Source organism: Panthera leo, chromosome B3 (assembly GCF_018350215.1).
Source record: "Panthera leo isolate Ple1 chromosome B3, P.leo_Ple1_pat1.1, whole genome shotgun sequence".
NCBI lineage: Eukaryota > Metazoa > Chordata > Mammalia > Carnivora > Felidae > Panthera > Panthera leo.
Window position 1 is genome coordinate 51,607,510 of NC_056684.1, and position 288,358 is coordinate 51,895,867.

Below are 288,358 nucleotides of genomic sequence, written 5' to 3' on the forward strand. Positions count from 1 at the left end.
AAACTGAAATCTTTGCTTAGTCTGTCATAGACTTAAGCTTTTTCATTTGTTATTAATATCCATGACATTCAGTGGCCTTGTGCAGATATGATATGTTGCTTAGGCATATCTTGTCCTATGCAGAACATTTCATTTTGACTTTTATGAAAATTGCAATTCATGTAATTTATATAAACTTTTTTAATGTAGAAACTTTTTACTTCCACAGTCAATTTGGGGAACACTAGAATAAAAGGCTTCGATACTCTGCCTCCTGTGGCCCCTCCCTCCTTTTTTTCTTGCTGCTTTAACTCAAATCTTGTTCACCCGTGCTGTTCAGTCTTTAGAAGCTTAGGTGTCTATCCTCACTCTTGAAATTTACTCTACTGAATGCTATATTTTATAACAGGATGATGTTTTTCTTATAATTTCTTAGTTGTTAATTAACCATTCTTAATCCTGTATTACTAATATTTGACACTTGTTTAAATAAAAGGAACTTTATACTGAAACATTTACTTGAGCAGCGTGGCCCAGGAACTCATGTCAGGATGAGCTGAATTCTGGTAAATAATTTTAAGTAATTCTAATGAGCTAATAAGTGAATTAGACTTAAGACACTTAGAATCATTTACGTGATAGGTGGAACATACTCGTATTAAAATATTTAGATATTTTACTTCTGTAGATGTCATTTTAATAAAATACCAATTTAATTTTACTTGTGGTTTATCTAGATAGTAAGAATTTAATTAACAGACTTTATTGGGATATAGTTACTGCTCTTTTAGGAGCTCTTCCCATTGGTGTTGTAATGCTATAGCATGACAGTGAAGATCAGTAGCCTGAGATGATAGCATTTTTTTTCTTTGTCTTTGACCTGCATCGGCATCCCTCTTTTGGGATCTAGGCATCTTTTCTAGATCTTGGCTCCATCTGTATACTTGCTTTCCTATGACCCCAAATCATTGTAAATGGTGCCTTGAGCACAGCACCTGCACTTAAAGGCTGCCTAGCGCTGTGTAAGGCTTGCTGATTATCTTCCTTCTCCACCTACCCCCAAAAGGCAGAAAAGCAATGAAATCAGTAATGTTCTAGTTTGTAATTTTAAGGGTCAGTCATATGTAAATATATTTGTTATGGGAGCAAGTAGGTTATTTCACTATATATAATCATTGTAGGATCCATTTAAGAATTATGAAATACCCCAAAGTAGAATTTCTGTAATAGTATTCCTTTTTTTTTTTTGTGACTATTTGCAAGCTGTCACCACTAAATTTACATCAGAGAAGATTAATCTGAAAGATCACGGAAACCATGTTATTCTTGACCATGATAGGACTCTAGGACGCTGTAGTTTACAACAAATGATACAACCTTTGCCTAAGTTTTATTTTGTAAAGTATAATGCTAATATTTAACCTACCTCAAAACTTGTTGAGGATCTGTGAAATACTGAGTAAGTGCCCAAAATAAAATACTGTTGATTGTCTTTTTATTAAAAGTAAGTTTCCTCATTAAACCAACCTGCCTTCTGTAAAGTCACAGTGCTTAAAGTGTCAGGATTTTCCATTAGGGAAAGACCTGTCAATAAGACTTTGTAGGTATAATAGCTTAGCCTTCATTATTGGTGCTTGGAATATAGAGGCTTTTAATTTTTCTATTTTTTGTTCTGCCTCAAATCTCAGTTTATTTAAGATATATTTGCAAACTGTTTCACCATTGCTTGAATGAAGATGTTGACTAGATGAGCTTAATTCTCCATTTCTCTAATTTCAGAGTTGTGGTTTGAAAAATGGCTAACTGTCCTGTTTAATGCAAATGACTGTTGAAGTGAACTGAAGTTCATGATAACAACTACTTGATGAAAATTGGCTAAATCTGAAATAAAGTACCTGTTTCATGTCTAGTAGCTCTTACTTTGATAGTACCATTTGAGGAACATTTCATTTTTGAAGGCTATATCTGACTAACACAATTGTAGTTCTTGGCATGTTGGGATAGTTAGGATTGTTGGATTGTTTTGATGAACTGGCAGTAGCATGTTTACAGTCTATTTACAAGTTATTCTATACTCCTGTGCTGCTGACCTAAAAATAAGTCGTAACTATTCATCAAGACAGGCCTGGTGAGGCTTCTCTTTACTTGTTATTACTTCAAAAGTTGGAATTAGTTGCTCTTTTTACTTGATGGTACAAAACCATACCTCTGAGTGTTGATACTTTTTACTAAATCGGACATGTATTCTTTCTCAATCAAAATTAGGTTTTATCAAAGCTGAAATGTAATCTCTACTTAAATTGTGCTGTAAACTTGATGTTTGGTGATCCAGGGGCTGGGAGCCTATAGGAAGAGCACACCCGAGTGGCAACTAAAACAAGTTTCTCTTGGTGGCCTTTTCCCTCCCCAGCATTCAAACACATTTCTTGTACTTTTCATTTTCCTTTTTCACCTCATTGTACTTCACCCCACATCCTTGCTTACTTCTTAAGCCTCCAGATGGTGTTTGTTAAATGTTTAGTGCTGATGAAGTGTCAAACCTTGAATATCCTTACCAAAATGCCACAATTAAGGACACATTTTTAATTTTCTAAAACACTATCCTAATCTGGATGACTAATTTGAGTGACTGTCCCAACTCTACAACTCAGCGTATGCACTGCCAGTCTTCCCTCATATCCATTCTCCCCCTGACTCCCCACCACTCCTTGTAAAATTGGGATCAAAGAAATCTCATTCCAGGATTGTTAATCTAAGGATTTAAAAACCCTGATTTTAATACTGTTTTACTAGTCTGGGCCTTTAAAGTAGGTAGACCTGTGGGTTTTATTCTGCATTCGCTGGTGGTCATGAAACCATTAATGTATATTTGTATTATGTTACTTACCAACCAAATTGCATTTGAAAGAAAACACCTAATTAATAAGGCTTCAGATCTGTTATTGCATCTCATTTGTGATGCAGTATGACACTTTGCCTGTGTTAAAAGGGCCAAGAGTAAATGCCTTTTTTGTTGAACATGTCTATAGAGTTGGCAGTTAATGCTGAAATTTGTCAAATAGCCCTTCCAAAATTATACTTGTGAAATACACAAAAAAATAAATTGATCTGCTTAATTTCTATTGATACAATTTGCAGTTTTTGTCTTATTTAAATGTTACTGTTTTTCAGAATATTTTCTGAAGTCGATACCTTTAGATTTCAGCTACTAAGTGCAGAAAGAATTTTGTCAGAGTCTTTAAGTTTTGTTTTAAATCACGTGTGATAATGAGATTCTAGCAATCTGATGTTTGTAAAGGCTTTGTGATTAAGATAATGTTAAATGTTTGCACATTGCAAGTCTTCATCTCATGTATAAAATAAAACACTCTTGGGGCGCCTGGGTGGCTCAGTCGGTTAAGCGTCCGACTTCAGCTCAGGTCACGATCTCGCGGTCCGTGAGTTCAAGCCCCGCGTCGGGCTCCGGGCTGATGGCTCAGAGCCTGGAGCCTGCTTCCGTTTCTGTGTCTCCCTCTCTCTCTGCCCCTCCCCCGTTCATGCTGTGTCTGTCTCTGTCTCAAAAATAAATAAACGTTAAAAAAAAAAATTTAAAAAAATAAAAATAAATAAAATAAAACACTCTTACAATACTGTCAGAAACAGAAGATGGATTAGACAAGGAGCTTACATTCTGAGAACTTCCATAATATTTAATGCAAGGTAGAAGGTGTTACATCCCTTAAGAGAGGTAGAAATAAAGTTCCAGGAAGTCCAGAGGAATGAGTTATTCAATGTCGGGGATAAATGGGATGAGTGGTAGAGGAGAGAATTTTGAGAGATGGGTTACTGTCGGCATGGGTTGGGAGGGGGCGGGCAAGGGAGCTAGAAGATCATTTTAGGTAGAGGGGATGTTGTTTTCAAATAGGCAGGGACTTGGGGAAATGTGGGCTGAATAAGGAAGTTTGGTTGGAGAACATAGCATGTCAAGGAAGAACTTGTGATTTGTCTCCACATTGTTTTTTCTTCCCAGCCATCAGTAAATGATAACACCATGCATTTATCTACTCAGGTATTCAAATGAACTTGGAGTCGTATGTGATTGCTCAGAGGCCGTGACCAATAGTCACCAATACATACTGAATTTGCTGATTTCTCTCCATTGCTGGCACCATACCCCTGATTAATATTTCTTAGCTGAACACTTGCTGTGGTTCCTAACACATCACTTTCTGCTCCTGCTCTCTTGTCCATGTTGTGCTTCTACACCTTTCCTGGCTTCCACTCTTAATAACCACTTAATGTTCGAAGCTTATTTCTGCCCTATGCTTGACATGTTTCTTTTCCAGTAGACATTTCCCTGGATTCATAGCTTGGCTGGCTCTATTTCATTCTGATCTCCGGTCAACTTTTAACTTTCTTAGAGGGAGATTTAATTCATTATTGTATCCCAAGCAGTTTATATATACTCAAATGCTTAATAAAAAATGAAGTATTGGGTTGGACATGTAAGTGGGAAACCAGATTAAGGACATGGATGCAGACAGAGAGAGAATGCTGTCTCAGCTGTGTCTGGCCTTTCCTTCATTGAGGTAAGTCTTTATACTCAATATTTCTCTGAATGAGGAAGTGTCAAAGAGCTTTTTTCTCCTAAACCTCACATCACTGAAATTGGTATACCTGAGAATTCAAGCTAATGTTTTTAATGACTTTGTCTACTGATGTGAAGCTGACCCTTGAACAGTGCAGGGGTTAAGTCCGTGGCCCTCTGCACAGTGGAAAATACGCAAATAAAACTTTTGACTCCTCCAAAATGTAATTACTAAGTAAGCCTACTTTTGACTGGAAACATTACTGATAACAGTTGATTAACATTTTGTATATTATATGTATTACATACTTTGAGGGAAAAGAAAATGTTAAGAAAATCATAAGGAAAATACATTTGCAGTACTGTATTTATTGGAAGAAAGTTCACATACATCTAAGTGGACATGTGCAGTTCAAACCTGGGTTCAAGGGCAAGGGTTACTGCGGAAGTGATCACTATAGAGCAGCCATATTTTAATTTAAGGGTAAAGCTCAAAGACACACCAGTGGGCAGCTTTCTGCTGTTAAGTTACAGAACACAAACCTTTACTGTTTTTGGTTATTCTCAACCACTTTAATATCAGTATTATGAAAAGCCCCCAATTACTGTGAATGTACTTGCTAAAAGACTAAAAATAATTGGTTTTTTTGTTTTTGATTTTTTTTAAAATTTTTTTTCTAACGTTTATTTGTTTTTGAGACAGAGACAAAGCATGAATGGGGGAGGGTCAAAGAGAGAGGGAGAGGCAGAATCTGAAACAGGCTCCAGGCTCTGAGCTGTCAGCACAGAGCCCGATGTGGGGCTCGAACTCACCAACCGTGAGATCATGACCTGAGACAAAGTCGGACACCTAACCGACTGAGCCACCCAGGCGCCCCTGTTTTTGATTTTTTGTAATTGGCAGACAATTACTACTGATTCTAAGACTTCTGTCTTGAATACCTGTAAGTTAGGTCTGTGGCTCCAGTGTTTGCCAGCTGGGGACATTTAAAATGGTCACACTTAGTATTATTCCTGCCAAGTTTATTTTCTCATATGTTAAGGTTTATATGTAAACTTTAAAGAACTATTCATTATACTTGTTTCATATCTTGTGACTCCTTTATGTTTTGTTACAACATTGTCAGCTAATTGCACTAATTCACATTCCCATGAGAGGTACGTTCTACAAACGTCAGAAGCAAAGAGGAAAAAGTTTCAATAAGAGGAAGATAGTCTAAAGTGGGGAGGATGGCAGAGCAGTAAGAAGGGTGGGACTCAAAGAAAGGCCTGTAGATTTAATGAAAATTTGTATACCTGGTCACTTAAGCAGTAGTTTCAGTAGAAAAGGTATGGGTGGGCATGCGGCTGAGGAATAGAAAAGCAATGATAAACAACTAAAGAGGAATTAGTGGTAAGGGTGTGGTTCTTTTGAGAGATTTCTGAGGCACATGAAAGAAGGTACCGCTTTTGGATTTGTTTTTAAATGTAAGAATGGTTTGAGTTTGATTACAGGCAAAACAAAAAGTAAGGAAGAAAGACCAAAGATGTAGAAGAGGCAAAAAGGCAAGAAGTAGGATGGAGAGCATGGGTGAAGAGCTCAGCCTTAGCATGTCTTTCAAAGAGTCAGAATGAATGACTTAAGTTCAGGTGGGGAAAGGGACACTAGAGGAGAGTGCTCCCCAAGTGACCTTACTCCCATTCATAAGACATGGTTGTGAGGTCACTTCCTGGAGGCGATGAGAGAAGAGGATGGAAGTTTGAGACCCAAAAGGGCCTTTATAACTTTGTAAAACGCATATATGTACATGAATACAGATCAGAAAGGACCTCGAAATTTAAAAGTGGTTTCACTGGGATCATTGCTTAAATTCTTTTGTAAGAGAACCAAAGGGAGCAGATGGTCTCAAGCAGGGCATCAATCATAGGGTAAAAATATGGAAAAGAATGATAGAAGCCAAACTTGGTTCTAAATTGTTACTAAATTTCTGTTCCTTTCAGGTTTTTTTTTTTTAACTAAAGTTCTCTTGTATGTCATTCTTAAGGTTAGTATAAAAGGGACATCGTGAAAAGCTAAGAATCACAATATAGACCTCTACAGGCAAGTTTAGCTTCCCAGAGGGAAAACTAACTGAAACATTCAGTTTTGTGTTTTTTCCTGGTAGTTGGCTCCATACCTCTCAAAAGTACGTTCATATCACTGTTTCTTGATTGCTTAATTTTAGACATAAATTAATGGTTTTCAAGACTGATGAGGATTTAGTTTACATCACTTCCCTCCCTCCCAACCTCCTTCAAGGATTATAATATTACTACTCTGGATTCTTTTTATAGACTTCCTTTACAGTGTCTAATATTATTTTTTCACCTTTATTTCTTATTGGCTGTCAGCAGTAATTCTTGCCTCTCTGGTAGGTAAAATGACAATATTAATTTCCTGTCTTTACTTTTGACTCTCCCCCCACCCTCAACTTTTGTCTCTATTCTTACAGTTACATTATCGAAGTTGGTAACATTTGCATTCTATTTTATAACTATTATTCACAGTTACCTCAGCTTTATCAGTTGATACAGTTCACTGTAGATCACAGTTTATACTGTGATCACATTTTCTTACATAGTATTTTGGTTTTTGGTGTTTAATTATTTTTTCCCCTTGTACTTTTGGCCTCTATCATAACCACAGTTATTTTACTGTCTTTCATTATATTAAGTATTCTCTAAGTCTTCCTTTTGTTCCAGGAAACTTCTTTGCTTCAATCTGAACTCATTGCTTTCTAATTCTTATATACAGCTCTCATCTTGGGACTTAGCTGCTCTCCTGAACTGAATCCATTATTTTCTAGATTCCATATATGGCAACTATTGCTTTTCGCCTGTGTCTTAGGTCAGGTTCCCTAGAAGAAATGGAAGTTCTTTATCTTAAACTTTGCGCATAGTATATACATCATAAATATCTTTCCGCAGTCTGTGGCTTGTCTTAGTTGGTATTATCTGTTGATACATTCCTAGTTGTATTTCAGAACTTAATTCAAGCATACTTTTGTAAGAACTGAATGTTCACCTCCCCCACATCATGATAATTGTTCCATCCTCTGAGACACAATAACCATCTCCACATAACACTGTTTTAACACTTAATCACAGTGCATTCTAGTTGCCTCCATTCAGTTATTCTCCCTTGCAGGAAAATATCTTATCAGTTTGCTCCAGTACTTACTTAGCCCAGGCTTCGTAAGTGCCCAGTATTTTCTGAAAGAAAGCATACCCTTGAATTTTAGCCATTCCCATTAACTGCTGCTATTCCAGTCTATACTGGTCAAGGTTCTCAATCACAAAGCATTGTCTCCTTTAAGCCGAAAAGGATTTATCAGAAAATACATCAGTTACAAAATTGTTGGAAAGGCTAGAGAAACAGTCTTGCAATAACGCCAAGAAACATGCATGTTACAGCAACGGCCTGATAGGCAAAGTGCTGCTGCTGCTTCCGCCGCCACAACCAAACACTTAAAGCCGAGAGTCCAACTTGGATGTAACCACTGTTGTCCCCAGAACTGGACCACTTCTGCTGCTACCTTCCTTTGCAAATGGAAGTTCTGGGAAGAGTCTGTTTTCTGATATCTGCTCCCTCCCATATCCTAAACCGTGCAGATGGATCTGATCTTTGTGGACTAGGTCATACAACTACATCTGAGCTGCAAGAGACGTGGGGGATTTGCGTCCTGGTTTTTCTATCAGGAGGCAAGACTAATGTAGAAATTTCCCCAAAACACAGAAAAGATGACAGGCAAACGAATAGGACAGATGCTGTTATACCTGTGATGCCTTTTCAACACACCACTGCAGTATTGTCTTCCTTAGTGTATGAGAACTTCAGGGAATTCAGTTATTCCCTTACTCATTTCAATTTGACATGCCTCACTCAAAGAGCCTTAGTCTGACTTTGGCTCAGGTCATGATCTCATGGTTCATGACTTCAAGCCCTGCATTGGGCTCATTAACTGTCAGCGCAGAGCCCCACTTTGGATCCTCTCTGACCCTCCGTCACTTCAGATTCTCAGACCCACCCCTGGTCCCCCACTCACGTTCTCTCAGAAATAAATAAGAAACATTAAGAGAAGAAAGAAGAAAAAGGCTTAAACTATACAGACAGGTGGTATAGCCAAATAAGTATATTTTTACAGTCCTAATCTTTGAGCTATTCATCCCTTCTGGCTGATCCCTCATTTCATTTTGTTCCTCTTCCAGAATGCTCTTTCAGAAGTCACTCGATTCTTTGTTAGATTTCCACTGAATCCTACAACAGCATAGGCCTGGGCAGTCCAGGGCAGGGACTGAGTAGGTGGGGGAAGAGAAGACTGAAAATTTGATAATGATCTCTTATGTAGCACAGTCCACTTTCCAGTACACTTTCTCATTTATTTCATTTGAACCCTTCAATATACATCTAAGTTGCTGATTAAAAGAAGACAGGCTCAGGTTCCTCACTATTGGAGTTTACAGATAAGCCAGGGGAGGAGGCCAGAATGATCTACGTAGTAATGGTCTGAAATTAGAGATATCAGTATGAATTCATGGACAGCTTAATATAAATATAGGCTGCTACATATGGAAATGAGTATAGATATCTCTACATACACGTCAGTATACACTATGTTCTTGCTCTGTGACTGACAGATCCAAGAAGCAACAATACCCCAGTAACAATGAGTCCCAGATCTTTGTTTCTAATACCATTCCCCAGTGAAAGGAACCAGAGTTCCTCAGAGAAATGGCTGATTCTAGGACTGGAGAGGAAATATATAAGATGAATCTATAGTATCTTGTAGTGCTAGAAAGTAAGGAAGTACTTTAAAACACAAAGCAAAAAACAAACAAAAAAACCCCACACACAATAATGCAGGTGTGTGTCAAAGGGATGGACACAGGAACCAATGCAAAACTCCCAGTGGCCAAAGCTTGAACGATTTGAGCAACAAAATTAAGTAGTATGAGATTATAACCCAGAGTATAAATATCCATGAATCCATACTGATATAAATAAATGATTGAATAAATGAGTAAGATGATACAAATTACCCATGGAAAAGAATTCCAAATTTATGTAAGTACTCTGTCCTCAAGGAGGTGGGGGCATAACTCCCCACTCTTGAAGCATGGCCTCTATAGAGGGATTTCATTCAAGAGTACAGAAAGGGGTTTTGTGTGTTAGTTTGCTAGGGCTGTCATAACAAAGTACCACAGTCTGGATGGCCTAAACAACATTTATTTTTTCACAGTTCCGGAGGCTGGAAGTCCAAGATCAAGGTATTAGCAAGTGTGGTTTCTTCTGGGGCCTTTCTCCTTGGCTTGCAGTTGTGTCTCTCCCTGTGTCTTCACATGGTCGTCTCTGCACATGTTTGTGCACTAATTTCCTCTTCTAAAGACATCAATCATTGGATGAAGGCCCAAATGACCTCATTTTAAATTAATTGCCACTTTAAAGACACTCTCAAGATACAGTCACATTGTGAGTTACTGAGGGTTAGAACTGAAAATAAGGATTTTGAGGAGATACAATTCAGCCTGTAACAGGGAAAATAGTAACTTTACAATGGAAACACTTGGCAAACACTACCTGAGCCAGATGGTCTAGGTCAATATCAATAGTAATATCATGTTGATAGTATGGCCCTTGATTTGATGTGATGAAATGGCACTCTCCCTCACACACACACGAAAAAAAGCCCAGTCTAAGCAAGACAAATCCCAACTGAGGAATGTTCTACAACATACTTGACCTTACTACCCAAAACTGTCATCAAAAACAAGGGAAGAACTGTCATCCAAGAAGATCCACATGAGATGATTAAATGTAATCTAGGATCCTGGAACAGAAAAGGAAATGAGGTAAAAACTAAGGAAATTTGAATAAAGTGTGGACTTTAATTAATGATAATATGTCAGTATTAATTCATTGATTGTAACAAATATACTATACTAAGATAATAATAAGGTAAAATGGTTGCAGGGTGTCTTAATCTATTCAAGCTACTATAACAAAATACCATAGACTGGATGGCTTAACAACAGAAATTTCTCACAATTCTGGAGGCTGGGAAGCCCAAGATCAAGGTGCTGACACCTTGGTGTCTGGTGAAGGTTGGCTTCCTCAAGGATGGGTGTCTTTTCACAGTATCTTCACATGGTAGAAGGGGTGAGGGATCTTTCTGGGGTCTCTTTTATAAGGGCACTAATGCCATTCATGAAGGCTCCACCCTTATTACCTAATCACCTTCCAAAGCCCACACCTCCTACTACCATCACTTTGGGGGGTAGGATTTCAATATATGAATTAGGCAGGGGTAAGGATGGGAGGGTGGCAGAGGTATAAACATTCAATTCATTGCCCAGGTGTGTGACAACTTTGTATTATTTTTGCAATTTTTTCTATAAATATAAAACATAAACTAAAAGTTTATTTAGGGGCACCTGAGTGGCTCAGTTGGTTAAGCATCTGACTTTGACTCAGGTCATGACCTCGTGTTTTGTGAGTTGGAGCCCTGCATCAGGCTCTGGGCTAACCTCTCAGAGCCTGCTTGGGATTCTCTCTCTCCTTGTTTCTGTCCCTCCCCTGCCTAGTGTTCTCTCTCTCTCTCTGCCTCTCCAACCCCCTTCAAAAATAAATAAACTTTTAAGAAGTGTGTTTAAAGAAAAAAACAAAAGAAGGCTCACATGGGCTAGGTGGCTTAGTCCCACATTAGAACTAGGACTAGAATCAAGGTCATTTTAATCTAAGTCATTTTGACTACTGAGGATCTTCCATCACTACCACATGGAAAGTAGGTGTACTTAAAATCAAGTAATTCAGGGGCACCTGGGTGGCTCAGTCGGTTAAGCGGCCGACTTCGGCTCAGGTCGTGATCTCACAGTTCCGTGAGTTCGAGCCCCGCGTCGGGCTCTGTGCTGACGGCTCAGAGCCTGGAGCCTGTTTCCGATTCTATGTCTCCCTCTCTCTGACCCTCCCCCGTTCATGCTCTGTCTCTCTCTGTCTCAAAAATGAATAAAGGTTAAAAAAAAATTTAAAAAAAAAAAAAATCAAGTAATTCACGAAGATCAGGGCAGTATAAAGCAGGTGAATGCTATGGATACGAGTAGAAAGCATTTCAAGATCCAGAACATCAGCTGATGGGGGAATCTGGTACCAAAGAACCAGGCATAGAGATGCAGAGGCTAGTCAAATAGCTGGTGGTCAGGGCGCAGGGAGAAGACTGGGAACAAAGGGCCAGAGATCACACAGATATTTTAGGACACATAAGATTAGAATCTAGAATTAGAATAATAGGTACTGAGACTAAAAATAATTGCACCTTTTGAGTTAAGTACTATACTTTTAATCCTCCTTGCCTTGGGAGTCTTAAAGTGTGCCTAGGCCTAAATTCAGGTGGGAGGGAGCTAGAAAAACTGGCTGGGGTTGGAGAAGCGAAGGGGTGGGGAGCTAGTAGTTCCTGATGCCTGCCTTCCATCTTTCAAAAGTCTTCTAGGTCTTACTCTATTCTTAATTTTGGCTTTGCTTCATAGCCTAGTTTCCTTATACTATTCTTTTATATATCCTTTGATAATAAAAGACCTCTCATACATATCATTATTTGGATCTTCCAGTGAACTATTTGGGGTTCTTTCCCACCCATTCAAATGTCACCCGTGCCTTAGGGTTTAGTCCTCTGAAACACTAAATATTAGGATATATAAATGCCAACTAATTAACCAGTAACACAGTGTTTTGCCTCTGCTTCTAGAATAGGCTAATCTTACAGAATCAAAATTACTACTTTTTTAAAAAATGTATTTATTTAGTTTGAGAGAGAGAGAGAGTGCTTGAACAGGGGAGTGGCAGAAAGAGACAGAATCCCAAGGAGGCTTTGCACCACCAGTGTAGAGCCCGATGTGGAGCTCAAACTCATGAACTATGAGATCATGACCTGAACCAAAACTAGGAATCAGATGTTTAACCGTTGAACCACCCAGGCACCCCTAGAATTACTACTTTCTATGATCATGCAGCATGGACTGCCCCTTCCCCAGCTACTCATTATAGTGAGCTTCCCCAGGTCAAATGCCATATTTCATTAATTTCTGTCTTTATTATTTTAAGTGCTGGCACATAATAGGCCCTCCATCAAATTATTTTTTTCAATTTGAATAAAGCAATGACCACCCTACTAAATTGCTAGCCTCCCACATTCTGTTTTCTGTTTAGTTTTTCTCCATTGTACACAGCTATGGGTTGAATTGTGTGTCCCCTCCCCACCTCTAAAAGATGCTTAAGTCCTTTCTACTCCTGGTCCTTGTGAATGAGACCCTATTGGAAATAGGGTCTTTGTAAATGATCATGTTAAGATGAGGTCATTAGGCTGGGCCCTAATCCAACATGACTGTGGCCTTATAAAAATGTGAAATTTAGACACAGACACACATGCACACGGGGAGAATGCCATGTAAAGATGAAGACTGAGATTGGGGTGAGCAGCAGAATCCAATGAATGTCAAAGACTGTAAGCAAACCACTAGGATATAGGAGAGAGGCCTGGAACAGTCTCTCTCCCAGCTTCTGGAAGGAACCAACTCTGCCAACACTTAGATTGAAGACTTCTAGCCTCCAGATCATACAGCACATTACAGTTTAAGCCATGCTGTTTGTGGTGCTTTATTACTGCAATCTCAGCAAATGAATACTTGTCGTCTTTCCCTTCTACCTTTATCATTGTCTCCCTGATTAGAATATAAGCTCCTTGAGGTCAGAGATTTTATCTGTGTTGTTCACTCACAAGTGAACATGTAAAACAGTGTCTGGCACATAATAGCTCTCAATATTTGTTGCAAAAAGTAATACAAATGTTTTGGAAGAGAGGGATTTTTCACATTAACTTGGGCATTGTTTTTATTTGAGACAAACTACATGAAAATGTTCCCAATTATAAAGTGATAATTGAGAACTTCATTAACTTCAAATATACAATAACATCTGGCAACTCTTTGGGAGGGAGGAATCCTAAATCCTGGAAAGTTGTAACTATTGCTAGTTTCCATACTTCACTAATGACAAAGTGCTTGGAACTGTGAATATATGTGATTAAAGTAAGGGAGGTCAGCCCTCTGGGTTTCCTTGTTGCTTCTTTTGGCTTTTAAGCCTACTCTTTTTCTGAATGAGGTAAAGTCAAGTCAAGGGTAGAGAATCCTTCTCCTCTTCCTCATCTCCACTACCTTCCTCTTACTGTGGCCCCCAAAATTTGGGTGGTTGAATGCATGTGTTCAGGAATTAGAAGACAATAATTCTAGTTTTTTGTCTCTCTGTCAAAAAAAAAAAAAAAAAAAGACTCATCTATGAGACCCTTTTTAAAGCTTTTTCTCAATATAGGGGAAGAAAAAGTTTTCCTCAACCCTTTTGGGGTCCCTAGCTGTGTATAAAAATTAAACTGACAAAGACCGATTAAGAGGAGAAGTGACATATATATTTATGTTGTTTTCTGTGACACAGGAGCATTGACCCAAAGAAATGGCAAAACCTATTTGCTTTTACAGTAGGTTGAACAAAGAGAAGCAATTGTGGAAAAGTGACTAAACTCTGTGGGGAGGCAAATGGTAGGTAAGAATTACTTTAACAAAGGTTTGTTGGTGCAGAATTCTCTTGGTCTCAGCTTCTCCTTGATGATAAGAATGTTACTTTCCTTCTGGTATAGGGAGGACATCTTTCATATAGGAATTTCATGTCCTTCTTTTGAGAAAAAGAATGTTTTTCTTGTATTTGCTGTTTTTCACGCGCTCCGAACTCAAAATAGTTGGTATGCCAAAGCAGCATACCCTGGGGTGTATGCTGTAAACTCCTTCATCAACATTTCTCAACAGTCCTGAGAGGTAAGTATTATCCGAGGATGAGGAAACAGAGTGGTTACCACCTTACACAAGGCATGAAGAATTTATAAGGGGTAGAATTCAAGCCTCCTAAATCTCAATCCAGTGCCCTTCCTGTTGTACTGGTCATAGCTACACATTTTCCCTTTTTGTGTCTGGACAAACAAAGGGTGGGACCCCAAAACATGAAAGAGATGTGATTTTAGAATTGGAAGGCACAGAGAATTCTGTGGGTCTTTGGATCCTGTAGCCATTACCTATGGCATCTCTGAGGGGATTGTAAACAGTGAGTAAGGGAAAGACAAGCTTGAATTCCAGGGAGTGAGGACTGGCCCTAAGCCTTCCCCCCACATATCAATGGTCTTTCTTCACATACACATGCAGGATACACACCGGGGCCAGCCTTGAGACATGGTCTTGATAGAACCCATCTCAGATTGCCAGGACAGGCATTTCAGAATTCAAAGAAATAAGATGAGAATAATAAGAGGCTGGGATTAAAAAAATATGGAGATTAGTCAGCCAGGAATGAAAGTGGGGGTGTAGAGCAGGTAGAAGGTGAAGACAGTATGGGCACAGGGGGTTGGGGGTGGGGAAAGACCACATTCTTGTGCTTGATGTGCAAGAATAACAGTGAGCAGATTGAATGGCACTCCTGAGACTCCTTTGACCTTTTGATACAGAGTTAATTTGCAGTATGGACTTTGTACAAAAGCCCCTGCAATCTTCAGGTGGCATCCGGATAGCTTCTGGTGGCACCATGGAACGGATAATCACCAGGGGCAACAGGACTGGGTCGGAAAGGCAGTGGCACCTTGGCAAACACATAGACTTAGCAGAGGTAGGCACCTGGGCTGCCCCCCTGGGGGCATCTTGTTTCAAGAAACGATGCCCGGGCTGATGCCCAAGTGTTAGGGTGATTTTGGCGATCATCTATCCCAGATTACTGGTCCTCACTGTCCAGCTCCCAGTTCGCTGCTCCTAAGAGGATCTTCTGTGAGTTCTAGGTTGTTCTGTGGACTTCGAAGAAGCCTCCTCCCAAATCGTTTCTCTAAAATTGCCTGGAAGGATAGGAAAAGCATCTGGAGACTCCTAGTCGTTTACCTGGACACACGCAGTGACACCAGCTATCGCCGCCCCTCTCGGTGGCTGGGCCATTCTGCACCGCCCAGGGCTCGCTGTAGGGGAGAAGGGACATCCGGGGGGCCACGCGCCCCAGGGGCAGGTGTGCCGCGAAAGAGTGGCCGGGGCGGGCTTCCGGGCCTCGGCGGCGCTGGCTAGCAGGGCAAGGATGCTCGGAGCCGGCAGCCGAGGGGAGGCAGCGTGAGCCGGAGAGAGCCCTGAGCAGCCGCTGTGGCAGCGCCGGAGCGCAGCCTCCTCCCGCTCCCACAATGCACAGGGCGGCGGCGGCGGCGGCGGCGGCAGCGGCAGCGGCAGCATCACCGGCCGCCCAGGGGGCTGCGGCTGCGACCCCGAGGACCCCGGGCACGCGGAGCGCTCGCGCCTGCTCGCGGCGAGCCCGGGAGTGATGGCGAGGTCTCCGCGGGCCGCCCGCGCCTGAGGCGCCCCGCCCCGCCCCGCCCCGCCCGCCGCTGCCCGCCCCGCCCGGCCCTGCCCCGCGCGCAGCCGGCGGCTGCCTGGGCGCTTCCTAGTTGGCGCGGGCGGCCGCCCAGGCGAGGTGCGGCCTCCGCTCAGGCGGGGGGCGTCGGCGCCGCGGGGCCCCGCCATGGCAGCGTCCGAGCTCTACACAAAGGTGAGGCGCCGCGGGGAGGGGGCCGCGCGGCCCGGCACCGCCCGCTGTGGGGCTAGGGAGGGGCGGGGGCGCGGGGGCCGGCGCGGCTGCACCACCCCTTCCCGATCATTTCAAAACCCCCGGCCCGGCCCGCTTGCCGCAGAGGCGCCTTCCTCTTTCGGGCGCTCGGGGCGCAGGCCTGCCTTGGGGGTCTCTCTGGCCCCTGCCACGCTTCCTGGGCTGGGTGCTCAGCGTGTTTCTGATTGGAAAGGGGGGGCCGCCGCCAGGATTGCCCTGCCCGCCGGTTTGGTTTCGGAAAACGCCTGGTTGCGGGAGATGCTTGATCGGGTGGATCAGATGGTCCCTCCCTTGGGGACAGGCGCTTAAAATAACGTCTTGTGTTGGTATGCGGTGCCACTTCTACCGCCAGCCAGCCTTTCTGTGAGATTATTTGGAGTCCTGCAAACACGGTCGCCAGTCGATTTTTCACCCCTGAAGCCGGGTTTCACATTGCTTCCCTGGGGGTGGTGAGCCCTTGAAGATGCAGCCGGATAAATGCGAGATGATTCATGGGCTCGGATGCTCGGCTCTCATTTGTCCCTGGGAGTTTGCTACCTACGTGAATCCCTTAGAGCCTTGTTATGCTCCATGGCTTCACCATCCTCTGGGGCGAGCCTTAAGGAAAGTGGCAGCCTTTTCTTTCTTACACTGACATCAGTATTCTCCGGGTCTGGTAATCTATGAATGGCATATTTTGGAAAACTGCCCCTTTGAACACTTATGAAAATTTGTTTTAGGCGGTGTGGTGCTTTGTGAATGTATGTAGTCATGGCATTTTATACTATAACTCCAGTGTACGTAGGTGTTTTGCTAACTGTTAATTACCCTTAATTCCAGTTAACAGAATTGCCTTAACTTTTCAACTTCACGTTTGTGGCAGAATCTCCATTTAGGATCTTAGAATCATTGCTTCCAAATGTGACCCAAAGTAAACCCAGGACCAAAGTTGCAGCATGTTATAGAAGTCTGGACCCACCATCAAGAGACCTGGATTCTGGCCCAGGCCTTTTCACTTACCGTGTGACCTTGGGCAAGTCACTTAACTTCTTTTGTTTGGTTGTCTCATATCTGTAAATGGAGTTAATTATACCTGCCCGACATCTCTTACAAGGCTGTTGTGAGATCAGACCTAGTAATAGATGGGAAAGCTTTTGCAGCCTGTGAATTTCTCAACAAATATGAGGTATATGATTAATTTCTTCAACCATGAAATGAGGAGTTTGCTTGAAACACTCTCTAGGTCCCCTTTTTTTCCAGTCATACATTTAAAGACTTCACAGTAGGAACTTCTCTCTAAACCTGGTAATTTTCTTAGGCATTGTAGGCCTCTAATGTATGAATGAATGCAATTAGGAACTGATTCGGTTACTTTATTAATAAACATTGATCCAGTGCTAACTATGTGCCAGGTACTGCTCTAAGTGCTTTACAAATATTAACTCGTTTATTCCTCATAATGAACATATGAGGGTAGGTACTGAGAAGTGCCATGAAGAGATACAGGTCTGTAAACATTCCTTAGTTCCTTTGTATAGCCCTCTACTCTTCACTGTGGTGAGGAGTCCATCAGTGAGCTGCCTAATTGTGGGCTGCTTAACTAGAGACTGGATAATAAATTGCTCTTGGTGTTAAATCAGCTTTTTTTCTCCCAAGATAATTTTGAAGAAAAAAATTTTTTTAAAATACTGTGATTTTTAAATTGCAAGGATTTGAGTTTTGGTCATAGCTTCATCACACACTGTTAAAATTTGGCTTTTAGGCATTGTAAAGACAGACTGGTTTAGACATCAAAAGTGAGTTGAGCTTAAATTGCCTTCTAAATACATTTATGCCTAAGTATAATCTCCTCACTTGGCTATTTGTTGGTTAATTCTTTTTGTGAATGGGCCTTAGCTTAATGGTGGGCCAGAATATTTATTGAGCACCTCTTGGGTGCCAGGTACTTTATTTAATATTGAGAGGTTCTAACAATGAACAAGACACAGCCCTTTCCCGCACAGGGCTCACAGTCTGTTTCCTATATTCTTGACCTACTTTGAATATCCAGGAGCATAAATAACCTGTTGTTACCTCCATAGCAGGGAGACAGCTGGTGTGGTATTTATTAGTAGAAATTAGAGAATGGGTTGGGACGTGGGGAAGGTTGGATGATTCTAGAGATAGAAGCTTGGGTAGTGATTATTAGAGGAAGAGGGAAATCATTAGAGGTTAAATCAATGGATAAACACAAGGATTTTTCCCTCACAGAGGATTATAGGGAAGGAAGTTCTGGAGTAGATTATAAGGAAAGATGTATTAGTGACGTGCCATAATTATGGTATTCAACGTAGTGGTTAAATCTGAAAAGTGCCTTTTTAAAAAATGTCATTCAGAGTTTAAAGGCAGATTTTGATATGTGATACATATCAGCTCCCATAACAGTGAAAGGCAAGAGATCATTCAGTTTATTCTTTGTAGCTAAAATGATAATGGTTTTCTCATAGTAAGTTATCAGGGCTTCCATTTTGTAAATTTTTCCAGCAGCATAAACATTTTAAGGACAATAGCTAGATTCCCAGGATATAACATTTCTGGAAACCAACATTTTGGTTAAAATGTTTTTATTTTATTTTATTTTATTTTTAAGTTTATTCTGAGAGAGAGAGAGAGAGAGAGAGAGAGAGAGGAAGCACAGGGGCAGGGGCAGAGAGAGAGAAGGAGAGAGAATCCCAAGCAGGCTTCGCTGGCAGCACAGAGCCCGACTCAGGGCTTCAGCCCACAACCCATGAGATCATGACCTGAGCCAAAATCAAGAGTCAGATGCTTAACTGACTGAGCCACCCAGGCGCCCCTGTTTGTTGGTTTTTAAAATAAAGGCTTTATTAGCATAAGAGACTGTTAAAAACTGAGAACAAACTGAGGGTTGATGGGGGGTGGGAGGGAGGGCGGGGTGGGAGGGAGGGGAGGGTGGGTGATGGGTATTGAGGAGGGCACCTTTTGGGATGAGCACTGGGTGTTGTATGGAAACCAATTTGACAGTAAATTTCATATATTAAAAAAAAAAAAAAAAATAAAAATAAAAAAAAAAAAAAAAAAAAAGAAAAAAAAAATAAAATAAAGGCTTTATTGAGATATAATTTACATACCATGCAACTCCCAATTTAAAGTGTACAATTCTTTTTTTTAATTTTTTTTTAATGTTTATTTATTTTTTGAGAGAGTAAGCGAGCAGGGGAGGGGCCAAGAGAGAGGCAGAAACAGAATCCAAAGCAGGTGCCAGGTTCTGAGCTGTCAGCACGTGGTTCGAACTCACAAATGGTGAGATCATGACCTGAGCTGAAGTCGGATGCTTAACTGACTGAGCCACCCAGCTGCCCCTAAAGTGTACATTTCTTAAATAAGTAAACATTAAAAAAAAACCCCAAAAAACAAAAAGCTTTCACGTTCTCTCTCTCAAAATAAATAAATAAACATTAAAAAAAAATAAAGTCTGCAATTCAGGGGCCGCCTGGGTGGCTCAGTCGGTTGAGCATCCGACTCTTGATTTCTGCTCAGGTCATAATTGCAGGGTCACAGGATGGAGCCCTGCATCACCCTCTGTGGAGCCTGATTAAAATTCTCTCTCTCCTTCTCCCTCTGCCCCTCTTGTGTGTTTGTGTGTGTGTACTCTCTCTCAAAAAAATAAAAGTGTATAATTCAGAGATATTTAGTATAATCACAGTTGTGGGTCAGTTTGTGTTTAGATCCACCTGGCTTGTTCCCAAAAGAATTAAAGGTGGCTATGATATCTCATTGCTTTCTGATTTTGAAAATATTTACTAGTCTTGACTTGCCAGTGGATATTTGAATCATAATGTCACCCATAGATGCTTTCAGTAACTTCGAAGGATTCAGCATTTGTGGAGCAGAGTTTATTAATTAGGCCTGGATAGATCACCAGCAGCAGTAAAATGTCATGGTAGTCCTCCTCACATGAGCTTCCCAAACATCATGGATAACACCATAAATGCCCTAGAATGCCCAAGATTACCTGAAGTTGTTTAATTAGGAGTCCCATTGTGTATCAGGATGCTGAGTTTTGTAACAGTACAAAAACTAAAGCCCCTACTAGAGAAGCAACATAAACTTTCCTAGATGAAACTACAATTTAGGCCAATAGATTGTATATCTGTAATCTTCCTTTCCCACTATATTTCTTCATACCTACTGAAGCCACATGGCCTAGATTTTTTTCTGGGATAGTTCCTGTTTTATATTCTATGCCATTTTCCCCCTACCATCAATCCTGGAAATTCTAATATTTGGGTGTTGCAATTAAATTTCTCAGAGTACTTTCAGCATCTTAAAGCAGGACAGAAACCTCATGTCTCATCATGTGCTTGATATAGGATTTAGCAAATACATTCGATTTCCTCAAGTATCCTGTCCTGCCCCTTCCATCTATATTTCCTCCCGATGTCTCTAATGGCAGGGAAACAGACTCTAAATGATAGTTTGAGATGATTAGTTCACTTGTAGGAATGGAGCAGGGTACAAAGAAGTGGTTAAACAAGTAAGCACATTTCCAGGCATGTTGAACAGGATGAGTAATAGCGTGGAGAGCTGGGAGCCAGGGAAACCAAAAAAAAAAAAAAAAAAAAACCCCACCAAAAAAAAACCGTTGTAGGAAACAAAATAGGAAGTGATGAAGCTCTGGTAGACTGAGGCACAGGCAGAAGTTATATGAGAAAAGGACAAAGCTGAGAGGCAGGTGTCTGTGATGGATTAGGTACAGGAAGGGAAGGAGAGGGAACAGCATAGGTTAACACCAGTAGCTCTAGATTTGGAAACTGGAAATTAATTCCCATTATGTCATGGAGTTTTGCAGACTCCGTGTAACCTGTAAGCTACTAAGAAATACTTCTTCAGACTGCTTGAGCACAGCAGAAAGCTCATGATTTCCTCTTGAAATTTGTTACTGTCTCTTGAAGTGTGAAAGTTTGGTGTATTGCCCAGTGGCTAAAAGAGTACAAAGGAATTCTCATTTTAATGAGAGTTGCTACTGCCAGATGAACATTTCAAATCTATCTGGTGCTTTTAGCAGTTCAAAGTAGGGGAATACTGGAGGAAGGTCTATGAATGGGGTTCCTGGGATTTAACCATTACCTCCAAAGGGTTGGGGCACGGTGGAGGTGCACTATAAGAAAGTGTGGGAGAGGACAGGCAAACCCTCTTTCCTTACATCTTGTCTCCAAAGGTAATATAGCTTCTTAGTTTTTTACTTTATAATGGATTTTGCCTCCATAGGGAGAATGTAGGGGCACATAGCCCACTGGAGGATAGAGTTTGATGTATTCGTCTCTACTTAGGCAATTCCTAATGAAGTATAAGGTCTTGTGAAAAGTTGAAACTCCTAGCCAGGAGTTTCTATGTAATAAGGCCTGGCCCTCGGTAAAGTATCATGTGGGCAACCCCACTCCTCCCATTCCACCTGACTGACAGGTCTCCTTCCCACAGAGTCATCCCAGACTTTGTCCATTTGTCTCCCTGGGGAGTTTGTCCTCTCCTTTCCTTCCAGCACCTGCCTTTCTGTCTCTCTTTCCAACAACTTTAGTGAGGTATAATTTATATGTAATAAAATTCACCCATTTTAAATGTACAGTTTAGTGAGTTTGACAGATATGTTCTGTCATGTAACCACTACCACAAACAAGATATAGAACATTTTCATCATCCTCAAAAGTTCCTTGTGTTAAGCTTCTTTTCTTCCCCAGTTAATTCTTTGTGGCTAAAAGGATAATTTTTTAAATGAACTCCTATTTACTGGAGTTGTGCTTGCCCAGTGGGGCAGCAGGAAGAGTTGTTTGTTTTCAAAATGTATGTTATGGTTTCACGTTAGCCCAACCAATAGAGAGATACTTACTCTAGAGGCCTGAACCGAGGTGTCACTTCTGTGGAGTTTCATTCACAGTGGGAGGTGGGAGTGGATCGAAAAGGATTTTAGGTGATTTATTTAATTTTTCCTTCACACACTTACCCCTTTACCTTTATTGATAGGGTCTGCCTTTGATGCCTTGAGTCCTTAGGTCCTTAGTGTGCTAAAATGCCCGTTGGTCACTTTTGCCTTTTAACAGTTGTCCTGTTCCATCTACCTTGGTTGTAATGCCAGTCTGGGTTTGTGGTGATACAGATTTTTAAACTGCAGAAACTTATCCCTGGCTTCTTCATGCCTCGGACCTTCTCCATTTCTTTTCTAAGCCCTCCTCAGCTGGAAGTCTCCTAAACCAGCAGCCATTAGTATTAAACAGCTCCTTGTACCATAGAGGTTTTTGCCAGTTGTGGAACTTGGGGATGGTGTGATTATGTTTTGACTTCAAAATAAAGACTCCAAACTTGGTTGAAATCAAGGGAGAAGTACATTGTCCACTTCTAAGTGTTCACGAGGACCATCTGTCTACCTCCTTTGGCCTGATGTGCTGCTGTGTTGTGAACATGTTGTTGTGTTCACAGTGCTGAACTGGAGGGAGGCCGGGCACTAAAAAGACAAGTTTTGTCTCTCCTTAGTCACTCATACAGAAACTTGCATTTTCCTGGCCAGGAATCCTGTGTGTATGTTTGGGGTTTCTACTTCTTTGTAAAAACACACGGAAACTAGAGGAGTTTCAGAATGGGAGAAGTAAAATGATTATGGCAATAAAGAAGGTAGATTAGAAAGGCAGAACTCCTTAACTTAGAAAGGTGAAGGTGGAAAATGATGAAGTATTTAACATCAAGAATAATAGAAGTTTTATAACATCAAATCTCAGGGATTCTTGTTAGATCTTGAAATAAATAAATATGTTATTTAAAATGAATTTCTACTTGGGGGTGCCTGGGTAACAGTCAGTTAAGCATCCGACTTTGGCTCAGGTCATGGTCTCACGGTTTGTGGGTTTGGGTCCCATGTTGAGCTCTGTGCTGACACCTCGTAGCCTGGAGCCTGCTTTGGATTCTGTGTCTCCCTCTCTCTCTGCCTCTCCCCTGCTCTCATTCTGTCTCTCTCTTTCTCAAAAATAAACATTGTAAAATGAATTTCTGCTTTAAACATTATGTTTACATTTATGAAACTTATTACCTCAAGTTATGATGGCAGCTAGTATGTAGTAGATAAATAAAAAGGGTCTGGATAATTCATACATCATAGTTCTGAGATACTGACTTAACAAACATCTCTTTGACAGTGTTAAACAGTTTACCAGCCAGAGCTGTTTTAGTTGGAAGTAACAGAAACATGACTCAAAGCCAAAAAGGATTTTATTTGCTTCTATGACCTGAACACCCAGGTGCATGGATTCAAAGCTAGAATGTGGTCTCTTGGGCTCTCTGTCACTGACTTTCATGTCAGATTATGCTGTCTACCATTGGTTTCATCCACATGACAGCTCTTTTCATGATGAAAAAGATGGTCAGTGGCACCTGCCGACCACATGATCTTCCAGCTCTGGGCCTGGAGGAAGAGAGTCTGGTAGAAGAATCCTGGTTGCCCTTGCTAGGGGTCATGTGCCCTCTCGTTCCACTCTGCTGTGTAGGCAGTGGAGGAAAAATACTATGCATAGTCAAGTCCTGCTCATCTCAGGCCAGGCAGAGGATAAGATCTCATGATGAATAGCTCTGCTCAGATCTGGTGGCTGAAAACTGTTGCCCATCAGAAAGAATAGTCAGTGTCTGCTATGAATAAGTCACCAAAAATGACAAAGCGATTGAATTCTGCCCCTACCCTTCTGGTCTTTAAGCAGAAGAATGGGAGGATTTTGCATGGACAGAAGACATTGTATATCTTTCCCTAGAGAATCATTTGAATTAAAAAAAAAAGAAAAAAGAGCCATGGAGAATCCATATAAGCAAATGTTACTGAAATCCTATCAGAGATTGAAGATTTGAAAAGTATTTTTCATTCAGTCTTAATCAGGGGGTTATGAACCCTATGTCACCTTTCCTTCTGATCTCTTTCTGCCCTATTTACTCAGCATTTTATTTCCCCTCATTTTCTTCATTTTTTTGCTTGAATACATGATCTCTTCCCTCATTTTCAGCAATGAATAAATTGTAAAATTTATTATTCCCCTTTGATTGTCTAAATCATCCTGTATGCATCTTCAATGTTCTTTTTATGCTCTCTTGCCTTCCATTCTGTCATCTACAAGTGTTATCTGTCTACGTCGACAGATGTCCTCTGTCATCTTGATCCCCCTACTCCTTTATTTTATCTATTCATTCTAGTGCTCTCTTGTGCTTTGTTATAATCAAATACACACACAGACACACACACACACACACACACACACACACACACTCCTCAAAAAGGGAATAAAACAAATTCTTATGAAGTAAATTGTTATTCAGTAACTAATTAGATTGTGGAGGGTGCTTCATTTCCTCAAATCCTTGTACTTTTGCTTTGTTACCATTCTCTGAACCTGACATCACAATAGAAAGTAATTTCTCATGAGTTTACATAAGTTATTTTCTGTGTATGGGGGTGTCTATGTGTTTTAAACAATTAAACACTTTTGTCTTAGACTAGTTTTTAGTCTAGACTGCACTAGTGAGAACTTAGTTTTTCATTTTGCCCTACTGAAGTATATACAATAAGATGACCAGCTATTTCTTTAAGGATACCATCTTACTTTAAAACATTGTTGTAACAGTATTTTAAAAATTTTTTTTTTTTTTAACGTTTATTTATTTTTGAGACAGAGAGAGACAGAGCATGAACGGGGGAGGGTCAGAGAGAGGGAGACACAGAATCTGAAACAGGCTCCAGGCTCTGAGCTGTCAGCACAGAGCCCACGCGGGGCTCGAACCCACGGACAGTGAGATCGTGACCTGAGCCGAAGTCGGAGGCTTAGCCGACTGAGCCACCCAGGCGCCCCTGTAACAGTATTTTAAAAACTTTATTCAGAATTGGTCTCTATGTGTTCAAGCTGAGAAAAATCTTACTTCTTATTTGACAAGTGTCATGCTCATGCTGGGAGCAGAAGTCCTGGAGATGTTTCATAAAATCAGGAGATGTGTATTTTAATAAGGAATTTGGGTCAAAATGTGGATTCAGTATTTATCAATTCAGAATAAATAGATGGGTATTATCTATCTCTTTAGGTATATATCTGTATCTTTTTATAGAAGTGAAAAGCCACTAGCCACTAGAGCTAATATTGCATTTTCACCCACCCTTCCTGTTTATACTCATTTTTTTCATCTTAGACCAAAATTTCTCAACCTCGGCCCTATTGTCATAGAAGGCTAGATAATCCTTCCTTTCTGCAGGCTTGTCCTGTGTATTATATGTTTAGCCAAATCCCTAACCTTTATCTGCTAGAGCCAGTAACATCCCCCACCCCCAGTTGTGACAACCAAACTTTATTATCTACAGACATTACCAAATATCCCATGGGGGGGCCAAATCCCTCTTCCTACTACCCTCATTTGAGAACCTCTGCCCTAGACCTTAAGGCTTAAACTAGGGTAAGAAAAAGTGGGAAAGAGTTAAAAACAGAAGCAGAGATTTATTGGAAAAACTGTTAAAAAATAACTTTTCAGTAGTTTATTTTTTGCTTATAGAAATGATACATCATGAACAATTTGGAAAATACAAAAACATATGAAGGAAGAAAGTTAAACATAAACCAATTCCATCCAGAAATAATCATTGTCAATTAGTAATTTGCTTCCTTAAGTCTTTCATCTGTATGTATGTATGTATGTATGTATGTATGTATGTATGTATTTTTTAATGTTTATTCTTGAGAGAGAGAGAGAGAGAGAGAGCATGAGCAAGTGAGGGGCAGAGAGAGGGAGAGACAAAATCTGAAGTAGGCTCCAGGATCTGAGCTGTCAGCACAGAGCCTGACTTGGGGCTTGAACCCACGAACCGCGAGATCATGACCTGAGCCGAAGTCAGACGCTTAACCGACCGAGCCACCCAGGCACCCCTCATCTGTATTCATAATGTAGTTTTTATGATATTTTATTTTTTTTCAACGTTTTTTTTTTTTTTATTTTTTTTATTTATTTTTGGGACAGAGAGAGACAGAGCATGAACGGGGGAGGGGCAGAGAGAGAGGGAGACACAGAATCAGAAACAGACTCCAGGCTCCGAGCCATAGGCCCAGAGCCCGACGCGGGGCTCGAACTCACGGACCGCGAGATCGTGACCTGGCTGAAGTCGGACGCTTAACCGACTGCGCCACCCAGGCGCCCCTGATATTTTAAATGTAATATGTATTGTGAAAAATTTTTTATGATTAAATATTCATTAAGAATGTTTTTAGTGACTGCATAATTTTCCATCATCTGCATGTACCATAATTTATTTACTGCTTGGCCTTTTCACTATTATAAGACAGGGACTATGGTGAGCATCTTTGTACATAAATCTTTGAATTAGTCAGTTTTAGTCAATTTTATATTCCACGTCTCCCTGATAAGTGTTATCATTTACATTTATGCAGGGTAGTGTATTCACATTTATTTCATTTTAAAAATAGCACTTTCTATGTACATTGCTTCAGGGCTAGGATGACCAGATGTCCCACTTATGTGAGATGCTTTTTGCCATCCAGTGCCTTTATTGTGTTTTGAGAAATCCTCTTAGATTGAAATACATAAATTTATTTCAAAAACTTAACCTTTTGGAAATCTAAACTATTTGCTTTTTCTGACCATTTTCCTCATTGTTGCCCTTATTCATTGTTTCTCTTTGATCTTGGGGGAATCTGGGCCAGACAGAATTATTGAATTAGAAAGAATTAAAACAACCATGAAGCTTTTGTCCTAAGAGTACAAACAATATAATATTAACTTGAAAATTACCTGAAAATATGTTACCATTTTATTATAGACAACATGTCCTCCTGATTAGAACAATTATTTGTCTGGAGTGGTCTGGAACAATTATTTGTTTTCAGTGGATACTCAAGAACCTGAGAGATCTTCAGCACCTGCTTTAAAACAAATAGAATGGAAGTGCCTGGATGGCTCAGTCAGTTGAGCATCCAACTCTTGATTGTGGCCCAGGTCATGATCCCAGAGTCGTGGGATTGAGCCCGAGAGTGAAGCCTACTTACGATATTCTCTCTCTCTCTCTCTCTCTCTCTCTCTCCCCCCCCTCCCCCCCTCCCCCCTCCCCCCTCCCCTGCTTGCGCTCGCTCACTCTCTCTAAAAAATAAAACAAAAACACAAGTAGAATGGAGCAAAATACACCCAGCATTAAAGATAGCATCCTAGAACAGAATCTTTATAGCAGTCAGAAGGTGTTTTGGGGTTTGTGAGGCCAGTGGGTCATTGCTGTGTACAGCAGCACTGCTTAAGGACTGGTAGCCACAAGTGTGGTTGAAAGTTGATTGTTTGGAAATGTGGATATTGAAGCCATAGGAAACTGAGCAGAAGCCTTAGTGTCGTTGGAAATTTCTTCGCTTTTATTCCTCCATGAAAACCTTGATTTTTACCTTCTTTAGTTGTTACTTGTTTTCTTCTAAAAACTGTGGCTTGCATAAATGCATGACTCCATGGCAGTATAATTATCAAATAATCATGGTTAATATTTACTGAGGTCTTACTATGGACCAGACACTATTCTGAGGACTTTGATACAACTGTGTCCTTCCTTGGCCTCTACCTCTTCCAGTGCCTGAAAGAGAGGCACTATATCATAGCAGTCAAGGTATGGACCTATACTTAGAGTTTGAATTGTGGTTGGAATCCTGGATTCTCTGTTCACTTTTTGTGTGACCTTGATGAGCTACTTAGCCTCCATGCGCCTCAATTTCCTCATTTTTATTATAAGGATAATAACACCTACCTCATATGGTTTTAATGATGACTAAATTTTTTCTTTTTTCTTTGAGAGAGCGACAGAGAGTGTTGAGAGAAAGAATCTTTGGCAGGTTCCATGCTTAGCATACAGCCTGATGCCGGGCTTGATCTCATGGCCATGAGATCATGTTCTGAGCCAAAATCAAGAGTCAGATGCTCAACCGACTGAGCCACCAGGTGCCCCCTAAATTTTTTAATATATAAAAAATGTTTAGAATAGTAACTGATACATAATAACATACTTAACTGTTGGCTGCTTTATTGCTTTTTTGGTTGTGGCTATTATTCTCTTTTCTGGCTGCTTTGTCTTCTTCATAACCTCAGCAACCTCCTATTACCCCCTAGATATTGGTCCTCCCAGGCTCTGTCTGTAACCTAAACTCCCTCCCACTGTGGCCTGATCTGCTCCTGAAAAGTTAGGTATGAACCTGTGTTGACGACTTGCAAATCTGTTTCCAGCCTATTTGCTTTCCCTACAAACCTAGGTCTCTGTGATGATTGCCTATGGGCATCTTTACAAGCACTTAGAGCCTAGCATATTCAAAATTGAACTCGTCATCTCCTCCCTTCCTGTTCATCCCACTCTACCCTACTTCTTTGTGTCTTCCTTCCTCATCTGTAGGATGGGGTAATAGTAATATCTACTTCGTAGGGTTATTAAGAAGATTAAATGACATAGTTTATGCATAGCACTTAGAATAATTCCTGGTACCTATTTGACAAATGTTAGCCACTATAATTGTTACTATTTATATTTCTTGTCTTGTGAATGGCATCAACATCTATCCATGTACTCAAACCAAAAATTCAGAAATTGTCTTGATTTATTCCCCTTTAACCCCACACCCCAATCACTTACCATTTCCTGGTGCTATCCATGCTTTGTTTGGACCCTTTATTATTTTTTCTTGTATCTTGTAAAAGTATCCTAAGCAATTCTTGCTCTAACTCCTATAATCTGGTTTTTCTTCTGCTACCAGAGTGATTTTTATTTTATTTTATTTTTTGATGTTTTATTTATTTTTGAGACAGAGAGAGACAGAGCATGAGCAGGGGAAGGGTAGAGAGAGAAGGAGACACAGAATTCAAAGCAGGCTCCAGGCTCTGAGTTGTCAGCACAGAGCCCGACGCAGGGCTTGAACTCACAAACTGTGAGCTCATGACCTGAGCTGAAGTCGGATGCTTAACCTACTGAGCCACCCAGGCGCCCCCAAAGTTTTTGTATAATGAAGATATCATCATGGTACTCTCTGACTTGAAATTCTTTCATGATTCCCTATAGGATATTGTCTTGAGAATAAGTATGTTAGTGCAGTGCTTTCCAAACTTTGGTGTACATCTGAAGTCACCTAGTAATCTTGTTAAAATGGAGATTATGATGTAGGTCTGTGATGGGGCCCCACGACTCTATTTCTAACAACTCCCAGCTGACGCCACTGCTGCTGGATTGAGGACTGCATTTGAGTAGTGAGGCTGTAATATACTGGGCTTTTCCTGATCTGCCTTCACTCTGGGCCTGCCTCCTATCTCATTTTCCCTCATGACATTCAGGTGTTCACTTGAAGTCAAGAGCTCTTCCTGCTTTGCAGCATTCCCCTTGCCTGGCTTTCTCCACTGTTTATTCATGAATTAGGTCTTTCAGATCCTAGTTTGTGTAAGATGTTCCTTTGTGTTCTTATACATCTGTCCTGACACAACACTGCAATGCAGATGTTTATCTCCCCAGTGCTTCTCTGAGCCCCTTAAGGAAGAGAAATATCACATTTGTTTTGTTTTGTTTTGTTTTATTTATTTATTTAATATATATATTTTTAAGTTTATTTACCTTTGAGAGAGAGAGAGAGCATAAGCAAGGGAGGGGCAGAGAGAGAGAGGGAGAGAGAGAATCCCAAGCAGGCTCCATGCTGTCAGCACAGAGCCCCATGGGCTTGATCCCATGAACCATAAGAGGATGTGGGGGTGATCTGGCTGTGACATCTGTCACCCCATTGATTGCCAGTGTTGATTTGGCTGATCTGGCTGGCTAGGCGGGTGTCCCCTTTCTCCCTCACCACTCCATGTGCATCCCTCCTGGAGCTGTGTGCTCGGTTGAAGAGGATGACCTTCCCCGATAGAGGAGGACTGTTCTTTGGTCATGGGTATACAAGTAGCTGTGCTCCCCTGCTAGAACCTCCAAACAAGCTCTCAAGGTCCATGAACCGTAAGAATAATGACCTGAGTGGAAATCCAGAGTTGGATGCTTAACCAGATGAGCCACCCAGGAGCCCCTTGTTGTGTTTTAATAACAACTTTATTCAGATATCATTTACATACATTAAAATTCATTCATTTAAAGGTGTAATTCAGTGGTTCCGATGTTTTTTGACCTACCATCTGGACTTGGGTTTAATACATATTAAGTAACACCTCCATGATTGAATGAATGAATGAATTAGATGATGTCAAAATACCATTGGAAAATTTTCTCCAGATCTTCCTCTGTGTATCTGTAATTTTTGGCTTTAATGTTTCAGCATTCGAGTCATCTTATTTATTCATCAGTAATTCTTCATGAGCTTCCTTCTTTCACCCCCCCTTTTTGGCACCAGGATAGGAATGATTTTATTCTTCCCTTGGTCAGTTTTAATGCATCATTATAGATTGCTTACCTGAATTCTCCAGTGCTTCCAGTTCTCTTTTTCAAGTCAGACTTTAATGACCAGTATTGACCTAAAACACAGATCTTACCATCCTGCTCTCCAGCTTAAAACCTCTGGCTGGTTGGGGTGCCTGGGTGGCTCAGTCAGTTAAGTGGCCGACTTCGGCTCAGGTCATGGCCTGAGGGTTCATGTCGGATCCTCGGATCTTCTGTCCCTCTCTCTCTGCCCCTCCCCGGCTTGTGCGCGCATTCTCTCTCTAAATGAATGAATGAATGAATGAATGAATGAATGAATAAGTAAATAAAATAAAAAACATTAAAAAAATGTTGGTCCCCAGCCTCTCCTCCACTGCTCTGTTTATCTACTATAGAATTAACTCTTTCCTTATCCTGATATTTAAGACTCTTGATCTTTTTCTAACCCTGTTCTCCTGGCTTGATCTTTCACAACACTGGGGTTTCTTGGACTTCATATGTAGCAATCATCTGGAGTGCTTTTAAATTGTTAATTCCCGAGTCTTGCTTCCAGAGACTCTGAGTCAGTAGGTTTGGGAGCCCCAGAAATCTGCATTTCTAATCAACGCCATAAAGGATTCTGATGCAGGTAGTCTATAGAACTCCACTCTTTGACATAGAAACGACCTTGCTGCTTGAGCCTGTGTGCCATCTTGGCTTGACTTTGGACTTTGTGTACCGTACTTCCTCTTATCAGAATCCCCCCTCCTTAGTAAATGCTCAGTAAAAGTTAGTTGAATTGAACTATTTGTTCAGTGGTGGTGGTGAGTCTTTTTAAAATTATAAGATGATATTACTGTGGATACATTGTGGGCCACTTTTTTTTCCCCCTGACTATCCTTGGTGTTTCACTTTTAATAGAATATGTGAGAAAACCAGGCACATGGAAGTGACCCAGTAAATCTTTTTGCTATTTTTAAAGGCAACTGGAAAAACTGCCTCTCTTATATTAAAACTAAATTGGGAATCTTCTATGGTGAAAGATGTTCCGTTACCTTTACTAATAATAGATGTGAAATAGTATAATAAATGACTTGCAAAATTACTTTAGGAACTATTTTCCTTTTAAAAAAACCTTTAAAAAAACTATATAAATAATAAATATTCAGTGCAGAGCCTTGGAAAATTCAGAAATACAAAATAAAGGATTGCATGTAATCTCTGTCCTTACATATTCTTAATATTTTGATGTATGCCCTTCTATTTTTTTATGTATATTTTCTCCAACAAAATGGTTTATTTTGTACTTACTATTTTGCAGCAAGATTTTTTTGTCTAAATGGTGTATTCTGCCAATACATATTCTTTTACAATATCTTTTTAATGGATTCAGAATGTTATATTGCATCAATTGGTCATAATGTTGCTCAACCAGTCCCCTATGGTAAATTCCAATTTTTTGACAATTTACATTTAAACTGAAGAGCCAAAAGCCTTTGTGTGTTCCTTTAAAAAGAAATCATTTGTAGTTGTTCATGAATTTGACTATACAGAACATGCTGTTTTTCTACATAACAATATCGGTATAAAAACTTGGTGATTATCATATCAGTGTTAAGAGGATTAACTTATTAGAGTTTAGAAGGACTGAAAAAAACACAGGACTATCAAAGCACTCAGAAATAAATCCTTAAATATTTGAGATCTCTGAGTATCAATCACAACTGCCCACTAGAAGGAAATTCTCCAGACTATAGATGTAGATAGATCAAGGATATTAATCAATGGGCCAGGTGCATTAAGCTGTAGGTTAGCTCCAACTGAGAGGACAATGATTTCCTTCCTCCACCAGTATTTTGGAAGCCATATGGTAGGTAGGATGAATTGTATTGTAATCTATATATTGATATACTCGCTTTTTCTTGTTAGTAAAAGAGGCTGTCCCTGACTAATAAAAGCACTCAGAATTTGTCAAGCGTATGCATCCATGTTTAATGGCAGGATGGTCTGGTTACTCAGAAACTGTTGGCTTTAGAAATGAAAGTGTTGACTTAGGCTAAAGGGAGAAGAAATAGAGCAGTTGTTGTTATTCAAGAAAAAACACATTTTCCAATCAAGAGAAGTAATGTGGGAGATAATCTTTGAGACATAAGATTGAGCTCTTAAAAGCTCTTAAAAGGAGTATTTTGGTTAATGTATTTCAGTTAAGCCCCCTTGGTTTACAAATACTATAAATGTTTCTTATAATGAGTTTCTACCTGAAATGTCTGGGACACTGGCCAGGGATTCTTAAGGGCCCATTCTTGAGGTATTCAGTCCCCTTGGGGCAGAGGTGGCACATTGTTGGGTCCAAGGATTTTCTAAATCTGTGTCAGGAGCAGTGCCTTAGTCTTTGAAAAATCTGTGGCCCATGCAAAATTTCCTCTTCCATCACTGCCTGTTAGAGTCATTGAGGTCTAATTTGTCTTTGGGAACTGGGGCCTCCATTATGGTGTGTTTAACAAGGATCTGGACAAAACCTGTAGTGTGCAGCCTAAATGATTAGAGTAAGGATTAGGATGTCTCGTTGGAGTTGATGAAAACATAAGTGATGCGGACATTTAAGTCAGCATCAGTTCACAAATCTGTAAGACTCGGTTGTACAGAATGTACCATTCTGTACATTAAACCTACATTCTTAAAATAATTATGTTCATAAGGTTAAACATCTCCTATATTCTTCTTGCTCATCTATTGTTGTTTTTCAGGATTTTCTAAGGTAACTGTCATAGACTATGGTGAAATTTAATAAATCTGAGTAAGTAGAGGCCAGATTATTTTAAAATATATGTGGGTGAGATAGATGGAGCACCACTATATATGATTCCAGCTTGAAAATTTCTTCTCTTGGGCAGCAATTTTGTAACTATGAAGTCACATAGATTGAGTCTATTCAGAATATGGTCAGCGTATAAACAAACAGTCTCAGCGAGAGCACTGGAACTGCTTCTGTGCACGCTTTTCACTATAGTCAGCTTAATTCCTTTGGTTCTCATTTGTCGCTGCCATGGCACAGTGACATCAGATGCAGCTGGAGCTTAAAGAAGGGCCGTGTGAATTAATTCCCGTGAAACAAAAACTGCCTCAAGTAATTAGTGGAGTAACAGTCTCTTTAGAAGACTTTAGTACTTTTTTTTTTCAAGGACTAGAGAAGGAGAATGGCACAGATTGTTCACTTGAGACCATTTTCAGCTATTGATCCGTCTTACAGTCTTCATCTGATGGTTCTGATTTCCACATGAATCATTCAGGCCCTGGAGTGATTTTTCTCTTATTTTCTCTTGAGGCTCTCTAACTTCAGTGACAGTTTTCAAGAGAGCAATCTATGAACTTTGGCTTTGTCAGAATCTAAAAATGGTCTCTTTTATTATTTTATTTATAGTTGTCATATTTTAGTTTAAATACAGTTGACCTAGCAAGCAAAAAAATTGTGTTTACAAGTAGGATAGCAAGTAGGTACAGGTCACGTTGCCTGCTGGGTTATTGGAGAGAAGAGGCTATGTATGTGCCCATTACTGTTTTTTTCTTTTTTTATGTTTATTTATTTATTTGAGAGAGAGCAGCATGCACGAGCAGGGGAGTGGCAGAGAGAGAGGGGGAGAGAGAATCCCAAGCAGGCTCTTCCCTGTAAGCACAGAGCCCAAGGTGGGGGCTCAATCCCATGAACTGTGACATCATGACCTGAGCCAAGGTCAAGAGTCAGACACTTAAACTGACTGAACCACCCAGGCACCCCATCCCATCACTATTGGCTTTTTTTTTTTTTAATGTTTATTTATTTTTGAGAGAGAGAGAGAGAGAACGAATTGGGAGAAGGCAGAAAGAGAGAGACACACATGCAGAATCTGAAGTAGGCTCCAGGCTCTGAGCTGTCAGCACAGAGCCTGACATGGGTCTTGAACCCACACCCTTGAGATCAGGACCTGAGCCTAAGTCCAGACACTTAAGCAAGCAACTGAGGCATCCAGGCGCCCCCCGTCCCCCCAATCATTATTTTCTTTAGTTAATCATACTGTCAGATGATTTTGCTATTATGAGGTTTTGTTTTGTTTGGTTGTTTGTCTTCCAAATAGTTAAGGAAAAAGGGATTATTGGACAAAGATAGCCAGAGTTAGGGAAAACCAGGTCAAGAGATAAGTAGGAATATCCTTTCCCATACGTGGTTATCTTATTTTTCCAATCTAACATTATTATAATCAGTAGAAACTTTCATTTTATGGCCTAACCTTTAAGGACACTGCTTTCAAGCAAACTAGAAAGTTTAATCTACTTCTAATTTTAGTAGGTAAAAAGAGAATAAGAGGAAGTTAACATTTAACATATGATATATGGGGTTTTTTGACAAATAAAAAGGTCTGGATTTTATTATGTGTTGAAAATATGCTCAGGATCTTATATATGTTCAGTAGCTAAATTTTTGGGAGCATAATAATAAAGATGTAAGGAAATAAAAGTATAAAAAAAAAAGGCTAAAAAAAGGGCAGTTTGAGATTGGGAGATTTGGGTTGGATTACCCAAATGTGTGTTACCATGTATGTGTAGGGCAAACAGTTTTGTCCTAGGAGATAGCCTGATAATTCAGGGAACCAAGATTTGTCTACAAATAATATTGGCCACTGTGCTGTAATAGCAAACTCACAGTAGATAAAACAGAAGAGGCATCAGGTCTAATAATAGATGTCTAGTTATGTTTCTACTTGAGTCCTTTGTGCATTGTCTTTGTGTTGTGATGTCTGTTTTGGTTGTTTGTTCTGTGAGGTTAGTTGTAATTTTTACCTAAGATTTCTAAAACTAACTACAAAATCTGTTTTAATTACCCGACTTTAGGTTTTTGAAAGATGTAATTGAAACAGTTTTGCCACGTAGGGATTTGTGTGAGCCAGGTATACTATGAAAAGAAAGTAGAGAAAAGACTATTTACAACATGTAAACAAGAGTTAAACCTGATGCTCAGAGGCAGCAATGGTGTTGGTGACCTACCAGTTCAAGCAACCTACACTTGAACTGGTTACTAAATTCTAGGACAGAGACCCCAGGATGGACACTTAAAAAATATGTTTATTTCATTACCTGCTTGGATTTGTTTTTTGTAACACACACAAAAAAGAGTTAAACCATCTGAATTTGAAATGTTAAATAACAAGTACGTAAAAGGAATGGAAAATACGTGAGAACAGATGAATTAGCAAATAGTAATATGATATAGTTAAAAGCATGATCTCCTGTGTTAGGCTGAGCTTCTTCCTGGGTGATTTGGCAAATTAATGCTTGTGCTCACCTCAAAGGACAGCTGAGAGATTATGTATATTGTATGAATGTAAAGCACACATGAATGTGTGTAAAGCACTTAGCTTAGTACTTGGCACATCATAATGGAGTCTGATTCTTAACTCTTAGCTGGTATTATTGGCTTGTCTATTTTATTTTATTTTTAAATGTTTATTTATTTATTTTAGAGAGAGAATGTATGTGCACAAGCAAGCTGGGGAGAGGCAGAGAGAGAGGGAGCTTGTCTGGCTTGTCTATTTTAAATGATTTGTAAAAATTCATTTGCTTAAAAAAAAAACATAGTCCTGATAGACCTTTCCTTATCATACTCTTAATGCTTTTGGAGGATTTCAAGACATGAGTTACGTACACTAATACAATTTTCCCTTCATTCCAGATAGGGTTTGGCTAGTGATTCTCTTTCACATATCATCTGTCTGTAACTCCACATTGTCAGCATCATCTGACGTGGCCGTAGCTTTCCTCCCAGCCCCTTTGAAATTTCTCCATCAGCATTCTCAACCTTTTTTCTGCCAGTAAGAGGAACTTATTCTAAACGAGGGCTCTTAACAGTCCTGCACCCAACTGTAATTAACTGAGGAACTAGCACTTCATGCGTAATATAGACATGTATCATGAACTATTGGTTGAATCTGAAAAGGCAGTCCCAGGCCTTTTTCTTTTGCCACTGTGGAGGTTTAAAAGACAAATATTCCCTTTTCTCACTTTTGTTGAAGTTAGAGCTAGCTGCATAATTCAGTTTTGGCTAAAGTGATACAACCAGAAAAAAATGCTTTTATGATAGAAGGAACAGAAGCAAGAGGACAGTTTGGATGCATATCCTTTTCTTTATTCCACTCTAAAATGTGGAATATGACGCATGGCATTGTGGCAGCAAAATTGCGATCATGAGTCAACATGCCTGTGAGTGAAGAGTTAACAAGCTGAGGGGGTAGAGCAAAAAGACAGAGTCTGGGTTCTTAGTGATATTATCAAACTGTCAGAACAACCCTCAGATAGCCTTCTTTGGACTTCTGGTTTCCTGTGGTTTTAAAGTCCTATCAGTTTAAGCTACTTGGTTAGACTTGTCTGTTCCTTATGGCTGAAAGCATTCCCAACTTAAGTCAAAGCAGCTTTAATGTGAATAAAGTTACCATAAATTTGGGAGATGTTTGTCCAATCTATACAGGGTTATGTATGCACAAAATAAATGCAGGTAACATGGGAATAAAACAGAATCCAAGAGGTGAAACATCTTTAGACATTGCAAAACATGGGCAGTAATATCAAATAACCTAGTCCTAGTCATAATTTCTGGGTTGTCTGGTGACCTCGCGAGTCCTTTCCCACAAAAAAAAAAAGAACGGAGCCTGGAGCCTGCTTCCGATTCTGTGTCTCCCTCTCTCTCTGCCCCTCCCCCGTTCATGCTCTGTCTCTCTCTGTCTCAAAAATAAATAAAACGTTAAAAAAAAAAAATTTATCTATGACTTTTTAAAGTCTTGCTTTCTGCAGGCTTAGAATCCTGAACATGACAGAGGCTAGGACTGGAGTTTGAAGAATAAAGGAAAAGCTGGGTATGAGTGAAGGTGAGGGCGTGGAAGATTTCAATTATAAGATGAGTGTGTGGAGACCAAGCCAGTCTTCCAGCCCTGCTTGTTCCTAGGATATCTTGAAGTTAAGCGTTCATGAATTTCAGTGGGGGAAGAAGAGAACAAGACATGAAAAAGACAAAGGAGAAGGAGAAGCAGCAGCAGCCACTGCCATTGAAGGCCTAGAAAAATTAAAAGCCTCTGCAACTTTGGGGTTTACTTGTGCTTCGTCTCTCAACCCTTATGTGAAATTTATGGTGAAGCCACACCAACCAGATGCTTAACCCAATCCTATTAAATTTTAGATTATTGAATGGTGTTAAGATTTTTGGTAAGTTTGTCCTTTTGATGTGAATATTTAAAGTGGAGGTAGATGGGCGCCTGGGCGACTCAGTCGGCTAAGCGACCAACTCTTGATCTTGGCTCCGGTCATGGTCTCACGGTTCACGGGTTTGAACCCTGTGTTGAGCTCTGTGCTGATAGTGCCGGAGCCTGCTTGGGATCCTCTCTCTCTCTGTCTCTCTGCCACTCTCTCCCACTCATTGCCTCTATCTCTCCCCAAATAAATAAATAAACTTAAAAAAAGAAAGTGCTTCATAAAAGTATCAAAGTGAAATTTAAAGAAAAATAGAGGGACAAGGAAGGGAATACAGATGAGAAAATACAGAGAAGTCCTGTGGAAAAAATTAGCTAGAAGATTAAGAAAATTTGACCATGTAATGAGATGAACATGATAGTGATATTTTCCACTGAGGAATTGCTCTCACTTAAATTTGATCATTTGTTAAGACTGCCAAGTCAATAACTTTTTTGCATCTTTTTAAAGTTAGTCATAAAAGAAAACACTAACTCTTTGTGTAACTGAGGAAATAACTAAACCAAAATATTGTCTACCAATGGTACAATCAGAGAATTATGCTTTAAATGGAGGCTGACATATGCAAACTCCTATACATGTCCGTCAGTCTTTTACCTTGACCAATGAGGCTGATAGCGTCATTGTTCTCTCACTAGATGTTATGGAAATGGCTGGCCTTATTCATCACACATTTCTGTAGATACAGCATGACCAGAGGATATATTATTTCTGGTACAGAGTGAAAAAGAGTTTGTACAGGCACTGTGGGCAGGTAAGAGAAGGCTGTAAAGGCTGTGTTACTAGATTTAGACCTCATGTACAAGAGGTATAGAGTAACCATAGGCTCTGCTTCCCACTCAGCCCTCCTCATTCTCTCATGCAGCATTAGACTCTGAGTGTTTTTAATCTTACTAGAACTCATTTTGTCTGGCGTTTTCTGAATTTTTAAAAATTCAGTTTTAGTTTACATATATAAATACTTTTTTGACTCCTATTATAAAAGATAACATTTCATATTGATATGAATAGATGTACAGGATATAGTGTTAAGTAAAAAAAGCAAAATGTGTGTGTATATGCTATGTTCTAGAAGAGTTTCTATATGACTGCTTAGATTATTGAAAACAGTTATTTCTAGAGGTGTAATTATGGGAATTATGGGAGACTTTTATTTTCTAATTTATCCATATCTATAATATTTAGATTTTATAATCAGTGTATGTTTCTTTTATAATTAGAAAAAACAAATATTTTCTTTCTTTCTTTTTTAAGTTCATTTATTTATTTTGAGAGAGAGAGAAAGGAGGAAGAGGGACAGAGAGAGAATCCCAAGTAGGCTCTGCACTGTCAGCATGGAGCACATTGCAGGGTTTGAACCCATGAACTGCAAGATCACGGTCTGAGCCTAAATCAAGAGTCAGCTGCTCAATTGACTGAGCCACCCAGGTGCCCCTTCTTTCTTAAGTAGTGTAAACAAAGATGTTTCGAAGAAACATTTCTCAAGTTAAGAAAAGGTGTATGATGGTGTATGTGTGTATATAATATATTTAATATATTAAAATAGTTTATAATATATTTAAGCATTGTTCTGTGCCTTTAGAACTAAAGTGTCTCATTCCTGGCCCTTTTTTAGTGTTGGAATTAACATCTTGGATTAGGTTCTAATTAAGAACATTATCCAGGTGTGGGGAGAGACGTAGAGAGGCTACCTGTATAGTGTGATTTGGAGGGTACTGAGAGGAACTGCAAATAGAAGAAAAATCCATAAAGAGCTCTCACAATTTAACAAACTAACAAACAACTTGATTAAAAAATGGGCAAAGGATTTGAATGAATACACATTTCTCCAAAAAAGATTTACAAATGACCAATAAGTGCATGAAAAGATGTTCAACATTATTAATCATTAGGGAAAAATCAAAACCACGCTATGATAATACCTCCCACTCATTAGGATCCCTATTATTAAAAAGAAAAAGCAACAGAAAGTAAGTGTTGGAGAGGATGTAGAGAAATTGGAACCCTATGCACTCTTGGTGAGAATGTAAAATAGTGTGCCTACTATGAAAAACTGTATGATAGCTCCTAAAAAAATTAAACATAGAATTACCATACAATCCAGTATTTCCACTTGATATATAATGAAGAAAATTGAAATAGGAGAATTGAAAATAGGATCTCAAAGAGTTATTGTGTACACTCATGTTCATAGCAGCATTATTCATAAAAGCCAAAAGATGTAAGCAACACAAGTGTCCTTCAACAGGTGTTAAATGGGATATTATTCAGCTTTAAGGAAGTAAATTCCAACATAATGTACAACATGGCTGAGCCTTGAGGGCATTATGCTAAATGAAATAAACCAGTCACAAAATGATAAATACTATGATACTATGATTCCACTTACATAAGGTACCTGGAGTAGTCAAATTCATAGAGACAGAAAGCAAAATGGTGGTTGTCAGCACCTTAGGGAAGGGAGAAAAAGGGAGTTATTGTTTAAAGGGCACAGAGTTTCAATTTCAGAAGATGAAAAAGTTCTGTGGGTGGATGATGGTCATGATAGCATAACAATGTGAATATACTTTAATACCACGGAGCTATACCTTTAAAAATGGTAAAGGTGGTAAATTTTATGTTCTGTATACTTTACCACAATTAAAAATGATACAAAAAGAAAGGCCATTAGTGCCTCAGGATCTTCCCTTCTAGAACTATTCCTATGCCTTCTCTTTACAAGCTGTTATTTTGAGAGCATATATATATTTAATGTCTTATGGTGAACAAGTGTCAGTCCTTCCTTCAGTGAGAGTGAGGCAGATAGCTAGAGGAGACATCTGGAACTAGGGATGAGGAAAAACTGCTTCAGTAGTAAAAAGTGCAAAGAAAGGAAGAAGTACTTTGGGCCACTAAAAAAAATTTCAGTTACATCACAATTTTGCCTTTTTCTGACTCAGCCCCACAGAGTCTCAAATCCAATAGCATCTCTAGTGTTTTTAAGAATCTTAGATGATATTTTACCTTTGATAAGCTTTATATAATTTCAGACTACATTCCTGGGCAAGACATTTGTAGAGATTCATCAAATCTTTATCCATGCTTTTTCATTAGGGATTAATACAGGTGATTATTTACATAGTAATCTCAGTATATGGCTAGTATTTCTTAAACATCAAATGAAAGACAAACCATAAAGGAAAAAGACAACAACTCTGCAGCAACAATAAAACTAAATGCTGTAAATGACACTAATAGGCAAACTTACAGAACAAGAAAATATTTTCAATTCTTTGATTAAGGGCTTAATATTCTAATATATAAAAAAGTAGTGAAATCTAGAAGAAACACTAACATCCTGGTAGAGAAATAGACAACACTAATAGTTCACCAAATGTGAAATTTAAGTAGCCCATCAACATTGAGAAGGTGTTTTACTTCATTAGTAACCTAAGAAATGCAAATTAAGATGATGAGATATTATTAGTTTTTACCAAATTGATAGTTTAAAAAATTATAGTTATTGTTTAGGGATATGAACATTATCATAAAATCTAGTGGAAGTAAAATAGGTTCAGTGTTTCTCTAGGGCAGTTTAGCAGTATATGTGTCAAAAGCCTTAAAATTTTTCACAAATAATATATATATGTTATTATATATTTATAAGAATTTGTTTTAAGAAAATGAGTATGCCAAAGATGATAATTACAGTGGTATGGAATTGGAGACAATGTAGCTGTTCAATAATAGGGAATTATTTATGAAGATTATGTATCTGTATAAGGCTAGTTTCTGATAATTGTATTAGTATTTTCAAATAACTAACTTGGCTCTATTGATTTTCAGATAATTAAATTGGCTCTATTGATTTTTCTTTATTACACAATTATTATCTAGTTTATTGATTATTTTTGTATTTGTTATTTTTTTCTACTTTCTTTGAGTTTAATTTGCTATTTTTTTCTAGCTTCTTGAAATGGACCCTTAGAAACTGATTTTTAGCCTTCCATCTCTTATGTATAAAGACATAAATTTCCTTTAAAGCACTATTTTGGCTATATTCCTATGGTATTATGTTGAATTTTTATTATCATTTAATTCAAAACATATTCTTATTTAGCTGGAGATCTCTGTGAATCATGGGTATTTAGAAATACATTTCTTCTTTTCCAAAAATTTGGCAGCTTTCTAGTTATCCTTCTGCTGTTGATTTATAGCATAATTCCACTGTGGACAATGAAAATACTCTGTTATCTGTGTACATTCTTTGAATTTTGTTGAAACTTGCCATCCTAACCCCCATTACACCTGTTACTGGTTACTTTTAAGGCTTTTCTCTTTGTTTTTAGTTTTCTCTTTGTTCATATTTACTCTGATGTTTCCATGGATGGTTTTCTTTTCATTTCATCTATCATGGGTCCTTACAGCTTCTTGCTCTGGCTTAATGTTTTTAATCTGTTTCGGAAAATATTTGGCTAGTATTTTTTCAGATGTTAGTTCTATTCTCTCTGTACTTCTGGGCCTCAATTATGTATAAATTAGACTATTTCACTTTATTCCTTATGTCTCTGATTCTCTTTTCTTTCTTACTTGTTTTTTCCATTTTTTGCTCAATATGGTTATTTTCTGCTGACCTATTTTTTACTTCACAAATCCTCTCTTCTGCTGTGTCTAGTCCATCTACTTACTTATTAGTTATTGTATCGCTCAGTTCTATGTATTTATTTATTTATTTTTAAATCTTTTTTTTTAAATGTGTTTTTATTTCTGAGACAGAGACAGAGCATGAGTGGGGGAGGGGCAGAGAGAGAGGGAGACACAGAATTGGAAGCAGGCTCCAGGTTCTGAGCTGTCAGCACAGTGTATTGCTCAGTTCTAAAAGTTCTACTTGCCTTCTTAAAAAATATTCAAGTTCTTTGAATAAATTATCAACGATTTGCATATCTTTTAATATATTAAACATAGTTATTTTTTTATTAAAATTTTTTTAACATTTATTTTCTTTTTTTTATTAATTTTTTTTTAATGTTTATTTATTTTTGAGACAGAGACAGAGCATGAACAGGGGAGGGGCAGAGAGAGAGGGAGACACAGAATCGAAAGCAGGCTCCTGGCTCTGAGCCATCAGCCCAGAGCCCAACACGGGGCTCGAACTCACGGACCACGAGATCGTGACCTGAGCTGAAGTTGGACGCTTAACCGACCGAGCCACCCAGGCGCCCCTAACATTTATTTATTTTCAAGACACAGAGACAGAGTGCGAGTTGGGGAGGGGCAGAGAGAGAGAAAGATACAGAACCAGAAGCAGGCTCCAGGCCCTGAGCTGTCAGCACAAACCCACTAACAGTGAGATCATGACCTGAGGTGAAGTCAGACGCTTAACTGACTGAGCCACCCAGGTGCCCCAGTTATTATTTTTTTATTGAAGTATAATTGACATATAACATTAGTTTCAGGTATACAACATAATGATTGAATATTTGTATATATTGAGAAATGATCACCACAATAAGTCTAGTTAACATCCATCACCATGCATAAATAGTTTGTTTCTTGATGAGGACTTTAAAAAAAATATCTATTTATTTATTTTGAGAGGGGGAAGAGGGGCAGAGAGCAGAAGAAAGAGAATCCCAAGCCGGCTCTGTGCTGTCAGTACAGAGCCCAGTGTGGGGTTCGAACTTACGAATCATGAGATCATGACCAGAGCAGAAATCAAGAGTCAGTCACTTAACCAACTGAGCCACCCGGGCACCCCAATGAAGACTTTTAAGATCTATTCTCAGCAGTTTTCAAATATGCAATATAATATTATTAACCATAGCCACCATGCTGTACATTACATTACATACTGTACATTATTTGTTTTGTTACTGGAAGTTTGTACCTTTTGATCTCCTTCACCCATTTTATTCCTCCTTCCCTCCCCCCCAAGCCACAACCAATCTATTCTCTGTATTTTTGAGCTTGGCTTTCTGTTCTTCCAAAGTCTGTGTTTAATTGCTGCTATATCTGGGTCACTGTTGGATCCTTTTCTATTGTCTTTTATTCTCTTGGTTTTTGATCATTTCACCTTTTTTTCCTGGCATGTGTGCCAATTTTTTTTTGTTAAATGAAACACATTCTGTATGAAAAATTATAGAGTTTCTGGGTGATATCTTCTTGCATAAATGCTTTAATTTTCTCCTGGCAGCCAGACTGATGGCCTTGTCCAGTTAGGGATTGAGATGTGTCACTGTTTCAGGATTTGTAAGGGTAGTCAATTTCCAGTTTGGCCTTAGTAGTCTTAGAATATAATGTTTTAAGGGTGTCAAATGAAAGCTGGGATATATTCCCCAGACCTTTTTTTTCTTCCTAGCTCTGAACTCCAATTTTTGTTTCCTCACCAGTTGGGTTGCCATAATTTCTGTTTAGCTGTTTAGCTTCTTAATGGTTGCTCTCTGCTTGGTTTCTCAGCCACTTTTCCTGAACATCTGCATTTTAGAGACTGACAAAATGCTCCAAGGGGAAATTGTGAGCAACTATTTCTTTTCTCCAAGATCCTATCCCCTTCCAGTCTTAGAGTTCAAAGCAACTGGTACAGATAAGTTTTGTCTTCATAGACCTGTGAGACTGCCATAAGTTCTGGGTCAACACACAGTACTCAACCTCCATGCACCATAAGTTGCATTTGCAAATGATCTGAAGGAAAAAAAAAAGTAGCAAATGTAGGGCTCACCTAGGTGCGTATCCCTTTTCTCTGGGATTTTGGCCCCTCAAATCATGATTATTTGGTTGCTGTCCAACACCTTTAATCTGCTGGATTTTTTGCATTTTGAAAATTCCACCTTTCTTAGTTTGAGGTGAGAATGTTAGTCTGATGCAAGTTACTCCCTCTTATCTAGAACCAGAAGTCATTTCGTAAGCTATTTTATAAGTGTGTAAGTACTTATGCAGATGCAGGCGTTTTTCAAATGGCTTAATTTAACTTTCTTTTATATCATTTTAAGGAACTATTCTGTTAGGTAAAATAACAATCTATAAAAACTTAACTTCAGATATCTTATCAGCCGTTCCGAAGATGCTTAACCCAGCAGATGTGTGTGTGGGTGTGAAGTAAACCCTAAAATACCTTTTCCATTTTTTAAGATGGACTCTTTTTTTCTAATATTTTTGGAATTTTCATATTTTTGTTGGTTGGTATGCAAAATGATAACTTAATTTTGGCTAGTCATCACTTTATGATGTGTTTATAAAAAAGTTGTTTTGCTTTTTTAAAAAAATAGTGTTTCTTAAAGGGCCCCTGGATGGTTCAGTTGGTTGAGTGTCCAACTCTCGATTTTGGCTCAGGTTATAATCTCATGGTTTGTGAGACTGAGCTATGCATCGGGCTCTGTGCTAACCGGGAGGAGCGTGCTTGGGATTCTCTCTCTTCTTCTCTCTGTGCCCCTCCCCTGCTTGCTCTCTCTGTCTCTCTCAAAATAAATAAACATTAAAAAAATAAAATTTTTCCTATAAATTTCAGTTTGTTTGAATTTAAAAAATAACTGGGGTGCCTGAGTGGCTCAGCTGGGTAAGTGTCTGATTTTGGCTCAGGTAATTGATCTCACAATTCGTGAGTTCCAGCTCTGCCTTGGACTCTCTGCTGTCAGCGCAGAGCCCACTTCATATCCACTGTCGCCCTCTCTCATTGCTCTTCTCCCGCACTTGCGTGGACACGCATACACTTTCTCGCTCTCTCAAAAATAAACATTTAAAAAAAAACATTAAAAAAATAAACTTTAAAATTGAGCTAACCAAACCTTAGCTAAAATATTTATTTTTTCTATAACTAAATTTTCTGTATATAAGTTACTTCCATTAAACAAATTTATTTTTATATTATAAGTATATTGTATATAAATCTTTCTAAGATCTATTATTAAAAATAAGGTAAACTGGGGTGCCTTGTGGCTTAGTTGGAAGAACATGTAAACATGACCTCAGGTTCGTGAGTTTGAGCCCCACATTGGGTGTAGAGATTATTTAAATAAATAAAAACTTGAAAAAAATAGAGTATAGCCTATTTTTTATTTGGAAAATATGGAAAACCCTGGTGAATAATTGAAAAGTAAATAAATGAATAACTATTCTCCAAAGACAACAAATGGTAATTTTTGGATGTAGTCTCTGCTGTAGATACTGTGCTATACTGCCCAGATCTGAATTTCCTCAGATTAGAAGAGCCATTTGCCCAAGGACATACTCTTTTTTAGGGCAACTTATGTCCAATGACTAGTTGATGCAGGGTATGAAGGCCCAGCCTCATGGTGCCATTTCAATTTCATAGCTCTGTATGCAGTTGACAGAGGTCTTTGTTAGGTCTGCATTGTAGTTTAGCTTCTCCTTCTCCCCAGTCATGTTTTCTTCCCTTCCTCCTATAGCTGTAGATCGCAAGAATACTCTGTAATAAACTGTGTACTAATCTCTATTTCAGAGTGTGCTTTCTGGGGACCTCAAACTGTGACAGTCTCTTTCTAGCTTTTTCCATTCATTCATATTTTTTTATATACTCAGGGTTATTTCATATATATAGATCTCTCATATATGTATCTGTGCATCTCTTTTCACTGTTTATGGCATGAATATTTTTTCTTGTTATTTAAAATTGTTTATTTTTCAGGCTATAATGTGGATTAGACATGGTTTATTTAATCTTTGCTTTATCACTGGACATTTAAGTTATTTTCACAGTTTGGGTATTACAATGTTTTGAATATTTGTTAAAATACATTTTTATATGTGTTTTAGACCATTTTCATAGAATCAATTCCTAAAGATAAAGTTGCTGAATACTTTCAAGGCACTTTGTATATAATGCTAAATTGCTTTCCAGAAAAGCTGTACCAGTTAAAATCCCATCAGCAGTATATCAGTATCCTTCACCAAGTGTCCCAATAGTATATAAGTATTATCTCTCCTTTCCAAAGAGATGATGTTGAATTTAACTTAAACTTTTATGAGTAATGGATCATCATAATAAATGTGACTAATAGTGCAAATAATACTGTGAAACTCTCATAGTCTACTAAGGTGTGTAGAAAGTTTGCCCATGTACTAATACATATTACTTCAAGTCAAAAGTTTGAGATGGTCTGCATTGTCCATTATGGGAGTATAAAGTCTTACTTTTTGCTATTCTCTAGTACCCATAATTTTTGCAGCTTCTCTTCTTCTTCAGTGGATACTCTTTGGAGAATCTTCATTTTCATTTTATTTGTGGAGAATTTCTTTAATCCCTAGCCATTTTGTATAACTCAGCATCCTCTCTCATCTCAGCCACATGCAGCTAGACCAGGGGTGGCAACCTTCCCTACGCTGGCCATTCCATGTTCATTTCCTGGAACTTTCCCAAAGGAGGGCAGCTCACTTTCTATGGTTAGTTAGACCTGTAGAATTGAAACTTGGGAGCTGTGTGGTAGGCATCTTTCACCAGTCATGGGGCCCAGAAAGCAGAGGTTGCAGATGTGAACAGAGGCACAGAGATGAGAAAGTGAGAGGGATTGATTAGCTTTCTCAGCCCTGCTTCTAGTTCTGACTGAAGCCATATTCCTGTCCTTAGGCTTCATGAAGAGCTCCATATCCTTAAAATCCTCCTCACCTAAGTTAATTCAAGTTAGTTTGTTACTTAGGACAACATTACTTTTCTGTCTTTAAACTGATGTGAACTTGGAACAGATAAAACTGTGAAATAAGACTATAGGTAGAGTCTGAAGGAAAACTTGAGGGCTTCTTCTCCAAGTAAAGCTTTAGTGCATGCAAGGGGTTCATTTGGGTCTTCTCTTTTGAACACCCAGAGGCCATTTTTACCTTTTATTCTGAATAGTGTTCTGGATAGTTGCATTTTGGCCCCTTTTTAAGTCAGTTTAATTTCTTTAGTACTTCAGGCAGAAATATATTTTTTATACATGGATCTCAAGAATAAGATTATTGGCTAACATTGGCTTTTGTAAATAGCATAAGGAATACTACTTTGCCAATTGGACATTATTGAGAGCTATGTAATTGTCAACTTTTAACATTTATTTAAAAGTCTCAGCAGTAGTTGGTTTTCTGGGTATTGAAGTGCTCAGGTAGGCAAATTCATTAGAATCGTTAATACTTGCCCAGAGCTTGGCACCTGGATAACATTACAAGAAGTAACATCTTACCTTTTATTTAAGCAAAGTGACTTTTGTCTTGATAACATTTATCTGGAAGGAACTCTGACAAAATAGTGCAGTATATTTGTTTTTTGTTTTTGTTTTTTTTAAATAGTGCAGTATATTTGTAACTCACTGCTAGGTGATGATGAAGTGCTTTATAGAGTTGATACGCTTTTCTATTGGTGGGAAAGCTTTGAAGGTTTCAGTGCAGAATCAGAGAGACCCTTGGCTCCTTCCTTGTTCATTTGTAGGCTTTGTTTGGATCCCCAGCCCAGAGATTTCATGTTACATTTTTGGTAATACTGGCATTTGGATTATAGTGTGGATGGATTAGTGAAAAGCCATCCCCACTAACAGGGAATGTTTTATTGATGATGAGTCATTGATGATGAGTCAAAATGTCTTTTGTTTGGAAACCAGGGATGGCACCACTTAGTGATGAACATATGTTTTCTTCATATAAGAGAGGGAAGATGTATGAGTCTGTATTAATGATTTAGACCGGTCCTCCCTGTCTCCTTCTTTTCTGTCTGTTACAGGTTGAGCTGTCATATTGTGAGTGTTGGAGCAAGGGGCCAGTCAGTGAAACTTGTTAGGCTGGTAGTTCATCATTGGGCTTTTAGGTTGTTTTTTTTTTCCAGCCTTATATAATGCAAGCTAAAATTTAGTTTCATTGTATTTGTGTTACAAATAATTTCTTAAATACAGATTTATTTGTAGTTGTTGAGGAAAGGATATATTTTTACCCTTATTTCCTCCTACCTCTTGCATACCCCACCTAAGTAAACCAAAATTTAATAGTGTCTGTGGAGGTTGTGTAGCAATGAGTCAGAATGCTCAATATCTGTGATGTTCAGAACTTGTTGCCAAGGTTTTAGTCACTCTGAGGCTAATGTTTTCCAGAGCATAATATGTGAGTAAGTAGCATGTTTAAGTGCTAAAGAAAACATTTTTGAAATGGAAGAAATATTCTTCATTCTTTGATAATGTGGGAAAGAGTGGCTACATATTTATTTTATGGCTCAGCAATTAATGACTAAAAGTATAGTAAATCTGATTTGCAAATTCTATAGACTATTTAAGATCATTTGCCAGCCACCCTATCTGTGGCTCAATTAACTCACTCTCAAAATTTTGGTTCTGATATATAGTTTACCTTGGACAAGAGGCAACCCTTTTTGTCCCTTTCTCCCAGAACATGTTAACTAACTCCTGAGTGAGTGTCAGGGTTCAAAGACTATTCACACATGACCTAGGGCAACCTCTCTTCCTTGAGACCTTTGTAGCAGCCCAAGCCTTCTACAAGCTCCAGTTCTCATCCCATCTCATTTTCCTGATTCATAGCCTAAGCATTGGTTCTGAGTTTTCTCCTATGATTAAAAACAAATGCAACCTTTTAGGGGTGCATGGGTGGCTCAGTCGGTTAAGCGTCCAACTCTCAAGTTCAACTCAGGTCATGATCTTACAGTTTCATGAGTTTGAGCCCCGCATCGGGCTCTGTGCACTGACTGCATGGAGCCTGCTTGGGATTCTCTCTCTCTCTCTCTCTCTCCCTCTCTCTCTCTCTCTGCCCCTTCCCCGCTTGCACTCTCTCTGTCTCTCTCAAAATAAATAAATAAACTTAAAAAAAAAAACAAATGCAGCTTTTTATTATGGAAGAATCTAAAAACAGTACAGTAAATTCCCACATGTCCATCCTCCAACTTCAGCAATTCAACTCATGGCGAATCTTGTGTCCACACCCAGCTCTGCCTTCCTATATTGTTTTGAAGGAAATCCCAGTCATATTGTCATTTCACCACAAGTATTTCAGTATGTATCTGTGCAGAGAAGAGTTATTATTATCAGGCCTGACTGCTGTCCTTTGAAAGGCTTGCTTACAAGTTTGGCCCTTGGCTGGCATCTAGGAACTTGGGTTTCAGGAGGGTTCTCTCACCACCTTAATTGTTAGTGGCTCACTGTGCCTCCACTTTGTGTGCAAACAATATGGTTCATGCTGAACGCCTGCTTTCCTTCTGGAAGTCTGTAATCTTGGTACATGCTAGGCAGAGAGGGCCTAGCCCTCAGGGTAACCAGCCCCCAGTAAAATGTTGGGCACTGAGACTCTAATGAGTGTCTCTGACAGATGACATTTCAGAGCTCATTGTGGAGGGTATTAAGCACATCCTGTGTGACTCCACGGGGAGGAGACTTTTCGAAGCTTGCACCTGGTTTCCTCTGCACTTCACCCCATGTGCCTTTTCCCTTTATAATTTTGCTCTGTATCCTTTTGCTGTAATAAATCCTAGACGTGACAGTATATATTGAGTCCTGAGAAACTTCCTAGGAAATCACTGAACCTGAGAGTGGTCTTGGAGAACTTTGAAACAGTATCTCTAACACAAGCACTTAAATAAATACCCACAATAGCATTTTATACATAAACATATTCTCAATAACTCATTAATAGCAGCACATTCAAGTCAGTTTGCATTTCCAAATGTATCTTAAATGTCATAACTTTTTTCAGTTTGTTTAAATCAAGGTTAAGATGTTGCAATTGTTTGGTATTTCTCTAAATCTCAATCTATAGGCTCCCTCTTTTCCTTTTCTCTTTTTTCCCTTGAAATTTATTTGTTGAAGAAATTGGGTAATTTGTCCTGTAGAATTTCCCACAGTCTGGTTTTTGCTGATGATCTTGTCATGGTGTAGTTTAAAGTGGTCTATAAGTTGGTAGTTGGATCTAGAGACTTTTTGTGTGAGCTTTTGAAAGCCAATGCCTTCATGTGTCCTGAGGCTATGTCTTAATTTCCATTTGATTAATGTTTGCCAAGCACTTTGAGGTACTTGGATAAAAGGAGTTCTAACAGTAAATATCTTTGTTTTTGTTCGCATGAGACTAAATCTTTTGACACTTGGAGCCTGACTCACTGTCTTTAGAGAATCCCATCAAAACTATATGGGTTGGTGTTCATTACCCGTCTTTCAGGTATTAACCCTGGCAGAGTTCCCTGAACTAAAGCTGGCTTTAATTATCCAGGGCTGCTACAATTCTGTGGTGAGCAGATATCATATGTAGGTGGAATTGTAGTTTTACTATTTTTTTTAGGACCCTAAAACATAAAATAGGAAACATCAGAACCCTACTAAAATCTAAACCCCAACATGTATTAATTTCCTATGCAACAGAATCCTTTAGTATCTCAGTAACTTAGTTTTAATTACTGAGTTACTAAGTTCTTCTTACTTTACTCTATAGGAATAATCTGAGAGCAAGGGTCCAATGTAGTTATTTATCATAGGTCATCTTTGAAGGCGTGCCTTTTTGAAATGACTATGTGTTTGGGCATTTAATAAACATTTAGAATACAGATGTACACTTTAAAAATTTCTATTTTTAATAAAATAACAAAATGTCCCATCTTAAGTGTATAGTTCAGTAATGTTAAGCACATTCATATTGTGCAGCCAATCTCTGGAACTGTTTTCATCTTGCAAAACTCTCTACCCATTAAACAATAACTCCTTGTTTTCCCCTCCCTCCAGCCCCTGGCAACCACTTTTCTACTTTCTTCTATGAATTTGACTACACTAAGTACCTTATGTAAGTGGAATCATAACAGTATTTATCACTTTTATGACTGGCTTATTTCATTTAGCATAATATCCTTAAGGTTCATCCATGTTGTAGCATGTTTCAGAATTTTCTTCCTTTTCGAGGCTGAATAATATTTCACTGTGTGTATATACTACATTTTGTTTATTCATTCATCTGTTGATGGATATTTGGATTGCTTCCACCTTTGAGATATTGTGAAAAATATTACTATGAACATGAGTGTACAAATACCTCTTGGAGACCTTGCTTTTAATTCTTTTGGGTATAAATTATTGCTGGGTTGGATAGTAATTCTATGTTTATTATTTTTTTTAATGTTTATTCATTTTGAGAGCGAGAGAGTAGGGGAGGGGCAGAAAGAGAGGGAAAGAGAGAATCTCTGTGCTGACAGTGCAGAGCCTGACATAGGGCTTGAACCCACAAACTGTGAGGTCATGACCTGAGCTGAAATCAAGAGTCAGATGCTTAAACCAACTTAGCTACACATGTGCCCCCTATGTTTAATTTTTTTAAAGAACTTCATACTGTTTTCCATCACAGTTGGAAATTTTATATTCCTACTAATAGTGCCCAGGAGTTCTAATTTCTCTGCCTCTTCTCCAATACTTGTTATTTTCAGGTTTTTTGATAGTAGGCATCCTAATGAATGTGAAGTAGTATCTCATTGTGGTTTTGATTTGCATTTCCCTAATGATTAATGATGTTGTGCATCTTCTCATGTACTTGTTGGCCAGTTGTATATCTGTTTTGGAGAAATGCCTATTCAAGTCCTTTGCCCATTTTTAGTCATGTTGTTTATTTTTGTTGTTGAATTGTAGGAGTCCTTTAAATATTTTGGGTATTAACCCCTTACCAGGTACATGATTTATAAATTATTTTCTCCCATTCTCTGAGTTGCCTTTTCACTCTTTTGATTTTGAACTTTTATGCACATAAGTTTCTAATTTTGATGTAGTCTAATTTATTTATTTTTTTCTTTTGTTGCTTATGCTTTTGGTGTCATATCTATGATATCGTTGCCAAATCCAATGTAAGGAAGCTTTCCCCTTGGTTTTCTTCCAAAATTTTTATGGTTTAGCTATTACATTTAGATCTTCCATCCATTTTGAGTTAATTTTTATTTGTGGTGTAAGGTTAGAGACTGACCTCACTCCCTGAAGTTACACTTTTACACTTTGGCTTAATGATGCATGAATGCACCATCTGGAAGGTGGGGGAAGGGCTCTCAAGTTAGTTACACTACTGACAACTGCTTTCCATGGGAAACTTGCCATAATGCCTCCTTCTTTGGGCAGTTGTTACTGACCTGTCTCATTTTTCTCTAAGACTCTTTATCAGTTTTAAGAAAGTAAGATATATTGTTAAATAATACTTATTATTTATTAAGTAGTAATTATTTATAATTTTTAGAGTCTTAAACATTTTATTGTGAGAAGTTTTCAAACATAAACAAAGAAAAGAGAATAGTAAAACTAATTCCCAAACACAGAGTTTCAACAAATGTCAGCATTTTGCACATCTTGCTTCATTTACTGCTTTTCCCAACTATTTTTCTTTCTGGAGTATTTTAAGGTGAATCCCAATTATTTTTTCATTCCATTCATATTTATATGCTTAATGTAAATATACAGATCTCTGATCAAATATGTGTTATGTTAAAAGTGTGATTTTCCTGTACTTTATAATACAATACTTGCATAGTTGACCCTTGAACAATATGGGGGTTAGTGTCACTGGTTCTCCACACAGTAAAAAAATCCATGTATAACTTTTGCCTTCCCAAAACTTAGCTGCTAATAGCTTACTGTTGACCAGAAGCCTTACCAATAATGTAAACAGTCGATTAACACATATTTTGTATGTTACACATAATATATAATTTATTCTTAAAATAAGCTAGAGATAAAAATGTTCTTAAGAAAATCATAAGGAAGAGAAAATACATTTATAGTACTGTATTTGTTGAAAAAACCCACAGGGGTAGATGGCTCAGTTGGTTAAGTGTCCAACTCCAGATTTTGGCTCAGATCATGACCTCATTGTTAGTGAGTTCAAGCTTTGCATCGGGCTTCATGCTGATAGCACAGAGACTGTTTGGGATTCTTTCTCTCTCTCTTTCTCTCCCCACTTCTCTCTCTCTTAAAAATAAATAAATAAACTTTTAAAAAAGAAAAAAGAAAAAAAATTCCACGTATAAGTAAACCTGTGCAGTTCAAACTCATGTTGTTCCGGGGTCAACTGTGTAATCAATTCATATTGTTTTAAGCCCTTGGACGAGGATCAAAAGCATAATTTTGATATTTGATATTTGCTGTAGAGTTTCATAATTTTGTGTATTGACTCTATGGCATTGTTTTCATCATATTTGCAATTAATGTGCCGCCTAAGCCTCAGGAACCCAAACTTCAGCTATAGCATTACTCTTTTGGAACATATGAACTGTTTTATAGTTCTCCATGTTACAGTGTGATTTCCAAGAACTCATTATTTACAGATATCAGCTACTTAAATTTATAAACTACTATAATGAGAACTCACAGGAAAGATTACAAAAATATGCTTCTCTTTTCTTACTTTCTCCCTCAGTGTTTTGAGACCACCTGGATATTATATAACAAGGCCAACCACCTGATCCATTATTCTTTCAGCTCTTTACTTTTTTTTAAATTAGGGAATTTAATGAATTTCAATAAAATAGGGGATTTTTTTGATATAGAGGAAGTACTGTGTCGAAATTAAGAATTCAGATACACATGACCATCGAATTGAGAGATAATCAGGGGCCTCATCCAAGGTTAGAGTTTTCTTCTTAGTCTTTGTATTGCCTGATTGTCCAGTGCTACTAGAACCCAAAGGTGGGCTCCAGATAGATCATCTCAGCAGGCTATTTGAAGTAGGGCTGATTTGGTAATTTTGGGGGGTAAGGTTGAGTGGGGCCAGAGGTTCTGAGAGCTCTTGCTGTATAATTAGTTCTTTCAATCAGGAGAATATTGAGTAAGTCTATATATAGGGTCAAGAAACTCCAGAGTGATGGTTAAAGATAATGCAAAATTGAAACCAGGAAAAACTATGGTGCAAAACCCATTTTGGCACACTGTTCTGTACATACCTCAGATAAGTAGTTTTGTGTCTTTTAACCTATTTTTCTTCTCTGAGAGCCCCTAAAATTTTAGTATTGAGGAAAAACTCCTTTCAGTCTTCTGTAACGTATTTAAGAAACATTCATATGTAACACAAATACTAACTCATTACTTTCTTAAAAAAGCTCACATTTCCCATGCTGACATTTCAATCTCTGACAGTTCACCCACATGCCTAAAGGGGTGTATCTTTGTGGGGAATCTTCCACAGAGCTTCAATTGTGGGCATCTTAAGACTCCATGGGCGTGATGGCAGTCAAGTGTGCACACTTGGCCTTTAGAATCAGCCCTCACTCCTCTTAGCCTTTTAGTAAAGCAACAAGGGAGAAAGTGTAAGTCTGTTTTTCTTTTCAACATCATCCTTATTTTTGTCTGTGCTGTGTATCACTTCCTTTTTTTTCTCTTCTTTTTGGAGAAATTTACCTAAGTTAGTATTTGAAAAAAATCTGCAAAAAGCTTTTGTTTGTTTGTTTCTTTCCAACTGGAAGATATTTTCACAATTTATTCATGGGTCCAATGTCTTTAAAAAAATGAAGAAAATGAAACTTCTAGTCTGTAGAGAGGATGGCCTCTCAGAAGGCGACATATGAGCTGAGGTTTGGATAAGAAAGCCACTAACAGCACAATGTAATGGAGAGAGAACAAAAGTTGGGGCTAGACATTCTTGGGTCAGATGCTGTCTCCACCACTTAACTAGCCATGTCATGTGGGCCAAGCTACTTTACCTCACCCAGACTCAGTTTTTTCCATCTGTAAGACAGGGATAACAATGCCCAGTGATAGTGCTGTCAGGTTAAAATGGACCTTGGTTCTTTGACCTCCTTTGACCTTGATCAGGAAGTGAGGCCTGGCCCTGGCAAGCAGAGAATAGACCATGCCATGGTCCTCCTTTTTTCCACTTCCTCCTCCACTCCCACCACCAGTTTAACCTAGAACTTTGTTCACAGAGGGACTCAATCAATACATGTAGAATTAAAATTTCATTTGAGGAGCCCCTGCGTGGTTCAGTTGGTTAAGTGTCCAACTCTTGGTTTTGTCTCTGGTCATGAGCTCATGAACCATGAGCTTGAGCCCCCTTGTTAGACTCCCTGCTGCCAGCATGGAGTCTACTTGGGATTCTCTCTCTCTGTTCCTCCTCTACTATGCACGCATGTTCTCTCTCAAAATAAAAAATAAATAAATACGCAATATTACCCCCAAAATAAATAAAATTTCATTTGAATATGAATAGGAAAAATACAGAATAAGAATGATTTAAGCAATTTATAAAAATGAAAAACAATTTACCATAGAAATGTTGGTAGGACTGTATTCTCTTGACTGTTTATGGTGATACTTACCAACTTAAAATAATTTTATATAGCTACTTAATGCCAGGCTCTTGAATCATTTCTAAGGTTCAACCTAAAGGATTTTCCATAGTGTTTTCAAAAGAACAACATTCAGAGCTGACAAATAGTTTTGCTTGTTGTTATGGAAAAGATTTAAGAAGTTTAAATATTATTATCATAATGTCAAAAACAGGACAACAGTTTTTTTTTAAGTTTATGTATTTTTTTGAAGAGAGAGAGAAGAGAGAGAGCATGCGCATGCAAGCAGAGGAGGGGCAGAGAGAGAGGGAGAGAGAATTCCAAGCAGGGCCCATGCTCAGCCGGACATGGGGCTTGATCCCATGAACCCCAAGATCATGCATGACCTGAGCTGAAATCAAGAGTTGGACGCTTAACCAACTGAGCCACCAGGACAGGCACCCCAGGACAACAATCTTTATTCTTTTATGTTAAGGTTTTGGGGCTTTTCTACCAAAGCTTTTATTATTTGTTTGTTTGTTTAGTATTTCACCATTCCACTTCCTGGCTGTGGTATGTAAAATTACATTCATACATATGTTTGTATATAGATACAAACGTGTATAGTTAATATCCATGGAAGTGGTTACTTAATAAATCTAAAAAAAGAAAGCGTAAATATTATGCTGATTTATGTTTTTCTTTTTATTGCATTTCAGTACATTGGTCAGTGCTACCTAGGGTAAGAATTTCTAAAAAGACAACTTGTTACTTGAAAATTCAGCATTTCATGATCGAATCAGAGGTTTCATATAGAGGTCAACTGATTTCTTTTAAACAGGTTAATTAACTCCTGTGACAAAACTTGAACTCTCTAGGGGTCCCCTTAATTCAAATAGTATTTGTAAATGTGCTCTACTGTATTCAAATTCAATATCCAAAACAGTTTTTGACATTGAAATGATTCATCACCTGACAGTCTTTGTAGTCTTCACATAGTCAACTCTATCTTATTTTATTTTCTTTTAAGATCAATGTTCTGTCATTAAAGGTCATTAGTAGAGGAGGACTAATTTAAAGTGTTAGGAACTTCTATGTCAGTTGAAGACTGATTAGAAATGAAGATCATTTTTACTGACTTAGGTATTTCTTAGCAGAGAAAAGTTCTGTAATTAGTGTCTTTATTATGATCACTTTATTCAATTTTAAAAAAGGAGTATTAAATCAGAAACTATTTGAGGGAATAAGGATATACCTGCAGTTTTGGTTCTGTCTGCAAAGTTATTTTATTAATTTGGGGACATAAAAATGCATTCTGTATTCTATGGCATCTCTTATAATGATCACTTTGGAGTATTTCAATCTGCAAAAGCCTGTGAAAATTGAAACAGTGGTCAGGGTTAAAGCTTACCTCCTGCCCATCTTTTTCTGATAATAAAAAGAACTAGGAGGGTATGATGCTTTTCCTCTGAATATTCACCTCCTCCCTTCCCAGCTATTGGAACAGGTCCATATTCTTTTTTTTTCTTTTTTGAAGGTGTGTGTGTGTTCATTCTACTGTAGCTACCCAACTACCTCTTGTATTTTAGTCTTTTGAATTCTAATTCAACTGTACTTTTTGAGGAAAATGTAATGTGTAAAAACGAGACACACATATAAAATGTTCAACTTCTTAGAATTGTAGAATATTTTTCATTCTGCCCTTATACTTAGTCATTTAGTGAGTGAATCTAATCAATTTAATTTTTATTAAAATGTAACGTCAGAGGTTAGCTACCTTTTTCCCTAGCTTGCTTGTCTGTGTGTCAGAGCTCAACAGTCCCAGTGTATACTAACAAATCTTTGCAGAGAGATTTAAAAAAGGAGTCCCTCTAGTTTGGACTGACTTCCTAGGGAGGCTTCCAGTGCTCTAGCTGCCCCCATGCTTCCTGATTGAGAGAGGGCTCCTACAATTGCTTTCAGAAGGGATTAGCATCACTAGAAGCAAGGCTTTTGGTCAGAGGTATTCATTTCTATAATGGACATTAGTCATATAGATGAAACTGTTTTTCCACATTACTGTGTTGTAATGATACAAGTTGAAGAACCACAGTTAGGGTTATGACAAGGAGGTGGACACAGCCATAAGCTAAGGAAAAGGTTCATCCAGTCTGGTTCATCAAATCCTTGCCACTGTGTCTTTTAAGGTCATTTGGTCAATGAAAATGGCTTCAGAACCTAGGATATTGGGGATTGGGAGTCAGGTGTTTTTCTAAATCATGGGATTAGAGTAAGTGGGAAAGAATGCTGGGCCCTAAGGATGGACTTTTCAGGAATGTCTAGGTGTTTCTTGACTGTTAAAGGCCTCACACACATACTTTTTATACTGCTACATCTCAAATACCACCCAGAGGTCACTTTTTCCATCTTCCACTCCGGAGACTTCTGCCAAGCGATTGCTATCATCAGTATATCATAAATGAATTCACAGTGCTTGCCATTACTCACAGTCCCTTCAAAGGGTAGCTGTCACTCCCCCACCCAACACTCTGGACTTCTGCTGAGAACCACGTGACCCAGCCCTTCTGGCCAACCTGACTGGATCAGGGGAGGCCCTGACCAAGGATAGTTCACTCACAGGTAAGTGAGTGGTAAGGGTCTTATGATGTTGCCTGGTCTCAAAAGTTCAGTCTAAACAGAGGCAACAGTATTTAACTGAGCCATTCATATGTCCTGTTTTGGGAATTGCAACTGAAGAGGATAGAAAAGGTAAACCAGAGAAGAGTGGTATAGAGACACCTGTATGATAATGAACCCATTGTAGTGGTACATCAGAAATGCCATAAATCTCTAATGTTGAGCTTCCCGGGCCTGTCTTGAAATCACCTATGCTTCAGTATTGGTGTCTGTGAAATTTAGCTCTTCTCTGGTTCCTTATTCTCTTTTTACCCCTGTGTACTTAATATATGCTCTTCTTGTCCTTCACTTAAATGAGCTTAAGTGAGTCTCAAGTCAACCCCTTATAATCATAGGAGCCCAACCATAGGCCTTTAGATGCCTGGAGGAGCAAAAAACAGGTGTGTGGTCCAGGGGCATCAGGGGTCAGAGTCACAACTCAGGGGTAGGGGATTAGGAGCCTGGCCTCAGGCTCCCAGTCTTGAGTTGCCTCAACTTCTATATTAATGGACAAGTTTCATTAAAAAACAAAACAAAAACCTACATTTTATATTTTAGAGCACTTTTAGGTACATAGTAGAATTGCATAGGAAGTACAGGGGATAGGTACCTATGCCCTTGACGCTATGCATATATAGCCTTTCTGTTTAAAAAAAATAGATGAACTATAAACAAAAAATCAAGAGAGAAATTTCACCATGATGAGTTGTTTTTGAGTGTCAGTGTACTGAAGTTTTTAGAATTTATGACTAGTAGTGATGGTGTCTGCCTCCCTTATTAACCTCACTGCTTCTATATTCTTATACTTCTTGAAAATTTACCCTGACTCAGAGTTCTTGTGTGTTTCAGTATGGAATTGTTAGGGTATGGATTGTGTTGACTTCCTTTTCTCCCAGCCCTGGGTATCCTCTTCCCTTTTCAACAATCACAAAGGACTCAAGTGTGCTCACAAAAAAATAGCTATTAGGAATATGAGTTCTATTCTTTCCCAGTTTAGTTTCCCCTGTGTGATGCCATGAAGAAAGGAAGGTAGAGTCACAGATACTTGACTTATTTATGTTGGTTGTATGTAAGCCAGTGGGAGAAACAAAGAGATGGTTGCTATATCCAAGAAGCTCTTAAGCTTACACATTCTGAGCGTCCCCCCCCCCCTTTATCTTTCTCCATATGATCTCTGTCTTCTGTGCAGACACCACCCTGATTCTTCCCTCTCTTGTGGTCACAAGAATATCAAAACTGTCCAGCCACTTCCTCTTTATGATGCCTGCATCTTCAAGTATCATGCTGAGTGAGCCATGTTCTTGCTGACTGTGTCATGTCCTTATAATTCTACTGATGTGTTATATTCTGTTTCTCCTAACAAAATAAATATACAAAATATGACCAACATGCATACCCACATACTCATACCTTTTTCTTGATGAAAGTTCTAGACATTTCTTTTACCAAGTATTTCTTGAATACCTACTATGTGCCAGGCCTTTCATGAACTGAGCTCTGGGTATCTCTCTGGTTTCCTCTCATTTCTTGTTACCATGATTCTAAACTGCTTGTATTCCTCACAAATATTTCATCATCTTTCATATATTCACTCACTCATGTTGTCTCTGTCTACAACATGCTTCCCCCATTTGCCTAACTCCTATGCATCTCTCTGTTACCTGTTTAAGTTTCCACTCCTTTGGGAAGCCACTCTGTGCCCTATTTATTTGCCTAAGCTGGGTGATGTGTGCTTCCACTGGTCTCCCATGCCACCTTGTGCATACCTCCACTTCTCATATCATAGTGATTATATCAGCTGGTGCCCTTGAAAGAAGGGACGAAAACACCGTCTCATGTTTGTTTCTGCAGTTCTTAGAACAGTACATGGTATAGGATGTATACATAACCAACACTTGTGGAACCGGATCAAATCAGTCATGGCATAATGTCAAATAGAAAATATTGTAGAATCTCTGGGCAATCCATAGTTGCATTAAACATTGTTTTTTATTGCTACAGACCATTTACCCAAATATGCAAGAAAGATGACCCTAGCATCTGTTGCAACAATGTGTTGATCATGAGTTACAGGCACACCACCTGGTTTTTCCTATACAAGGGTTGACCAGGATTTTGGCATTGCGGAGAAATGTACTTGAATCTAGGGTTGTCACACCTCTGAAGTCAATCAATGGACATGACCATAAAGTCTTACTATAATGAGCATCTATAGTGTGGCCCAGCCTACAATCAAATGCCGTGGCTCTCATGGACTTTCCCAAGTGGATAGGTACAAGAGAACCCAAGCATAAGCCTATCTGCCAGTACAGGTGCTGTGTCTCAGGACCTAGACCTACGCCTAGTATAGAACTGGTACTCATTAAACACTTGCTGAATGAATGACTACATATGGTTTGGTGCTTTGTAGCTCTGTAGAGTTTGATTGTGCTAGAGGCACAGCTAAGGGTTGAAGCTAAGGGGAGATGATGCCAAAGAAAAAGTTTTCCTTTGGGCCTCCTTATACCAGTCTCCAACTTAACTCTGTCTACTGGGGGAAGAGTGTGTGTAACTGAGCTGTAATGAAGTGCAATTTTTATTAAGCCTTGATTTTGCTTTCCTCATGCCATTTGTGTAGCTGTATAATTTCTTACAGAACTATTAAGCCTGACTCAGAGACAGAGACAGAGAGAGAGAGAGAGAGAGAGAGAGAGAGAGGAGGGGGTGGGGCATGTGAGAGAGGGAGAGAAATTCAGTGAGATGGCAAACCAGGGGAAGGTGGGGAGGGAGAGAGAATGGAAGGAGGTGGGAGACAGAGACTGAGAGACAGGGAGAGGCAGAGAGCTGGAGCCAGAGGGAACCAAAAAGTCTCAGATCTTGGGGCTCAGGGCATCCTGGGTCTGGTGCTGTGTCTGGTCTGAGCCAGCTTTACAGTCTAGATATATTACCCTTGGAGCTTTAAGTTTGCTGTGAATGAAATGTTTGGACCAAATAACCTTTAACCTCTATTCTAGTTCTAAAATTTCACACTTTCTTTGTGGTTTGAATAGTTAGGGTTTTTCCTAAATTCTGCAGTGTTTCCTGGGTGAGTTAAAAGCTGAATATAAATAGATCAAATTATAGCTGACATAGTTGAGGTTCTTTGGGTTTTAGCTAAAGACTCTGCAGTTGTTTGACAAGTTTCCAGGTGATTAGTATTTAGTTCTTATTTCTTCCTTCACACATGAAAAACAAAATAGACATGCTATAGAAGATTAAAAGAACTGTTTTTTTTTTCCCCTGTCATAATCACTATTAATTCCTAGAATGAACTATGATGTGGAGACAGGCTCATTTGTATAAAATGACAAATTTGGGGCATCTGGCTGGCTTGGTCCAAAGAGCATGCAACTCTTTTTTTGTTTATTTATTTACTTTGAGAGAGGGTGCGTGTGCTTGATCCCACAACCATGAGTCATGACCTGAGCTGGAATCAGGAGTCAGAAGCTTAGAGATTACTTAAATTTAAGTAAATAGATAAACAAATAAATAACAAATTTCAACCAAGTGCCTAACTTTTTGAAAAGACTATTATTTTCTTTTAAGAGCAGCTTATGGTTCACAGCAAAACCGAGGGAAAGGTACAGAGATTACTCATATAACCCGTCCCCACACATGTATAGCTTTCCCCCATTATCAACATCTTCTACCAGAGCACAATTGAAGAACCTTCACTGACACATCATAATTTCCCAGAGTCCATAGTTTACATTGCAGTTCACCTTTGGTGTTGTACATTCTGTGAGTGTGGAAAATGTGTCGTGACATGTAGCCGTCATTATATCACACAGGGTTTTTTCACTGCCCTAAAGATCATCTGTGCTCTTCTTGTTTGTCTCTTCCCCACTCCCACCCTGGCAATCAGTGATATTTTTATTGTCTCTGTCTACGGTTTTGCCTTTTTGAGAATATCATACGGTTGGGATCGTATAGTATGTAGCTCTTTCAGATTCCTCCATGTGTTTTCATGCCTTGATAGCTCATTTCTTTTTACCACTGAATAGTATTCCATTGTCTAGGTGTACCACAGTTTATTTACCATGCACGTACTGAGATGCATCTTGGTTACTTGCAAGTTTTAGCAATTATGAATAAAGTTACTATAAACATCTGTATACAACTTTTTGTGTAGGCATAAGTTTTCAACTCGTTTATATAAATACCAAGGTTTGTGATTGTTGGATCATATAAGAATATGTTTGATTTTGTAAGAAACCACCAGATTGACTTCCAAAATGGCTATACCGTTTTGCATTTCCACAAGCAATGAATGAGAGTTTCTGTTGCTCTTCATCCTTGACTGTGTTCTGAATTTTGGCCATTTTAATAAGTATATAGTGGTATCTCTTGAATGTCTTAATTTGCATTTTCCTGATGATGTGTGATGTGGGGCATCTTTTCATATACTTATTTGCTATTTGTATATCTTTGGTGAGGTATCTTTTAAGATCTTTGGCCTATTTTTTTTAAATGTTTATTTATTTTTGAGACAGAGAGAAACAGAGTATGAGTGGGGGCGGGGGGTAGAGAGAGTGAGGGAGACACAGAATCCGAAGCAGGCTCCAGGCTCTGCGCTGTCAGTACAGAGCCTGACCTGGGGCTCAAATCCACAAACCGCAAGATCATGACCTGAGCCGAAGTCAGACGCTTAACCGCTTAACCGACTGAGCCATGCAGGCGCCCGCTGTGGTCTATTTTTTTTAATCAGGTTGTTTGTTTTCTTATTGTTGAGTTTTAAGAATTCTCTGTATACTTTGGATAATAATCCTTTATCAATTGTATCTTTTGCAAATATTTTCTCCCATTCTGACTTGTCTTCTTATTTTCTTGACATTGTCTTTAACAGAGCAGAGGTTTGTAATTTTAATAAAGTCTAACTTATCAATTATTTATTTCATGGGTCATGACTTTGATGTTATATCTAAAAAGATATCACCATACTCAAAGTCATCTAAGTTTTCTCCTGTGTTGTTATCTCCCAGGAGTTTTATAGTTTTGAGTTTTACATTTTAGGTCTGTGATCCATTTGAGTTTATTTTTGTGACGTTGTAAGGTCTGTGTCTGGATTCTTCTTTTTTTTTTTTTTTTTGCATGTGGATGTCCAGTTGTTCTAGCACCATTTATTGAAAAGACTGTCTTTGCTCTATTGTATTGCTACTGTCTTGTTCTTTGTCAAAGATCAATTGACTGTATTTATGTGGATCTATTTCTGATTTCTCTCTTCTGTGTCACTGATCTGTTTGTTTATTCTTTTATCAATACCACACTGTCTTATTACTATAGCTTTATAGTAAGTTTTGAAGTCAGATAGTTGTCAGTCCTCCAACTTTGTTCTTAAGATTGTGTTGGCTAGCATGGGTCTTTTGCCTTTCAAGGTAAACTTTAGAATCACTTTGTTGATATCCATAAAATTACTTGCTGGATGTTTGGGATTGCATTAAATTTGTAGATCAAGTTGGGAAGAACTGGCATCTTGACAATATTGAGTCTTCCTAGTCATGAACATGGAATATCTCTCTACCTATTTAGTTCTTTGATTTTATTCACCAGAATCTTATAGTTTTCTTCATATACATCTTGTGCATATCTTGTTAGATTTATACCTCAGTATTTAATTTGGGGGGGGTGGTTAAAGTAAATGGTATTGTATTTATAATTTCAAATTCTACTTGTTTGTTGCTGGTGGTAACTTCTTACATAGTACTAATGTATTATCCATAATTATACATACCTACACGCACATATCATACACTCATATGCCTGATTGTTCTAGATGATAGAGATGAAACAATAGACAAAAATAGACAGGATGGAACTAACTGGGAAGAGAGAGGCAAATGTCCTGTCATAACTGTGCTGAGCACCCAAAAGGGGAGGTTCTCAGTGCTATAAAGGTACACATAACAGCTAGAGCTGATCGATCAGGGGCACTTCTCAGAAAAAGGCCAAGTTGAGGTTTGAGAGAAGCCTAGTTGTTAATGAGAGCAGGGGAGGAGAGTTCCAAGCAGAGAGCATAGGTTGTGAGTAATCTTGTGGTGGAGAGAGAACTGAAAAAGGCCAGTGAGGTTAGACCACAAAAAAAGCAAAGGGGTGTGTAGAAAGAGGTAAAGCTGGAAAAGAGGGCAGGGGGCTGTTCCTCTGTAGACCAAGGCTAGGCAAGGGATATAGAGACTGGGGTAGAGGAGACAGAGTATGGTTAGAACAGTCACTTTCAGAGACCTCTGCATAAGCTTCACTTCCATCACAGGTGCAAACAGGTGGCTTTCTCTCACAGCTCTCTCCTACGAAGAAATAGTTTTATATCTCTTCAGGAGTGCACACACAGACTAATGGGAAAGAGCAAAGCCATACTGAGGGAGAGTCCAGGGCAGGGCCAGGCCCACTGTCCAGCTCTGATCTGCCTTCCAAAGAGAGGTCTTACAAAGGGTGTCATTCATTCATGACTAGGCATAAAGATCAGTGTTCAGATGCCATAGACTTTCGGCATTGTTTACAAAGAGTATAAACCATAAATGTAAATCCGTGACTCCCAAGCCACTCTGTTACATAGATATATGGATATTTATTGAACGTCTGTATAGAATCATAAAATGATGCTGTTTTGCAGCCTGTTCTTTTTCAATTAATAGAATCTTTCCATGTCAGTACATATAGACCTACTTTATTCTTTTTTAGTATTCCATTGTACAGATGTACCTTAATCTGTTAACATATGTTACTATAGTTGTATTAAGCTTTTTATTAATGTAAATGTATATTAACCTTTATGTCATTTCTAAATTTTCACTTTTACAAACAACGCTGAAGAACAACTTTGGAAATAATTATTTGTATTTTTCAGCATCTCATGGGAAAAATTTCTAGATACAGATTTTCTGAGTCATAGATATGCATGTTTTTTAAACTTTGGGTTTTAGTAAAAAAGTACCACATAAAAAATGTAAAATATAGAAGTAAAGTACAAAATTAAAAGTAAAAAAATAAAAAGATACTTTTTGATATCCATCCCTGAAATATAAATTTTACACTGTTAAAGAAATTACCAAATTTCTGTCTAAAAACATTGTGCCTATTTATCTTATCCCCAATATATGAAAATGCCTGATTGTCTCCTTTCTTCCCAACATGTTATTATCAACCCTTTCAGTCTTTTCAAACTCCATATACAAAATTTTAAGTTGTGTTTTAAATTTGTATTTTTTAAAGTATTAATGAGATTAGACACCTTTTCTTACGTTTAATTCTTTTAAGTGGTGCCTCTCTGAGTTACCTATTTTCTTTTGCCTATTTTGCTACTGGGTTGTTTATCTTTTTTTATTTAATTTGTAAGAATTCTTTATACATTAAGGGAATTAGTTTGTTACAAATTTTTTTTGGCCAGTTTGTATGTTGACTTTGTTTATGATGTATTTTGCCACCCAGAGGTTTCTAAATTTTCTGTAAACTTGTTTTGAGATAGCTTTTCTTCCAAATATAGGCCCTAGACCAATTTTTTTCCAGCTAAAATTCAGCTAAAAGGATACTTTAAAAAAAAAGGGTAAGGGGGACTGATGGGATAAGGAGGCACCCTGGAGCCTAGGAGTGCATACTTCCTTTTTTTTTTTTTTTTTTTTTTTATGTTTACTTACTTATTTTGAGAAAGAGAGAGAGTGCAAGCCAGGGAGGCAGAGAGAGAGAGGGAGATAGAGAATCCCAAGCAGGCTCCCTTCTATCAATGCAGAGCCCAACATGGGGCTCAAATTCCTGAACTGTGAGATCATGACCTGAACCAAAGTTGGAAGCTTAACCCACTAAGCCTCCCAGGTGCCCAGGAGTGAACATTTCCATTCAGAAGCAAGCCAATAGGGTTCTTTTCCTTAGGTGACTCAACCAGCCTGCAGGGTGTCCTGCTCATTTGCCCTCCCAAAGCTGGCTCACTACAGGGTCTCCCCTATCCCCTTGCTCCTATCCCCCTCCTCCTTACTCCCAAGGCTCTTATTTCCAGGCAAGAATCTCCCCACTAGCTCCCAGAATTCATGAGACAATACCAGCTGAACTGCCCTCCCAGCCCCTGCCTTTAGGGAAAGCTGACTCCCAGTCCCTCTGATGCAAGCCCTATTTGCCTAATATGAATGGCGTTTTGGAAGCAGTTATGTGTTTATTAGATAAATCTTGTCTACAGACAAAATGTGAATAATAGTAGTATATGGATAATTGGGGGAGGGGAGAACAACTAATCATGAACAGAAGTTGTACAAGATGTGCTTTTCATGATGTTTAAAAAACTGCCAATTAGAAATAGGCTATTAGAAATATCAGTCACTCATTATCCTGCCTAAAAACCTTTAATGAATCCCTATCTTCTGCAGTATAAAGGTCAAACTGCCTAACATGGCATGTGAGGTCTTTCACATCCTGGTCATAACCTATTTTTTTAGCCAGCCAGACACTATCCTGAGCACGTTCATTCCTCATATACTTATTCAGTATCTAGTACTTAACAGTTATTGTTCTAGGTTCTGGAATTAGTGGTGGTCCCTGCTCTTACAGGGGTTTCAGGCTAGGTGGGAAGACAGATAATCCCGGGTAAGCAAAGCAGTTTATAGGATGGCCAGGGAGGACTTTTCTGAGAAGGAGGCATCTAAACTGAGACCTGAATAGTGAGAAGGAACCAGCCGTAAGGAGAGTTGGGGGATGAAGGGAGGATGCTCTGGGCAGCAAGCTCAGTAACAGCCTTGAAGTCAGAAAGTTTGGGGTGTTCTAGGCTGGCATAGCGGGAGCTTAGAAGACGACCTTCATGAGGTGATACTAAACATGGGCTAAAGCACACAGTGCATTATTGATAGAGCAAAAGAATTCAGATTGAGCACAATGAGGTGTTTAAATCTGGAGGTAGGGTAGAGGTAGTGACAATACAACATAATGATTTTTAAACTTTATCTCATTTATCTGCATAACATTATTTTTACGGAAGTGTAGTTGAAACACAATGTTACATTATTGGTTTCAGGTGTACAGCATAGTGATTCCACAAGTATATACGTTAGGCCACGCATACCGCCCTACAGTGCAATTATAGTACCATTGATTGCTGATACATGTATTATTAATAAGTTTTATGAATAATGATCCTGAGAAAGGAAGCTGGATTTTTTTCTCAAGGTCACACAGTTGGAAAGTGTTGGAGTCTGTAGGTCTCTGACTCCAGAGCCCAAGCTCTTAACTTTGACTCTGGATTCTACACTAATTGCTTTATTTTGTAAGTGAGAAAAATGAAATTCAAAGAGATTAAAAATAAGTTAGAATGAGTAGGAGGATATGAGGCACTGTTCAAAAAGAAAGTGGACCCCTCAGTCTGGAAGGATAAAGAATGAACTTTTTATCTGGTGGAGCTCAGAAAGCCATGAAGCACATGAAGAGGGCAACATGGACTTATTCATTATATAAGTAAGAACTCAGAGGCATCTTTTGAAGCTCAAAGAAGTAGTTATAGGCCAAATAAAGGGAAGTACTTTTTACACACTGGGTAGTAAATAGAAGAAGCTGATTATCCCAGATACAGACTGAAAATAAAGTAAATTTAGGGTAGCTTTTATGAAGGTCAGTGAGTTAGCAAAACAGAACCTCTTTTGTATGAAGAATACTAAAATACCAGCGAAATTTTCTGTAACAGAAGTGTAAATATCTAAGAAGATTAGGTAAAAATTAGGAGAAATTTATTATTTATTATTATACAATAATAAAAAATGAAATCAGTTTTAGGTGTGTGATAATTTGGCAATATTTAAAATTTTTAGTTTTTTTCTGTATTAAGAAAAAAAAACTCATGGATTTTTTTTTTTTTTAAGTGAGAAGCAATGGTTGTAGAGGGGTACAAGGAAATAATGTACTTCCTCAGTCATCACAGACCAAATGAAATTCTTATTTCTAGGGAGATTCATTTTGATCTTCTAGAAGGGTGTGGTCAAGTCAGTGCTAGGACACCAGCTTAACCTTTGAGGAAAAGTTTGAGGCACAAGTTCTTCCATGTAAAAAAAAAAAATTTTAGTGTTTATTTACTTTGGAGAGAGAGAGAGAGACAGAGCATGAGCAGGGGAGGGGCAGAATGAGAGGGAGACACAGAATCTGAAGCAGGCTCCAGGCTCTGAGCTGTCAGCACAGAGCCCAATGCAGGGCTCTAACTCATGAGCCATGAGAGCATGACCTGAGCTGAAGTTGGACTCTCAACCAACTAACTGAGCCACTCAGGCGCCACCACAAGTTCTTTCAGAACCTTGGCTTGCTTGTGCTGCATTTGTCTTTCACAATATTCTCTCAAGATACACAGTTGGAGTAACTTTTGCTCAAAAACACATGTCCTTTATTTCATGACCTATAAAGAGATTTACACCTAAAATCAAGTACCAATTTTTGATTTTTCTATCATCCCCTTTGTCCTGTCAGTTCCTCTCAGTCCTATTGAGAACCCACAACCAGTCAATTATCAAATTGATAACTTCTTTATCAATTCAGTAATATCATTTTGCAGCGTAGGGCTGTCACAGTAGAGGCAAAAGAGTGTCTCTTGGTCTCTCTAGAAGTTTGGGAATTATTGAGTCAGTATTTTATAATCTCATTATCTAATGATTTCTGCTTCTTGTTTTGCTAGTAATAGTCTCACCATGCTGGCAGTGCAAACATGGCCAGCAGCTCCTTGGATCCAGTCACTTCTGCAGTTCTCTTTTTTCTTTTATAATTTTTTAAAATTTTATAATTTTTAAAAAATAATTGCATCCAAATTAGCATATGGTGCAACAATGATTTCAGGAGTACATTCCTTAGTGCCCCTTACCCATTTAGCCCACGCCTCCTCCCACAACCCTTCCAGTAACCCTCAGTTTGTTCTCCATATTTATGAGTCTCTTCTGTTTTGTCCCCCTCCCTGTTTTTATATTATTTTTGTTTCCCTTCCCTTATGTTCATCTGTTTTGTCTCTTAAAGCCCTCATATGAGTGAAGTCATATGATTTTTGTCTTTCCCTGACTAATTTAGCATAACACCCTCCAGTTCCATCCACGTAGTTGCAAATGGCAAGATTTCATTCTTTTTGATTGCCAAGTAATACTCCATTGTATATATATGCCACATCCTCTTTATTCATTCATCCATCGATCGATGGGCATTTGGGCTCTTTCCATACTTTGGCTGTTGTTGATAGTGTTGCTATAAACATTGGGGTGCATGTGTCCCTTTGAAACAGCACACCTGTGTCCCTTTGATAAATACCTAGTAGTGCAATTGCTGGGTCATAGGGTAGTTCTATTTTTAGTTTTTTGAGGAACCTCCATACTGTTTTCCAAAGTGGCTGCACCAGCTTGCATTCCCATGTAGGTTTCTTTTAAGCAGTTTTTATGGGGATTTTGTTGATCGAAAAAGTCTACTCAAGCTACAGGCAGAGTAATAGGTAGCAGATAAGAGAAATGTGAATACGTTTTACTGCCCTAAATGCTCTTCATGTTTATTCATGTTCTATTCTTCATTTTTAAAGTAAGCTCCTATTAAGAAATGCTCTTTCATTTGGGCAAGCCAGCTTGTATTTTTAAGTGTGGATGACTGGGTTATTTTTTTCCACTCATGCTTGTATTATTACACTCATGGTTATTATTGTTATTATTTTAATGTATATTCATTTTCGAGAGAGACAGAGAGACAAGCATGAGTGGGGGAGGGGCACAAAGGGAAGGAGACACCGAACAAAGCGGGCTCCAGGCTCCACCCTGTCAGCACAGAGCCCGACGCGGGGCTTGAACTCACGAAACGTGAGATCATGACCTGAGCCGAAGTCAGACTCTTCACCAACTGAGCCACCCACGCACCTCTAATTAAATTATTTTCAAATCTCTTCTATGACTTCTGCCTTGACTGGCTCACTGCGTAACATTCCTTCACATTTCAAATCTGTGAAAGCTCTGTGGCTCCTAAAGACTTGTCTATTTATTTATTATTCGCTCAACAGACATCTCTTGAGCATTTATCTGCTAAGCACTGGGCCAGGTATGGAGATGATGCCAGTGGATAAGTCATAGATCTTGTCCTCAAGGAGGTCACAATCTAGTTAAAGAGTTAAAGAGGTGGGCATGTGAAAAAAAAAAAAATAGAATGTGGCAAGTGCATAGATAGAGATAGAAACCAGATATTATAGACAGTCCAAGCATGAGCCCTGCCTCAATGTGCTGGTCAAGGAAGGCTTCCTGGAGGTCATAACACTTAAACTGAGTTGGGTTTGTTGGGTTGTTGTATTATTAAAGTTCTGCCTTTTTGCAGAGGCCAGATCATGAAAGACCTGTAATGTGTTGTTAGCACCAGACCGTGATTGTAGCCAGAAGTGTCTGTCCCTAAAGCTGGGAGCAAAGCACAGGTAGCCACCTGTTATAAATGGGATGGAACTACTTACTGGTGCCTGCTTACCTGTGTTGTCTCATGTAACGTATATGTTGTCCAGTTCTTTTAAAACTTACCATGTTGAGACATTTTATTTGAGATCTAAAAATTACCCATGACTTCTTTCAGCACCAGATCATTTATCAGAATGATAGATATTCTGTGGGGGAGGAAGACATCTATCTATACACACAGGCCTGTAGATATTTAATATGACCCTTTTTATACTGTTCTCCACATTGGGAGCAAGTGTTGAAAATAGTAGGAAGGTGTGAGTTTTGCTTAATTGGGCAACTTTGGTAACAATCAGGAGAAAGTGGTTTATTTGAATTATGTTGGTTGTATTCTTCCTTATACATTCTAAACATCTTGAAGTTCGAGTTCACTCTGGGTTTGAATCCTGTCGCTGTCATTTATTAGCTGAGTGACTTTCAGGCCAGTGGTTTAACTTTGCTCAGGCTGTTGATTGAGGAACCTCTTTATTAATAACAATTATAAAGAATATTGCAAGAATTAAGTAAAAGACAGGAAAGTTAGGTGTTTTCTTCATCCTAATGAAAGTTCTTCTAATGAAGATGATCAGTATGATTCTTTTCTTTGTTGGTGATTGTTTTAACTTTGTTTTTCTTATTTAAAATTTTGTAATTTATCCTCAAATACCACTAGCTAATTGTGGATAGAAATAGTGATTTTTCTTGATGTGCATATGAAGACTGTGCTTGTAAAGTGAGATCTAGTTCCAAAAATAATCTTTACAGAAATGTTAAAGAACTGCAGTGTCTAAAAATATTCATTCCAAAGCTGTGCCATCTCATGTAAATTTCTAGAGAAATAAGATTATTTAACTTTTGCTTCTTGTTGGTAACAAAACATATCCATTAATTTGAAGAGTTGTTTTCTTCATGAGTTTAAAATCATTTCAATGCCTGCTGGAAACTGACAAATTCAATTTACTTTTAAGTCATGCACACTTCACAGTACACGCGTGGTGACATCAAGAGTTGGAAAAAAATTAAAAATCTTAACTCTATCATTTTGTTCATTTATGGAAGTAAGTTAAGCTGGAATCATTCATTTGTTAAAAGTTTTAGTCTTTCTCATCATCAGATGATTTTTTGCTATTATTTCCTCAACTCATTTTTGGCAGAGCCTCATTCTCCTGTCAGAGCCAATTGGAATACTGCAGAATGGATGCCAGGCTGATTACTGTGGATTTGACACATTATCTTAGGTCTTGGATGTTAAGAATCTTAAGAAACATTCTTAAGTCTCACCTGATGACATGGACCAGTTTAATAACTGTTTCAGTTATGATACCAAGAGGAACAATTTTGGATTGGGGGAGTGGGTTTCTTCTTTAAAAGATGTGCTGTTTGAACAAGGGAGAAGCCTGGTAAAGTGGAAAGAATATTTGCTTTTAGAATAGAAAAAGACTCTACCACTTTTCAGGTCTGAGCCTCAATATCTATTAAAATGGGTTAATAATGGGGTTATGGTGATGATTGGATGAAATTATATATGTAAAATATCTAGGCCTTTACTGACATAGAGAAAATGCTCAATAAATGTTAGCTGTCATTCCTCACAGTCTTCGTCAAGTTCCACAAAGTGGACTTGATGTTTGTCTTTTCTCTCATCAGCAGCATTATTCTAGAGCTGCAGTAGGAGCACAGAACATTGCCACTCTTAACTTCCAACCCTATCCACCGTGTACCGTGTGTTCACCCCAGCCCATCTTCTCTTTCCTCTCATTTTAGTGTGACCCCTTACCCTGCTCTTCTAAGCAGGGAGTGAGGAATTTGTGGTCGGGTTGGGAGTGGGGCTGTCTGTTCTAGAAGTGAGTAGTAGCTTCCACTTTAAACATATGAATTATGAAGGGATAGAGACATGGGTTTTTGGGGAGTGGGGAAGGAAAGAATCTTTTATTACTAATCTCCCTACATGTCTGGTTCTTCTTCCTTCTTATAATGCCATGATTTCCTACGTAACTCACCTATCTAATGTTGCTTGCATCTTTCTCTATTTCTGGAAATTATAGACCCTTCTAGAAGATTCTGAGAGCCTTTTGCCAATACTTCTTTTAGTCTGCCCTTTTAGAGTATAATGACTGAAGGCAAGAACATTCACATAACAAAGGGTCATTCAGAAATTATTATAGGCAGGCCCTGTGTTAAGTGCTGAAGAGACAAAGATGAATGAGAGACACTCTTACCCTGAAGGAGCTCACACTTACTGAAGGGAGATTAGGCATACAAAGTTATCATTTATTTAGGATAAGAATTCTAGTGGAGTATGGTGTGAGGTAATGGGGACAGTGAGAATAGAATGCCACCAAATGACGAGGAAAGCTTTCTTTGAGGTGGTGGTACTTTACCACAGATATGAATGATAAATAGGAGCATGCTGGCTGAAAAAGGGGAGGGACTGTGTTCTAGAGGTTGCTCTATGTTGCCAAGCTGCATATGATTTAATAGGGGAGCTAGGAAAGTTGTGTAAATGTGCTGTATGAAAAATGAATAATGTGTGTGGGGAGGAGAGAGAATCACATGGGTCAGATTTTGGGGGATTCGGGGACTGGTCCTTTACTTGGTTAGTGCTTTCGGTCTTGTTCCCAAAGTGTCTGAGGCATCAGAAAAACTGCTCTCGGTGCCCACACCTCGGAGTTCCTTGACTGACAGAGTGCAAGTTAGCAAAATTTCCCCTGAGTCATCTGCATTATTCAAGAACCTCTTGAGTGTTGTCATTGTGGGAGGATACGAAAAAAAAAGAAAGATGACTGGTGCCTCTTTACGTGTGCATGGATGGGTGTGATCTCCGAGAAGGTAGGAGGGCTATGCTAGGCTGAGCCAGCACTGTTTGTGCCCCGCTCTGGCGAGTACCAGTGCAAGCATGTCCCCGGAACCCATCTTTCCAGTGTTCTTCCATTAGTCTCTGTCAGTATTACCTCATCATTGTCAGGCAGGCCTGATTAAACTGTACTGTAGAAGACAGATGGTTTTTATTTTCCTTGTGAGCTATTATGCAAGTTAAATCTGTGCTAGCATTATTTACTCAAATTTTGCCTGTTACCATAAAATTTAGCCCATCTCCATTTTGTCCTTACTCTCCTTTCTAATCAGGAGTTCCTTTGGATTGTCATTAATCTTCTTTGATGTGTGTTTACATTTTAACATGATCTATTTTAAGCCTCTTTATCTTTTCTTCCTGTCCTACAGTGGGTTTTTTTTGTTTTTTGGGGGGTTTTTTGGCTTTAGTCATAGTACCTCAGATCCTAAATCCTTGCTTTCCCTTCTCCTACCTGTTCCTACAGCAGTGTTTCCTTTGCTTACTAATTCACGGATCTCTCTTCTCTTAGTCTCTGACTCCTACCCATCTCAACTGTGCTTAGTGGCTTCAGGAAAAATCCCGAGGTATGCCTGTGAAGTTTGCCTTTGCCACCTCTCATCCCAGTTCTCCCATCTCTTTTCCTTATCTTGTCCTACCTCTGCCTTAAATAAAACCAGCATAAATGTGGTGCTTACCAAACATTAGCCAGCAACTTGGCCAAAATTAGAGAGGATTCCAGGATGGCTTTAAGGAGTATATGGTATGGTGTGGGAGGTAGATAGATCCGTAAATAACTAAGATAAGGTCTGAAGTATCATAAGTGAGATTTTTGAGGGACTCACAAGATAATGAGGGATAAAATTAGAAAAGCATGAGTAGGAAAAGGTAATGAGGAGCATGGCAGGAAAGCTTCACCCTCTACTAGCTAATTATGACAGAGCAGAGTTGCATGACATTGGACACTCCCTTGTCTTGCTGGGAGCTGTGTCCAGTCTGATTCACTTTGGCTAGGGTTATCTTTTGCTAACTGCCTCTGTTTCACCAAGAAATCCTGAGCAGACTTACTAGGTATGTGTGTCCACCCCTATATGTGATTCCTGCCCGGCTTTTGCTGTGTTTCACTTCCAGGTTTCTCGTATGGCTTCGGGGCCTTATCTCCCACTGCAGTTTTCCTGCAGTCTTCCCACTGGATGTGGCTGGACAAGTTTCGTCCCGTTTCTGAGGGTTGCTCTGTGTACTCTCCTTGGGGGCCTAAGGCCAAAATAGAAAATAGGGTTGGAGGTGACACAGGCAATAGGAAGGGGCATTGTCAGGTTGGAATTTCCCTCGGTTTCAGCAGCTAAGGTATATATATACCTCCCAGACTGACCCAGTTCTGGTATAGTTGTTTTTGCAGAGTCACCAATCTCCTCGGTTAAGACTGAAAAGAACCATAAGAAGACAATGGTAATAACAGACTGAGTTCTGACCTATTTCTCCTTGGTTACTTTACCAAGAGATAGAGATAGGATAATGGGGAATTTGGTTATCATGGTGTTGTTTGTTATTTAAATATCTCACCTTTGGTGAGTGTAAGGGCCTTAGCCTCCCTCACCTATCTGCAAGTGTTGTTAACACCTAGCTCTTGGAAATCTAGCCTTTGGCAAAGCATGCACCCAGTGTTTCCAAAACACTTGCGGAAATCTGAGCTGGAACTTGCTATTGACAAATAATAGGAAGGTGCTTCTTTCTAGATTTAGTTGAAAATCTCATGTTTGGAGCAGGTTGGTCAAACTTCTGCAAACTCACTTGGACCCATTTTGCTTTTTTCTGCTTTCATTAGTCAGGATAGTACGTCATTTCATGACTCTGAATCTCCTATATGGCATATCTTTTCTGGAACCAGTAAATCCCTCCAGAGAAAGTTATAGAAATACTGGCTTTCTAAAGTGAGTTTCAGAGTCGGAGTAGTTGGTACACAGAAGTGTTTATTGAATGAGTAAAATTTTAGTAAATTGGACAGCTGTTACTCAGTTTATGGACTGTATAACTGGGAAGAAAGCCATAAAACAACTTTCAGTAACATATTTGACATAGAACATTAACAGTCATTTCTTATAGAATACACACTTGGTAACAATCTCAACCTGTACTTATATATTGGCTTATGCTTTTCACAAGGTTTCTATGTATGAAAGCCCTTGAGATGATCTAAATGAGTACTGCTGTCATCCCCATTTTACAAATGCCTGAAATAAAGGCTAAGATGCCAGTATGGTAGTCCTGGGATTAGAACTCATAACCTAGTTCAGTACTCTTTCCTTTGCAAACTGTTCAGACAAAAAGTTTGCATGAGTCTGTGATAATAAGAAAAAAGTAAAGCAATGGGTAAGTTTTTTACCATACTGCTTTTATTCACTTTAAGAAGATGCCCTTTATTCTGAGATTCTCTCATTAAATACTATGTACCCAGCTATGAACCCAGCTATATACACAGGCAGTGGTTATAGTGTTGAACAAGGCAGACATAGAGCTTATGTTCTAATGAAGGAGAAATAATAAATAAGTAAACAATAATATAACAATAAGTAAGTTCAGGTAGTTTTGGAACTCTGAAGAAAATAAAGAAAGGCTGTTGGTGGTGGTATTTTTTATATGTGATATATTCCTGAAAATGTCCATCAATGTTTAATGTACATAATGTTTTTAAGGAAGATTCCTCCCTGAGGAATCCAAGCGGTCATAAAACATTTCTTCAGTGTGGTGTCTGGAGGATTCATTCATTTTAATATTTTTTTTTCTTTTTCTTCAAAATGGATCGCACGTCCAAAATAGGCTTAAGTCCAGAGAGTAACTAGTGGAGGCTAAAGATTTGCTGCTCCAGGAACCCCTGATGATTGATTACCATACCTTTTTCATGCTATTGAGGCTATGAGAGCCAAACTTATTGCTAGCCAAATCTACCATTTCACTCATCTTTATAAAATAATAAAGGCAAAATACTAGATGACAACGCTTTCTTATTTTTTTTTTTAGATTAGCAACAGAACTTTCTTCCAAGAAAATTCTAGATGCCCAGTCTATAAAACAGCTGTGACTCCAGGCCACAAGCTTACTCTCCTCTTTGCCACACCTTACTGGCCCCTGAGGAATACTTGAGAAGTCACCAAGTCTTTGCAGAACACAGGATGAAAACCGTAATCAAAAATTCAAATTGTAAATCCACTGGCAGAGCCACCATACCAGAGCTTCATAGTCATGTTCTGGGATTTTTAAAAGTCCACATTCAATGGGAAAATGGATTTATATGTACATTTTTACCTAAAATTTTATTTTCAGGTAGCATTTCCTATGTAAAGAGAGTTCAAACTTTAATTGTAGCTCTTTATTCAGAGCATACTTTTTCCTCCAATTTTACTGATATAATTACATACACACTATATTAGTTTAAGGTGTACAACATAGTGAATTGACTTAGATGTATTGTGAAATTATTGACACAATATAGGCATACCTTTTATATAATGTGGGCAGGATGGTACTAAAATGGGGCTAAAATACTTTTTTTGCTAGTTTAATTTTTTTTTCTTGCCTTCTAGTTTGCTAGAGTTTGGATACCTGATCCTGAGGAAGTTTGGAAGTCAGCAGAGCTGCTGAAAGATTATAAACCAGGAGATAAAGTCCTCCTGCTTCACCTTGAAGAAGGAAAGGTAAGAATTTTGCTTTTATCTGTTGTCATTGGCATAAAGTGAAGGGAATTCAAAAGTGGGAGTTTGCTGTGACATACCTGACTTCAGATGGAAGTTAAATTTTGAATTAATCTAATATTTTTTACTTATTAAATTGAAGAAAAAAGCAAAATAGCAAACTCAATTTTCTATCACAATTGGTTAGTCAAAATGGCAGAACTGTAAAAATCTGTTATTTGGTCTATAAATTTATTATGATTAGGTTTAAATTCACGTCTAATCCTCCCAAAGATATGCCCGTTTATTTTGTTTAGGCTAGCATCAGTTATTTCATAGTAACTAAGAAAACATTGCTTAAGGAGCCAGTCTGATATTTGATATTTGTTGCACCTAATCATTTGAAAAATATTTATTGAGAAGCTATTATGTACAAAGCTGTTCACCAGCAACCAAAAAAACTTAAAACCAATTGTATCTCTATGCTTTCCTGTCTGCATTCACTGCATGGGTAGACTCATCTGAGTTGCACCTTTTTATTTATTTTTTATTTTTTAATTATTTTTTTAAGTTTATTTGAAAGAAAGGGTGTGTGTGAGCATGAGTGGGGGGAGGGGCAGAGAGAGAATCCCAAGGAGGCTCTTGCACTACCAGTGTGAAGCCCATATGGGGCTTGAACTCAAGAATCATGAAATCACGACTGGAGCCAAAACCAAGAGTCCAGTGCTTAACCGACTGAGCCACCCACATGCCCCAGTTGTACCTTTTTAATTTCTCCACTGCATTTGACAAGGCATGTCCCACTTTTTTCTTAAAAACCTTTATGACATTAATTTTCTTTAAACAACGTATAGTCTAGCCAAGGAAACTGGATACAAATACATGAAAAGTTACGTAAAATGTAGGATCTAAAGAGTAGTTCAACACCACAATACCAAAGATGTCAAAAGATTATGATGAGGTAGTACCACATGAGTATTACTATCCCAACAGTTAGCTGTACTGAGCACTTACTATCTGTCACACATAGTTGTAAGTGCTTTATTTGCTCTAACTCATATAATCCTCACAACGATCCTATGAAGTGGGGCGGTTGTTATTATACTTTATGGATGAAGAAACCAGTACTCAGAGAGGTGCTCAAGATTATATGGCTATTAAGGAATGAAGCTGGGATTTTAAGCCAGAAAATTTGTCTTCATGATTTGTGCTCACAGCCACTCTGCTATGTTGTAAAGAAAGACAGTAATGACTTTAGGATCTTAAAGAGGAAAATTTCATTACAGGCTGCTTTGTCAGGGAAGGCTTCAAGGAAGAAGAATGATTTTGACTGGATCTTAAAAGGTGGATAGAATGTGGACTTACAAGGAGAAGGGGATAGACCTTATAAGGATTGGAATGTTTTTTGGAGATAGTGAATATAGCAAGTTGCCTGGAGCAGACATTTAGGTTTGTATTCAAGTTCCGGGCTTGCATATTAAAGTATCTGCTAGGTATCATGTTGGCAAAAGGTACTCTCTGACATCAATGTCAGGTAAGAGAAATAGATATATTTATGAATAGTATGGCATGTGATATAATGAAAATAAGGAACAAAAGTAGAACAGAGTAGGGAGTGATCAGACCGGCTGGTGAAGGTCAGGGTTCAGAGAGGCGTTGTCTGAAGAATGAGTAGACCAGCAGAAGTGCAATTAAGGGATCCAGAAAAGCATGTGCAAAGGCAGGAAAGCATGCACAGTAATGTGCATTTGGGGAGGTACATAAGTTCCATGTTGTTAGAATGTGAAGTAAGAGTACAGAACTGGCAAGAGAATGGGGGTGGGGGGGTGGGAACCAGATCACAGAGGGCCTGGTGATCATGTTAAAACTCTTGGACTTCAAGAGATATGTGATGTGGAATGATTGTAGTATTTTTTTTTTTTTAATTTTTTTTTAATGTTTTTTTATTTTATTTTTGAGACAGAGAGAGACAGAGCATGAATGGGGGAGGGTCAGAACGAGAGGGAGACACAGAATCCGAAGCAGGCTCCAGGCTCTGAGCTGTCAGCCCAGAGCCTGACGCGGGGCTCGAACTCACGGACCGCGAGATCGTGACCTGAGCCGAAGTCGGACGCTTAACCGACTGAGCCACCCAGGCGCCCCGATTGTAGTATTTTTAAACAGAGGAAGGATGTCTGATTTGTGTTTTAGAAAGGACTCATTGGTGGAAGCACAGAGGATGAATTTCAGGAGAGCAAAATAGAGGCAACGTTAGTTGGGAAAAAGGCAGGGAAGAATTAGGCCCGATTAGGAGGACCTTGAATGTCAAATTAAGAAAATAATTTATTCAACTGCTCTGTGTTAGGCACAATATTAGGCACTGTGAGATATATTTTCTTATGTTAATTCTCACAACAACCCTGTATGTTGGCAGGTAGTATTATAACTATTTTGCAAATAAGGGAAGCCATGGCTCAGAGATATTAAGTAGTTTTGCCTGAGATTACATAGCCAGAGTGGCTTTTGTGTATTGCAGAGACCAGTGCAAGGACCGTTCAGTTTGGGGAAGGACATTATATCCTAATAAACAGGCAGGGAGAGATTGAGGAGCAGATTATAAATTCCTTTCCATTTAGCATGATTCATTCCAACCTGTTTTGAATATTTGACCTCTATATCTCTGCAATGTTAAGAAAAGTGGCTTTTTACAAAACCAGCTAGTCCTTCTCTATAATTAAATTACATTTTTTTTCCTTTTTTATTTGTCATATGTTATTTGCCCTTAATACATAGTTGAGTGATAATTTCTATGCTTGGCTTTGTCATAAAGCCATATTTTCCTTGGCTTTAAAGTGAGTAGTTCTTCTGAACTTTTGGAGCCAATCACCTCATTAAAAATCAAATGAAAACTATGAACTGTAATTCCAAAAGCAATACACATATGTATGTATATTTACACATATGCACATATGCACAGTTACAGTTAATTTCAGGAGATTCTTGGACCTCTCAGGGTTCAGGGGTTCCCAGGTATTTACAACATGCCATGCATTGCCTCATTTAATTTTTATCACACCCCTGTGAGCTATTTCTCTTATGCCCTTTCTACAATGAAGGATTAAGATTAAATAACATACCCAAGGCCACAAAAGAAGTAAGTACCAGTTTCAGGATTTGAACCTGGGTTGATCTAACTCTAAAGATAAGCTCTTGACCACTCTTTATTGTCTATTCACTTATCACAGGTGAAGAGAAAGAGAGAAAAAGAAAGGTTATTTAAAGATTAAAGACTTCTGGTTCCATAACGGGTAAAAAAACGTCTAGGCTTCTCAAACTATATTAGCAAAAATTATTAATACAAGTTAATACATCTAGTGAAAAAGAAGATTCTTCATTTCCACCATTTTCTGTGGCTTTGGGAAATGTGCCAGCAAAAGAATGCATTTAATAGTTGGGAAGCAAATGAGGAATAGGAAATAAGCAAAATGCATGGACTTGTTTCACTTTTATTGCCATGATTTATCCAGATGCTGTACCTTATGCATTTTCAGGATTTGGAATATCGTCTAGATCCAAAGACTAAGGAACTGCCTCACTTAAGAAACCCTGACATACTTGTGGGTGAAAATGACCTCACAGCCCTCAGCTATCTTCATGAGCCTGCTGTGCTCCACAATCTCAGAGTCCGCTTTATTGACTCCAAACTTATCTATACATATTGTGGTAAGTGTGCCTTGCTGTCTGAGTGGACCATGAACTCTTCCCTCTAATGGACGTACCATGGAAATATTGTGCATGGGGAAAGAAGGCTGTCGTTGGATTTCCTCCTAGAGAGAGGATCACTTGAGTTATCAAAAAAGATTTACCAGTGTTCATTAGCTCATTGCATTTTGTGCTGAATAAGCTCTTTTGTAAATTACATAATTTTGCTCAAAACAAACAAAACAAACAAGCAAACAAAAAGCCCTGAGCTGGGCTAGGCCCATCTTCCAGATTTTCTTCCTTCCAAAGAAATTATTTGCCAAATTCAGTGACAGTTTGCTAGTTATTTTCATCTCTTACAAGAACTGCTATATGAAGAGTAGATGTCCAGACTTATCTCTGGAGCAAGTTCAAGTTTAGTGTTCTCTTATTCTCAGTGCAGGACTGACAACTCATAGTAACTATTCTTGCTTGATGTGTTTGTCTGGGTCCATGCTCGCTGCATTGTTAGCTGCCAGTGACCCAGCTCAGTAGTCTTTTTCTTTCTCTTGGAAACTAAGCACATGTACATTTGGGTTCTTCCCCCCTTTCCTTCTTTTGTGTCTCTATTTTTTTCTTAACTTTTATTTTCTCCCTCGTCCCTGGCTCTTTTCTCTACTGACTTCTTATCTTTCTTTCACTAATTATTCTCCCCCAGCCTCCGGGCTGGGATTTCATTCATTTTCTTTTAAGTCTATTTGCTTGGTGTAACCAACTCAGCACCTATCATTTCTTCCTTACTCTCCTGCTTTGGACAGGGACAACTATCTTTTCTTCTTAAAGGAATTTATACCTCTTGTATCCTTGATGCTAACTCTTTTTCTTCTCTATTAACTATTTCTGATTGTCAATTTTCATTTCTCCGTTTACCTTTTTCTTGCATATATGTTACCTTCTCAATAAAGCCTTCGCAGCCCACCTTATCTAAATCATAAACCCTTTTCCCCTTCTAAGTTTCCGTGTTCTTTCTCTGTTTAATTTTTCTCTTTTTTCCTTTTTACTATCTAACCTGTGATATTTATTTTTTCTTAACTTGTTAATTGTTTGAGTTTCCTACTAGAATATAAGGTCTGTGAGGGTAAAGATTTGTCTTTTTTTGTTTACTGTTATAAACCTAGCACTCAGGAAAGACTTGAGACATACTTGGAACTGAATAAATATTTGTAGAATGAAGGGCTTCATTAATTTAAAATATACTTACTATAAAATTTAAGGAAACATAAAAAAAGGTGTTTAAAAACGAAAAATATATACATGTAATTCACTACTGAAAAAAAACAGTATTACGTTTACATATCCTATATGTGTGTATATGTGAGAAAGTATAAATAGATATGAAATTAGAATTAGTCTGTTGATAGTTTTGTGTCATGTTTTCCTATTACTTTTAATATTCTTTATAAACATGATTTGTAGTGGTAGCACAAATGTCTACCATGTCTGTTATAGGGGTGTAAGAAAATATTTAGCTACTCTTCCTTTATTATGTAGTTTGTTTCTGCTTTTCACTACTGTGAATAATATGATAAACATCTTTATGAAAAAAAAACCTCTTTGCTTAAATCTCTGGTTATTTCATTTGGATAAATTTCTAAAAGTGTAATTTTCAATTTAAATACTATGAAAATATTTAAGTTTCTTTTAACATTGCCATGGTTTTTATCTTTAATAACCTAGGCCAGTTTTTATTTATTTATTTATTTATTTATTTTTTAAAAATGTTTATTTATTTCTGAGAGAGAGAGTGAGACAAAGCATGAATCGGGGAGGGCCAGAGAGAGGGAGACAAAGAATCGGAAGGAGGCTCCAGGCTCCGAGCTGTCAGCACAGAGCCTGACGCGGGGCTCGAACTCATGGACCACGAGATCATGACCTGAGCCGAAGTCAGATGCCCAACCGACTGAGCCACCCAGGCGCCCCTAGGCCAGTTTTTAAATGGTGTTTTAGTTAAGTCTGGGTATATTGTGTTCAGAGGCAAAGGCTGTGATATATTTTGATCTTTAACAATTTGTTAGTTCAAGATTAACTCAAGTTGAAATTTATGTTAACTGTGATTCTCGCTTTACCAAGTTTGATATGTCTATTAGTGTATCACTGACTTCTTCTTTTGCTTTTTTTACCCCTCCCCTAGGTATAGTCCTCGTAGCTATAAATCCTTATGAACAGCTGCCTATTTATGGAGAAGATATTATTAATGCATATAGTGGTCAGAATATGGGTGATATGGATCCACATATCTTTGCAGTAGCCGAAGAAGCTTACAAGCAAATGGCCAGGTTGGTGGGAGCTCTATTTATTTTTTCATGACTCTTACTAGATGTGATAATTTCTTCTTTGCTGAGTCACAGATATTTTAAAACACAGTTAAGAGCAACTGGTAAATTATTATTAAATAAACAGACTTGACTATTTCAGATGGCCTGCATTATTATTAAAATAACTTCTTATTTATAAAAGAACATCCAATTTTTAAAAACTGACTTTGGGGAGTGCCTGGGTGGCTCAGTCGGTGAAGGGTCCAAGTCTTGATTTTGACTCAGGTCATGTTCTCATGGTTTGTGAATTCGAGCCCTGCATCAGGCTCCACACTGATAGTGCAGAGTCTGTTTGGGATTCTTTCTCTCCCTCTCTCTCTCTCTGCCCTTCCCCTGTTCCTGTGCATGTGCTCTCTCTTTCTCTCTCTCTCAAAATAAATAAATAAACTTAAAAAAAACTGCCTTTGGAATTTCTTCATGATCCTGTGACTATGTGCAAAGACAGATACTATATTTACAGAAGAGCGGATCAAGAGTTGGTGGTAATAAGTGATGGGTTCACTATCATTCAGCTAATGAGTGGCAGAACAGAAATTAAAAGGCTGGGGCGCCTGGGTGGCTCAGTCGGTTGAGCGTCCGACTTCAGCCCAGGTCATGATCTCGCGGTCCGTGGGTTCGAGCCCCGCATCGGGCTCTGTGCTGACAGCTCGGAGCCCGGAGCCTGTTTCAGATTCTGTGTCTCCCTCTCTCTCTGACCCTCCCCTGTTCATGCTCTGTCTCTCTCTGTCTCAAAAATAAATAAACATTAAAAAAAAAAAAAAATAAAAGGGCAAAGGACAAGAAGAAATCTGTCTGTATCTTAGAGAATTAAATCTCAAGGAAACTGAATTTAACGTTAGTATTATGTTCTAGTGTCCGGTGATCCTGAACAGCATCAGTAAAATGTCTTTGATGTTAATCATGGAACCCTAACACTATGACAGTAGAAAACCAGAGGAAAAAGCTACTTTCAGGACTAGATTAGACTCTTAATAATGTGATGTAATACAAAACTATGGAGGTATAGAAGAGTATATATTCAATTCATATCTCCCATCTTCAGGTAAGAACCAGCATATATCCTCAAGCAATTTATGAAGTGGAGAAAAAACTAATATTGCAGAGGTTTTATTTTCTCCTTTCCAAACGGGGAGAGTGTTTGTACATAATTGGACTAGCATGTGACAGAATTTTAGAATTATTTCATTGACAGAGTCCATAGAAGTCATTATGCCCTTTTATTAACAAATTATTATTATTTCTAATAATAGCTATTAGGTACTCTGTCTTTGCAACATACTGTTTAATTGCCTTCAATTTTTTAAGTAGTTTTATCCTCACAGCAACCTTCTGAAGTTAGTATTATTATTAATCTTCATTTTACAAATGAGAAAATATAAGCAATAAGAAGTTACTTAACTTTCCTAAGGCCACATAACTAGGAAGACTAGCTTTCAAATTCCATTAGTCTAACACTGTGAAGTATTATCATATTAAATACAAAATGACTAAATATAGTTTTGTACTATATAACATGGTGTGTTATACCAGATTCTGTTATAAAATAGGAACTAGTATCAAAAATGTAAGAAATGTTACTTTTTGAGGCTTTTCAATTCCGTCTATCAGCATAATTTCCCCCTAAAATTAGAAAAACCCACCAATATTCGATGTGTATAATCCTGGAGCATTGCAATACAAGTGAGCACGGCACAAGTACAGCCAGAGAACTATCAGGGAGAGAGGGAATTGCATGGAGTGCTAGGCCCTAAAAATTATCTCTGAAAAATGTTATGCTGCTCATAGAGAATTATATGACTTCTTTGAAAATACTAATCTGAAAAATACTGATATGAAAGTCTGGTTCTCCGCATCTTTGTCACAGGAAATTCAAAAATAGTGTTAGATTTGTATGAATATTTCTGGCTTTTCAACCCTAGATTTACTTTGGTTTCCTAACATTTCTTCCCTCATGATTCCCCCATGACTCAGTCAATGTGATTTCTTTACTATAGGTTTGCTGGTTTCTTTTCCTTTTGCTTAGTTTTGTTTTTTAGGCAGTTTTAAAATACGCTTCAGTTATGATATTATGTTCACCATTTATAAATATATTTATAAGTCTGTACACAGAAAATGTGCTACAGCAGCTAAATAGACCACGTCTCTTAGGCATATAGTTGGAGATACATATTGCAGGATCGCATTTTTTTTCTTACCAAGTGATGAGGTGCCATGTTTACCAGATGTGAATCCTGGAGTTTCACATTTCCAGTACTCTTAGAGGCCCCTTATATCTTCAGGGAAGTTATAGACACTTGTTCAGTAGACCTGTACTGAACACCATCCAGACACTGTCCTGGGCATAGGGGACACAACAGCAAACAAATGAGACAAAATAGACAAAAGTTTTTACCCTCATGAAGTGAGGCAGAAGATACACAGTTTTTCACATATTAATAAGTGCTATCCTGGAAAATAAAGTTAGGAAAGTAAGTAAGGAATGCCAGGTAGGCAAGAGGGCATATGTAGTAATTTCAGGGAAAGCCTCATTGTAAAGCTGCCCTCTCTGTTTTTTCGCAAACTTAAAAAAACCTTAAACTTACAAAGAGGTTGGAAAAATAGTACACAGAGGTACTGATTTCCTTACCCTCACATTTCCTCCCATGTTAACATGTTATGTAACCATTGTAAATAACTGAAACCAGGAAATGCACATTGTATAATACTGTTAAGTAATCTAAAAACCTTGTTCACTGTTTATCATTTCCCCTCCAATGCCCTTTTTCTGGTCTAGGATTCAATCTAGAATCATACATAGTACCTTGTGTTTCTCCTTAGGTTCCTCCAATCTAGAACCATCCATTAATCCTCTTTTCTTTCATGATTTTGACACTTTTGAAGAATACATACTGGCCAACTATCTTGTAGGCTCTGAGGACACAGCAGTAGAAAAATTAGGCAAAATAGACTCCAAAAATTCTTACCCTCCTGAAAGTTTGAGTTTTTTTCCTGATCGAGTAATTGAGGCTAGCCACACATTTTGGACAGTCATATCACAGAAGTGATGTGCCCTTCATCATATAGAGGAGATATAAGATACTGATTCCTGGGGATACTAACATTGATCACTTAGTTAAGGCAGTATCTACCAGATTTCTCTATTTTACTTACTGTTTTAAACTTTGAAATTAATAAGTGTGTTATGGGAAAATACTTTGAGACCATGTAAATATCCTGTTTTTCATCATACTTTCACTTACTAATTTTAATATCCATTGATGATTCTTGACTGCAACAATTTTTACTGTGGTGTTGATCAAGTGGTCATTTGCTATTTTCTGCTGTAAGGAAGAGCTGTTACTTTCCCCCCATTTATTTAGTATTTATTTTTTATTTCTATCAGTATGGGCTCATGGATATTTATTTTAGTCTATGGATTATTCATTACTATCACTATTTATTTTGTTCAAACTCTATCAGATTTTGTTCAAACTCTATCAGATTTACTTTGTTGAAACCTTGGAGCTCTTTTCAAGTGTACTTTCAACAGTCCTTTATTATGTTTTGATCATTTTCTTACATTTTAGCAACATGTGGCTCATTTTCTGATTTCCTTACCCCAACCCTAGAATCAGCTATTTAATTTCTTCAGGGAGCCCTGGTTTCTTTTTTGGAGGAATGGTACTTAGAAACAAAGATCTTTCTGCTAGGAATGCTCATTACTATTGGGGCATCATCTTTAAGCCCAGTTCACAGAGCTAGGAAATAAAGGTTTTCCCATAGCCTTACCAACAGAATGTGTTGTCATACTTTTAAAATTTTGCCACAATGACAGGTGATAAATGGTATCCCAGTGTTGTATTAATTTGCCTTTCTCTAAATATAAAAGTTACACATTTTTACACACACACACACACACACACACACACACACACACCGATACATGTCTGTATATATTATTATGTCTATCTGTATATATATTAAAAAAACTTGAGTTCATATTGATACATCCAATTCCAGTTCAGCACCACAGTTTTTATTTTTGCTTTCTCTTTTTCCTTCATTTATCTCCTTTCTTTGGTCTTTAGAAACCTGGTCTCCTTATCCTGTATGTATGTGTATACACACACACACACACACACACACACACACACACACACATACATATACATATATATATGTATATTTCTTTGCTCAATCCTAGAATGTTCATAAAGTAGTAAAGTAGTTCTAAAAATATTATCCCATACCCCCGTGAAAAGCAAATTTACCACTCAAGTACAATATTTGTGTCCAATTCATTTTGTCTTTAGCCTTATGGTATATAAAGTACTGATTTCCAAAGTTACTTAGGTTAGTTCTTTATCTTACTCACTTTATTAGTTTATTCAACCACTTTCCCATATGTGGTCATTTAGATTGTTTTCAACATTTTGCAATTATAAACAATGCTGTAATAACCTGGTGCATATGTATTTATGTATTTTTGGAAATGTAGCTTAAGGTAGGTTGCTAAAAGTGGCATTGCTAGGTCAAAAGGTGGGTTTAAATGTAGTTTAGTAGGTATTGCCAGATTCCCTCTATAAGGGTTATACGGGTTTTTATTTCTGCCAAAAATGTTCAAGAATGCCTGCTTCCCCGTAGCCTCATCAACAAAAAATATGTAGTTTTTCTTTGCAGTTCTTCACTATCCAATGATATCTCAAGGTTGTTTATATTTGTATTTCTTTAAATATGAGTGAATTTGAACATCTTTTCGTATGTTTAAAAGCCATTTTATCAATGTGTTTGTGTCTTTGTTTATGCAGTGAACTGTCCATTTATGTCTTTTCAGTTTTTTGGTTGTGCGTTTAGTCTTTTGATCCTCAATTTTAAGAGTTAAAAAATACATTAGGGATATTAGCTCTTTGTGGTATATATTGTAAATATCCCCCCTCCATTTATAAGTTTTCTTTTGATTTTATTTGTGCTTTTTTTTTTTCCATGCAAAGTTATCAATCTTTTATTTTATTACTAGAGATTTTGAGTCAGTATTAAAAACCTTTCTCTAGGGGTGCCTGGGTGGCTCAATCAGTTAAGTGTCTAACTCTTGATTTCAGCTTAGGTCATGATCTCATGGCTCATGGGTTCGAGCCCTGATCAGGCTCTGTGCTGACATGGAGGAACCTGCTTGGGATTCTCTCTCCTCTCTCTGCTCTCTCTCTCTCTCTCTCTCAAAATAAATAAATAAACTTAAAAAAAAAAACACACCCAACGCCTTTTCCTATACCAGGGTAAAAGAGGAATTTATCCATGTTTTCTTCTTTGTATTGTTTTATAATGTACTTTTAGGTCCCTGATCCCATTGAAGTTTATTCTTTTGTATTATACGAGATAGGGATCTAAATTTATCTTTTTTCCAAATGCTTACCTAGTTACCCCAGCAGCACTTATTAAGAAACCTATTTTGCCCCAGTTATTTCAGATGTCACTTGTCATATCCTAGGTTTTCTCATGTTTTGGGTTCAATATCTTGGCTCGGTTCTTTTCACCTCCCTTTATGTCTTCATGTCCCAGTACCACACTGGTTTTTTTGTTTTTTTATGTTTATTTTTGAGAGAGCGATACAGAGAGAGAGAGAGAGAGCAAGCGAGCAAATGGGGGAGGGGCAGAGAGAGAGAGAGAGACAGAGGATGTGAAGCAGGCTCTGTGCTGACAGCAGAGACCCTGAAGTGGAGCTCAAACTCATGAACCACAAGATCATGACACTTTAACTGAGTGAGCCACCCAGGCGCCCCCTCACTCTGTTATTTATTTATTTATTTATTTATTTATTTATTTATTTATTTAAAATATGAAATTTATTGTCAGATTGGTTTCCATACAACACCCAGTGCTCATCCCAACAGGTGCCCTCCTCAGTGCCTATCACCCACTTTCCCCTCACATTGTTTTAATTATAGTGGCTTTGTAGTATTTTTTTTTAATGTTTGGTACCATTAAACCCTCTCATAGTTTGTCTTTTTCATTATTTTCCTAGCTATCTTTAGGTGTTTGTTTTTCCATAGAGACTTTGATATCAACTTACCTAACTCCATAAAAACTTAAGCTGTCTTTTGAGTAATAAAATGAAAGAAAGGGGGCACCTGGATGGCTCAGGTGGTTAAGCATCTGACTCTTGATTTTGGCTCAGATCATGATCTCATGGTTTGTGAGTTCGAGCCCTGTGTCGGGCTCTGTGCTGACAGCTCAGAGCCTGGAGCCTGCTTGGGTTCTTTCTCGCCTTCTCTCTCTGCCCCTCCCCCATTCATGTTCTCTGTCTCTCTCAAAACAAATAAATAAAACTTAAAAAAAAATAACATGAAGGAAAGGATAAAGCAAGTCATTCACATATCTGGGGAAGAATATTCCAAGCAGAGAGATCATCAACTGCAAGAATTCTACCAAGAGGTGTGGGCTGTCATAGCAAATTTGACTTCTCTGAGTGCGGGTTTTGAACAGAGGAATGGCCTCATCTTGCAGCTATGATAAAAATTGACCATAAATTGCTGCCAAAAATACATATCCTAAATCTAATCAGGAAGAAACACCAGAAAAACTAAAAATGAGGAGCATTGTACAAAATAACTATAGATACCCTTCAAAATTATGAAGGTCAGAGAAGTCCAGGAAAGGCTGAGGAAGCATTTAGATTAAAAGTGATGAACAATACATGCAGTTAAATGCAGTGAATATTCTGAATTGAATCTGTGATGATGGGACAGGTAAGGTAAACTGTAGAGAACATTGCTGGATGGTTGATAAAATTGGAATATAGATATGTGTGAAATAAATAATATTACTATGTCACTGTTACATTTCTTGATTTTGATTACTATAGATGTATAAAAGCATGTCACTGTTCTTAAGAAATATAGTAGTTTAAATTATGTAGGAGCCATCATGTCTGTAACCTACTCTTGAATATTTCAGAAAATATAAGAGAAATAGAGAGGTTAATAAAGCAAACAGGCAAAACCTAAACAATTGGTGAATCTGAGTAAAGCATATATGAGAGTTCATTTTACTAGTTTTGTAATTTTCTGTGAGTTTGAAATCAGTGGGGAAAAAAAAAACCAGTTTGAAATCATATCAAAACTAGTTAGAAAACAAAAGCAAAAATTAAAAAAACAGTTGGTAGTAGGACAAGGGTAGAATCCAAGAGACTAGTTAGGAGGTTTTTATATTGATCCAATTAAGAAATAATAATCCAGTTGAAGAGTATATTAATGAAGATGGAAAGAGTGGATGGATGGATTCTGGATATATTTTTAAGATAGAATGGATAAAGGCTTGCTTGTGTGAGGGTATGAAAGAAAAAGAGGAGTCACGGATGGAGGCAAGGTATTTGGTCTGAGCACCGGAAAGTGGAAGTTGCCATTTACTGAGATGGAGGAGATTGAAGGAAGAGCAGGTTTTGTATGTGGGGTGGAAGGGAGGGAGGAGGAAGGGTTGGAGTTTCATTTTAGGTATCTATTCTCAAAACAAAACTGATACAAATGATTCTTCCCCAGTAGGCATATGTCCAATGACAATAGCAATAACCAGGATCCTTGCCTCAGGACTCCTTTCTAAGCTTTTATAGAGAGCAGTGCCCTCATAGAATACCTTCATAGTCTAGCCTCTTACTTTTAATAGTCCCTTTGACTCACAGAGGAGATGTGCAAGTGTCAGTGGGCTGCTCTGTCTGTTTTTCTTCTCATGTTCTTGTTTCCCATTCTTGCCAGTCTTTTCTCTTGCTGGCACTGATTGCTCTTTGGTAACTAAATGACAGTAAATTTTCCTTAACACATAATTTTTTTTCTTTTATTTCCTTAAAATCAGGCAATATTGATTAATTTGGTTTATTTTCTTTCCATTGTAAAAGGTAAATAAACTTTTTTGACTAAGTTTCATTTATAGGTTTTCTTTTTTTTAAAAAATATTTTGAGAGAGAAAGAGTGTGCATGCACGGCAGGGGTGGGGAGGGGGGCCTAGTCAGAGGCAGAAAGAGCAAGAAACAGAGGATCCAAAGCAGGTTTTGCACTTGTGAGCAACAAAGCCAAATTCAGGGCTCAAACTCACAAACCGAGTTCATAAAGTCCTGGACTGAGGTCAGAAATTTAACCGACTGAGCCACCCAGGCAACCCTGGGTTTTCTTAACATAAATTAGTTTATATGCATAACCTTGGTATAGTGAAAAAGAGCTCTGTACTAATCAGACATGCATCAATAAATAACCATGTAAGGTTAAATCTCCTCATCTGCCTTAGTCTCAGTTTTATTACCTATAAAATGGAGCAATTTCACTGGATGGTTTACCTTGACACTTATGTAGTATTCTGTGGTATGCGTTTGTTACCTTTTTGTTTCTTGGAGGCTAATACATAAGCATTTTGCTCTTCCTAGTAGAGAGCAGACTATGGTAAGGAGTTGTGTAGTAAAGCAGAAGGAGCATGGTATAGACTTTCTTCTTGGAAACCAGGAGGTGTGGTATGTGACATTCATAGAGCTCTGTTCTAAACTTGGATAAACCATCTAACCTCTCTGTGTTATTTTCCCCAATAAGGAAAAAAAAAAATACCTGTTGTGCTTACTTCAAAGGTAAAAAGTATATTAGATGATAAACATAAAAGCACTTTGAATAGCATAACATAGAGACTTAATGAATCACTGTGTTGTACACCTGAAACTAATGTAACATTCTATGTCAACTATACTTCAGTTAAAAAATTTAATAAGTATTTAAGTATAGGCTGTTACTATCATCAGTCCTCATCATTATGAAGTCTTAGGTCTATATTCTCTTTTCATTCACTTTAGCCTCTCATCTGGTTATATTCTTTAAAAAAAATTTTTTTTAAATGTATTTTTAGTTTTTGAGAGAGAGAGAGAGAGCGAGCGCATGTGTGTGCATGTGTGTACAAGCAAGGAAGGGGAAGAGAGAGGGGTTGGGGGGAGGGAATCCCAAGCAGGCTCCATGCCCATTGTGGACCCCAACTTGGGGCTTGATCTCATGACCATGAAATGCAACCTGAGCCGAAATCAAGAGTCAGATGCTTAACCAACTGAGCCACCCAGGCACCGCCCCCCTTTTTTTGTTAATTGTTTTTTTTAATTATTTTTTTTATTTTTATTTTTTAGAGAGAGTGTGTGCAAGCAGGGGAGAATGGTAGAGGGAGAGAGAGAAAATCTTAAGCAGGCTTTACGTTCAGCTCATAGCCTGTCATGGGACTTGATCCCATGACCCTGGGATCATGACTTGAACTGAAATCAGGAGTCAGACACTCAACCAACGGAGCTCAACCAACCCAGGCGCCCCTATTACTCTTGATTATTTATTGCTAGGCCTTTTCCTAGGGTGGCTCCTTCTTTCATTTGGCTAGGCACTTTTTCTTTTTAATATTTTTTTTCAACGTTTATTTATTTTTGAGAGATGGAGAGAGACAGAGTAAGATTGGGAAGGGGCAGAGAGAGAGGGAGACACAGAATCTGAAGTAGGCTCCAGACTGTGAGCTGTCAGTACAGAGCCCGACATGGGGCTCAAACCCACGAACTGTGAGATCATGACCTGAGCTGAAGTTGGACGCTTAACTGATTGAGCCACCCAGGGGCCCCTAGGCAGTTTTTCTGAAGGCTTCTCTGTCCTGAGTTCCATCGGCCTGCTATTATAGATTATAAAATCTCTCCTGTTACCAACTGTGACTCTGCTGCCCTGTGGTACCAAGTATTCTGTTTATGCAAATAGACTTGAAGTAATATATGCTACCTGATAAGGAACTTTAGGTATGATATATAAAGGTAGATTAACTTGTATTAAGAGCTACCAGGTTTAGATGTCTGCTGTGCAAGCATGGGAGCAGACATCATCACCCCTGCCTTACAGGTGAGGAAACTGAGGAAAATAACTTGTTCAGGCTGTCAGTCTAATAAATAGAATCTAGGAGCTGGTATTTGGTTCTAGCTTTGAGACTCCAAAACCTTTCTTCTTTGTCATTTTCTTATTTTCAACTACACTCCCCTATTCTAGTACATCTACTCCCTCAAATTAACATTGCATACATAAATTTTGCATGTTTTATTCAGCTTAGAATTTCCTTCTCCATGCTCCTGTTTCTGCCCGATTTTTATGTATTCTTCATGATCCCACTCAAGTTTTACTTTGAGACTACCTCAGCTCCTTGTATATGACTGTTCTTCAGGATTCTTGAAGAATTTGGCACTTAGTGGGTACTAGCTGCCCCATAAAGTTGTAGAAGCATTAAAATACAGTAAGTATGAGTCTATAAAAGTTATAAATATATATAACTGGCTATTTCTGTTAAGGCACCTCTATATTAAGGCTCTGTAGTGATGGAACAGAGAATTCAGTTTGACATGAGAGAATCTGATAGCAGTGTGACCGGTTTCTCAGGAATTGAATGACCTTAATAGTCTCTCTGCCTCTCTAAAGCACAGCTTTCACCAGTGTGCCGGCACATTCTATTGATAGATTGATTGATTGTGCAAGCAGGGGAAGGGGAGAGAGAGCGAGAGAGAGAGAGAGAGAGAGAGAGAGAGAGAGAGAGAATGAATCCCAAGCAGGCCCCGTGTTGCCAGCATGGAGCCCGATTTAGGGCTGAAACTCACAAACCGTGAGATCATGACCTGAGCCAAAACCAAGAGTCAGATGCTCAACCAAGCCACTCAAGGTGCCCAATAGTTTATTTTTGCATTTGTTTCCTTTGCCTTGGGGCATTTGTCTAGTAAGAAGTTGCTGTGGCCAAGATCAAACTGGTTGCTGCCTATTTTCTTCTATAGGATTTTGATGGTTTCCTGTCTTACACTTGGGTCTTTCATCCATTTTGAGTTTATTTTTGTGTATGGTGTAAGGAAGGGGTCCTGGTTCATTCTTCTGCATGTCACTGTCCAGTTTTCCCAGCACCATTTGCTAAAGAGACTGTCTTTTTTCCATTGGATATTCTTTCCTGCTTTGTCGAAGATTAGTTGGCCATACATTTGTGGGTCCATTTCTGGGTTATCTGTTCAGTTCCATTGATCTGTTTTTGTGTGACTACTATACTGTCTTGATGATTACAACTTTGTAATACAGCTTGAAGTCCAGAATTGTGATGCCTCCAGCTTTGGTTTTCTTTTTCAACATTATTTTGGCTACTTAGGGTCTTTTCTGGTCCATACAAATTTTAGAATTGTTTGTTCTAGCTCTGTGAAGAATGCTGGTGTTATTTTGACAGGGATTACATTGAATGTGTAGATTGCTTTGAATAGTATCAACATTTTAACAATACTTATTCTCCCAATCAATGAACATGGAATGTTTTTTTCATTTCTTTGTGTCTTCTTCAGTTTCTTTCATAAGTTTTCTATAGTTTTTAGCATACAGATCTTTGACCTCTTTGGTTAGTTTTATTCCTAGGTATTTTATGGGTTTTGGTGCAGTTGTAAATGGGATCGATTCCTTGATTTCTCTTTCTAGTGCTTCATTATTGGTGTATAGAAATGCAAATGATAGCTGTATGTTGATTTTATATCCTGTGATTTTGCTGAATTCATATTATCAGTTCTAGGAGTTTTTTGGTGGAGTCTTGGGTTTTCCACATAGAGTATCATATCATCTGCGAAGAGTGAAAATTTTACTTCTTCCTTGCCGGTTTGGATGTCTTTTATTTCTTTGTGTTGTCTGATTGTTGAGGCTAGGACTTCCAACACTATGTTGAACACCAGTGGTGAGAGTGGACATTTTGGTTGCGTTCTTTTTTGTTTGTTTGTTTAATTTTTAATTTTTAAATTTTTTATTGCTTATTTATCTTTGAGAGAGAGGGAGAGAGAGAGCGCACCAGCAGAGGAGGGGCAGAAAGAGAGGGAGGCACAGGATTCAAACTAGGCTCCAGGCTCTGAGCTGTCAGCACAGAGCCCAATGTGGGGCTCGAACTCATGAGCCGTGAGATCATGACCTGAGCCAAAGTCGGATGCTTAACTGACTGAGCCACCCAGGCACCCCTTCCCTGTTGTGTTTTTGAGCTTAGGGGGAAAGCTCTCAGTTTTTCCCCATTGAGGATGATATTAGCTGTGAGTCTTTTGTATATGTCCTTTATGATCTTGAGGTATGTTCCCTCTATCCCTACTTACTTGGAGGTTTTTATCAAGAAAGGATGCTGTATTTTGTCAAATGCTTTCTCTGCATCTATTGAGAGGATCTTGTGGTTCTTATCCTTTCTTTTATTAATGTGATCTGTCACATTGATTGATTTGCAGATATTGAACCAAGCCTGCATCCCAGGAATAAACCCCACTTGAATGTGAATAATTCTTTTAATGTATTGTTGGATTTGGTTTGCTAGTATCTTGTTGAAAATTTTTACATCCATGTTCATCAGGGAAATTGGTCTGTAGTTCTCCTTTTTACTGGGGTCTATGTCTGGTTTTAGAATCAATGTAATGCTGGCTGAAGCCACATCTTTAAGTCATCACAGTAAAAAACATGGCTTTGGAAGAAAGCCTTATATCACGTGAACTTAATATTTTCTCTTTTTAACAAGTGATTAAATAAGAAACAATTAGATTGATTGCCTGCAAAAAAGTAAAGCTCTAGATTTTGTTTAATGCAAACATGTTCACTTATAAGCTAAAAATTAGATGCAGGTGCTTGTACACTTACCTAAGGTAAATGGCAACACCCAGTGGATGGCTATCAGAGAGTCAACATCAACATGGGTGGATATATTAAGTTGTGTTCCGCATGAGTCAGGTCTGAGGTTGGCATTACTTAGTTGAGTCATGAATGACCAGGATGTGAATGAAAAGTATGCTCATTAAATTTGCAGAGAAGAGGTTGATGGTCTTAGAAGATATGAATAGTATTCAATATGACCATGATGAACTAGAGAGATTACATTTTTTAAAGGGTAAAGTTCAGAAGGAAAATCTATAAAAGAATACACCTGATATAAAATGAAAACTTAATAGATACAAGAAAAGGTTGGGGTGACCAAATAGATACAGATATAAAGACTAGATAGATATAGATACTGAAAACCAAAGAAGGAAAATGGACTACGATGTAACTCTTCTCTTTCATTAACCCAGAGTGGCTATTCTATTCTTGAATAATTTTTCCCCTGAGATTTCAGGTGTCTCTATATAATTTAATTCCCATTGCCTTGTTCCTATACAACATAGTTTTTCCTAATCATGTAAAAGTCAATTAAGGCATCACCTTTTCAAGAAAGTATTTCCTGACGTCATCTTCTTACATCTGCCACCAATTTCGTATCCTTCTTCCCTTGTTTCATATTCTCCTGGATAGACCTCTTTTCTAGCAATTACTTCCCTATATTTTAACTATACTTTCAATAAGTACAATTCTCTCTCAATAAACAATGACCCCAGAGTCTTTTATCTTCATAAAATGATTGGCACATTATGGCTGCTCATTAAATGTTTTTTAAATAAATGAATGAAACAGTGTTTTTAGGTGGGGGCTTTTAGTTCACATTAGAGCCCCTACAACCACCATTGATAAAACAGGTCAGAAGAGCTTATCTCCAAGACACCCAGTACCCAGGTATTTGGTATTACTGTAGAGGCCCTTGAGAGAACTCGCCAAGCCGGAAATCATAAATCTTTGGTTCATGCAGCCTTAAGATGGTCCAGATTGATCTGTCCTTGATGAAGAGTGGAGAATCTCTGTTCTTTAACTTGGTTTTGTCTGGCTTTTGAAGTGATATCTATATCCTAAAAGTAGAAAGAAGGTTCTTGTAATATAAGGACAAGAGTACTTGGAGCATTATAAATACTGACTGAACAGATAGTCAAAATTTCAAAGAACTATAAATTATTATTTACACATATATAACTATTTAAAGCTGACAGCTCAAATGAATGGAAAAGGGTAGACTATGATATTCACCTTGAACCATAAATTTTTAAAAATTATTTATTTATTTTATTCAAGTATAATTAACACAGTGTTATACTAGTTTCACGTTTACAATATAATGATTCAGTAATTCTATGCATTATTCAGTTTTCATCACGATCAGTGGACTCTTAATCCCCTTCACCTATTTCACTCATCCTCCCACCCACCTCCCCTCTGGCAACCACCAATTTGTTCTCTGTATTTAAAAATCTGTTTTCTTTTGGCTTTTTTCCTTTGCTCATTTATTGTTTCTTAAATTCCACATGTGAATGACATTATGGTATTTGTCTTTCTCTGACTGACTTATTTCACTTAGCATAATATCTTCTAGGTCCATCCATATTGTTGCACATGGTAAGACCTCAGTCTTTTTTATGGCTGAGTAACATTCCATTGTGTAAATATACCACATCTTTATCCATTTATCTATGGATGGATACTTGGGTTGCTTCCATATATTGGCTATTGTAAATAATGCTGTAGTAAACATAGGAGTATCTCTATCTCTATCTATCTATATTTTCAAATTAGTGTTTTCGTGGTTTTTTTTTTTTGTTTTTTTTTTTTTGTTTTTGGCTAAATATCTAGTAGTGAAATTACTGGATCATAGATAGGGTGATTCTATTTAAAAATTTTTAAGGAACCTCCATACTGTCTTTCACAGTGACTTCACCAGCTTGCTTCCCACCAACAGTGCATGCAGGTTCCTTTTTCTCCACATCTTTGCCAACATTTGTTGTTTCTTATCTTTTTGCTTTTAGCCATCTGACAGGTGTGAAGTGATATCTCATTGTAGTTTTGATTTGCATTTCCCTGATGATGACTGATGACGAGCATCTTTTCATGTGTCTGTTTGCCATCTCTATGTCTTTTTTAGAAAAATGTCTATTCATGGCTTCTGCCTATTTTTAAATTGGATTATTTGGGGGTTTTTGGTATTGAGTTGTATAAGTTCTTTAAATAATTTGGCTGTTAACCCCCTTATTGGATATGTCATTTGCAAATCTCTTCTCTTATTCAGTAGGTTGCCTTTTTTGTTTTATTGTGCAAAAGCTTTTTATTTTGATTAATAAAAATAGTTTAGGGCACCTTGATGGCACAGTCGGTTAAGCCTCTGACTCTTGATTTCAGCTCAGATCATGATCTCACAGTTCATGAGCCCCACATTGGGCTATGCGCTGTTAGTGCAGAGCCTGCTTGGGTTTTTCTCTCTGCCCCTGTCCCACTTGCACAGGCACTCTCTCTTTCTCTCAAAATAAATAAATACACATTAAAAAAATAGTTTCATTTTGCTTTTGTTTCCCCTACCAAAGGAGACAGACATATCTAGAAAAATGTTTTCTACAGCTGCTGTCAAAGACCTTACTGCCTATGTTTTCTTCTAGGAATTAAGGTTTTAGGTCTTTAATCCATTTTGCATTTATTTTTGTGCATGGTCTAAGCAAGCGTGAACCATAAAATATTTGTCCCTGATGGTTTTCTCTGTTTTCTCCTCATCTCTGTCATACTTTTCCTGTTTTTCCTTTTGTGTGTCTTTATTATGTGTTAACCTTCTCTCATCTGTGTCTCTGCTTGGCTCCCCACTTCTTCCTGTCTCGCTCTTGTTCTATCTTTTGGGCATTTCTTCGTATGGCCACATAGAACTGAAAAACATTTTAAAAACTTTATTGTACCTACAAACTTCTTCTTCCTGTGTTTAATTTAAAAGCATTTAATTGTGTTGCCCGGGTAGGTCAGTTGGTCGAATGTCTAACTCTTGATTTCGGCTCAGGTCATGATCTCATGGTTTTGTGAGATTGAGCCCCACGTTGGGCTCCACACTGGCAGGATGGAAACTGCTTGGGATTCTCTCTCTCCATCTCTCTGCCTCTCCTGCACTTGCACTCTTTCTCTCTCAAAATAAATAAATAAATAAACATTTATAAATAATAAAAGCAGGTGAATTGATTATTTTACATTTTTCCTCTTTGTAGCCCTTTTTTGATTTTGGCCATCTTAAATCCAGGGATCCTTCAGAAAAGAAATGTTGCTCATTTCACATATGGCCACTCAAGACCATCTGAGTGTCTATAGGCCTGTCCTTTCCCAACTATTCTGGGTCCTAAGAGTTTACCTTGGCTTAGAGTGCAGGCTATAGACCACCCAAGATTTGAAAAGTCCACTCCAGAGTTAGACTTTTAGATTATAGTACTTGAGAATTTGAGAAGGACTTTGGGTACTATTTAATCTTAAAGATGAGACAACTGTGACCCATAGAGGTCATGCAATTGTTCTAAGCTATGTACCTGGTAAATGACAGATCTAAAATTAGAACCTGGATGCAAAGGAGCTTATATAATGAAAGAGTAGTGCTTATTTATATATTGGAATGCTCTACTAACCTTGGTAAAAAAGGGAAGCCTGCCAAAAAGTCAGGGAAATATAAAAGAAATAATAAAATCCCTTAAAAATTTTTAAAAACTATTGATCATATGGATCCAGGATCCTATATCCTGGAAAAGAAAATGTATATGGCATGTGCTTTGTATCAGTGCATATATGTATATATTTGTCCAAATCTCTGTTCATTTGAATAGTTTTTGATCTTATCATCTTTAATATTTTTCTTTTTCCCCAGATTATAGGAAAGGGCTATTTCACATGAACTTTTAGATTTTTGATATAACATTTTGATATTAAGACTTGAAGTAGCCTTTTAAATGCAGTACAGTTTAGAATAGCAGTTCCCATTAATAATTACGTCAGACTTGTGGAAGCCTCCTCACCTTGTTTGCTCTTGGAAGGAGTGCTGTCACACAGGCACAGTGACAGAACTGATCATGCAGAAATTACAAAGAGATAATTTTTCCACTCATATTGTAGAAGGGAATCCAAAAACTATTGATACTATGCCTTGATTAATGTATCGAAAAAAGGTGAATTCTGGGGACATTTTAAATGACTAAAAGAAAGTGCACTGGCACCAAAATGAGAACTGTTTTATTAGATGATTTATTTTGAAATCAGCCATGAATCAACAGAGGCAATGGGAGTATTCAGTTCCATCTGTAAATTCAGATAAAAAGAAAGATGATGAGATGATGAGTATGAGATTCCATGATGTGTCATAAAAATGGGGATTACATGCAAGCTTGTACTATACAAATTAAACATTCCTTAGTGTGTCACCTTGATCCTCCTGATCTTCCCCACAATATGGGAGTCTGGGTGTTAGGAATAGGCTGCTATCTGTCCTGGTAATGTGATGTAAGTGTGCATACTCAGGCCTGAACTGCGTACTCCTACTGTATTTTTCAAGGTCTATAAAATAAGACAGTTAGCCTCATTTCTCAAAAGAAAAAGAAACTTTTCCTCAGAAAAGTCCTAAATTTCTACTTTGAAAATTTATTGCCAAGTACTGTCGATGCTATCACTTTGGTGTCTCTGAAACCCATCTACCTCTCTCAGTCAGGACCACCACAGCCTTTATTCACACTTCCATAATTTTACATCTGGACACCCTGCTGCCCATAGTCCATATTGCTGCCAGAGTGATTTTTACTAATTAGATTGTGTTATTTTCTGTGTAAAACCCTATAATGGCACTCCATCATTTTTAGGTAAACTTCAGATTCCTTAACCTCTCATGTAAGAACTTTGTGATCATGTTCTTGGTCATTTCTGCAACCTTATCTGTCATAACTCCATGTTCCAGCCAAATCGAATTATAACTTCTCATAATTATAATTATAACTTCTCATGCTTCTGAGCTTTTATTTTGTTGTCTCTTTTCCCTGGTATGTTTCCTTTCTAACTTCCTCATCCCTTGCTTTTTCCTAGTTATCATTCTAGACCTTGTTCTTGTATCTTCTCTAGGGAGCCTTTCCTGATCACCTCTTCCTCCTTTCAATGCCCCATCATGAGTATTATAATCTTGAATTACTAGGTCTCTCATTCCTGTTAGACCATTCACCACTGAGGACACGGATCCCAGCTTATTTAATTTGTATCCCTAGTATTTAGCACAATGTTTGGCATGTAGTAGGTGTTTGATAGGTGTAGTAGGTGTATTTGTTGGATAAATAAGTCTCCTTTTAAAGATAAAAAGATCATCTTCTATAGTAGAATAACCTCCCCATCTTGTGGCCTTGTAGGATAGTCCCACTAAAAATCTTTGATATCATTCTGATCCTGTCTCTTTGCAAATTAAGGGCACAAATGATACCACCTTTATGTACTTGTTCTGTTATCTTGATAAAAAGCTGATTGCAGGTTCCATCTTAGGAAGTACAAGTTTCCTACTTCTGTCCTAGTAGAAATTGTAGTCTAAACAGAATTATTCTTAGGCTAGGTTGCTCATTGAGGTTTTATTTACTTATAATCAATACACATTTATTGAGTTTCTGTGATGTGTTGGGCTCTGGATTAGGTGCTGGATATTAAAGATAAAGATGATCTAGGTCTTTATCCTCAAAGAAATGATAGTCTTATGAGCAAGTATATCAGAGTTTTTGAGTCATTGTGTGGGTGAATTAAAGAGGTAATAGTAATTTTTGAGTTCTGACATATTTGAACAAATCACCAACAAATAAATGAAGCATTTCTTCTCTACTAATGAGGACACTTTCAGCAGAAGCTGGAGTTCGTGGGAGATATTACTTTAAGGACTGTTAACTACTAGACAATTTATAATTTTAATAGGATTTTCTTTTAAATTCCTTTGCTGTGGCTCCTTTCTCTTCTGAGGTGATTGACAACAGTATTGTAGTATACTAGAATTATTATCCAGAAATTAAATAATGTGTTTGAGACATGTACACACAAAAAATTCAGAGACCCTCTATTACAGGTTCACCTCAGATGTGATGTTCTCTGATTCGATGTTTTATATCTTCTTCCCCCTCTCTGTTCATTACTAGTTTATGAGTAGTTATTTTTTTTAAGTTTATTTATTTATTTATTTATTTATTTATTTATTTATTTATTTATAGATAGAATGCACATGTGTGTACGGGAAGGTCAGAGAGAGAGAGAGAGAGAGAGAGAGAGAGAGAGAATCCCAAGCAGGCTCTGCACTGTTAGCACAGAGCCCATTGTGGGGCTCAAACTCACAAACCTGTGAGATAGTGACCTGAGCCAAAATCAAGAGTCAAATTGTTAACTGACTGAGCCACCCAGATGCCCCTGTAAGTAGTTACTTTTATTAGGAAATATCATTCTTATGTTCCTTCCCACATTGCTGGACATATGAACCAGGAGAAATTCACCATGGCTCTTTGATGAGAGCACAGAGGAAATAATGTTAATAACATTCAGGAGTGGGCAGCACTGACAGTTACTCTTCTTTGTTTTACAGAGATGAACGAAATCAGTCCATCATCGTAAGTGGAGAGTCTGGGGCAGGAAAAACAGTTTCAGCTAAGTATGCCATGCGATACTTTGCAACTGTAAGTGGTTCTGCCAGTGAAGCCAATGTTGAGGAAAAGGTCTTGGCCTCCAACCCCATTATGGAGGTAAGACAGCAGCAGCCTTGACCTTGTTACTATATTTTCTTAAGAAACATGCCCCAAAAATTGAAACAGCACATGTAAGAAAGTTGAGGATGTCCTGGCCACTAAAAGTAGGAAAATACTTTTCCACATATTAGTAAGAAGAGACCTCAGAAAAGCAAAAAGTCAGTAAGGTAGACATTTGAGTAAAGCCCAGCTATGGAGGCATTTACTTTATTCCATAATCCTGCACTCTTAACCTACCTTTGAATTGTTGCCTCTAAATAGCTGGTAGTGGTATTTCATTTTCAAAATTTCTATTCTCCTAGTTATTTGACTCCTATCTATTGTTCCTTGTAGTAGAAGTGTGTTCCTCATTTCCCTCTAATTCTGAGTTCATAGGATTCTCCATGCTCAAGCATGAAGAATTTTATCATCCCTTTGCCCACATTTCATTTTCTATACTTAGTACAACCTGTTAGCCTTTTCTATATTTTTCCCCCAGATTTTAACTATAAGCTTAAGTCATGATCTTATGAACATTTTTCTTCTTGTTTTTGTCGAGCATATCACAAAGCTGTAGGCTAGAAAAAGAAATTCAGTACAATTTAATAAATTCCTGAGAAAGGACAACTACAAAAGGATGTCCTTTCAAAGGTGAAATATGTATACAGAGTGGAAATGCTCATTCCAAAGAAAGTGGACCTGTTTGTGTGAGAATTTGAATATTCCAGGATTTGTAGTTAGAGAATTCTCTATTAATACGATTTTAAGAAAGTCAAACATTTTTGCAAGTAGTTCCATTAAATGGAGAAAAGTATTTCTCATTAATAATGGAGAGAAATTATTTTAGACAGGGAGGAACAAACCTTTCTCATTGAGAATTCAAGTCAGCATTGTTTATTCCTGTTTTTTTCCTTTGTCAAGCCTTATTTGTCACCCAAACACAGACGGAGTTTAGAACTGGCCTGGTGCACCTGTGGTACAAGTGGTTTTTGCAATAATCAGTCCAGAGGTAATTGTGCCTGGTTTGCAGTGCCATGTGTGACACTTCAGAACAGAGTGCTGTGACCCCTTGCCCACAGGGCTGTCCTCCAGAGCAGCGGAACTTCTGTTCTTGGGATTGAGAGGACAGGATATGCTGGGGAAGTTATGGGGCTGCCTGGGATAAGTGCACTGAGGAAAGAGAACTGGAGAAGCTTTCTGAAGTGGCACAGACTGGGGGAAACAGAGGTTTATGCCAAAAAGAGTAGTAGAGAATTTAAGCAAATATTAAGATTTCTAAAGAATTTAAGCTACAGATGCCAACTGTAGTGCTGGATGCCACAGTTAATATTGGGGAAATATAATCTGTAGAGCCATGTTTTGGGTTTGGGGCAGAAAACAACAGGCTTTTGCTTTGCTTCCTACCATCAGTTTGACTATTTTTGGTCACAACAACAAATTCTCTGTATTTGGCAATAATTTAGCTCATTCTTAGTCCCTAATGTTAGAATATCCCAGTCTAAGTTGTGATGGCATCCAGGAACCCCACCTTTTCTAGGCCTGGACCGTATAATAATGTAAGTCCAGAATGAACCTTCTAGAATATGTCAAGTTGATTGACATATTTTATGACCTTGCTATATTCTCATTCAAAAAATAGTACATTGGTTTTTCCACAATACATAGTTCACTTGTGTTAGCAGGAGAGATAGTAGAATGGCCACAAATACTACTTTTTAATATGTACTTAGAAAGAATTTACTTTGTTTGCTAGACTGAACAAAAAAATTATGCTTAGCTATTCCCTTCTACATTGTGTAGTTTTTCCAAAGGAATTTGGATTAAGAAAGTTTGGCACAGAGAGAACTAATTTTCAATAACTACAAATGAGGGCATACCAATTTCAAAGATTAAAGTGGAATCTGGGGCTTAAGAATGATACCAAAGGGTTTGCAGTCATAGGAGGAAGACAGATGAAATATTGAGTATGTGACCTAGAAAGTTTGTAACTTTAAACCTGCTTCTCAAGACTGCATCTCTATATCAGAGGCCTTTACTGTGATGTCAAGGATGGCATGTCTGGGTCTCCAGTGATCTGAAACTCCTGGGATAATGAGTGTCCTACATTAACATCACAGCCCAGTGGCTAAGGGGATTTCCACATTATCCTCTAGAAAGCAAGCTCATCCTCAGCATAGGCTCCTTTGGCAAAATACAAATGAGGCACAGAGAAATGAATCTTTTTTGCTCATTTTTTCATGTTTTCTTTTCCTCCTTTTCTCTAGGAAATTTTCATCCTAAGATGGGGACAGGAAAATATTCTTGGGGCATACTGGATCTTAATAGTTCTTTTGTATCTTTAATAACCATAGTTGAAGACTTTTATGTGCTTTTCGTAAAGAGGAGGAACTCACTCAACACTTCACTGAAATCAGTAGTACAATCAAGACCACAAAACTTTTCCTTAGAAGTTTCTTGCTAACTGAAATGAAAATAGCATTAAGGGGGTCTGTTGTAAATATAGTACTTAAAAGGCAGAGGGAGCAATTAGAGGGAATGAACAAAAGGTATTGTTTGTATATAGAACCTTTCCTTACCAGGTTCAAGGCTTAGCATGTATAGTTTTATTTTTTTTTTTATTTTTTTTTATTTTTTATTTTTTTTATTTTTGGGACAGAGAGAGACAGACAGAGCATGAACGGGGGCGGGGCAGAGAGAGGGAGACACAGAATCGGAAACAGGCTCCAGGCTCTGAGCCATCAGCCCAGAGCCCGACGCGGGGCTCGAACTCACAGACAGCGAGATCGTGACCTGGCTGAAGTCGGACGCTTAACCAACTGCGCCACCCAGGCGCCCCTAGTTTTAGTTTTGAAAAGGACCCTGGAGCTCATCTCACCTAGGCAGTTTACACTTGGAGTCACTAGCATTCCTCAGAGGATTAAATGTTGGCAAGTTGGTAATAGGGCCTGGTCTAATACCCAGATCTTCAGACTTGTATTTCATTTGCTTCTTCTACCATTCTTTGCTCTATGTTTAAATACATTTCACTCAAAGACAGAGGGGAGGAGTCTGTTTCAACCCTGGCCTACTCACTGCAGATTCTCATAGAGTGTAGTGCTGTTTTGACAGCTTGGCCGCTCTGACTCCCACTCTGAGTAGATAGAGAGATGGCATCTGGAAGGTGGGATAGAGTCAGGGAGGAAGGAGTGGCTGTGGTGCCCCCTTCCCCAGCTTCCTTAGTTGGTGGCAGAAAGGTGCTTGGGACAGTGCCTAGTAAACACTCGGTGGCTATTACTGCCATTGCTGTAATTACTACATCTTCTTCCTCTGCTCTGTGACAGAGTGGTGAAAGAAACGTGTGTGGTGAAAGAAAATCCTGCATTTATCATTAATTTCCTTTTCTAAATAAAATAAAAATAACTGGAATATATGGAGATTTTTTTTGTTGTACTTTTCATGCCATCAAGAAAGGGAATATCTAAGTAAATGTATTGTTAAATTATCTTAGGCTATATTAGTTCACTCTTATTTTGCTTGGAAGATAGCTTTCCATCACTCTTTCCATTTAAAATGTTAATCTGAAATATAGCAGTGTTCTCACTGCCAAAGCAAAATAGGACAGTATCTGCCTTGTATTTCACAGAGTGAAAATGTGCTTTCTTTGATCAGAGAATCTAATGTGTTGATTTTTTGTGGCTATGTTATTACTGTTTTCATCACTTATATTTGTATTGCTTTTTTAATACACCAGAGCATTTTCACGCCTTTCTCTCTGCTACGACTTTAATATATTAATTCTGATAGTCTTAGGCTTTGTACAAGTAAATGGTATTAATCGTATGTGAAATTATTTATTAAACATTTAATATATGCATTATGTGAACACTTGCTTTTCTTACTACACTTGTTTTTTGCTTTGCCTTGAAACAAAACTTTATGGAAGCATGTTACCTAAGTCAGAAAGTAGTACGTATGAGGGGCATCTGGGTGTCTCAGTCAGTTAAGCATCTGACTCTTGATTTTGGCTTAGGTCATGATCTTGGCTCAGGTCATTACCTCATAGCTGTGAGACTGAGCTCCATGTCAGGCTCCATGCTGAGCATGGAGCCTACCTGAGATTCTCTGTCTTTTCCTCTGCCCCTCTTCCCCATTCTCAAAATAAATAAATAAACATTGAAAAAAGTAGTACATATGTTACCTTAATTTTTAAAGTTATATAAAAAATTAGCAGAAAGTTACATTCTCTGAATTCTATAGCAGATGTTTTGCAAGATAGAGAAAACTATCAAATTCCAAGGGCAGATTTTAGTATGTCTGGTTTCAGAAAATGGCTTTGAATTGAGTGGGTAATTATTAATACTCTGCTAATAAACAGTCCAACTAGGCCTTTGTTGTCACAGGGTAAAATGATAGAAACTTCTAGCTAATGAGGCTCTGAACACCGGAATAGCATCTCCATGAAGATATTAATTTGTCTTAACTAGCTTAATTATATTACACAGCCCAAGTTTTGCAGGAAATCCAAACCCAAGTGTATAACTACGAGGTCTTGCCTTGGCAGCCCCCATTCCCATCCGTTTCTTTCCTTGTTGACTTCAATGAGCATGTTCTGATACCACAAATGGTGTGAAAATCCCCTAGCCACTGTGCTCAGGTTTGCTGTTTCTGAAAAGAATTTGTGTGAGAATAACAAGACAGATATGAACTATTAGTGGGTATCTGTGTGGTTGCACAGTGGGCAAAGCATACCCTGGTGCCTGCAGGGGCAAAATTGGTTCTGTTCTTAAAAGAATCAGTTATAAAAGGTTGTGTTCTATTCTGTCCTTTGTCTCCCTGAACAAACTCTGTAAATGTCATGTCATGAACTATACTTCTAAAATATTATTTTTCCCTTTGCTTCTTAGTCCATTGGAAATGCTAAGACAACCAGGAATGATAACAGCAGCCGTTTTGGGAAGTATATTGAAATTGGTTTTGATAAGAGATATCGAATCATTGGTGCCAATATGAGAACTTACCTTTTAGAGAAATCCAGAGTGGTATTCCAGGTAAGCTGGGCAGATACCCATAAGTACTTGTATTAGATTGCCAATTTCAGAGCTCACGCTTGCTGGTGTGCATTTTTTTAACTATTTTTTTTTAGCGTTTATTTATTATTGAGGGAGAGACACAGAGCATGAGCAGGAGAGGGGTAGAGAGAGGGGGAGACACAGAATCTGAAGTAGGCTCCGGGCCCTGAGCTGTCAGCACAGAGCCCAACGCGGGGCTTGAACTCACAAACTGTGAGATTGTGACCTGAGCCGAAGTCGATCGCTTAACCAACTGACCCACCCAGGTGCCCTGCTGGTGTGCATTTAATCTGCAGATAACTCTTGAACTTATAAGTCTTGATAACTTATGACAATATTACTACAGACCACATTTGGACCACAGTATGTAAAATGGTACCTGTCAGAGGCAGGACAGTACGTATTAGACTAATAATCTTTGGGACTCAGCACTGGTCTAGGTTTAATGGTTTTGACTTTTCCTACAGATGCTGGTAGGGTAATCTTATTTAAAAAAAGGTGCTTTGGGGCGCCTGGGTGGCTCAGTCGGTTGAGCGGCCGACTTCGGCTCAGGTCATGATCTCGCGGTGCGTGAGTTCGAGCCCCGCGTCGGGCTCTGTGCTGACGGCTCAGAGCCTGGAGCCTGTTTCAGATTCTGTGTCTCCCTCTCTCTGACCCTCCCCTGTTCATGCTCTGTCTCTCTCTGTCTCAAAAATAAATAAACGTTAAAAAAAAAAATTAAAAAAAAAATAAAATAAAAAAAATAAAAAATAAAAAAAGGTGCTTTTAGTTTAGTCTTAACTCTCATATTTCCCAGTTGATAGGGAAGACATTGGGATATGCTTTCAGTGACTTACAGTTTGAATTCAGTTCCTTGTCCTCTTACCTTCCTTCTCCTCTCTTAGAATATATTGTTTAGATAGAATAATGAAAGTTAAAAAATCTTCTTTACCAGGGGTGCCTGAGTGGCTCAGTCGGTTGAGCGTCTAGTTCTTGCTTTCGGCTCAGGTCACGATCTCATAGTTTGTGAGTTCGAGCCCCACGTCAGACTCCATGCCAGCAGTGCAGAGCCTGCTTGGAATTCTCTCTCTCTTTTCCTCTCTCTCTCTCTCTCTCTGCCTTTCTCTCTCTCTCTCAAAATAAATAAATTAATTTAAAAAATCTTCTTTACCAGACATAAACCCCCTTTGGGCATCAAACCTGACCTTGAGGACACACTATTCTTTAGTCAACTGAATACACTACAGAATTCAAGGATTTGGTGGTGGTAGAGTATAAGGATTCAGTTTTACTACAGTTGTATTTTTTTTAAAGTATGTATGTAGAAAAAGGACTGTCAGGAAATACTAAGAAATGATATTAGAATTGTACATGATTTATTTTCTATTTTGTAAAATACTGATGTTAAAATATATAAAATGATATGGATGGTGTAGTACATTTGTGGATTTCTTACAAACAACCACAGTAGGTGATCTATTCTGACATATGGCAAAGATGGAATATTCTTTTTCATTTAAAATGTTAAGTAGTGGGAGCACCTGGGTGGCTCAGGTGATTAAGCCTCCTACTTCAGCTCAGGTCATGATCTCATGGTTTGTAAGTTCGAAACCCGTATTGGGCTCTGTGCTGACGGCCTGGAGCCTGGAGCCTGCTTTGGATTCTGTGTCTCCCTCTCTCTCTTCCCCTCCCCTACTCACACTCTGTCTCTCTTTCTCTCAAAAGTAAACATTAAGGGAAAAAAAATTTTTTTTTTAAATAAATAAATAAAGTGTCAGGAAGGGGTGCCTGGGTGACTCAGTTGGTGGAGCCCCTACTCTTGACTTGCACTCAGGTCATGATCTCACAGCTGAGCCCACGTCAAGCTCTACACTGACAGCATGAAGCCTGCTTGGGATTCTCTCTCTCCCCCTCTCTCTGCCCTTCCCTGTGCTCACTGTCTTTCAAAATAAATACACATTAAAAAAATAAAGTGTTAGGAAGACTATGACTTTGAAAGGTACTGTGAGAAAATACTGAGTACAGGTTTCCCCCACTATCCAAAAGCAGATTGTTCATATGAAAACTTTTGTAAGCTGAAATGGTATAAAGCTAAGAAAAAATACCATTAATTTACATGGAAAAGTTTTTGAGCATTGCTAGACCCCAAAAGTAACCTCTCTTAGGCTTTTCTGATGCCTTGGGACACATCTTGCTAATGGAGGCACAAAATAAGTCAAGATGAAGCACAGATGCTCACAAACACAGCTCAGAGGTATGGCAGGGTGATGCTGAGATGCTCAGCGTAGTTCCCTGCCAAGGAGCTGGGCGGGGCCACCCTCGCTGCTCTGGGTGTGTGCTGCCTCTGTAATGGCTCACTGAACACAAACACTAAACACTGTTTAGCTTTTCTGTAAAAAAATCCTCTGTGGATTTCTTTTGGTTAGCGAAACAGGTACTAATGTAGGCCTTTTGCAAAAGTGAAGTGGTATAATGTGAATGTTAGAAAAGCAGAGGAGAAAAGACTTAAGGGAGACCTAGGGAAGATGGCAGTGTAGGAGGACGCTGGGCTCACCACGTCCTGCTGATTGCTTAGATTCCACCCACATCTGCCTAAATAACCCAGAAAACTGCCAGAAGACTAGGAGAACAGACTCTCTGGAGCCAAGCGTAGACAGGAGTCCCACGGAAGAGGGACCCCTCCCACAGGAGACCACCAACAGCAAAGTGAGCTAAGCCTGCCCCTCCCGCCCCTGTGCACCTTGCGGATTCACCCCAGCTAATACGCCAGATCCCATCGAAGCAGCACCACAAGCCTGGCAGTGTGCAAGTAGCCCAGACAGGGGCCACACCACTCCACAGTGAGTCCTGCCCCTGGGAGAGGGGAAGATAAGGTACACACCAGTCTGATTGTGGCCCCAGCAGTGGGCTCAGGGCAGACATTGGGTCTGACTGTGGCCCCGCCCACCAACACAAGTTACTCTGGACAGTACAGGGGAAGTGCCCTGCAGTTTGGAGCCACCCCAGGGACTACCCAAAATGACAAAACAAAGAATTCTCCTCAAAAGAAACTCCAGGAAGTAGCGACAGCTAACGAATTGATCAAAAACAATTTAAGCAATATAATAGAACAAGAATTTAGAATAATAGTCATAAAATTAATTGCTGGGCTTGAAAAAAGTATAGAGGACAGTAGAGAATCTATTGCTACAGAGATCAAATGACTAGGAAATAGTCATGAGGAGCTAAAAACTGCTATAAATGAGGTGCAGAATAAAATGGAGGCGACCACAGCATGGATTGAAGAGGCAGAGGAAAGAATAGGTGAATTAGAAGATAAAATTATGGAAAAAGAGAAAGCTGAGAAAAAGAGAGATAAAAAAATCCATGAGTATGAGGGGAGAATTAGAGAACTAAGTGATGCAATCAAACAGAACAATATCCGAATAATACGAATTCCAGAAGAGGAAGAGAGAGAAAGGGGCTGAAGGTGTACTTGAACATATCATAGCTGAGAACTCCACTGATCTGGGGAAGGGAAAAGGCATTGAAATCCAAGAAGCACAGAGAACTCCCTTTAGACATAACTTGAACTGATCTCCTGCATGATATATCATAGTGAAGCTGGCGAAATACAAGGATTAAGAGAAAATTCTGAAAGCAGCTAGGAATAAAAAGCCTTAACTTACAAAGGTAGACACATAAGAGTAGTAGCAGACCTATCTACTGAAACTTGGCAGGCCAGAAAAGAATGGCAGGAAATCTTCAATGTGATGAACAGAAAAAAATATGCAGCTGAGAATCCTTTATCCAGCAAGTCTGTCATTCAGAATGGAAGGAGAGATAAAGGTCTTCCCAAACAAACTAAAACTGAAGGAATTCATCACCACTAAACCAGCCCTACAAGAGATCCTAAGGGGGATCCTGTGAGACAAAGTACCAGAGACATCACTACAAGCATGAAACCTACAGACATCACAATGACTCTAAACCCACATCTTTCAGTAAGAACACTGAATGTAAATGGACTAAATGCTCCAACCAAAAGACATAGGGTATCAGAATGGATAAAAAACCAAGACCTATCTATTTGCTGTCTACAAGAGACTTACTTTAGACCTGAGGACACCTTCAGATTGAAAGTGAGGAGATGGAGAACTATCTATCATGCTACTAGAAGTCAAAAGAAAGCTGGAGTAGCCATACTTATATCAGACAAACTAGACTTTAAATTAAAGGCTGTAAGAAGTGATGAAGAAGGGCATTATATAATAATTACAGGGTCTATCCATCATGAAGAGCTAACAATTATAAATGTCTATGTACCGAATACGCACACCCCCAAATACATAAAACAATCACAAATGTAAGCAACCGTATTGATAAGAATGTGGTAATTGCAGGTGACTTTAATACTCCACTTACAACAATGGACAGATCATCTAGACACAGGATCAATAAAGAAACAAGGGCCCTGAATGATACATTGGATCAGATGGACTTGACAGATATATTTAGAACGCCACATCCCAAAGCAACAGAATATACTTTCTTCTCGAGTGCACATGGAACATTCTCCAAGATAGATCACATACTGGGTCACAAAACAGCCCTTCATAAGTATAAAAGAATTGAGATCATACCATGCACACTTTCAGACCACAATGCTGTGAAGCTTGTAAACAACCACAGGAAAAAGTCTGGAAAACCTCCAAAAGCATGGAGGTTAAAGAACACCCTACTAAAGAATGAGTGCATCAACCAGGCAATTAGAGAAGAAATTTAAAAATATATGGAAACAAATGAAAATGAAAATACAACAGTCCAAATGCTTTGGGATGCAGTGAAGGCAGTCGTGAGAGGAAAATACATTGCAATCCAGGCCTATCTCAAGAAACAAGAAAAATCCCAAATACAAAATCTAACAGCACACCTGAAGGAAATAGAAGCAGAACAACAAAGATACCCCAAACCCAGCAGAAGAAGAGAAATAATAAAGATCAGAGCAGAAATAATATAGAATCTAAAAAAATTGTAGAGCAGATCAATGAAACCAAGAGTTGGTTTTTTGAAGAAATAAACAAAATTGATAAACCTCTAGCCAGGCTTCTCAAAAAGAAAAGGGAGATGACCCAAATAGATAAAATCATGAATGAAAATGGAATTATTACAACCAATCCCTCAGAAATACAAGCAATTATCAGGGAAAAATTATATGCCAACAAACTGGACAACCTGGAAGAAATAGACAAATTCCTAAACACTCACATGCTTCCAAAACTCAAACAGGAAGAAATAGAAAGCTTGAACAGACCCATAACCAGCAAAGAAATTGAATCAGTTATCAAAAATCTCCCAACAAATAAGAGTCCAGGACCAGATGGCTTCCCTGGGGAATTCTACCAGACATTTAAAGCAGAGATAATACCTATCCTTCTCAAGCTGTTCCAAAAAATAGAAAAGGAAGGAAAACTTCCAGACTGGTTCTATGAAGCCAGTATTACTTTGATTCCTAAACCAGAGTCCCAGCAAAAAAAAGAGAACTACAGGCCAATATCCCTGATGAATATGGATGCAAAAATTCTCAATAAGATACTAGCAAATCAAATTCAACAGCATATAAAAAGAATTATTCACCATGATCGAGTGGGATTCATTCCTGGGCTGCAGGGCTGGTTCAACATTCGCAAATCAATCAGTGTGATATATCACATTAATGAAAGAAAAGATAAGAACCATGTGATCCTGTCAATCGATGCAGAAAAGGCATTTGACAAAATTCACCATCCTTTCTTAATAAAAACCCTTGAGAAAGTTGGGATAAAAGGAACATACTTAAACATCATAAAAGCCATTTATGAAAAGCCCACAGCTACTATCATCCTCAATGGGGAAAAACTGAGAGCCTTCCCCCTGAGATCAGGAACATGATAGGGGTGTCCACTCTCACCGCTGTTGTTTAACATAGTGTTGGAAGTTCTAGCATCAGCAATCAGACAACAAGAGGAAATCAAAGGCATCAAAGTTGGCAAAGATGAAGTCAAGCTTTCATTTTTTGCAGATGACATGATATTATACATGGAAAACCCAATAGACTCCACAAAAGTCTACTAGAACACATGAATTCAGCAAAGTCGCAGGATACAAAATCAATGTACAGAAATCAGTTGCATTCTTATACACTAATAATGAAGCAACCGAAAGACAAATAAAGAAACTGATCCCATTCACAATTGTACCAAGAAGCATAAAATACCTAGGAGTAACTCTAACCAAAGATGTAAAAGATCTGTATTCTGAAAACTATAGAAAGCTTATGAAGGAAATTAAAGAAGATATAAAGAAATGGAAAAACATTCCGTGCTCATGGATTGGAAGAATAAATATTGGCAAAATGTCAATACTACCCAAAGCTATCTACACATTCAATGCAATCCCAATCAAAATTGCACCAGCATTCTTCTCGAAGCTAGAATAAGCAATCCTAAAATTTGTATGGAACCACAAAAGACCCCAAATAGCCAAAGTAATATTGAAGAAGACCAAAGCAGGAGGCATCACAATCCCAGACGTTAGCCTCTAGTACAAAGCTGTAATCATCAAGACAGCATGGTATTGGCACAAAAACAGACACATAGACCAATGGAATAGAATAGAGACTCCAGAATTGGACCCACAAACATATGGCCAAATAATCTTTGACAAAGCAGGAAAGAATATCCAATGGAAAAAAGAGTCTCTTTAACAAATGGTGCTGGGAGAACTGGACAGCAACATGCAGAAGGATGAAACTAGACCACTTTCTTACACCATTCACAAAAATGAACTCAAAATGGATAAAGGACCTGAATGTGAGACAGGAAACCATCCAAACCCTAGAGGAGAAAGCAGGAAAAGACCTCTCTGACCTCAGCCGTAGCAATTTCTTACTTGACACATCTCCAAAGTCAAGGGAATTAAAAGCAAAAATGAACTATTGGGACTTCCTCAAGATAAAAAGCATCTGCACTGCAAAGGAAACAACAAAACTAAAAGGCAACCAACAGAATGGGAAAAGATATTTGCAAATGACATATCAGACAAAGGGCTAGTATCCAAAATCTATAAAGAGCTCACCAAACTCCACACCCAAAAAACAAATAATCCAGTGAAGAAATGGGCAGAAAACATGAATAGAACTTCTCTAAAGAAGACATCCGGATGGCCAACAGGCACATGAAAAGATGCTCAACGTCGCTCCTCATCAGGGAAATACAAATCAAAACCACACTCAGATACCACCGTACGCCAGTCAGAGTGGCTAAAATGAACAAATCAGGAGACTATAGATGCTGGAGAGGATGTGGAGAAACGGGAACCCTCTTGCACTGTTGGTGGGAATGCAAACTGGTGCAGCCACTCTGGAAAACAGTGTGGAGGTTCCTCAAAAAATTAAAAATAGACCTACCCTATGACCCAGCAATAGCACTGCTAGGAATTTACCCAAGGGATACAGGAGTACTGATGCATAGGGGCACTTGTACCCCAATGTTTATAGCAGCACTTTCAACAATAGCCAAACTATGGAAAGAGCCTAGGTGTCCATCAACTGATGAATCGATAAAGAAATTGTGGTTTATATACACAATGGAATACTACTTGGCAATGAGAAAGAATGAAATATGGCCTTTTGTAGCAACATGGATGGAACTGGAGAGTGTTATGCTAAGTGAAATAAGTCATACAGAGAAAGACAGATACCATATGTTTTCACTCTAATGTGGATCCTGAGAAACTTAACAGAAGACCATGGGGGAGGGGGAAAAAAAGGGGGTTTGAGAAGGAGGGAGCCAAAGCATAAGAGACTCTTAAAAACTGAGAACAATCTGAGGGTTCATGGTTGGTGGGAGGGAGGGGTGGGTGGGGATGGGTATTGAGGAGGGCACCTGTTGGGTTGAGCACTGGGTGTTGTATGGAAACCAATTTGACAATAAATTTAATATTAAAAAAAATAAATAAAGACTTAAGGAACATAATGAAAAACAGAAACAAAAACAAACAAAAAAGAAAAAAAGAAAAGCAGAGGATACCTGTTTCCCAAAAATATGGTTTTAGTTTTCCCCAAAGATAATGATCTCTTAAGACAATGGCATATATCAAGCTGTTCTTTACTTCCAAAAACATCATTATCAGATAATTTTTGTTGAATGTAACTAATAGATTCATACTCATATATGCACATAGCTAATCATAAAATTTAATAATCATAATCCTATATTAGGAAATTTGGGAAGGGACAACTTATTGCACTGAATTAAATATTAAAATTTTTTGTGATTGAATTTTATGAGTTTTAGGTTAAAATGCTATAATTGAAAACTCTTCTTATTTCAAAGGCAGAAGAGGAGAGAAACTATCATATCTTCTATCAGCTTTGTGCTTCAGCAAATTTACCTGAATTTAAAATGCTGCGATTAGGTATGAATATGGGGTTAAATTTATTGTCCTGGTATTGTTTTCTATTAATTCCCAAGTTCATAAACTTATTTGTTAAAAGGGAGATTATCTCATACTGAAATATTTATGAATAAAATGATAACAAGTCTGTAATTGGCTTCACGATAACCTAGGGATGGAGAAGGGGTGAATGACTGTGTAAATGAAGCAAGATTGGCCATGTGTTGATACCTGTTTGAGTATTGAGTTGGAATCGAACTCCAGACTCTGTACACTTATCTGTGCTATCAGTGCCTCTACTTTAGAGTGGACATAAAGGTAGAATTCAAAGCTTTTTTATAGACTGCAAATCTTTTTTTTTCCTTAATTACAGGAAATGCAAATAACTTTCATTACACAAAGCAAGGTGGCAGTCCTGTGATTGAAGGAGTTGATGATACCAAGGAGATGGCACATACCAGGCAGGCCTGCACTTTGCTAGGTAATGTAATTTTATTTTTGAGCTCTTGTGAGCAGTGTCTCTCTGATTTAAACAACCTTTGCTTGGAATATTGGCTTTGCTTTGTATTAGGCTGTGAGTGTTGTTGGGAGATTTAACATTCCTTATAAAACACCTTTGGACATCAAATGGGCACAGAGTTTCTTTTTGGGGTGGTGGGAATTATTCTAAAATCAGATTGTAGTAGTGGTTGCACAAGTAATCACTGAATTGCATACTTCAAACCATGAATTTTATATGGTATGTAAATTATCCCTCAATAAAGCTGTTTAAAGAACAAATTGGGGGCATTAAAGTAAGTAGGACGAACTGTAATTCTTTAAATTTTCACAAAATCTGAAACCTAAAGCTGAATGTTATGGTTTCCCGAACAAGCTCACATTTTGTAGGGTTTTTGTTTTTGTTTTTCTGGGGTCTTTTGTGGCTGGGAAATGTGGCGAGCTGGTGTAGTGACAAAACGTTGTATTATATGTAGATTATTCTAACATTTAAAAATGACTGAGATGTCACTGTCTTCTTTCTGAGATTTAAAAAATGAGGTCTACATGTGAGTAAATTAATCTTTAGAACTCTAATGTACAGCTTTAAGTGGTGGATTATTTATTTTAAAGACCTCAGAATAACTAAATCATGTGTTGGTATTTTGAGGAATACCATGAGGTGAGCTAATTGATTTAAAAGCATTGTTAATCAGAGTATGGTACAGAACCATAGTGAAGCTTTCAAAAATTCAGAAACTCAAACCTTATCTCAGACCTACTGAATCCGAATCTGTATGTTAACAAGATCCATTGGTGATTCATATGCATATTAAAGTTTGAAAAATACCGCTTTACTTCTAGGGCTGAATATATTTGTAAATAGAAAATGGCAAATTAATAAAAGCCATAATATAGGTGTTAATGAAAGCATTCATTATGAGATCAACTCTCAATTACCTCGTATATGATTGTATACTTGGAAATAATTTTACTACTTTTACTTCCATATAATTATACCTAATGTTTAGGAAATTCTTACCTTATTGAAGAATGAAGCCAGATCAGATAAAAAGCCAAGGGCTGTAACAGCTGTCTCATCCTGCCTCCTCCTTCATTTCCTGCTCTAATGCTGCATTTGGATATTCTCTCATCAGGCTGGGAGACAGCACCAACCTGAACACTTCTAATCTTGGGATTTCTTTGACTTATACTTGGTCTGTAGTTAGAAGTAATTAAATAATATGAATCAAAACAGCCTTATTGGGCTGCAAATTGCATTTGGAGTAGAAAAGATAATAATGTTAATAAAATACTTAATTCCAGTGTATGATGGTGATAATTTGTTTAGCATTTACCACGTGTCCCATAGTGTGTTAAGTATACTACATGACTACTTGAATTTTCTCATTTAATGTTCACAGACACCCTTTGAGATACTCACTACTATTCCCATATCTCAAATGAGAAAACAGAAACATAGAAGGGTGATAGTACCTGCCCATGTGAGATGGCAGGTCAGGAGCAAAGCCAGGCCTTGAGCCCAGTCGTTGCTCCACAGCCTGTGCTCTCAGCCATGCTGCTGAACTGTGTTACGTGTTAATGTCAGTAAAGGTGAAAGTGTTGTTAATGACGACATGTTACTATCTGCACATCTGGCAATATTCAAGAGTTAAAAATGGGCTTAAAATTGTCTGTTGTAATGGTTTGTAATCACTTATTCATTTACTCTGCTGTTTCAGGAATTAGTGAGTCTTATCAGATGGGAATTTTCCGAATACTTGCTGGCATCCTTCACTTAGGCAATGTTGCATTTACATCTCGGGATTCAGACAGCTGCACAATACCTGTAAGTTCAGAATATGCTTAGTGTGGTAGCGGTTTATTTGTGTTTCAGTTTTGTTGATTCTTTATGGAAGCAGTATATTTGAAGTATCTCTATTAATATTATCAGAGAGATAATTATTAGAAGGATAAATTACATCAAGTAGAATCTGGAACTGAAAATAAAGAAATATGGATGCTAATCCCTGGTGCACAGTGATTGTGTGTGTTAGGGATAGGAGAAGAGAGAACTTGGATACATTTCTGGTCCATATGAACAGAAGTGGGAAGTATTAGATGTGAAAGTTGGATTGGGGCCATCTAGAGAGAAGGGTTTATTTGGCCTATGGCACAAGTACCAATAATTGAAAATTTTGTGTCTTCAGCTGTGGAATTGTAATACGGTTTAAAAGTTATTGAGGAAACTATTAGTAGTAGTTACTCCTGGGAAAATGAACTAGATGGCTGGGGGATAGGGTGTCTTCACGAGGATTTGCATATTCTTCCCCACATAGTGATAATTGCATCTGAGAATTAAAACCCAATTCCATATGTGAAAACACTTGTTTAAATTGTAACAAAATCTGACAGTCTGATTATCCTCATTGGGCATTTATGATTTGTAGTATTTGCTGATCACCACCATCAAATCTTTCTCTCTCTCTCTCTCTCTCTCACACACACTATATTTTTAGGTGTTTTTTAATTTTATTAAAATGGAGGGAGTTTTGATATAATTAATTCTTATTTCATCCTGCTTTCTCAAGATTGTGATAGGAAACAATGTTAAGATTTATGTTTCACTGTTTAGATACCCAAGTTGATATTAGCAAAACTATGTGTAAATTAATTCATGTGATTTAGACTTTAGTTTTGAAATATATGTTTCAGTGTCTCTGCCTGGATCCAATCCCAGCTTTACTGTTTACTCACACTAGGTTTTTTGGTGAGTTACTTAGCTTCTCTGAGCCGTCGTTGCCTCATCTGTAAAATGAGACATTCTTTTCCAGCGATTTTTGACTAGGTACTCTGATTGATCTTCATACTGGATAAATTATGTGCATATTTTTTAAAGATTTCATTTTTAAGTGGTCTCTACACCCAGTGTGGGGCTTGAACTCACAACCCCTAGCCAGATCAGGGATTTCATGCTCCATTGACTAAGCCAGCCAGGATAAATTATATATTTTTTAAAAATTTAGTAAATATGTAAAAACTACTCAGATGTCAGAAATTAAGTGAAAATAGGAACTATGAGAAAGGAGAACCCTGAAGTTAGGACTCGCCATAAGGTATTTGCTGAACCCAGGGACCTTGAGCTTTTGTTTTCGTAGCCAAGTTGAGTTCAGAAGACAAAACACAAAGACTAGGACTCATATAAACAGGGGAACTCCTGCCTAAAGCTGAGACCCTAAATGAGAAACTAGTAATAAGCTTGCCCACCACCTATTCCAAGAGTACAAAGAAAAGGTAACTGGTTTGAGCAAGCCTTGGTGCTAAGTGAAGGAGGAGAAATAGTTCCCTAAAGATTTGCAAAAATGAACTGACCCTCACACTTCCTCCCAGACTGATTTTGTAATTCCTAGATGGTTCCAGAAAGCTAAATACTGAAAACTTAGCTTAAATTGGTCCTAGACTGATGGTGCCTTAGATGGCTGACAGAAGCACATGCAAGTCTACTTTGGATGATCCACCTTCAAACCAGGCCTCAGTGGAGTCCCCTGAGAAAAGTTACAAGAAATACTGGCTCACAGTCAAAAATCACAAATTCCACAAGGAAACAAAATAGAAGGAGCTAGGTGAAACAACAGATAAGAGTCAGACCTATTTGGAATGCCGAAAGTAATTAATAGCAAATTTGACACAACTGAGGAGAGAACTGATGAGCTAGAAGAGAGATGTAAAGAAATTTTCCAGGATGCATGACAGGACTCAGAGATGGAGCGCTTAAAACAGGAGAGATGAAGGATAGAGTATTAAAATCTAATTTTAATCCAATGAGAGTTCCTAGAGGAAAAAAGAAGAATGAGGCAGATATAATACTTGAAGAGATAATTACTAATAAGTTTCAGAAATTGTGAAAATAACACTAAGCCTCAGATTTGGAAAGTCTAAAAAAATCAGACTTAGAATAAATAAATCAGAATAAATAAAAAGAAAGTCATCCCTAGGCTCTCTATAATGATACCAAAGGCAGAGAGAAAAATTTTTTCTTTTTAAATTTTTCAGTGTTTATTTCTTTTTGAGAGAGAGAGAGAGAGAGAGAGAGAGAGAGAGAGAGAGACAGCACAAGTGGAGGAGGGGCAGAGAGAGAGAGGGAGTAAGAATCCGAAGCAGACTCCAGGGTCAGAGCTGTCAGCACAGAGCCCCATGTGGGGATCGAACCCATGAACTGTGAGATCATGACCTGAGCCAAAGTCGGACCCTTAACCGACTGAGCCACCCAGGTGCCCCAAGAAAAATCTTAAAATAGGAAGAGATAAGACATACTACTTTTGAAGAAATAGCAGTTAAACCCATAGCTCACTTCTTAACTAGAGCAGTAAGAGCCAGAAAACAGTCTTCAGTGTTCTAGAGTAACTATTAACTTAATTTGCGTATCCAGTAAAAATATCTTTCCAGGATGATGGAAAAAAAGAAGTATTTTCAGACAAATAGAAATTGGGAGATTTTGTCACCAACAGGGTATTCACTAAAGGAAATATTGAAGGATGTGGTTTAAGCAGAAGGAAAGTGATCCCAAGTAGAAGATCTAAAGTCAGAGAATAAATAATGGATCAATAAACTAGAAAAGCATGTGCAAATGTAGGTAAAATTTCATTAATTAAACAGTAATAATAATGAATAGTGTATTGGGCTGGAAAAGACAGAACTCCCCACAAAATACTTAATAGTTACAAAGGGAATGATAGCTCTCTTTACAGTGGAGAAACTTGGCAGACATTTCCTTAATCTCCTGACCACAGTTGACAAGACCAGTAATGAGACCAAACAACATCATTTAACTTATTTTTTATTCCTTTTGTTGTTGTTGTCATTTGCTTTTAAAAATCCTCTAAAGGTATTTCTTTATTTCTCTGGTTTGTAGTTTATAGTGAACATGTTTTTAAGTTTTTTATCTTAATTCCAGTATAGTTAACATACAGTTTTATATTAGTTTCAGGTATACAATATAGTGAACACCTTCAACACCTCCATATGACGCCTAGTGCTCATCACAAGTTGCACTCCTTAACTCCCATCACTTATTTCACCCATCCCCCCATCCACCTCCCCTCTGATAATCAGTTTGTTCTGGCTTGTTTCTGTCTCTCTTTTTTACCTTTATTTGTTGTTTCTTAAATTCCACATAGGAGTAAAATCATGTGGTATTTGTCTTTTTCTGACTGACTTATTTTGCTTAGTGTTATACTCTGTAGCTCCATCCATGTTGTTGCAAATTGCAAGATTTCATTCTTTTTCATGGCTGAGTAATATTGTGTGTGTGTGTGTGTGTGTGTGTGTGTGTGTGTGTGTGTGTGTGGCACATGTTCCTTATCCGTTCATTAGTTGATGGACACTTGGGCTGTTTGCATAGTTTTGGTATTGTAAATAATACTGCAGTAAACATAGAGGTGCATGTATCCCTTCAAATTAGTGTTTTTGTATTTTTTGGTAAATAGTAGTGCAGTTGCTTGATCATAGGGTAGTTCTATTTTTAACTATTGAGGAACCTCAGTACTGTCTTCCACAGTGGCTGCACCAGTTTGCATTCCTACCAGCAATGCATAAGTGTTCATTTTTCTCCACATCCTTGCCAACACTTGTTGTTTCTTCTGTTTTTGATTTATAGCCATTCTGACAGGTATGAGGTGATATCTCATTATAGTTTTGATTTGCATTTCCCTACTGATGAGTGATAATGAGCATCTTTTCATGTGCCTATTGGCCATCTGGATGTCTTCTTTGGAAAAATGTCTGTTCAGTATCATATAACTTCTGATATGGTGCACTGAGAGGGTAACATCACTTCTCTGGTATTCCTGCCAAGAAGGCATGACCCAGATCTAATCATGAGGCAGCATCATACAGACCCACATTGAGGGATATACTATTCAAAAATGTCAAGGTCACAAATGAAAGACAAAAAAAAGAACAAAGTCCTGTTCAGATTAAAGGAGGCTAATGAAACGTGGCAACCAAATTCAGTGTATGAACTTAAACTGGATCTTAGACTATAAAAATATCTCCCCCACCCCTGCATAGAGATTGATTAGATCAATCAGGGAGGAATGAATTAGATCTATAGGTTAGATAATAGGGTTCCATCATTGCTAATTTTCAAATTTTTTTCATGATACCATAGTTATATAAGATAATATCTTTGGTTTTTAGGAAATGCACACTGAAATATTTAGTACTAAAATAGCATCATGTTTGCAACTTGCTCTCAAAGGTTCTGAAAAATTAATGTGTATGTACATGTATATAAGAGAGGATGATACAAATGTAGTAAAATGTTACTGTTTAGGGAATCTGGGTGAAGGTAATTCTTCCTACCACTGGTAACTTTCCTGTTAGTCTAAAATTAGTTCAGAACAGGGGGATGGGCACTGAGGAGGGCACTTCTTGGGATGAGCACTGGGTGTTGTATGGAAACCAATTTGACAATAAATTATATTAGAAAAATAAAAAATAAAACCAGGAATCCAGGAATAAAATAAATAAATAAAAATAAATAAAACCAGTTCAGAACAAAAAGTTAAAAAAATAAAATGAATCACCAGCCCCTGCTCCCCTCAAAAACCTACAACTAGAGTGCTAGATAACAATAACTGGTTTAAGAATTCAGCTATATACTTTTGAAATGAGCATTCCTAAAACATAAAGGTACAGAAAGTTTGAAAATTAAAAGTTTAGTAAAGACACGCCATAATAACTAGGGAAAAATGGCAGAGCCTGTATCAATATTGGACAAAATAGACTTTGTCCAAAAGCACTAGAGATAGAGTACTATGTAATGATAGAGATTTTATTCAACAGGAAGATGTAATGGTTCCAAACTTACATGTACTTAAAGGCACAGCCTTAAAATATGTAAAGCAAAAATCAACAGAAATCACAAGATGAAATAGACATATCTATCATAGTGATAGATTTTTGACTTCTCTCAATTATTAGAGAAGAGACAGATGAAGAAGGCCAAAAATTAGTAAAGTTACAGAAAATTTGAACAAAGCAGTTTATAGCCTTGATCTAATATTATGGTATAGAATATGTTTAGATAGTACTGATCCAATTCTAAATGTTGTCAAATCATTCATATTTATATGAATGAAATTAGCTGCTTAGTTAAGGGGGTTGTAGCATGCTGTTGGTAATGGTGCTAATTTGTATATGAATTGATGGCTTGGGAGGAGGGAGATGAAAGATGGAAAGGACTGCTTCAGTGGGAAGGGTCAGGAGGTGAGGGTGTCAGGACACCCAGGTTCTTTTTTTTTTTTTTTTTTCCAATATATGAAGTTTATTGTCAAATTGGTTTCCATATGGCACCCAGTGCTCATCCCAAAAGGTGCCCTCCTCAATACCCATCACCCACGCACCCCTCCCTCCCACCCCCCATCAACCCTCAGTTTGTTCTCAGTTTTTAACAGTCTCTTATGCTTTGGCTCTCTTCCACTCTAACCTCTTTTTTTTTTTTTTTTCCTTCCACTCCCCCATGGGTTTCTGTTAAGTTTCTCAGGATCCATATAAGAGTGAAACCATATGGTATCTGTCTTTCTCTGTATGGCTTATTTCACTTAGCATAACACTCTCCAGTTCCATCCATGTTGCTACAAAGGGCCATATTTCATTCTTTCTCATTGCCACATAGTACTCCATTGTGTATATAAACCACAATTTCTTTATCCATTCATCAGTTGATGGACATTTAGGCTCTTTCCATAATTTGGGTATTGTTGAGAGTGCTGCTATAAACATTGGGGTACAAGTGCCCCTATGCATCAGTACTCCTGTATCCCTTGGGTAAATTCCTAGCAGTGCTATTGCTGGGTCATAGGGTAGGTCTATTTTTAATTTTTTGAGGAATCTCCACACTGTTTTCCAGAGTGGCTGCACCAATTTGCATTCCCACCAACAGTGCAAGAGGGTTTAGGACACCCAGGTTCTAATAACAACCCTGTTATAAATTGGCCACGCGATGTTTGACAAGCTGTCCTCTTGGATTTCAGTTAAAAGATAGCAATGTTCATCCTGCCTATTCTCCGAGAATGTCATCAGATTCAGTTGAAACATGCTAGTGAAGATGTTAAAAAATATAATGCACTCATAAGGATTAAATTAAACAAGTATTTATTGAATGTCTACTCAATGCAAGGCCTACAGAAGACATTGTAGGGGATAGGGATATGTAAGTCATTAAAGAGATTTCCGTCTGAGAAGTCATGCATGTTACCTGTTTCAAACCCTTCAATAGTTTCCCTTTGCTTTCAGGATAAAGACCAGCCATGGTGTAGCCTCTGCCTGTCTCTCTGGTTTCAACTCAGACATTTTCTCCCTCATTCAGCTTCAGTCTCTCATACTGCTGGTTTCTCTCCAACCACAGGATTTGTATACCAGCTGTTCCCTCAGCTTGGAGACCCTTTCTTCACCCTTTCACTGAGTCACTGCCTTCCTTCCCATCCTTCAGATCTCAACTCTGTTTCTCAAGGCAGCGGGCCCCTGCCTCTTGAATAGGGCATGCTCTTTTTACATGGAATCATAGTATAGTGCCCTTGTTCTTTGCAGTGATTTTATGTTTTAGGGAGCAATCATTTGATTGATATCCATATCCCTTAGTGACTGACAATAGGGGCCATGTCTGGTTTTATTTACTGGCATATCGTCGGCACTCAGTAAATATTTGTTGACAGGCTGACAGATCTTCTGATCAACTGACTGAATGAAGGTGCCTGAAGACAGTTACAAACAAATGCTGTGAAGAGACAAAGGAAGAGATAGTTTGTGAAATGAGCCCTAAAATAGACTATAAAATGCTGCCTAGATGCTGGTTTGATTGATGATTGTGATTATCACTGATCAGCTTCAAGTGATCTGGACATTCATAACAAAGAAGTTGCTGGGGTTTTTTTTGTTTTTGTGGTTCTTTCTTGTTTGTTTTTTGTTTTGTTTTGTTTTACCTCATTTTAGTGTTTTCTAGTAAATTCTATTGGAAATAACCCACTCTCTTTTGTCAGCCCAAGCATGAACCTCTCAGCATCTTCTGTGACCTTATGGGTGTGGACTATGAAGAGATGTGTCACTGGCTCTGCCATCGGAAACTGGCTACCACCACGGAGACATACATCAAACCCATATCCAAGCTGCAGGCCACAAATGCCCGTGATGCTTTGGCCAAGCACATTTATGCCAAGCTCTTTAACTGGATTGTAGATCATGTCAATCAAGCCCTCCATTCTGCTGTCAAACAGCATTCTTTTATTGGAGTGCTGGACATATATGGGTAAGTATATTTGGCTTAGCGGTCTGCCACAGACATTTTTTTCTAGAGATTACCTAGTAACTCTAAGTGGCTATTAGATTCTGTCTCCTACTGGTAAGGAGAAAAGAACATTAGAAGAGCATTTCTAAAAATCTTATTTCATTTGGTAATTTGCCTTCTCTGAGTAACATCTTTTAACTGTTAAAACCTTTCCTGTATACTTGTGCTTTTTGATGCCTAATATTTTTATTATCTTGTGTAGTTTTGCAAAAGAAGCTATGAGATCTCTATTCCCATTTCCCCTTTCTTATGTGAGTGTGAATCTGTAAAGTGCCAGGAGCAATTGCTTTGTCGTAATTCTGATTGTTCCCCCACTTGGGGATGAATTAGCCCTCAAAAACTCAAACTGTTGAACACCTCTGCATGCTGGACCCTTTAAAAAAAAGTCTCCCTCCTACATGGCTGATGCCTGTCTGCTGGGTACAGAGTCCATATTACTGACTTATAGATCTTTATCTTCACTGATGTGGAAAGAAAGTTTTACAATGTTAGAAAATTTCCCATTTCTTTCTTGCTAATGTGTATATTTTAAATAGTTTAAAAAACTATTTGTTTCTTTTTCTCTCTTCACACAATATTTTTGGTTTTACAGATTTGAAACATTTGAAATAAATAGTTTTGAACAGTTTTGCATAAATTATGCAAATGAAAAACTACAGCAACAATTCAATATGGTAAGAATTTTCTTTTTTAACTAATATTCTACTATAAATTATTCTTTTGAATTTTACTCTGTCTTTAAAGTCTGGTTTCTGAAGTGAAGTTGTAAATTACAATTATTATCTGGGGTTTAGAACAGCTGAGCTGATGAGGAACTTATGATTAATAAGTAAGTGCAACACCAGAAATATGTTTATGGCCCAGATAGGATTCAAGGTAATCTTTATATTATAGTCTGAGTATAGTGAAAATTTGGTCAAAATAAATTGAGTGAGGTATGCAGGAAGTATGTTAGGTAGTAACATAGGCAGTATGAAGTTCTGAGCCCAGGATATCCTTCAGTGTGTTGTTCCTATGGAGTTAGGACTATCTTAACTCTTACTTGCTGTATCAGCAAAATGCCAGAATAAAAAATCAAAATACATTCTCTTTTGTACGTATTTTTTTACATATGCTGTTTTACATATTCTCTTCAGCAGTCTGAGACATTCACCAGGACAATGGCAATGGGAATATTTTGAGAGAGGCTCTTGTGGAGTAGTAATGTCAAATATCTTCAAGCATTATCATGGTATTGGGGGATTTCAAGGTATTTAAAAATGAGGGACGGTAGATTATAATAGTGAAGAGCAAAAAGTAGACCCCCAAAAGTAAACTGCTTGCATTGGAATCCCATTCTCTGTTGATTACTCAAGGGACCTTGGGCAGGTTAATTGACCTTCCTGGGCCTTAGTCTTATCATATATATAATGGGGATGATGATCATACTTACTATCATGGTTGTATAGATTAAATGAATTAGAATATGTAAAGTGCTAAGCAGATGCAAGGCACAGTTCTAAGAGCAAGATTAGGGATAGTTATTAGTACTGATGAAAGAGGATATTAAAAATGAGCCACCTATAGACATTGAAGATGGGAAAGAAGAGAGCTGAATGACAGGACAAGAGCCTTTAGTATCCTTATCTTATAAAAGAGGTCAAGTGGTATGGTCTATAGTTGATGAGGACAAAAAATAGAAGTTTAAAGGTATTATTTTAGATTATAAAATTAATAAAAATCAAAAGAAGATCTAAAGGTAGTAATATTTGGAGGACAGGAGAGGAGCAGTGGAGAGGTGATATATATGAATTTAGCCTCATCTGTCTCATCAAGAGATCAGTAGATGATTTTTCCAATGAATAAATAAAAAAATAGCAGATAAACATATTCTTTAGAGGTTAAGTACCAGAAGAAACAGCTAAGGTGTTGTCGAGTCACTCGATTCTTGTGCCAGATGCACCAGAGAATTAGAGACCTGAGACCAGAATGGGGAGGTAGAGTTTATTGAGTAGATAAGTACAGTACACTTTGAAGAGAGAAAGTGGGCCACTGCCAGAGCAACAGTAGCAATGGCCCTGACAAGCTCCAGCTGCATCCTTTTAAGTCTGCCTTGTGTACATGTAAATTTGACTTTGACGTTTTTGATGGACAACCGGTGGTTTATATAACATTCTGGCATCTGCGCATGTGTCTACCCATGATGCCTTCTAATTTTTTCTGTATTATATATTTATTAGTTTCCAATGGGCTTTGTTGTGACTTTGTGTAACCTAAGGGCAAGTTGCATCTTTTGTGTGCATGCTCCATTCTTGAAAGTCCCCTTATGGCTTTTGAGCCCGCTCTGTGGCTAGGACTTTCCTGTTCTGTTACCCCTTAGAGGTGGCTCTGAAGGTAGCTCTTAACCCTCTGACGTGGCTCTGAGCCTGTGGCTAGCATCTGCTATATTTCTTCTCACTCATGCCTGCCTAACTGCTTAACAAAAGGAGTTAAAAATGGTTTTCTCCAGAGAGTGAGACTGAGTTGGGGAGGGATGGGACAAGGGATTGTTGCTTGTTATCGCCAAACCTTTAGAATGTTTGATTTTTTAAAAAAATAGTGCATATGCTCTGATAAAAATTTGGACCATCTTTATTTAGCAAATTAAGCTACTTGGCACAAGGAAATAATGCAGAAGTGATCTTCAAACCTTAGGCTATGACTATTTCCATAAGAATATAATTGGTGTGTTTTTCATCTCTGCATAAGGATCATTAATAAAAACCTATCAGAGACTAATTATTCTGAGTTTCTTCATACTTTGTTTTGTTTTTTTAGTTTCTTAATACTTTAATCAGAGCCACAGCCTCTGCTCTTTCCTAGTATGTTTTGGCACAACGTGACTAGAAATACAAAGAACCAACACCGGCCTTCATTAGGGACTGGCTAGTTTGTCTATTTCTCAAGGATGACCTCTCTCTACATGTGTGTTTCTGATTTTCTTGTTTCTCTTTCTCTTTCCCTCTGTCTCTATTGATCTGTTTCTCCTTCTTCTCTCTCTGTTTCTCTCCCTCTCTCTCTCTCTCTCTCTCATACACACACACACACCCCATACTGCATCTTAGCTTCTCTCTGCACAGCTGCTCCACTCCTTCTTACTATCAGATGGCATATTCTTCCCTTCTGTTCTGTATATATTTCCTCCCCACTTACTTCAAGCTTCCTGTGAATCCACCAGTGGTTGTATTGCTCCTCTCATCCTCTTAACTCGCTTAGTTCCCATTCATCTTGACTTCTTTCAGCCTCAGCTTACACTGTTAATTGCCTGCTTCCCAATTCTTAACAGCTGAGGAAGAGATTCTGATTAACTTTGTTCATTTCTTCTTCAGAGATCTCTAGCAATTAACCAGCTGTGACTAGGAACTTGGGGTCTCACAGTGAAGAACTTGTCTGCTTTGGGCCACTCCCTTGGCAGGGATTATGGGTGGGGCACTGGGTGTGAGAAAGACGGTGTTTGGCATGTTTAGTGCTTGGAGGCATTACTTTTTGACCAAGGATCTCTCGCCATGTTGAACCTCACGCCAACATTATCTTTTTGACAACTAAGTATCTAAAATTTTTGAGGCCTCATGGACTTTTCCAAATTAGGCAGAGAGATATGGAAGAGAAACAAGCTCTATTTAAAATCTGGAGCACTGTTTCTGTTGTCATTGTGGAGACTGCATATACATTATTGAATTAAAAAAAGACATGGCTCATTGTTTTGGGAAATATTGGTACCATCAGTCAGGGTATCCTGCTGACACCTGGTGCCCCATTTGCCTTCTCATTCATCAAAAGAACAGAAGAAATTTACTTTCTGATTAACATGACATAAATATTCCTATGGATGTTTGTTTTTTTAATTACTAAAGCCTATTGCAGCTGGTAAATGCTGCAGGTGAGCCAGGAAGGGCATTATAACAAGTACAGAATAAAGTGAAAAAATTCCAGGTGCATAAGGAGAATATGTTTGAGAAATCAGAGTGACACCTAAGTTTCATGGGGTTTGGGGTCCTAGAAAATATGTTGTATGGACATAGCCACAGAGGGCTATTCTTTCCAGAAAAAAACATCAAGATGTACAAGAGAACAAGGGACACAAAAGAGACAAAGGAAAGCAGAAACTCCCAACAACGAATAAGTCAAGGCCATTAACATCTTAGAAAGACTAGAAGTTGTGGGTTGCTGCATTGGGAAGCCTGAAGCAAGAACTGTACCAGTGGTTGGCTTGCCCTTCTGCCTAGACTAACTTAACTACCATTCATCTGCAGAGCTCATGTCACACAGCAGCTTTTCCTCAGGAAAGCATTCCCTCCCCTCTCCTGTGTTCCCCCCACCCCCACCCCGTGTCCAAACTAGATGAGGACTCTTGCTCCCTTATTTTGAATTATTTTCCTTTGTAACACTACAGTTTCTGATCCCATGTGATTATTTGATTTCTGTCTGATTTTCCACTAGTCTGCAAACTCTGTGAGGGCAGAACCCGTGTCTACTTTGTTAATGGTGTGTGGTAATTGCACATAGAGAAGGTGGATACTTATTTTTGTCTGACCGAGTGAATGAAGATAAGCAGTGGTGAGGTTGGTGGCCAATGCCTTTAGCGGAAACAGTGGTACCTTGCTACTTGTTGCAGCTGCTTGCAGCAGTGGCTGTAGAATCTAGAAAAGTGAGCTGTAGATTCCCTGATGTGGAAAATAATGGAGGCAGACACAAAAGACTGTTACCTAATTCTGAGGCACATGAACTTCAATATCACCGTCCCTTAAGAGCATTACTTCCCCATGCTGTAAGCATCGCCCAGTGTGGTTTAGTAGTCTAAGGGGCATCTGCTCTGCATGGTTGTTCAAGCCAGCTACGGCATTGTCAGAAGCACTGTGCAATAATTTGAGGCCAAAAAGTGTATTGTGCAGTGTTGGATGTATACATATAAAAAATAAATTAAAAAGACTGCTACATTTGTCAGCTATTTAACACATCCGCATATCTAGATTTACTTGTTCACCAAGAATTGTTTACAGCTGAAATTTTACTGTCTCTCATTTTTATTTGCTTCTTATTATTGTTCTCTGTGTGTAAATCATGTTTCTCCCATGAAATTATTATTGTTGGAAGCCATGGACTATCTCAAATTGTCAGATTTCCTCTTAAGAGTGTTTTCTATAAATGTTTTTTCTTGACTAACATTATTTATAATGATTTGGTAATACCAGTTTTTCTTTTTCATTTCAGCATGTCTTCAAATTAGAACAGGAAGAATATATGAAGGAACAAATTCCATGGACACTCATAGATTTTTATGATAATCAGCCTTGCATTAATCTTATAGAATCTAAACTAGGTATTCTAGATTTGCTGGATGAGGAATGCAAGGTAAATATGGTTTTCTGATGTACCCAGTCTATCAGAAGAGGTATGTCTTTGAAGTTAAATGAGTTTAAGCAGAGATTCATTAGTATACCATGAGGTGCCACCGTGGCAAGTGGGGGAGGGGGGTGTCACCCTAGCTTGCATTTTGAAGAGTCACTAGGCCCAAATGGTTCTAACTACAATTGAAACTTGGAGAATTTCCTTTCTCTTTTCAGCTGCTTCTAAGTTGTGTGAAAAATTAACATTAGATATAACTACTACCCAGTGTTAGCCACTTCTGTTTTCAGTATGCTTATATTTGGTATTTTTGTTCAGCGGTATGACATATTTAAAGAAATGCAAGAAATTGTACAAAAGATATTCTGAATAGTCCTAAATATCTGTGATTTAAAAATTGACTGCTTATTCTTTATTACTGATATGGTAGAAAGGGAGTTTTAGCTTTAATATTTATAGACACAATATACTGGGAAAATAATGGATCTCCAGCTTTACTACTAACTGAGTGATCTTAGACAAATAACCTATCCTTTCTCTTAACTCCTCTGTAGTTTGTATGCCATAAGTTACAACTTACCATAGATTGGTTCTCCTAAGCATCCAGATTTCCTACAACATTAAGAATGAATATGATGCTCAGTTTCACTTGAAATTTAAAAAATGCAAATGAAAACAAAAATGGGATGCTTTTTACCCATAAGATAGGCGAGTTTATTTTTTATTTATTTATTTTTTTAACGTTTATTTATTTCTGAGACAGAGAGAGACAGAGCATGAATGGGGGAGGGTCAGAGAGAGAGGGAGACACAGAATCTGAAACAGGCTCCAGGCTCTGAGCAGTCAGTACAGAGCCCGAGGCGGGGCTCGAACTGACGGACTGCGAGCTCACTACCTGAGCCGAAGTCAGACACTTAACCGACTGAGCCACCCAGGCGCCCCAAGATAGGCGAGTTTAAATTTGATAATACCTTTCACTTGATAATACCAAATGAGTGTTTATTGCATCTATACTCTTGAGGAAGGGCACGAGTTAATACAACATAGTTTTGAGGAAAGTTGACAATATTTATCAAAACTATAAGCACATGTACCTTTTGACTCAACAGTGGAACTGTTGGGAGTTCACACTATGAGTATGCTTGCAAAAGTATCGAAGGTATATGTGTGAAAGAAGTAATGGTGACCATTTTATAATAAAAAAAAAAGAATAACAACCTGGTGGCCATAAATACAAGAATGCTATCATTAAGAAAAAAATGCAAGGAACTTATAGAATGATCCTATTTGTGTGCATGCCTTTAGTCAGAAAGAAAAAAGTTGGTGCAAATGATGAGAGATCACTCTTCATTTTGTACCTTTCTGAATTATATAAATATTTCACTCTGTGCAGCTGTTAAGAACTTAAAAAAAATACATGATATGGGGCACCTGGCAGGCTCAGTCAGTAGAGCACGTGACTCTTGATCTCGGGGTCATGAGTTCAAGCCCCACGTTGGGCGTATAGCTTACTTAAAAAAATATGTGAAATCATAGTAGTTCATCTTTTGTCAGGCTTTTGTTGTGTTAAAAACAGATAGAATATTTATTTGATTATTCCTGGTATAGGCAGATGGAGTTGCCCAAAGATTGGGCTGACTCACCCGTGGGAAGGTCTCAATCAATGCTTTTCATTAGTAATTGATTTTGGCATCTAAATGAAAAATGTGGAAGGAATGAGTTCCTAATTGAATATAAAAGTTGTTGGAAAAGCAAAAAAATGGTCTCTTGGTTAATGCATGAGAAGAATCTCATAACAATATTCACCTTGGCTGTTGTTGGTTTTCTTTCTTCTTAACTCCTCTAAATGTAGATGCCTAAAGGTACAGATGACACTTGGGCCCAAAAATTGTACAACACACATTTGAACAAATGTGCACTCTTTGAAAAGCCCCGTCTGTCAAACAAAGCTTTCATCATCCAACATTTTGCTGACAAAGTAAGGAAGCTTTATTGTCTTTTTTCTTTCTGAATACTTAAGTTCAAAGAGGAAAAAAATCAATAGTCAAGCGATACCAATTTTTTCTTTGCTGAAGTTTGCGTTCTTTAGGACCTTATAGGAAATGTGTTGCTTTGTCAGTTTTCCCTTCCTTCAACCTAGATGGAATTATATCATGAAATAAATATGAGTCTACAATCCTGTATATTTCTGCAAACCAAGAAACTCTGAAAGTTAAAAAATCTTTTCATCATTTATTTCTTGGCTAAACCTGATCTGTGACCTGAACTAACATGAGGTTATATATAGTATTTATTTATCCCAGTAAGGCTGGATATTTACATACTTCAATGTAGAAATGTTAATGTGTTTGATTACAGATTGCTGTCTCAGATTGCTGAAAAATTTGGAGGGGTCAGAATAGAGCCTGTGGACTTGTGTCCCCCTCTGTGTTTGAGTCAGTTGGTCCTTGCTGACAGTGCACGCAGACTCGCTGCTTCACAAGTTCAGTAGTGTACCTAGAAAATCAAGAGCCATGAGACTAATTTATATTTCAAGGAAGTGTAAATAGGCATTGGGGGTAAGCTTTCTGGGGTCTCTTTCAGGAATTGAAGACCTTCTGAATCTCCTTAATCCTCTCTGGAAGCCTAAGAATGTGACTTTAGGTCACCTAAGGGCTTTGCGGTATTGGCTGGGGAGCACCCTGAGTGGTAGATGCCTGAAGTCATTGGTGTTATGGAAGCAGGAACAGTCCCTTCTCGAGTAGTTCCACTTACCAGTCATATCGTATTTACCCAGCCTCCACCTCAGCTCTCAGTCAGGCAGCCATTTGTACCTTCTGATCTCTCTCCCAATTTAATCTCTTCTCTCCCAAGAGGACTACCCTTCCTGGATGGTGATCTCAGTCATAAGAAAATACATTGGGTTAGCCTTGGAAGAGCTCTTTTCAGCCAGCATGGGAGATGAGAGTCAACTTCTTATGAGTCTCATTACCCATGAATTGGGAAGATCTATTAGACCACAATTAATCAGTACTACCACTGTTCTCTAGGAAAAACAGTATTTGAGGAGTTTTACTCTAGAGTTCACGTACTTCTTCCCAAGAATGGTACTGATTTCTTAGAATAAAACCGATTCCAATTTGCTGAGAGCCAGTCATATAGCCTGAGCTAAAAAACATTTTTGTTGTCGATGACAATAATATCTGTTCAAAAGTTCTGTTAAGGAGATTTTGCATGTGTTTTCAGGTGGAATACCAGTGTGAAGGCTTTCTGGAAAAGAATAAAGACACTGTTTTTGAAGAACAAATTAAAGTTCTGAAATCAAGCAAGGTAATTATGTATATACATGTAACTATGTATATACTGTCTCTAATCACTAATAATCTTAAACTGTTAAGTAATAAAACATTAGGTTTTTATTTTTTTAAGTTTATTTTTTTAATTTATTTTGAGAGAGAGATAGAGAGCAAACAGGGGAGGGGCAGAGAGCAAGGGAGACAGAATCTCAAGCAGGCTTCCCGCTATCAGTGCAGAGCTCGATGTGGGCCTCAGACTCACAAACCATGAGATCATGACCTGAGCAAAAATTGAGAGTCGGATATTTAACTGACTGAGCCAGCTAGGCGCCCTGAAACATTAGCCTTTTAACAATAATGATGATTTTTCTAACAGAATCAGCTTTACTGTGAGTTTTTAATTTATCAAATACATAACACTTAGTGTGTGTCAGGTCTTGTTTTAAATGCCTTAGAAATGTTAACTCATGTAATTTTTATAATGAGGTGATAATATCATCACTCCCATTTTACAGATGAGGGAACGGAGGCACAGAGATTTCATAGCTAGTAAGTTTTCAAGTCAAATTAAAACGCAAGCTGTCTGGCTGAGTCTGTGCTCTTGACCATTATGCAATGTTGTCTTTCAGTTGTATGTGAAATTGCTTTCTCCACACTGGTTCTAGATTCTCTTATGCCATTGTGAGAGACTATGAGAGAAAACAGGGGTTTTTTTTTGCTGTATCATTTTAAAAGGCTGCTCTGGAAACATGGCCTTAAGCACTCCATCCAGATGGAGATTGATCTTTGGATCAGATGGAGTTGCAAGTGTGGCCCAGAGTACTTCCAAATTATTTTCCATAGGCATATATACTAGAAAGAGTGCTTTCTGGTTAGAAATGAATATTCCTGATTGCAGAGAATGTGATGACTGCAGTCGATTGGTTATTAGGTTGGTCTCAACCTCTACTCTTTCACTCCCTTCAGGAAAAGTTGGGGAGGAGAACACTGCTCACTTTCATCCTGGGGAGCAAACCAGGAAGCCAGTTACTTAGTTCAGCAAAATTAATATTCAATTATTCAGTAAACAAACAAACAAAAACTAAAATTATTCATGTGAATCATTCTAGACTATTGACTGGCACTTTTGTTTTCCTAGTTTATTCTAAGAGAGTCTTTTTAAGTTCAGTGGAATATTCTGTAAACATTTTTACTCTTGTTTTTAGAATTAAAATTTTTACTATCAATTATTTTGATAATAGAAAGATCATGTAAAGACCAAATTCCAGTTTTAATCCCCAGAAAAGTAATGACTCTAAGTAAAAGTCAGTTTTTCACTTATAAGCACTGGGCATTAATGCTTTATAACTTATAGAACTGATGTATAAGAGAAAAATCTTTCACAGTGCCAATCCCTGAATATTATTCAGTTAGATTATAAATCATTTCTATTTATGAATAGTGATGAAAACCATGAAATTCTTGTATTAACTACTCTGCCTAGGTAATTTAGCTTAAATGGAACATTCACAGGCACCTGTAATCAGTTGTAGCTTTATTCTGACTAACTTTTCTGATTGGCTAGTGGATCCTTAATTATCAGAAGGTAGCCATGCATTCTGAGGGGTTGTCTGGAGGGACTCCAGTCTATGTAGCATTGTTGCACTTGGAGTTGGGAGACGGTGTATGATACACATAGCTTGGGTTTGCAAATCAAAACTGTTAGGAACTCTTATTTTACCCCTTTGGAACACAACTTTAGCACTGTAATACAAGATAGTGGTACAACATGTTTTCCTGTTTATAGACAACCAAACTAAAATATATTATTTATTTTGTAAAGCAAAGGATACATTCATTTGTGTAGCAAACAGCCATTACTGATATGTTTTATATAACAATTTGTTTTATACATCATGAGTTATTTCCTAAATTACCCTTATGATTAATATGCACATCAGGAGCAAATGAAATTTTATGATTTTTTTTTTAATGTTTGTATTTATTTTTGAAGGAGAGAGTGAGACAGAGCATGAGCGGGGGAGGAACAGAGAGAGAGGGAGACACAGAATCTGAAGCAGGCTCCAGGCTCTGAGCTGTCAGTACAGAACCGTGAGATCATGACCTGAGCCGAAGTCGGACGCTCAACCGACTGAGCCACCCAGGCGCCCCATGATTTTGTTTTTTAATGAAACGGCTCTCCTAAAGAAAATTATTTTTTTGGCAGATATGCCAAAATTTTAGACAAATAATTGGTAGTTGCAACTATAATTTGAAGGATTTATTTTATGTGGAATATGGCACTCTTTAAAAGATACCTACATATATCAAGATTTTCTTGTGGATTAGTTTGAAGTCTCTTTTATTCCATAAAATTTCTCCCAACCATATTGACTAATACCATCCATCCACTTGTTAAGTGCCAGATCTTTTTTTTAAATATTTGTTTATTTTTGGGAGAGTGCAAGTGGAGAAGGGATGGGGGATAAGGGGGAACAGAGGATCTGATAGGCTAACATCAGCGAGCCTGATGTGGGGCTTGAACTTATGACCTGAGATCATGACCTGAGCTGAAGTTGGATGCTCAACCAACTGAGCCATCCAGATGCCCCATGCTAGATCTTTTAATAGTCTTTCATAGTGCTAACCTGGTACAACACAAGATTGATTGCAGGAATTATGCAATCAAGTTATCAATACCTTGAAAACAAATATAAAAGGTTACAGGACAAGGACAGGGCTTTTAACTTTTTTCCTTATAATCTATGTTATTTTCTAAAATTTATTATTAATTCGTGATTATTTTTCAATCTTATGATATTAAAAAACTAGTTCATGACACCCTTCTTGCTGAGATCTCCAGTGATTTTTTTTTTTTAAGCTGGTGCTTACCATTTGAATTAATAGACAGTTGAAACATGATGATAAAACATTTTGTGGAGCTAAGGTAGTAAGATAGGACTTTCAATTAGTATTTTGCTCATAAAATAATTAAAGACCAGTAATATGTTTATAGTGGCCATTTCCTGTAGATTAGGATTTCAAGTGTTACTGGAGTAGTTTTGATTTTGTTTCCCCCAAACATGGTCATAGAATTGTTGCTTTTTTCCCCTATATTTTTGTAGCATTTGTGTCACCTTCTTCTGTCTTCAGCTCCTAACACAGATATTGATTATATTTGAAATGGGACTCTCAAAGGAGTTACTTAAGGAAGGGAATCACTGTGGATTCCAAGTCTTCAACAGTGTTTCTGTGAAGGTTTACATTTGTGTTTATTTAGAGTGTAATTTTCTTTTATTGTTTCTGACTCAGTTTAAGATGCTACCAGAACTATTTCAAGATGATGAGAAGGCCATCAGTCCAACCTCAGCCACCTCATCAGGGCGCACGCCCCTCACCCGCACTCCTGCAAAGCTGACCAAAGGTAGACCAGGCCAGACAGCCAAAGAGCACAAGAAAACAGTGGGGCACCAGGTGAGTTCAGGGAGCTGCCACTGCAGGGCTCCTTCCCCTCAAGCTCAGCTGAAGTCTCAGATCTTCTTCTGTTAGCACCCCAGAGGAGGTGAAGAGAGACTAGAGCTTTTACTGTGAGAACATGTAAAACCCCTCCTGCTCCTCTCTACCCAGGCTTAGACCCATGACTGTTTAAGCCTTTCCCCAAATAATTTTCTCTAGGTCTTCATTCTGGTAGTGCATATCCTCCCTCACAGACCACTGCTGCCTTTTGTTTGTCCTCTGGTTCTTTCCTCTCTGGATTTGTACAGAGCACCGGCTCCCTCAGCGCAGGAGCAGAGGCCTCTCCTTTTTTTGATGTCCTCGGCTCTGTGGGGAATAGGAGATATTAGTCACATATGTAGTGTCTGGACAAAGCTGGGTGCTCTGGATGGGAAGCCAGTCAGCTTGCTTTCCTGTGTGGGGGACCCTATGCCCAGGTAAAATAAGAAACAGGGACTGAGACAGGACCACAGCCTCCAGGCTTGACCCTGTGTCCCTAATGGTAACTCCAAACTGGTTGTACGCCCCCATCCTCCTGCTCACTTCCTGTGCTCTTGTAAGTCCCCTGCTTCTTTATTAGTATCTTGCAGCAGAATTTCCATTATACGTAATTAAATGGATTTAATATTCTTAAAGAAAAGTTATATTTTTAGTCAAAACTCCAAGTTCACAACAAAAAGCTACAGAAGCGTGTGTTCAAAGGGTGGGGGAAATGGAACTCTAATGGAAATGATGGACTTTGGGTGACTGATTTGTCAAAGCAGGTTCATCAGTTGTAACAAATATACCACTCTGATGAGGACACTGATAATGGGGGAGGCTGTACCTGTGTGGGGGCAGGAGATATATGGAAAATGCATATATCTTTTTTTTTTTTTTTAAGAGAGAGAGAGAGTGTGTGTGTATGTGCAAGTGAGTGAAGGGCAGAGAGGGAGAGAGAGAAAATCCCACGAGGGGCAGAGAGAGAGAGAGATTTGGGGCTTACCTGAAGTGGGGCTCGTGTTTTTACTCAAAGCGGGGCTCACCTGAAGTGGTGCATGAACTCACCCGTTACAGGACTCAAACTCACAAACTGTGATATTATGACCTGAGCCAAAATCAGATGCTTAACCAACTGAGCCACCCAGGCACCCACATCCTTATATCTTCTATTTAATTTTGCTATGAACCTAAAACTGCTCTAAGAAAATAAGTCTGTAAAAAAGGAGTGGCAGGGAAAAGTGGTGGGAGGAGAACAAATGTATATTTAGTAGAATAAGCCTGTATAAATGGCAGAGTTTAAGCAAATCTTAACCTAATGCCCTGTATTCTTAAATAGTAGCAGCCCCCCTTTGAGGCTGGATCAAATTCATAGGTGGCAAAATCATCTCCCATAGTGTCATTAAAATTTTTTTAATTGTTTTATATCATCATTATTTTGACAAAACCTTAATGTCCCTTTCTGTTCTGTTTTCCATGCAGTTCCGAAACTCCCTTCACCTGCTTATGGAGACCCTCAATGCCACTACCCCTCACTATGTGCGCTGTATTAAGCCTAATGACTTCAAGTTCCCATTCACGTAAGTATTTCCCAACTACTAAATTAAAAAGGGTTCACCTCCCATAAGGATTTCCATACCAACAGAAGGAAAAAAATATTTGGGTAAATTTTGTTTGTTTGTTTTTGTTTTTTAGTTTTTGTTTCCCTTTGAGAATACGATAACAAATTAGCGGTAAATCAGCAGGTGGTCTTTTAAAGATTTTAGAAGTTGAGGTCAACCAAGCATTCCTAGTTCTACCTTCTGTTTTGAATTTATTCTAGTTCAAGATCTTTCTGGGCTTTGTTAATTTGGGCATTAGTTAACTCCAGAGCTGGATTGGATAAGGCTGCATTGGTGAATGTTCACAGTTCTCTCTGCTACTTTTCAACTGTTGACGCCATCAGAGAATGTCTACTATTACCAAATGTCTCATCCTACACAAATACCATGTATAAGGGAGAAGTTTTTTTTCTTTTTCCAAAAATGTAAATATTTATTTCTCTAATTTTGAAAGTAATGCATGTGCATTGCAAAAACAGTTTTTAAGAAATATAAAATAGGATAAAAACAATCAAAAAAACATTCATTATACCCTGAGAGATAACTGGTATTAACTCACATAGATCCTTCTTGACCAACCAACATCCCTTCCTTCTCTGCTCTGAGTGTGTGTGTGACAGACAGAGACAGAGACTAAGAGGGAGAATGAGAAAGAGACAGTAATAAAAGGAAGCAACTTGTGCTGTAATTGCTGTTTTGTATCTGTTTTTAACTTAATATGGATACTTTACATGTTAGAAAGTAAAAATCCGTATTATCATTTTAATGACTACATAGTATCTCATTGTATAAACATACCATCATTTATTTAAATTATTCCCTGTTGATGACCATTTAAGTTATTCCAGCGATGCTACAATAAATATATTTTGCCAAACATTCTCATATATTTGCCTGGTTATCTTCTTAGGATAATATATTTCCAGAAGTAGAGTTTCTGGGTCATAGATTAGGCAATTTACCAAAGGTTGTAATAATTCACACTCCCACCCTATAATGTATGAGTGCTTATTTTCCTACATCCTGCCGATCCTATCCTCTGAGATTCTGCCTTAGAACTGCCTTCAGAACTGCAGGGCAGTTCTGAATGGTGCCGAGAAGCCCTTCCTGGAGGAAATGGGAGGCAGGAAAAGCTGCCACAGCCAGGGCCACTCTCCTGGACAAACCTAGGGGTGTTACTTTCTATTAGCCAACCCCATCTCCCACCACCAACAGAACGCTTGACAAGACAGCACAGCAGGAGGCTCGGATGGGGCACTCCAGGTTTAACTGGGGGTCTACAAAGAGTGATCATCCAACAGGAAGCAGGCCTTGCTACTTCCTCTTCTAGTGTCAGTTTAATGTTACACGCCAGTTAACGGCATGAGTAAATATGAGTAAAATAAACATAACATATATAAGATACAATACAAAATAAAAATATTTCTCCTTGATGCGGACACTATAAATGCACACACAAAGTTGAATAGCTTTTAGAACACCAATATATTTTTTTAAATAATTGAATGGGGCATATTTAATTTGTTCCTCTTAGAGAAATCTCCAGAGCTGGCCAGTCTTTATTCCAGGTAGGTGTATAGAGTGAGCTAAAGAATTAAGAAAACAGCTCATCAGGCCAAGCCATTTAATGAGTATAGGCAAAATAGAGAGGGGCTTGGGTTTTTAAAAATATGCTCAGTGGTATTCTTATGGGTCTGTGGTATGAGCTACAGATAATGTTTACAGCTCTTAATCTTTCCTGCTGATTGTCTCCTCCCCACTCTCACACAGAGTTTTCCCTGTTGATCACTGCTCCAACTTTGGAATGTTTTCTTTTCTAATTTATCCATTTAATTCTTTACAAAAGAATTTATTCTCTGGACTGAGGGGAGTACTTTGTGGCTATAACCAGGCTTCTTTGTGTATTACTCATGCTCACTTTTACACATAGGTTTGATGAGAAGAGGGCGGTGCAGCAACTGAGAGCGTGTGGTGTCCTGGAAACCATCCGCATCAGTGCAGCAGGCTTCCCCTCACGGTGAGCGTGGCAGTTTTCAAATATAAGGAATCCTGTGGGAGACATTCTTACCTCTTTAAATAACCTGATGTGAGTTTCTTTACATAGGTGGACTTACCAAGAATTTTTCAGTCGCTACCGTGTCCTAATGAAGCAAAAGGATGTGCTGAGTGACAGAAAGCAAACATGCAAGAATGTATTAGAGAAACTGATAGCGGTAAGAAAGATTTTCACTTAACTTTATCTGAACAGGTATTGGCCAAAGGCCTTGTGATTGTAACATTTGAATGCCCTGGGAAATACCACTAATCCAGATTATTTGGGGGTGAGAAGGCGGGGGGCACACTGTGTTAGAGGTCGAGGCTCACTGTGTTTAGGATGCTAGCCCTAGTGAGGGTGATGGTCTACTATCAGGAAACAGAATGAGGCCTGGACCCAGACTTGAGACACATTCGTTTTAGAGTTTGATCATTATCAGTAAAAGTTTACCTCGTACTTACTTATGGAAGATAAAAGACCAGGTACTGTGTGATTAAAAAAAAACTAAGTCTTGTCCTAAGGCAACATAGTCTGTCTTGGAAATTCATTCATTTTAAGGTAAGTATAATATGCCTAGTGTCTATCAAATACTAAAGAAATCAGAGGAAGGCAAAGCACATCCCACGTGTGCTATGGGAAGGAGGAACAATTTCATGGAAGATGTGTGTTTTGGTCAGGCCCAGAAGAATTGGTAAGATTGTATAAAAGTAGAAGGATATTCTACTAGGGGCAAGTGTGAAGAAGTAGGAAAGCATAGAAATTGCTCAGAAAATGGCAAAATGTGTTCATTTTGCTATATAAGATTGGTGTATGACACAGTAGGGAAATGGTTAAGAAATGTAGGTTGGTGTTTGAAAAGTCTTGTATGCCAAGCTAGGGAGTTCTCAAATTTCAGAATACATCAGAGTCATCTGGAAGGCTTGTCAAAAAACAGATTTCTGGGCCCCATCTCACAGAATTTTTTATTCAGTGGGTGTGGAATGAGCGCAATAATACGCATTTCTAACAAGTTCCCAGGTGATGCTGATGCTGGTCTGAGGACTCCATTTTGAGAACCAGTGATCTAATTCATGAAGAAATTAAGATTCATGAGAGGTTTTCTTAGAAAATATTTTCACTTGTTTGACACTAATTTGGATGGATTACCTAACTTTGAGGTAATTAGTCCTAATTATTAACTATTAGCTAAATGTAATATCTCTTCTTTGGTAATAAAACCTTTTTTTTTTTTTTTTTGAGGAGCTAAGGCCACTATCTTTGTAATGTATAATAATCATGTTTTTTGAGTTTGGACCAACTTCTTTCTATCCTGGGTTCAGAAGGAACAGAGAGCAAAAAGTAGGGATAGTTCTCCACCTCATCACCCAGACCATGCCAGGCCTGGTTCAGGGCTCTACAGGGTGGTTTGACAGAGGAGGCTATATGGTAGAAGAGAGCAGGGGTGTGGTGGGGGAAGCTGAGATGAGACGGGGCAGGGTGGGGGGTGGGGAGAGGAACCACCTTCTAGCTCTGTTTAAGCTGTTTAGGTCTCCAGCTGGGCTTCCTATATAAACTTTTGTGATTTAAATTGAAATAATTTTACATGTTTTACGTATACGTGGAGATTTCTGATTTTGTGGGTTCATGTGCAAGATGGATAGGAGATACTTATTTACCCTGAAAAGTAGTTTTCTTTGTTTTCCCTTAGAATTGCAGATCATGGTAGTGATTATTATAAATAAATCCCACTCTTCCTTTGACATGAGCATGGTTAATAACCTGCTTCCTTCTAGATAAAGTGGATCAGAATGCAATATGCCAAAAATAGCCTGCATATCTTGTAATCCAAAGTCAATGAGCAATATAAGTGATTATGGTTTTGTAAAAGGAGTTTTGAAATTTGTAGAAGGATTTTAGATACATATGTAGGATTGTGTTTGTTTATTTTTAGATTCTGTTGATAAAAGCAACAGATAACTGTTGAAAACTTAACTCTTGATATGAATATGCAAAATTTTTTGTTGTTCGATTCTAATTTTGTGTGCACGGCTTCCTGCCTTTTTCTTCATGCTGGTGTTTTTGTCCCTTCAGCTTTCTCATGGAACATACAGCCTGATGTAATACTTACAGCCTGAGTCAGTCAGAGGGAGTGTCAGCATCTCCATTTCCTTGAGATATTTAAAATGCAAATATGCAAATAATAGCTGCCTATAACTCACAACCAAGTTTTTGGCCTCTGATAATAATTCCAGGTAGAATTATTCTGGAAAATAACTCTTAAACTGCAGTTTTCCTTACAGTCCCTTCTATTTGCTCAACTTACATAGGATAAAAAATCTGGCTCCATTAGTTAATTATGATGTAGCCCAAGTTTTAACTACTAGCTTCATCCCTTTACTGATTCTGCTTTTAGATATATTTTTTCTCTTTTAAAAGTTCACTCACATGGTCATCATTTCTACTTCTGAGTATACAATTTCTTCCAAAAAATAGGACAAGGACAAATACCAGTTTGGTAAGACAAAGATCTTTTTCCGTGCTGGTCAAGTAGCCTATCTAGAAAAATTGAGGGCGGACAAGCTGAGGGCTGCCTGCATCCGGATCCAGAAGACCATCCGAGGGTGGCTGCTGCGGAAGAAGTACCTGCGCATGCGGAAGGCGGCCATCATTGTGCAGAGATACGTGCGGGGCTACCAGGCCCGATGGTAGGTCTCTCGGCGCCTGTCCACCCTGACTCAGGGCCCCTGGCATTGGAGAGCTCATTGTCCAACTGAGGACAGTTTTGAGTGGTCTTCCCATTTGAGAAGGCAATGCCTCACCTCTTCTTAGTTTCAAAGAATAACAGGTTTACTCACAAGACAGTAAATAGAATAAAATTTCACTCACCCTTATGAATGATGTAGATTCATCTTCAAAAAAATTACAAATTACTGCCTACTCATGTCCCCAGTATTTTTTAGACTTTGTACTTTTATGTGAGCTTGAAGAAATCATCTTTATTTATTTTTTTAATGTTTATTTATTTTTGAGACAGAGAGAGACAGAGCATGAATGGGGGAGGGGCAGAGAGAGAGGGAGACACAGAATCGGAAGCAGGCTCCAGGCTCTGAGCCATCAGCCCAGAGCCCGACGTGGGGCTCGAACCCACGAACCGTGAGATCGTGACCTGAGCTGAAGTCGGACGCTCAACCGACTGAGCCACCCAGGCGCCCCAAAGAAATCATCTTTAAATTAAAATAATCATGAATATGTGCTTGTTAATAATGATTCCATTGAGGAGTTTTTAGGAGCAATTAACTGAGGAGATCTGGAGGAGAATGACACTTCAGTGTGATTATATATGAGGATAATTTTAATTTAGGACTGTCAGTAGGAATGAATTAATGATGAAGAATTTATGCCCAAACAGATAGATTAGGGATAAATAGACACACTTAGCAATGGCACTTCTAAGAAAGTTTGTGGTAAGTAAGCATAGGATGACTGGACAGCCAGTTGGCTATGTAAAAGGGACAATATGCACTGTTCTAGAAAGAGCAAACCTTTTTCAGCTTCACTTTCTTTATTGTAATATCAGGTAATGTGGGACATCCTACTTTTCTGGGTTAGGGAAGGCTCAAATCAGATAATGAGTGCAAAAATATTTGGGGGAGCTATAAGTTGCTATACAAATATAAGTGATTTAACATGTACATTATTAGAACAATGACAATGGAGGTACTACTTATTATGCTGAAGATACTGGTGCTTTAAGTCTCTACAAAACTTATTCCTGGGTTTGTCTGATTACCGACAACATACTGCTCTTTTCTTTGGCCAGCTATGCTAAGTTCCTGCGCAGAACCAAGGCAGCAACCATCATTCAGAAATACTGGCGCATGTACGTAGTCCACAGGAGATACAAGATAAAACGAATGGCCACTATTGTTCTTCAGTCTTATTTGCGAGGCTACTTGGCCAGAAATAGGTACCGCAAGGTGAGGCATTATTTCCAACTTTGTTTATTCATTCCATGAACATTAATCAAATTCTACATCTGTATAGAAGACCACGGGGGTTCCTGTGGACATAGAAACTGAAGGGAGACAACCAACAGTTGAAATATATTTTTAAATATTAAATAAGTACATATATTTATTAACAGGATAGTGGATAAATTACCTCCTTTTCCCCCTTTTATCTTTGTAATTTGAAAAAAAAGTGTATTAGTTTCCTATGGCTGCTGTAGTAAATCAACAACTTGGTGTCTTACAAAAAACAGGAATTTATTCTCTCAGAGTTCTGAGGCCAAAAGTCTAAAATTGGTATCAATGGACCAAAAACCAAGATATCAGCAGGGCTGTACTCTCTCCAGAAGCTCTAGGAGAGAATCTGTCTCTTGCCTCTTCCAGCTTTTGCCAAGTGGCTGCTGGTGTCCCTTGTGTTTGTGACTATGTCACTAAAGCCTCTGCCTCCATCCGCACATCATCTTCTCCTCTGTGTGTCTAACTTTGCTTCTTTTGTCGGTCTCTTATGAGAATGATTATGATGGATTTGAGGCCCACCCAGATAATCTACAATAATCCCCCTACCTCAAGATCCTTAATTTAACCACCTCTGCAAAGACCCTTTTCCCAAATAAGGTAACATTTTCAGATTCCAGGGATGAGGATCTGAGGTCCTTAGGGGCCTTTTTTCAGCCAATTATGATGAGCTGTGAATAGGTAGAATATATGACAGATGGGCATAAGATAGTTCCAAGAATGAAACAACCTTAGAAGAATTTAACATGGTGAAAGAAAATAAATTACATTAATGTGGTTACAGTTGTATTGATTAGAATATGATGCTTGAGACATTTTTGACAAATAATCTTTATAGCTGGCAATAATCAACATGACTATACATAATGGATCACCAGATTAATCTTAATCATCACGTCTGACAGTATATGATTTTTATCTCTTATTTTGGCAAGGCTTTGAGTCTGTCCTTTAGGATATACTCTACATAAGACAGAAATACAGTCTGGCCATTAGAGCTCTGTGGTCATCATCGTTAGAAGGAGCATCAGTAGGGTAATTTGAGAGACATGTCTCTGGTCACAGACAATGCGTGAGCATGACCTAGGTCCTATTTATATGTTTATATTTCTTATTTTGAAATAATTTTAAAGAATAAGGAAAAATGAAAGTTGATGAGACTTGAATGAGCATATTCTATAGCTCTGTTTTAAAGAAAATTTGAAGACAGCTACTCTAGGTCTCTCTCTCTACCCACACCTTCTGGTGCTCTTTCTCTACAAGCATGAGCTTTCAGGGAGGGAATAGCCTTGTTAATCTTGACCTTTTTGATACAACAAACTGGTTACCCTACTCCCTGCCGCGCACTCCCCCACCATTTGCCTCAGGAACATCTGAACCGGGTTGTGGGGCCATTGGTTTAGCAGAGGCAGGCTCTGGCCAATTCAGCTCCCACTGTGACTAGATGTGGCAGGGGTTGCAAGTTAGAGGCTAACTCACATTTAGGCCAGTAGCACCCCATTAGTGCTTCCTCTAGCTGTGTTCAGTCCAAGCTTCCCCTTCATGGGATTTGGGGATCTTAAAGGGAGAGCAGGTGTTATTTAATTTTTCTGACTCACTGATGGACATGAGATTGAGAGTGGAAGCTCTCTATTTACTGTTTCCATTTGACTAAATTTCAGAAATGTACCAATGTCTGAAGTAACGTGGAGAGAAGGAAATGGAATAGGAAAATGGCATTAATAGCTTTGCCACTGTGTGCTTTTGAGTTTTAAATCTGAAAGCCTTCAGTTTCCATCACTGAGTCTAACCCAGTTGGTCACTAGTCATCCGGATGAGATTAGGGGCTCCCTCAGGATTTTGATGTTCTGTGAGAGCTCAGTATGCTGGGTTCACTGCAATGTGAATCACGGCGACTGTACTGAGTGGAACCTGCAGGCTGCCTTAGCATTAGGAGAGCAGCCAGAAAGGGCGGCCTTCAATTGCCAGAGGGACTAGTAAGATCTCCTAAACACCTATGATTTTTTTGTATTTGGTCATTTAAAACTTAACCACTTATTTCTTAAATGTATTCTTTAGAATGTTACCTTTTTTTCATTGTTAAATAACCTAAAAAGAGAAGCTATTCTTTTAATGATTTTATTAAGGTACTCTCTCTTTTTGAATAGTTTCAGAGATTTTTATATATAAAAAGTTTCACAAGAGATACATTATGTCCATTTGTAATAATTGCTAATAAATACTTAATTAGGTGTGTACATTTAAACATCATCTATATCACATAAGAGTTATCTCATTAAACCTCAAGGTCCTTGGAAGGACCTCAAGGTTTTGCTAGTTTAACCTTTCTTAAAATTCAAGAATTTTTTCCCTATCATTTCTGGAAATTGTTTATAAACTCCCTACTTGATGGTTGTTATTGACAAATTCATTTCATAAGGCAACTTTTTATTATAAGTTGTTTGTAAATTTAGGGTAATATAATTTTTTTTTAGACAAGATGGTATAAAATCAAAATTAAGATTAGTTTACTTCACTTCAACTTTTACTTTTCTTTTGAAGCTTCTCCCTACTACCTTTGCATTTCCTAAATGGATTCCAGCTACATTTGAAATAGCAATGGGAGATCCTCATTAAAATGGTATTCCTCAAATATGGCAAACAAGAGTGTTATTTTTTTGTTTCTGGGGGATAAAGTCAATAAATCAGTAACAAACTTTGCAGTGCCCCTAGCGTTGGCTTCTATAGTCAGCTTGCAGGTCATGCCTCATGTTTTCAAGTATCGACCTAATGAATGGTCATATGGTATCAGCAGTAAGGGTGTGGGGTGTGGGGTGGGGGGGGGGGGGGTCAGTGTTTTATTTTAATACTACAGGGTTCTATTCTTTTTATAGGGATCACCTATTGCTAACAGAAGTCATATACCAATAAGAAACCTAATATGGTTTTTTCTTTGTTTTTAGAATTGTTTTCCTTTTAGTATACACATACACAGCATCTATGTGTATCCTCTGCTTATCATCATTATCATCATATGTATACATATAACATATGAACATAACACGGACTTTTATATGATTCTCAAATCACCTTTCATTTTATTTATTTTGAGGGAAAGAGAGAGCGGGAGAGTGCACGTGCATGCGAGCAAGGAAGGGGCAAAGAGAGAGGGAAAGAAAGAATCCCAAGCAGCCTCTGCACTGTCAGTGTGAAGCCCAATGCAGGCCTTGATCCCACCAACTGTGAGATGATTACCTGAGCTGAAAAAGTCTGACACTTTAGCACCTGGCGCCCCTGAGTCTACTTTTTAAATCTCCTTTTAAAATAATTTTGTGCCTCCGTATATTTGTGCCATGTACAATCCATATAGCACATTGCTGGTTCAAATTTTGTATCTTTCCCTTTAGATAGTTTATGGATTCCATATAATGTTGAACCTTGAGTCCAGTCCAGGGTCTGACATTACCTGTACTTACCTCTTCTGTGCAGATGCTCCGTGAGCACAAAGCAGTTATCATTCAGAAGTGGGTCCGGGGCTGGCTGGCTCGTATCTACTACAGGAGGAGTATGCATGCCATCATCTATCTTCAGTGCTGCTTCCGGCGGATGATGGCCAAGCGTGAGCTAAAGAAGCTCAAGATCGAGGCCCGCTCTGTGGAGCGCTATAAGAAGCTCCACATCGGCATGGAAAACAAGATAATGCAGCTACAGCGCAAAGTTGATGAGCAGGTGTGTTTTAATATTTAAAAAAAATTATTTTTCTTAATGTTTATTTTTTTTCTGAGCGAGAAAGACAGACCCTGAGCGGGGAGGGGCAGAGAGAGAGGGAGACACAGAATCCAAAGCAGGATCCAGGCTCTGAACTGTCAGCACAGATCCCACTGCAGGGCTTGAACTCACGAACCATGAGATCATGACCCGAGCTGAAGTTGGATGCTCAAATGATTAGGCCACCCAGGTACCCAACCAGGTGTGTTTTAAACAGGAGCCCTGAGAGTGGGGCATGCTTGAAGAACTCCACTGGGATTATTTTCAGCAGTATCTCCCCTTATTTTACTTTTCAGTCGCAGCAAAAAGGTAAAATAATAATGACAGTAAGGAGTACGGAAATAGTAACAAGCTTATAGGTAAGATTATGATTGCAAGGACTAAGGGAGGAAATTTACAGCCAGACCTTAATGCCCAAGAGTCATATTATACTTTATACTTTCTAAATCTCTTTTGTCATTATCATTCATTTGCATAAAGTATAATGTTCCTTTTACAGATGAGTCGTTTAGCATTGAGATGGCAAAAGAAGCAGGAAGACGTCTGTGCTTTAGGGGAGCTTACAGTCTATTTGCAGAGATAAAATTTGATTTCCTAGAGATAGTTACTAAGTAATATTTTAGCACATGCAAATGATACAATGGTAATTGGTAATATATAAATACTGAGGACAGCAAAAAAAAAAAACAAAAAAAAACACACACACACACACAAAAACCCAAAAAACAGAATAAAGCAGGATCCATCAGGAAGGTTTTCTGAGTGGGAGGAGTTTTAAGGTAACAAAACGATTTGTAAGTAACTTGCGATTTTGTGACCATTTTATCATTTTTAAGAATCACTTGGGAGCATATGGCTTTTATAGAACATGGATTTGTTTTCCAAAGCAAGTATAGATGTTTCTATTTCTGGCTTAAGAATAGGAAATTAAGAATTTACTGTGGTACTTACCTTGTGACTGTGAGAAAATCACATCCATGCTACAGAATGAACTGTGCCTAATCTTTTTGTATCCCTAAGAATAGGCCTTAATTGTAAAGGTTGCGGTTAGATACTCTATTGTTGCTGTGATGATACAGCATGAATATGATCAGTAAATAAGGTTATCTCAAAATACATTTGATGATACATATGTTTACTTATTGTTACTTATGTATATGTTTAAAAGAACAAAGACTACAAATGCCTCATGGAGAAACTGACCAATCTGGAAGGAATATACACCTCTGAGACTGAGAAACTACGAAGTGACTTGGAGCGTCTTCAACTAAGTGAGGAGGAAGCTAAGATTGCTACTGGACGGGTTCTCAGTCTGCAGGAAGAAATTGCCAAGCTCCGGAAAGACCTGGAACAAACTCAGTCGGAGAAAAAATCTATTGAGGAGCGTGCAGATAGGTACAAACAGGAAACTGAGCAGGTAGGATCTAGTTATCATATCCCCATCTACTCCTTTCACCAAGGAAATGTGCTGTCATCATGACCTGGCCCATGTGGCTCAGTGTTGGTTTCAACTGAAGGTGAAATACAAATGTCAGTTTGCTTCCTGTTCCTTATTAGTATTTTCCAAGCATTTCTCCCACATGATGCGTCTTTTAGTAGAATCTTTTGACTCTAGTAAGATCAGAGGCAAAGAAGAGAATTAAAGGCCACGTACCTACTCTCACTCTTACTTTAAATACATAGGTCTGGATGAAGTGTAGACTCCTTTTTCTTCAAAAGAGTTAACATGATTAAGAAACCAATCAAACCGTGAAATGTCACTAGCTGATAGTAGAGATCTTTATGGAAACCTACATCAAGGCTGTGTTAGAAGTCCGAGAGAGAGAAATCCAAATGTCTGCACCCTGAGGATAGCCAGGAGCTGCTGTGCAGATAGAACAATAACAAGAATGCCTGCTTATTGGTGCTTCTACATTACACGCATTTATATTAACTTCTATCAGAATTTTATTAAATACGAAAAACATTAAGGTTCTCAAACAGCGATACAATGTATTGTTTAAACAAAAGTACCTCAACATAAAGCTTACTTGAAAAAAGTGATAGATTTTCATAAGTTCCACTAGTATTACCATTTTTAAGTGAAAACAGATTTGACTGTTGGCTGTAACTACTGGCAAAACTCCCAGTTTCCTATGCTTTTTCTGTATTGACTTCTGAATATTAATACAGCCTATGCAGTAAAAACCTTGGAAAGAGCTACGATGCAATTCAGATAGGATAGTGTACAATCTTTCCATGGTGTTCAGGGTCTTAATAAAATACTTCCTCCTCTGTCTCTAGCAGATCTGAGTTCTGTCTACAGAAACAACGCCTTTAAAACACGTTATTTTGACATGATAAACTTACTCTATCAGAATTCAGATATGCGTTGAAAGGGATATTCTTGAAGCTTAAGAGCTCCTTTTCATTTCCTGAGCCCACAGAAGCTTTTCAGATTCCTCTGAGTCCATAGGGTATTTAGGCTTGGTAGGAGTATTCTCTTTTCCTCTTCAAAGTTAAGTTCATACCTTTCTAGTCTGAAAGAATAGCACACATGAACAGATTGAGATTTTTCCTTTCTTTTTATTTCATTATCTTCTGCTTTCCCCAGAGAGAGCTATAGGCACTAACATAAATTCTTAAAAAAATTTTTTTAATGTTTATTTTATTTATTTTATTTTTTTTGAGAGAGAGACAGACAGAACGTGAGCAAGGAAGGGGCAGAGAGATACACACAATCTGAAGCAGGCTCCAGGCTCTGAGGTGTCAGCACAGAGCCTGACACAGGGCTTGAACTCACAAGCTGTGAGATCATGACCTGAGCCGAAGTCCAATGCTTAACCGACTGGGCCACCCACGTGTCCCAGTAGGCACTACCATTAATTGTTTTGAGTAGAGTGTAGCGATCGAGAAGAATGAAAAAATTCCACTGTGATAGCCAGCTTTGTGGTCAGAAAAGCTACATTCCCAGCCAGGCTGATCAAGGAGCTTAGAAGGTACACTAGACCTGTGGTTTGTACCCAGGAGTGTGTATCAGAATGTCCTGGAGAGTTTTTAGAAAGATGCCTGGCCAAGCTCTAGGGGTGTGGGCTAGGCACGTGTATTTCAAAGAAGCAGCATAGTTTACTGGTTGCACACCGCTGACAGAGCAACTTCTTTCACAAGCACATAGGGAACTCTGGCCTTTCTACTGAGAGCAGCTATTAAGGCCATATCAGTATGGAGGGAAGAGATTGAGCCATCAGAAGGAATACCTTCTGGACTGACTTCTGCTCCGGCACAGTATTCCTGTCTAACCTCCCTGGTCTTTAGGGATTATCAGTCACAGAGCCCTCTTTCTCTGTCTCTGAACTCCTGATAGTTTTCTCTTTATTATTAAAGCTATTGCTTTAACATGTGACTCTTGATTTCAGGGTCATGGGTTTGAGCCCCACATTGGGCATAGAGCTTACTTTAAGAATGAATGAATGAATGAAGCTATCACTTTAAGAGTTCCTTAAATTTATGCTTAGAGAAAGAAATTCAAATTTCACTCATCACAAACACATATTTATTTCAACGATGAACTGAGTAAATTATAGACTTTGCACAGTTAACCTTTGGCTTTGATTTTTGCTTCCTGGGAATCCTTATCCAACTGGGAACTAGAAAGTGAAAGGTCAATGTGTTTTATTATGTGTGTGTGTGTGTGTGTGTGTTTCAAAATATACATATACATAACATAAAATTTACCACTATAACCATTTTTAAGTGTGCAGTTTTGTGGCATTAAATACTTTCACACTGTTGTAAGGCCAATGCTTAAACATGGAATAAAAGGACCAGTTTGCAACCTTGTAAAACTCTTAAAAGGAGATGAAAGGGAAATTCTCTTTCTCAAGACAGACAGCAGGGAGCTTCAGAAGGAATTCAGTGAATTCCAGAACCAAAATGCCCTTCATATCTTTCTGAACCTTCTTAATCTCTCTTAATACCTGAATCACGAGTACACATAAGTTTTGTGTTAGGCTGTTGAGGTGAGAAGGCATTATCATTCCTTCAAGAGCAAATACTTACTAGGTGTCAGGCAGTTGCTAAATGCTCAAGGTACAAAGTAAAATAACAGCAGTTATCTCCATCCTCCAGGAATTTCTAGTCTATTGGGGAAGGAAAAGTAAATCATTTATAAGGGCTGTAACAAGGGACATACAGGGTCCTGTAGGAGAGACACCCAATTGGAGGGAGTTTCCAGGAAGGCTGTCTGGAGTAATTCTTGAGCCAAGTTTGAAAGAAGACTAGATAGAACTAGGCACAGAAATGGGGCACAGAGATGTGGAAGTAAGGAGGGACTGCTGTGTGGTCTTTATATTCGGTACTGGGTGTCCTCTGTCTACTGCAGCCACCTGAGTTTATTGTTTTATTTTATAGCTGGTATCAAATCTGAAGGAAGAAAATACTTTGCTGAAGCAGGAAAAAGAAGCCCTCAATCATCTTATCGTGGAGCAGGCTAAGGAGATGACAGGTAAGGCTCGCGTGGCCATAACCTACAGTGCTTCAGCCAACCTCAGACCAACGTTTTCTAAGTTACAACTTTGCTTAGAGCTTAAATGTTTTAAAAAGTTGAGATTGTCATCACTCAACTCAGGAAGTTCCAAGAGGCAAGCACAGTAAGTATTTTGTTTGATTTAGTTGGTGAACTCGTAAATCTCATCTTTCTATGTACGAATGTGAATTCATGTACAGTCACTATCATCTGTAATTAAAAAAAATGAATTGTTCTGCATTTATGATGTTACTTATGACTCATAGGATTCTATTGAATTAGGAAGAAATTGTGAGCTAATACGTATGCATGTCTATTTACTTATTTTTTGCTAAACCAATAGATATTATTCTCCCAAGATAAATTACCTTTTTTCCACTAAAAAAGAAAAAAAAAAAAAAGCAACTCTAATTTTTTGAATAGAAAACTAACTAGATGTGGACATTTACTCCATTTTCCATTTGTAAGATAGATAAGAATTATGATAATTTACAAGTAGTCCACATGTAAGTAAACATGGGCTAAGAAGATGTAGATCTAAGCTATAGTAATTGGTGGCGGAGACAGGGAGAAATAAATGGATTGGAGCAAAGATACAGTATATGAAAGAATCACCAGAACATTATCCTTTTTGATGTGGTATTCAAAAAAGGGATAAAAATTTTCTAAAGTTTTGACATGAGATATTTCAACAATAATGATGTGTTATTACTAATGAGTAAAATAAGGGGGGAAATACTTGTTTATGAGTAAAATTAATGAGATCAGTTGTTAGAATGTTAAATTTTGGATGTCAGCTGGGGCCTCTATATAGAGATGTCCTAAAAACAAATTGAGATTAAAGATTAGAGACAGAAAGAAATAGGCCTTAAGGTACCATTAAAACTATGATGGTAAGAGAGCCCTCTGTGCCTTTTCCCCTACCACCTCCTCCCTACTAAAGGGACTAATGTAAAGAAAAGAGAAGAAATCTGAAATTAAGCCTTATAGGATGTCCACAGGTAAAGGATAAGGTGAAGAAAAGAAACCAGAAAGGAAAATTGATAGGGGAGATTGAAACAGTCACTGAAGACATGGAAAGAAGGCTGCTAGGATGCAGAATGTAATGGAAAGATCCAGAATGATGAGAATACTTCTGGGAAATTGTAAAATGTTACTTGAAATTGGATGAGAAGAACAAAGAAATAACATTGGATTTGCCTAGGGAAAATTTCTTGGTAGCCTCAGGCAGCTTCTGCAAACTGGTAAGAACAAGACAATTTATAGAATGTCATAGGGAGAAGAGATTCTTTCACTCATTCATTTACACATTAGTAGAGCCCTACCTTAGGGAAGCACTGTAGTGGGCACCAGGGAAGCAGTGGAAACAAGGCACTTGCGGCCCTTGCCCTTATGATAGAGCTGATGGGGAAAGAAATGGTGAAGCTATCGAAGCAAGCAGGGCAGATTAAGGTCTAGTCACAAAGCATGAGGATAAAGTGGGCCATATAAATATTAGGAAGTTTAATACATTTATAAATGTGACTGGTTGACTCACTGAGTTAAAACATACAGCTGAGATCTGTGGCTTTTTTACTTTGCTTTATTTATAGTCAGGGGCTCGTCTCCAGTCTCCAGATGACATCCCAGGCAAATGCAAGCTGCTGGCAACAGAGCGAGCAGAATGGGGTGGTAAATGGAAAGTTCAGGGTGCCCCCCACAGCACACAGGAGAAGTAACAACACACATGACCAGACATGGGGATCTTATCTGGTTAGAATTGGGAGAGTAATAGGACTGGGGGCGGTTCAGCATGCTGGAAAACGTAAGATCTCAGCCTGGGGACTGAGGTGAGCAGAGAGTTGACTGTAGCAAAGGATAGCTGTGTTCCTTGAGAGTTTGCCACTCCCTCAGAGATCTGAGAACTACCTCTGACTTTTTGACAGAGTACACTAATTTGGACAAAAGAATTTTGTGATAACCTGAAACAGAATATTGGAATAAAAAAATACAATACTTTAGTTACTAGACAATGACTAGTAGAAGTTTATCAAGGATGTGCCATAACCAGTGAATGAACTAGTGGCATTGAATCCATAGTATATGGAAGAACTCAGTAGATGATTGTTGTTATTAACAAACAATTTCATTTTTTTGTCATGGTATTTTCTCTTTCCCTACATTCAATAAGATACTCTTCATAGATCATGGTGGTAAAAAAAAAATTCTTTGCAGAGAAGCTGGGAGTCAGTGTAAATGTTTGTACTCTTGACTTTTGTAGAGCCATCTTTATTATGCTTTTCTCTCTTCTTTCTTTCAGAGACTATGGAGAAGAAGTTAGTAGAAGAAACGAAACAACTGGAACTCGATCTTAATGATGAAAGGCTGAGATATCAGAACCTTCTGAATGAGTTCAGTCGCTTAGAAGAACGATATGATGACCTCAAGGAAGAGATGACTCTGATGGTAGTGAGTAAAACACTTGATTTTTTTTTTTTAATGAAAACACTTGATTTTTTATGGCAACTTATAAAGGCAGATAGAATAGTGGAATGAATCCCCATGTACTTCATGTACTTATTACCCAATTCCAAAATGGCCGACACACTTCTACCCCGACTCTATCCCTCCTTCCCACCCTATCCAGTGGATTGAGTTGTTGTAGAGAAGATCCCACAAATCATATAACTTTATTCATAAATACTTTGCAAAGTCAAACATTTTAAAGACTGGACTGTAGGTTAGTATAAAGTCATATAGCTGGACTTCATTTTATGTATTGGATGACTTCATGTAAAATTTGCATATAAAGCAAATATTTATATAATTGAGTATTTCCTTCACTAGTTTTGTTACAGTTTCAAAGATATATTCCTGCAAAAGGAAAGTTCAGCCTCTATTTGTAACAAATTATTTCATCTATTTCAAGAACTCTTCTGCATCTACCAACGTATCTTTTATACTTTTAATAGTTTCACACAGCCTCTTACTTCTACTTATCTTGCTGTCAGGAAACAAAGAGTTCCCTAGCTCTCTTGTTCCCTGTAAGTGCCAGCCTTGAAGGTAACCTGATGGTACCCATGGCTAGAAATGCTCTGAAATATGTCTTATAAAAAACAAGGTAATCAGATATCTGTGGCAGAGAATGTTTGCTTCAAATTTTGCCTTTATCTGTACCCTTTGACAATGTTTTTTAAATATGACATTTAAAAAGGGAAAATAAAGGAGATTATGTAACATACAAAAAAAAAATGAAATAAATGTATCACCTTGAAGATGAGAAAATCTAGTCTCAAAGAGGTTAAAATTAGCTAATTTGAATGCCAGTCGGACAGTTATTTCAAACCTTGCTACTCTATCCTGATTTGAACGTGGCAAAGAGAAACTATAAGAGTAGGTCACCATTATCCTTATCATTGACAAATCAAAAGGAGCCTCATTAAATCTTGTCTTCCATGCTCTCCCTGCTGCAATCTTCCTCCTTTACATTCTCCCATCTTTAGCTTTCCCTAGAGTCCTTTTCCTCTGTCTTTGAATATCATGTTCCCCAGAATTCCATTCTTGGGTGTATTTTTATCCTATTTTCTAGATAACTGTGCCAGCGTTTATGGTTAATTTATGCTTTGGTTAGCACTAAGCTTTGTGTCCCATGAGGTGCTTCTGAAGACACTAGTTACTTGAGATGTTAAGAAGTGGCATTGGGAAAAGAAATGATTGAGGTCAAATAAATGTGAGAACCACATTTATCTCTGTTGAAAGAGAGATAAACAGATTTTTTCTCCCTCAGAATTTCTGGGATTCTTTAATACTGCATGTCTTGTGAACCTCAGAAAATAAAATGAGACAAGCATGTGCCACGTATACATCACTTTCTGAGCACATTCCTGGAAATGTCTAAAAAAAGACCCTCCAGTAATGGCCATCCTCCAGCAACTTAGCAGGGCTATTCCTTCCTGCTGAGCAAGTCTCTGCCTGCTACCCATTCTGTTTCCAGAAGTGCTGTGGAAAAAGGAAGATGTAATCAAGTTCCAGGGACAGTTTAGCTGCTTAATTTCTTATTTCTCAGCTTATAACCCTCTCTTTTGTATGCCGATGACTCATTGTCCTTCCTTTTGGGTAACAAAATGGTCAGAAGGAGGGAAAAGGAAAATAGCAAAGGAAGGAAGATGAGAGTCTACTTGCTTCCTACTCAGCTCTTCATTAGGTCCCCTTTCCTAGCTCCAGACACAGTGAAGATTGCAGTCTTGGTAGAAAATATTTGCCAAGAATTGCAGAGAATTAAAAAATGGACTTTATAATTTAGGAATAAATAAATAATAGCAATATCTTATTTTAATGTTTAGGTAGGGACTTCGCAACTAACAGATGGGTACTCGACTAATCTATCATTGACACTGTTCTGCAGATGCAGCTCTCACTGCCATAATGCTTAGGAAGCATTTATGGTAAATAGACTCCTCAAATGGATGGCAGGAAACTTTAGGGAGGGGGAATTGATAGACTGCTTCAGCGCTTCTGGTAACCTGTGATACATGGGCCAAAGTTAATGGCACTGATTACCAGTGATTACTAGATTTGTTGGCCCTGGTACCAAGAAGTGTTGTCGGATTTTTCTCCAGGAACATTCAGTTGTAGAGCAGAAGGAAGAAAATACTAAATCCAGGGCCAAGGAAATTCAAGCAGACAGTGAAAGGATAATGAGGCAATGGAATACAGACTTGTGAAGTGTTTAAAGATAAATTCATTCCAAGTAAGGAGGGAGTCCTGCGTGTCAACAGTGGGGTCGTTAATCTTGACGAAGGGAGTAAGACAGGTCCAAGAAAAGAAGGAATTATTGGAGAAATGACAGATAAGAGGAGGCATGAGATGCAGATCTTGAAGGAGCACTTGATGATCAAGTAGTATGTTTGTCCTTGTAATTGAATAGCATATGGACTAAAAACTTGGGGAACAAAAGGCAATGCGTGAGGGAGTTGTTGCATTACTTCAGAGTCCTAACAATTATGGCAACATCAGTTAACATTAATTGAATCCTTGTTACGTGCCAAAAACCATGCTCTTTACTTGCGCTATCTTATTTAATCCTCACATAAACCCTCTTAGGTAGATAATATTATTATCTACCTTTTTCTGATAATGAAGGTGAGGCCTGGAGAAGTAAGGGACAGAAAATGGCAGACCTGGAATTCCTACCCAGCTCTCTCCTATAGACGCAGAGCATTTAACCACTGTCCTGTATACAAAAGTTACGTTAAATCACAGACATAGCATTGCTTCTATTCATACCTTAAGCTATTTGTTGTTTGGTAATACATACATGAGGAAAAATAGGGGTCTAACTCATCTTTAAATAAGCTTATTAAAACCCTTTGTCTCCGTATTTATATGGACCTGGGTTTTTGTTGTTTTTTTTTTTTTAAATGTTTATTTATTTTTGACAGAGAGACAGAGTATGAGCGGGGGAGGGGCAGAGAGAGAGGGAGACACAGAATCTGAAGCAGGCTCCAGGCTCTGAGATGTCAGCACAGAGCCCAACGCGGGGCTCGAACTCACGGACCATGAGATCATGACCTGAGCTGAAGTCGGACGCTCAACCGACTGAGCCACCCAGGCGCCCCTGGACCTGTTTTTCTTAATGACACAACCAATTAATAAACAGCGTCCCATACACCTGTTGGCTGGGGCTAGGAACTTTAAGGTTGCCGGTGTATGTAAACAGAAAGTAAATCTGAGTGCCTTTGACTTTATGTGGAGTGATTGTCCCCTTTAGGGTGGACCCTAGCTGCTAGCTAGTTTCAGAAGTTCTGGTGTTCTTGGATCTTCCTTATGCACCAGAGTACCGGTTGCGGTGGCCTGGAGACTTTCAACTGCCCCTGGATGCTGGCTTTCCTTTAGTCATGCAGTTGGGTCTGTTCTCTATAAGCTTGGTTATGGGAGAGAGAGAGAGGCAAAGAAGCTCTTTGTGGCTTCTGGCTCTTCCTGCAGCTGGGGGAAGGAGTAAAGGAAATTGGACAGATGAAAAGTTTCCAGAGGTTTTTCTGGACATTTTCACCTCTTCTGAGGTTGGGGGGGGGGGTGGACACCCCAGGAGTGAGGGGCACAAAACCCAGCCTTTTTATTCCTTCTTTCTTGAAGTCATTCTCTAACCCTTTCTCCTACACGAAGGAACAGACTGTAATTGCTTAACTTTTGTTTTCCATCAGCTTTCTGAATGCTAATCTCATAGGTACCACATGTCATAGAAATGTCACTTGGACTCCCTGAATCAGTAACTTCAGGACTTCAGAGGATTCTTGGAACAGCTTTCTTACCTCTCCTGTACTGCTCACACTTCCCACTGCTGACTCCAGAAAATCAACTCCATGCACAAAAATGACAGAATTTATAGTCACCTATGTAGAACCCCTCTCTTTTTTTCCACTTATGCTCAAATACAGTGCAGGAAAATGATTATGCTTTCATTAAACATATTTCATGAGCATTTTACCAAGGTTTATGTAATTGCAACACTGAAGTCAGTGTTTGGGTACTGAGGTGTTATACCTACACTTCACCCAGTGTGATTGGCTACTCACAACTTTAAAAACCCAAAGGGGACTCTGCTAATAATCACAGATGATTTTCATTTGAGTATTTGGTTTTGTGTTCTTGTCATGCCCTGATGGTGCATCTTTTTCTTTCTTTGAAGAGTCCAGAAAATGACCCTTTTGTAAAGGTTTGGTAAGGACAACATGGAACATCGTATTCGGGCATGAGAACAGCAAGTCAGTGAGTGGGGATTAGAACCAAGTTAAGGTGGATGCTGTCTTAAGTATGACTTAACTTTTTAATTATGTTGTGTTAATTATTCTTGGTTTATTTGCCTTGCAGAATGTGCCTAAGCCTGGACACAAGAGAACAGACTCCACTCATAGCAGCAATGAGTCTGAATACACCTTTAGCTCTGAAATTGCAGAAACTGAAGATATGCCATTGAGGACAGAGGTACATTTTAGACACCAGGATGTGACCATGCTATCATTAACAGAGAACATTTCCATTGTGGGGCAGACCCCATTTGCCCTTAAATGTAACAGTCGTTTCAAACTATACTCATAAGTGACTAATGGGTACTTAATTAGCTTATAAATTATTACTTATATTTTCCTATATGTACTTGCTTACTTACTACATATATTTTTTTGTCAATAGACATCTTAACTTTTCATGTAATTTTGATGACCAGATTTTTTTCTTTTACAGTTCCCTTCTACATCTTAACATACCCTATTACAAAAAAACATAGCCTGTCATGAATTTATTTCAGACTGAGGTCAATTGTTTTGTCCTTGAATATTGTAAATAACCAATGTCCAAGAGTTTAGCAAATCTGCTACCTCTGTTTGATGACAGTTTTTACCAAAATAATTTTTTTCCACAAAAATGCAAGAAAAATAGCTTATAAATCTGCCTTACTGTTTTGTGTTATGGGGTATGAAACCAAAATGGCACATTACCGTAACTCCAAGAGTATGGTGACTTTAAGTTAGATTTTTGCCAAACTAATTCTCAGATCTTCTTTTCAGATGTGATATTAGTTTCGCTAATGGATAATTCAGGCACAGCTCTTCTATTTTTATGTCACATTCTGAGAAAATGGCCAAGTCAGAAATAGACTGCTTCTGGCAGAACAGCCAAAGAAAATTGAATGGTTCTTTCCCTTTTTGTCTTGGTTTTACTCAGGAATGAAATTTTCTGCCATCTAATTGTGTTCATTTTAAGGAAATATGTCATATAGTTGGAATCATACATACAAGAAGCCTAAGTTAACTGATCAAAGGTCACAGCTTATAAGTGGCAGATCTGGCATTCAAACTGAGGCTGGTCTGTTAGGAGCTCCATTCTTTACTTCCTCCCATCCAGGGACTTTACACTGCAGTTCCCCAGTGCCATTTCTGTCTATAGCTAACATTAGTCTGGGGACCATTGATAACAGCAGTCTGGCCACTGTGTAGCAGAATAGAGGTGGTTCCAGTTATTCGTTGCCATGTAACAAGCCATCCCAAACTTTGGTGGCTTCAAACAACAGCAATTTATTATTGTTCAAAACTCTTTGAATATTGATTCGGTGGTTCTTCTGCTCCACATGGTGTCGGTTAGAGCACCTCCCAGCATTAGCTCAGATGCCGAGGTTTTCTTCCTTGGGCTTTTCCATGTGGTTTCTTTATTCAGCAACATGACAAATAGGTTCTAAGGATGTAAGTGCAAAAGATGCCCGGACTCTTAGGGCCAGGCCCAGAACCAACATCGTGTCAATTCTGCCACACTGTATGGTCATAGCAAATTACAAGACCAGCCCAGACTCAGGAGAAGGAGAATAGACTTCATCTCTTTTTATTTTTTTAAACATTTTTTTTTTTTAATAGAGCTTGATGGTGGGAGGTGGGGGTGCGGCACAGGGGGAGAGAGAGAGAATTTAAGCAGCCTCCGTGCTCAGCACGGATCCCCGTGACCCTGGGATCATGACCTGAGCTGAAATCATGAGTTGGACGCTTAACCGATTGAGCCACTCAGATGCCCTAGACTTCATCTCTTGATAGGAGAAAAGACATTTGTGTTGGGAGAAATCATTGGTAGCTATCTTTGGAGACTGCCACAAAGATTTCAAAATTACAGCCTCTGAGCCTCTAGTGGATATGAAGGTTTTAGGATTGCATGCAGTTGGTCTTAATGGGAGTACTCATTCTCAGCAGTATGAGGGAAGTATGTTTACAAACTGTTGGCTTCAGTGCAATACCACTTGAGCAGCTCCTGCAAGGGAGGGGAAAGCCATGACAGAAAAGGGTGTTTTTGCTGCAGATTATTTTGTATTAAACTCAGGGCCAAGAGGCATCTTATTGATAGTTTTTCTTGAGGACATTATGTTTTTAATCTCAAAAACTCTTCTGCGCTTTACCTAATTTTTCTACTCTTTTCAAGTTTTGTCCAAATTCTTCCAGATTTGAGGGGAGGGGTAACCTTTTTGTTTCTAATTCTCACCTATATTCTGCTGAATCTTTTCCCAAATAAGAGTTATTTTATGGGCATCTGGATGTCTCAGTCAGTTAAGCATCTGATTCTTGATTACCGCTCATGTCATGACCTCATGATAGTGAGCTGAGCACAGAACCCACCCTCTCCTTCTTCTCTTTCCCTACTTGAGTGCATGTGCTCTCTCTCTCTCTCTGTGTCTCTCTCTCTTTCTCTCTCTGTCTCTCTCAAAAAGTAAAAATAAATTTAAAAAACAGTTATTTTAGAGTGGGATTTAGTACTTTGCTCATCTCTTTTGAATAATGAAGTATGAATTGTGCTCCAGAAATCACAGACAGATCTGGAGCATTGTATATTGTCCTTCACATGCACTGACCATTAGCAGTAGGTCGTGCACCTGGAAATCTTCTCTCACTAATAGGAACGACTTTTCACTGAACTAGTCATCTTGTTCCCTGTGACTAAGTACGTGCATTTGAAATGTAGCCAGCTCTGGTTAGAAAGGCTATCTTGAACATTGGACCGACTACAATAACTCTCCTTCCTGGAACTGAGTCCATAACTTTAGCCTCAGTCTCTCTGTGCCTCAGTTTCCTCATCTGTGAATTGATATGCTATTATTATTATGTTACTTTATAGTAAGTTGATAATTGAGGTAATTCTTAGAAAGCACTTGCAATGGTGTTTGGTACCTAGTAAGTGTTCAATAAATCCATGTTTTTGTTCTTATAAACAGGCTTCCAGTGAATATCCTACAATTTTGATGAGGTATGGTCAGGATCAGAAGGATAGAAATCTAGGGGTGCCTGGGTGGCTCAGTTGGTTGAGCGTCCGACTTCAGCTGAGGTCATGATCTCACTGTCTGTGAGTTTGAGCCCCGCGTCAGACTCTGTGCTGACAGCTCAGAGCCTGGAGCCTGTTTCAGATTCTGTGTCTCCCTCTCTCTCTGCTCCTCCCCCACTCATGCTCTGTCTCTCTCTCTCTCTCTCTCTGTCAAAAATAAATAAACATTAAAAAAAATTTTTTTTAATTAAAAAAAAAAAAAAGAATTAATGTCTTTCTATCTTTGCCAAACCTGTGATTTGTTGTTCACGAGTCAGGCTGTCACCTCCACTGCTGTTTCCCTCTGGAGAGCCCACCTCAGCTCCACTTCTGTGCAGCCCTCCCACATGTGCATCTTCATTGTCAGGTGTTGCATTCTCTTGGAAACTTGGCTTCTCCTTTCTTGGTAGCCATTGACAAATAACCCCAGTTCTGCTTCTGCCCTTGAGCTTCCTCACACATGTCAAACCCAGGGAAAAGGTCACCATAACTTTCTCAGCTGTTGTTAGCAATAATTCCAGAATGACTACAGACCTACGGTGGTAATTTTATGAATAAGTTCTCTTGTCTTCCTCATTTTCCTCAGATGAGAGACTGTTATTTTTTAGGTCAGTTTCAAAGCTTCACTCTCTCAGAAAAGCCCTGGATGACAAAGTCCTTTCTGAGGAAGGAAAGCAAAGCAAAACCCCAGAAACCTCTGAGCCAGATGGCCCATTCTTCCTTTTTGCTCATGTGGTGTAGAGAAGACAAATGGTATCTCTTTGACTAGATATGTCATTAGGGCTAAGAATGGACACCATGCGGAGCACTCCTAAGTAATTACCAGTCATTATGCCTCAAGCAGTTTTGTGTTCTTTCATTTCCTATTTTAATATTCCTATCTATAGAATTTTGCTTTTATCTAGCAATCAACTAATCCTTTATGTAGTATTTGCTAATATCTGAAGAATTACCCCATCCCATTTTAATAAGAAGATCCCTTTTACTTTCTTATTTATTTTTTTAATGTTTATTTTGGAGAGAGAAAAAGAGAAAGAGCACACATGAGTAGGGGAGGGGCAGAGAGAGAGGAAGACACAGAATCTGAAACAGGCTCCAGGCTCTGAGCCGTCAGTACAGAGCCCGACGTGGAGCTTGAACCCATGAACTATGAGATCATGACCTGAGCTGAAGTCGAATGCCCAACCGACTGAGCCACCCAGGCGCCCCAAGAAGATTCCTTTTAAGTGAAAATGCCCATTCAAGGCTGAAAGGAATGATTCCCAAATGATGACATTTTGAGTACAATGAGTGAAATATTATACTCATTGTGAGGTAAAGTCTTTTATTACAGTGTAAAAAAAGATTAAATAATTAAGATTTTCAGGTACACATACATCATTAATAGATGAACAAACATTAAAAACACATGAATGGAATGTTTACATTGTAAATAAGCTAATATACAAGTGTTTATGGGATGTATAGAAATGAGTTTTTATATGAATGAAAGTGTATAATAATTTCGTGTTCAGGCAGGATGTTATATCTGTTCTGCTAAGTCAGGACAAACTTTATGGTGAATACCATATACCTAAACTTTTTCTTACTGTTGAACATTAACATTGCAAGAGTGGACAGTAAGCAAAAATCCAGGCCTAACTAGTTTGTGGGTAAATGACCTTGATAGTACATATAAATGCCCCACTTCTTAGTGTAATTAATTCTTCTTAGATGTTTTTTTTACAACTGGAATAACACTGAATTCGACACTACTGACAATTCACAAAAGACTGAAGATAACTAATGAATATAAAAATGATTCAACCTCATCAAAAGGTGAAGAAATATAAATTAAAACTATAGTTACACCTCGCCGGAAGATGGCGGCGTAGGAGGACGCGGGGCTCACAGCGCGTCCTGCTGATCACTTGGATTCCACCTACACCTGCCTAAAGAACACAGAAAACCGCCAGAGGATTAGCAGAAGGGAGTCTCCGGAGTCAAGCGCAGACCAGAGGCCCACGGAAGAGGGTAGGAAGGGCGGCGAGGCGGTGCGCGCTCCACGGACTGGCGGGAGGGAGCCGGGGCGGAGGGGCGGCTCGCCGGCCAAGCAGAGCCCCCGAGTCTGGCTGGCAAAAGCGGAGGGGCCGGACGGACTGTGTTCCGACAGCAAGCGAGACTTAGCGTCTGGGAGGTCAGAAGTTAACAGCTCTGCTCGGAAAGCGGGAAGGCTGGAGGACAAAGGGAGGGAGAGCTGCTGAGCCCCCGGACGGCAGAGCTCAGCTTGGCGGGGAACAAAGGCGCCAGCGCCATCTCCCCCGCCCATCCCCCAGCCAAAATCCCAAAGGGAACCAGTTCCTGCCAGGGAACTTGCTCGCTCCGCACAAACACCCAACTCTGTGCTTCTGCGGAGCCAAACCTCCGGCAGCGGATCTGACTCCCTCCCGCTGCCACAGGGCTCCTCCTGAAGTGGATCACCTAAGGAGAAGCGAGCTAAGCCTGCCCCTCCAGCCCCCGTGCACCTTGCCTACCCACCCCAGCTAATACGCCAGATCCCCAGCAACACAAGCCCGGCAGTGTGCAAGTAGCCCAGACGGGACACGCCACCCCACAGTGAATCCCGCCCCTAGGAGAGGGGAAGAGAAGGCACACACCAGTCTGACTGTGGCCCCAGCAGTGGGCTGGGGGCAGACATCCGGTCGGACTGCGGCCCCGCCCACTAACTCCAGTTATACACCACAGCACAGGGGAAGTGCACTGCAGGTCCTCACCACGCCAGGGACTCTCCAAAATGACCAAACGGAAGAATTCCCCTCAGAAGAATCTCCAGGAAATAACAACAGCTAATGAACTGATCAAAAAGGATTTAAATAATATAACAGAAAGTGAATTTAGAATAATAGTCATAAAATTAATCGCTGGGCTTGAAAACAGTATACAGGACAGCAGAGAATCTCTTGCCACAAAGATCGAGGGACTAAGGAACAGTCACGAGGAGTTGAAAAACGCTTTAAACGAATTGCAAAACAAAATGGAATCCACGATGGCTCGGCTTGAAGAGGCAGAGGAGAGAATAGGTGAACTAGAAGATAAAGTTATGGAGAAAGAGGAAGCTGAAAGAAAGAGAGATAAAAAAATCCAGGAGTATGAGGGGAAAATTAGAGAACTAAGTGATACACTAAAAAAAAATAATATACGCATAATTGGTATCCCAGAGGAGGAAGAGAGAGGGAAGGGTGCTGAAGGGGTACTTGAACAAATTATAGCTGAGAACTTCCCTGAACTGGGGAAGGAAAAAGGCATTGAAATCCAAGAGGCACAGAGAACTCCCTTCAGACGTAACTTGAATCGATCTTCTGCACGACATATCATAGTGAAACTGGCAAAATACAAGGATAAAGAGAAAATTCTGAAAGCAGCAAGGGATAAACGTGCCCTCACATATAAAGGGAGACCTATAAGACTCGTGACTGATCTCTCCTTTGAAACTTGGCAGGCCAGAAAGGCTTGGCACGATATCTACGGTGTGCTAAACAGGAAGAATATGCAGCCGAGAATCCTTTATCCAGCAAGTCTGTCATTTAGAATAGAAGGAGAGATAAAGGTCTTCCCAAACAAACAAAAACTGAAGGAATTTGTCACCACGAAACCAGCCCTACAAGAGATCCTAAGGGGGATCCTGTGAGACAAAGTACCAGAAACATCACTACAAGCATAAAACATACAGACATCACAATGACTCTAAACCCGTATCTTTCTATAATAACACTGAATGTAAATGGATTAAATGCGCCAACTAAAAGACATAGGGTATCAGAATGGATAAAAAAACAAGACCCATCTATTTGCTGTCTACAAGAGACTCATTTTAGATCTGAGGACACCTTTAGATTGAGAGTGAGGGGATGGAGAACTATTTATCATGCTACTGGAAGCCAAAAGAAAGCTGGAGTAGCCATACTTATATCAGACAAACTAGACTTTAAATTAAAGGCTGTAACAAGAGATGAAGAAGGGCATTATATAATAATCACAGGGTCTATCCACCAGGAAGAGCTAACTATTATAAATGTCTATGTGCCAAATACCCGAGCCCCCAGATATATAAAACAATTACTCATAAACATAAGCAACCTTATTGATAAGAATGTGGTCATTGCAGGGGACTTTAACACCCCACTTACAGAAATGGATAGATCATCTAGACACACAGTCAATAAAGAAACAAGGGCCCTGAATGATACATTGGATCAGATGGACTTGACAGATATATTTAGAACTCTGCATCCCAAAGCAACAGAATATACTTTCTTCTCGAGTGCACATGGAACATTCTCCAAGATAGATCATATACTGGGTCACAAAACAGCCCTTCATAAGTTTACAAGAATTGAAATTATACCATGCATACTTTCAGACCACAATGCTATGAAGCTTGAAATCAACCACAGGAAAAAGTCTGGAAAACCTCCAAAAGCATGGAGGTTAAAGAACACCCTACTAACGAATGAGTGGGTCAACCAGGCAATTAGAGAAGAAATTAAAACATATATGGAAACAAACGAAAATGAAAATACAACAATCCAAACGCTTTGGGATGCAGCGAAGGCAGTCCTGAGAGGAAAATACATTGCAATCCAGGCCTATCTCAAGAAACAAGAAAAATCCCAAATACAAAATCTAACAGCACACCTAAAGGAAATAGAAGCAGAACAGCAAAGGCAGCCTAAACCCAGCAGAAGAAGAGAAATAATAAAGATCAGAGCAGAAATAAACAATATAGAATCTAAAAAAACTGTAGAGCAGATCAACGAAACCAAGAGTTGGTTTTTTGAAAAAATAAACAAAATTGACAAACCTCTAGCCAGGCTTCTCAAAAAGAAAAGGGAGATGACCCAAATAGATAAAATCATGAATGAAAATGGAATGATTACAACCAGTCCCTCAGAGATACAAACAATTATCAGGGAATACTATGAAAAATTATATGCCAGCAAATTGGACAACCTGGAAGAAATGGACAAATTTCTAAACACCCACACTCTTCCAAAACTCAATCAGGAGGAAATAGAAAGCTTGAACAGACCCATAACCAGCGAAGAAATTGAATCGGTTATCAAAAATCTCCCAACAAATAAGAGTCCAGGACCAGATGGCTTCCCAGGGGAGTTCTACCAGACGTTTAAAGCAGAGATAATACCTATCCTTCTCAAGCTATTCCAAGAAATAGAAAGGGAAGGAAAACTTCCAGACTCATTCTATGAAGCCAGTATTACTTTGATTCCTAAACCAGACAGAGACCCAGTAAAAAAAGAGAACTACAGGCCAATATCCCTGATGAATATGGATGCAAAAATTCTTAATAAGATACTAGCAAATCGAATTCAACAGCATATAAAAAGAATTATTCACCATGATCAAGTGGGATTCATTCCTGGGATGCAGGGCTGGTTCAACATTCGCAAATCGATCAACGTGATACATCACATTAACAAAAAAAAAGAGAAGAACCATATGATCCTGTCAATCGATGCAGAAAAGGCCTTTGACAAAATCCAGCACCCTTTCTTAATAAAAACCCTTGAGAAAGTCGGGATAGAAGGAACATACTTAAAGATCATAAAGGCCATTTATGAAAAGCCCACAGCTAACATCATCCTCAACGGGGAAAAACTGAGAGCTTTTTCCCTGAGATCAGGAACACGACAGGGATGCCCACTGTCACCGTTGCTGTTTAATATAGTGCTGGAAGTTCTAGCATCAGCAATCAGACAACAAAAGGAAATCAAAGGCATCAAAATTGGCAAAGATGAAGTCAAGCTTTCGCTTTTTGCAGATGACATGATATTATACATGGAAAATCCGATAGACTTCACCAAAAGTCTGCTAGAACTGATACATGAATTCAGCAAAGTTGCAGGATACAAAATCAATGTGCAGAAATCAGTTGCATTCTTATACACTAACAATGAAGCAACAGAAAGACAAATGAAGAAACTGATCCCATTCACAATTGCACCAAGAAGCATAAAATACCTAGGAATAAATCTAACCAAAGATGTAAAAGATCTGTATGCTGAAAACTATAGAAAGCTTATGCAGGTAATTGAAGAAGATATAAAGAAATGGAAAGACATTCCCTGCTCATGGATTGGAAGAATAAATATTGTCAAAATGTCAATACTACCCAAAGCTATCTACACATTCAATGCAATCCCAATCAAAATTGCACCAGCATTCTTCTCGAAACTAGAACAAGCAATCCTAAAATTCATATGGAACCACAAAAGGCCCCGAATAGCCAAAGTAATTTTGAAGAAGAAGACCAAAGCAGGAGGCATCACAATCCCAGACTTTAGCCTCTACTACAAAGCTGTCATCATCAAGACAGCATGGTATTGGCATAAAAACAGACACATAGACCAATGGAATAGAATAGAAACCCCAGAACTAGACCCACAAACGTATGGCCAACTCATCTTTGACAAAGCAGGAAAGAACATCCAATGGAAAAAAGACAGTCTCTTTAACAAATGGTGCTGGGAGAACTGGACAGCAACATGCAGAAGGTTGAAACTAGACCACTTTCTCACACCATTCACAAAAATAAACTCAAAATGGATAAAGGACCTGAATGTGAGACAGGAAACCATCAAAACCTTAGAGGAGAAAGCAGGAAAAGACCTCTCTGACCTCAGCCGTAGCAATCTCTTACTCGGCACATCCCCAAAGGCAAGGGAATTAAAAGCAAAAGTGAATTACTGGGACCTTATGAAGATAAAAAGCTTCTGCACAGCAAAGGAAACAACCAACAAAACTAAAAGGCAACCAACGGAATGGGAAAAGATATTTGCAAATGACACATCGGACAAAGGGCTAGTATCCAAAATCTATAAAGAGCTCATCAAACTCCACACCCGAAAAACAAATAACCCAGTGAAGAAATGGGCAGAAAACATGAATAGACACTTCTCTAAAGAAGACATCCGGATGGCCAACAGGCACATGAAAAGATGTTCAACGTCGCTCCTTATCAGGGAAATACAAATCAAAACCACACTCAGATACCACCTCACGCCAGTCAGAGTGGCCAAAATGAAGAAATCAGGAGACTATAGATGCTGGAGAGGATGTGGAGAAACAGGAACCCTCTTGCACTGTTGGTGGGAATGCAAATTGGTGCAGCCGCTCTGGAAAGCAGTGTGGAGGTTCCTCAGAAAATTAAAAATAGACCTACCCTATGACCCAGCCATAGCACTGCTAGGAATTTATCCAAGGGATACAGGAGTACTGATGCATAGGGGCACCTGTACCCCAATGTTTATAGCGGCACTCTCAACAATAGCCAAATTATGGAAAGAGCCTAAATGTCCATCAACTGATGAATGGATAAAGAAATTGTGGTTTATATACACAATGGAATACTACGTGGCAATGAGAAAAAATGAAATATGGCCTTTTGTAGCAACATGGATGGAACTGGAGAGTGTGATGCTAAGTGAAATAAGCCATACAGAGAAAGACAGATACCATATGGTTTCACTCTTATGTGGATCCTGAGAAACATAACAGAAACCCATGGGGGAGGGGAAGGAAAAAAAAAAAAAAAAAAAAAAGAGGTTAGAGTGGGAGAGAGCCAAAGCATAGGAGACTGTTAAAGACTGAGAACAAACTGAGGGTTGATGGGGGGTGGGAGGGAGGGCAGGGTGGGTGATGGGTATTGAGGAGGGCACCTTTTGGGATGAGCACTGGGTGTTGTATGGAAACCAATTTGACAGTAAATTTCATATATTAAAAAATAAAAAAAAATAAAAAAAAAAAAAAAAAAATAAAAAAAAAAAAAAAAAAAAAAAATAAAAAAAAAAAAAAAAAAAAAACTATAGTTACATACCACTTTTGGTCTATCAATTGAGCCTTTTTTTTTTTTTTTTTTTTTAAATCCTAACCATCATTGTACCAGGCAAGGTGTTGGTTGCTTGATGGAAGTGTAAGCTGGTCCAACCAAGTTAGCAGACTTTAAAACATTAATATTTGGATATTTATGTACTAGGATATTTATTTTAGTATATTTCAATAGCAAATGATTAGAAACAACTTCAATGCCCATCAGTAAGGTAATAGATAATCAAATGATGGTACACATGTCAGTATAGCTTTTAAAAATTATGGTTTCAAGTATCATATTCTATATTTGGAAAACATTTGTGATACAATGCTAAATTTAAAAGACAATACAAAATTAGAATGAAAATATTCCAATTACTTAAATCTATAGAAAAAAGACTGGACAGAAATTGTAGGTTTTCTCTGGGTATGTGATTATGGCTTTGTTTTTCTTCTTTGTACTTATTTCCTAAGCTTTCTTCATAAGCTTATTTTGCTTTTACATCAGAAAAAAAATTGTTTTAATTGACAATTTGAAATATAAGATTTACTAATCAGTTAAGAATTACACTTTGACCATGTAATTAAGTTATTGTTACTGTTTTCTCTCTTTCTAACAAAAAGAGACTCTTTATCCTCTCCATTAAATCCAATGACTCAATTCTTTCTCTTCTTACCTCACTAAAAATTCAAACCCGAAGTAAACAAGGTAAAGCACCTATGTCATGCTCAGAACTTCCGTGGTAGTGGTTGGTAATTCTTTCCCTTTGCTCACCTTTAGTTAGTGTATCTTTATTTACACATAGTAGTTCTCACTATGATTCTGTTTTAGAACCAATTGATGTACTTTTCAAATGCTACTCAGTTATATTTCACTTTACTAAGAGCTATACATGTTTTAGTTTTTCGCTTTTCTCTGTCTGGTCTCAATATATTTATGGTATCACCTTTTCACAAATCATTTTTCCTAAATAGAAAAACATGTCATGCTCATTATAAACAATTCTAATATAGAAATGTGTAAAGTAGTCAGGGCGCCTGGGTGGCTCAGTCAGTTAAGCCTCCGACTTCAGCTCAGGTCATGATCAAATGGTTTGTGAGTTCGAGCCCCATGTTGGGCTCTCTGCTGACAGCTCAGAGCCTAGAGCCTGCTTTGGATTTTGTGTCTCCTTCTCTCTCTACTCCTCCCCTGCTCACTCTCTTTCTCTGTCTCAAAAATGAATAAACATTAAAAAAAGAGAAGAAAAGAAATGTGTAAAGTAGAAAATGAAACTTTCCCGTAGCACCTCCCATTCTCCGAGATAACCATTGATGACCTTTTAGATTTTTGTATGCCATGTGCTAGATATATTTAAGAGTCACATGCATTTATTTGTTTGTTTGTTTTTGTAATGAAAATAAGATAATATAAATACCCCTACAACTTGTATATTTCACTTAATACTTTTATCTAGGACATATTTATCCACTCATGTATATCTATTCTTTTTTTTTTTAACAGCTATAAAATATTTTATAGTATGGTTATACTATGATTTAAGCAACTCTTCTATTGACATTCAGGGTTTTTTTGCCCATTTTTTACAATTGCAAAAAATGCTGCAATGAACATTTTTTTCTATATATTTTTGTGTACTTGTATAAGAATCTCTGCAGGATTAATTCTTAAAAACATATTGCTAGGTTAAAGGGTATACACATTTAAATTTTAATAAGTGCAGTTACCTTGCCCTTTTACAAGGCCTACTTATACTTCCATCAGTATTATATAAGACGCTGTTACTAACACATGGCATTCTCAATCTTTCCGGTCTTTGCCAATCTGACAGGGGAAAGTAGTGCTAATTGTTGCTTAGTTTGCATTTCTCTATTCATTAGCTAGGTTGGATGTGTTATTTATATACTTTTTGGTCATTTATGTTTCTTCTTTAAGTTTGCTCTTTTTTTTTTATTGGACTGTTCATTATTTTCTCATTGGCTTGTACATGTTCTGGATCATCTTGACCATCTTATGATTTCTGGGGTTTAGGAGCCAAGTGAGAAGAAGGTACCTCTGGACATGTCATTGTTCCTCAAGCTCCAGAAGCGGGTCACAGAGCTGGAGCAGGAGAAGCAGGTGATGCAGGATGAGCTGGACCGCAAGGAGGAGCAGGTGCTCCGCAGCAAAGCAAAGGTGTGCAGTGCTCCTCCAGCCCAGGGCTAAGGGCAAATTGAGCTCTAAGCCTGGGACTTTATGTGCAAGTCTGCAATCTCTTCTTTAATGGAAACCCTGCCCAGAAGTACTTTATCTAAGCAGAATTTGGTTCATTTAGTGAGGGCTCAACTCTCCTCACTATTTTCTGTGGAGCAAGGAAATATTCTGGGTAAAAATGTGACAATTAAAATATAACTACTTATTTATAAAGTTTTTAACTTTACATTTTCCCTAGGAAGAAGAAAGACCACAAATTAGAGGCGCAGAACTGGAATATGAGTCACTCAAGGTAATGGGAAGTTACTGCTCAAGGCTTTGAATATCTTGTTTTGGCAAGTAATCTGCTCAGAGCTTCTGTTTTTCTTAGAGAATGTCCTTAAGGGCACCAGAAGTCCTAGCTTCAACCTTATTCAGGCCTTACTTCTAGCCTTGTGTTGTTTCTTTTTGTAGATTCTATTTCACATAAGCTAGAATTGAGTCCAAGCAGATCAGGAGCAGTAGCTGCCATTTGAGGCTATGGATTCTAGCATCAGACTGCGTGGGTTCAAATGCCAGATCTGCCACTATATGGCTGTGTATAAGTGATGTATCTTTTCTGTGCCTCACTTTTCTCATCTATAAAATGGAGATAATGGTAATATTTATATTATAAGACTGTCTGAAGATTATGTGAAGTAATCCAGTAAACTGCTTAGGATAATGCCCAGCACATAGTAAGTACCCAGTGAATGTTGGTTGCTATCATTACTATCATCATTTTTAAATGCCTATACTTTATGTATTAGCTCTAATTCTTACAGTAATCTTAGAGCTAATATGTACTTTAGTATGAAAAGTATATATTATGTAAAGTACATATTAGCTCTAATTCTTAGAATAATACTGCAAGTGAGTATTTTAGTTCCCATTTTACAGATGAGAAAATTGAGGCTAAGAGATATAAATAACTTCCCTGAGATCACCCCACTAGGAACCAACAGGAACAGGATTTGAACATAGTTATCTTTGGCTCCAAATTCCGTACTCTAACCACCAAACCCCACTGAAACTACGTATTTGTAGAGGAAGATAACTAGGTATTAGTTTGCTAGGTATTACAGTAGAAACATATTCTGTTTTATTTTTTAGAAACTGTTGCGAGAAGGAAAATGAAGGTAAAGAATTGTCTTCTTAATGGTTAAAGGCAATGTCTATCTAGCAGGCACTGTGTGTCCCAGAGCAGTTGAACACAAGAAAAGGCTCTGATTAAGAAGGAACAGGAGTTCTTAAAATACAAAGCATCTTGGGTAACCCAAGAGTTGAGATTTAAAACAAACAAGAGCGTGTTTCTTGATAGAGGATAGATTGTACTTGGAGAGCCTGGCTGACTTAGTCGGCGAAGCCTGCGACTCTTGATCTTAGGGTCATAAGTTCGAGCCCCACAGTGGGGCTTTAATTAATTAAATTTACTTTACAGAGTTTACTTTAATTAATTAAAATTAATTAAATTAAATTAAAATCAGGGTAGGTTGGACTTCACTCAGCTCCTTCCTTTGCTTTCCAGAATCAGAACCTTGTTAGCCCTGTGAAGTTTGGGCTATCAGGCTATCAGCTATCAAAACACCCCTAGCTTTAGCATTTTTTCTAGGTTATTAATCAGGTTATTAGTCTTAAATTTCTTTTTCTCAGACATTTTCTGCCTATGTTTATTTTTTACTGTTTTCTCCTCTTGTAAACTATATTCTAGAATAGTTAGAAAACTATAGCAAGGTTTATGATTATAACCAAAGCTAAGAATTAGAAAAGCCACAAAATAGCATAAGGAAACACATTATTTTAAAGCCTTTATGTGTATTTGAGAATTCCTAGGGTCTCCCTAAACTGTCCTGAGGGTTTTTGCATTATTGTTTTTTTCAGTAATATTACTTCAATCTGGTCCTGATACGTTATTTCCTAATACTGTGATGTGGAACATAATTTACATTAGTAGGACCTGTCCTCTGTGGATTTGCAACTTCCTACAGCCCAGAACTGGTAGCTACTGCTTCCTTTTGAGGCTGCACATCTAGGTGTAGAGAATCCCTGCCCAGCCCACAGTTTCTTTAGTAGCCCTCCCCTTGAAGGCAGTTAGAGTTCTTCCACTGACCTTTAATAAACACTTTACTGATAATACCTCATATTTGCTTTACAGTTTGAAAAGTTTTTCCTACACTTTATCTTAGTCATTGTCACAACTTCTCAGATAAGGTATTTCCTTTTTAAAGGATGCTTAGAACATTTAAGAGATTTGCTATCAGGTGGGTAGAATCTGATCTTGAATACCAGACAGTAGGAAACTTTCTAAATACCCTAGATTCGTAGCATCATTTGTTTGAAAATTAATTCTTACCAAAAAAATGTAGTATTTTAAAATACCCTGAAGAGTAGGTGATGGGCATTGAAGAGAGCATCTTTTGGGATGAGCACTGGATATTGTATGGAAACCAATTTGACAATAAATTTCATATATAAAAAATAAATAATAAATAAATAAGCAAATGTTAAAAAAATAAAATAAAATACCCTGAAGAACCCTTTTGCCCTTTCTAAATTATAAAATGAATAAATCTACTGTTCCTTCAGTAATAGCACTACTTGTGACAGTACTTATGTTTTCAAAGAGAAAAAAGGGTGGCAGCAAAGAGTCATCTCTATTATCCTGACTCTTTTGCCTTTTGTACCCTTTGTCTAAAGGACTAACTCACAATATGGGTCGTATAAGACAAGGATCATGTGGGATGGGATGGCACAGGCCCATGGAAAGTAGGATTGTCATCTCCAGATCACACAAAAATGGACAAATAAAGACATTCTGTGGTACGTTAAAAATGGGGCCCAGATCATAAAGTTCCCAGGGATTAGCTTGGTATTTCTCAAAATGTGCTCCCTGGGCCAGCAGCATCAACATCACCTGGTGACTTGTTGGAGGTGCATATTTGTGGATCTCACACCCCAGGGGTGTGAATCAGAAACCCCAAGGGTGAGGCCACACAATCTGTTCTTCAGGTGATTCTGATGCACTGTAAGGTTTGGGAAGCACAGCATCAGACCTTAGTGTCCAAGTAAAGACATTCATATTTTCTCTTGTAGAAAGGAGCAATATGAATCTGATTACCAGGTGATGGGAGACTGGGGATAGGAAGGCTCATTCATTTTCACTTAAGAATAGATTACATCATGAAAGAAAGCATTATATATTCTATAGTAGAAAAAAAAGACTATAAATTGTTTTACTGTAACATGTTGACAGGTTTGGTATGGTGCTACAAACCCAAGGTAGCTGCTCTGGAAGAAACAATAAAATATTTTGTCTTTGACACCCAGAACTGTCTCATTTCCACTGTCGTAAGGCCTTATGTGATGTGCTAAACAAGGCAGCATGGTGCTTTCAAATACCTGTCTGCTTTACTCTTTCCCAGCCAGTATCCTGAGACATTTGTATTTCAGTGTCAGAATGCTACTCTGGGCTGCCATTGCCATTGTTTGAGTGTGCAGAGGGCAATGCTAACTGGTAGCATGGGGATGGCTGGTAGTATGTGAAAGTATGGAGGGGGTAAAGGATGAGTGTGGCCATCTGGATGGCGGAAGGAAGAGGTGACCCATCCCTTCCTCCCACCCTCCCAGGACTTCTGCCAGCAACTTCACAAGCCTGTTACACACATGTCAGTGAAGTTTGAAAAATACACTATTTGTTGTCATCAAAGCACTGAATGGAATTTTGTTAGTTTAAATGATATGGTAATTTCTTTTATTAGAAGTTGAAAGTCTAAGATTTCAATGCTCTTTCCATTCTGCTTTACAAAGGAAATAAGAGGATGCTACTTAAGATTTCAGGGTTCTATTCATCTGAACCTTCTGTGAGCAGGAGCACTGCTGGGAACAGGGCCAGCCCAGGCTTCTGAAGGCTCTGTGGCACTCCCAGGTCAAAGCCCAGCGGCAGGAGCCCAGCCCTGTCTCTGGAACAGAGCCTGCCCACTTCCTGCAGGCACACTCCCACTGCAGCCCTGAGCTCCCACCAGCCCGTGTCCCGTGTCCCCAGTCCTCAGCTAACCCCACCAGGCCCCAATTCATTGGAAATAACCTGACCAGCTGCACCCTCATACCTGCCTTTATATTTACCTGCGAACAAAACCTGGGCTCTAAGAGGACTGGACTAAACTCACCCCTTGGGGCTCAGCAATCCCTCCAAGCCTGTGAACACTCCCTAGGCAGGCCCGGAATAAATGTGACTCTGGAATATGGTTTGATGAAGCAAACTACCATTCACCTTGCTAAATCCCTTTTGATGTCAGCTTTCTTAATTTGAAGAACAGAGTTCCCAGTAGAGCCTGGGAAGCCATTCACTAGGGTAACTCTTACAGTCTTTTCCAGCACAATTCTACCATCTTGGGCGAAGAGAGAATTCCAGTGTAAAGTTGAGGATAACAGCAATGAACTATTCTTTGTCTCTTCATACAGCGCCAAGAGCTTGAATCAGAAAACAAAAAACTGAAAAATGAGCTAAATGAGTTACGCAAGGCACTTAGTGAGAAAAGTGCCCCAGAGGTGACCGCTCCAGGTGCACCAGCCTACCGTGTCCTCATGGAGCAGCTGACCTCTGTGAGTGAGGAGCTCGATGTCCGCAAGGAGGAAGTCCTCATCTTGAGATCTCAGCTGGTGAGCCAGAAGGAGGCTATCCAACCCAAGGTAAGCATGAGCAAGTGACCAAAGTGGATGTCTGGGAACAAGCCTCTTTCTTTCTATCCTTTTCCTCCAGTTTATAATGAAGCAAACACTTAGGAGCATTTTTAGTCTAATTAGCATTTAGTCTAAAGGATATTGTCATTTTTTAAAAAATCTATTGCTTTAAAACTGTTGAAAATGCCAATTAAAGTGAGCAAAAAATAAATGAAATCCCAAGTGATCTTCCAAGTTTCATTTCTCATAAGCAAAGGGCTTTTAAAATTAATCTTGAAGTAGTAATCTGGCCATGATAAATGTTGATCAGAAGTAAAATTTGGAGTGCCTGGCTGGCTCAGTCAGAAGAGCATGTGACTCTTGGTTTCAGGTTCGTGAGTTTAAGCCCCATGCTGGGTGTACAGATTACTTAAATGAATAAATAAGAAATAAGATTTTACTCTTTTTTTTAAGTACATAAATCCATAAATTGTCTTGCTGTGGGAAGGTATTAAATATGAATTTAAAATTAGTTGAAAATTAGTTTAAAATTGTTGAAAATCGCCCTTTTAACTGGAAAGATAACATATAAAAGGCTTAGAAATGAGATCATTGAGTAGAAGTTCCATGGAGATGATTTCTGCTCACTTCAGGGAATTCTGTCTAATAGGGTGAGCTGTCCCAAACCGGGGGCTGGGCGGGGGGGGGGGGGGGGGGGGATGGGTGGCAGGTGAGAGGGGCTGCGTGTAGTGATTCCACAGAAAGGACCCATGCCAGAGGGTATACATGGCCCTTCAAAGTCATTGCTGTGAAGCCTCAGGTAATTTGAGACCCAGTGCTGTCATGTGTTGGTGAAAGATGGGCCTTTTTGTCATTTGCCATCAGAGGGACTCTGGGTAATCATCTTAAAACCTAGCCTGTGTCCCTGCCCATGTTCATGCAGCAAACAAAATGTTACCAAGAATTAGACAATCAAGTAATCCAGCTACATGACATACCATATAATAAATTAACTGGAAGATCTCAGAGTAATGGTAGTTCTGCATGGTGGTTAAAATACTGACTCTGGCACATAACATTTGGGTTTAAGAAAGGCAGATCGTACCTGAGAGATCAACACTGATCCAGAAAATATCAAATTCTGAAAACAAGATATTTGTGACCAAATAATTTGGGAGGGAAAAAACATCCCAGCCATAAATAGAGTTATATAAAGAAATGGGCTTTCTTATTTTACAACAAATCACAAACCATTCAGTCTGAAATGAGAAGATCCTGACAGGGGAATCTTTCCTTTGACCTGGCCCTATACGTCTCACCTTCTCTGTGTCAGTTTGGTTCCCATGACTACCACTGTGGTTGGGCCTTGAGATACAAGCCTGTCTCTGCACACTAGCTGGAGCAGAGTCCAAAATCACAACTCCTCTCTCTAGTTCTTTGGTGACAAAGTGGTATTCTAACAAGAAACTTTAGCTAAAGTTAAGGGAAAGGAAAAGAAAAATGAACCAAGGGACATGAAAACAACCTAGCTAACAGAGCACATAGTTCTGGTATCACACATCCTCACTTACCCAGCTCACAACTACTCTCTAGCCCCTAATGGGATGGCCCTGTCTCCAACTCTCAGGCCCCTGCTCTCCAATTCCCAGCCTACACATGGCAGCAGCTTCTTCTTTGTTTAGAAAAATGCCTGTGACACAGATAAAGACTTTTCAAACCCATGGCTGTCGCACTCAGTTTCCAGTTGCAGAGACTCATTTCACAACTCCTTTGCAGGGCAGTAGTGAGTGACATCCAGTGAGCTAGGTGATAATCCAGCCCAGCCATGTCTAGTTTATCTGCTTCACCCCCAAGTATTCTGGGAGGCTTCACTTGGACCAATGACTCCTATCAGAGCATTACCATAACTCTCACAGACCTAGGATAAGAATTTCACCCCTACACATTAACAGAAGGGTCATTTTCTCACATACTCACAAATGCCCTACAATTAGAAAAACCAAAACAACTCAAATAGGATTTCAAGCAGTTTTTCCTGAGAAGTGAGAACTATCACATATGTATATGCTAATGTCCACCTCATGCCAGTTCCATGAATACTAATTTATTTACAGAGTTGGTTTTAGGAGAGACAACTCATGGGTTTATTTTACAGTTAGCTTTGCTCTGTTATGATGGTGCTCATTGATGGGGTTTATTTATGGAACTAAGGGCTTATTGTTTTCTCCATTTGTTCTTTGTGCTTGCTGGCTTGTGATTTTCAGGATGACAAGGTAATTACAAAATTAAAAAAAAATTTAATAAATACCTTATTTGACCCTAAGTTTTATTTCCCCAATATATGCAATTAATGCTTCTGGCCACCAAGTCTGTTTTGATATTTACAAATTAATTTTCTATTTGACCCTTACATGTGTGAGAAGTCAGTGGAAAAATGATGTAGTAGGCTCCAGTCTGGACAACAGAGAGGTCTCCGCGGCTTCTAATTCAGAGTCGGCTCTCTGACTCACTATAGTAGTTATGGTAGGCCATCCACAAGCATGGGGGCTTGGGATGGGAGTCCTGTAACTTGGAGCACACCGAAAAGCTCAGTGTGTCCTGCACTCTTGTCTCGAAGCTCTCGGTTTGTTGGCCAAGGGTGAGAAAGAGCCTCAGGAATGGAGTACAGCCTTCCTGGGAAGGGTAGGATTTTCCTACATGGTGCAACCCTTTCTGAACTTCCGGTCACTGGCTTGAGGGGAGACAAACTTTGAGCAGTGAGTCAGGGATTTCCTAACACTTGTGGTCCAAGTCTGATCCCATGCCCCAACCACCACTTCTTAGCTAAGATGGACCAGCTGAGGGAAGGACTGGCTGCTTACTACCAGGAAAGCAGCCTATCAAGAAGTTTATCTTTCCTTTACATTAGTTAATAGGATCAAGTTACCTAATTTACTGAAAGTTTAAAACTACATCATATAGGTGTTCAGATATCAGAGAAAACATGTAGCGTCATTTAATATAGGGATTGGGTCTTTCAGAGTTGCTACCTAAATGTCAAAAATCTGAGTACAGCCCTTTGTAGAATAGAAAAATTTTCTTTCAGGGAAAGAGAAAAAAAGTTTTCTATGAAATATGTACTAAAATATTTAGAAATAATAGCTAAAGAAATGCTCTATGTGGTATTTATGGGAAAGATTTTTAAAATTCAGTAAAACATAAGCTCTTGTTAAAGTTCTTATCAGATTATATTTGGTCTTCTCTGAGGATGCATTTATAAACTTACAAAAAAGACAGCATTAGGAGGAAAGTAGGATTTTTTTGAAGTATGTTTCTTAGCAAGATCTGGTCTTGAACTTAGAACTGGTCTCTAAGATCATGGTATTCGAAATGTATTCTATTAAGTCCACTTCATTGGGAGACCTTGCTTTATTTAGAGCAAACATTGACTAACAGATCAGACATATACTATTTAGACCAATAGGATGGTCCCCTCTGTTCTAAAGTGTATTATTCTCTAGAAGCCAGAGAACAATAGTTCTTAGTCTATTCTTGCCCTGATTTAGGAGAGACAGAGAGTAGCCAAGTAGAAGCAAGATGTGGAAATTGCATTGGTTGTCAGACAGATTAGACTAAAAAGGAAAAATAAAAAATGAATTAAAAATGTTGGCAGAAAAGTGCTTTTTATACAAAATCATTAGTAATGCTGACCTGCTAGATATGTATTTCAAAAACTTATGTACCATACTATAATGTAACAGACGGAAAAAGAGTTAGTTGAATAACAGCAGATGGTAGATATTTACAGGGAGCTAAATCATTCCCATTTATATATATTTAAATATGTGAGAAAAAACTTCTAATTTTACTAAAGCGTATCATCCACTTTTTTGTACTGAGCTTTTAATGGAAAGATGAGGTTTATGTCAAACTTTACGGTGTTTTACTGGGGCATTTATTTTATTATAACTAGATGGCAAGTAGTAGAAAGAATAGTTTTGGTCTTTGTCCATTCAGTGTTGCTTGGTGTTTTTACCTAGTTATTGTTGTAATACTTTATGTATACTTGGAAATATATCTATATCTTTATATATTAAGTATACATATACTTAATATATATATACACACTTTGAAATATATATATTTGTGTTATTATATAGCATTAGAACAATTATCAGGCAAGGACACTAAAGAGCTATTTAATGAAATATATATATATATACACACACACACATATATATATTTTTACACATCATGTAAAATACACACAGCCCATCAGTGATTTTATTTACAGGACACTGGTGCTCTAGACTCTCACCACCTTTGTAGTAGAGCAATAGGGATTTTCAAGAGAGGGACTGAAGGTGTCTCTTGCTCTTAGCTACCTGTGCCAGACCCTCCTCTGTAGTTGCATGGGGCCAGGCCTGGCACTCTGGTGGGACCAGGAGCTCTGGGGGAACACATAAATCCTCTCTTCTGGAGGAAAGAGCAATGTTGTGTGTGGTCTAAAGCTTTTGAATTGACTGTTAATGTGGAAATGTGTCATTTCCCCCTTCAGAATACAATGACAGATTCCACAATACTTTTGGAAGATGTGCAAAAAATGAAAGATAAAGGTGAAATAGCACAAGCATACATTGGTTTGAAAGAAACAAACAGGTAAGCCTATTTTCTTTTTATTCATTTTGGTTTAATCATAGTCATGTGTATCTTTGTCTTTAAGCCAGTCTTTTGTACAGTAAGTCAAAGTGTTTATATAGACATCATCTGACCTTTATTAGACACCATCTGACCTTCAGAGGGAATTCAAGGTTTCTAATAAATTCCTCATTAAAATCTCACTTATAATATTGAGGTAGCATTATTGATGAGAGGGATCAAGGGGAATGAATGTTCTTTACATCAAGGGATGATATTTCTGTATTATTTAGGGTCTTAGCCTTGAGAGGAAAACCAATTGCTCACTGTTGGACTGTCTTGGGTAGTCACTTTCATATTTTGTGCAGGATGGTTGGTTATTTGTAAAGGTTTATAGGGGCAACTTTAGCTTTCGGTAATTGAAATTCAGAGTGGAGAGAAGTGAGGAAGTATCTGGAATCATATCAGTGTTGGCCATATCATTCTACAAGAGTACTTGGATGGGACCCTGATATTTAAGACCAAGTATTTGTCACATTTCCTAAGGTGTTTTGAGAAAATCCTAACTCTGATTTTATCTTATTTACCACAAACACAAGTGAAGTTATAGATGGCACTTAGCACCAAGAGCTTTGGGTAGTCTGACTGAAGGTACAGGATTTGCACAGCCACTAAATGATGAAACTTTACTAAAGACTTCCCCTGTAGCTGAGGTTATCACAGAGTGAAGTCTCATCTCTGCAATTCCTTCAGCCTTCCTACCACCCCCACTTCCCAACAGAGCCTCTTTGCCTTTGAACTCTGAACTTACAGGCTACATGCTTAACATGGCCTGTGATGATCACAGAGAAAGATGATTCTGGGGATTTGTGTTACAGGTGTGCAGTCTAAGTCTCCTGCTGTGTCATATCAGGGCTAGTATACAGAAATACTTTACAGACTAAAGAATATTGCCATACAAAATTTAAGGTACTATTCTTGTTTTATGGGTAAGAATGGAGAATGCTTAAAAAGTATTGGATTAAACTTAAATTTTAATTTATGATATAAAGTATAAGCATAACTTCTATGTAAGAATGTGTTAGTATAGAAAGAGCTATATTACACTGTCCACCCATCCACTCTGCTATTCAGTCACCAAATATGTATTGCATGCCAGTTTCATGTTAGGCCTTGTGTCACACACTGGGAATATAGCAGTAAGGAAGATAAATGTAGTTCTTGCTTTCACAGAGTTTGTAGGCTGTTGGGGAGATAGCCAAGACAATATGGACATCACTCCAATGACAGTCAAAGTTGTTGAAATGTTTTAAGTAGGAGAATGATATGATATTGGAATTTTAGAAAGCTAGCCCTGGCTTTTATGTTAGAGAACAGATTATAGTAGAAAGAGATTGAAGGCATAAAGACTAGTTAGGAAGCTATTACTGTAATTAAATGACTGATTACAGTGACTATGATGTGATTGGTGGCAGTTGAGATTGAAAGGGGACACTTTGAAAGATACATAAGATGAAGTCAGTAAATCTTGTGGCTTGGATGTGTGGGTGAGGGATAGGGAATTATGGAGGGTGGCTGTCAAGTGTCTGCTTGGATACTTGGTTGGATGTGGTGATGCCATTTCATGATCCTGGGTCTGTGGTGTGGGGAAGTTCAGGGCGGAGATGACCAGCAGATTTATAAGTAATGAATTTAAAGAGCTAGGAAGACATCTAAGGAGAGAAATCCATAGGCAGTTGAAAATATAGATCTGGAATAGGAGAGGTATATAGACTGAGATACAAATTTTGAAGTCATCAGCATATAATAATATAATTGCGACCATGAAAATGGATAAACTCTCCAAGGGGAGATGGTAAACAGAAGAGCATTCTCTGGCCTGTGCTTTATGTACACACCATATAAAGAGAAGTCTAGTAGGAAGAGTAAAAACCTGGACTCTGGAGTCAGATAGCCCTGGGCTCTGCTACTTGCCAGCTGTGTAACCTCCACAGGTATCTTATTTCTAAGACTCAGTGTCTCCCTTTGCAGTGTCGCAAATGATACATGATGGGTTACTAGGAGAACTAAATGAAATCATACACGTGGAAGGATGTAGGACAGTATCTGATGGCAAATACCCCAAAATATTATTTTTATACTCCAGGTAGAAAAAAACCTGTACTTGACTTTGTCATTATTATTTATTATTTATACATACTTTTATTAAAATGTGTCACATCTCTAAAAGAAAAGTAGTTTCTCCAGATCTTAACGTTAATTTTTGACACAAAAAATCTTTTTAAAAATCATGTCATAAAAGCTGAGAACTTTGGACATATACTTATTTATAAGTTACCCCTATAAGAATTTCTTAAGACAGTTTTAAAAATAGGAAAGCAGATTTTATTAAGTGAAAACCAGTTTCTACTTAGAAGACTTAAAGCTTCATTCATTTTGAAATGGATTGTGAAGATTGCCCCATGAAGACAGTAGCTGAAGTTTTTGTTCTATGTGTGTGTGATTGTCATGCTTGGTCTCTAATATAATATGTGATATATAAGATCACTCTGCTAGCTGAATAAAATGTTAAAAACAGAACCTCTTTCTCACCTTTTCATTCATTTCAGATTTTGCAGAAAAAGTACTTCTCACTCCTTGATTATATTTTGTTTTACTTTCTACCCATTGACATGTGATGTTACATGTTACCCATTTTTTAAAAAATTAACCAAAAATAATTTTTGTGATAATGTCTTAAAGTCATTTGTAATTAATAAAAAAAGTCTCATTGACTTAATTAAATATTGGAATACCATGTGCTGCTCTTGTCCATCATCATCTCATGACCGTCCTGTATCCCTTTGTGTTTTGCATTGTTGTTCCTTTTGCATGGAAGATCACCTGCTATGGATTGCCATGAGTTGAATGAGGATGGAGAGCTGTGGCTGGTTTATGAAGGGTTAAAACAAGCCAACAGGTTATATTTGCCTCTTCAAAATGGAATGTTATTAATTTGTTGTTTCTCTTACTAACAGTGTCTTCCTGACTTTAACTTCTATGTTTCTTATACATTAATTGTCTTCCTGGGTAAATTTCAGCAAAACTTAGAACATTCAGCCAACACCTTCTTAAAAATCTTCTCCACTAAGGGATGCAATTAAAGCTGAAATGGATTGATAGTGAATATAGGAATTGTGGGCCATAAGTGAAGGATCTTTCTTTCACACACTAAAATTTGTGAATCTCCAAGTAGGAGTTGGAAAAAAGACAAAATCTTTCAACTAAAGCCCAAATTACCATGGGAGAGATTAATACCTATTACTTAGTGGTTCCTTGTTTGGAATAATGACTAATCTAAAGGACATAAGTACCTGTGGCAATGAGACTGTGCGGTCTTCTATATTAGTACCATGCTGCCTAACAGCAGTGTTGAGTGCATAATTTGGCCTTCTATGTGATTCTTGTGAAATTCAGATATGTGAGACCACAAATCAGGGGGGTCTCTTGCATTGCTGAAGTTCAAAATAATTACCTAAACTCAACACATTACATGTGTTTAGGGGAAAGCAAATAAAATTGAAACAACAGCAGCTTTCTAACATAGACATTCATCTGCTCTAGGGATATTTGTATTTTTAAAATCTCATAAAAATACCACGTTAGTAATTACATTTTTAAAATACTTAACTTCTTTTTCAAGGAGTTCCTGTTTATTCTGCTTTGTTTGTTCTAACCACAAGCCATCATTATTAACTTTGTGGTGTTATTCAGATTCCTTTGAAATTTTATAATTACTAGATATTTTCAGTCTGTTGTTAACAATTTGCTTGCAATGGCATCACTAACTTTTGCCCAGCAGTTGATAACAAAGGGGATTAGGATAAAAGGACGTCATTTCTTTCTTTGTGTTAGTTAATTTGTAACCATAACTTGGTTCTGTGTTTGGAAAAGGGGTGGATGTAGGAGTGGGGGTGCATGGTAAATGGGGGGTGCTGATATTCTCACCACCAACACCCTGCTCTACTTACAGGCACAGCTGACTTGCATGCTTGCTCAGAGAATCAGTAACCACTTTGTTCATCCTATTAACATCTCTGTTCTAAAACCATGTCTTGTTAGGATTCTGTTATTGATATGGAAGTTTATGGGGGAGAGAGAAGATGACAAATTTAAAATGCATGTATATGAAGTTTTAGAACGATCTGCATTTGGGAAAATCTGTATATATTTCAGAGTCACACTCGAGCCTTTCTGTCCTTCAGAGATAAGAGTAGAAAGTAGAAATGGGACCCTGGGCACACTCTCTGCCTGAAATTAGTAACACTGAAATTCTTAAAGGCATATTTAATTAGATTGGAAGTTTGTAATCTTGCCCTCTGCAGTGTAGAGTTACTCTGTGACAAAGGTATTCTTTGCCAACTTAAATGCTAGTTTGTAAATGTTGTAAACCAGATTAAAGCTGTGTCTTTTAAATTGATTATTTTAGTCATCATTTCTTATAAACTTTTCAAAGAGCTTAAACTTTTCTATTTGTTAGAGCCTTTGAAGATGATATATTTGTAGCAGGGTCCACAATTCAGAAAGACACAAATATGAGAGCGCTTGTTTCCGTTGCTGGCCCTTGTTTGAGCTTCTTGACTTGAATGAAATCAGAAGTTACACAAACATTAAAGATTCCCCACTCTTCCTGCCCTTGCAAGTGAGCACAAAGTGTCACACCCACCGAGCAGAGACTCAGGTGTCCTCTCCCTTTTCAACCTGTGTGGCTTCTCCTCAGGCTCCTGGAATCCCAGCTCCAGTCACAGAAGAGGAGCCACGAGAATGAGGCTGAAGCCCTGCGTGGAGAGATCCAGAGCCTGAAGGAGGAGAACAATCGGCAGCAGCAGCTGCTGGCGCAGAACCTGCAGCTGCCCCCGGAGGCCCGCATCGAGGCCAGCCTGCAACACGAGATCACCAGGTTGACCAACGAAAATTTGGTAAGGAGAGGCGCCCAGGTCCGTGCATTCTTAGTAGGCAGTGCCTGGCCCTCCAGCACGGTCCTAGTTTCTTTTTGATCAAACACATCCTTTTTGACTGGGAGAGACTCACTGCCTCACACATGATACCCTCTTTCTCTAGCAGAGATGGAGTAAGGAAAATGTGATTGTGTTGGTAGAAATGAAAAAGGCACGTGCACAGGTTGTGTTTCTACAGAAGGCTCTGGCGTGTCTGAGCATTCTTAGACCTAGCTTGGAGGGTCTGGGAGATATCCCCTGACTGTGTGCTGGGCTTTTGCTATCCTTGAGAACTCAGGTGACCTGCTTTCTCCACTTCAGCTTCAGACCCTGCCATTATAAGGAGGTTGTTATGTGGTTGTCACAGTAGAGACCAGGAACAAGCTCTTTTGACCTTTGGTCCCTAGGCAGCCACGAAGGCCATTCCTGCCTCCATCTCTAGCAGACAGGTGGGGTTGGAGTGACGGTCAGGAAAGGTGGTTGGCAGAACGAAGCAGGGGCTTTTGGTGGACATTGGATAGCGTCAGCATACCTGACCCCAGGTCAGGGTGCAGGGACATCAGGATTCAAGTTTATACATTTTTTATTCTAACAGAAGTGCAATGAATTTTTTTTTTTTCTCTTGCCAGATTCTGAGTGCTGGCACAGAGTCCAAGTTATTTCTTATTCCTTTTTTTTCCTCTTTCTTTCTTTTACAGGAAATATTTTCTAAAATATTTCTGTCACAAAATAACTTATTACAGATTTTTTAAACCTACTTAAGTTTAATAAATATATTTATTAAATTAAAAATCATTGAAAAGTTGTAGCTCCACATTTCTACATAAAATCTATATTGTAGTGTCAGCCTAGTTTTGAGAAAAGCTATTAAGAATTGGTAGTGACCAGTCTTTTTTGTTGTTGTTCAGGGTTTAATGACCTTTAATAAAAATAGTTTGGATTTTCTCTGCAGATTTAACAGTCTGAATTACCACTCCAAAACTCCATTAGTGATCATTTATGTTACAAATAGTTTTCTAGTGTCATCTATTCACCCACCTTTTATTAAATTAGACACAAAACCTAAAAGTATTCTTCTCACTGTCTGTCCCTCTGAGGATAGCTTGCTGCATGAGGCTCTGTTGTGGGAATGGGAGAGGCAAGTGACAGCAGGTGTTGGACTCTTTCCAGAGTGACTGAAATATTACTAATTCGTGGGAGAAAGTATTCTGAATCATGGAATATTTTTTAAATGTCATTTTATTACTCTCAAGTGTATTGTTGCTTAAATTGAACTAACAGTGCTTGAATGCTTAAGTATTGATAAATATGCTAAATTATAATGATTCATCAGTGTATAAATTCTGTGCTTATGAATGATTATCTTAAAATACAAGGTGAAACCGTGAAATCAAGATGCTTCTGGATGGCACGTTCCCAGAGTCTTTTTTTTTTTTTTTTTTTTTAACTAAGTTGATTCACCATTTCTTTTGCAAGCTTGTCTGCAGGATGAATTTTCTTGGCAGTTTTTCATAGCTAATAGAAAAGTAAATCAAGCTTTCAAATTCTAAGGGGAAGAGACTAGTTAATGAATTTCTCTGAGTTTTAGAAAAGCCTCCTCAAGTCAGCTGCTTCTCATACCTCACTCTGGAGAATGGTTTCAAACTTAAGTGTAGGGAATAATGCACTTTTCAAAACCATTATACAGTTTCTCATTCGTAATTGTGCATTTCTTTAGGAAACACTTGAGCAGAATAGTAAAGCAGCAGTGAGATCTAGGCTTAGTGTTCTTAGAAACCCGACCCTGCGTAACCCTCTTACCCACCTGCCTCCCAACACGAACACAAAGATGGCCTTTCTCCCTCCTCTTGGAAGCATACTCCACAGGCCTTCCCCATGCTGCCTTTCAGGGAAGGAGGGCACGCAGCTTCTCACCAGCCTTTACAACTTCAGACAAGAGTGCCACCTTGCCGTGATTCTCGCTTTCACTTCATTTGCCTTCTTGCCCTTGTCACTACTGCTGACAGTGGAAAAAAAAAAATAGAGCAACTTGTGAGCAGGTCTGAGGAGTGAAATAACAGCTTTATCTGAGGAATAATCGCCACTGCTCTGTTTACCTGCTAAATGATGATGCCTGAGCTGTGTCCTCTGAGCATGTGAAAATATATATGTATGTGTATATATATATATATGCATATATATATATATAATTAGAATCATCTATACTGGAAAGATCAGAAGGCAATGGCAGAGCCTTTCAAGAATATATACTTTAATTATTTGGGTTTTAAAAATATTTTTAAATTGATTTTGCTGAGAAGTTGAATTCCCCTCAAAGACACAGAGAAAAACAAATATCCATTGTGCCTGTTTTTTCAGTATTTTGAGGAATTATATGCAGATGACCCTAAGAAGTATCAATCATATCGGATTTCACTTTACAAGCGGATGATTGTATGTAAATTCGGAGTGCATTTCTGTTGTCTCCTTTGCTACTTGTAGCCTCTGTTATTGAACAGCACACTGCTGCCCGCCCCTCCTCAGGAATCTCTTCAAAAACCTTCACGAAACCTGTTTCTTCCCACAGCTGTCTCGTAGCCAGTGGTGTCACCTCTATCAGTGTCTTGCGTCCATTGTCACGTTGGATTTGTTATTAACACTAGGCTTACAGTGTGATGGAAGCAAAATGTGATTTGAAAGATAAAGTACCATCCAAGAAACACAAATGAACACTTTGAAATGTTAGCACCTGTTCCCTTTGACTCAATGGTCTACTATCTAAATCTGTGCTGTCTTAAACTGCAAAGGGAATGAGTATTTGTGTTTGTAAATACTTTTCTTCACCATAACCTGAATAATAACCACGGATATCACTGATTGACTTCTCCCCTAAGCTTCAAGTCTGCTGTTACCCATTTTCTTCTTACTTATTGATCTCTTAACTATGCCTGTGATCTGAGAATTCTGGATTAATTAGCCAGTCATCACAGACTTTTTTACCCCTTCCCCTTGAATGTACTGTGTTTTTTTTCTTTTCTTTTCTTTTTTTTGGGGGGCATGAAGCATTAGGAATTGCTCCCGTTTTTCTCTATGAGAAAAATTATATCACCTGTGAAATTTTACGTGTATGTTATGCCACATGCCACTCTTTATTCTTTCTCTGTGGTTATTTTTTCATCTTACCTTTTAATTCCCCAAACTTCTAAGTTATAGGACTAATTTTAGCATCTCCAAAGGGTGGGTCTCATAGAGACAGTGCTTCTCACACACAGGTGTCAAAAGCCCCAGCCTAAGTTCAACCATCCTTAAAACTTCCCACAGAACTTTTTGAGCATTCATCAAAATTTATTTTGCCTCTTCCCCCTTGAAAGAAAGCATTCCACTGGAAAAGCAGTACATTTTTTGAGCATTTAATTGTTTTACCTACATGGGGTCTACTGGAAAAGACTCCCCAGGGAGCCTGCTCTCCATCACCCTGTAAAGGATCTTATGGCAGTGTGTATTTTAACATTTGGCTTTTCTGGTAGCTGTATTTCCCATGCCTGCCAGTTTTAGCCAGGTGGTGGCTCCACCAGTGAGCTTTTCTGGAGCTTTTATGTAAAACTAACTGCTATTCCTGTGATTTTGTGTCTGCTTTCCTTCTCTGCCTTTTCGAAGGCCCATTTTGATTTTTCTGTTATATTTCTCATTTTAATCTTTAGGATTTGATGGAGCAACTTGAAAAACAAGACAAGACTGTTCGAAAACTGAAAAAACAACTGAAAGTATTTGCCAAAAAAATTGGTGAACTAGAAGGTATTTAAACATGATTTTATAACAGTTGCCAAATCTTGATTTTATATTTGTTATACTAGTGGTCTAACAGGTTTGCATGCAGTTATTAAGGATGGTATTAGACCAGCAAACTTGGCCTCCGTGGAGTGGAAATTTCCATTGCTAGGTAGGGAAAAATGTTCTTTTCATGGTAGTAGTAATTTGTGAAGAGCGAATTCATTCAACAAGCATCTAATGACTGTATTCTTTGCTCCAGACACTGTGCTTGGCAGTATAACATAGAGGTTAAGCGCATGGATTCTATAGCCAAGCTTCTTGGCATCAACTCCCAGCTCTTTTATTAGTCCTCTGATGTCGGGCAAGTTATTGAACCTCTTTATGCCTCAGTTTCCCCACTTGTTACATGGGAATTATCATGGCATCTATCTGACAGTTTGTGAAGATGAAATGAATTAATGTGTATAATGTATTTAGTGTATTTCCTGACACATAGCAAATGCTATATACAACTTTATTATTATTTTTACTGTTACTTCTAGTATTAGGGAAACTAAGATGAGTAAAATTAAGTCTGCATCTTCAAAGAATCTAATAGAGAAAATAAGAGAAGTAAATAAGGAAAAATGAATTATGATTATAAAGAAATAAAATTTCTTTAAGCGTTTCATGGTTTGTATATGACGATGGGAAAACACCTTGAAAAAATGATCAAATACAAGTTGTTATTATATACAAATGAATCTTGTCTTTTGGATCAGTATGCTTGTTCCTTCCCTAGGTATGTATCTAGGTGCCAGGGATATAGCAGTAAATGGAGGTAAAGCCAGGTTCTAAGCATATTCTAACAATGTTCTCGTTGTTCAAGAGATTTAGAGACCCTCTTTGGAATTGCCTTCAAACCTATGCGATTTTGACCAGAAATGATACTGTGCAGTCTGACTACCCATCTGTTCTCTCGGTGTCACTCTGCATAGTGTTTGCTTGGCTCAAAGGATGAAGAGTCCCCAACACTGGGAATGCTCAGAAGAGTCTACCATGTTAACTCTGTGTGGTTTTCCTTCTTTCAGCATTCCAGGTCTGTCCTGACTGTCCTTTCTGTTTGGTCTTCCTTCTTCTCTTGCTCAAGTCCCGGTCATCCTTTGAGACCAGAGTCATATGTCACATCCCCAAGCGCAGCCTCTCCTGATCATGCAGGCAGGCTTTATGGCTCTGCCCTCTGTGTACCACGATGGCTCACATTTTTTGTGGTTTTCACAGTCGTACTTTTAGCAGTTTTCTGTTTAAATCACTGGCTTCCTCAATGGCCATGAGCTTCCTGAGCATAGGGACCACTTCTTATTTCTCCTTGTTTTCACAGCATTGAGCATAGTGTCTGACCCACGATAATCATTCCTTCAGTATTTGGAACAAATAAACAAGTTCCAGAAATATTTAGAATGGCAACATAGGTGTTCACTTTGAAGAGGATAATACTCTTTGGGTATACGAATGTTGAAATATTTATTTAGAAACCATATAGATTACTTTGCAGTCATAATTTATTTATAATCATGTAGCATTACATGATTCATATATTACATTAAAACTTTGAGCCTCCAAATCACACACACACATGGACTGTAATGTCTGTTGACAGAACTTTAAAAAATCTTTATTTTGAAAACCTTTCTGCACTTAATTCTGCTTTAATTATATCATGAGATGATAATTAGCAGAGTGCCTGAAAGAACTGATTTTAAGGGTATTAACTAGCCAATTAGTTTTTTCAACTTCTAATGATTTCTTTGCAATACATTAGTAAAATTTCATAAATAACAAAGCCACTTATTATTTTAAGTTTTTACTCAGCTTTTTTTGTTATGTATACTTTAAATTGAGATAGGTTAGAATACCTCAAGAAGTCAGAAATTTTAAGCCATTATCAATCAGAAATCAATCTCATCAATGAAACTATCTTGCCAGCTATGTTCTCAAACCTATAAGTAGCATTTGAGAAACACTTCATAGATTAAACAAAGACATCATTTCTTCAGAAAAGTTATATTTCGAGTTAAATGATATGTATCTAAAGAATAAAACAAAATAGATGTGTGTGACTTGGACATGTGCTGAGTGCAGTGTCCCTCCCGCCCCCCAAATTAGAGAATAAAGGTAGCAAGCTCTTCTAATACTTTTCATATCTCCTAATCTCCCATTATACAGAAAATACAGGCAACTTTCTACAACAAAGCATCTTTTAAAAACTAAAAGTTTTCTTGTATTTTTCTCTAAATATAATATACTTAAATTCTTCTGGTTTAAAATAGCAAGACTCTTGCCTCCTCCTATGGGCTACCCTTAATTAAGGAGACTTTTTTAGAAACCAGTGTGGCTTTTTTTTTTTTTAAACACCAACATATATAATTTGATATAGCTAAATTGAGAGTGTTTCAAAATTTGATGTGCTTTGTGCTGTATTTTAATCCAGTAGTGGGTGTTCCATGTCAATTTTCATGGAGTCAGGGAATTTATACCTAAAAGAATTCTGGAAATCAGTTAATTATTTCATGGGAATAAAAAACGGAGGTCCAGAAACTGTAAGTGACTGCCAAGGTCTCGGCAGTTAGTAGCCAAACTGGCACTAGAACCCAAGCTTTCCAGGAACACTTAACTCTCCCTTTGTGTCATATTTTCCAACACAACCTCTCTTCTTGTAGGAATTTATTTGACTGTCTCTATTAAGCCTGAAATCAAGATATTTCTGGTACCAAAGTGAGGAAAATTTAACTTTTAAAAAATTATGCAATTTCCTTTCCTTTTCCAGGACAAAAAGGTTCAGGAATATTTTTTTCCCTCGAGTATAACGAATCTAGAAAATAGAAAATAGAGATCGCTTCAGGTCTTTCTAGAAGAAAGTCTGTATTAGATGAAACATTGGACCAAACAACCCCAAGATCTTTTGAGTCTTTGAAAACTGGGATGTGGTCCTGGCTTTATTCTTTCTGGCCTTATATTTTCCTGATGCTAGATAAAGCTTGACATTTTATTTTAATTAGAAGATAGCTTGCTAAATAAATCAGGTTTGTGTTGAGCTTACATCTATATTTTATCTATGCATTTTTATAAAGACTCAAATCTCTGAGGAGAATTCAAAGGCAGAGAGAAACTTTTAATGAAAATATGGCAAATTTTGTCTCTGACATTTTTGTACAGAACCAAAAATACCTTGGTTAGAGGTTTTGCAAAAGGAAAGTGAAGCTTTCTTTTAAAACATGAAATCTAATAAAAATATTTACTGTATTTCTTAAATTCTGAGATATACAAATTTTTACATTTTAACATCTCAAATTTGGTTGCGTCTTTCAAAAATTATTGATGGGTTGTAGTTTAATTGGCAGTGTTTTTCCTTCTTTAGTGTTATATAAAATAATGGTATATCTCATCATCAATGGATGAAATCAGTAGGTTTAAAACATTCTTTTTGGGTTACATAGGGCCCAAATATGTACCTTTATTGATAAACATATAATATATTGAATCTGTTTCCTCTGTTTCCCCTCTCAGAATTGTTTCTATGCCTCAAAGCATCTAGTAAGACAGATGGCAGGGATTTGACTCTTTTGTACCTTACATGCAGCATATGTACAAGCTGTGAAGCCCACTGCGTGCTGATCCTGAGTTCTTAATGGTGTTGTGTTTAAACTGACTCCAGAAGTAATTTGTGTAAAACTAAATAGCTTGAATCTCCTGTCTCCTGCATAGAGACATACAGTTTACCATGCATATGAAACACTAGATATCCCAGTCCTGACTTGTCCAATCACGATATGATCACTCTTTAGATATCATAGTGGTGATGGACGGTGGTGATTGTCAGCGCTGGTAATCCCGGTGTGTGATGCTGCAGCATGAGGTGGACGGAGTGTCACTAGGCTGGCTCCCTGCCACTTAAGCCAGAACACTGGCAGGTACTGGCGTTCTCTGTGATAACCTTGTCCTATGGAGCTGGCTTCCCAGAACTAACATAGGAAGTTGCCCAGGGTGACAGGGGAAGCTCTACTGATACCTTGTAGAATCAGCAACATTAAATTTTCTAATGCTTCTGAGCTGCATTTTGTTTGTTTGACACCAGGTTCAACTCAACCTATGCCTAAAGAGATTTCTTAACTGCCCCCTCCCTATAAATAAAAGAAGAAAAAACCTGCTTATTAGCACATACTTCCACAAACACCACCATGACTCTGTGTTTCCTTTTCTTCCCTTGCATTTCTCATTTAATTCTCAATTTTGAGATGAAATTGAAGACTTTTTTTTTAATCCTTAGCATAATCCTTCTCTAGCACCTGCCATTAACAATAGTGACCATTTTTAACATCTAAAAGGGTTGTTAACCAGTGGTTATACTTTAAATGGTTACAACTTAAGACGTTTAGCACTTGATTACAAACAAACAAGCAAAAACCGGAATAATATTTAGGAAATCATATTAAATAGAAGTGTTTTATCTGCTCATGACTTCTTTGGGGATGAGGGGTAGCAGGAAAAAGTTAGTGCTTTGCCTTATAAGGCCTTTGTGAAAAATGATACATTTCACATCAACTAGTGTGAACAAACACTATTCTGCCATTTATCTTGATGTGGTTTGAACTGATTGCAATTATACAGTGAAAGTAAGTGTTCTTTTTCTTTGATGACTGGATTCATAGAGCTAAATGTGATAGGAATCTTTAATACTCTTGCTGCTTCTTCCTAGAATATTATATTTTTTCTTCTGTGATTAAAGTATATTTAACTATTATGATGGTACTGATTAATTAACCAAGAAGTTAAACCACTTACTTCAGGGACATTTAATCTTACTACAAAGTAAATTTTATTACCAAAAAAAAAAAAAATGTTTTTAAATCAAGTAAGGTTCTTTGATATTGATAGTAGCCAAGCATTAGTGGATGTTAGGGTGACATCACCATATAATTTTGCCATCTGTCCACTCAATTTTAGCAGAAAAAGGTATTTAAAGAGGGAACAAGTAAGTGGCAAATATGACAAGCTTCTGTTGTTATAGAGTTCGTTTAAAATTATTGGGCTATGGAACCCTCTTATCTTTTCTACCTGGAAAATATTTCTTCTCCCTTTTGTTTCTCATGAAGTGGGCCAAATGGAGAACATATCCCCAGGACAGATCATTGATGAACCCATCCGTCCAGTCAATATTCCTAGGAAAGAAAAGGATTTCCAAGGAATGCTGGAATACAAGAAGGAGGATGAGCAAAAGCTTGTTAAGAACCTGATTCTGGGCAAGTATTTTCTGCATGGGATAAAAGGTCTTTCTGGTACATACGTCGGCAGTGGGAAAGACTAGTCACTAATGTTTGAAATATTCAACGCTGGTTTCTTTAGTCATCACTGCATACTGTGCGTGATCCTGCTGCAGTAGCATCCTGACCACGTCATGCTGCAGTCAACCTGCAGGGAGACTGGTCTAGAATCACCTATCAGGATCCTTTGAGGCCTGGGCTTCTTAGCTCTGGCTGAAGATTAGATTATCTGGGGAAGCTTTTGAGAAGTATTAACGTACAGTCCCCATCACAGACTAATTACATCAAAATCTCTAGAGGGAAGAGCCTGACCATGTCTGGTATATGTTTTTCAATCTTTCAAAGGATTCTGAAGTGTAAGCCACAGTTGAACACCCACTGGTCTCAGCCACTGAACTTCCTGAATCTCCTTTGACAACTAAATATGTCAAGAACAACAGTTTGGTAAAAGAGAAGAAACAAAAGAATTAGGGAAAAGATCCCAGCAATGGAAGGAGAGGACTGCACAAATGAAATGGACATGAAGGAAGCATTTCAGAGCAGCATAGGGTGAAGATTGTGTGTAAGCCCCCTGGCTCTGCAAGAAGACTAATTTAGGGGACAGTGGGAAGTGAGTAGGGAGTGCACACAGCCTGAAAGTTGTGAACTGAAAAAGGGAAAAAACCTCTCTTCTCAGCTTTTGCATAGCATTCCTCCCCGCAGGTGTGGGGTGACAGTAATGTGATTGGCAATTATACTTGATTTAATGTTCCCAGGGTTCATGGCATGAGTACTATATATAGGTGCAGAGGCACTTAAGTTTCAGCATGATCTTTATTTAGCAAAAATGTTAAGAAGCCACTGGTTTTTAAGCATAGAGTTAACAAAGATTCGTCAGTTCAATAACATTTAGTGAGCTCCTACCACATGCTAAGTATTTTCTAGGTACTGGATACTGAACGAAAATAAAGTCCCTATTCTCATAGATCTTACATTGGGGGATGGTGGGGAACAGAGAAAAAATAGACATATAATAGGGAAAAGGATAAAGAGTAAAGGCAAATGTATTAGTTTATATAAGACTGTCCAGAAAGTTGTCATCAATAAGGTGATCTTTGAACAGAGATCAAAGGAGGTAAGGAGGCAAATCATCCTGATATCTGAGGAAAGAACATTCCAGGCAGAAAATAGTAAGTACATAGTCCCTGGAGTGGTAGCATGCCTGGCATATTCAACCAACAACAAGGAGATTCATTGTGAGCTGGGGAAGGGAACAGGGCCAGATCACACTGACCATAATGAAGATTTTTTATTTTATAAATGGATGAGAAGTAACTTGGAAGATTTTCAGGATCTGACCTACATCTTTGTATAGAGTCACTCTGGTTGTTGTGTGAAAAATGTACTATTAGGGAGCAGCGGATGAATCAGGAAAACTAGTCTGGAAGCCACCACTACAGTCCAGGAGAAGAGCATAGTCTATTCTAGGATGGCCAGTAGAGTAAGTAATTGGATTCTGAATGGGTTTTCTAGGTAGAGCCAATAGGACTTATTACTGGATTAGATGTGTGGTGTGAGAAAACAATGAATCAAAAATGCTGACTAAGCTCATGATTTGGGAAACCAGAAGTCTGGAACTGCCATTTAACTGAGAAGGGGACAGCTCCTGGGAGAGCAGGTTCCAAAGGGATCTAGTGGTTTGGTTTGGAATGCACTCAGTTCGATGTGCCTGAGCAGAGGTGTTAAGAAGGCAGGGAATTCAAGGGAATTCAAGGGAAAAGTCAGGGCAAGAGATATAAACTTGGGAGTTGTCATTATATAGACAACTAAGATTCATATGTCCCAACTAAGACTCAAAATTTCTCTACTTAATGAGCTATTAAAATGCTTCTTTTTTTAGTGTGACCTCTTAGCCCTGAATGATTGAATTCTTTCACAAGAACCGTGCTTTTGTATCTTACAAAACATTCCTCATGAAGACTTTCAGTGTTATATAAGATTATTTTTCCTCATTTCCTTTCAGAACTGAAGCCACGTGGTGTGGCAGTCAATTTGATTCCAGGGTTACCAGCGTATATCCTGTTTATGTGTGTTCGACATGCTGACTACCTGAATGATGATCAGAAAGTAAGGTCATTGCTAACATCAACAATTAACAGCATCAAAAAAGTATTAAAGGTCAGTTCATGTTCAACAAAATTCTCATAATTAATCTTAATGATGACAGAATCTGCCCCAAGTTACTTTTCCTTCTTTAAGCTGGAGCTAAGTTGCCAGATATGACACTTTGCAGTGTTCACTGATAACTTCCACTATAGGAAGCATTCTTTCTTGCAACACGTCTGTATGCCTTCTTTTACACAGGGCTCAGGTTGAACAGTAATCAAAATTAATTTGATATAATTGTACCTAAGTGCAGAGTAAATTAAGTTTCTCCATAAATGGAAATAGTCTGCTTTGAGGTCTTAAAAGTAAATTAAAAATACTTAGTGTGATCCATATATCTAGGAAGTATGTTGCTCTAGTTAGAAAGGTATTAAATAAGTTCAATACCATATGTTTCATTCATATGATGTCTAAATGATGTATAAAAAGATGTCTGATAAAACATTATAATTTTTCTTCCATCTTTTCTTCCTCTTATTCTCCAACTCACCCCATAATTTTCCTTGTTACCCGAAATGCCTGGTTCCATGTGAGAAGCAACACATAGATACTAACAGGAAAGATTTGGAAACGGCAGCAGAATTATGTAATAGAGTAGAAAGCCCTACATAACTCAGTAGTCACTGAGTCACCTTGCATAATACTCCTCTTGCCTCTCTAGAAAAACAATGAACATTATACTTAGCTTTACCTCACGTGTTTCTATGAGGAGCTAAGAAAATGTTCTCCAAGCACTTTGCTTTCTGATTATCTAACTGAAGTTAGATAAGAACTTTTAGGATGGAGATAAGTAGGTAGTTAACATGCCCAGTGGATGCTTTCAAATCTAAAATGTCTTTAATGCACTATTTTTTAAATTGTGGTAAAATATATATAACATAAAATTTACCGCATAACCATTTTTCAGTGCTTAGTTCTGTGCCGTTAGCATATTCACATTGTAGTGCCAACCCTATCACTGTCCACCTCCAGAACTTTTTCATACCCCCACAACTGAAGTTCTGTCCCCTTTGAACACACCCTCCCTGCAGCCCCTGCTAGTGAACCTTTGACAAATGCTGGTTCTCCATCCCTGCTGTGCAGATATGCTATGCAGTTAGTTTTATGGTGGTTACTAAAACATGGGGTTTCTGAAGATTTAACATTTAAAAATTGATGAATGTCTTCTGATATAACTCATTTCATTTTTGGTGTATTGATGCTATATTGCACTTAGCCTACAAGTTTTACTAATTTGTAAGTCAGCTCCTGCAAAGACCACAAAACCAAAGCGTTTTCTCCCTCTCATCTTAATTGCAAGAAGACATTTCTCTAATTTAACTAATTATTATATCAAATTGTTTAAAAATTAAAAAGGATGGGTACTAGAATATAACACCCTTTCGATACAGTTTAAAATTGATGTGAGCTTGTCTCACATCCCAGTTTTAAATTGAAGTGTATTTGTCTTGAGTCCCTGTTTTGATTTAGCAACTGGTTGTTTGACGTGTGCCCCAGTCCTGATGAAGAGCTATTCAGCTTCCCCTGTCTCCTTTTCTGCACAGGACTTCCTTCATCCCGTTTCTGATTCTCTGCTCAGGAATTGTATCTTACTGTTGACCTGATTTGTAACCTAATCCGGCTTTCAGCGTTTCATAGTCTGTGATTCCCTTTTATGCTTTTAGTCCTCTCTGATCCCCTTAGTAATCCTGAAGGAAGTGAGTTGGGGTAAGCTGTGGCTTGATGAATTTTTTTCTGCTGAAAGGGACCATTAAACTGACATCAACTGAGTGACTGGGCATCCTTTTCTAATGGCAAGAAACTAGATGCCAAGCAAAGTAACAACCAACCAACAAACTCGGTTGAAATTTTCTAGCAATGATGTAAGACTTTGCAATGTGATTTATTTTTGTAATTCTTTATAATTTAACTGAGGCCTTCTGGTATCTGTTCAGTTTCCTTCAGGTTGTTATTTCCCTAAGGAAAAGTGAATTTAGCCTTTTTCTCTCTTTCAGAAAAGAGGTGATGATTTTGAAACCGTCTCCTTCTGGCTCTCTAACACATGCCGATTTTTGCACTGTTTGAAGCAGTACAGTGGAGAAGAGGTGAGAAAACCTTCATTAAAACACCAGTGTGATATACTTTGTGAACTTTTTAGGGAAAAATTGAAAAGCACAAAACGTTCAGCCATTAATTTAGAAACCTGAGTTCAGAGGTGGCTTGGAAGCCTGTAGCTTTGTTTGATGTTCATTGTTTATGAAACAGTGATTTAGACAGTGACATAGTTTCTTCCCTCTGAGAGTTTGTATTTTGATGAAGCATAGCAGAAATAAAATGAGCATTTGTTGATGAATTGTTACCAGCAGTGAAACCTCTTGTCAGCATGTGGAAGTGGGCTTTTCAAGCACTGATATGAGAAATATAGAACTATTTAAAGAAATTCATCAATTTGGGCTTTCCAAATGCATGAAAGGTAATCAAGCTAAGGCATGTCTCTCTAGACTGGTCCCAAAACCTGTTTTGCTTTTATTTGTAGTGATATGTTCATCAGGTGTTTACTAGACTTCAAAACTAATATTTCAATACTGTAATCTGTTAATAATTACTCTTTATTAAGGTCTGCTCAGTATATATCAGATAGTACTTACTCTATGTTATTTAATTCTTGCAACATCTCTGTGAGGTAGGAATTATAACCCAGTTTTACAGATGAGGAAACTGAAGTTCGATGAAGTTCATCATTTTGCCCAGGTTCTCTTAGCCATAAGGAGCAGTGCTAGAATTCTAGGTCTGCTCATCTCCAAGAGCCTGTGCCCCTAACCACTGCCCTCCATACCTCCACCTTGTGCTGGGAGAGCAGCCAGAGAAGTTGAGCAGTAGCATTTTCTGGGCACCAAGAGGCTAGCGGCAGGGGACTATCCCAGCAAATGACGGAAAATATAAATATGAGTAAGACGTGCTCCCTGAGTAGGTGGGACAGACAGACTAGAATTCCCCCGAGGGGCCATTAACTGTCCTGTCAGTCCCCACTTCTGACCATGTTGTTAGGTAGTTTTAGGGAGACACATGCTTGATTATGTGCAGAAGCCATCAAACAGGCAATTGCCTTTTGTCAGGCAACATCTAACAAAAGTACCTGCCTGTACAGTTGGCTTCCCATTTTAGCTCATACCACCAAAAGATTCCATTCTAAGCTTGGATTGAAAATCATGTATGGTTACAATGAAATACAATGAAGGGAAATTTTTTATTTATTCACCAATCTCTGTAGAAGCCAGTCTAGTTTAAGATGATGTATGCCCTTCAGGTGCAATATTTATAAATAGGAAGTTAAGAGATTAGTGCTTTAGATAATTTACTGTTTGGCAGTAAACCTGCTGCTTCATAAGCGAAAACACTCATTAATTTTTTTTTTTAAACTAAGTTCCCCCATCTTGTTTCACTGAATGCTAGCTTGCCAACTTTAGATACTATTCAAAAGCTAGTAAGAAGTGGAAGGGGAATATGATGGAAACAAACACCAGCATTTCAGAATGACTGTTTGGCATTCAAGAGCAGAGCAGACAGGAAACTCTTCAGAGGAAAGACAGCAGGAGATGTCTGATCAAACGAGGGAGTTAGAAGAGAGCTTTTATTTCACGGGTGTCAGTAACTCTGCTTTATGGCTCTAGGGCTTTATGAAACACAACACGTCTCGCCAGAATGAACACTGCCTCACCAACTTTGACCTGGCTGAGTACCGGCAGGTGCTAAGTGACTTAGCCATTCAGATCTACCAGCAGCTCGTGCGGGTGTTAGAGAACATCCTTCAGCCAATGATCGGTAAGGCGAGAGCATTGCTGACATCGAGGTCTGTCTACCTCATGTGCCCACCAGTGGCATTCGTTTCTTCATACAAAGAACATAAAGTAGTAAGACCCAGTCCTGAAATTAGCTGAGGAATCCCGAACCCCAGCCGTGACTAACTGGGATACATCAGAATCACTGCTTCCATATGATCGAAATGGCAGTATCTAGTTAATCTCCCCACTGTGTGAGTCCTCTCCCTTAAGACCGGGTTATGCTATATACCCATCAATATACCTCATACCTTGTCCAGTTTTCAAAAATTAAAACTTTAAACTCTGGTCTAGGACACTGCTACACTGAGCCTCCTCAGGGCCCATCTAAGACTAAGGAGGCTGGGGAGAGTTTGCACTTTGCCTATTACTAGGCCACAGTAAAAGGGCTGCGGGGTACCACAGCAACAAGAATAGGTGTCAGACACTCCACGGTGGGTTGTTCATCTTGTGGCCCCTACGGAATTGTTAAAGGCAATTTGGTTTAAAGTAGCATTTTCTCAGTGGATGAGTGACTGGGGTGTGCACGTGTGTGTGTTTCTATATATGTGTATTCAGCTAGGTGTGTGAGTCCACATACCTCTCTTTTGTATGCGTATGCTCACTCTGAGTGCGTATTTATGTACTATACTACCTCTATTCTGTCGGAATGGGTAGCATTCATGAAATAGGAATTAGGAGGCCTATATAAATTGCAGGATGCTAGTTTTGAATGCATTGAATTAAATTTGTTTTAAGTTATCAAACTCAGTTATCTTCAGGCAAATCAGCAACACCTTCTTAAGGCTACTCCCAGCTACACTTTCTTTTCCTACCTGTGTGTTTTCCACATTTCCACAACTTCTTCATTGCCTTTAGTATTCTGTCTTCCATCATAGGCCCACAATTAACCAACTAGAAACCAAAAAGGCTGAGGAAGCCATGGGAGATAGCAGTGATTTCTTCATGGGACAACTTCAGTCATCAGTTCTTCAGTTGTCCCCTAAAGGTTGTGTTCAAAGCGACCTAGGTCAGCTACAATGTAAGAGGTGACACGGACACAGAGGTCAACTTCAGCCAATATTTCTTCTATTTTTGCCTATTTTTATTGGCTAAATAAGAAGTTTACCTCCAAGATGCCCCCCTTTAAACTGCTTTCCCCATCTCCCAGTGATGTGATAATAACCACCAGTGTTTTGTGTCATTGTCAGGTGCTGTGGAAGCCACGTTTAGCACTGTGAGATGTAAAATGAATAGGAGATGTAAAAACTGAATCGGGAATGGCCCCTGCTGTCAAGGCGCTGTCAGTCCAAGCGGTGGTCATCCCACAACCATCCTCGAGGGGGCATAAGCCAAACACTGTGAGGGCACAGTGGAGGGAGCAGCAGTGCCCCAGATTCGAGAAAACTGAGTTCTGGGAGGCTAAGGCTAACCCCAGAGCCTCTCTGCCACTGTGGAAAGTTAAGGGCAAGGAATGGCCCAGTTCTCCAGCCCCACACGACCATCCCCTCTCAAGGCTTCTCCACAACCACTGCCCAATCTCCTCTTGTACTTGCTACTTAATTTCTTTGCCTGTGGGGTTCAGATATCCCTGGAGAATATCTTATCTTCTCCCTAACTGCTACATCTTTCTCAAAAACCCTCCCAAGATATCACACACTTGTGTTGTTATAAGGTTGCTGCTTCCTATTTTTGAAAATACACCATTATGATTTCTTAGTTTCATGGTAAATTTTCGCATTTAAGAATTATTCCTTCATTAAAGTTTAAAATCTGGAAGCCCTCTTTTTGGGAAGGCTTCTCCCTCTGTTTTGATACTCAGATGATCTTCCTCAGTTGAATGTGTGAGATCATGTGTGAGCATGCGTGTATGCACGTGGAACACGCATCTTCTCTTCTAACACTTGAACTACTCCCGCAGTCTCTGGCATGCTGGAGCATGAAACCATTCAGGGCGTGTCTGGGGTGAAGCCCACAGGGCTAAGAAAGCGAACCTCCAGCATCGCTGACGAGGGCACCTACACACTGGACTCCATCCTCCGGCAGCTCAACTCCTTCCACTCAGTCATGTGTCAGCACGGCATGGACCCTGAACTGATCAAGCAGGTGGTCAAACAGATGTTCTACATTGTTGGGGCCATCACCCTGAACAACCTCCTTCTGCGGAAGGACATGTGCTCCTGGAGTAAAGGCATGCAGATCAGGTGAGCGAACACCAAAGCTGATGGCTTGTTTGAGGTCAGTGCACCCGATGTCTGCTACCACCAGCCGGGCAGCACGGGAGGACCAGACATGGAGCTGCTTTCTCCTGGCTGGCTGGGCTTCTCCACTTTCATTCATTACCGCTCCTGACTGTGCCTTTCAGTAGGCTCTACCCACCACTAGTTGGGAACCCCGCTCCACTGTGACGCTAATTTGTTTGAGGGAATGGAGAGAAGATGCAAAATTCTTACAGTTGAGATAGCTGCTTCCTCGCCGTTTGCATGTGTTTTAATTGTACATAACAAAATAGCTAATTCTTTATAATGAAGATTTCTGATGCTTGACTTCTCTTAGAAAGTTATTTTGACAAAACACCTTTTTGTACCATGGTAACAAGAACGTGTCTAATAGATCTGTTACTAACTTCAAATACGCCCCTCATCTCTTAAGAAAATGTGCACTCAGTTTTATGCCCAACTACCCCACCACATAACCTCATACTCATAATAGAATTGATTTTTTTTTTGCAAATCATTTATTTTAAAATAGAATATTTGCCAAGAGAGGAAAAAAGGATTTCTCTTACAAAAGTTAATCTCAGGAAACCTTGGCATTCTTTTCAAATTTTCTATTCTGACGCACAGCCATTGTAGTTAATGTTAGAAAGATAATGCCTCCCACTCAAGTAGTAGGATTTATTTCTCTGTAAGCTTTGTTTATACACGTGAAGCACCATCGTAATAACATACGGTCTCCTATTTGCCTGATTGTGCAGTGCTGCTCATGTGTCCCTTTAGCATTTTAGTATGAAAACCACTGTCACTTGGTTGACCACCTCTTGTAACCTTGGCGTCTGTGCAGTTTCCATGTCTCTCTCCACATTTGGAGTCTTCGTCTCTTCCAGCGGCCCCCACTTACCCTGCTGTCCTTCCATCCCTGAGCGTCCTCAGGCCACTACCCTATCACCCAGGCTCTTCCCTAAACAGAGCTGGAGCACAAGGTCTGTGTGGAAGGATCTTGTTTTTCTTGACTAACTTGGAATTTAACCTGTAATAAAGAGGAATGGATACGCAGAGGTTATTGATTCTACCCTCTGAAATTGTAAGAGAAGCTAGAAAGTGTTTTCCGGTCAGCTGTTTAATAAGGACACAGCCATATTGTGTGTTCTATTTTGTCTTTCAGCAAGTCATATTTCATAACTTTTGCTGTAATGGCTATATTTCTACCTTCCATTGAAGTTAATTATATTCTCTAGTCACTTACTGTTATATAATTATGATTATAAACCTTATGGCTATAATAAAATTTTAAGCACTGGTAAGATTTAAGAAAATTGAACAAAAATACTGGCTGTCATTTTAACTGAAATTCCTGACAAAGCCATACATAAAAAATTAAGACATTTATGACAACATTCGGTGAATTTGCATTCTCTCCCTCTCTCTTTTTTTGGCACAGGTACAATGTCAGTCAACTGGAAGAGTGGCTGCGTGACAAGAATCTGATGAACAGTGGGGCTAAAGAAACCCTGGAACCTCTCATTCAGGCTGCACAGCTTTTGCAAGTGAAAAAGAAGACAGATGATGACGCAGAAGCCATCTGTTCCATGTGCAGTGCTTTAACTACTGCCCAGGTAAAACACCTTGCCCTGCTGTGCAGTAAGGTAGCACTCCTCACGGGTGCTGCTCAGGGAAGTGAGGAGGTCTCCTAGCCATTGCTCTGGTCTCTGAGCTGACTTCATATGTGTCAGAGAAAACATATACCTATACAGGTCTTAAAGGAGACTTTACTAGCAACTCAGTCATCCACAGTCAACATTTAATAAATATTTATTTATTTTTTAATGTTTATTTACTTATTCTGAGGGAGAGAGAGAGAGAATCCCAAGCAGGCTTCACGCTGTCAGCACAGAGCCCGACGCAGGGCTCATGAACTGTGAGATCATGACCTAAGTCAAAAATCAAGAGTTGATGCTTAACTAACTGAGCCACCCAGGTGCCTCTCAGTAAATATTTATTCAGTGTGTATAGTGTTCTGCATAATGTCCCAGGCACTGAGGTACAACCAAGAACAAAACAATGTCCCCGCTCTCATGGGATGTACAGTCTCTGCATTCTATGGAACCTGTATTCCAAAAAGTAATTTTCCATACTATTTGATAATTGAATGATATTTTAGACTTCTCTATTTTAAGACAGATTATTCTTATTCCTTTATTTCAATAAATGACTAATTGAGCTATCTTGAGGCACCATACCTGTTGCTGGGGGAGATGCTTCAAAAAATAAGAAACAATCCTTGCCTAAAAAGAATTTCCAGTTTAGTAGACAAGGCAGATGTACCTAACTGATTCTACTATAAGAGGTTCTAGCAAGTTCTACAGTAAGATGTCTAAAGGAAGTGCCGAGGGGCAGTCACTGTGTTCGAGGAAGGCTCCATTAAGCTGGGTATTGAATTTAAGGAAGTGAGAAGGACATTTGAGGACAGTGGCAACAGCACGAGGCAAGAAATAGGCATAAACCTTACCCATTTTTCTTTTGCCAGTTATTTCTATGCTGACTCTTGGGCTTTCTTAATGTTCTTTACGCATCTCATAACGTAGACATCTTCACAAACCATACATAGAATATGTATAGAAAGCAGCTAGATGAAAACTAGGGACACTGTTAAAAGTTGCCATTTGGGTAGACTGGGAAGATTGAGTGAGACACTTTTCCTTTTCATGTTGTGTTCTTTTGTATAGTTTGATTGTTTTTCCAGATTTATATTTCTTCTTAAAAGTACAGATAATACATTAATACATTCTTATTTTAAAAATTCACATAGTAAAGGCAAATGTGCCCTTTAGATTAGCTCCCTCTTCCCTCATCCCAACCCAGCCCTGAGTAGAATTATAAACTGTATGCACAGATCCTTTTAGTTTCCCAGATTATCAGCACCCAGTGTGTATTTGGTTATATGCTGAAAACTTTGATCATTTCATTTCTCGCAGATTGTCAAAGTGTTGAATTTGTATACTCCAGTTAATGAGTTTGAAGAAAGAGTCTCTGTATCATTTATTCGTACTATACAGGTAAGATCTCCCAGGCTTTCTTTTCCTTTGATTCACCAACACAGTCTTTTGAATGGAAATTTACAGTTTATTGAAGGAAAGTGTGGTTTTGTTATTGTATTATCTCATTCTGACAGTGCATTAACTTTTGGTAACAGATTATTAGAAAAAATGCAGTGATTTTAAAACAAATATAAACATTCTTTAGCAGTTGAAGACTTTTTGGTAGATTTTTGGTGGGAAAAAAATATTTGTAGATTCAAAGAACTGATGTTCTGTTTTTTGTTTTTAAATCTCAGATGCGTTTACGAGACAGGAAAGACTCTCCTCAGCTGCTCATGGATGCTAAACACATCTTTCCTGTCACCTTTCCTTTTAACCCATCCTCCCTCGCACTAGAAACCATCCAAATTCCAGCCAGCCTGGGCCTGGGATTCATATCACGGGTCTGAAAGTGATGTGATGTCAGGGCAAACAGTGACAGTAAATTTCTTGCCTGAAATAAGAACCCATTATTTCCAGTGAGCTACTGAAAATATGCTCTAAAGAGAAAGTACTGAGTATCTTTCAAACAAGAGGTTATTAACTGGAAATCTCCCTAAATCCTTTCATCACCTTGGAAAGACAAATAGGCTTCTTTGTACTGTGTTACCTTTAATTCATAGCAACACTCACCCTTGATCAGTTAGGTATCCTGAGTTACATGCAGGTAAATGGCAGACAGAAGGGGGAAAAGTGTCTCCAGCTGCCAGCATTTATTTTAAATCCTTAGCACTGCATCCTAATGGTATGGTAAAAATGTAAATTCCAGCTATGAGCTGTTGTTAGGAAGGCACCAACAAAGAACCTCCTCTGTGTGAACCAGAAGAATTGAAAGAAAAATTGCCATTGAGTACATATCATATCAGTTCAGGAATCAATTATGTTGATATTGTCAAACTGGATCAAAGAAATAAACTGGCAATATGTAAAGTAATTGGTCAAGTAACTTCCTTATATGTGTCACTCTGATATAGAGATATTAAGAGAATGTTGGTTTGCCATATAGCATAGAAGTCCATTTGTACTGTAGTTTACTGAGCATTTTAAATTGCTGCTACATACTGTATACTTTAACATGTAAGCGATATTCTTATTAGGCACTACAACAGTAAGCTTCTCTTTTATCAACTCTGTTTACAATTCAATCAGACCATTTTAACTGGATTATGTGCAAATATATACAGATTCCCCTGCACGAGTAGCGGACACTGGGAAGTCATGTAGTAATATGACAAAATGTTTGACATTTAGGGATAGGATTAGACAAAGTGGCTATTGTTGATGTCGTTATTTATTCAGAATGTATTACATTGATGTGCTCATTAATTTTCCCTGGGTGGATATCACATCAGGGTACAGTGTTCTGTGAAGTGACTTATTTTTAGTTCCCAGATCAGATTCCTGCACTGCATATTTTCAACCCAGCCAGGTTTTCTTTCTTCTTAATTTATTAAGAATTAATCTCAGTCACTATCTAGAGAAGAGTATCAGCATAGTCATGGTTCGGGTCTTGAAACCTTGATTATCCTATAAATTATGCAAAACAAGGTGTATAATAAATACTATGATTCCATTTTTTTAGGCTTTGCAACTTCTATAAATGTTCTCAGTACCACTAGATACTTTAAAGAGCATCATACTAGAAATACTTTAAGACTTATATAAGAAGACTGCTGAATTTTAGAGGATTTGTTTCAGTAAGAGCCAGATCCTATAAGTTTCATTCTGAAATTCTAATTAAACATATTCTCAGTTTTTCCTGGACATCCTATACAGTAAATCTTTCAGGTTGTGCAAAAGCAAATCCTTAGTTTTCATTAGAAACTCTGGTTCTGAATTACAATCATAGATTTATATAACTTAACCGTTAGATGGTCTATGAAAAATGACATCTTATTAATACATGTGCAATATTAATGGAAGTCAAACAGTTTCAAATCAATGATAAAGATTGTTATTAAAAGATAAATACTGTCTGTTAACTTATTTGGGCCTCACATTCCTCATTTATACAGTAAGAGAGTTGGACCCTTCCACATCTAAAATTCTCTCCTTTTGGCTCTTAGGTCCTAGAGAAACTAGATACAGTTACTCAGTGAGTTCACCCTCTAATTGAAAGATCACTGTTTGGTGCCTGTTAATTCTAGGGGATTAATAAAATGTAAAACCACAAGTTGGTGTAGCTATAACCTTTCTTAAATGTACATGATTTACATACATGCTTTTAGAAAGTGAATTAGTTTTAGTAATTTTTATTGAATCATGTACTGCCATATTCAGTTTGGATACATTTATTTATTTGCAAAACCAGCCAAAAACACTACTGATCCAATCAGGTTCTCTTAGTTTTCCCCAGCTGTCAATGCGGTTTTCAGTGAACAATGAACTCTTACCTCTTGGTTAGTACTGAATGTGCCAGAGTACTGACTCATTGCACAGGGGAAACGCCAGAAAAATGTCATGATGATGCAGGCTGTCCACCTCAGACCTGGAAATCCTCCTGGGCCCTTTCCCAGCTTAGTCCCTGTGTAATGTGCATGCCCTGAATCTTATCAGGTCTTCAAGAGCATGCTGTAGCTCCTACTGCCGTTGCAGCCCTTTATCTTAGCCCAGATGGCTCATATCCTCAAACATCTCTCTCTTGTCTCCTGCCTTTGTGCTGGAAAGTGCTGAAGCCTCCATTCCACACCTGGGCCAGAATCTCTCCTGTTCAGTGATGGCCACGCAAAGACTCTACTATTCCAGGCTCCAGCTTCCTCCAAGGCCTACCCAGAACCCGAGATGGGGATCTGAATCAACTTCTCTTAGCAACATAAAGATCTTTAGTCATTACAAGACTACAACCTTACAACCAGGGAACCCCAAGACCTGATAAATGACTCTGTGTGCTACTTTCTTGAGGATGCAACAGTTATTTGTTTACTAGGGGTTTCCTTGAGCCCCTCTTAGGACAGCCCACCCTCTCTCCAACCACATTTCCTCACCCAACTTCAAACATCCCTTCCCCAGCCTTCCAGCCGCGCATTCCATTGTTCACTCTTTCCCCTCCCTCAGCTGGACCATACACCACTTGCCTGTCTGCTCAGCTGCTCTGACTGTGCTGAAGGCAGTAGAGTCAGTCCCCAATTGCCCCCCTGGCCTGACTTCAGGCTGATCTTTGCACAACTTCTTGTTCTTGCTTCTCAGCAGTACATTCTTTAACATTATCACTAATTTGCTTTTTCATAATTCCATTGTGACACACAGTAGGGATTCACAGAAAAATCTTGAAAGAACACAGTCCTATCTTCATAGCCCCTTCTCAATAGTCTCCTCACTCACCTTATCTATAGACCCAGCTCATACCTTGGAATGCAAGACTGAAAAATTAGGAGCAGTTTTCCTTGTAGCTTTCCTTGGCTTAAGGCTTTGGTCTGCCTGACCTGAGCATTATTATAAAGAAGAGGGAAAATAAGATCCATAAAGTGATTCCTTTGGAAGTTTCGAAAAATCTCCGTGTACCTGACACTTCTTTTGTCAAGTGCAAAAGTACAAAAAGATACATTCCAAAGCCCACCAAAAGGAAATTTGAGGATCCTGGTCAGTTTGTATGATTTGCTTTATCCCGTTTGGCTCTTTCTGGGTGAGTAATTATGCATAACACAGATCAGATCTTTTAATACCATGTGAGGGAGGCTATGAAAATATTGGGAATTTCAGTGTAGTGATTGTTTTAAGAAATTACTATCCTGGTAACCCTAGGTCAAGGGGTACCTGTCCTATCCTGAGAAATCCTCACATAATATTCATGCACCAACCTGCCCTCCCCACCCCACCTTGTCTGTCTGTCTGTCTCTCTCTCTCTCTCTCTCTCTCTCTCTCACACACACACACACACACACACACACACAGTTACCAGAATGTAGAGTTCCCCAGGAGGCATAATCAAGGATCCTCTGGGTAACTGCAATTGTTTAGAATAAAATAGAAAGCAAAACTTAGCATGTGACCCTTAGATTCTCCTGCTGAAAGTAGTGCAGAACAGGACATTGTATCTGACTATGCTTTTCTTCAGCGTACTTCCTCTGTTACCTCATTGTGTCCTCACAACAGCACTGGAAGGCAGAAAGGGTAGCTACTATAGTCACTTGCTGATGCTACACAGAAAGAGGTCAGTGACTTGCTGAGGTCACACAGCCCTCCTGCCATGCCGCTTTCCTGAATGTAGCAGTGTCAGTGTGGCAGGTGGGAGCAGGAAAGTAAAAGATCTCGAGGTGACGTTCAGTTTCTCCTGGTACCCATGGGGTACCCTGGGTCAACAAGAGGTGCTTTTTTTTTTTCTTATCAAAATTGGCAACGGGCATACGGGAACTGAGCAAGCGCCAAGGACCAGGTTGTCTGTGCTAACGAGATGAAGTGCCCAGAGCCTGGTGGCTTTCTTTTTGTCAGTTACCTTCTATAACTAGGTGTGATTTTTGTAATGATTCAGAGCTCCCTTGAAAGGTGCAACACTCTGTGCTTAGGTCTTTAATTAGTGGCTGGCTGTCTCAAACTGACTGGAAGTGGTGAAAGCCTCCCAAAAGTTCAGAGGAAAGTCAGTCTCCACACACACACTCCTCAGAGCCAGCACAAGAGCCACCAGACGAGCTATGCAGCCGGCCGTGAAGCCCCTGGGTACCTTCTGAGGCCTGTCTGTGGGCAAGCCGTATCCACGTCCGTGTGTTTGGACATTTTGGTGTGTGCATGCTGCCGGTGTTTACTTTGGAGCTAGGAGGTACGCTATGTGCATGCGTGTCAGAGAGGCTGTGTGTATTGCCGTGGCCTCCGTTCATGGTTAAGTGCGTTGTAATTTCTTCTCAGGGCGTGCTGTGAGGACCGCCTTAACCCCTGCTCCCTTCCCTCTGAGAGCTGCCTTAAGTTCTCTGGAACTTTTCCTCTGTAAGGGACCGACTTACCTGGAGAGGATATCTTGCCGTGTTTCTCAAGGTTTTGTGAGGGTTTTGGTTGGGTGTGGCCTCCAACCGCTAATTCCTTTTCTTCCTGCATGACTCTCCCCTCCTGTTACTTCTCCTTCCTTTTCTTTTCTGTTATTTCCAAACAGGTGTTGGAACTCAGGCAGCACCAGTCTCAGAGCCAGTGAATGTGGGCTGAGACAGTGTTCCTGAGTTTGGGGGGCTTGGTGTCACAAGTAAGCAAATGAACATATGGAAGAAATAGATCAGTTCGCTTCTTGGTAATGCTTAAATGGCTTGTTTTCCCCAGATCTTTTCTTGATACAGGTAAAGGGTACAGCTGTAAAACCTTCCATGGACATGCTTTAAAAATTTTTTTAAAGAACCCTGTACTATATATAAAAGTTTGAGTCAAAATAGGGAAGAGTGCTGTAAGTTCTATTCCATTGTATTACCCTAAATTAAATCAACCTTGAGTTACAGTAGACTTCTCAACAGATCAGGAACTGAAAAGTAATCTGTAAAATACCTGCCAAAATGCATTTTATACATTTTTTAATTTTATAATTTGGTCTAGCGAAAATGTTCATTAGCTTAACTTAATGAGTGTCATTAGCTTCCTAAAATGACTGAAAACGATTAACATTTCCTTAGTATTGTGATATAGCTTGAAATATTTGAAAGAAAAATGTTTCTTGCGTGGAAACTGGTACGTATAATTTAATGCTTGGTAGGTCAGTACATTTTCATGCATTTTTCAGTCAATAGTTTCAAATATCGTATTGGTACCACATGTTATAAAACTGTAGCCTATATTTCAGGCTCTCTAAATCACTTGAGCCATTTAATATTTTCCAACAAATGGTGAATTTTTCCTTTAAATGTGGATATGTATGTTGTAATTTATGATTCCTAGTTATGTATTTTTGTGGACTCTTGGAGTAATGTTCACTTTTTTGTGTCCTTGGAAAATTTAAATTGCTCTAACAGTGTTACACCGGAATGAGCTCATGACATTTAACATATTGTATTTTAATTATTAACTTTAATTATTAATTTGCTGTGAAATGGATATGCCTTTTAACTACAATGAAAACGAACATTGAAGTTTTTCAAATATTTTTCCTTGTTGGGTCTGTAAAAGGAATTCTATTTTGATCTACATAGAAAAACATGATATGGTTAATATTTGAAAAGTTCTTAGGTAAAATACTCATCCATTAGAAAGGAAGCAGAAATACTGAGAAGTGAAAGGCACTATCAACCACCTCTGGTTTTAAACTGAAACCATCCCAACATATCCCACATGGAATTTTTAAAAATAAGTTAACAATTCACCTCATATCAACAAAAGCCTTTGAAACCTGGGTTTTCACTAGATATCACCTAGTGATAAGATGAAAACCAAAACAATATCAGATTGACATTTACGCTCTAAATTTGTAGTTGTCTAATGTTGTCCTTAGTAAATGTGCGTCACTAATGCTGTATTCTCCTAGCTATTATAGAAAATTGTTCAAATAAAGATATGGAAATAAAGGATTTTTGTTAGTGTCTTATAAATAAACTCACAGCACATGGAACATGAGATACACACCAATGGAGAGCACATTCTGGGCTGTTAAACACACCTTTAATATTTAAGAGGATAGAAATCATATAATGTCTGCACTCAGATGATATTAGAATTAAACTAGGTATCAATGATGGAAAAATAGCTGGAAAATCCCTAAATACTTGAAGATTAAACAACATGCTTCTAACACATGGAACAAAGGAGAAATCTCCAGAGAATTTTTAAAATATTTGAACTAAATGAAAATGAAAATATAACATCAAAATTTGTCCAGTGCAGTGAAAGCAGTGCTCAGTGGGAAATTTATAGCATTGAATGTATGCATTAGAAAAGAAGAAAGACCCATACATAATCAATCATTAAAGCTTCTAGTTTAGGAAGCTTAAAAAAGGAAGAAAACGTTAAATGCAAAGTAAGCAAAAGAAAAGAAATAATATAAATCAGCAAAAATCAAAGACATTGAGGACAGAAAATCAATGAAACCAAAAGCTGGTTCTTTAAAAAAGATCAATAAAATTGATAAGCCTCTAGCCAGGGTAACTAATTAAAAAAGAGAGACGACATACAGCAGATTAGTGGTTACTTAGAGCTGGGAGGAGTTGGGTCAGGGGGAATCAAGGGGACGGAGCAGTAACTGAGGGACATGGAATTTCATTTTGAGATGATGAAATTTTTTTAATTAATTTATTTTAATGTTTATTTTTGAGAGAGAGAGAGCAAGCAGGGGAGGGGCAAGAGAGGGAAAGAGAATCCAAAGCAGGCTCCACGCTGTCAGTGCAAAGCCTGACATGGGGCTCAACCCGACAAACTGAGATCATGACCCAAACCAAAGTCAGATGCTGAACCAACTGAGCCACCCAGGCACCCCAATGATGAAACTTAAAATAAACTGTGGTGACAGTTTAATCTGTGACTCTACTAAAAGCCACTGAGTTGTATATTTTAAATGGGTGAAGTGTATGGTATAAAACTTATCTCTTAATAAAAAAATTTTTTTTTAAGTAGACTTTTCACTTCTGGTATGGCAGACTGAGAGGCTCAGCAAATTCTCTCCTCAAAAAAGTAAGGACAACACTGGACAAAAGTGTCAAAAACAACAATTTTAGGGCTCTGTAAATTCCCCAACAGCATACAACAAATTAGTAGTGTTTATTTATGACAAGCTACTGACCTCTGAGTAAGAACAGCATTTGTTTGACAGTCTTGCCTGGGGCTGCTCCTATCTTCTCACCTCACCCAGGTCAGATAGCCTGGTAATTCTACCAGAGTCAGGCAAGCTATAAAAGCCAGCAGCTTTGCCTTTGGAGGGGCTCACTTGATTTGGAATGAAGTGCAGTTAAACCCCTTACCCCGCAATAGCAATAATGCTAGTGATTTCACAACTGTGAGGGAATACATTTCTGTTGTTTTAAGCCACCAGTCTGTGGTACTTTGTTACAGCAACCATAGGAAAGTAACACAGTATTAACCTAGAGTATCTGTGATGAATTTAGATGTATATTTTCATCCCTAGAGGAACCATTAAAAAAATTAACTCAAGAAATACTGTTTTTGTTTTTTTTAATTTTTTTTGTTTTTTAATGGGAATTAAAATCGTGCACACACAAAAAAGCAAAACAAAAACAACAAAAAACCCACCATCACCAAAAACATAAGGAGAAACAGGAACAAAAAAGACATGAGCCATATAGAAAACAAAATGACCATATCAACAATTACATTAAATGTGAATGGATTAAACACTTCTATCACAAGGCAGAGATTGTGAGGGATACATAACATACTCCTCTGAGAGGCTAAAAGTTAAAAAACTGACAATATCAATCGCTGATGAGGATATAAAGCAACTGAAACTCATACGCTGTTTATAGAAGTAAATTGATGCAGGGCACCTGGATGGCTCAGTCGGTTAAGCATCCAAGTTTGGCTCAGGTCATGATCTCGTGGTTCCTGAGTTCAAGCCCCACATGGGGCTGTCTGCTCTTAGCCCAGAGCCTGCTAAGATCCTCTCTCTCCCTCTCTCTCTCTCTGCCCCTCCCTTGTGTGTGCCTATGCTCACTCTCTCTCTCTCCTTAAAAATAAACATTCAAAAAAAAAAAAAAAGTAAGTTGATGTAATATTTTAAAGGCAACAATATCTAGGGGTATCTAGTCAGCTCAGTAAAGCATGTGGCCCTTGATCTTGGGGTTGTAAGTTCAAGCTCCACATTGGGTGTAGAGATTACTTAAAAAAGAACTTAAAAAAATCCTTACGTGTGTGTGTGTGTGTGTGTGTGTGTGTGTGTGTGTATATACAACAATATCTACTAACTATTGAGCATTGCATACCTAATGATTCAGCAGTTCTACTCCTTTTATGTATCAATTTTAGTATATATGCTACCAAAGAGAGCACTCCTTTTATATATCAAACAGGAATGCATGTGTTTGTGCATTGAAAGACCTATGTAAAAATGTTTATAGCAGTGTTATCCATAATAGCCACAAACTGAAATAACCCAAATATTTATCAATAGGAGAATGAATAAACAATAGAATATTTATATAATGGAATACTATCTAAGAACAAAAAAATAGCACACTTTAGCTATATACAACAGCATTGTTACATGTCATGTAACAAGCCAGATGCAAAGATGATACACAAATAATTTCATTTATAAAAATATCCAAAATAGGTAAGACTAACTTACGGTGAAAGAAGTTATGACAGTGGTTACCTTTGAGGGGTAATGACTTAAAGGGACATCAAAGGTTTGGGGATGTTAGAAATGTTCTATATCTGGATCTGGGTGGTGGTTACTTGGATGTGTTGATATGTCCATGTGTAAGAATACATTAAGCTGTACACTTATTATTTGTCTACTTTTCTGTATGTTATTCTTCAATAAAAATTTTATTTAAAGGGGCTCCTGGCTGGCTCAGTTGGTAGAGCATGTGACTCTTGATCTTGGGTTAAAGGTTCAGGCCCCATGTTGGTAATAGAAATTACTTAATAAAAAATAAATAAAAATCTTAAATATAATTTTTTATTTAATTTTTTTTAACGCTCATTTATTTTTGAGACAGAGAGAGACAGAGCATGAACGGGGGAGGGTCAGAGAGAGGGAGACACAGAATCCGAAACAGGCTCCAGGCTCTGAGCTGTCAGCACAGAGCCCGACACAGGGCTCGAATTCACGGACCGCGAGATCATGACCTGAGCCGAAGTTGGCCGGTCAACCGACTGAGCCACCCAGGCACCCCTATAATTTTTTATTTAAAGAAAAAAGTGGTTAGACCTCTAGACCCTTCTTAACTCTGAGCAACCAGGTAACTCTTCCTACCCATTTTATACCTTTTTTCTTTATGTTGTTATTTTGGACTAGAGGTACACAACATTAAGTTCATCATAATCCTCTTTTTGTGGCACCTATCACTGTTGGTCTGTGCCAGGTTCTTTGAAATTTTTTTGGTTCCTCTTTTTTTCTTTTTAAGTTTATATTTATTTATTTTGAGAGAGAGAGAGTCTGTGCACATGCAAGTGGGGGAGGGGCAGAGACAGAATCCCAGGCAGGCTCTGCTGCCAATGTGGAACCCAATTCGGGGCTCGAACTCACGAACCATGAGATCACAAACTAGGCCAAAATTGGTCCCTTAACTGACTGAGCCACCCAGGAGCCCCAAGTTCCTCTTTTTTCTTTATTCACCAATCTCATTTCCCTCAACCTCAGAGATATTCACTCTCACATATTTAATTGGATGACTTTGTAATTTATCATCCACACTTTCATTTACATATACTTTTTTCCATGAACAACATATTATTGCAGTCTTTGCTAGTTTTGAAATATATATAAAGACTTGTACTATACGTCCATTCAACATGGCTTTTTACATCTCTCTGAGTCAATATAAGTAGATCACATCCATTCTTGCTGGCAGCTATAGAGTATTATACTATATATATATATATATATATATATATATATGCACACACTATTCATTCTCCTGTTGATGGATATTGATGAATATCTCCTTTGATATGTAACTGTGTTGTGATGAAGATCTAAACTTTTTTCAGGTCTATGTGATAATTTATCTGCCTAAACCTATTTTTTTATTTTTATAGTTTTTTAATGTTTATTTATTTTTGAGAGAGAGAGAGAGAGTGGGAGAGGGGCAGAGAGAGGGGGAGACACAGAATTCGAAGCAGGTTCCAGGCTCAGAGCTGTCAGCACAGAGCCTGACACAGGGCTCAAACCCACAACTGTGAAATCATGACCTGAGCTGAAGTCAGATGCCCAACTGACTGAGCCCCCCAGGCGCCCCATGCCTAAACCCATTTTTAATTAACATTAAGTTGCTCTCTTGAATGGTGTATTAGTATAGCTCCCACCAGTTGTGGGAGCAAAAAGTTATTTTCTCACATCCTAGTTGATGTTTTTCAAGCCGAATATTTTTGCCAATCCAATGAGTATAAAGTTATATCTCCTTGTTTTCATTTGTATTTCTCTGGTTACTAATAAAGTTGACATCTCTTTATGTGCTAACCAGCCATTTGAGTGTTCCCATGGACAAACTACCTATTAATTTCTTTTGTAAATTTTTAAAAATTGGACTTACTATCTTTTTAAAACCAATTTACAGTAGTTTCTTGTCTATTTTAGATGAATATTATACATATTAATCATTTGTTGGCTGTTAAGTTGCAAGTGTATTTCCCAGTCTATTGCCTTTCTTTATGAATGGTGGTTTTCCACTGAAAAGAAATCTTTCCTTTTGATGACCGCAAATTCATCATTTTTTCTATGATTGTATCTTAAGACATTCTTTCCTAACCCAACATTTAAAAGGTGTTACCCTTCAGTTTTTTCTTAAGAATATTATGGTTTTACTTTTAAGTTTTCATCATGAATCCATCTGGAGTTTATTTTTGGATACAGCATTTGCCAAGGACTTGCTTCTTCTCCCCTCCTACACACACACAATGGGCCCATCTATTAAATATTCTTTTCTTTCCCACTCTGATCCTTAAAGCCACCATATAATGTGGGGCCCTATTGGGGGACTCCATTCTGTTCCATTATTCATTTATCCATTCCCATGCCAGTATCACACTGTTTTAATGATGATGGCTTTGTGATATCCCTTAATACGTGGTGGGGCAAATCTCACTTCTTTGGTCCTTGTTTTGAAGAGTGTCTTGTTATACATGAATTTTACTTCATATAAAATATAGAATAATTGTACAATTTTTCAAAAGTTCTGCTAGGATTTGTATTCCAACTACATTAGACTCACACATTATATTATTAATTTGGGTAGATTGACACCAGTACAGTATTAAATAGTGCCATCCATGAAAATGGCATCTTACCCTGTCCCCGGCCCCCACCCTCAATTTATTCAGGCCTTCTTTTATGTCCTTGAAGAGAAATTTAAACATTTTTCTCCACAAAGGCCGAGCGCATTTCTCGTAGTGTAATCCCTGGACACTTTATATGTTCACTGATGTTGTAAATATCTTATTTTCCATCTTTCTATAGCATTTTCTAAATGATTATTGCTCACATAAAGGAAAAGTATTCATTTTTACATTTGATTTTGAACATGGTCACCCGGCTGAACTGTCTTACAAGTTCCCTTGGACTTTTCTATGGCAATGGTCATATCTGCTGCTCCTTCCAGTAAACACGCTGCGGACTAAGGAAACTAAAACTTGGACGGGAGCGTCTCAGAACACACCTGTTTCCTGCCTCCAAGAGCCAGCGAATCCTGGGCGGACCGCTCCGCACCCCCGCCAGGTGGACCCACTTGACTGCCGAGCCCTGGCCGCGAGGAGGCCCGAGCCCTGCCCGCAGCCCCCGCCCCAGCCAATCGTCGCGCCGACCCGCCAGCCTGGGCCCAAGAACCAATCCGCGACTTCTCTCCTCCAGAGGCCGCTAGCCCCGGGGAAGGTAGTCGTCGCAGGAAAACTTACCCGGCAAGGTGGCCCCGCGCAGATTTACGCGGCGGCCCCGCAGTTACCTGCCCCCGGGTCTCGAAGCCGCGCGCCTAGTCCCGGAGCCTCGCACCTTCGCGGCCCTCCAGCTGCTCTGGCCCGTCTCGCCCATGGCGGTGGCCGCGCTCTACACGCAGGTACCGAAGGGCGGGTGCGCGGGAGGGAAGATGGCACGGCGCTAATGCTGACTGTACCTGGCGCCCAGCCCACACCTGTGAACCTGGCGCACCCGCCGCAGGGACAGGTCGCGGAGGGCCTGGGGCTCGGGGGCACCGGAGGGCTCCGGCTCCTGTCCGCGGGGGAAAGCGCCTCCGCCCCGCCCCGGGAGCCTGGGTCCCCTCGGAATGGGAAGACCGAGTGCGAGGGGCTGCCTTCCCGCGCCCGAGCTTCTCGATGCCCCGGGGTCGCGCGTCCGTCCCCCTCGGTCCCCTCTTCCCGAGCCACAAGTGAAATCAGAGTTGCTCACAGGGACATAGTTGCTCAGTCACGGGCAAATAATAGTATCCATAATTCTCCTGGTCCTCCTCAGAGAGCCCTTGAACAAGAAGCTTAGTACCGCGGTATTCAGGATGCTTTCTAGAATTACTGGGTCTTCAGAAATGCCTGCGCGTGCATTTAAGTTCATCTGATGTCCAAAGGTGCGGCTGCCTGCGCGTGTGGGGCAAGCTTCACCGGTGCTAGAAATTGAGAGCTTCTGTGAATCCAGGGGTCACAGGCTCTTCACCTAACATTTATACGTCGCTTCACAATTTATAAAGCACTTCACATACACCCTGATTCTGGGAGTCACTCTAGAGCATTCCTCTGAAACTACCTCTTCCCCAGGGCCAAGGATTCCACAGCGTTCTGACACCCAAAACCTTCTGAGATGAGCTTGGCTAATTGTCTGGATGAAAAATAATTTGAAAGTGTTGGCCCTTTTGGGGAAAAAAAAAAAAATTTGAAAGGCTATAAAGGCAGATCCTCTCACACCCCAGTGGAGTAAAATCTATGTTTCCCAGTATTCAAATGGATGACACTAGAATCTGTCCACTTCCCCTGAACATGCCCTTGCTTTATATTTAAAAAGACACTTGCCTGTAGATATAAACAATAGTTGTAAATAATTGTTTCACAGCTGTTTAAGCAAACTTTTTTCTTCTACTTTACTGAATTAGTAATACAAGTACAAACCAACCAAATGCCATTGTGCCCTCCAACACCTTTCCACTAACTAGACTTCTAAATGGGCAATGTTTGAACCATGACTCTCCTAGAATAGTTTATCAGTGAGAATGTCAACCATCAGATATCTGACAGTGCTTCTGAGGCCTTCAACTTACTGGAGGTGAAAGAAAATCTTGGCACAAGGCAATTCTTGGAAGATACTTTGGAGAACAGAAAATTGTTGATGATTAACCTCTTTTAGGTAACATTTTTATTCCAGAAGCAAAAATACACAGGTGTGAGCTTCCCTATCATCAAGACCTTACACTACAAGTGTTTTTAAATAGCAACTAGGTAGCAGGCATAATGTAGGAAAACTGATACGGAAGAGTTTTCTAGAGAAGAGCTTGGAAGGACAGAGAATCTGAGAATCCCAGAGCCAGAGGGAGTCTTGATGGCCCACCCTACCCATTTGGTGTCCAAGTAGACACCTTTGTTCTGAGGCTATCTCTTTTGTTCCAGGTCAGTCAGTCCCCATATTGTCAGCTCCAGAGGTGGGAAGCTCCCTGTTTGTGTAGTTGCCTTTTTAGGTTTTAAAGAGCTTGCTGTGCTAAGAAGTTCTTTCATTTTTTTTTAAGTTTATTTATTTATTTTGGTGGGGGGGTGGGGGGCGGCATGCGGAAGAGAAAGAGACGGAGAATCGCAAGCAGGCTCCATTCTGTCAGCACAGAGTCCCACACAGGGTTCAAAGCTACTGAACCGTGAGATCTTGACCTGAGCTGAAATCAAGGGTCGGACATTTAACTGACTGAGCCACCCAGGTGTCCTATGTTAAGGAGTTCTTTCTTAAACTGAAATAAAATCTAAGCCCTCTCCCTTGCTTCCCTACCGCTTCCTGCAACCCTCCCAAGTCCACAGATTTAGCCATTTGTCCTAGAATGCTAGCATACAGGATTGGCTTAAGCCAAAGTTTGTGACTGGGACCCTTGGCCACCTTTAAGCTCCAGAAGTGCTGCTTCTCTGCATAATCTTAGCCACACAACATTTTAAAACAACTTAAAACCCATTTCTGCACCCAGGAGCAAATAGTGACTCTGCAGCAGGGTGATGTGTGGACTGTCCATTCTGGAACCCCTGTGTGACAGCCACACCCACCCATGATCTCCAGGCTACCTCATTCAGTCACTATATACACTGCTGTTACCTGCCTATCCCCTGTCTAATCTCCCTTCCTGCTATGCCTTGAAGACAGGCATATTATCTCCCCTAAAACATTTATTTAGCACTTTCTGTACATGAAACATTGTGCTTGGGGGAGGTTAGAAAGACTTTTTTTAAAGGATAGTCTTTCCTCTCAAGGAGTTTTCGAATTAGTGAGAAATGAGAAAGGTCAAATAATTCAATCCTCTGAAGCCCTAAAGGCATGGAGGAGCCTACTGGGTGATAGAGCTGAGAAGGGGAGGGTCGTGCCCAAGAATTAGATCGGGGCTTTATACTCTGGTGAAGATTTTGAGTGGGAGAAGATAGGATCAGGGGCTGTGTTTTAGGAATTTGGGTACACTGGCAATGCCCATGACACTCAGATAGCTGAATTCTCAAGTCATCTTAAGTGTCCAGGAAAGAATTCAGGCTGCAGTATTGGACAGGGCAAAAGGAGACACAATCCAGGGAGCCTGTGGAGGTAGGTGATGATAAGACTGGACTGGGGAGAGGGAGAGGTCAAAGATGACTGTGGAGGTCAGAGTCTGGATGATGAGAGCAGGGGGTGCCGTTGACACAGGCACAGCAGGAGGAGGAGATCTTAGGAAAGTCAGGAGGCAGAATTTGTCCCTGCAACAATTGAGGTGGTGAAGGAGTTTCTAGGGGCCAGTGCTCTGGGAGGTTAGAGGTTGGTGGAGAAGTTGGGCCAAGAGTCTTCTGCCCAGAGAGCAGAAGCCCAGGGAGTGAGAGCCTTGCCAAGGGTGAGACGAGAGCCAAGACAGGACACTGGGGAATACAACTATTCAGAGGGGCCCAAGATGGAGCCATCACAGGGAGGAGATGGGAGAGCTGGTAGGGGAGCATAGGAAGAGAGGTTCTGAGAAAGAGGGGACTCCTGGGAGGAAGTGTGGTGAGAGTAGCAGTAGCTGCCGGGATGAAGTGTAAAATGACCCATCTCTTTCAAAAGCTATTGGCAATATGCCCTGGAAATGTTGAGAGCATTTGACCCAGAAGTTCCATGATTTAAAATCTCGCTGAGAAAAACCGGTTTGGCCATTCACTGTTGGAACCTCTCTGGAGGCCCCTGTCACTTTCAGACTCACTGACCAGCCACAAGGTTCCACCTCTGCATCTCCCCACTGCCTGCCCACTCCTACCTCAGCTCACTCTGCAAATTTCCGGCCATCCCTTGGTGCATTCCTGCTGTGGGTCAGCACTCTATGCCTTGGCTTGCAAGACTCCCTGTGCTTAAAATAACTGCTTTGTTCAGTAGTGCCTCACCTTCCAAATTCAATTTGAGCAGTGTCTTTTCTGAGAAATATTTACAGCCAGCTCCTCTGGACACCTTGCATGTTGATTTGTCAACACTCATTAACTGTCTCCCCCATTGACCAAGAGTTTCCAGAGAACAGGGAACAGTGGGGGCTTAAGCAACATTTAATGTGTGCGCACATGCATGAATGAGTTTTTCTGCTTTCAGAGAGAGCTGTGGGCCTGAAGAAGATAATGATGGTTACTTGTATCTTGCAATCATGGAGCACTTCTTCTGTGCCAGATGCCATCCTCAGAACTTTATATACCATCTTTCATGGTTTAATTTTAATAAGCAGTGATATGTGTAGATGTTGTTATACCAATTTTACAAATGGCTCAGGTTAGGTAAATTGCCTAAGATTACATAGAAGTGGAGGAGGAGGCAGGATTAAAAGCCTGTTCTTTTTTTTTTTTTTTTTTAATGTTTATTTATTTTTGAGAGAGAGCGTGCATGAGCAGGGGAGGGGCAGAGAGAGAGGGGAAGACACAGAATCCAAAGCAGGCTCTAGGCTCCGAACTGTCAGCACAGAGCCTGACATGGGCCTCGAACCCACAGACTGCAAGATCATGACCTGAGCCAAAGTCGAACGCTTAACTGACGGAGCCACCCAGGCATCCCAAAAGCTTCTGTTCCTAATCCCTCCCACTACCACAACTATGGTTCAACCACCTTTACCGTCTTCGTTCTCTTCAAGGGAGCTGACCTTCTTCCCATTCACACAGAGGACTCATGGGAAGTCCATCCACTTTATAGTTGTATATTTGCTATACGTGAGTATGGTTCTTTCATCTAAGATATTGGGCAAAGTGGTAAGTGGGCAGTGAGGCAGAGAACTCTATGGCATGCCTCTAGAGATATTTCTTAAATTGTTCTGGCTCATTAATTGGGACTCAGGTTATAACTGGTTTTAGCCACAGATTCACAAATTATATTACCCTTCAGTCACTTACTACTCTTGCTTGTGAATAAGGAACTCACAAGACATCTGCAAGGAAGTTTTGCTAGAACTCAGATGGGCAAGGTGAGAAGTGTCTTGACTAGCAGTTCAAGATCTCTGTCTAAAATAAAGTCAAAGTTCACTTTAATGGCTTTCCATTTGGCCAGTGTAAGAAGCTTTTAGACTTCTATGTATCATTAATAACTCTAGAAAATTAGAGGTATCCATTGTATTATATATGGGTACTTCAAAGGAGTAAAAAAAAAGTATATAAAGACTAAAATACCAAGTTTTGTCTTTAATTGGTGCAACTAAACTGGGAATTTGAATATTTTGTTCAATAGATGTTTATGGAATGCTGGCTATGGGGAAGTTATTGTGTTGGGTTCCAGGATACAAAGACAAGGCTCTTAAAGCTCAAATGCCAGTGAGGGGGGTGGAAAGTTACCTCAAAACCTCTGTGTCCCTCTGGGAAGGGACAGGGAGAACTCTAAAGAGGAAGCGTTCAATCCTGCCTGGGGTGGAGAGCAATAGGGAAAGTGCCACCAAGGAGAGGAGTTGTGAGCTGAATCTTAGTTTGCTCACTGGCCAGGAGAGGAGGAGTGGCACCGGGGGTGGAAGGAACAGAACCAAGGAAGAGCTTGGCATGTTCTAGAAACTGCTAGTGGATTGGGTGGCAGCTGGCAGAGGGTGGACTGAAGAGGCAAGGAAGCCTGAGGAGGAAAACTGGCTAGGACAGTGGCTTCCAAGGTCTGGCTGCTCATCAAAATCTATAAGGGACTGGGGGTGGGAATTTTAAAGCTTTCATCTTGCCGGGGCCCACCCATGGAAATTCTGATTCAGGTGCAGGTGAGGGAATCTGTATGACCACAGAAACCTGGTGCTTTACCTGCTTGAGGAAGCACTCAGCAGACTGTGACATCTGTCAAGAGAAGATTGGTGGGGGTGGGGTTGGGGGAGGGGGAGCTGATTGATGGCCATGGCAGTGGGATGAATGGGACAGATAGGTGAGACTTAAGATGTAGGCTTTCCAGCACCTGATAACCATTTGGTTGTTGAGGGTGGAAGGAGGGAAGGGAACCCAGCACTGTCCCAAGTTTTTGATTTGAGGGACAAGAGAACTGAGGAGGAGTGGGTTTGGGATAGACATAATGGTCATTAGAGCTTAGAATTCATGAGTGTCCAAGGACATTTAGGGGCTGATGTCTGGGAGACCACTGGACATGTGGTCTAGACCTGTGGAGAGATCTGGGCTGGAGGTCTCATGTGCACAGGTGCCAGGGCAGTCCCTGAAATCATGGGAATGGAGGACACTCTCTAGAGAAAGCCTGTCAGGAAGAGGGGCTAGGAAGGACACTGGGAGACAGAGGGGAGGCTAGGGAGCCTGGGAAGGGCCTGGAGGGGTGAGGGAGGGGCAGCGAAGGGAGCATAGTATCACTGCCCTGGCCTGGCTGACTGGGAAAGTGGAGACTCTCTCCCAGTCCAGAGAGCTGCTAGGAAGGAAATGTGTGGTATTCCCTATTTCCTGTAAAGTCCTCAAGCCCTTTCTGTGGCTGACATCAGTTGATGCCTTCAAATAGGCAGGCAACATGAGAAGATGCCCTCTCCTCTCATCTGAGCATGTAGGGTGGGGTATTCAGATGTTCCTGAAGACAAATCACTTCCTAAGGGTCACGCTCCTAAGTCTTTGCCTCATTGTTGAGCCTCCCTTGGCTTGGAAATAAAGGTACAGCACGATTTCCCTTTGTGGGAGGGTATTTGCAGGAAGGGTGTGGGAGGCAGGCACCTCTGCTCCGTGGCCCCCCCACTGCAGGCCCGTCCCTTGAGGGCTTGGCAGGCAGTCTGAGTCCGGAGGCTCCTGCTCCACAGGAACAAGTCACACCGGGGAAATCACATGAGAGCTAGTCACACTGTTTGCACAGACTGCGTTTGTTTGTCTAAATTCTGCAAAGTGAACTCTTCCTCCCGGTTGAAGCACTGCCTTGTGGGTCGAGGAATGTGAGGAAGGAGGGAGGGACCCAATGGGTGTAACTGACATGCAACTGGATAAACTTTGTCATGTTTACTTACCAGGCTGGGTTGCAGCTGCAGGGCCCTAGGTGACTGGCAGCATTGCTGGCAGAGGCACCAGGCCTGGAAGGTGTGGGTGGCCTGGAGAGTCGGGGCTGAGGAGGCCGTTTGTATGCACCACCCCTCAAAAGAAGCCAGCTTTCAGTTCCATACATATCCTAATACTGCCTACCATTGAATTCTGCTTTGGGCTGAAACAAACCAGCCTGTGTGCTCTCAAGTAGATAGTTGCGTGTTGAGAGTTCAAGATTATTTTCAAAGCCAGACTTATTTAATTAACAAGCAGTTCAAAGTAGGATTTGCAGGCCCTGGCTCCATGGAATCCTGGCTTTTGAGACTTTGTGTGGTGTTTGATGAGCTGCTGACATCTTTGGGGTCAGTAAAACAAAAGGCTTGGATTGGCTTTGGTGACCTTAACATTACTTCTCAGAACTCCTGGCTTCTGTGGGAGGATCTCAGGGATCTCAGCTGTAGCCCCCAACTGGGATCCTCCTCCTACTTTCACCTGTTTCACAGAGCAGGCCGCCACCATTTCATTTGAAGTCAGCTTTCTTTGGCTTTAAAAAGAACTATGACAGACAACCTGGAGCAGACGATCTCCCAGGACCCTAAATCTAGGACCTAAAATTCTGTCATGCCACTTCATAATATATTGGGATATTCCATTAATGATTTCAGCTTTATGAGATTAGCAATAAATGTTTTTTTTTTAATTTTTACTTAATTTATTTTTTAAATTTACGTCCAAGTTAGTTAGCATATAATGCAACAGTGATTTCAGGAGTAGATTCCTTAATGCCCCTTACCCATTTAGACCATCCCCCCTCCCACAACCCCACCAGTAACCCTTTGTTTGTTCTCCATATTTGAGTCTCTTATGTTTTGTCCTTCTCCTTGTTTTTCTATAATTTTTCTTCCCTTCCCTTATGTTCATCTGTTTTGTATCTTAAAATCCTCATATGAGTGAAGTCATATGATATTTGTCTTCCTCTGACTAATTTCGCTTAGCCTAATAACCTCTAGTTCCATCCATGTAGTTGCAAATGGCAAGATTTCATTCTTTTTGAGCAATAAATGTTTTTGATAGCAGACTGAAGTAGAACATGGTAGCCCATGGCAACAAGTATGTGTGAGTGGGTGTGAGTGTGTTTATGAGGCTTCTATCCACCTACCTGCATGGACATGTATACCTAACTGTGTATCATTGCCCTCTAGGTCGTTCTTCCATTTTCTCTGTCTCTGTGTCTGAAATCTTACCTCTCTCTCAGCTACCTATCAAGAATTAAAACAACCCAAATGACTTAGGGACTCATGATTGATACCCAGCCAATGAAATATATATTTTTCTTTGCTTAAGTAAGTCATTTCATATTAACTAATAGATAAACACCTGTGCTCCTTAATCAACTCGGTCCTAGTCTAGTACTGGCACTCTGAAACTTGTTTTATACTTTTCTTTATTTCCTCCAACAGCATATGAAAATTTTAAGTATACACTGAAGTCAAAGGGACTTTATAGCGGACATCTGTCCTACCACCTAGATTCTACCATGAACATTTTACCATATTTGTTGTATTACATGTCTATTCTTCTCTCCAGTCCTTGGGCCGTCTTATTTTTTAAAGCATCTTAGAGTAAACTGCTTACATCGCTACGTGTCCTCCTAAATATTTTAGTATGTCTATTGTTAAGAGTTTCATATTTGTTTGGCTCTTTGTGTAAAATTTTCAGATAGTGAAACACCAGTCTCACGTCTGTGTTCAGTGATGTTTGAAAAGTGCTGACCACCCATGTAACCCAAACCCTTTCAAGGTATAGAATGTTGCCATCACCCCCAGAACATTCCCATGAGAGCCTTCCCACTCACTCCCCAGCCCTACTTACCCCCAGAGGCAACTGCTGTTCCTATGTTTTCCCCACCTTACATTAGTTTTACCTGTTCTAGCACTTGATTTAAAGGGATTCATACATGGAGGTGCCTGGGTGACTCAGTGGGTTAAGCATCTGACTCTTGATTTCGTCTCAGGTCATGATCTCACTCACAGTTGTAAGACTGAGCCCCACATCAGGCTCCAGGCTGGGCGTAGAGTCTGTTTAAGATTTTCTCTCTCCCTCTGCCCCTCCACCACTTGTGCTAATGTGCTCAAGCTCACTCTCTCTGAAAAAAAAAAAAAGAGGGGGGATTCATACATAGCATACTCATTTGTGTAATGTTTCTGTGATTCAACCTAATGTTTTGGAAATTCATTCATGTTCTTGCTTATATCAGTAGTTGATTCTTTTCGTTGGTAAGTAGTATTCCGTTGTATGAATATACCACAGTTTTGTTTGTCTTTTAACTCATTCTCCTATTAATGGACATCTAGTCTGTTTCCAGTTTTGGGTTATTATGAATAAAACTACTATGAACATTTATGTTCAAGTTTTTTTTTTTGTGGACATATATGTTGACATTTTCTTTTAAAGATTGTTTATTCTAAGAGTATTACATGCAACTTGTAGAAAATACATAGAACTATAATAAGGAAAATTAAAATGTCATAATTTTATTGCTCAGAATCTTTTTGTGACTGAAAACTCCTGAAGGTACAATCTCTCAACAGAAAGGAATATTTACTCATGGTCACCAGGCACCAGTAGACCACGGGCCTGATGAGCAAAGAGATGCAAATATACACATATGCACACATGCAGCTCCAGGTTAGAGATCGGCTGGGTTAGTAGGGAGACCATGCTGACTAAGAGGGAATGCCTTTCCCTCCGGGTAACTCAGCACATATACATAATAGATGCTTAGCAAGTGTTTAGTAAATGAACGAGTGAATGAATGGATGAGCAAACAGAGGAACGGCCCACTGCAGGAGAGTGTGAGATGTGGGGTCTGGGTGATTACTGCAGAGGGGAGAGAAAGGAATTAATCATGGACCTATGACAGCTGCAGTCTACAAACATGGCGGCCACCTCATCTTCATCTTGAGCAGCATTCAGGTGTCTTGGTGAGTTCTGGAGAGAGACACGGCCCCTCATCAGTGTGCCAGTGTGAGTATTAGACACGTGGGTTAGTTGATAGGGCTGCCTAACAGTATGCCGTGGACTTGGCGCTTAAATAACAGATGCCCATTTTCTCACAGTTCTGGAGGCTGAGAAGTCCAAGGGTGCAGACAGCTGCTTCTCACCGTGTACTCCCATGGCCTTTTTTGGTGCATGCAGGTGGAGAGAGAGCATGCATGTGAGCTCTCTGGTGTCTCTTCTTACAAGGACACTTATCCCATCATCAGATGAGCGCCTTATAACCTCATTTAACCTTCACCCCCTCTTACAGACCCTGTCTCCAAATTCAGTCACATTGGAGATTAGGGCTTCAACATAAGAATTTGTGGTGAGCTCAGGGGTGGGGGGACTTGATCCAGTACATAGCAGTGTGGTTCTGCCTAAAGACTTATCCACCAGCACTGAGCCAGGTGCCCCCACAGCTACATCTGGATTTCTACACTTGCCGCAGCAGGAATACTTGGCTTCTACCAACCAGTGCTGAAATAACACTGCTGTAACAACACTTCATAGCATCTGGCAGAGTGCTTTCAACGACACAGTCTAACTTAACCTGGCAGCAAACCTGTGAAGTAGGGACTGTACCCATTTTGTGGATGAGAAGAACACGGTGTAAGAAGTTAAGTGTCTGGCCCACAGCCCCTCAGCCGATCCGTGGTGAACCAAATCCCTCTGCTCCAACTCTTACAGATAGTGCCCAGAGCTTCCCGTTAAGGGACTCGTGATTTCCCTTCCATTCCCAGGCTTTTAGTTTCCCAGGAGTATTTAGGAGGCTTTGGGAATTCTGTTGCCTATGAAAGGAAGCAGCTAGGCCTGGTGCACTGTAGACATACTAAAGATTACTTCATAAACAAAAATTAGGTAAAATACTCCTAATGAAGGAACTGAGTAGACAGAAATATCCCTGAGTCTAATTATCTAATGATCTGTGTTTTTGTTTTCCAAGTTCTGAAATTAAGCCTGTTTTATTCTGTTGGTCAGTACAACAGGGTATGGATTCCTGATCCTGAAGAAGTTTGGAAGTCTGCTGAAATAGCAAAGGACTACAAAGTTGGTGACAAAGTCCTGCGACTTTTGCTGGAGGATGGAACGGTGAGGGTCCTTGCTGGCTGTGGCTGCCACAATGTATGAAGGGTAACTGGGATGTATGTGGAGGGGGCACAGCCCCTGTGGGAGGAGCCTGGGAGAGGGCACATGGGGGGTCATCCAGAGTGGCTGGCTGGTGCTGTGGGTCCACTATTTGTACCACACCCCCCCACCCCACACACTGCCCTAATGAAGGCATCAAGTGCCCTGTGCTGCATACCTGGGCATCCAGCATGGCTGGGAGAACACTGGAAAGTGATTTGCCGTTTTGTTTAAATGTTTATTTTATTTTTGAGAGGGAGAGAAAGAGCATGTGCACAAGCAGGGTAGGGGCAGAGAGAGGAGGACAGAGGATCTGAAGTGAGCTCTGCACTGACAGCAGAGAGCCCCATTGGGGCTGAAACTCATGAGCCGTGAGATCATGACCTGAGCTGAAGTCGGACGCTCAATCAACTGGGCCACCCATGCACCCCAGTAATTCACCATTTTGGTTTCATGGGTGTCAGCATAGACACTGGGCAAAGATGAGAAACTTGAAGAAAAGTGGTTGGAGCCTAAGGCATCAACCAGTAGAGAAAAACCTCAAGATGGGAAGAGGAAGAGAAGTAGAGGAAGGAGAGAGAAATCAGGAAGGGAGAGGGAGGAGTGAGAGGAGAACAGAAGGAGGGAAAGTCCATCTGTAGGTGGTTGGATAGAAACAGTAAGAATTGGGAGCTCCAGGATGGCGTGTGGCAAGGTGGTTAGGGAACTGACGGGAGAAGGGACAAGAGGATAGGAATGCCCAGCTTTGTGTGATGTTGTGAAGAGCCTGTCAGTGCTGGTGTGGCAAAAGATCATGTCAGTGGTGGTTCCTGTGCTGCAGTGTACCTGTGATCAGGCCCTCTCGAAGGCTGGATGTGTCTTTTGATTAACAGCTTCTGCAGATTTTACCACTCCTTTAAGTATCATGAGCTGTTCTTTGCCCCCATAGCCATAATGACATCCCACTGGATCCATAGCTAGCATGAGTCAACTCCCTGGATGCAGAGCTAGACAAAGTATTCATGTTACATTTGGATGTCAGAGTTGGTCCGGGGAATATCATATGAATATTAAAATGCTGGAATTTTTGAGTCATGCACATGGTCTCTGTAGAAACAGGACACTCTTGGGGCATCTGGGTGGCTCAGTCAGTTGAGCATCCAACTTCGGCTCAGGTCATGATCTCTTGGTTCATGAGTTTGAGCCCTGCATGAGGCTCACTGCTGTCCACGCAGAGCCTGCTTCAGATCCTCTGTCCCCCTCTTTCTTCCCCTCCCTCGCTTGTTCTCTCTTTCTCTCAAAAATAAATAAACATAAAAAAACAAACAAACAGGGCACTCTATTTCCAATCAGACTGTCCTGGATTTGGGAGTCGTCTCCTGAGATCCCAGGTAGGAAGATGAGCAGAGCAACTAAAGACACTTCCTCAAGAAACATACTATCTGGATTCAAAGCTTGTGAAGGCCACTTGCTAAGTTTATGACCCTTAGCCTCTAGCTTTCCTCATATGCAAATTGGAGTTAATAATAGCAGGACCTCACAGGGTTGCTGAAGATCAAACGAGATGATCCATGTGTGGAGACCACTGGAGAGAGACACAGAGAGAGGACACTGCTACTTCCATTTAGCCAACCCTTCCCCACCAGTAGCTCTTTGCAGCCTTGTGGAGCACTTCCTGCATGCACTCTAGGTTCTCATTAGGGATCAGGTGTCTCCGTGGAGAAAAATCTCAGACTCCAGCTGCAGTGGCAGTTTGCAGCTTGAGTGAAGTCAGCAGGGCTTCAGGTAGCGACATTCCTGGCTCTGAACCCCAGCCAACGAGAGGCAGGTAAGTGGGCAGGTGGCCAGATAGCTCCTTAGCTTTACAAAGCCTGCTTTGTGTAGGAAAATGTCACCTCTGCCTTCAACTGTTAATCTAATGTTCTTTATGTTTTCTCCCCTCCCCCCAATGACTCTTGATTTTCTCTCTCTGTCTCTCTCATACATAACACACACACACACACACGTGTGCGTGCACGTGCGCACACACACGGGCTGAACTAGAAAAGGAGGTTGTTAATTTAAAACAGATAACAGAAGAACTCAAGGAAAGAAGTTATATATGAGCAACAATTTATTTTACTCTCAAAATAAAAGTCTATAGATTAAGAATATTCTGCTTAACTGAACTCCTGTCTTATACCAGTCACAAAAATTAATTCAACATGGATTAACGACTTAAATGTAAGACCCCAAAACCACAACACTCCTAAAAGAAAACATAGGAATAAAGCTTCTTGCCATAGGACTTTGTGATTTTTTTTGGATTTGACACCCAGAGCACAAGCAACAAAATAAAAAATAAGTAGATGTGACTATATCAAAGTAAAAGGCTTCTGCACATCAAAAGAAATTGTCCACAAAGTGAAAAGACAACCTACAGAAGGGGAAAAAGTATTTGCAAGCCATATATCTGATAAGGGAGTAATATCCAAAATATATAAATAATTCTTGCAACTCAAAAGCAAAAACAAAAACAACAACATCAAAAATGAAAACAAAACTCATAAAAGAAGGGCAAAGGACCCGAACAGACAATTTTCTGAAAAAGATTTTTACAGATGGCCAGCAGACACTTGGAAGGATTTTTGACATCCCTAGTTCTTAGGGAAATGCAATTCAAAACCACCATGAATATCACCTCACTCCTATTAGAATGGCCATCATCAAAAGGACAGAAAGTCCCAGGACGCCTGGGTGGCTCAGTCGGTTAAGCATCCGACTCTTGATTTCAGCTCAGGTAATGATTTCACGATTCATGGGATCGAACCCTGCATCAGGCTCTGCACTGACAGCATGGAGCCTGCTTGGGATTCTCTCTTTATCCCTCTCTCTGCCCCTCCCCCATTCTCTCTCTCTCTCTCAAATAAACATTTAAGAGGAGGACAAAATAACAAATGCTGGTGTGGATGTGGAGAAAAGGGAGACCTGTGTACTGCTAGTGGAATTGTAAATTGAACAGTCACTATGAAAACCAGTATGGAGAACCCTCAAAAAAAATTTTTTTAAGTTTATTTATTTTGAGACACAGAGCATGAGTCGAGGAGGGGGAGAGAGAGAGAATCCCGAGAAGTCTCCGAGCTCAAGATGGGACTCGATCCCATGAACAATGAGATCATGACCTGAACTGAAATCAAGTCAGATGCTCAACCCGCTGAACTACCCAGTCACCCTCAAAAATTTTTAAACAGAGCTACCATATGATCCAGCCGTTCCACTTCTGGGAATATATCTAAAGGAAACAGAAACACTAACTCAAAAAGATAGCTGCACCCCCATGTTTGTAGAGCATTATTCACAATAACCAAGATGTGGAAACAACCTAATTGTTCATCAACAGATGAATGGATAAATAAATTGTATATATGCAGCACCTGAGTGGCTCAGTCAGTTAAGCATCTGACTCTTGGTTTCAGCTCAAATCATGGTCTCACAGTTTGTGAGTTCAAGCCCTGCATTGGGCTCTGCACTGACAGCGTGGAGCCTGCTTGGGATTCTCTCTCTCCCTCTCTCCCTCCCTCTCCCTCCCTCTCCCTCCCCCTCCCTCCCTCTCCCTCCCCCTCCCTCCCCGTCCCTCCCCCTCCCTCCCCCTCCCTCCCCCTCCCTCCCCCTCCCTCTCCCTCTCCCTCTCCCTCTCCCTCTCCCTCCCTCTCCCCCTCCCCCTCCCCCTCCCCCTCCCTCCCCCTCCCCCTCCCCCTCCCCCTCCCTCTCCCTCTCTCTCCCCACTCCTCTTCTCTTCTCTTCTCTCTCTCTCTCTCACTCTCCCCCCTCCCCACCTCAGAATAAAAAAAAAAAAAAAAAAAGGATACAAACATCCAGTTACAAGATAAGTTCCAGGAGTGTAATGTGCAACATGATGACTGTGGCTACACTGCTAGGAAAATTAAACTAAATCTTGAGAGTTCTCATCACAATGAGAAGATTTTTTTCTTTTCTCCCTTTATTATTACATCTTTGTGAAATGATGGATGTGAGCTGAACCTACTGTGGTAATCATTTCATAGTATATGTAAAACAAACCATTATGGTTTATACCTTAAAATTTTACAGTGATATATGTCAATTATTTCTCAATAAAACAGGGAAAAACAATATTCTGCTGGGGGCAGGTCCATGAATATATTTGCACTGAAAATGGAGCAGGCAGCTGTCATGATCCAATATAGTTGGCCTAGATTGCCCTGAGCTGCTCTCCAAACAGACCAACCAACAACAAACCAAATCTTCTCAGCATTGATAGGAGGCATTAGGACACATGCTTCAGAGCCAAACATATCCATACTGTGTGACCTTGGACGAGGAGCTTAACCTCTTTGAAGCTGTCTCCTTAGCTGTTAATTAGGGTACTCATGCCCTCCTTGGAAGGCAGTTTTGAGGAGTGCTGACTACATGGCATAGGGTGTGCATAGTGGGCACTTGCAAGGGGACAGCCAGGTCACTTTGTGGAGCTGGTTCAAGACCACGTATCAGAAAGAAGGCGGCCTGGGAAAGTGGAAGGAAAACAAGCTTGCTGGATAACCTTGATCAAGTCACTTCCCCAAGCTGTGAAATGAACGTAAGGGAAGTTAGAACAGGTGGTCATAAGGTCCCATGACTCTCTGCCATTTGGAGCCCAGTCGTCTGTGGTGTCAGTACCACTAGGCTTGCTAACCTCTCCCTTCTACTCAGGCACCTATTTTGGGAATGCTAGGTGAAGTCTACCAGACAAGAGACCATCCCCAGCAAGTTACTCAGCCCAGGGCTGAGGGTAATGGGAACAGGCAGCCTTATAAGGGGGGCATGAGCCCTCAGACAGGAGTTACAAGAACATGGATCTTCTCAAAGAGTCACCACCACTCACATGGGCTCCTTCAGACACTTCTCACCACCCAGCAGAACCCTGTTTTCAGACAAAAACTTGGGTGGCTCTCAACATCTAAACTGCATACAAGTGGAGCCCTGTGATAGCAATGAGGATGGTGTGCCCAGGTCCCTGCCCACACGGCTTTCCTGTACCTCTCATGGAAGGTTCAGTGAGGTCCTATAGCTCTGAGGACCCCTGGTCTGGTCCAGCCAGTCTTTTCACAGATGGGAGAAGAGGGGCCCAGAAAGAGCGAGTGACTTACCCCAGGGCCCATGTCCAATACCCTTGTCCCCTGGCTCCCGCTTTCCAAGAGTCAGCCGTGGAGATTGTTTTCTCATTGCTACACATAGGTTTGTTTTTCAGAGTGTCAGGGACCACTCCAAACACATGGTAGGTAGGACAGAGGACTAGAGTTCAATAGAAAACCAAGGATCTTTTACTTCTTGAACTTTAATTTCATCTTTGTCCACAGGAGCTGGATTATTCCATTGATCCAGAATCTCTGCCTCCACTCCGGAATCCTGACATCCTCGTGGGTGAGAATGACCTCACAGCCCTCAGCTATCTCCACGAACCTGCGGTGCTTCACAATCTCAGAATCCGCTTTGCAGAATCCAAACTCATTTACACCTACAGTGGTAAGGAGAGCGATTCTAGGAGAGCAGGAATGACCCGGAAACACGGTGCTTGCTGTCTAGGGTGTCCTGAGGACATTTTATATCGTGTTTATGTTAGAAATGTTGACTTCTGCCAAAATGTGTACTCACAGCTACACCTTTGCCCAGATTTCTATCTAACAAGCACAGAGGTTTGATCTTCAAGAGTCTGTTGTAAACAGAAGTGTCTACAGGTGGGAAGAATCTTCATCAAGAATTGATATCAGACTTCCCAGAAAAATATATCTGGGTAAAGCTTGTGTTTGAGTTTCTCATTGGATTTGATACATTTATTACTTACTTGGGGCAACGATGTTATCATATATTTACACTGAGAATTACAAAACCTTTCAGTTTTAGGGCATTCCCATCCATCATCTCATCCAACTCTGAGAGTAGCCGAGAAATGTGGGTGGCATCTGTAGGCAACTGAGATTCGGAGCATTAAGTGATCTGCCCAAAGTCACATGGCAGGTTTAATAACTGGCGGAGCTGGGCTTACTCCAGAGACCCTGGAGAAATGGGTGACGGTCAGAACCTCAGCGCTGCATCTGGCATCTTTCCCCAGGAATCATTTTGGTGGCTATGAATCCTTACAAGCAGTTGCCAATCTACGGAGATGCCATCATCCATGCCTACAGCGGGCAGAACATGGGCGATATGGACCCACATATATTTGCTGTGGCTGAAGAGGCGTACAAGCAGATGGCCAGGTAGCCGCCTACAGGGTGGGACTTCCTCTTACTCTCCCAACACTCCTGCATTTGCTGGGCCCTCACAGTGGAGGGGAGACATCTGGTGTGGTCTCATTAAAGGTGACCATGCGACCAGAGAGTGAGGGCACTTGGTAGAGCAGACTAATGAGTAGCAAATGATTGTATGTGGAACCTGTCTAGACCGAGTTTCCTGGTTTTTCTTCCTTCTCAGTAGTCAAAGGTCAAACCTACCAATCTGGGAATAGCAGATGCTTCTCTTGCACTGTGTTTGGTTGGAGGAATATTGATTTATTCTCCACTGTGAGATGTTTAAGCTTTATTCCCCATCTAGCCCAGCAAAAAGTTACGATGGATGAGCACAGGTTTTAGATGTAAGAGCTTTGGAGTTTTATCCTCTTTCAGCTTCAATGTCCTCATCTGTAAAGTATGAAGAATAGAGAGGCACCTGGGTGGCTCAGTTGGCTGAGGGTCCAGCTTCGGCTTAGGTCATAATCTCGTGGTCCGTGAGTTCATGCCCCACATCGGGCTCTGTGTGGACAGCTTGGAGCCTGGGTCCTGCTTCCGTTTCTGTGTCTCCCTCTCTCTCTGGCCCTACCCCACTTGCTTTCTCTCCCTCTCAAAAAATAAATAAACATGGAAAAAAAATTTTTAAGGTATGAATGAAGAATAGAAACACCATCTTATCTTTGCTGATCCTTTTACAGTTTGAAAAGAACTCTCCGGACAGTGGTCTCCTTTAAGTCTTGCAACACCCCTGTGAAGTCAGTTGAGCCACATCATTGCCCTCATTTCATAAATGGAAACCTGAGGCACAGAATCTGGACCCTACATAATCTAGGCAACCATCTGAGTTTCCTCAGCTTTAGTGTCTTCCATCTGTGAGCCAGACACTCAGAGAGCACCCATTCTACGTTCCACTGCTTATAATCAGGAAAAAATAATGGTGGTGTGTGTGGTTCTCTCCTACCAAGAAGGCTGGTGGGCATTTTAGAACTCGCATGGCATCTCTCCCAGTCATCAGGGACTGGATGCCTTTTAGATCTTCTGTCCGTGGAGTGAGACCCTCATCCTGAAGGCAAGCTAATACTTAGCCATCTCCTCCATATTGTTGGCACCAGAGTGTCAGAGGGGAAGTATGTGCCCCTCCTGGTTAAAGAGACTTCCCAGAAGCCCCACAAAGACTTCTGCTCACAGCTGGTCTAGGACCTATTCACAGGGCCATGCCTGGCGGCAAGTAAGGTTGGAATAGGTAGTCTTTCATATGCACAGCAGTGTTCCCACTGAAAATTGGGGCATAGTCTCTAAGAAGGAGGGGAGGAGGAATGTTGGATAGAGATTCACCAGTTAATAACCAGTTACCTTGGTCTCTGCTACAGCAAATTTCCTCCAAACTGAAAAACACCTGTGGTTCTAGGATTTGCCCTGGCTCCCTATAAGTCTTCCAGGCACTCTGCAATTAAGGTCCATGGCTCATAGCCTGATGGGCCAGGGCTGCTCCTGTACGTCAACAGTATGAACTCACTGGAGCTATTGGGCTGAGCCAGTTTCAACTTGAAAAGTCCATTTTCTCTGGAGGCCTGTCTGTCTAAATGTGATAGAACTGAACGTAAGGTAGGTTTATATTGGACTTGCTGATACTAACCTGGGAGTCAGAATAGCCCAGCTTTACTAAGCCCGGCTCCATTTCTATCCGGCGGGGGACACTGTAGGTGTCCGTCACTGATCTCCTCAGAATCTTGCTCTTTTGGGCAGGAACTCCATCTCTGAGGTGCTCCCAGCATTCACAGGGAGGTGCTCTGCCCTGGGTCAAGTCACCTTACCTTTCTGAGTCATTGTTGTATCATTCCATAAAAATAGATACATGTGGCATAGGATTTTTGTGAGGCTTAAATGAGGATCCTTATAAAGTATTCATGGAGTGCCTTGTATCTATAAGCAGTGCTGGATACATAGAACAGCTTTATAGTACAGTCCTGCTATCACCTTATGATGCGAGAAGTTGAATACATTTTTAAAATTTTTTTTAAATGTTTATTTATTTTTGAGAGAGAGACAGAGCATGAATCTGGGAGGAGCAGAGAGAGAGGGAGACACAGAATCTGAAGCAGGCTTCAGGCTCTGAACTGTCAGCACAGAAACCAACACAGGGCTCAAACTCTCAAGCCATGAGATCATGACTTGAGCTGAGATCGGACACTTAACTGACTGAGCCACGCAGGCACCCCCAAGTTGAATACATTTTTAAAGATCTCCAGCATGTGGGCTTACTGAACACCTATGTTCCCAAGCATGTTTTGAATAATTGCTCTCCAAATAATGCCTTTAGAATGTTTTATGTTTATGTGGGGATACAGAGGAGTTGACCTGGGCCCAAGATGGCTTTCTTTAGAGGCCTGCTTGCAAGGTTGGTGTAGGGCTAGCCTCTGGGAACTTGGATTTTAGGAAGTTCCCCACCATTATCCAATTGAGGAGAGAGGTTCATTGTACCTTGACTGTGTAGATGATGTGGTTCATGCTGAGCACCTGCCTTACTTCAGGGCATCTGGAATTTTGGTACATGCTCTGGCTATGTGACCAGCCCCCAATACAAACCCTGGCCACTGAATCTCTGAAGAGCTTCGTGGTAGACAGCACTTCCCATGTCTTGTCATAATTCATTGCTGTAGTAATTAAGGATTCACACTCAGCTTCCTCTGGACTTGGCCCCATGTGCCTTTCTTCTTTGCAGAGTTAGCCTTTTGGTGTGATGAATCTTAGCCATGAACATGACTATGTGCTGAGTCCTGTGAGTCCTCCTGGTGGGTCACTGACCTGAGAGGGTCTTGGGGGACCCTCAACATGGGGGACAGGGCAAGAAACAAAGTTTAGCTTGATCACATAGAAAAAAAGACTAGAAGGGAATTCACTGGAATGTTAAAAAGTAGTTACCTTGGAGTAATGAAACAAAGTTTACCTTCTCTCCCCTTGTCTGTGTTTTTCTTACTGAGTCTATATTACCTTTTTAATAGGAAAAAAAACAGTATCTAAAAAATCCTTTAATTTACTTGCTTTAGAAACAATAAAAATCAGTCAATAATTGTAAGTGGGGAGTCAGGTGCTGGAAAGACAGTGTCTGCTCGCTACGCCATGAGATACTTCGCCACCGTCAGCAAGTCCAGCAGTAACGCCCATGTGGAGGACAAGGTTCTGGCATCGAACCCCATAACTGAGGTGTGTACCCCGCGGGAGGTGGGGAGTGGGGTCACAGGGAGCAATGTGCAATAATGGAGAAGTGGATTGGTTTGTGTATATGTTTGCCTGGCTAACCTGAATCCCTCAGCTTTAAAGACCATAGAAGTGAGGGCCAGAAAGTCTGTTCTCTGATAGGATTCGAAGGAGCTTGAAGAAGAGACTACCCTGCTAAGGCTCACTCCTCAACCTGCTGGACTAGAAATCAGATTTCAGGAGTCCTGTGTCTATATTTATATACCAAAGGAAATTTCCTTGACCACAGACACCACTGGTGCACTGAGACCACTGGTGTTCTTCAGCCAATGACCCCAAGTTTTATGAGCTGATTGTTAAATATTCAGAAATTTTTTGGTAAGCTGACTATTAAAATTTTGATAGTTCAACATCAGTCACGGTGGGAATATTTACACTTTATAAATTGGCAAATGCCACATATCAAGGCTCTTCTGCTTCCCTCTCTGAGAGCTGATCCGCCAGCCCAACTCTGACTAGGAGAGCAGTGTGAACAAGACCAGTCCTCATGGCACCCAGGAGCAAGGAGACAGCCCTTAAGGAAGAAGGGTCATCGCAAAGGCTCAGGAGATGACCAAAGGCCAGCTCTGCTTTGCAAAGTGGGAAAAGGACTGATTTAAATTTATTTGGAAGCATTGCAAAAAATTAAGACCATTAGATTCCTAGATCTCTTCTCTCTGTTTTCTCAAATCAAAATCATCAATGTTTATCAGGCCTATTTTGTTGAAGCCCCTGTACCAGATAATATAGGAAGTAATGGAAAAGAATAAGCCCCAGTCCCCAAGTTTTAAGACTCCTCTAACATAAACACGTTTAAAGTTAAATGGAGGGACGCCTGGGTGGCTCACTCGTTTAAACGTTCAGCTTCAGCTCAGGTCATGATCTTACGGTTTATGAGTTTGAGCCCTATGTTGGGATCTGCACTGACAGCATGGAGCCTGCTTCAGATTCTCTCTCTCCCTCTTTCTGCCCCTCCCCTACTCAAGCTGTCTCTGTCTCTCTTAAAATAAATAAACTTAAAAAAAATAAATGGAAACATAAACCACAATCTAAGATAGCAGTAGAAAAGTTGTCCAGAGGTACTGCCCAGTGGGTAAATTTGTGTGATTATTTGTTTAAGGTTGGTCTCACCCCCTAGATTATAAGCTCCACGAAGGCAGGACCATGTCTTCTTGGTTCACCTTTGTCACCCAAGGACGTGGTGCATAGCAGGTGCTCAGTAAATATGTGTTGTCAGAAAGCATGATGACCTGGGCAGGAAGTACAGTATGTGTGCATGAGAAGGGTACTTCAGATGAAAAATGCTCAGGAAGAGGGAGGGGATGGGCAGAGAAGAGACAGAATTCAAGAGTAGAAGTAAAAAGCAAAATTCATGCCTAGAATATGGAAAGAATGGGAGAGGGCAGTTTTTTGGTTGAGTGGAAGGTCTGGGTAGAGAAGTGGTAAGAGATAGGGAAAGAAATAAAGTTTGAATGATGTGTTCTTTTAATTGAGCATCTATAATATTTGGGGCATGGATGTGGTGATCCTCCCAACTCCGCAAGCTGCGTATTATTCCCGTGTTATAGATAAGAAATCCAGACTTGGAAAGATGAAATCACTTTTCTAGCATTACACAAACAGGAGCCTAGGAACCATGAAACATCAGAACCTGTGCTTGTTCTAATCCTGCTCAGTGTCTCCTAGCAAGATGGAGGAGAGCCTTGAATGGCAGGTAGAGGATGTGTCATGTCCCCTCTGAGCTTTGGGCTGCTTCCCTCACCCCCCAACCTTCCTCTGCTAAACAGACCTTATCCCAGCATACAGGATTGGATTTTATTAAGCAAAGATCTTTTTAACATTATTGAGGGTTCTCTGTTTTGTAGGCTGTTGGAAATGCCAAGACCACCCGCAATGACAACAGTAGTCGGTTTGGGAAATACACAGAAATCAGTTTTGATGAGAGAAATCAGATTATAGGAGCCAACATGAGAACTTACCTGCTGGAGAAATCCAGAGTTGTCTTTCAAGTAAGTATAAAAATATTAGTTAAGTTTACTTTTTCCCAACTCTTAAAGTACTGTTTACACTTACATACTCATTAGACAACCTACATTGCTTTGTGACTTGAAGAATAGAGTTTCCTGTCTTTCATTTGCATTTTGGCTTATTTTTTTTTCCGTTTCTTAAAAACAAAAAATTGATGGATAGATGCGATATCAGTGGAATGATATGACTCCACCAAAGGGAAGAATTATGATTTTTAATTTTGGGGCATTTAAAAGATCCTTAGTGTTTAGCAATCAAGTTTCTCTTTCTAGAACACAGAAACTGCTTGAAACAGACAAAGATGTTAGACTGGCTTTTCTGTCAGGAAGGGAATGGGCTTACAGCTAGTGGGGTGGGGGGTGGGGAGTTAGGAGAAAGACCCTTCCGTCAGTAAAGTGGCGAAAATTCTCCTAGTTTTGGCCCAGGAGAGTAACAGTAAGCCTTATGTTGCAGGATGTTTCTTAAAAATTTCAACTAGTTCAAGGGGCACCTGGGTGGCTCAGTCTGTTGGGCATCTGAGTCTTGATTTCAGCTCAGGTCATAATCCCAGGGTCATGGGATCAAGCCCTGCATCAGGCTGAGCATGGAGCCTGCTTGGGATTGTCTCTCTCTCCCTCTCTCTCTCTGCCTCTGCCCGCTGCTAGCTCTTTCTCTCACTCTCTCTCTCTCTCAAAACAAAAATTTCACCTAGTACAAATTACATTATTCTCACTTCGCAGAGTGTTTTCATTTACTAGCATTTTCTCTGGGGTCCTTGTCTGGAAGGCAATCATGAGCCAGCAGCTCTCCCTCTGCCAGTGAGCCAGCAGAGGGCAGCAAGTTGCTCACAGACTTATCAACCAGAGAAGAAACCCATGTAAGTGTTGGTGTCTGTGAGAGCAGAATTGTCAGTCCACGTTAGCCGTCTAAGACCCATTCCCTGAAAACCTCATGTTTTTACTGTAAAGGGTTGCCATAACTTCAGGATTTTTCTTTATTTTACAGTCAGAAAATGAACGAAATTACCACATTTTTTACCAGCTCTGTGCATCTGCGCAGCAGTCGGAATTTAAACATCTTAAATTGGGTACGTGGTGGTGATGTATGGAAGTATCTGTCCCTTTTATGTAGGGGATTAAATTCTAGGTTGATTTCTTCTTAGAGTAGTATCACTTAAAGAAATATTCTGTTCCAAGACATAAATCCTTGGGTTTAGGGGTGGAGCTGATGCCTCTAACTAAGGAGATAGATGGAGGGGCAGGGTGGGGGAGACCTTCAACTCCAGGGATTTTTTCAAAGCTCATGGGTGTTCATGATCATGCAGCCAGAACTACCTGAATAAGGCCTCCTGACCACTGGGACTTGGTGCTGTAAACCCCTATGCTTTTCTTTACCTGAACTTCCTTGGGTAGCCGTTTTTCCAACATGTAAGACATATTTCCTTGTCTTCTGAGACGGAGTACCTCTGTCATAATTTGAGCTTCCTTGATGACTCAAGGTCATTATTATTTATAGTTCTGACTAATTATGCTGCAGGGACAGCAGAACTCTTTGTCCTTTAGCACAAACAGTGGACTCCTGTGCTGTCACAGCTCTCCTCTCTTGGTTGTCTGTGCTATATTGGTAGATAGAATTGTCCAGTAAATTTCTTCAGATCTCACATAAAGATAATACCTATGCCTGTCACAGAATGTGAGTAGCGAATGTGAAAGAGCCTTCTGAAGGGTCACAGTCACCTACTATTCAAATATTAGGTGTGCATATGGTTATCCTCTTGATTGTGGTGATGATTATGTCAAGGTATACATATATCAAAATTCATCAAATTACGCATCTTAAACATGTAGAGTTTATTCTGTGTTCAATAAACCCCAGTAAAGCTGTATAAAATGGTTGGATACGGGAACAAACACCATGAGCTTTTTAGTCATGCCCGTGTTTAAATTCTTGCCCTGCCTCACTTTTCGGAGCCTTGGCTTCTGTGTCTGTAACGTAGAATTCTAAGGAATAAATGCATTCCTGTGTGTTAGGTGCTTACCACAGCGCATTACGTGTGAGCTTCCTGCCTTGCTTCTGATAAACACATATGTACACATGTATGTGTCACAGACATTAACAATCTTTTGATTTCAGGGAGTGCAGAGGAATTTAATTACACAAGAATGGGAGGCAGTACTGTCATTGAGGGTGTGAATGACAGAGCAGACATGGTAGAGACTCAGAAGACCTTCACACTGCTGGGTAAGTTGAAGTGTCCTGAACAAGGTGTGGCCATTTTCTCTTTTAAAAAAAAGGAAAGACAGGGATGCCCAGGGTGCATGTGTTTAAAGAGTCCTAATAAATTCTAATCTTAGGATGAGCCAGTCAGAATATATTTGGAGGTCAAGCATTCAAGCCTATGCTTTAACCTTAAAAGATCTAGAAATCAACTCGTTAGCCCTCAGGCTCGCTGGTTTGCAGGTGAGAAACATGGGCTGTGCTCCAGTGGCTGCCCCAAAGCTCCTCTGGGCTGACTTCGGAGAAGACTGGCTTACATGGAACTTACCGAGTGCCACGCACCATCCTAAACACTTTGTTACCTGTATTAGCTTGTTTAGTTTACAAGCACTTTATGAGGTGGACGGGGCATTTCCCCCCTTTTACCACAGGGGAATGGAGAAGTCTTAACGACATTTTTATATAGAAAACAAGATCTTGGATTGCTTGGTCTTTCTCCACTTTGCCTTTCCCACATGGAGCTCACATTTGGAAAGTGTCTATCAAATGACATTGATAATAAAAATTATCATTCACTTTCCCATAGTGTATCAGTGTAGACTTTAACACCTACCTGCCAGTCAAAGCTTCCGATCTGTGGTTTGAGACAACAGGCCATTTTTACATCTCACAGAGTATTTGTTTTACCAGTTTGTTTTCATTATTGTGGCTTGGTTGACTATATTTAAATGTAAAAGGCAAAGAGTTCCAGGTTAAATGTATCAGAAAAATAGGCAAGATTTGGATAATGGTGAATGAAAACTGGTTGGTTTCCTAAGCACAATTAACGATCTGATTTTGCCTCTTCCAAATGCATTAAGGAGAAGGGCAGTTTAAGTATTGTATAATAAGATAAACACTTTGGGTACTGATAAACATTTTCTTAAGATAGTTATAGTCATAATTTCATCTTTTTATAATGTGCTCCATTGAGAGAGAACATCGTGTATGAGGAGGGATCAGGTAGCCTCACTCTGGCACGGCCCCTGTGGGACCTTGGTCCACATGCCCTGTCCTCCTTCCCACCTCTACCCTTCCGACACTCCTTCCCAGCTCTATAATGTTTCACCTCACAGCAAAATGATACAAGAGAAATAGAGTAGGCTTTGGGGTCAAATAAACATGACTTGAAATCTAGTTGGCAGGACTCTAAAGGGGTTGCCCTTTCTGAGATTCAGTTTCCTGATCTGTAGAATGGCCATATTCCTTACCCACAGGGCTCTCGTGATAACTGGTAAGGAAATGTACGTGGAAGTCTCTGACACCAGGCTGAGCATGTAGCCAGTGCTTGCTAAATATCACAGCCTGCCCTCAATCTCTGTTTGCTATTGTCCAAGCCCTAGCCATCCTTTGAGCAAAATACCCCCTTCTCCATGAAACCTTCCCTGATCATTGGAGACCAGCAGCAGCAATTTTTTTTTTTTCACTGCCTCACACAAATCAGATGGTTTTCACAAATATCCACACTATCGGGTCCAGGACTAGGGTGAGGCAGGAGAGGCGACTAGAGCACAGACTTGAAGAAGGCACTCAGGTACTCATTCTCAGGGTGACACAAATGTCGGGTCAGCCCCTGGCACCCAGCTTGCCTCACCTTGTCCCACCCAGCCTTACACACCTGGCGTGGGTGTCTTGAAAAAGCCCCCAAAGTCTTGTGGGGAGATAGAGTAAAACAATCTACTGTCTCTCATGGCTGTTAATGGTGTAGGCTGCCCGGTGTCAGAAGTGGGTGGGGTGGAAGGAGGTTGGGGCCGTCTTCCCCTGACCTTCCAGGGAGCCCTCTCAGCCTGTGACTGGTGTGGTGGGCAGAATGCCAGGAATGTGATGGACTCTGCACCTGTTTACTCTCTACCAAGCCTGTGACTTAAAGATGCTAGCCCAGTGAATGTCTCCTTTGATCAGCTGTGCCTTGGCCGTTAGACCTCATAATTTAGTGGTAAATTATCTATCATCATGTATTTGCTCCGATTTTTTTCACGTGTCATAAGATGGGTCTGTGGCCTTTCATAGATCACTTACTTTTTTCTGGGCATCAGTTTCCCCATTGTTCCAATTACCGATTGCTGTTTCCCCAAATCTTAGTGGTCTAATATGACCCATTATTATTATGTTTTGTGATTCTGGGGTGACTGGGCTCAGCTGGATACTTCTCATTTGGGGACTATTCTGTGCCGGTGGTAGGGGCCTGATCTTCTGAAGCCTTCTTTCTCCTATGAGCTGGAATGGTTAGAAGTACTGGGGCCTGGGCGGGCATCTCTCTCTCTCCACAGGAACTTCCTCACAGCACGCTGGTCCCAGGGTAAATGAACTGTGCACATTGTGGCTAGCTTCTCCCAGAGCTGGTTACAGTAGGCTTGGTGAAATCTGTAAGACTTTATTAACCAGCCTCAGAAGTAAAGCAGCATCACTAATGCCATGTGCTAATGGTTAAAAGTGAGTCACAGGGCCAGCTCAGACTCATAACTCATGGTGAGAGAACTGTATCGTACGTGAACACTGGGAAGATGATGCACTGGGGGCCATCTTTGGAGAGTAGCCACCGCCCACCCACCCCCACCCGTCCCAGTAGCTGTTAGGGATGCTGTGAGGATTAAGAGATAATGTCTAAAGTGGTTTATGAACTATGGCATGCTGTATCAGTATGCAAGATCAGTATATATTTAATGAAAGCATGACTTCACTGCATGAATCACTAAAAAATGTCCTAGACCAGAGGTCAGCAGATTGCTGTCTGTTTTTGTAAATAAAGTTTTATTGGAACATAGACACACTCATTTGTTTAAATATGGTCTATGGCTGTTTCCATGCTGTGGTGGCAGAATTGTGATAGACTGTACAGCCTGCAAAGCCTAACAAGAAAACATTTGCTGCCCTTTGTCCTAGATGGTAGAGTGAGCATAGTTGATGGATTCCTTAGAGTTTTCTTACAGTATATGAAGATTCATGGATGGACTTCATGAAGCTATCTTAGCTTCGCCCCTGTGTGTCTCACCAAGGAAGTTCCCTGATGACTGCGTGCCAGGCAAAGAAATTTGAGCAGACGGCAGAGGTGCATTCACTGTTGTGGAGTGGAACCAGATGACCTCACTGTAACTTTGAGCTTGCCATCATCCTGTGACCCGCCCCCGCCCCCCCACCCCCCCACCCCGGCACAACCAAATACCTCATTCTGCATGTTGATTTCAGGGTCTCTAAACCTTTGCCATCCAACACAGTAGCCATCAGCCACAAGTGACTGTTTTCATTTCATTTAAATTAAAACGAAATAACCTTCGGGGCATCTGGGTGGCTCAGTCTGTTAAGTATTCAGCTTCAGCTCAGGTCATCATCTCATAGTTCATGAGTTCGAGTCTCATGTCTGGACTTGTCTGTGCCAACAATTCAAAGCCTGGAGCCAGCTTCAGATACTGTGTTTCCCTCTCTCTGCCCTTCTCCTGCTCACACTCTGTCTCTCTCTCTCTCTCTTGAAAATAAATATTAAAAAAATATGAAATGAAATAACCTTAAAAATTCAGTTTCTCAGTTGTATTAGGCATGTTTCAAGTGCTCCTAAGCACATGTGACTAATAGCTACCCTATTGGACAGCACAAATACAGAACATTTCCATCACCTCGGAAAGTTCTAAACAGCAGTACTTCTCCTAATAATGTGTGTGCCTTGTTGATACTGCTTGTCTCACTGCTGTGTTCTCTTGTTTGGGTCTCAGTGTTCTCTTTTTTAGATGGAGATCTCCTCAAGGGCAGACTGCCTAACTTGAATCGTATGTAGGTTTATAGCACCTTTGGTCAGACCACCCTTTTTAAAAATGTAATTGCTAAATAAGTACTTTGTTGATTTGTCCATTGCTGTGGTTAGTTATGAAGCTAGTATGGAGAAATTAGCAGTGAGGTCATCTAAGTTCAATATGCGCATACATTTCACAACACATCCCATACATGGTTCTCTGAAGTCTGCTCAAACTTCTTTGCTTGGCATGGGGTTGTCAGGGTCCTCTGTGTTTAGGGTCCACAAAGGGATGTAGCTAGGATGGCTTCATGAACTCCACGGGTCTTTTCACATATTGCAGTGGTCGCTGGCCTTAAACTGCTTGGATGCCCAGCGTGTCCTAACCCTTCTTTGTCTTAGTTTCCCCCTCTATAAAATGGGAACCATGATGGTGCTCACTTCATATAGTTGTTGTAAGCATTAGATGAGATGATACATGGAAAGTACTGGAGACAGGGTCTGGCACAGAGTTCCTTCCAGTTCTGCTCCTGAGACACCTTAGCTGGTCATGGATTTATGTCCCGATGAAGCAGAAGGGGATGTACTTTGACCAAAAGCTCCTTTCCTTTGTTCTTCTGATCTCAATTAACCCTTTTATCCTTGCCTGACCATTTACTCTCTGACAGAATGAATACCCTGGAAAGAGTCAGACTTGGCCTGGACCTCAGGCTCAAGATCCTTGCCTGTTGTGCTTCTCACTGAAGTCTCACTCAGGCCAGCCACACTTTCACATGACCTTGCCTCACTAAAGAGAATTCCTTCACTGAGGTCTTAAGTCCTCTCCTTCACATCCTCGCTTTGGAGTTAGTTCACTTTCGTGGATTCTGGAAGATGTGGAATAGTGAAATGATTTAGTTATGGATCAGTCACACAGTGAGTGGGGAATGCCAAAACGAAGATCCCCAGATGGCGTGTTTTTAGTTGCTTTTCCTCCTCACTGACCTGATGCTTATCCTGGTAGCGGCCTGGGGCGGGACGGGGGGTGGGGGGTTATTTCTGTTAGACGCATCTGTCTTTCTAGTGGAAGCATTAAGTCTAAACAGAAGGCAGCAACAATGCCTAGACTCAGGCTGAGCTGGAACCTTCCACATATTTTTGGTTTGAAATCTTTTGCACCTTTGGTTTTGTTTAATCTTTGAAGTAGAGAAGACTGTCTAGGTTCTGAAATTATTTAAGAACATGACCTAGCTGCTATTGAAATAGTGCAGGTGTCCTCAAGGGAGAAGCAGAGGGTGGCTGTGGCCACTCTTACTCAGCATTTACGACATGCTGTTTTTTGCTTGGAGGGAGTGGGGGGAGTCACAAGTGATCACAACACCTGCCATTCCCACGCAGACCAGGGAGCATGGATATCAACATGAATGAGCCTGCCCCCCCCCCACTCCTAGAGTATCTCCAAGCTCCTTGATGCACCACCTGGTGCCTACCCCCACCCCCCACCCTACTCCTGCTCTGGAGTCCTGACCTAGCAAAGCCCTGCTCACAACTGGCAGGTTCTCCATGGTGATTTGCAGACATTGGACACAAAATCCTCCCTAGTAGCTGGCTAGGTTTATTTTTGGCTCCAGGAAATGTGCTAATGACCTATGGTGACTGAGTATATTATATATTCATAATTTATATGCTACCTACAGCAGTCAGGGTCCCAGTGGGAAATACAGGGCCCACATAAATTTAGATAAAAGAAGGAGGGTTTATCTATGAAGGGACCAACTACAAAGATGTGGACAGATCTGTGGGAGCTATAAGGGGCAGCAAGTAGCCAGGGTCAGGAGCAGAGCTGTTCACTGCTTTTTCCCATTTGGGCACAGTGGTGTCACTGGAGCCAGAAAGTAGGGTTGGGGGAAGTCATCACCAGACCAGGAGTGATGACCTGTCAGTTGGCAACACTGAGAGCCTGAGGCAACTTTGCAGGGAGAGAAACAGGGATGACCTATCTAGTACCTCTCTCCTCCTGATCTCTGATCTCCTGCCAACAGTCCTCGCTGGTCACACCCAACCAGAGGCCAGAGGGCATGAGACCCCATTGCCTTCAGCCAGATGGTTCAGCCCCCTGGGGCTGCAGAGGCAAATGGAATCATCCAGCACCCACCACAAGAAGAATTCAAGGAGCTTGTGAACCAAAAAAAAAAAAAAAAAAAAAACCACAATGAAAATAAAGGAAGCATATCATGTGGAATAAATGAGAGCTGATTCTCTCAGGAAACTGACATGAAGTGGTTACTTGCATGTTACTTTTTGTGTTGAACTTCTAGCAGCAATGCCAAAAGGGGAAACCTAGAGGGCTGCAGAATTCACGTCTGTGTCATTTCAAGTTCAGATCTTGGCACTGATGGCACTAGAGTGTCTTGAAAGAATTCAGGTGCTTATCTTACTAGTGTGAAGTAAGAGAAGAAATGCAGTAACCCTAATTTGGAAATTTTTTTTCAGGTTTCAAGGAAGATTTTCAGATGGATGTTTTTAAGATCCTAGCAGCCATCCTCCATCTGGGCAACGTGCAGATCACAGCGGTGGGCCACGAGAGATCCTCAGTTAGTGTAAGCCACTGCTTTGTTTCACCTTCCTGTGTTCAAACAGTCATGAGTAGAGAGTCTTGTGGTTACCCTGCTTCTGCATCTTAGCACCGGGCACCTTGGGCCCACCGGGGAGACCTGGTTTCAGGAGAAGAAAGCAAGGATTTCCAGGGCTGGCTTTTAAAGAGTAAAACTTCTTCCCCTTGCAACAGTAGAGGAGGGGGAAAGGCATTCTCTATGTGTTTTCCTTTATTCAGTAAATTTTTACCAAGTTCTTTCTATGTGCCAAGCCCTGCTGTAGGTTCTGGAGAAACAGCAGCAAACAAAGCAAGACAGGAAGCCCTTCATGGGGCTTATGCTCTAGGGGAAGGAAGTGGAGGGGAGGAGACACAATAAGTAATTATGGGCTCTGGCAGCTGGTGGTGGCTATTAAAAAGGAAACTGAAGCAGAGTAGGGGGTACAGAGGGGCTGTACGTCTTTGTGTAGAGCATTCAGAGAAAGCCTTGCTGATATGGTGGCGGTGGGCAGAGGCCTGAAGCTGAGAAGGTGAGTTGTGCCTGTATTGGGGGAAGAACATTCAAAAGTAGAGGGAACAGCAGGCGCAGAGGCCCTCAGGCAGGAGGTGTTTGAAAAATAGTAAAAAAAAAAAAAAAAAAAAAAAAAAAGATCAAGTCAATATATCCAGAGGAATGAGTAAAACAAGGGGTGGTACATGAGGCCAGAAAATGTGTGTGTGGGAAGAGAGGGTACAAGTCACATAGGGCCCTGAGGGAGCTGGATATGTTAAGCAGAAAGGATGCCTCCTGCCTCCCAACACTTGCCTGCATTAAGCACCAATGGTGCTGGCTTTCTCTCTGGAAATATATTCCATAGAAGTTTTGTGACAGGTTTCTCTACTTACCAAACACAAAGTTAGTTTATATGTGTGTCTCTTCGACAAAATTATGAGAAGTGATCCTTGGTAGCGGCATGTATTTGGTTATGCTCGTTAATATCCACATCAAGAAGAAAATAACATATAGTGAAAAATGTTTCTATGAAATGCACAGTCTCTTGACCTTTAAAGCTTGGCATATATATACACGTCTATCTTGTCAGCTGCCATCACCATAACAAAACAGCATAGGCTAGATGGCTTCAACAACAGGAAGTGGTTTTCTCATAGTCCTGAAAGTCTGAGATCGGGATGCCAGCATGGTTGAGCTCCTGATGATGGCTCTCTTCCTGGCTTGCAGATAGCCTCCTGCTTGCGGTGTCCTCACAGCAGAAAGAGGGAGAGAGAGAGAGAGCTCTGGTCTCTTCCTCTTCTTAGAAGGGTACTGATTCCATCATGGGGTCCCACCCTTATGACCTCATCTAAACACAGTCCCCTCCCATGGGCCCTACTCCAAATACTGTCACACTGGAGGTTAGGGCTTCAACATATGAATTTTTGGAGGAAGCATTCAGTTCATGATCTAACAATGTCCATTTTCATGTTCTCCAAAAGACTCATGGTAACAGTACACTGGTAATTTCTCGGCTCTCTGGTACCTGAAGTTTAGGGCAGAAGAGAACCAAACAGAGTGGATGGAGCATGTAGTTTTTGGCTCACCTCAGTTCTGTTGTCCTTTGACCAGGAAGTAATTTTCCTCCCTCTCCTCAAGCTCTCACACTAAGTGCCCCTCCCATCCCACCAGTGTCCAGCCCTCATTGGGTTAGTCAGTTCACATGAGACTGGGAGCTTCTGGGAGAGGGGATAGTAGGCCTGGGTAGGAGCCTCTTGTGCATGTGGTGGGTGTTCTCCCTCTGTACCTTCCCATGTACCTCCGTGGAATGGGCTTCTGCACACTTTCTTTTCAAACTCCTTAGACTAAAGGTGTGATTTCCACCCAACAATTGCCCTTGCATTGAACTCTGTCCCGTGAAGTTTGTTATGAAGGTAGTATTTTGGAGGAAGAGTTAAAACCACTAGACTAAAAATCCTTTGTTTATCAATCTAAGGAGACAAAGTCCTCGAAAAAGATGTATAATCTCCTTTATTGAAATTTTACTTATTTTGAGAGAGACAGAAACAGCATGAGTAGGGGAGGGGCAGAGAGAGAGGAAGAGAGAGAGAATCCCAAGCAGGCTTCACACTGCCAGTGCAGAGCCTGATGTGGGGCTCAAACTCACGAAACTGTGAGATCATGACCTGAGCTGAAACCAAGAGTTGGATGCTTAACTGACTGAGCCACCCAGGTGCCCCAAGATGTAGAATCTTCATAGCAAATTAGAGTTCTATAATTACTGGTCCTATCTTCGGAACATACATACCATTTGTTTGCATCAGAAACTTGAAATATCAGGCAAATACAATCTAGATGAAGTCACCTTTTTAAGAATTGTTGCCCCTTTCCTTCCCCCTGTGGCAGGACCTGTAGCTGAATGTTTTTGACTCAGATGGTTTAGTTCCTTCTTGGAAGGAAGAAGACCCATGACTCTGGCAGTCTGCTACACACTGAAGAGGTCAGGTGCCCGAGTAAAAGCTTTGTGTTCCTGGAATGTTGGTCAGAAGGGGTGTGGGTGGACAGTAAGGAGGTACTGGGACTTTTTAGGTTCTATGCTCCACTGTAATCTGATGCTTTTTAAGTACAACCACATGGTTTTCTGATTGCCTGTGATGATTCTACAGATTAGCCTGCCTCAGAAGTTCCCTTGCCAGAGAGGAATGATACTGCTCAGTCACAGGGTTCACACCTCCTTGCCAAGTGACAAGGACTCCTTGTCCATGCTGGTTGAGGACAAACAGAAACAGACCTTTCCTTGTCTGCTGACCAATGGGGCAGCTCTCATGCCCCAGCTGGGAGAGAAGCAAGATTTACTTTGTGTGTCCAGGAAAAGTCTTTGACACATTCACCCTGTCAGCTGAGAAGCCAGCTCTGTGAAGGGACCCCACCGGGTGCTCTGACGATGACATCTAGGTACCTTAGGACTAGGACCTCCCACGCAAAACCCGAGCACACAGGGAGGGACAGAGTGAGTGAACGTGCAACGGCAGGTGGCCCTGGCATCTTGCAAAGGAAAGAGAGGGACCTTGAGGCTGTGTCCACATGCACAGAAAGGGGAGGATTGCCTTCGTGGCCTTACTCACCCCTGACATTCTTCGGCCAGAATGAAAATCCAGGTGGGATGCAGCCCAGGACTACCAAGGCCATGTGCAGGCCCCATGCTGCTGTGGCCCCTCCTGCCTTCCTCCCAGGCCTGCCTCTGTCTCATGAGGCCTGGTCATTCTCATGCCAGTTCATCCTCGTCTCTCACATAGGCCCAGACGGAGGCCGAGGGGCCCCTGCTGGGTGGGCTGGAGCTGGGTTGGATGGCCAGATGGCCCTGATGGGGTTTGTGCTTGTTTTTGAAGGAGGATGACACTCACCTGGAGGTGTTCTGTGAGCTCCTGGGCCTGGAGAGTGGCAAATTTGCTCAGTGGCTATGCAATCGGAAAATCATTACAACCTCTGAGACGGTGGTAAAACCCATGACCAGGCCCCAAGCTGTCAACGCCAGGGATGCACTGGCCAAAAAGATCTACGCTCACCTGTTCAACTTCATTGTGGACAGAATTAACCAAGCGTTGCAGTTTTCAGGCAAGCAGCACACTTTTATTGGTGTTTTGGACATTTATGGGTAAGATTCTCTTCTGTGAGCCTGTCTTTTGTCACTTAAATGTCAAATGCTCATTATTTTTAGATCATTTTGTTCTCGTTCCTTTTTTGTGTTTCACATGATCAGAAAGGTGGTGTTCTCTCTGTTTGCATGTATGAATGATAAGTATGGTGCCCTGGGCTCCAGTGTGTTTTATGTAGAGTGTATTAAATCAGTGCTGAATTAATAATGGCTGACATCAAGAGCTCACCATATGCTAGCTACTGTGCTGGATGGTTTTCATGTGCTTTCTCACTCTTCAAACAGAAAGGAAACAACCAAGGCTTAGACTCAGAAATGTGTTCGCGGTTGCTCTGTTGGTGGGAGAGCCCATTGCTGTGTGAAATTCCTGCTCATGTCTGAGGTGTGGAGCCCTGACACACCTTTCCCATTTCAAAGGGGCAAAATGACATTCCCAGACGTTCTGGACCTTGCTCATGTTCACAGGGTCCTAGGTCGACCCAAACCCAGGCTTTTGACCAGCCAGCTTCTCACACCAGAATCCTCTTCTGTTGTTGGACCCCAGCCCTTCTCCAGCTCTTCTAATACTGTTGGGGACCAAGTTCCCACCACACTGGAGGCACTTTTCCTCCTCTTTGCCCAGTCTTCCTTTTCTAAATCCCAGGCCAAACACGTGCTCAAGATGCCCACAGAATCCCCAGAGTGTGAGTAAGTGAGGACAGGCCAGCGTGGGAGCAGGCTCTGAGGGTTGTTGGAACTCAGGCTTCTGTTTGTCAACACCTGGCCTTAAATACCCAATGCCTCACCCCTCCCAGGACCAATCCTGGTTTCTCCGTGTGGGAAGGGGCAGATTATTCCATTTGAGGCATCACAGAGTATCCCACCTGGCTTGGGGAGTGTTCCCCCACACCCTGTGAGAAGCAGCCCAACCTCTCTTTCCCATACAAAGAGGAGAGCCCGGCTCTGGGCACCCCTACCCCAGCCTGCTGGAGGAGGGAGGAAGCAGATGGGCCATGATGCTGTTGAACTTTTACCCAGGTACAGAGAAACCGCTTTCCCGTAGTTTAATGTGAGACAATGCCTCAAGGGAGTTACTTTGTTTAATTTAGATTCTGAGTTAATGCATGTGACTCCCAATTAATAGCATATGTCAACAGTTCTAAAATACTGATACATCACTGGGATGGTCTAATAAATGATTTACCTTGTCTTGTTCTAAAAAGAGGATTTGAGCAGCCAGTAAAAATCTAAGTAGACTTTTAAAGTTTTTTTTTTTAATGTTTTTTATTTGAGATAGGGAGAGGGGTAGGGGAGGGGCAGAGAGAGGGAGGGAGAGAATCCCAAGCAGGCTCTGTGCTGTCAGGGCAGAGACCAACTTAAGGCTCAGTTTCACAAACTGAAAGATCATGACCTGAGCCAAAATCAAGAGTCAAATGCTTCACCATCTAAGCTACCCAGGTGCTCAACCTAAGTAGGCTTTTAAAATATAATAGTCTTATTTAACAATGGTCTCTTTCATTGTGGTGTAAATCCATGATTGTTATAATAATCTCTCTTCTGTGTTTTTTAATGTGTTAAAAATAAATAGTCCTTTAGGATATATTATTCCATTTATCCAACACAATCACGTGTGTGATTGGTGAATGGAATAGGGTCATGGCCCCTGCCCTCTTGGGATTTAATCTTAGTGGAGGAGGCAGGCAGGTAATTAGAGATTGAGAGGGTTCTTGTGATGGGAATAAGCAAATGAGCAGATGGATGTGCTGGAGGTTGGGGGGTGGGGGGAGGAGGGCAGCTGAGTACGAACCTCGGTGTGGAGGAGAATGGCTGGCAGGCAGCAGTCAGATCCACGAAGACCACTATCATAAGGAATTTGAAGTTTTGGTTCAGTGAGCAAATCAGAGACAGGAGTAACTATAAATTTATAAGAACTTGTTAGAGTATACTTTAAAATTTAAAAATTAAGTTCCTCTTCAGAAAGTCTAAAAGTAGCGTACTTGCTGCCATCCATGAATTAACGGTGCCTTCTAAAAAAAAAAAAAAAAAAGAAAAAGAAAAAAAGAAAGGAACAAGCTCTTCTCTAAGTAACAGTGCTGCCACCTGGGGCGGATCCTTTCACTACTTTCTCCATCTGGTAAGCTCATGTGGATCAGCCCTTGCTCATGCTCGCCATGCAGCCTTTGAGGGAACGGGGCTCAATTCCACCTGGAAATACAGCAGCCCCAAAGTAAAAGTTAGCAGCGCTGAAAAGCTGTGAGTCTGGAGGTGTCTGCTCAGAACAACATGAAGACTTGTGGTTCCCCAGCCAGTTGGGCCGGGGTCTGGAGCTATGTGCTGGGGTTGGTCTATGTGCTCTGGATCCAGAGTGGGAAGGGCCTGGGGCTAGGAGACAGAACCCTGGGAGCAAGCATGGCAGCAAACCAGTTGTGTGGCCCTGAGAGAGTCCAAGACCTCTCTAAACCTCAGTTTCTGCATCTGTAAGATGGGGCCTCTCTCATAGGGTTATTCTGAACATCAAATGGAAGAAATTGTGAAGTTGCCTTAAGAACCATAAGCATCATTGAAATGTGAAATGTTGTAGCTGATGTGCTTCTGGCATTTTAAGTCATAGATTTAGGTCTTCCCATGGCTTTTGAACTTTAGATCTGAGGGCCCATTTTGGGGAGAGGGAGTAGGCAAAAGGGCAGGAAAATAATAATTAATATTTGATATTCCATCCCTGCTGTAGAAAGCCTTGCTTTTGGCCCTGGCTATGGGCTGAGGAGCATAACAAGGCCCTTTGGACTCTCCCCCTGGCCTAGCGCTGGTCTGTCCACCGTGTCCAGACCGGCCCTGGGCTTCTGAGGGTACATGTGGAATGGGATCATCAAGAGCTATGTGGGTTCTGCTCCTGCTCTGATCATGCTGAAGCTGTCCAGAGTGCAATCCAGGCCCTCAACCTACCCTGGAATTCTGACCTGAGCCAAGCTGGCTCAGTCAAGTGAGGTTCCCAGGGAACCTGTGGTTGGAGTTGGCAGGAACCACTCAGAATTAAAGCAATTAAGAACCAAGGCTTTGGAGGTACTAAGAGCTGGGGTCAAATTGCATGTCTGGCACTACTCGCTGCTTTGGCCTCTGGCCCTCAGGTGTAACGGTGGGTCTTGCTGGTCCTGCACATAGGGCAGTGTTAGGGTTAAGTGAGGTCATAGGCCCTGACCCTAATACCTGCGGTGCAGGAGCGCTCCTGGCAGAAGCGTTCACCTGGCTGGGAGGCAAAAGTCGGTGCTGTGTTTTGTCCAGCCCACATCACCGCTTACAGGGTGAGAGAATTCACATGTGAGTCCAGATTTTCAGCTTCTCTTGTGAGTTGAGCCATCTGGCATTCAGACCTGCGTTAATCATGGTCACGGCAGATGGAACGGAGTTGCAGCTGCCCCCGCAGGACAGCCTGCTTGTGGTAGCCTGCGGTACAGCTCACTGTAGTGCTGTCTCCAGCCCGCTCCCTGTTTCTGTCACCGCCTGCCTCCTCTCCAGTCTTGAGCTTGCAACTCCAGAGATCAGTATTTAAAGTCTAAAAGTAGACCCGATGGGGTCTGCTGGGCTGTGGACCATCGAATGACCTCGCCCTTGTCCTCCAAGAACGATGAAGCCAGGCTCTGAGGAGGCAGCTGTGAAACAAAGAGTGAGTGAACAGGAAACAGCATTGCCTTGACCTGAAAGCATGGGCCTTGTAGTCAGGCAGGCTCATAGTCGCTGCGTGACCTCAGGCACCTTTCTTAATCTCTCAGAGTCCCATTTCCTCATCGACAAAGAGAAGATAATTGGGTGTCAGTGCTGTTGTGTGAATCAAATGATGCATCCTCTTGTGACCAGCCTTCTGGAAGGCCTGCTTCAGGGTTGGTGCCTTGTACACACCAGATTCCTTGGATTGGCAGCTTGGAAAGAGATGATTTGTAACCTGCCAGGATATTAAAACCAAAAGCTGTGAGGCATATTTAAAATTTGCAGAAAACATAGCAAACTTCTAAACTGTGAAGTTCATCAAAAAATACTGAGCTATAAACAAATGTGTGTGCCCTTCAAGAAATGTTTTAACTTGTTTAAACCATATTTCAGTTTTGAAACCTTTGATGTGAACAGCTTTGAACAGTTTTGCATCAATTATGCTAATGAGAAGCTGCAACAGCAGTTTAACCTGGTAGGTGACTTTTCTGCCTTCTTTCTTTTCTGCCTAGTTCTCAACCCTGCATGCGAGCCAGAGTCTCTCTCTCTCCTCACATCTCCAGAGTAGTGAAGCAGCCACACGCTGGGTCACTGCACCACCTTGTGGCCATATCTTGAAATCATACTTGCCCATCCCTTTTCCTGTTTTTCTAGGTCCCTGGCCAGCTGCTCAGCTTCAGTTCATCGCCTCCCGTGCTTGCTCACAGACCCTCTGTGCAGCTAGACTGAATAATTTAGTTAGTTTCCACGGCCCCGCAAGCCTCTTTATCCTTGTACCTGCCCCTCTCGGTGCTGTAACCCACCTGCTCCTGTCCTGAGAGCTGAGATGGTTTGAATCTCAGCTCTCCCACGTTCTTCCTTTGGGACCTTGGGCTCAGAGCCTCAGTTTCCTCTTTTTTAAAACTGGGTCAGTAGTCTCTGCCTGCGTAATGTTGTAAGGAGAAGACCTAACACTGACTCATACTCATTAAATGTTTCTTTTCTTTCCTTTTCCTCTCTTTGGAATTAATCCATGTATACCGTTGAATTTCATCCCCTTGCAAATTTGTATTTTCTCAAGGATTCCCTGGAAGTTTAACATTTAATAACTACAAGTAAGGTTTATTCCAGGTAGATATGCTACGTAGCTCACTTGAAGTCACCCCACCATTCTTTGCATTCCCCTTAGTCCCCTCAGTACTGTGCTCTCTCTGGTCTGTTTAAGAGTCATTTGTTTCTCAGCTTCCTATTGGGCTTCTTCTCCTCACTGCCCCTCCCCTCCCCTCACCTGTAGCCAGGATAAGCCTGAGCCTGTCCTCTGGGAAGCCTCCCTGATACCTTTAGGGCCTGAACAAGGAGTGAACAAAGCTCTCCATGTTGTTGGCTTCTCACACTGGCCCCACAGCCAGCATTCTCGAGCAGGCTGGCTCCCACCGGCCAGAGAGGCGGCCTCTTTCTTGGATACCAGCAGTGCTATGAGCAGGGAGGGGTTGCAGGACCACCCTGAGTATGCAGGGTGTTGGGTAAACAGCATGTGGGGTTCCACTCAGACCAGGTGGGAGGATGACAGCTAGACTCAGGTTAGGAACTTGACAACATTGATCATGGATAAGGAGGGCTGCCTGTACCTCAGGGTCTTCCATAAATACTGCAAACCATTCGGGTGTCTGTATTTTCCAGATGCTTATGTCCTAGACTTTGGAAGCACACTTTAATGTTTTGTTTTATTTTCTCTATTAACTTCTGGATTTCCAGCATGTCTTTAAACTTGAACAAGAAGAATATATGAAGGAAGATATCCCTTGGACTCTGATAGATTTTTATGACAACCAACCAGTTATTGACTTGATTGAAGCAAAAATGGGCATTTTGGAGCTACTGGATGAAGAATGCTTGGTAACTTAAATTTTTTTTTCAACTTCCAAGTGGTAACAAATGAGAATATTACAAAATGGATTTTTTAAATGTACATTTAAATTTCAGATGTGTTACCCATTTGGTTGAGTATTAATGCTGGGACAGGAGTCCGTAGCAGGAACAGCAGAGGGCCGGGTGAGCCTCGCCCTCAGCATGTGTAGCCCACCATTGGGTAACACGCACAACCTCTCAGGCCATGTCCAGCAAGGGGGAGCCCTTTGAGCACCTAGGGGTATGTAGAATGGACCGGAAAATGGCAGGTGACTTCATGCCACTTGTTAATGACTAACAAGAATTGAGTTTTCTTTTGTTTCCTCATTCTTGTGAGTCATCCATTTGGAGGTGTAGCTGAAAACTCAACATCATATAATTTGAAAGAAGCGTTCTACTGTTGTTATGTCCTTCTGGGAGGAGCAACTTAACAGTGGGGCAGCCTAGCAATGTTCCTCATGGGACCTCAGGGACAAATAATCCCCAGGGCAGTATTTTGTTTTTGGTTTAAAGATTGTATTATGATGCTTAAACATAGATTTAGTTTCCTCTCCAGAGATTTATTTCTACCAAAAAAAAAAAATCATACTGTTGAAGACTTACTGGCATTTTCTCCCCAGAATTGTTGATTCCATGGTTTTACTCATGAATTATCGTATCTGGTACCACAGTGACAGAAGATTAAAGGGCTGGCATCAGGTCAAAGCATTCCGGAATGATCTAATGAGGGTAGGGTGCATAGGCCAAGGTAGCCTCCAGGAAATACTTGTACCTACTCTACACAGATATTCCCTAGGTGACCAATGTCATGAAGAAGCATGCAGGAGTCAAAGAAGCATGCAGGAGTCGTTTGGGCACAATGGGATATTAGCTTCACTAAGTTTGGATTGAATATAATTGATCACTTGCAAATCACCAGCATCAAGAACAAGTTTTGCAACTAAGCTTTGTTTCAGTACGTAGTTATTAGTTAAGCAGTCAAACAAAAGACAATCTATTTTTCTGAGATTGGGCAAAGTGGGGAGGACTATATTTAGGTGCCAGTCTTTCCCCATTCAATGGATAATAAAAGTCACATTCATGTAATGGAACCCATGCTATTTGTCCCCTGAACCTTTAGACTTCTCTAAGAAGAAGTAATAGGAATACTGCCAAATTTGCAAAAATAAATTTCTTCATTCTTGAGTCATCATATGTCCATTTCCTTCTAGTTTATAATATTTTGTTTGTCTAAAGGGGCATGGATATATCTGTTTAAATGGCACCCTAAAGATTATTAAGATCAAGGACAGATGTATGCCTAGAGTTGCTTTATAAAAAGGAACCATAGGGGCACCTGGGGTGGCTCAGTCAGTTAGGCATCTGACTTTTGATTTCGGCTCATGTTCCTCTCATGGTTCATGGCATCGTGCCCCACATCTGGCTCTGCTGACAGTGTGGGGCCTGCTTGGGATTCTCTCTCTCCTCTCTCTTCCCCTCCCCCACTCATGTTCTCCTTCCCTCTCTTTCTCTCTCACTCAAAGTAAATAAATAAGCATTTAAAAAATAAATAAAATAAAATAAAAAATAAATAAATAATCAATAAAATAATTTTAAAAAATAAAAAAATTAAAAGGAGGGGCACCTGGGTGGCTCAGTCGGTTAAGTATCTGATTTTGACTCAGGTCATGGTCTCACAGTTGGTGAGTTTGAGCCCCGCATCGGGCTCTGTGCTGACAGCTCGGAGCCTGGAACCAGCTTTGGATTCTGTATCTTCCTCTCTCTCTTTGCCCATCCCTACACACACACACACACACACACACACACACACACACACACACAGTCTGTCTGTCTCTCTCCCCAAAATAAATAAATAAACATTAAAAATAATAAAAATAATAAAGATCAGCTGCAGATCTAAGCATCTCACTCTGGGGTTCCAGCTCACTTGATTTGTCAGAATTAGTGCTTTTTTGTGCTTCTTAACCTTTCGTCTCCAGTTGTCTTACTTACTATTTGGTTTGCTTTTGTCTTGCAGTTACCACATGGAACTGATGAAAACTGGCTTCAAAAGCTATACAATAATTTTGTCAACAAGAACGCTTTGTTTGAAAAGCCCAGAATGTCAAATACATCCTTTATCATCCAGCACTTTGCTGATAAGGTACAATGAAAGTCTGGAGCAATGCTGTCTGTGCTGGAGCTGTTCCCTGGTGGCAGCAGGCAGGCCAGAAACTTTTCTGATCAGATTCAAGTCACACGGCATATAGCTGTGATGAAGAATACATGCGTGTGTGTTTAACGATCTTTGTTTTTATCGCAAAATATGAGTTTCAACGGTACTGCCTTAAACATGAATGTGGTGCTAGTGGACCTCATTTCTGATTTTGGATTTACTGTGAATTCATTAGTCTCTTATCAGTTTATTTCCTCTATGAAGTTGTCAAAATCAAGGCAGCGTAATTGTTTTCTATAATGAAAGCTATATATTTTTTTGAGGTTTTCCTTTGTTATTCAGTTATATTTATTACAGTGGTAACATAGGTTGGCTGAAGATGTGTTTTCTGGGTGGTCTTTATTTTCTTCTTTATAGATCTATTTTTTATGAAACAAATGTTACCTTAATAAAAAGACAAAATTGATATAGTGGGAGAGGGGCCAAGATGGCAGAGCAGCATGGAAGCTCTTGGCTTCTCTCGTCACTGAAATGCTGCTAGATCAGCACCAAACCATTCTGTACACCTAGAAAATTGATGTGAGGATTAACCCAACAATCTGTATAACTTGAGCCACAGAACTTGGCAGGTACACAGCACGGAGAGTTCAGATGGGAAGAGAGAAGCCATGGAGGGTAGAGAGCCGTTTTTGCAGAGAGAGGACTGAGAAAATGGGGGAGAGTCCAGGAAAAGCACTCCCCCAAAAGTAGCTGGAGAGAAAGAAAAAGAGTGGAAACACCCACAAGTGACTGAACCAGAAAGGGAGAAAGGGAAAGGAGAGCGTTTCAATACCGTTCGTACTCTGGAAACAAGGTAGAGCAGAGTCAATATGTGGTGGTGCTCTGATGGGAAGGGCGAATCCCCAGAAGCAGACAGGGAGGTCCAAGGGCTCCGTGGACCACACAGGGAGAAGCTGTTCCCCTGCTAGGAGGGCATTTGGTAGAGGCTGTAGTGTCCCCACAGGCAAAGGTCCCAGCAGACCCCAGAGAACAGCCATGTTTGCTGGTATTGGAACAAAGACACCAGAGTGAGGTGAAACCTGGCATTGGTTGTGTGTTGTGTTTTGCCATAATCTCTGAACCTCAGCTGCTGTGCTATCCCATGAACATTTTCTGGGGCAGGCAGACACCTGGCCACAATCTCTGAAACTGTGCAACAGCATGACCGCATGAACATTCCTGGGGGGCAAGCCAGCACCTGGTCATTGCCCAGCAAGACCCTTCCCCAGAGGGTTGGAGCAAGTCGAAGCCACAGGGCTCTTAGAAGTGAGGGGTTTGGTAACACAGCCCCATTGAGATATAATTCAGGAGGGAAGTGCCATCTGGCAGGCTGACAGCTTGGACACAGACAGTGTAGAAGTGGGGAGTGGACAGAAGCCAGAGACAAAGGAGGGGTGCTTGATTGCTGGTCAGTGAGAGCTCAGAGTTCTGGTGCCAGAGACTGGGAAGCTGGGTGATGCCATTTTCACCTCTCTCATGCATCTGCATACAAGTGCTCTGTGCCACACCGATCCACCCCGGTAAACTAAGCAGTGCCACGTAGTAGAGAACGGAGCTGTTACATCAAGCTCCATCCAACTGCATCAACCAAGCCCTAGAGGATGACCACAAGTCTCTCTGCCTGTTTAGTGTACACACTATAAAATGCTTCAGAGTTTGACTTTTAGAGGAAACTGGATGTAATTTCATTATGTTTGCTGGTCCATCTATTTGAGTTTTTTTCTTTCTTTTCTTATTCTTGGATACAGAAAGAGAAAAAATTTATTTTCTGTTTTTTAAAAAAATATTTAAAAACTTTTTTACTATATTTTTTTTTTGTAAAATTTTAAATTCTATTTTATTTTCTTCATTTCATTTTATTCTGTTTTATTGGGACTTTTTAAAATTTTTTAAACATTTTATTACTTTCATCCTTTTTTTCTCTTCTTTTTCTTTCCCTTTTCTCTCTATTCTATCCAACTTCTTTCAACAACCAGACCCAAATACACCTAGGATCTAGATTCCTTTATTTGATTTTTTGTGTTGTTTTTAATTTTTTTAATTTTAATTTTTTATTTTATTAACTCTTTTTCATCTGCCAAAGTGACAAAACGAAGCCATTCACCCCAAAAGAAAGAGCAGGAAGAAATTACAGCTAGGGGGTTGCCTGAGTGGCTCAGTTAAGCGTCTGACTTCAGCTCAGGTCATGATCTTGCAGTTCACGAGTTCAAGCCTCGCGTTGGGCTCTGTGCTGACAGCTCAGAACCTGGAGTCCACTTCAGATTCTGTGTTTCCCTCTCTCTCTGCCCCTCCCCAGCTCACACTCTGTCTCTCTCAAAAATAAAAAGATTAAAAAAAAATTAGAGAACTCAGTGACTCATTAAAAAAGAAAAACATCTGAATCATAGGAGTCCCAGAAGATGAAGAGAGAGAAAAAAGGGGTAGAAGGTTTATGTGAGCAAATCATAGCGGAAAACTTTCCTAACCTGGAGAAAGACACAGACATCAAAATCCAGGAATCACAAAGAGCTCCCACTAAATTCAACAAAAACCAACCATTAACAAGGCATAATATAGTCAAATTCACAAAATACACAGACAAGGAAAGAATTATGAAAGCAGCAAGGGAAAAAAGTCCTTAACCTATAAGGGAAGACAGATGAGGTTCACAGCAGACCTATCCACAAAAACTTGGCAGGCCAGAAAGAAGTGGCAGGATATATTCAGTGTGCTGAATCAGAAAAATATGCAGCCAAGAATTATATATCCAGCAAGGCTGTCATTCAAAATAGAAGGAGAGATAAAGAGTTTCCCAGGCAAACTAAAACTAAAGGAGTCTGTGACCACTAAACCTGGCCTGCAAGAAATTTTAAGGGGGATTCTCTGAGGGGTCATAATTAAGGGGTCTATCCACCAAGAAGATGTAACAATTATAAACATTTATGCCCCCAACATGATGAACCTAAATATATAAACCAGTTGATCACAAACATAAAGAAACTCATTGATAATAATACCATAATAGTAGGGGATTTCAACATCCCATTACAGCATATTTCTTAAATTCCACATATGAGTGAAGTCACATGATATTTATCTTTCGCTGACATATTTCACTTAGCATAATACACTCTAGTTCCATCCATGTTGTTGCAAATGGTTAAGATTTCATTCTTTTTGATCACTGAGTAATATTATAGTGTGTATATATATATATATATACACACACACACACACACACACATACATACATACCACATCTTTAGACATTCATCTATCGATGGTCATTTAGGCTCTTTCCATACTTTCACTATTGTCATTAACACTGCTATAAACATTGGGGTGCATGTGCCCCCTTTCAATCAGCATTTTTATATCCTTTGGATAAATACCTAGTAGTGCAGTTGCTGGGTTGTAAGGTACTTCTGTTTTTAATTTTTTGAGGAACCTCCATACTGTTTTCAAGACTAGCTGTACCAGTTTGCATTCCCACCAGCAGTGCAAAAGGGTTCCCCTTTCTCTATATCTATTGTTTCCTGAATTGTTAATTTTAGTCACTCTGACAGGTGTAAGGGGGTATCTCATTGTGGTTTTGATTTGTATTTCCCTGATGATGAGTGATGTTGAACGTCTTTTCATATGTCTGCTAGCCATCTGGATGTCTTCTTTGGAAAAGTGTCTATTCATGTCTTTTGCCCGTTTCTTCACTAGATTATTTGTTCTTTGGATGTTGAGTTTGATAAGTTCTTTATAGATTTTGAATACTAACCCTTTATCCGATATGTCATTTGAAAATGTCTTCTCCCATTCCACTGGTTGCCTTTTAGTTTTGTTGATTGCTTCCTTCGCTGTGCAGAAGCTTTTTATCTTGATGAGGTCCCAGTAATTCATTTTTGCTTTTGTTTCCCTTGCCTTAGGAGACATGTCTAGTAAGAAGTTGCTGTGTCTGAGGTCAAAGAGGTTGTTGCCTGCTTTCTCCTTGAGGATTTTGATGGTTTCCTGTCTTATATTTAGGTCTTTCATCCATTTTGAGATTATTTTTGTGTGTGGTGTAAGAAAGTGGTCCATGTTCATTCTTCTACATGTCGCTGTCCAGTTTTCCCAGCACCATTTGCTGAAGAGACTGTCTTTTTTCCATTGGATATTCCTTCCTGCTTTGTCAAAGATTAGTTGGCCGTATATTTGTGGGTCCATTTCTGGGTTCTCTACTCTGTTCCACTGATCCATGTGCCTGTTTTTGTGCCAGTACCATACTGTCTTGATGATTACAGCTTTGTAATACAGCTTGAAGTCAAGAATTATGATGCCTCCAGCTTTGGCTATTCAATGTCTTTTCTGGTTCCATACAAATTTTAGGATTGTTTGTTCTGTGAAGAATGCTGGTGTTATTTTGATAGGGATTGCATTGAATATGTAGACTGCTTTGGGTAGTATGACATTTTAACAATACTTGTTATTCCAATCCATGAGCATGGAATGTTTTTCCATTTTTTTTTGTCTTCTTCAGTTTCTTTCATGTGCTTTCTATAGTTTTCAGCATATAGATGTTTTACCTCTTGGTTAGGTTTATTCCTAGGTATTTTATGGGTTTTGGTGCAATTGTAAATGGGATCAATTCCTTGATTTCTGTTTCTGCTGCTTCATTTTGGTGTATAGAAATCCCACAGATTTCCATATATTGATTTTTAAACATATTTTCTAATTTATGAAAATTTATGACAAGTAGATATTACATTATAAACTATGTAAACTAGAGGCATAAACTATTGGAGTTTGAATTTTTAAGCACCCACCCTGGATATGTTATTGTTTGAGAGATTCAGGAAGCCTTATGGATAAGGAAGGGCCATGTGGAGACTTTTTGTAAGCCAAATTCAGGCAATGTGAACATTTACTCACTCTAACCTGACCCCAAGGGCTTTGGTGGCCTTTGAAAGTTTAGTGGTCAGACAAATCTTACTTTCTACCATATTAATGCTGATTTAGGATAGTATTTTGGTTTGAACCCAAAGGACAACACTGAGCTTTTTTCCTCCTGATGGCTTTTTTTTCCTCCTAAGGCAGAGTGAACCTTAAGCCTGGTCTTCTTAGACCTGTGTGTGTATTAACTTCAGACATTGCAGGGAATGACTGGTCACCTGTGGCTAGAGGGAACTGGCAGGAGAATACAGAGTGATCAGTGACAAGTTAGAAATCAAGGCAGTGGGAGAGCCTGGCTCTTTCCAGCAAGTGACATATTCCCAGCTTCCAAAGTTTTATATGATAGAGTTCCTGTGATAAACAGAAACAGAATCTGTTTTTAGAAGATTGCTTTTTTAGTACCTTCATTATTCATTCTTAGAAAAAGAGAAAAACTCCTTGGTCTTAGATGCTGTCTGCTTTTGCTTCTTTGGCAATAATTAAATCCTTTCTCTGCACAGGTAGAATATAAATGTGAAGGTTTTCTTGAGAAGAACAGAGATACCGTATATGATATGCTGGTTGAAATCTTGAGAGCAAGCAAGGTTTGTAAGGTCCTACGATTGTAATTAATGTTATTCATTATATAACTTGAAATGGATCTATATGTGTATCAGGAAAGAGTAAGAAGTGTGTGGTTATGTGTACTGTCTTGCAGTGGCAAACTGTAGCTCATGCTTAGAAAAAATAACTATTTTGGAATTGGGACTAAAACATGTACCAAGCTTCTGACAGCTTGCAGACAAATCTCCACTAGGTGCAATATCAGAAATCAAATATGCAGATGCCAGAGAGGAAGGATAGCTACTATAACCAGTTAAAAGACCACAGTTTACATTTTATTCATTCTTTCACAAATATGTATATAGCACCTACCATGTGCCAAGCACTGGCCCTAGATTCTGGTTATAGCAGTGAGCAAGGCAGCCAGGATACATGCCCTCATGAAGCTCACTATTCTAGAGGGAATGACATACCCTAACCACATAAGTAGCAATGGCACGTAGTGCTAAGCACATGAAAGAAACCAGGGCAAGACAGAGAGAGGGTGACCTGGGAAGGGAGTGCTGGCTCAGATGTGCAGACTCCTCGAATCCACAGTTCTATGTGAGGAGTAGGGTCACCAAAGGAATGACTTATGGGTTTTCCTTTTCCCCTTTGAACATTTCCTTATTAATAGTTGACAATAAGAATATTCCATACACAAGCCTTCATTTTGTGAACAGTTTAGATCGTATTTATTTTTCTTATTTTGAAAGATCCCTAAGCCTTTGTTCATATTCAAGTATTTTGACAGTTTCCCACATAAGCATGAGCACTTCTACTAACAATCATATAGAAGTCGCAGGCATGACAACTTCAGTTATTAAAACCAATTTATGACAGAGAATTCAATATGGAAATGGCCTGCATCTTGTGTACAAAATTAGTTCATTTAATTCACCAATTGCTTACTCATCCCCAAGCATACCCTGGGGTCCGGTCTGGAAGGTGAATGCAGATCACATCAAAGCACAGATGGGTCTCTCTGCTGAGCACGAAACCTCTCAGAGGCGTGGGAAGTACAGATCCACGGGTTTTGCAGCTGGAGCATACAAGGATATATTAGGCAGTGATTCTCCCCCAAAGGAGATTGTCAGTGTTAGATTTAAAAGAAAAAAACATGAGTTTTGCTCTAAGAAGATAAGACATTTAAAGAAGTCATTGATGCATGATAGAAAGTAATGAATATCTTAGAAGACACTCATAAGTGAAAGATTTTTTTTATGTAGAAGAAATTGAAATTAATTTGAGTCAGGGCACAATTTTCTTTTTACCTTTGTTTTAAGCTTAATCGAAGCAAGTGAATGGGGTAGAGCTAGAAAATATTTTAATAGAACCTTGAGTAATGGGTAGAGTTTGGATTTACAGGGATGAGAACATGAGGTAGGAGGGAGGAGAGTCCAGGTGTTGAAACAGCATGAGCCAAGGCACAGAGGTAGGGCTAGTAAATGTCTCCACTGTGTAAATGTCCATACAGACATTTAATATATATCTAATATATATATGGAATATAAATATGACATATAGACATTTGCACGGATTGCCTGTCTGCTTAGATTCCTGGAAAGAAGTTATGCATCATCCAGGGGGAGGAGTGTCCTCTTGTGGGATTCAGATTAGGCTGTAGAGATTGGTGGAGACCGCTAACCTCATTTTACATGGGGTTCTTATGACCATTTATGAGGTTTGTATCACCTGCTGACTATGAGTGAACACCTTTGGACATTGAAATCCCCTCTGTTCCTTCCAGTTTCATCTCTGTGCCAGCTTTTTTCAAGAAAATCCAGTTCCTCCTTCCCCTTTCGGTTCAGCGATCACAGTCAAATCTGCAAAGCCAGTCATCAAGCCAAACAACAAGCAGTTCCGGACCACAGTGGGGAGCAAGGTACACAGAAAGTACCTGAAGATGGGGCCAGGCCCCACAGGGAGCCAGGCAGTGGTGGGGCCCACATTCCAGGCCTGGACATGGGCACTGACCTGGTTCACATCTAGTATATACGTAAATGCAAAGAAAAGTCACAGCTCATTGGCATCATCCCTCAGCCTCCAAGGCCGCACAGGCCTGAGAAAACCACGTGCCCAATAATGTGATTTACTAAGTTCTTGCTATTTGGGAGAATTGGTTAGAGCAGAATTCTGTCCAGAACATAGGACATGCTAATACTCACAGTCACAGATTAAAACCTTTCATAATAGATGTTAATGCATGAAGCTAACTCTTCTTCTTAATTTACTAAGGTTGGCCCTTTTGTTTTCCTTGATATGAGTATCAAATTTCAGCATATTTGTTCTCTGACCTTGTTTCCTAGTTCCGCAGCTCTCTATACTTGCTCATGGAAACCCTCAATGCAACCACACCCCACTATGTCCGATGCATCAAGCCAAATGATGAAAAATTACCCTTCGAGTAAGTGCTTTTATGCAGGAGAGGGAAAACACTGAGGCCATTTCTGCCACAATGTTGAGAATTTGCTTATAATTCTCTTGAACTTTACTGTTTCTGGTTTTTTGTTTTGTTTTGTTTTTTGGCTAAGTACAGTATACTTTAGTGATGGGACATGATAAGGTAGGGCTTCCCAAGCCCCTCCCTTCCTCTGGGGGCTCTGGAATGGAAACTGTGTAGGTTGGGAGATTCTCAGTGTGTTTGGGGATGAGTTGAGGCAAGGACTCCCCACCAGCTGAAGTCTTTCTCTTCTTCCTGCATTTTCTGGGGCTGGTGATCCAGAGGGCTCTTACTCCTTGGAAGTGATGTGCACCATAACGTCTTCCACCCAATTGCTATAGCCAAATTCATTGTCATATCAGAAAATGAGCTTGACAAAGTGGTCATTGAGAACAATGTCAACCCCAGCATCAAAGGTGAACGAATGGGTGTAACTGTTAAAGTTGCAGAGACAACCTGGTCGTCAATGAAGTCCAGGATGCCCTTGAGGGGGCCCTCTGATGCCTGTTTCACCACCTTTTTGGTGTCAGCATATTTGGCACCTTTCTCCAGGCGGCAGGTCATATCCACAACGGACACAATGGAGTTGGAGCATGGAAGGCTGTGCCAGTGAGCTGCCCACTCAGCTCAGGGATGACCTTGCCCACAGCTTTGGCAGCACCAGTAGAAGCAGAAATGATATTCTGGGCAGCCCCTCGGCGATCATGCCACAGCTTCCCGAAGGGGACATCCACCATCTTCTGGGTGTCATGGACTGTGGTCATGAGTCCCTCCATGATGCCAAAGTTGTCATGGATAACCTTGGCCAGAGGGGCCAAGCAGCTGGTGGTGCAGGAGGCATTGCTGACAATCTTGAGGGAGTTGTCATACTTTTCGTGGTTCATGCCCATCACAAACATGGGCATCAGCAGGAGGGGAAGAGATGATGACCCTCTTGGCCCCACCCTTCACGTGAGCCCCAGTCCTCTCCATGGTAATGAAGACCCCAATGGACTCCACAACATACTCAGCACCAGCATTGCCCCATTTGATTTTGGTGGAATCTTGCTGCTACAAGATGGAGATGGGCTTTCCATTGATGACAACTTTCCCATTCTCAGCCTTGACTGTGCCATGAAATTTGCTTTGGGTGGAATCATACTGGAACATGTACACCATGTAGTTGAGGTCAGTGAAGAGGTCATTGATGACAACCATATCCACTTTGCCAGGGTTAAAAGCAGCCCTGGTGACCAGGTGTCCAATACTGCCAAATCCATTTACTCCAACCTTCACCATCGTGTCTCAGGGACACAGCTGGAAGTTCAGCAGAAGATGCTGCTGTCTTTTGAATGAGGAGGAGCAGAGAGCCTGTTGCTGTTTTTTTTAATGATTCAGAGCAGTCCCATCCTTTACATATACTGTTAACTAGCACAAGCTCTCTCTTATGGCTAAACCACCTTGTCTCCAGGGTGAAGCAAAGGGGATAGATTTGAAAGAATAGTCTACAACTGAAGTTGATGCAGCAGAGAAAGCCAGAACGTCTCCTTGATTATAAGAAGAATTTGTATATGGCATGGTGACTACAGTTAATATTGTGCTGCATGTTTGAAAGTTGCTAAGAGAATAGATCTTAAGAGTCCTTGTCACAAGAAAAAAAAAACTGCCGTAACTATGTGCCATGATGAATGTGATCTAGACTTCTTTTGATTGTTTCGCAATATATTACAAATGCCGAGTCATTATGCTGTGCACCTGACACTACTAGAATGCTGCATGTCAGTTATACCTCAATAAGAAAGAAAAGAATTTGTTTTTTGAAAGAAATTCTGTAGAGGAACAGAGGTTTCTTCCTCAAATATGGCATGAGATATTAGACTTGTTCTCTGGGGCCCCCAGGAAAACCCCAGACCTAGGAGTGGACTTTGTAGGGTCTCTTTTAACTGACTAGACCTAAGATGTGTCTGAGGGTCATGCACTGTCCATGGAGGTGGTGTATGTGTCCGTGGGCCACCAAAGGGTCCGACCTCAGCCAGAGGGTACCCTGTAAAGGGAATTCAGACAGCAAATGGGCATTTGAATGCGGTGAGTGGAAATATTTCTTCCACACTGGTTGTCATTCGAAGCTGAACCAAAGGCCACTTCCCCCACAAGACCTTTTCCATTTCCACCATCATAATCCATCACTCCTTTCTCTGTGACCTCAGCACAGCTTCCTGAACTCTCACAGAGTTGCTGTTTTCATTTGTCCTCTGGCAGGTGTCCATTAAGTAGCTGCTGGGTGCCCTGCGTGGGGATCACAGAGGCAGACCCCGCTCCTCAGGGCTCACAGTCCAGGCAGGTTTGCTGCACTGCTCATGGGCATATTTGTCCATCATGACAGCTTAACACATATTTAAATCTTCTTCTTTAAGATTCGACTCTAAAAGGATTGTTCAGCAGCTGCGAGCCTGCGGCGTTTTAGAAACAATTCGCATTAGTGCGCAGAGCTACCCTTCCAGGTGGGTTGTCTCTCCTTGTTTTGGGGGGAAAATGCTGACCTTCAGGTCTGCTGAGAACCGAGGGAGAGGCTGCCATGTTTTTTGTCAGGTACTTGCATAAGATGCCCCAAGATATTCCCACTCTTCCCTGGGAAGGCCAGAGGGGGCCCCTGGCAGCCATGTGCCGGTCAGGGGCCACCATCATCCCATCACCTGTTTTCACTGCTAGTGAACATCACCTCCTGCCTCCCCACTGCTCCTGAGAGGAGGAGATGGAGGGGGAGGAGAGCATAATCATCAGAGTAGAGTATTGGCAAAAAAAAAAAAAAAACCACTCCTGGTCCGCTGTGTTCAGGGTGAGGTCAAAGGTCAAAGTTCAGAACAGACTCCCATCTACCCCCACTGCCACCCCAGCAGCAGTGGGATCCACAGACATGCCATGTTTCCTCACAGCCACACCTCCTCAGATCCTCTTTGACTTTGCAGGTGGACATACATTGAGTTCTACAGTCGCTATGGTGTGCTCATGACCAAGCAGGAGCTTTCGTTCAGTGATAAAAAGGAGGTGTGCAAGGTGGTTTTACACAGGCTCATCCAGGTCAGTCTTGCTCAGCTCCTGGAATCATGGGCTCTTACCCAGATGCCCATCTCCCAAATGTGTTTCCCTACCCACCTGTCCCATGACTGTGTTGTCATGAATGCCAAAGATGAAAGAAAATATGCCCAAGCATTTGAGTGCTAAGGAGATCAGAGCAGACACACTCACAGGGGCATCATCTCCTGAGAGTAGGAGTCACCTTTACAGACCCAGGCTTGAACCCTGACCTCCCCCAGAGTCCTCCTATCATACTCTGACCTCCCACAATTTAAGGAACTTCGATGGGCCTGGCTTATATTACACAGTCAACTGAGCCTGCCACTACACCAGGAGGTTCCCAAACATGGCACTCCATGTGTACTTAGGTCATTGCTCTGGCAGTGAGTTTGATAGAAAAGAAGTGGGGACAGAGTTACCATGGCCAGGAAAGGAGGTGGTGAAGACAAACCAAAATAAAGACAGAAACCAGACCTTTCCAGGCTCTGCTCTATTGTAGAAACCACATATGAGAAGCCAAAGCTCCCCAATGGCCTAAGAATCACCAAGCATGCACACAGCCCTCCTACCCCACAGACAGACCCGGACCCCTGAACCTCAAGTCCATTTCTTCCCCCAGTGGCTTTAAACAAGTCACAGTATAAATTTCTAGGCCATAATCAGAAGTTTTCTGCCTTGGGGCACCTGGGTGGCTGTCAGTTGAGCATCCAACTTTGGCTCAGGTCATGATCTCACAGTTCACAAGTTCGAGCCCCATGTTGGGCTCTGTGCTGACAGCTCAGAGCCTGGAACCTGCTTCGGATTCTGTGTCTCCTCTCTCTGCCCCTCCCCCCACCTCACTCTCTCTCTCTCTTTCTCTCTCTCTCTCAAAAATAAATATACGTTAAAAATTTTTTTAACAAAAAGAATCTTTCTGCTTTATGTCAAGGAACAGGTGTGTCAAAAATAACAATATTTTGGCACCTTCGAATCTCTTAAACATCTTTTCCAAATACTATAAACTCTGAAGGATTTATTTGTGATTCTATCATTTTTCTCTTCCAGGATTCTAATCAGTACCAGTTTGGTAAAACCAAAATTTTCTTCAGAGCAGGACAAGTGGCTTATTTAGAGAAACTCCGATTGGATAAGCTCAGGCAGAGTTGTGTTGTGATACAAAAGCACATCCGTGGCTGGCTCCAGAGAAAAAAGTTTCTCCGAGAAAGACAAGCTGTCCTGACAATCCAGCAGTACTTCCGGGGTCAGCAAACTGTGAGGTATGGCCGGGTCAGCAAACTGAGGTATGGCCAGAGCCAAGGAAGAGGTGTGGAATTGTGTGGCCCACTCTCCTAACTGCTCATCGCTGGGGGAGGGACCTGTCAAGGACAAATGGCCTTTCTCCTGGGGGGTGCAGATGTGTGTTGGTGTCCTCCTGGGGCCAGCCGTGAGTCTACCTACCTTAGGGCAGGTAGTCCTGACTACGCCTACTGTTCCCATGGCAGCGGTGACAACTAGGACCCTGAAGAGAGGAAGCTTCAATCAGGGTCTTGCTGAAGCAAATCAGAATCCCCAGTGAGACCAGGAAGAGGGACTGGGCCCTTTTTCTGTGGGAATTGAAAATGCCTAAGACAGGGCCCTAGCGAAGTCCCTAAGTAAATGCCATGAGTAACCACTGACCAGCCTCCCTGAAGAAGGGGAGGGGGCAGGCCGTGCCTTAGGGGATCCATGGCAAGGCTCTGCCAGCAAACACAGAGCCCTCTCCCAAGGGATGGCTGAGTGGAGGGCAGGTCCACCAATCCCAGCCCTCACTGAGTGCTCCCACGAGGCTGTGCCGGGCTGGCCTGTGAGATGGCATTCTTCCCAGACAACAGTGTATGCTTGCCTGTGTCTGTGCTGCCTCCTTCCTTGGCATGCTGTGAGGATAGTTGAGAAGGCAAGTATTTAAGAGTCAGACCGTGTCACTGAACCTCACCTCTTCCTGAGCTTGAGGCCTGACCTCCAGCAGCATCTGGGCCTGTTTACGTGATTGGCACACCACGGCCTCAGCACCATGGCCTCGGCACACTCCAAACTAGACTCACCATCCCACCTCAGGTGACCATCTTACATACACAGCCAGGCTTTCCCTCCCCTGTCCTGGGTCAGTCAATAGAAGCAGTCTCCAGTGCAGGAAAGCCCAGGGTTCTCTTCTTCCCCAACTCATGCTCCCTTTCTGTTTAGGAATCACCAAAGCCTGACAGCTCTACCCCTGCTTACCTCTTGTGTCTGTCCTGTCATTCCATTCCCACACCCTGGCCCTAGGTTTGACCTTCACCACCACTTGCTTTATGGTCCTACAACACAGCCTCTACCTGCTGCGTGTCTTCCTGAAGCAGGGCCTGATGGAGCCACTGTCCTCCTCTTGCCTTTAATGCCTCCTGTGACCCCTATTTCCTACACTCAGTCTCTGACATGAGTGTTCAAGGCCCCCCATGGCCTAGATACATTCATAAGAATGGAAGCTCTGGGAGAACCAGGGTCATACTTTCGCACCCCAGAGTAGGTATTCAGTAAATATACTTTTAAATAACGGGATGCCTCAGTGGCTCAGTTGGTTAAGCGTCCCACTCTTGATTTCGGTCAGGTCATGATCTCACAGTTTTGGGTTCAAGCCCCATGTCAGGCTCTGTCCTGACAGCGAGGAGCCTGCTTGGGGTTCTCTGTCTCTCTCTCACTCTCTGCCCCTCTCCTGCTCATTCTCTCTCTCAAAATAAATAAATAAGCTTAAATAACAAATGGTTTCTATTTTTCTAACCTCACTGGCTAATTTTCTTCATGTATCTTATTTTCTAGCAATTTCAGAGAGATTCTCTTTTTCTGAATATTTCAGGCATGGCTAGGCCTCCATGTGTTCACTGATCCTTAGCCTGAAATGCCTTTTCCAACCTTCACTGTCTACAGAAATCCCACCTCTCCATCAAGGGCAGACTCACAAGCAGAATGATAGTTCTGTACACTCTCTTTTACAGATATTTTAGTAGTTATTTTATGTTTCCTCTTGTCCCACTTGGCCATTTGTAAGTCTGTCTGCTACATGAGGTTGTAAACTATGAAGGTAAGAACTTTGTTCTTCATTTCTAGTCCTTTAGACAGGAGTTGACAAACTTTTTCTGTTAAAGCCACAACTACTTCAGGCTTTAGGGGCCTTGCAGTTTCTCTCAACTATTCAAGTCTGCCGTTATTAGCCATGAATGATATACAAATAATAGGTGTGGTTGCATTGCCATAACACTTGGCAATAGCAACAGGTGGAAGGCTGCAGAGTTGGTCCCCAGGCTATAATTTGCCCTGATCTAGAGCCTCTAGCGTGATTTCCCACAAGGATGGATAAGCAGTGTGAAAGCCTGGTTTTGTTTCCACATATGTGAGTGATGACGGATGGATCCACCTGCATGTGAAGAATGTGACAGTTGCCACGTCGTTCCTCTGGCCTAGAGCAGGTCCACACTCAGATCAGGGTGAAAAGGAGACGTGATGAGACTGATTTCCAGTGGGTGTTAGAGTAAATGAGTTGTAGAGTTTAATGGGTAGATTTGCAAGACATTTGAATATTCTTCAGTAAAAAAAAAAACAAAAACCAAACTGCTGGAGCACATGGGTAGCTCAGTGGATTAAGTGTTTGACTGTTCATTTCGGCTCAGATCATGAGCTCGTGGTTCGTGAGTTCAATCCCCACATCGGGCTGTGTGCATAGTGCAGAGCCTGCTTAGGATTCTGTCTCTCCCTCTCTCTCTGCCCCTCCCCCTGCTTACTCCCTCGCTCTCTCTCAAAATAGATATTTTTTTAAATGCTATGCAAGCATGTTGCTCTACAGTAGAAGTCAGTGCTCTGTGGATAACAGATATACTCTGCATTCTTTTTAACCAAGGAAAGCTGTTACCGCAACAGCCTTAAAAGAAGCATGGGCAGCCATAATCATTCAGAAGTACTGTCGTGGATATCTTGTCCGCAGTCTGTACCAGCTGATTCGCATGGCCACCATCACCATCCAGGCCTACACCCGAGGACTCTTGGCGAGGAGGAAGTATCGGAAGGTGCAGCTGAGACCCCGTGCTTTCTTAGGGCATGAATTTCCCAGGGCTCAGGTTATTTTTCACCAATCATAGTGAGATCTCTTTTTCTGCGTGAAGACCTTCATAGAGAGCAGGGAGTTCTGGTATATGAGTGTCTGTTCACACATGTCTGCTATAGGTGGGGTTTGGTTATTGTTTCAGTGGTCTAGGTATAATAGGATCCTGTGGGTTGATTACAGGAAATTTGTCTTTTGCATTGTGAAAATATTTTGGTAGTTGCATCACTCAACATTGGAGGAGTTGTAAGAGAAACACTGGAGAGCCAATTTATGTTTCCTAATATCTTGTTTCAAAGATGCTGGAGGAGCACAAGGCTGTGATCCTTCAGAAATATGCACGGGCGTGGCTGGCCAGGCGCAGATTCCAGAGTATCCGACGATTTGTGCTCAACATTCAGCTTACTTACAGGGTCCAACGTTTGCAGAAAAAGTTAGAGGATCAGGTAGGTGTTTGTAAATGTATCTTTCATACGTACTTTTTCTAACAAATTTATTTTATCCTGGGCCAATTCCTCAGCTAATGCTGTTAAGATTTATGTCGGTGTTAGGAGGTTCAAATAGTTTATGTGGACCACCTGCTCTAGAAAACAGAAGTACACTGTAAAGGGCTGCTACATGTGGTTGTATAGGTTGTACACTGCACAAGGGCCGCTGCCCAACAGTGCAAGTGCAGCTGAAATCCAGCCTTACTTTGATTTTGCCAACCCATGTGTCCTGGTAAAAAGCTGTGCTGCCTCGAGGCAGGGGTGCCTTTTTTTAATCTGCACAAAGATGCTGTCTGCATGCCAAGCCATGCTCCCTCAGGGCTGTGTTGGCTCACGGGAGCTGGCACTTTCTAATCTGCTCAAAGGTCTATATGGTCTAACTGCAGCCCTGCCTCTTTTGGGGAGATTCCTCATACCATTCTCACTGGTAGGAAATAAAATCCTCATGTTCTTAGCCAGTGGAGAAGGACTGTGGAATATGCAGTGTCCAGATCTATAAAACTCACCCCTTGGTCTGCCTGTCTCAAATAATCCCGAGATTCTCCTAAGGTAAACTTGAAACTTAGCCATGAAAGATGCTATAGGGGTCCTTATGAAGGGATGAATGTGTAAACAGCTTGAGGTTTTGATGCAGCTTTCATCGTTGTGCTGTGGGGTGACAGGCCTGCATGTTACATGGGTCGTGCAGAACAGCAAAATGCTGCTGTGACAGCTAGGAGCAGGGCCCCTGCAAGTCCCCATGCTGTCCAGACTCCATTCTAGGTGTATTCGTTTGCTAGGACTGCCATCACAGAGGTTAGAAGTCCAAGGTCAGGGTGTTGGTATAGTTGGTTTCTGCTGAGTTGTCTCTCCTTGGCTTGCAGATAGCAGCCTTCTCCCTTTGTCTTCACACCGGCTTCCCTCTGTGTGTCTGTGTCCTAATCTCTTCTTAAAAGGACACCAGTCATGCTAGAGTCAGGCCCACCCATATGACCTCATTTTACCTTAATTTTGTCTTTAAAGACCCTATCTCTAAATATAGTCACATTCTGAAGTGCTGAGTATCAGGCTGCAATGTGTGAACAGTTGTGGGGCGAGCGGGCAGCAGGGGACACGATTCATCCTACAGCATTGGGGTTGTCTTGGAGCTCCAGGAATGGGCTGGTCCCACACTAAATGCACCATCAGCTCAGGAAGTTTACCTGAGAAGATCGGCCTTGCTGTTTTCACTGGGATGAAGATGGTCACACATGCCATCATGGTGATACATGTCATGGATTTAGATGCCACATCAGAGATTGTGAGAAACGAATGGAACAGCTTCTTCATTTTGGATAAATCCCTAAACATCTCCTGGTTTTTTTCCTCTAGAACAAAGAGAACCATGGGCTGGTGGAGAAAGTGACCAGCCTGGCTGCTCTTCGAGCCGGTGACATGGAGAAGATTCAGAAACTGGAATCAGAACTGGACAGGGCAGCTACCCACAGGCACAATTATGAGGAGAAGGGGAGGAAATACAAGGCTGCCATGGAAGAGGTCTGTGCCAGATGCGATTATGGAAATATATGCGAGTCTTTCCGTGCAAAAGGTCACAGCGCAGCATTTTCCAACAAAGCAGATTTCTGCAGAACGGATCAGATTTGCTGTTGGCTTCCACTACCAAAGGATGCCTAGCTTTTAGGAGAAGGGAGATCAGAGTTCTAGAGTCTGGGGGAAGAGGAGGAGGCTCCTACTTCAAGAAGCAAAACATAAAGTTTCCTCTTTTTTTCAACTATTATGAAGTGATGAAAGCCCCTTTAAAGAGAAGGAGCCCTGGTTAGATGCTTCCCTCTCTTCCAGGATGATGTCGGTCCCTGTTGCTTTCCCATCTGGTATGTGCCCTGGCATGTGCCTTCCCCAAAATAGCAATGAAAAGCTTGGAGCAGGTTTTCATGTCTGTAGTGTAATAAAACGAGCAGTAGCTAGAAGTTGGACGTCCCAGGTTCAAATCTTGTCTTCGCTGCCGTCTGGCTGAGCATCCTTGGGCAAGTCCCTTACACCCTCTCTGAACTTTAGTTCCCTCATATGTAAAATGGGAATAACAAGGGACTGCCAGAGTTGTTGAAATGATACAATTTCCAGATGAAATAATTTAGCCAAGTGCCTACCATAGAGCCCTGCACAAGTGTGAGCTACTGTTTTCTAAAGAGGTAGTATTTATTACCCTCCATTCTCATACTTTCTCAAGTTCTACAGCAGCCAGGTTTGTGGCAGCCTGGAGCCCCAGGGCACCTTCCCCGTGGTCCGGCGCCCAGCTGATGCCATTGCCCACGCTGCCGGTCACCAACCTTCAGTACCCAGTGGCCCCAGCTGTCAGCCCAGCAGATATTTTACCAGGAGAAGCTAAAATAATAGAGTTCCTGTCATGATCACACATTCTTACTGCGTAATAACACTCTCAAAGTGTGGATTCACTTTATATATAAATTATTTCTATCATATTAAATACATAAATACCTTGGCTATCGAGAAGATTCAAGAAAAGGATGGAGGTGCTTTCTTGACTTTGAGGAAACCTTGGATTTGGGTCTTTTTCCTTGATTTCAGCCATTGCTGTGTCAGGTTGAGAGCCAGTGCCTGAAGTCACATGGAGCTCTTGCACGTGAGTGGAGTACAGACAGCATCTTGCATTGGGCTGGTGCTGGCTGTTCTTTATGGATAGGAGCTGAGCTGGATAGATGGATGGATAAATAAATAAAAATACAGCTTTTCACCAAGAAAGGCTGTGGTGACAAAACTGGAAGTGAGGTTTTCAAAAAAGCTTTTTTTCTTCTCTTCGCTAGAAATTAGCAAAGCTTCAGAAGCATAATTCAGAACTGGAAAAACAAAAAGAGCAAACAGAGCTGCAGCTTCGAGAGAAGACTGAAGAGTTGAAAGGTAAAGCCCAAGGCGGCTCGATGCAAACATTCATGTGCTCACCTGTCTAGTCATTAGGGAAATAACTACTGGGTATGAACGGAGTTTTAGGCAGAACCAGGAATCTGCAATGTGTACCCAGGGAAATGAGGGTATTTTTTGCCTCACAGGGAATAACTATATTTAAGTTGTGGTAACTTTACCCTACAGAGGCATCTGTTTTATTTCCATCTTTTGTCAGACAGCACGATAATCCCTGTCTCAGAACCGTCTGGTCCATTTGCAAAATACAGATGGCTGGGCCATAAGCCTGGAGCTTTTCCATCAGAAGATGGGGGGGCGGGGGGGGGGCGGTGTCTGTGTGTGTGCATGGGTGTGTCTGTGAGTGGTGGTGGCCAGGGTAGTTCAGGCATCTATCTATATTTTTAAAAACCTTTGTGGTGATCCAGATGCACAGTCGAGGTGATGCCGGAGCAGTGTTGCTGGCCGAGGATCTGTAGTCAAATTTCAAATCTGTCCAAATGACTTGGTCTCAGTGGCACCCCCTCCTCTGCTTACTGCCCCGGCTCTGAGTGAAGGGCCCTGCTAATAAGCACTTGAACCATATCACCCCCAGGCTGTCAGATACCAGCGGTATCACTTTCATTCAGGGATGTGGAGCAGCTTAGCTCTGTCCATCCATAGCTTTCTAACTCAAAATCTGACTGCAAGCCCTTGCTAAATCCCGATAGGAACAGGAGCCTGGGGGCTCCTGACCAGATGGTTTAAATGACCATACCCATTTAAGAGGATTGTTTCTGTGAGCTCTGACAGGGCAGCAGGGGAGTGGGAGTTCAGGCCTGGGGGTCCAGCACACACCTCAGGCCCAGCAGGCCGTGGATACACCAGGCCGGAGGAGCACAGGTGCCCTGGGGGTTCAGGCCTGGGAGAGACAGATGTCAGGAGGAGGAAATAAACATCCTGAGTCCTGGCCAGCAGAGCAGGAAGGGCTGTTCAGATGACGCCCAGGATGGGAGTGACCTCCTGCTACAGGTACTGCACATCCTCCACCCTGCCTCTGAGGACTGATGATGTGGGCGTTGACGAACACACGAGGTCAGAGTTCTCTGAGGAAACCTCGACCTGAATTAGGGAAGAGCTTGTCCACCTCCACCTCCTTTATCACAGTACACTGCTCCTGGGTATATTTGCTCTTTCTTCTAACATTAGGTGGATTTTCCCACAAGAAAATTTAAATTCCCACAAATGCATCCTGAAAGTTACATAGTTGATAGCATTGGCCTGTTTGGGTCCATAATTTTATATATCCTTCTAAAAAGTGTTTGAAAACTTTCAGTCCCAGTGTTTATAAACCGCTTACGCTCTGAGTGTCCCTAAACATGGCAAACAATGTTTTGTGAAAAGCACCAGCCTTCAATTACCCTGTGACCTATTTATTACTAAGGGTTGTTATCGAATGTTTCCCCTTTTTGAGATTCCAGTGTGGACATCAGCCCCTTGCTCCCGGGGACAAAATCACATTTGGGCAGCTCTTTCACCCCCTTGCAAATGGCCTAAGATGTAAGCACCAGAACTGAAACCAATTCTGTGAGTGAGCTGAAAATTAAAATTATATCAAATATGCTGGCTTCTAAATTAAAGCTTAAGCATTTTTCTGGTATTTTCTGGCTGACTCGTGACATTCTGTAGCAGTTATTTTGATTCAGGGACATTTGATACCTCATTTAACAAACTATTAAACTATTGGCTTTTTTTTTTTAAACCAGTAATTCAGGGTAGTTATCATCACCTCATCCCTGGGCTCCCCTCTGGGGCAGAATTCAGAAATGGGGTGGAAGTCAAGGATGAGGTGTCAGCTATATACAAATAGAGGTATCAGGCTTAATGGACTCCTCCCATTTTAAAGGGCACCTGTTTGGTGTGGATATGCTGGGAATACAGGCCTGTCACAGCTTCAGAATATCCAGAACCCCAGTGATGATAGCCTGGCTTTCCAGTGTCCCCTCAACCTATGCTTTGTTGTTAGAGACTCTTGTACTGAATGCAACAGGAGATTTGTTATACTTCCTCTTCCCCAGATAAAGACAGACGCTTCATTATTCTCTTGGTTGTCATGAATGAGTGGTTCTGAGCCAAGAGAACCACTATGGTTCCCCTCTCCCCATCAGGGGACATATGGCCCTGTCTGACAGTTTTGGTTGTCACAACTGGAGCAGAGGTGCCCCTGGCTTCTAAATTGACCATTTTCTTCCCAAAGGAAGAAACCCAAAAGGGTTTCCATGTAGTTTTCATAATGTATATTGTCTCAAAGCCAATATGCCTTTTCAAATCAAACAAATGATCCTCAGACCAAAAAAAGTGCTATAAATGAAACTATTCACACATTCCAACAGGACCAGTTTGTCAGAATGATTATCCCCCACCCTTGTCTGTATTTCTGATTTATAAATTATAAAAGTGACAGTTACCCTCTCATCTCAAGTCCTACTAGTCATAAATATCCCATGACTGTTCTCACATTCTCACTTTCTTAAACATGACATGAAACAATGGAAGCGTTGGTTTGCAGATATATTTCAAAGAGCATTCTCTTTTCACAGAAAAAATGGACAACCTCACCAAGCAGCTCTTTGATGATGTGCAAAAAGAAGAGCGACAAAGAATGTATGAAACCTAGTTTGCCTTAAAGTTACTGCCTCCTTCTCTCTCTCTCTACTGTTTTATACTTTGCTTCTTGGCTTGCAGCTAGCAGGTCACAGATACAGGATGGGGGGCGGTGAATCTTTTAGGAAGTGAGAGAGTCAGACGTGTGAGAGCCACATCCCACAGTGTGCGCCTTTCAGACACTGCACAGGGTCTGCAGCTGTGGGCAGTGGACCACCGTGAAGTTCTCGCTTTCCCATCATTGCTAAGACAGGAGTTCAGAGACTGCCACCCCTTTCAACTTCCATCAAGTCCAAGAAGTAAAATTATTGCCCAGGAAACCAACTTTCCTCCCTCCCCTGTCTGTTGTGTCTGTTAACTTGACTCTTGTCCCAGACGATAAGGGATGGAACCCACCTCACAACAGTTAAGGCAGGTCCCCATGACCTTGTACGGTACCAGTCCCACCTTCCCTATCTCAATACCAAACCCTTTGTTCATTTCTAACAGTCTGTGCTCCCTTCTCTTAGAGTCAACTCAAAGGTTTTAGAGTTCAAAGTAGGGATGCGTGGCAGGGTGCTGGGGAGAAACAAAATATTCCTGGCATCTTTCTCTTCAGGGCTACAAGGCTCAGGCTGCCTGGGGTGATAGGATATATATATATAACTTCCTGTGCATTTAGTTGGCAGAAGAGCCTGGGTCTGCGTAAGGAGAAGGATGGATGCCACAACGTTAGGGGAGGGAATGTCACCAAGGAGCTCCAAGAGTTAACAGATAGACAAAGTGTTTCATGATCCTATATGAGTTTTAAAATAGGGATATTTGGCTCTTCACCTTGAAATTTTTATTTTCCAATGAACTCTTAACTTTAAAAGAGGAGCTTGGTTCTTGGCATCTCATGGTGCACCGGGGTTGCTTGGGAGCAATCATTTCAAGAAGGGGTTTGGAGAGGCAGGCCAGGTCCAGGTGACTTTAAACTTATTGTAGTCATCATAAGCACTCACCTGTAGCTTGATCTGGCCCCTGATCAGCTGACAGGGGACATTTTGGCCCCTGTCACAATCCTCAAGGAGCGTACAGATGCCAGCAGTCGGGGGGGGGGGGGCACTCCCAACCAGCTTAGGCTTGATCTGGCCCCTGATCAGCTGACAGGGGACATTTTGGCCCCTGTCACAATCCTCAAGGAGCGTACAGATGCCAGCAGTCGGGGGGGGGGGGGGGGGGGGCACTCCCAACCAGCTTAGGTACAAGTCTGAGATTCTTTCAACATAGATTCTTGGTTGCAGTTTTCTTCTTTTCAAGGTACTTTACTGGCCTCTTAGGAGCTCTGTGGATTTTTGAAAAATGTAAAAACAAGGTTAAGAAGTTTGTTAGTATCTCTAAAAGTGAATGAAACAAAACCCTATTGGGAATGTGACTCTCTTCCTTGGGATTTTCCCTCTGGGCTATGAAAGCAAGTCATAAAATGGACTGAGATGACAGCCTAGCAAGTAGAATGGTGATTTAATAAACTCCTGGAGCCCTAGGACTGCTTCAATTCTGACTGCACCCCCTCCCCAGCCCCAGGCTGTGTCAGGCTGGGCTAGGTCACATCTCTCTTTGGTTATTTATTGTCTTGGTCAATTGTCCCATATTTAATTGAGCAACCATCTCACAAGGAATTGAGTTTCCAGGGACTTTGGTGTACCTGGATTTGCTGTAGTTTATTTTAGAATGTTTGAGTGGCTGGTCCCCTTTGACATGTTAAATGGCTGTATTAACTTATTTAGGAACTAGCCAAACCGTTCTAGGATCCTTGGAACTTGGCAGGGGCTAGTACTTGGCAGAATGTGCCAAGGTCTCTGCTAAGGGAAGAGACCCCTCCAAGAGACCACAGGGAACCACACAGAACTAGGATGGATTCAGAAATACAGTATCCCAGCCACCACTGAGTCTTTGAGTTCAGCCTCCCTACCCTGTGTTTCTTGCGTGTGACCATAGTAGAGCCACATTTATCAGATCAGAAGGTATAAGAAACTTCCCTAACCTAAGGGGACAGGAAACAGGTAAAAATAAGGCCATTGTCTATTGGAACTGTCACAGTAGATCCTAATTAACTTGTCTCCTTTCCAAGTCTCCTCTTACTATTTTCAAAATGATGTATTGTTCTAATTCAGGTTAAAGAAATTTAGAGAAATTCTGAGTTAATTATTTTTTTCTTTGGCACCTAGACTTCTTGAAAAAAGTTTCGAACGGAAAACACAAGACTATGAGAAGCAGATTTGCTCTTTGAAAAAAGACATTCAAGCTCTCAAGGATGAGAAAATGCACCTGCAGCACCAACTGGAGGAAGAACGTGTCACCTCCGATGCCTTAAAGGGGGAGGTGGCCCAACTGAGCAAGCAGGCAAAGGTAGAAGGGGCTTCTCGCTGCCAGATGAGCTCTTGGGCTAAGTTATCTCACCTGCACAGAGGGAGCAGTTTCAGACTCCCACAGGATCAGACATCCAAGAGCATCTGTATAAAGACCAAAGTCAAAAGGACCCTGATCCCTTCAGTTCTTCCAAGGATGAACCCCCAAGCTGCCTTTAGCTTACCAATAATTGGTTTTCCGATTTTAAAACTCAGCTTTCTAACTATTTTGTAATTATATGAAGCTATTCAAATATGTTGACCTAGAGAATATGTTCAAATTACATTAAAAGTTGATGTGAACCCTTATTATACAACCCATCCCATTGTTGTATTTCTATAAATACCTATATTAAACTACCTTATTATCAGCATCATATATTTTAAATTGTTATCAGAAAATCCACAAAAGCAATGATCCATGTTTGCACAGTCAAGGCATAACTGAATTCCTTCCCTACCAGAAAACACAAAACTGCATGTCTCTGTGTTCTTCAATGCAAAACATTTCAGTGTAAGTTTAGAAAGCTTTTAAGCTTCCATGAAATAAGTGAAATGCATGTTTGTAGAATATTGTTAAGATTATGCAAATATTCTCTGTAACTGTCACGGAATAGCCATGCATGGTTTTGAAGAGCTTTAGGAATCACATCTGGGTCATCTCTTGACTTCCTGGCAGAAACTGTCTGTATTCTCTGGACCCCAGTTTCCTATTGTTTAAAAGGAGGAGTTTGGACTGTGGGATCAGAGAGGATCACGTATCGCTCTGACTGCTCCGTAAGAATGGAGCTCACATAAGACATGTCAATCTGTGGGAGTCGTGTCATCTGGTTAGTCTGCATCTTGGGAAGTCCTATGGCTGCTCTTGGAGTGAGGCATCACTATTTGTCACACACTTCCGCTTTGGTAGCTAAAACTGTGTTCCAAACTCTCGATGTGATATATTAAGGAGACCAGTCTGATTTTCACAGAAAATGAATAACATTATGATCATATATGACTTGTAACATTTATTGAAGTGTTACCAAAAGAAGGTCTTTGGGATTGGATGGTCCTGGGGCCCCATCAGCTTGCCATGTGACCCTGAGTGTGCCATTTCACCTTATGGAGCCTCAGCTTTCTGTCTACAAACTATTACTGTATCACCACATGGGCCTGTTGTAAGGATTAGGTTGTGTATGTAAAGTGATCAGTAAATGTCAGTTGGATCCTCCTTCTCACCCTCTGAAGAAACTGGAACTCTAGCCCTTAAACACTTAGACTGAGAAAATATCAAGGAGGGGTTATTTCCCTCTGCATGTCTCCCCTAGCTACAAAACACACACGTATGATTCTTTCTCAGGCTGACCTCACAAGGTTATAAAGGCAAAATACAGCCTCTTCCCCACAACGTGTGCTGCTTCTCAGTGGACCCTCATCATACCCCCACAGCCAACTCCTAACCT

At 40.0% G+C, this 288,358-nt stretch overlaps 2 protein-coding genes and 1 pseudogene across 8 annotated transcripts in view; 2 read left to right on the forward strand and 1 right to left on the reverse strand.

Annotated features, from left to right (window-relative positions):
- The first annotated feature begins 16,086 nt into the window (after nt 1-16,086).
- MYO5A (myosin VA) lies at nt 16,087-214,779 on the forward strand. 7 transcript variants are annotated; one of them, XM_042941987.1, is made up of 41 exons: nt 16,087-16,169; nt 77,530-77,640; nt 81,147-81,318; nt 83,468-83,612; nt 102,885-103,041; nt 107,907-108,050; nt 116,405-116,486; nt 116,839-116,946; nt 118,685-118,791; nt 125,984-126,249; nt 126,881-126,962; nt 131,518-131,658; nt 133,505-133,630; nt 134,878-134,961; nt 138,219-138,380; nt 139,863-139,960; nt 141,912-141,998; nt 142,086-142,194; nt 144,489-144,700; nt 145,816-145,972; nt 149,486-149,725; nt 150,933-151,181; nt 154,154-154,247; nt 156,568-156,716; nt 161,118-161,231; nt 173,974-174,117; nt 174,374-174,427; nt 178,615-178,842; nt 183,350-183,450; nt 186,308-186,388; nt 188,189-188,387; nt 190,764-190,838; nt 192,086-192,179; nt 197,288-197,434; nt 199,458-199,612; nt 201,595-201,684; nt 203,251-203,401; nt 205,319-205,601; nt 207,058-207,232; nt 208,592-208,672; nt 208,951-214,779. In XM_042941987.1, exons 1-41 carry the CDS (start codon nt 16,143-16,145, stop codon nt 209,101-209,103), a joined length of 5,634 nt encoding a protein of 1,877 aa, XP_042797921.1. In that variant the 5' UTR covers nt 16,087-16,142; the 3' UTR covers nt 209,104-214,779. The 7 variants fall into 7 exon arrangements, with proteins under 7 accessions (XP_042797921.1, XP_042797922.1, XP_042797925.1 ...); XM_042941988.1 differs by having other exon boundaries at nt 156,568-156,713; XM_042941990.1 differs by lacking the exon at nt 16,087-16,169 and adding an exon at nt 74,400-77,127.
- Nucleotides 214,780-221,140: 6,361 nt separating this feature from the next.
- Nucleotides 221,141-288,358, forward strand: part of MYO5C (myosin VC) — a 102,704-nt gene continuing 35,486 nt past the window's right edge. Inside the window, exons 1-25 of the mRNA XM_042941995.1 lie at nt 221,141-221,319; nt 231,884-231,994; nt 237,364-237,529; nt 238,116-238,260; nt 241,317-241,473; nt 243,372-243,515; nt 244,519-244,600; nt 245,647-245,754; nt 251,966-252,072; nt 255,426-255,691; nt 259,766-259,847; nt 261,107-261,247; nt 263,277-263,402; nt 268,853-268,936; nt 270,685-270,819; nt 271,244-271,341; nt 273,771-273,857; nt 274,323-274,434; nt 275,476-275,687; nt 278,318-278,483; nt 278,818-278,964; nt 280,357-280,521; nt 281,808-281,901; nt 284,481-284,544; nt 286,734-286,914. Coding sequence (XP_042797929.1) covers nt 221,293-221,319; nt 231,884-231,994; nt 237,364-237,529; nt 238,116-238,260; nt 241,317-241,473; nt 243,372-243,515; nt 244,519-244,600; nt 245,647-245,754; nt 251,966-252,072; nt 255,426-255,691; nt 259,766-259,847; nt 261,107-261,247; nt 263,277-263,402; nt 268,853-268,936; nt 270,685-270,819; nt 271,244-271,341; nt 273,771-273,857; nt 274,323-274,434; nt 275,476-275,687; nt 278,318-278,483; nt 278,818-278,964; nt 280,357-280,521; nt 281,808-281,901; nt 284,481-284,544; nt 286,734-286,914 — 3,207 coding nt within the window. The 5' untranslated portion in view covers nt 221,141-221,292. The remainder of the gene's footprint in view (nt 221,320-231,883; nt 231,995-237,363; nt 237,530-238,115; nt 238,261-241,316; nt 241,474-243,371; nt 243,516-244,518; nt 244,601-245,646; nt 245,755-251,965; nt 252,073-255,425; nt 255,692-259,765; nt 259,848-261,106; nt 261,248-263,276; nt 263,403-268,852; nt 268,937-270,684; nt 270,820-271,243; nt 271,342-273,770; nt 273,858-274,322; nt 274,435-275,475; nt 275,688-278,317; nt 278,484-278,817; nt 278,965-280,356; nt 280,522-281,807; nt 281,902-284,480; nt 284,545-286,733; nt 286,915-288,358) is intronic.
- Nucleotides 271,667-272,883, reverse strand: LOC122222025 (annotated as a pseudogene).

Coding starts and splice junctions, on each gene's coding strand:
- MYO5A (XM_042941987.1), top strand. CDS start 16,143: ATGGCAGCGTCCGAGCTCTACACAAAG. Junction 131,659..133,504: donor TGCTGGATGAGGAATGCAAG/GTAAATATGGTT, acceptor CTCTAAATGTAG/ATGCCTAAAGGTACAGATGA. Junction 133,631..134,877: donor TCCAACATTTTGCTGACAAA/GTAAGGAAGCTT, acceptor ATGTGTTTTCAG/GTGGAATACCAGTGTGAAGG.